The sequence below is a fragment of the Gorilla gorilla genome, chromosome 17 (genome assembly GCF_029281585.2).
Source record: "Gorilla gorilla gorilla isolate KB3781 chromosome 17, NHGRI_mGorGor1-v2.1_pri, whole genome shotgun sequence".
In the NCBI taxonomy this organism is placed as follows: domain Eukaryota; kingdom Metazoa; phylum Chordata; class Mammalia; order Primates; family Hominidae; genus Gorilla; species Gorilla gorilla.
The window spans coordinates 49496114-49784471 of NC_073241.2; the positions used below are offsets into that span (position 1 = coordinate 49496114).

Here is a 288358-nt window from a genome sequence, read left to right on the forward strand (position 1 = left end):
AACTGCTGGATAAGACACACAGGGCCACATCCACTGCTACCCTGGATGGTGTCTTTGGACAATTTTTTTAAAGATAGCCCTTCTGGTCAGAAAGTGGAGGCAGACTAGATTTGAGCCCACACACCCACCTCAGCTAGGTGTCCTTGCACAGTGCACAACCTGTACAAATATTTATATGTGCCTGAACAAATGACGACTTCAAGGGACATATGTTTTGATGGGAGCAGATAGACAACAACCAAGCAAAATCCAAGATAATTATAAAGGATGATGTGATCAGGAAAAACTACAGGGGAAACACTTTCATAGATAGGATGGTCCGTAAAGTTTCTCTAAGGAGATGGCAATTCAGCTGAGACAAGAAGTCCAAGAAGAAGCCAGCTGTGAAATAAGCAGTGAAAAGTATATGCTGGTAAATGAGAAGAGCCCGTGCAACGGCCTCGGAGCAGGAATGAGTTTGACATCTTTGAGAAACAGAAAGAAGGTTGGTGTGGCTGTGTAGCAGGACGAGTCGCAGACAAAACTCCTCAGACACCGGATTAAAGAAGGAAGAGGTTTTTATTCGGCCAGGAGCGTCGGCCGACTCACGTCTTAAGACCTGAGTTCCCCGAAAAAGAAATTCCTAGCCCTTTTAAGGGCTTACAACTCTAAGGGGTCCACGTGGAAGGGTCATAATAGATCAAGTAAGCGTGAGGAACATGACTGGGGGCTACATGCATCAGCTAACAGAACAAAAAGTTTTACAGTGCTTTCTCATACAGTGCTTTCTCATTGTATGCTTTCTCATTGTATGCTTTCTCATACAATGTCTGGAATTTATAGATAACACCAGTAGTTTTGATCAGGGGTTATTATTATTATTATTATTATTATTATTATTTTAACCACCAGGGCCAGGTGTTGGCGCCAAGGTCGTCTAGCTATTTATCTTACTTCTGTTTCTTTCCAACTTTTTGCTTTCTCCCTTTTCTCCTGTCTTATAAACTAGGGGAAGGGGAAGTGGGGGAGAAGCTGGGAAGGACAACAGAAGTGGTGGTCTCATTCCAGCTGGAGTGCCCTGACCAAGTAGAAGAGCAATATGGGATGAAGCTGGAAGTGGGTAAAATTCCCGTGTTATGTGGGCTTTGATAAATTGCATGGCCTATGGGACATGAATTTAGAGATGTCCAGTGGGCATGGGTGTGGAATGACAGTGCACACAGTGACTTCACATGCATCAGCATAAAAATGTCATTGAATCCCTGGGTGAGAATAATACTCCCTAGGGAAATATGGACTGTGGACAGCACCTTCAGGAAGGTTAAACTTCAAGAGGCATGATAGAGGAGTCAGTATAACAACAGAGAGTAAGAGCTCAACCTCTGAACACCAGTGTCTCTGGGTTTGAATCTGTTACTTTCTGTAGAACATGGACAAGTTATTTAACTTTTCTGAGTCATGGGCTCATCATGTAAAACGGAAATTTAAAGTACTGATGTCAAGAAGCCATTCAGAGGATTACACTATAAAATGTATGCAAACTATTACAGTGCCTGGCACTTAGGAGGGGCTCAGTAAATGGCAAACAAGAACTTACACAAACACACACATACACACTCGCATTTTCAAAAAAAAACTGAAAAGGGATTTTTAAAGAGGAAGAATAAGAGTCTGGATAATAGTGTCACTGAAGCCAATTGAAGAGAGAGTTAAAAGATGAAGATATGGCTAGGCGCAGTGGCCCACACCTGCAAGCCTAGCACTTTGCGAGGCTGAGGCAGGAGAATTGCTTGAGCCCAGGAGGTTGAGACTATGAACCCTGAACTCCTGGGCTCAAGAGATCCTCCTGATTCAGCTTCCCGAGTATGTGGGACTACAGGCATGCACTGCCACAGCTGGCTAATTTTTCTTTTTTTTTTTTTTTCTTTTTTTGTAGATGTGGGGTCTCCCTATCTTGCCCAGTTCATCTCAGACTGCTGGGCTCAATGGATCCTCCTGCCTCAGCCTCCCAAAGTACTGGGATTACAGGCATGAGCCACCACACCTAGCCTATAGTTTTTAATCCACAAGTTTCTCATAAAGAAAATAAAATGACCATAAATGTAAAGGAACTGAGCTCTTGCAAGGAGTTTTTGAAGCTAGCTCTTTGGAGGGTACATTTTTAGTCTGAAACTTTTCTGGAAAAAAAAAAAGTAGGAGTTAAACAAAGGGAGTGGGTATTTGTAGTCCAAAGCCAGAGGCATTGTTATCTCTTTCCTTGAGGGTTCAAGGACTAACACAACGACAGAAAAACTCCCTCCCACTTCCTCTCTGTTATCATTTTATATCATTTGTTTTGTGACAGAGCCTGTGTTGCAGACACCCTCTATGCCCATAGATAGGAAATTAACAATCCAAGGCCATTTTCAGAATTTTTTGTTCCAGTAACCCTTCTGAATCATACACCTGGCTCTCCAATATTACCAATCAGCCATTTTAAAAATTATTTAGAGACAAAAGAGGCTGTCGTGGCTCATTGTAGAGTGACCCTGACTTCATCTCCACTCAACAAGTGCTGGAACATAAACAGCACACACATCAGATCAGTTTTATAACTATTCTGGGAAACACGTGAGATAGGCCTGAATATGAAAATGAAGTCATTTTCAAGGTCACTGTTTCAATAAAGGAAAACCTAATTGAAGCAAGCTGATTGTAAGTAAGTTTTGACTAGTAGTATGGGCCTTCTCTCTCCAACAGGCTGCATATGCCATAAATTATTCACGTATGTGGATGAGTTATTCTGATTTTCATGATGAGATCCTGGCTACTGTGCCATGTTCAGCTCATCCTCAATTTATTCTAACAAAAGAGCTCTCTTACCCTGGTTAGGGCACCCTGTCCCCTGGAGAGATTGTTCTCTAATGTAAATAGAAGCCCATCCAGCAAGCTGCCTGGGTTCTCACGTCCCGCTGAGCCCGCTAACAGCACTGCCAGTTTTGACCACAAGGTGGCGCCCGCAGAGCTCCACAGACGCTGCACAGCTGTGAACTCAACTCCAGCCCTCAGGGAAGGCAGCTCGCAAAGATCTAGGGCAGCCCGCCGATTTCCCAAAAAGAGCACTGAGAACCCAGGAAGGTGAGGGCCTAGCCCAAACTACACTGCTAGTTTGGAGGAGACAGAACTATGCCTCTTGATATGGTTTGGCTGTGTCCTCACTCAAATCTCATCTTGAATTGTAGCTCCCAGAATTCCCACGTGTTGCTGGAGGGACCCGGTGGGAGATAATTGAATCATGGGGTCAGTTTTCCCCATACTGTTCTCGTGGTAGTGAATAAGTCTCACGAGATCTGATGGCTTTATAAGAGGGTTCCCCCTTCCCTTGACTCTGTCTCTCTGGCCTGCCCGCCATGTAAGACGTGCCATGTAATACATTGTTAGGCCTCCCCAACCACGTGAAACTGTGAGTCCATTAAACCTCTTTTTCTTTATAAATTACCCAGTCTCAGGTATGTCTTTATCAGCAGCATGAAAACGGACTAATACACCTCCTCACTGTCAAACCCAAGTTCATCCAGCCAAACCAAAGTGGTTTTCAAACCAGAAGCAAAAAACAAGCAACACCACCTTTTTTAGTCAAATTTTATTGATAAAATATACTTTTGTCACTGCCCCCATCCACCCCACCCAAGCCCCCACGTCTCAACAAATGAAAATGGAGTCGCCCTGATTGAAAGAATCATTCCTGAGGCATCACTGAAGAACCATCAGTTTCCTCAGAAGAGTTTGAAAATGATTGATGAGGCTAGGTGCAGCGGCTCACACCTGTAATCCCAGCACTTTGGGAGGCCCAAGGTGGGTGGACTGCTTGAGGCCAGGAGTTTGAGACCAGCCTGGCCAACATGGTGAAACCCCATCTCTACTAAAAATACAAAAATTAGCTGGGTGCCTGTAATCCCAGCTACTGGGGAGGCTAAGGCAGGAGAATTACTTGAACCTGGGAGGCAGAGGTTGCAGTGAGCCGAGGTCCCGCCACTGCACTCCAGCCTGGGCAACAGAGGGAGATTCTGTCTCAAAAAAAAATAAAAAATAAAAATAAGAAAGAAGAAGAAAATGATTGATGGAGTGGAATAAACTCTGAGCCGGGAGCCCTCAAACATGCTTGTCGTATTGATATTCTCTCTGTGGTCATAATTCTCTTCGCTGTTGCATTTCCACCTCCTCCACAGCCTCTAAATCTACCCTGGACTCTGCCAGGGCTCAGACACCTGATGTCCCCCTGACCTCTGAGTTTACGAACCCCAACCTGGACCACAGTTGAACCATGTGGCCACAGTCATGGGAGCACTTGAGATTCTCCAGCCCCTGGCCCTTCTGCCCCACCTCCCTGGCTAATGCCTTACCTTGGCTTCTTCCTGCTGCTGAGTTCTGCCAAGAAAATAAAATAGTCACTAGTTGGTTCTGTTACAAAATTAATGGTTTCCAGCTTTAGCTGGGCCACTGACACTATGAACACCGCTTTGCAGCTCTAGTGGGTTTCTTTTTCCATGCCTCACAGAGATGACCTGGCCATCCAACCCACTCCTTGCCTCTATCGCTGTTAACACAAAACTGAGTCCTCACTGCATGCCAGATATTATTCCAAAAACATCATAGGTACTAACTCCTTTAAACTTTGCAACAGTCCTACAGGGCAGAAAAAAAATCCCCATTTTACAGATGAGAATCAGAAGAACAGAGATCAAAGGACTGAGAATGTGAGCCTAGGTCATCTGGCTGTAAAACCTATGTTCTTGGTCACCAGTGCCATGTGGCCTCTGGTGACTGTGCCCGAAGTGCCACTTAGAAAATAGAAGCTCTCTTGGCCGGGCTCAGTGGCTCACGCCTGTAATCCCAGCATTTTGGGAGGCCGAGGCAGGTGAATAACCTGAGGTCAGGAGTTTGAGACTAGCGCAGCCAATATGGTGAAATCCCATCTCCACTAAAAATACAAAAAATAGCTGGGCACGGTGACACCCACCTGTAATCCCAGCTACTTGGAAGGCTGAGGCAGGAGAATCGCTTGAACCTGGGAGTTGGAGGTCGCAGAGAGTGGAGACCACACCATTGCACTCCAACCTGGGCGACAAGAGCAAAACTTCGTCTCAAAAAAAAAAAAAGAAAGAAAGAAAAAGAAAATAGAAGCTCTCAGGCATCAAGTCCCTCTATTTCCATCCCTTCTACCTAATTATTTAACCGTATCTCCATCCATCGTTTAAACCTTCCCATTCTACCTGTAATTTTGCTTCCAATTTCTCCAGAGTTCAGAGGACTTGCTCACCAATGAGTCTTACCTCATTCTTCTACTAAAACTGCTCCTATTAAAGGTTCTGATAAAACCTTGTTTGCCAGACCCAGTGGCTGTCCCTAGTCCTCATCTTTCCAAACCTCAGAGGTGCTTTGTCACTGCTATATCCCTCTGCCGCAGCCTTTCCTCCTGCAGCTCATGTGATGCTATTCCCCTCCCATCTTCTACTTCTACAACAGGCATTCTCACTTGCTCTTTCTAAATGCAGATGTTTGACGCCTTCCTCATACCACGTAGGTCAGAATCGCTAGCTGCATAGCCCAGGCATTAGCAGGTTTTCAGAGCTCCAAAAGTGAATTTTTTTTTTTTTTTGAGACAGAGTCTTGCTCTGTCACCCAGGCTGGAGTGCAGTGCCACAATCTTGGCTCACTGCAACCTCTGCTTCAAGTGATCCTCCTACCCCAGCCTCTCGAGTAGCTGGGATTACAGGTGTGTGCCATGATGCCTGGTTAATTTTTGTATTTTTAGCAGAAACAGGTTTCACCATGTTGGCCAGGCTGATCCCAAACTCCTGAGCTCAAGCGATCTGCCCACCTTGGCCTCCCAAAGTGCTATGATTACAGGTGTAAGCCACTGTGCCCGACCTCAGATCAATGGTTCTTAACCCTGACTGAGCAGCAAAATCACTTGTGGAGGCCGGGTGTGGTGGCTCATGCCTGTAATCCCAGCACTTTGGGAGGCCAAGTCAGGCAGATCACTTGAGCTCAGGAGTTCGAGGCTGGCCTGGACAACATGACACAACCCCATCTCTGCAAAACTTAGCAGGTGTGGTGGCGCGTGGCTGTAGTCTCAGCTACTCAGAAAGCTGAGGTGGAAGGATCACTTGAGAGGTTTCAGTGAGCCAAAATTGCACCACTGGACTTCTGCCTGGGCAATAGAACCAGACCTTGACTCAGGAAAAAAAAAAAAGAACCACTGATCTGAATAAGCCAGACATTGACAATAAATTCTGTATGATTCCACTGAGGTAATGGAATAGTCAAATTCATAGAGACTGACTAAACGAACCTGCTCTTGGCCAAGAGAACCCCAGAGAAACCTTTTTTTCTTTTTTTCGAGGTGAAGTTTCGCTCTTGTTGCCCAGGCTGGAGTGCAATGGCACGATCTCACTCACTGCAACCTCCACCTCCCAGGTTCAAGCAATTCTCCTGCCTTAGCCTCCCGAGTAACTGGGATTACACACATGTGCCACCACACCCGGCTAATTTTGTATTTTTAGTAGAGATGAGGTTTCACCTGTTGGCCAGGCTGGTCTCAAACTCCCAACCTCAGGTGATCCACCCACCTCAGCCTCCCAAAGTGCTGAGATTACAGGCGGGAGCCACCGTGCCCGGTGAGAAACCTAAAAAACTGAGTTCCCAGCCATGACAGAATGGGAGGGCAGGCACACCTCATTATATCCCTTCCCTTTTGCAGATTAGGCACAAAATCTGACCAGCATTGATGTTAAAATGGAGCTCATAATCCTGACACAATGGACTTTTTGTGGCAATAAGATATGACATTATAAACAGGACCTAAGGCCATGCCAGGCAAGGATTAAGTCATGTACTCCCTAGAATTAAAGAATAAACTATGTTCCCACTGCCATCAGGGTTTTCTTTTTCTCTAGCAGCTAAACTAGCACTGGCCTTGAGATGAGCAATGTTGAAGCAGTTGCAGCTCAGCCACCATCAGACACTTAGACCGACTCCTCGTTCCACCAGCCATCACTACAGCTTTGACTGGACCAGAGACTGAGTTCTGTTACTTTCTCCTGATAAGAGGCCGCCAACTGTGGACTGGTTCTGGCCAGTTTACAGAAGCTGTGCACTTGAGAGGCTTCATGTCCCTGCTTCACCTTTTGATGTATAGGCCCTAATTGTAATACATTTAAATGTTAAGTCTCCGCTCCAAAGTGAACATGGGTCACATGTAACATGCACGTTTGCTACATGCTTCAGGACCCCTTTCATGAACATTCATAGCTCTTCCTGTAACCTGTTGAATATGTATGTTTGGTCAACCCCCTCAGCATAATTCCTGTCTCTCTTGAAAAACCTGCCTTTCAGCCTCTCCCAGAGGCTATACTTCCCAACCTGTCAGAACAGCCACCTTGCAGGCTGTAATCCTTTATTTAAAAAAAAAAACAACCAAGTGTCCTTCTAAATTTTTTTTCTTTCTTTTTTTTTTTTTTTTTTTTTTTTGAGATAGGATCTTGCTCTATGACCCAGGCTGGAGTGCAGTGCAATCATAATTTACTGCAGCCTTGAAATCTTGGGCTCAAGCAATCAATCCTCCCACCTCAGCCTCCGGAGTAGCTGGGACTACAGGCACACGCCACCCAGCTATTTTTATTTTATTTTTTGTAGAAATGGGGGTCTTTCTATTTTGCTTAGGCTGACCTCAGAATCCTGGGCTCAAGACATCCTCCCACCTCAGCCTCCCAAAGTGCTGGGATTAAAGGTGTGAGCCACCATGCCTAGCCCTCCTTTCTAAATTTACAAATCCTGTGCTTTTTCAGTTGATCCCAGGGACCTGCAGGTTTCTTTGCTATCACTATTTCCTCCGCCTGAAATGACCTCTTTGTCCTTCTTTCCTAGCTAATTCCTGCTCATCCCTTTGGCTCAGCTCAGGGCTGGGGCTGGACTAAGTGGACACTCAGCATTCTCTCTCTCTCGGGAATCTCATTTGTTCCACAGCTTCAGCTCATACCTACATGTTATTGATTCCCAAATCTATCTCCAGCCCTGGCAGTGCTCCTGAGTTCTGCCTCCCATTGACACTTCCACTGGCTTTCCCTCAGACACCTCAAACCCAACATGCCCAACACTCAAGTAATCATTTCCCCCTTTGCTATCCTGCTTTTTCTCCTGTGTTTTCTATTTCAAAGACTAGCATCATCACGTATTGTCAGTCTAATACTTAGAACAGTGCCTAATAGCTATAGTTTTCTCTTTTCCAGAATGTCATATAAATACAGTCATACAAAATACAGCCTTCTGGCCAGGCGCAGTGGCTCATGCCTGTAATCCCAGCACTTTGGGAGGCTGAGGCGGGTGGATCACCTGAGATCAGGAGTTCAAGACCAGCCTGGCCAACATGGTGAAACCCTGTCTCTACCAAAAAATACCAAAAATTACCTGGGTGTGGTAGCAGTGCCTGTAATACCAGCTACTCGGGAGGCTGAGGCAAGAGAATCACTTGAACCTGGGAGGCAGAAGTTGCAGTGAGCCAAGATCACACCATGGCACTCCAGCCTGGGCAACAGAGCAAGGCTCCGTCTCAAAAAAAAAAAAAAGAAAAAAAAGAAAAATTCCAGAAATAAACAATTAATAAGTTTCCCGCGCTGTTCTGATAACCAGGATGAAATCTCTCGCTGTCCTGTTTCATCCTGCTTGGGGCTGGTTGTGAATCATCCCTTAGTCCAGTGTCTCCATGCCGTCTACACTACCTGCCCATCAATCACTTAGTAGCTGGCCCAGTTATCAGATCAACTGTCACGGTATTGAAGAGTGTGTGCTCATGTAAGGTTTTTTGTTTTTTGTCCAGATTTATATTTTTGTTTTTTGGTCCAGATTTATAATTTAATGGCTGTGCAGGTTCCAGTCCCTCATTTCTGCTGCTCACGGGCCCACTGCTCTGGGGTCAGGGTTTTCTGTTCAAAGGCATGGATGTGTGGGAGCTCTTCTAGGCACGCATTCACCAGCTGGTGTCTCTGAAGCAGCGGCTTCCCCTCGAACTTGGCTGACACCACCAGGACTCGGAAGCTACAGGCGCAACGGTTGAAGGTCGTGTCCTCCACCTCCACATGCTCTGCCTCCAGGTCCCGCTGCAGCTTCTCCTGGAGGTAATTGGCGCTGAGTTCCCTGGCGGTAGTCCAGCTGGGGCGGCAGCCCAGCGGAGACAGAACCCCAGCTCGGACCCCTGCCACGCTGCTTTGCGCCCTTACAGGAGCCACTTCCCTGACGTAAGCTTTCTTTGACTTAATGATGGCATCAAAGCACAAGGGTAGGGATGCTGGCATATTGTTAAAATTGTTCGATTTATCATTAGTTATTGTTGTTGATCTCTTCTGTGCCTCATTTATAAATTAACTTTTATCATAGGGATATGTGTGTGTCTATATCTACAAAAAACCCCAGTATCTATAGAGTTTGGTACTGTAGCGATTTCAGGCATCCACTGGGGATCTCAGAATGTATTCTTCACAGACAAGGAGGGACTACTGTATTATTATATGGAGGTTAACCACACTATTAGCAATAGAATTATAATAAAAACTTTCAAAAACATGGCGAAGCTGGTAATAATGTGCCTAACATCCTACAGCACCTCCCTATTGTCGACAGAAAGAGTCGAACTTTCTAAAATATGTGAAGAGGTTTATTCTGAGCCAAATATGAGTGACCATGGCCCATGAGACAGCCCTCAGGAGGTCCTGAGAACATGTGCCCAAGGTGGTCGGGGTGCAGCTTGGTTTTATACATTTTAGAGGGGCATGAGGCATCAATCAAATACATTTAATAAATACATGGGATTGGTCCAGAAAGGTGGGACAGCTCAAAGCTGGGGCTTCCAGGCTATAGGTGAATTTAAACATTTTCTGGTTGACAATGAGTTTACCTTGTGTGAAGACCTGGGATTGGGCTGGGCGCAGTGGCTTATGCCTGTAATCCCAGCACTTTGAGAGGCTGAGGCAGGCAGATCACGAGGTCAGGAGTTCGAGACCAGCCTGACCAACACAGTGAAACCCCATCTCTACTAAAAATACAAAAATTAGCTGGGCGTGGTGGCGGGCACCTGTAATCCCACCTACTTGGGAGGCTGAGGCAGGAGAATCGCTTGAACCTGGGAGATGGAGGTTGCAGTGAGCCGAGATCATGCTACTGCACTCCAGCCTGGGCAACACAGCGAGACTGTGTCTCAAACAAACAAACAAACAAACAAAACCTCCAAAGTGGCTGTCACTAAATGCTAATAAACACTAGAGGGCACAACTGAGTTGTGGAAAATTTTGGCCAATATTGCAAATGAAACAAGGTATGGACTCTAGCAAAAATTAATACACCAGAAAAATGGGTAGTGAAAATCATAAGCTTTGAAAACAATTGCTTTCTTTGTAAATCTGTTGATTAACCTTAGCCCTTTGAGATAATTGAATTAAAGTAGACTTAACACTTTAAATTTAATACAAAGCCAATACTGTATTCCAAAAATAAAGCATATATACATTGACAAATAGGACTACTTACATCAAAAAACTAGTGGGGGTGTTCTCAGTGTTAAGAGTCAGTTTCTATCTGAATTTTTCTTTCTTTAGATATTCCTGTCTTCTGGCAATGACGGTTTGGCCATGGAATTCACACTCATTCTAACCTGGCCACTTGAGAAAGTTTGAAATTTCTAAGGTTTTGTTATTGTAAGAGGTGACCAGATGTTCCAAACATCAAGCTATACAGGAAGCTCTCCACCCACTCCAAATGTCATGCTGAGTTCTCAACAGACTTCCCTTTCCCGTTTCCTTTTTCCCCTCTCTCTGATTTTTTTCTTCAAAGTCTATTCAAAAGCTGCTGCCAAAACCATCTTCCTCTATTGTTGTTCTGATGACATCATTCCCTTCCCCAGCTCCCCTTGTCTTTGGTCTCATGACCACAGTTTGCCTTCATTTCCTTGGGCTGCCACTGTGCCTGCCTCTACCTCCTTTCCCCCTGATTTCCCGCTGCTTCTCACCAACTGTGACGCAGGATTATCACTGCTGATGTCCCAGTGCTGAGGTATCTATTATCTTCTAACAAAGAAGAGTATTCCCATTCCACTACCCAGACTTTCCCAGGTCTCTTCTAAACTCATTTTATTTATGTATTCATTGCTCACGAGTATACTAAGCACCTTCTGCATGTGTTCTAGGTACCAGAGGAGAGAGAGAGAGAGAGAGAGAGAGAAAAGAAGAAAAGACGTAATCTTTTTTTTTTCTCTTTATGCCAGCTGCTCTGGCCAGCTTTAAAAAAGACAATCTTTAAGATCAAAATTGCCAGGAAGCCATTTAAGTTGGGGCTTTTGGAAACCAACTAGAACTTACTCTCCCTTAGAACCCGAAGAAATGAGTAGCAGGAGAAAATTATACAATGATACAAAATAACTATACCATTCGGGATAGTAGATTTGGGATAATTCTAATCATTTCATCACCTTGAGACAGGGTCTTGCTCTGTCACCCAGGCTGGAGTGCAGTGGTAGAATCACAGCTCACTGCAGCTTCAACCTCTTGGGCTCATGCGAGCCTCTCACCTCAGCCTCCCAAGCAGCTGGGACTACAGTCATGTACCACCACACCCTGCTAATTTTTCTTTTTCTTGCCCAAGCTGGTCTCAAACTCTTGAGCTCAAGCAGTCCGCCTGCCTTGGCCTCCCAAAGTGCTGCGAGTACAGGCTTGAGCCACCTCGTTTGGCCTCTAGCTCAGTAATTAATCTGACACTTGGTGACTGGCATACCGGTTTGCATTTCTCATTCCTCAGTTTCCTCGCCTGTAAAATGGGGATAGTGACATCTACCTATTCATCCTTTAAGATTGTTATATGGATCAAATGTGATAATAAAATAATTTGAAAAATATAAAGTATTATTTGGCATAACGTAACATTATATTTCTGCCACTGAAATCTAAATATGTCATGATGCAAACATACTGTATATTTTATTGATTGAGTCAACCATCATGTCTTGTTTAGTTGTTCATAGAAATTATTTTAGAATGAAAGGTTAAAAAGGCAACATAATTAAGAAACACAAAGGAAAAGAAGACATTTGACTTCTGCTATTATAACTTCTCCAAAGTTTCATTTCAAATCAAATAAACATTTGTGCATAAATAAAACTCAGTTGTTCTTAAACTTTGTATATTAAAAATATACAGATTTTCGGCCAGGCGTGGTGGCTGACGTCTGTAATCCCAGCACTTTGGGAGGCTGAGGCGGGTGGATCACCTGGGATCAGGAGTTCAAGATCAGCCTGATCAACATGGAGAAACCCCGTCTCTACTAAAAATACAAAATTAGTCAGGCGTGGTGGCGCATGCCTGTAATACCAGCTACTCGGGAGTCTGAGACAGGAGAATCGCTTGAAGCCGGGAGGTGGAGGTTGAGGTGAGCCTAGATCACGCCATTGCATTCCAGCCTGGGCAACAGAGCAAGACTTCGTCTCAAAAAAAAAAAAAAAAAGATATATATATATATATATATACACACACAGATTTTCTTATAGGGCTACAGAATTTAGATACCATAACTTATGTTTTTCTCAGAGACAACAATACTAAGTATTCTTAAAATTTTTATCACATGCTTACTACATACCAGGCACTATACTAGGAATTGAAGACAGGAATGTAAATGAGGCTGGGCGTGGTGGCTCATGCCTGTAATCCCAACACTTTGGGAGGCCAAGGCCTGAAGATCACTTGAGCCCAGGAGTCTAAGACCAGCCTGGGCAACATGGAGAAACCACTCCTCTACAAAAAAAAAAATATATATATATATATATATATATATATATATATATATATATATATATGAAAATTAGCCAGGCATGGTGGCATGCACCTGTAGTTCCAGCTCTTCAGGAGGCTGAGGTGAGAAGATTGCTTGAGCCTGGGAGGTCGAGGCTGCAGTGAGTCGAGATCACACCACTGCACTCCAGCCTGGGTGACAGAGACCCTGCCTCAAAAAAAAAGAAAACAGAAATGTAAGTGAATGGTTTCTGCAATGCAGGAGTATCACAACTCAATATTTGAAAAGACTATTTATCTGATAAAATAAAAGAAGTAGTAGTGGTATGCCATATTTATTAAATGCATTAATATTTCCTATTAGCCAGGTGCAGTGACTCACGCCTGTAATCCCAGCACTTTGGGAGGCCAAGGTGGGCAGATCACCTGAGGTCAGGATTTCAAGACCAGCGTGGCCAACATGGTGAAACCCCATCTCTACTAAAAACACAAAATTAGCCAGGGGTGGTGGCACGTGCTTGTAATCTCAGCTACTCGGGAGTCTGAGGCAGGAGAATTGCTTGAACCCGGGAGGCAGAGGTTGCAGTGAGGTCAGGCAACTGCACTCAAGCCTGGGTGAAAAAACGAGTCAAAAAAAAAAAAAGAGGGAGACAGAGAGAGAGAAGGAAGGAAGGAAGGAGGGAGGGAGGGAGGGAAGGAAGGAAGGAAAGAAAAGAAAGAGAGAAAGAAAGAGAGAGAAAGAAAGAAAGAAAGGAAGGAAGGAAGGAAGGAAGGAAGGAAGAAAGGAAAGGAAAGGAAAGAGAGAGAGAGAGAAAGAAAGAAAGAAAGAAAGAAAGAAAGAAAGAAAGAAAGAAAGAAAGAAAGAAAGAAAGAAAGAAAGAAAGAGATCTTCCCGACTGCCTTCAGTGTGAGACACTGGCTTTTTCCTTGACTTCATTGGCTTCCTGGTTTTCAGGCCTTCAAACTCTGCCTGGACCTACCCTACCTGCTCTCCTGGGTCTATAGCTGTTGACTCACCCTACAGATGCTGGGACTTCTCAGCTGCCATAATCATGTGAACCAATTCCTTCTCATAAATGTCTTTCTATGTATATTACATCCTACTGGTTCTGTTACTCTGTAGAAGGTAATGTTCACCCGAGAAAATTTCCAAAAAGCAACGGAGAATGAAGAAATAAGGATTCTGTAACATTTCATCATTCATGTCTGAATAGAGTAAAAACAAATGGTTGAGGCCTGGCATGGTGGCTCACGCCTGTAATCCCAGCACTTTGGGAGGCTGAGGTGGGCAGATCACGAGGTCAGGAGTTCGAGACCAGCCTGATCAATATGGTGAAACCCTGTTTCTACTAAAAATACAAAAATTAGCTGGGTGTGGTGGCACGTGCCTGTAATCCCAGCTACTCAGGAGGCTGAGGCAGGAGAATCGCTTGAACCTGGGAGGCAGAGGTTGCAGTGAGCCAAGATCGTGCCATTGCACTCCAGCCTGGGCGACGGAGTGAGACTCTGTCTCAAAAAAACAAAAAACAAAAAAAAACACAAATGGTTGATTACAGTCATAATACTATCACCTACCCATTGTTTGACCTTGAGAAATTCACTTACTCTATCTGAGATTCATTCATTCATTCATTCAACAAATACTTACAGAATACCTTTTCTGTACCAGGCACTGAAAGTACTGTGTTAGGCACCAAAGGTATCAAGGTTGATAAGATAAAAGTCCCCACCCTTCAAGGAGTTCAGTAGAGTGCGACCTGGAGGCATTTGATAGAAAAATTAATGTTCAAATTGTAAGAGCTGTAAATGTTGAATCATCAAGGGCCCTTATCTCCTACTCTACCCCCACGCAAATCCTCTACTTCTGGCATAATGGAGCACTCTATTTCATGCACATTTACTCAGACTGAAACTCTGCCTCTGCTCTCATCTTCCTTTTCTGGAATGCCTTTCCGGAGCTGTCTCTCCTGATTATCCCACTGCCTTTTCAAAGCTCTCGTCGGTTGCCTCCACCTACTAAGATCCCTACTGTAAATTCCCAAAGATTTAATTTTCTTTACTCCTCATTAGCATTTATCAAATATAAGCTACTATTCATGTTTGTATATAATATTCTATCAAGCTTCTTAAGTAGGATATGTTCTTATATTTCATTGTTTCATCCAGTACAGTAAGCATGCCTTGAGTAACAATAATGATTTTCCGTTACTGACTCAGTATGAGAAACTGGGGAGTCACTTTGTTGCAATGTCCTGAGTTTTCAAAGGCTACACAATGAGGAAAATACTTGATAACAGGAATATTATGTAAAATATTTTTGTCTTCCAAGAAGGATAAAAAGAGCAAGTAAGTTACAAAGAAAAATAATTTGTTTAGAAAAAATAATTTGTTTATAATGTTATTATGACAAAAAAGAAATTAATTAACATAAATTGCTGAGATTAAAAATCTCCTGTTAATGGCAAATATCCAAAAATACTCCTTTATGTAAGGATTCTAATCCATAATCAAAAATCAAATTCCAACTTTTGGAAAAGGCATAAGCCGTATACTACATGCAATTGAATTTTTTTTTTTTTTTTTTTTGAGAGAGTCTCACTCTGTTGCCCAGGTTAGAGTGCAGTGGCATGATTTCAGCTCACTGCAGCCTACCCCTCCTGGGTTCAAGTGATTCTTCTCTCTCAGCCTCTCGAAGCTGGAATTACAGGCGCCTACCACCACACCTGGCTACTTTTTGTATTTTTAGCAGAGACGGGGTTTCGACATGTTGGTCAGGCTGGTCTCAAACTCTTGGCCTCAGATGATCTGCCCGCCTCAGCCTCCCAAAGTGCTGAGATTATAGGTGTGAGCCACCTTACCTGGCCACAATTGAAATTTATTGATATGTGGTTAAGGAACTGAGCTCTGTAAGAAAAACTGCAGGGCTGGGAACACCTTTTTAATCCGTGGAGGCAATGGAGAAAAGTGATTATGAATCAGAAGGGTTCCTTATAACTGCACAAACTTGGACATATTAGTTAGCATTGCTAAGCCCCACTTTTCTCATCTTAAAAATTCATAAATTAAAATTTTATTCTGCTTTTGGTTAGCATAAATTGAAAAGTGTATTTCTCACAAATGGGATGTTTCTGACTCCCAGGGGATTTTAATTTCATTACTAAATTTATAGGACTTTGTGAGGGATTAATGAGTTAGGATGATGTAAAATACTAGTAATTTGCCTGGCTTTTAGTAATTGTGAAAAAAGTGGTATCTACCTTCGAAAATAAATGAACAGAAAGCTTGTATGTGGCTAGGCACACTAAATTCTTCATAGTGGTTCTGCATTATTTCTGCTTGGCTAAAATCTCTGTTAAATGTGTTCTTCCTATGCCTTGAAAGAACTTCTAATCTGATTTTTCCAAAGTAGATTTTACAGGCTGAAAGTTCATCTCTCATTTTACATTTTATACAAGTGTTTTTTCTCTGCATAACTTACATTTTCTTGTGGGAATCATTATCTCAAGCATTGTCCAAGAATAAGATTATAGTTAAAAACACATACACACACACAACTAAGTCAGGGGTCTCCATTCCTCTGTAAATTCCATGATCAATTTGCAAAATTCTGTATAAACAGCTATACTGTTCTTACCCCATTAGTCATTAGCAGCTGGACCTAAATTTAACAACTTATAGTGTAGTATTTATTAAATAGGAAATAATGGGGAACATTTGCATGTGACTATTAAATATAAATATTCAGGATTTGAGCTGAACTGAAGGTAAAAGAACAAAATTCCCCATTGTTTGACTAAATTTTCAAAATGTTCTCATTTATTTAGTTAGAGACAGTGTCTCACTCTGTCACCTAGGCTCAGGCTGGAGTGCAGTTGTGTAATCATAGCTCACTGCAACTCCTGGGCTCAAGGGATTTTCCTGCATCAACCTCCCAAGTAGCTATGACTACAGGCATGTGCTGCCATGCCTGTTTTTGTTTTTTTGTTTTTTTTCTTTCCATTTTTTGTAGAGACAGGATCTTGCTATGTTGCCCAGGCTGATTTCAAACTCCTGACCTCAAGCAATCCTCTGGCCTCAGCCTCCCAAAGTGCTGGGATAATAGGCATGAGCCAACATGCCTGGCCTTAAATGTTCTATAATAGTAAAATATAGATCCCACAGCAGATGAAAGCAAAAGAATGGAAATTTATGAGTAGACATAATACATCTATATAAATTGTAACAATGGAAAACATATGAAATGCATGTATACATGTACACAGTGTATGGAGGTGCATTTGAGTGGGGGAGCAATACTTCAGATTCATATAGTAGGAAAAACTACCAGGGTTGGTTCACAGAAACTGAAGCTTAATTTAAGCTGGCTCTCTTAACACTAAGTTATTTTAAGTGAGTTGCCGTGTACTCACACTAAAAACAAAAACAAAACAGGGATGACCTCACAGATTGTGGTGAAGATGAATTTAAACGTGTTAGCATATAAAAGCAGGACAAGTACCTGCTAAAGAACAACCAACAAATGAGAGTTTCCGATTTTGATTGCCAAGAGATCAGAAGTTCCTTGAGAAGCCTCCAAGCAAAAAATGTTTTGTGTTTACTACTTTTTTTTTTTTTTAAGATGGAGTCTCACTCAGCCACCCAGGCTGGAGTGCAGTGGTGTGATCTCGGCTCACTGCAACCACCATCTCCCGGGTTCAAGCGATTCTCTGTCTCAGCCCCTGAGTAGCTGGGATTACAGGCACCTGCCATCATGCCCCACTCATTTTTGTATTTTAGTAGAGACAGGGTTTCACCATGTTGGCCAGGTTGGTCTTGAACTCCTGACCTCAGGTGATCCACCCACCTCGGCCTCCCAAAGTGCTAGGATTACAGGTGTGAGCTACCGCGCCTGGCGTATTTGCTAAATTATTAGAAGCATGGGTATATGTGTGTGCCAATGAATATGGCTATCATCAAAAAGAAGATAGGAAGACAGATAATTTGGTATTTGTTTTTTTTATTAAAATCTCATTGACTTAAGTCATCCATCTGAATTCTGTTTCGCATTTCTCATGCACCCTGTTATCACTGCCTTCCTTGGAGACTAATTAGAACAATTGTTACCTGGGGAAAAGCACTGGACATGTTTGTGGCCAAATTCAACTGAACTAAAGTTGAAGACGTCTTTATATTAATAGAACAAAACAAAAGAAAGATGGGGGTTTTTAATTTTTCTTTATTTTATCTATTTTTTTTTTTTTTTTTTTTTTTTTGAGATGGAGTCTTTCTCTGTCACCCAGGCTGGAGTGCAGTGGTGCGACCTTGGCTCACTGCAACCTTCGCCTCCTGGGTTCAAGCGATTCTCCTGCCTCAGCCTCCTGAGTAGCTGGAACTACAGGTGCCGACCACCACGCCCGGCTAATTTTGTATTTTTAGTAGAGACAGGGTTTCACCATGTTGGCCAGGCTGGTCTCAGCCTGGCCTCCCAAAGTGCTGGGATTACAGGAGTGTCCACCTGCCTTGGCCTCCCAAAGTGCTGGGATTACAGGGGTGAGCCACCGCACCCAGCCTACTTAATTTTTCTTAAGGGAAGATTATTTAATATAGAGTGTCCTTTTCTGTTGTTTTTGTCAGTGAAAATTTCTGCTACTCAGCCAAAACCTTGAGTCTACAGAGGGCACTGGCAAGAGGACTGATGGACCAAAGTGATTTGATGACTATGCTTCCTCCATCTCCTTTAGTGCTTTCTCCAGTACGGTTTCTTTCAGATCAATGAAACTTTTCTTTTTTTTTTTTTTTTTGAGAGGGACTCTCGCTCTGTCACCCAGGCTGCAGTGCAGTGGCATGATCTCGGCTCAATACAACCTCCGCCTCCCAGGTTCAAGCGATTCTCCTGCCTCAGCCTCCCAAGTAGCTGGGATTATAGGTGCCCACCACCACACCCAGCTAATTTTTGTATTTTTAGTAGAGATGGGGTTTTACCATGTTGGCCAGACTGGTCTTGAACTCCTGACCTCAGGTGAGCCACCTGCTTCGGCCTCCCAAACTGCTGGGATTACAGGCATGAGCCACCACACCTGGCCTCAATGAAACTTTTCTTATTTTTTTGGACAATATTCACAACCAAAAATAGATTTGGGAAAACAGAATTGGGAAATTTGCTGGTTTAAGATTACGTAGCTACAAAAGGGCATACAATTCTGGGACTAATTTTTTTAATTGAGATATAATTTACATACTGTAAATTAAACTATTAGGGCTCAATTTCTAGCTCCACCACTTCTAACTGTACGATTTTGTCTTCCTTATTAACTTATCTTTCCTTCATTTTCCTTGTCTATAAAATGAAAGAACCGTAACAATTGTTCTGTTTCATAGTGTGCAGTGAGGATTGAGTTAATATATAAAGAGTTCAGAATGGTGTCTGATGTGTGGTAAGCGTTCCAAGAACATAACCTGCAAATATTATAAGATCAAATGGAGAGTTTGCTACTACTAAACTGAATGTAAATTGACTAAATTTTATGGAGACATCACAAATCAGGAAATACAGTGGGTTTCGCTCTCCCTCTCCCTCTCCCTCTCCCTCTCCCTCTCCGCGGTCTCCCTCTGATGCCGAGCCGAGGCTGGACGGTGCTGCTGCCATCTCAGCTCACTGCAACCTCCCTGCATGATTCTCCTGCCTCAACCTGCCGAGTGCCTGCGATTGCCGCCCCGCCTGACTGGTTTTCGTACTTTTTTGGTGGAGACGGGGTTTCGCTGTGTTGGCCGGGCTGGTCCCCAGCTCCTAACCGCGAGTGATCGGCCAGCCTCGGCCTCCCGAGGTGCCAGGATTACAGACGGAGTCTCGTTCACTCGGTGCTCAATGGTGCCCAGGCTGGAGTGCAGTGGCGTGATCTCGGCCCGCTACAACCACCTCCCAGCCGCCTGCCTTGGCCTCCCAAAGTGCCGAGATTGCAGCCTCTGCCCGGCTGCCGCCCCGTCTGGGAAGTGAGGAGCGTCTCCGCCTGGCCGCCCATCGTCCGGGATGTGAGGAGCCCCTCTGCCTGGCTGCCCAGTCTGGAAAGTGAGGAGCGTCTCTGCCCCGCCGCCATCCCATCTAGGAAACAAGGAGCGCCTCTTCCCGGCCACCATCACATCTGGGAAGCGAGGAGCGTCTCTGCCCGGCCGCCCATCGTCTGAGATGTGGGGAACACCTCTGCCCTGCCGCCCCGTCCGGGAGGTGAGGAGCGTCTCTGCCCGGCCGCCCCGTCTGAGAAGTGAGGAGCCCCTCCGCCCGGCAGCCGCCCCGCCCGAGAAGTGAGGAGCCCCTCCGCCCAGCAGCCACCCCGTCTGGGAAGTGAGGAGCCCCTCTGCCCAGCAGCCACCCCGTCTGGGAAGTGAGGAGCATCTCCGCCCGGCAGCCACCTCGTCCGGGAGGGAGGTGGGGGGGGCCAGCCCCCCGCCCGGCCAGCCGCCCCGTCCGGGAGGGAGGTGGGGGGGTTAGCCCACCGCCCAGCCTGCCGCCCTGTCCGGGAGGGAGGTGGGGGTTCGGCCCCTCGCCTGGCCGGCCACCCGGTCCCAGAGGTGAGGGGCGCCTCTGCCCGGCCGCCCCTACTGGGAAGTGAGGAGCCCCTCTGCCCGGCCAGCCGCTCCGTCCGGGAGGGAGGTGGGGGGGCCAGCCCCCCGCCCGGCCAGCCGCCCCGTCCGGGAGGGAGGTGGGGGGGTTAGCTCCCCGCCTGGCCAGCCGCCCCGTCCGGGAGGTGAGGGGCATCTCTGCCCAGCCGCCCCTACTGGGAAGTGAGGAGCCCCCCCGCCCGGCCAGCCGCCCCATCCGGGAGGGAGGTGGGGGGGTTAGCCCCCCGCCTGGCCAGCCGCCCCGTCCAGGAGGTGCGGGGCGCCTCTGCCCGGCCAGCCGCTCCGTCCGGGAGGGAGGTGGGGGGGTCAGCCCCCCGCGCGGCCAGCCGCCCCGTCCGGGAGGTGAGGGGCGCCTCTGCCCGGCCGCCCCTACTGGGAAGTGAGGAGCCCCTCAGCCCGGCCAGCCGCCCCGTCCGGGAGGGAGGTGGGGGGGTCAGCCCACCGCCCAGCCTGCCGCCCTGTCCGGGAGGGAGGTGGGGGTTTGGCCCCCCGCCTGGCCAGCCGCCCCATCCGGGAGGTGAGGGGCGCCTCTGCCCGGCCGCCCCTACTGGGAAGTGAGGAGCCCCACTGCCCGGCCAGCCCCCCCCGTCCAGGAGGGAGGTGGGGGGGGTCAGCCCCCTGCCCCGCCAGCCGCCCCGTCCGGGAGGTGAGGGGCACCTCTGCCCAGCCGCCCCTGCTGGGAAGTGAGGAGTCCCCCTACCCGGCCACCACCCCGTCTTGGAGGTGTGCCCAACAGCTCATTGAGAGCGGGCCATGATGACAATGGCGGTTTTGTGGAATGGAAAGGGGGGAAAGGTGGGGAAAGGATTGAGAAGTCGGATGGTTGCCGTGTCTGTGTGGAGGGAGGTGGACATGGGAGTCTTTTCATTTTGTTCTGTACTAAGAAAAAATTCTTCTGCCTTGGGATCCTGTTGATCTGTGACCCTACCCCCAACCCTGTGCTCTCTGAAACATGTGCTGTATCCACTCAGGGTTGAATGGATTAAGGGCGGTGCAAGATGTGCTTTGTTAAACAGATGCTTGAAGGCAGCATGCTCGTTAAGAGCCATCACCACTCCCTAATCTCAAGTACCCAGGGACACAAACACTGCGGAAGGCCGCAGGGTCCTCTGCCTAGGAAAACCGGAGAACTTTGTTCACTTGCTTATCTGCTGACCTTCCCTCCACTATTGTCCTGTAACCCTGCCAAATCCCCCTCTGCGAGAAACACCCAAGAATGATCAATAAAAAATAAATAAAAATAAAAAAAATAAAAAAAAGGAAATACAGTGGGTTTCAACCTTTATAACTGTAACCCACAATGAAAAAAATATATTTTATATCATACTCAGTATATACACATAGAAAAAATAAAAGTTTTGCCAAATTATACTTAGTATATGCAGTATGCTGTGATATTTGTTTCATTTTTTAAAAGGTGCTGGTTGCCATGCACTAAATTGATTTTGCTACTCAGTAAGGAATTGCAACCCACAGTTCAAAACACATTGACCTAATACAATCCCTTCACTTTACAATGGAAAAAACTGAAGTCTTTGAGAAATTGGGAAATTTGCTTGCTTAAGATTACATAGCTATAAAAGGGCATAAAATTCTGGTACCAGAAATTTTTTTAATATTGTGATATAATTTACACACAGTAAAATTCACCGTTTAAAGTGATTTTTAGTATATTCACAAAGCTGTGCAAGCATCACCACTATGTAATTCCAGAATATTTTCATCGCCCCAAGAAGAAATCCTGTACCCACTAGCAGTGGAACAAGAACTTATATTTCACTTCTAGCTCAAAGATTTTTTGCATTCTCATAGTCATATATATGGATATTCAAATTGATTAGGTAAGTAAAGTTTTATTTAATAAGTATTTAATGTCTAAATAATCAAATTTATCAAATGCTTCCTAAGACTTTGCATAATTCTGTGCCATTAATCATCTCAAGCTTTTATATAAGTTTCTGTATTCTTTGGGATTTTTTTATTTTATTTTTTCAAATATATGCCAGATTCTTGAGGATACATGGTAAACACTTAGGAACGGGTTCTACATACTCTAAACAGACTCAGGAAATGCTTTGTTCTCTGGATGCACAGCACACCATCTCAAAGGAAATGAGACTGGTAATTTTCACAGAGAATATGGGAGACGTTAGAGAAAAGCTTAAAGAAGTTGTTTATTCTGGAGGCTTTTATTAAACGGAGGATTATTTTCTGTTTCAAAGTTTTCAAATAGAATCCACGACTGGACAATATGTCCTTAAAAGGTTTAAGGAGAACCTAAATATTTTCCTGAATAGGAGTTCATATACATTTTAAAAGTCACTCATTATAACATAAATCAAATTTTCCAGTCTGTGGTTTTCAAAACATCCATTCCTTGGTCTCCTGCATTGCTTCTATTTTAAACTTGGAATTAATTTTACATAAAATAAGCATGAGTGCCAATTTTCTATTTTATGCCAAAATTACTAGGTCTCCAAAAGAAAAATCTCTACAACATTAGTCGTGTTTAGATAATTTAAATAGCACCCTTTAAACTGTGAGAGTCGTTGCATACATTATGAATCTTCAGTGCATGGTTGTTGATTCTTTAGTAAATGTGGTTTCAAGTATTCAGAAGAACATATACCTATGCAAATTAATGATCAGAACTCAGGGCTCAAATAATTTGAAATGATTGTAGATTAGTCCACTATAAAGAAATGAATATGATAATAATGGTAATAAAGCTAGAAGGTAATTTTTTTTTTTTTTACATGGAGTTTCACTCTGTCGCCCAGGCTGGAGTGCAGTGGTGCCATCTTGGTTCACTGCAACCTCCAGCCCCCAGGTTCAAGCGATTCTCCTGCCTCAGCCTCCCAAGTAGCTGGGATTACAGGCACAAACCAACACGCTCAGCTAATTTTTGTGTTTTTAGTGGAGACAGGGTTTCACCACGTTGGCTGGGCTGGTCTCGAACTCCTGACCTCAAGTGATCCACCCGCCTCAGGCTCCCAAAGTGTTGGGATTACAGGCATGAGCCACTGCGAAATTTTTCTATTTTTACTAGAGATGGCCTTTCACCACATTGCCCTGGCTGGTCTCAAATTCTTGGGCCCAAGACATCCACCCGCCTTGGCCTCCCAAAGTGCTAGGATCACAGGCGTGAGCCACCGCACCCGGCCGTGGCTAGTTATTTTAATCAAAACAAATTTAAAACCAAATTAGGTATAAACTGAAAAAAACAGATTTTATTAGTCTCTAATGAAAACTTCCACAAGAAACCTATGGGTCTTTTCCCCCCGCACCGAGACAGAATCTTGCTCTGTCGCCTAGGCTAGAGTGCAGTGGCGCAATCTTAGCTCACCACAACCTCCGCCTCCCAGGTTCAAATGATTCTCCTGCCTCAGCCTCCTGAGTAGCTAGGATTACAGGCATGTACCACGACGCCTGGCTAATTTTTGTATTTTTAGTAGAGATGGGGTTTCACCATGTTGGTCAGGCTGGTCTTGAACTCCCGACCTCATGATCCCCCCCACCTTGGCCTCCCAAAGTGCTGGGAGTACAAGTGTGAGACACCACTCCCAGCCTGACACCTACGCATTTGAACATAAACTTCCGCCGGTGGCGGTGTCTCACGCCTGTAGTCCCAGCACTTTGGGAGGCCGAGGTGGGCGGATCACCTGAGGTCCGGAGTTCAAGACCAGCCTGACCAACATGGAGAAAACCCATCTCTACTAAAAACACAAAATTCGCCGGGCATGGTGTTGCATTTCTGTAATCCCAGCTACTTGGGAGGCTGAGGCAGGAGAATCGCTTGAACCAGGGAGGTGGAGGTTGTGGTAAACCGAGATCGTGCCATTGCACTCCAGCCTGGGCACAAGAGCGAAACTTGGTCTCAAAAACAAACAAACAAACAAAAAAACCCATGAAGTTTGGTAGGATATTAATTTCCTTATCCCTGAAAATAAATTTTAATAAAGTATTTGAAAATCTATTAATGTTCACACTCCTTGGATTTCAGTACAATGTGTCCTGGTATTTATCTCTAAGTTAATAAAGTCATAAGATCTCTCTTGGCCAGGCGCGGTGGCTCATGCCTGTAATCCCAGCACTTTGGGAGGCCTAGGCAGGTGGATCACGAGGTCAGGAGGTTGAGACCATCCTGGCTAACACAGTGAAACCCCGTCTCTACTAAAAAAAAAATACAAAAAATTAGCCGGGCGTGGTGGCGGGCGCCTGTAGTCTCAGCTACTTGGGAGGCTGAGGCAGGAGAATGGCGTGAACCCGGAAAGCGGAGCTTGCAATGAGCTGAGATCGCGCCACTGCACTCCAGCCCAGGCAACAGAGAGAGGCTCCCTCTCGAGAAAAAAAAAAAATCTCTTAATATAGGCCAAAAGACACAGAATTTATCAGGAGGCACTCTGTTTTATGAATGAATGAGCTGATTTTTAAAATATTAAACAATCTTACCTAGTGTTGGGCTATTATTAACTGTTAATGACTTTTATCATTGAGTTACTATGGAAGGTTTAACTATACAGTTACACAGTCAGAGCAGATTAAAATACGAACCTTAATATTGACGTAACTTGGACATTTTGTATTTGGTAAGGTAATTTGTGCATGTATATAGTCATTTCCCATATTTGGTTCTTTGCTGGAAGACCATGATTTTAGGTAGTGTCGATGGAAGTTTGACTTGATAGATGCAAATAACTAATCTCTCCAGAAAGTCATATTTAATACATGCTTTTTTTTCTGAAATGAATTCATTCTTTTTAGGCTAGTCTCTCATAAATCTGTTTGCTCCAACCCTTTCTTTGGGATGTGAGATTGTAATATAAAGAAGGATTTCCTATGAATTTGTACACTCTCACATTTCTTAGCTATATCTTCCTAATTTTAAAGGCAATTTACCCATTTTTATGATTCCAGAATTTAGAGAAATAGTATTTTACATGGTCACTGAAATAACATTTAAAAATAATTTCTTTTTTGTAATCACAGTGACTTTGAGTAGAATAGGTTTTGGAGCATCTCCTCTTATTAGTTGTCTGTTGCTTAACCCCTCCAAGCCTGAGGCATCCAATCAGTAAATGGTGATAATACTACCAACCTCCAAGGTTATTGTGCAGATTCAGTGAATGATGTAGGTAAAGCACCTGGCATATAGTGAAGGCTCAATAAAAAGACAGCCATTGCCACTGCTGTTGTTTATCAATCCTCATGTCTGCACTGATTAATTCATTCATTCACATGACGTAAAACACCTTTCATCAAAGCATGGGTCTTACATTAAACATTTGTTGCATATGTGCTTTCCTTAGAAAAAAGAAAAATTAAGTAGCTATTTCAAGTAATCAAAAGCCCTTTTCATATACAAGTCAAAGAAGATGAACATAGTTTGTTAATATTAAATGTTTTATTGTTTTTTGTTTTGTTTTGTTTTTGAGACAGAGTCTCACTCTGTCGCCCAGGCTGGAGTGCAGTGGCGTGATCTTAGCTCACTGCAACCTCTGACTCCCAAGTTCAAGCGATTCTCCTGCCTCAGCCTCCAGAGTAGCTGGGATTACAGGCGTGTGCCATCATGCTTGGCTAATTTTTGTATTTTAGTAGAGATGGGTTTTCACCATGTTGGCCAGGCTGGTCTCAAACTCCTGACTTCAAGTGATCCACCTGACTCGGCCTCCCGAAGTGCTGGGATTAGAGGCGTGAGCCACCGCGCCAGGCCTGTTTTACTCTTTACATCATATAATATCTGTAGTCAGAATTTAAAATTTGCTCAATGTGAAAAATAAGGATCTATACAGCCAAAAATGCATAAAGAAGATTTAGCCTTAGAGAGGAGATTAAAACAAGGTTTTCAAAAGCATGGATTTATTCTAAACACATTAAAAAAAAAAACCCAGTTACAGTGTTACCTTGCAAAACATCTAATACAAATTTCCTTAATACTAACCTTTTATGTTTCATGATCTGATGTCCGTTAACTTTAAAGATAAGAGCTTGATTTATAGTTTCTTTTCTAAACACTCAATGCAGGTAAACAATCTACTTTTACTTCTTGCCTTCAAGCAATGTTATGTTCTACTTTTCATAACCCATTTGTAAAGATTTCCAGGAAGTAGCAATCTGGTAGCAATTTTACTGGTGTCTAAACTCAATGTCAGACACTGACACGACTATATATCAGCTTAATATTTCAGAAAAGTATGGGCCAAACACTTGGTAATGACTGCAGGAATTGCAAATATAGACTCAGGAGGAAATTGTAAGCCGATAGGGCAGAGATATGAAATGGTTTTCAACATATTCTAACTCCAGTTTTGCAGTGGCTGTTGCCTGAATTGTGTTGAGGATTCTGAGGATGGTATTAATGCTCTGGGGGAGAGTATATGCTATGCCATAGTCTAAAAGCCATGACTGCCATGGGCAAGCAGGAGGAGAGACTGACCTGCCAGCTCTGTTCTAGGTTTGGGGTCTTATATGTGACAAAAGTCACAAGTCTCAAGTCTCAGTGTTGGGGTCCCACAATCTCTTATCTCCCACCTCTGGCTGTGCCTGCTTCATCCTCTGTGAAAACTGGATCCCCCATCCCACTCCCACTGCCTCTCCAAACACGTGGCAGGAGATGCCACCCTCACAGCTCCCGAGTTTACTGTTGGCTGCACAAGTAAGTAGCAAAGACTAAGTAATGGTTTTCATTTGCAAAGAACAAAAATGGTCTCTATTGAAGCATAAAGGGAATTTATTGGAGGATGGTGAGAATCAACAGGAAGACTAGAGGAGCAGGCTCAGGCAGGAAGCAAGGAAGGCAAGACAAAGTCCAGGTTCTGCCACGGGGATGGTATGCTCATGACGCAGGCACCACCAGCACTGGAATCCTCTACCCCTGGACACTCATCTTCTGCCATTTGACTCAACTCCACCATGGTTACCATGAATAATCACTAACCGAGTTACTTTTGTGTTACTCCTCAAAATTCAAACTTTCAGCCTAGAGCCTGAGATTAGCAGTACTCAGATCATAGGCTTACATGCCACCTATCGAAGAATTAATTCTCAGAGAAGAGGAACTTGAGTTAAACAGGCACCCTCAAGAGGTGTCCACTACAGGCTGTATTCTACTCGGCAGAGGGCATGTAAAAGGATGTAAGGTGCTCATCTGGCCTAGAAACTGCTGTCACCAAACCGAGTGAGAAACCAAGCTGAGCCTATGAAAGTCTGAAGCTGTGGGTAAAGCTACCTAGGAATAAGCAGAGTGGTACCAGAAGCTAGAGCTGAAACCAGGGACTTTGGTAGATAAAACAGGCCTGGGTCAAGCTGCAGAACTAGAAAGAATTGAAGTCAGAAATAAAACAAGAGATGTCCCCAAAGTAGATTCCAGTAGCAAAGACTATACTGCCAGAAAATAGTTCTGGAGCAGAGAAGGCATACTCAGCACAGGGTTAAATTCTAAGATTGTAAACCAGGTAGTGAAGAAGTGAAAAGCTAGAGAGAGCAACAAAAGGGAGCAAGATGGAGACAGACTTGCTGAAGTTCATGTAAGATTGCCATGTTTGACATTTATTAATTGCAAGACACATTTGATTGACAAATATTCATTGCAGGATATGTCCTTCTATATCCATTTATTTATTTATTTATTTATTTTGAGACGGAGTTTTGCTCTTTCACCCAGGCTGGAGTGAAGTGGCATGATCTCAGCTCACTGCAACCTCTGCCCCCGGGGTTCAAGCAATTCTCCTGCCTCAGCCTCCCGAGTAGCTGGGATTACAGACGCATGCCACCATGCCTGACTAATTTTTGTATTTTTTTTTTTTTTAGTAGAGACAGGGTTTCAACATGTTGGCCAGGCTGGTCTTGAACTCTTGACCTCAGGTGATCCACCCACCTCAGCATCCCAAAGTGCTAGGATTACAAGCTGAGCCACCGCGCCTGGCCCTCAATATACATTTACTTAGGTCGCTTAGACAGTCCTTTCCCAGTTGAGGGGAAATAAAACTGTAATATAGAAACCACAGTCCTTGAGGCAATGAAGACATCAGGAGCATTGAGAACTTGATGAGTTGGTGCATTTCTCCACTGAGCTTGGCACAATAGGCCTAACACTCAAGGAGAAATACCTTCCTTTTTCCTGATCTTCCAAATTAATCCTTAGAGAGGGGTTCTCATATTCTTCCTAACTGGGCATAGGAGCAGTCTTGGCCAGGTGGAGGCGGCAAAGCTAAGGTGGTGCAGACAATGTCAGGCACTGAATGGATTTGAGGAAGGTGGTGAGGGGATGGTTGTTAGAAAAGAGGCACCTTGTGTAGGGCTGCAGGCTTTTTTACTGTTAGCAGGAAGAGAAAATCATCATAGCCTCAGTGGCGGAAGCAGCAGCAGCAGCATATCACTGATAGCACGTAGGAGAGGTTTATCCTAAACAAAAACATTTCCTGGTAGAATCACAGGTTCCAAGGTGGTACTGAGTGGGCCCTAGTTCAACTTTCAGCTTTTCAAACTTCCAGCCAAATAATTTTAAGCATTAATCAACTAACATAAATGAAAGCATTTTACTTTTATAGGGACCTAACATATCTCATAAAGTTTGTTTGTTTAAAGCTTTCCCCTAGCTTTTTCCTCCAGCAGACATTTCCAGGGGTTTCAAGACTTAAGTTCCTTATCACTCCCTAACACACATGTACATACCACACCTCTATGCTGTGCAGGAGGGAAAAGTAGGGGCAAGCTTATTTGTCCGTTTCAGGATGAACAGATTAAAAGCAATTTTTGTTACACCAAACTCAGTAAGACTTTCCAGTTTTCTCTTCATTAAAAAAATTTTTAAAAAATATTACTGGAAACAAGTGAGCCACTAAATGTAAGACTGAAAACTTTCCAGGTTATTTACAGACTGAAGCTTGACATTGATGAATATACTAAAAAAGAAATCAGGGAATGTGGTAATAAAAAAAAAAAAGGGAGGGCGAAGAGAAGCAAACTCAGTAAGTCAATGTAATCCATAACTTGTAGGTGACATTCTGACATACTCTCCCAACTTTAAAACTCCATATAGAACATCTTCAAAGCCACCTTACCCCTTAAACTGGGGCAAACTACTATTTCATTTCATTATTATTTTTTTAAATATATTTTACTAAATAGATAGGAGGTCTCCCATGTTATAGGAGATCTCCCATGTTGCCCAGGCTGGTCTCCAACTCCTAGACTCAGGTGATCCTGCTGTCTTGGACTCCCAGAATGCTGGGATTACACGTGTGAGCCACTGTGCCCGGCCTATTTTAGAGGTGATTTTTGAGACTGAGTGTTTAGGAAGACGAAAATATCTCTATTTAGTGAAGAAAGGCAACAGCTCAAGGAATTTTCTATTTTAATAAAAGCTGAATATAGACCTACACAAAATTTTAAAGCCCTGAGACAGTCAATGACAAATGAAGTTTTAGTAGCTAAAGAAAATACAGCATCGTTCCACATTATGTGTATCTTTAATGCCTACGCCTACCTTTCGTTCATTTAGTGAGCTGAAGAAAAAAATGTTCAAACCCTTATATGCATTTCCTTAAGTTCCTAGAATACCGGAATACTGACACATATGATTGCACTATTTCGTATCTGTCGAAGATGATTCTGAATTTCACTAAAAACCGCAAAGGAAACCAATAGTCACACAATAATTCTGATAACCCCACCAAAGAGGAAATAAAGAGAGGAAGTTACTCTAAAAGTCTGATAGGGCAAAAGTGACTGCAGCAGAAGGGCCTCAAGGTTCAGCCCATGAGGACCTTGATTAACCTTCATCTTTACGCCCCCGCCCCATCCTTCCGGGTCCTCCCCCTTCTTCAACGACTGGCTTTACAAGGCTCATAGGAAAGATGCGTGTATTCAGACGGACACGATTCCAGCTGTGGCTCCTCCACTTTCAGGGTCGCTGTTTCCACAGTTGTCAAGCAGGATAACCATACTTGTTGCACTTCCCTCACTGGGCTGCCGCCAGCATCATACAGAAAAACGCTGTCCCAACATAAGTCAAAGCCACCATTACTGGGATAGTCGCCAAACAGAACTCAGCTTCGGTTCCCCTCCCGGCAAGGCTGGTTCGACCTACAGTCAACAGGAAGCTCCTGGGGGCAGGGACAGGATCCCTGCCTCGGAAGGAGGCAAGACGTGAACCTTTTTTGGACGGCGATCAGGATGGTGATGAGGGTGTGAGTAACGCCCCCGGCTCACGCGGTTGGGCTTGAGATTTTACTACCAACGACAAAGGGTACGGAAGCATAGCGCTGAGAAGCAAACAGCCAACCAAAAAAACTCAACCCCGTCCTCCCCCACAAAAACAAGCCCCAAAGCCCTGGCCACTACTGAGAGCTGGGCCAAGGAAAAGAGAAAGGCAGAAGGGCAGAATCGGAGCGCTCCATTCAATCTCCGCGGCAGCCGAGCGTCGGTGGGTTCGCGGGTGGGAAGGGGCGCCGCGGGCCTCCTCTCCGGGCAGGGAAGCACCTCCTCCTCACGCCCCCTCAGCCTGCACCGCCCCCGGGAATCCGCCCCGGACCCCGCCGCCATGTTGGGTCGGGAGAAGTGACACGGACCGGTCGCCTATCCTGACCACAGCAAAGCGGCCCGGAGCCCGCGGAGGGGACCTGACGGGGGCGTAGGCGCCGGAAGGCCGGGGGCCCCGGAGCCGGGCCGGCGCGGCCCGAGTTCCGGTGAGCCGACGGCGGCGCGCACAGGTACCCGCAGCCCCCGCCCCGCGCCCGCCCCCGCTAGAAGTCAGGGGGCGGGGCCGGGGGGGCGGAGGAGGTGGAGAGTGAGGCCGAGGGGTGGGGAGCCCGGGAACTCCCTCCTCCTGAAGTAACGCGTCCCGGGCCGGCTCTGCAGTCGTTGCTGCCGCCGGGCGCCCCGGGACGAGGAGGTGGAGGAGGGAGAGGGCCCGCGGGCCTCGCCTCCGCCCTCCGCCCTCCGCCCCCTCCCGCCACCTCGAGCTGCGGTAGCAGCGACTCATGAGAGCGCGGTCGGAGGACAGGTAAGGACCCGGTGGGGCCCCGCGGGCGGAGGGTTCCACCTCTGCCCGGACAGGGCTAGGCCCCAGCCGCCGCCGCCGCAGTTCCCCGCCCCCGCGGGCCCGAGTCGGGAAGTTGGGAAGAAACTTCTCCCCTCCCCCGGATCGCCCGGCGGGCTTGTCTCGTTCCCCGCGCTACCTGCTCGCCCCTGACTCGGTCTCTGCCGTGTCCAGACCTGCCGGGTCCCGCCTAAGTCCGACCTGAGGTTCCAGGGACGTGGGGACACTCCCCACCCCTTGTCTTTGGGGTCGTGTGGACCGCCCGGCGACGAGGAGGAGAGGTTTATTTTTGCCCCTACGGCCGAAGTAGGGGCGAGGGAAGCGGCCCCTTAAGGCTGGGGGTCTGTGTATCGGCCGACGCCGGTAGCAGCTGTGCGGGGAGAGGAGCGGGTGTGTGGGGCGAGTGGATGAGCCTTTCTGGCTTTACTTGGTTTGATTGAAAACCGCAACATGTTTAAAGTTTTCCTTTGTTTTGGATTGGGGGTTGGGAAATTTACCATTCAGCGTCCACTTTTACGGAATCATGCCACTCCGCCTCCCGTTGCGTTCGGTTCCCTGTCCACATGTGTTAAAGAAAATTGTCTTAAAGTGTGTTTTTCTTCTTGATAATTGCTTCCAGCTTTCACTTTATTGGGCATGGGGCAGAGCTGTTTTAAGAAGCTCTTTGAAAATCAAGTCTGGTGTAGGGACTTTAGTTTTTGTTTTGTAATAAGTAGGACTTAACAGTTCGGATTTGGTTGAATCATTTTCTGCATAATTGATACAGGCGTGGAATAACATACTGTATAATTATAAATTATTAAAGGAAATAATGAAAGTCTTTGGTGGAAGCACAATTTTATGTCCATTTATTATGTGTATACGTTCCACGGGTGTGTGTTTTCACAGTTGATTTCACATGATAGGATTATAGTATCTTCATGTATTATAACTGTAAGATTACAGTGCCAAAGATATCTTGATAATTTTAAATATTTAAACCATCCTGTTACATTTCTAAAGTTAAATTACGCACTAAGGAAAGTATTACTAAATGTATACACGTGACTGTGCATTTAAGGAAAAGTGCATGGTAAATCTAATATCTTAATTGTCACAGTGCTTGGCACACGGTGGACAGGAAGCATTTTGAATGGTCAGGTAATAAAGGAGTATCTTGTATTAGCCAAGGATCTTGTATGCATCACTTACGATTTTCATATATTGTACAGTAAGAAAGTTTTACTTTAGCAAATAATATATATGGTTTTTTGGGTTTTGTTTGTTTGCGTATAAGTGTGAGACCCCTGCCACAATTGACATGTAAGAAAAGGAAGTTAAATTGTATTTTTATTTTTGGACATTAGCTAAAAGTCGGTGGAGATTTTAAATGCTGGTTGACAATTCAGAGGGTCCTACATTTGAAAAAGACAATTGCCTTTGATCTGAAAACAAAACAGTTTATATCCATGTTTCCAGGATAAAAGATAAAAGGGCTCTTAAAATATATACTCTGTTGTAACCACTGTAATGTTATAATGGCTTTAATTTCGCAGTTAGGTTTTGCTGACTTCATAAACCACAAAATTGATTCCTTTCTGTTCATCTGAAAGTGAAATTACAGCTTTGACCTGTCTTCCTGGGTTAGGTGGAATTTGTCTTGTGGTCGAAGTATAATATTAATACATGGGCTGTTTTTGTGTGTGTGTTTTAGTTCAGGAAATTCACAAGCTGAAAAATTAATGTCTATGCAAGTAAAATTTCTTCATGGTATGTATTGATAAAAGAATAAATGTGCTAAAAGACTAGAAGTAAACCTGTATAAGTGAAATATTACCAACCGATGGTGTAAGACTTACTTATTCAAAGTTGAAATTTGCATCATGTTAGACAGTAAATGATTTACTACTATGGCTAGTTTTTCTTTACAAAATCAGTGTAGACATCGTTTATTAATTCTATTAGCATTATAGTAAGAAAGAAGACTAATGCCAAAACAATTTTTTAAGTGATGCTAAGCGCTGGGGTCACCCAAACTTGGGTAATTAAAAAAAAAACAAAACCTGCAAGGAAATTCTGTGAACGTAAAAATAGAAGCATAGAATACCTGTGGTTCTATGAAGGGAAATATATGGGAAGAGGGAGGAGATTGTGATAGGGACCTGGCTTCTGAAGTGGTGACAAAGTTCTTTTAACCTGGTAGGAGTTACCAAGGGTATTGGTCTTAGTGTAATTCATTAAGCCCTACGTTTGTGTGCAGAATCTGTTTCTATGTTGTATTTTACATGAATTTGTTGTTTTTTTTTTTTTAAGGAATCCAGTGTGTAATGTCTATATAAGGTGCTTGGTTTAAGAACATAACTTGGTGACTGACTTTCGAACACTACCTAGGCTATCCTTTGCAAATAGGATTAGATTTATTAAATCGTAATTGTCATATACCAGCTGTATGTATAACTACTTTGAACACGTCAGGCTGGGCACGGTGGCTCACACCTGTAATCCCAGCACTTTGGGAGGCAGAGGGAAGGGGATCATTTGAGGCCAGGAGTTTGAGACCAGCCTGGCCAATGTGGTGAAACCCCATCTCTACTAAAAAGTACAAAAATTATCTGGGTGTGGTGGCGCACCCCTGTAATCCCAGCTACCTGGGAGGCTGAGGCAGGAGAATCGCTTGAACCCGGGAGACAGAGATTGCGGTGAGCTGAGATAGTGCCACTGCATTGCAGCCTGGGCAACAGAGTGAGAGTGTCTCCAAAAAAAAAAAAGTCAAATACTCCCAAATGTACAATAATTAGAGAATTTTTGGAAAAAAATTTCTAAAAGTTCTAGTTCGTTTTCTTTAATAACTCAATTGTTTTAATATTTTGACAGAAGACACAGGTTTTACAAAATTAAAATCCGCTTCGGCTTGTATGTTGTAAATAACCGATAGAAGATAATCAAAATGTTTATTGAACGAATGGATACTGTTCTGTCATCAAATACTCTGTTTTTCTGAAAATTACATAACATGACAATTAAAACTCAACTCAATTATGGCATCAAGATCGTAAGTTTTGACTTTTATCTATTTTCGGTTTTCTAGAACAGTAATTCTTTAGATCAGTAATTTCAGCCTTAGTTTTTCTATTCTTAAGAATGCCATGAAATCTCAGCATAAAATAAGTTTTTGTTTAAAGTTTATGAAGATTCACAGCACCTGAAGGATGAATATGTTTTGGTTCAAAAGGCAAATTACAATATGGTGTTGGAGTTTCAGAAATGCAGAGAATCATTGGGTCATGCTATTTTATTTGCTTTATGTAATGGCTTGCTATTTTAGTGGTTGATATTGTGGCTTTGCATTGTTGTAGAGTTGAAGAAGAGATCTCATCTGTGCCAGATTTTTATATCACAGGAACTTTCAGTCATGTTATAAAGGTGATGTTTGTGGTGCACGCTTTGTTGTGTGAATATTTACAGGAAATTTTAGTAAGATCTTCCATTGTTTAGAACCCTACATGGCTTAGGTCACCTTCAGTTCACATTTAAACAGTTTTATAATATAAGTCCCATAGCGAGGCACAACTGCTTTTCTTTAAAGGAAATAATCTGTTTCTATTAAAGTGTCTTGTCTTATTGGTAGTTCGTGTATGGCTATGGTAGGGTATGTATTATCTCTTTTCTTCCTCTCAGCTGCTCCAGTGCCACAATTAGGCTGAGTATTGCTCAGCTGCAGCTGCTGGGTGATTACTAACCATCCAGCTCCTGTCTAAACTCAGAGGCAGATTTAGCAAAAGGAGCTATAGTAACAGTAGAGGGTGAAAGAGAAGAGCCAGTGCTGCCGCCAATATCATTTTCACATGTCTGTATGCCAAGGAATCGTTGGCTGCAGCAGCACTACTGTTGTCTTGGAAGTAGCAGACTTGATGGCAATATATCCTGGTCTGCGTTGGGTTTACCTTTAAGATCTGAAAGCCCACTCCAGGAAAGACAGAGAATCCTGTAATTTTAGAGTATAGAATAATGTACTGTTGAGGTACTAATGGACTGAGTTACAAGCCTCTGTGCCTCAACTCCTTTTCCCCCCCAAATCTAGGGTAGCAATGCCCTTCAGTTTCTCTTGTTCATATGTACAGTAAGCTGTGAGACTGCAGGTTCCTTGAAGCATTATGCTTCATTTCACTTTAAGCTGTGATTCTTAGAATTGCTCCTTTTACTGTTGTTTAGGGGAGGGGAGGAGAATTGCTGGCATATAGGTTCTTTGGACTCTACTTTCTCCTAGGAAGTGGAAGGCCTTCAAGAGGGATGACTTCTAGAATTAGCTGTACATTGCATATCCCTGGTGGCTGCCTGAATTTTGCTAGTAGGAACTCTGCATTCTTTTCCTTTTGTTCTTTCTTTATCCCTGGTGTTTGAGAAGATGGACATCAACAGTTGCAAATACGTTATCAGCTATATATGGCAATCCCCAGACTGGAAGATGCCATAGGCAAATTTTGCTGCTTCTAAAATGCTGCTCAGCTTATAAATATGCCAAGCAAATAGCAGCAGTCGCATCTTTTGTGTTTTTGTGTTTTGCTTTGTTTTTGAGACAGGATCTTGCTCTGTTGCCCAGACTGGAGTGCAGTGGTGCAGTCACAGCTCACCGCAGCCTTGACCTCTGGGGCCCAAAGGATCCTCCCACTTTAGCCTCCTGAGTAGCTGGGACCACAGGTGTGCACCACCATGCTTGGCTAATTTTTTTTTTTTTTTTTTTTGACGAAGTATCACTCTACTGCCCAGGCTGGTGTGCAATGGTGTGATCTTGGCTCACTGCAACCTCTGCCTCCCAGGTTCAAGTGATTCTCCTCCCTCAGCCTCCCGAGAAGCTGGGATTGCAAGCGTGCACCACCACGCCCGGCTAATTTTTGTATTTTTAGTAGAGACGGGGTTTCACCATGTTGGCCAGACTGGAGCATGCCTGGCTAATTTTTGAATTTTTTGGAGAGATGGGGTCTCACCGTGTTGTCCAGGCTGGTCTCAAACTCTTAGGCTCCAGCAGTCCACCTGCCTGGGCCTCCCAAAATGCTGGGATTACAGGCCACCACACCCAGCCACAGCAGCGTCTTGTCCTTACTTTTACCACTACTATCTACTGAAAATCTGGAGATATTCGTTTGACTTATCTTGTCTTTGGAATTTGGTGGTTTGGGGTTTGGCATTTGGGATGGAGATTAGAGAGGATTGAGAAAAGTAGTGCTCAAACTTGTATAACCAGAGGAAGGATGAGGTTCAGTTAGACCATGCATTTGAACGGTAAGAAGTACACATCATTATGGCATATACTTAGCAAGAGATTGGTGTTATGACCTCTTTGTGCTCCCACAAAACACTTATGTCAAAACACACCTCTCCTTGCACTGTAATTATTTCTTTCCATGCTTGTCTGTTATTCTTGACCTAGTATTCACTGTGTCAAGGAACTGTTTTATAGCAATCTTTGAGAACAGCCCTTAGCACAATAAATACTAAATAAATTCTGAATTGTATGTAGGGATGTGGTTCTGGGCAGATTTATATGAATTTACAACTATGGACTTTTCGCAAACAAAACAAATCTTTTGAGTACACCTCTACTAAAATGTTATAAAACTAGCTTAATACTTTTTCATAGCTTGAAGTTAATTCTTTAGATTTTTGCTCTCAAGGTTTTGTTCTAGAAGGTGATTTTACAAAATAGCTTAAGCAGTCCTTCAAATATGAATTTAAAGGTCATTTTGATATTTCTAATATGAACTGAAAATTCATTGTAGTTGTAGTTAAACTAGTCTCTAGTAAGGTTTATTTTAAATAAATACGTTGTACTATTTTAGTGAAAAAAGAAAGTCCAAGTTATGCTAAAGAAAAAATCCTAGATTTTTAAAAAATGCATTTGGTATCTCATCACAGTAGTGACAATCAGTATTACAATTATGACTTGTTCATATATACCTAGGACAAAAAGAAAAAGAAGTCCTGATTTTCTTGCAGTAATGTGTGTGAAGGAATGCATAATTCATAGGTGTACTTTTGCTGGGTTATTGGGGGTGAGGACAGAACAGGAAGTGCTAAGAGGAAAAGGACTGACCACTGAAACTTCAAGATTGTCTGGTTTTCAGCCTCTATTCCCAGCAAAATGTGGATTCTAGATTTTCTTCAACTGACTTAAGAGGATTTTCACTTCTCTAATTTTTTAATGTAACTTTTCAGTTTCTTAGCATTAAGTAGAAATTGGGGTGAGCTGGAGAAAGTTGGTAGTGGTTGGGTATAAGTTAATATTTCACATTGTTTCCTGGCAAATGTATTGACTTCTAACTTTTGTTCTGATGTGATTAATATTTTACAGATAAGGATACTTTAAAAATAATAGCAGCCAGACATTTGGAAGGAGCAGAGAAGGCAATATGGTGTTATAAGGAAAGGACTGGAAGGTAGAGCACTATCTAGATTTTAGTTTTATTTCTGACAGTGAAGAGCTGTTTAGCCTTGGTTGATTCAGTAAACTCCCTAGGCCTTAGTTTTGCAATTTGAAACAAAAGGTAGTTGGGCCTTGTGGTTTCTAATAGTTTCTCAGCTTTATATATAAATGTGTGCTCTGCCGCAGTTGAAGTTGTTACAATATAGTCATGCTCTGCCTAAGGAAGTTTCAATGATGGTGATCCTGTAAGATTATAGTAGAGCTGCCCTATATAGGTGTACCATTTTTTATTTTTTTATACTGTGTAATTACTATATCTCTTCTACATCTAGTTATGTTTAAATACACAAATACTGTTACAGTTGCCTGCAGTATTCTGTACAGTTGTGTGCTGTACAGGTTTGTAGCCTGAGAGAAATAGGCCATACTATATGGCCCAAGGTTGTAGTCAGCTATACCACGTAGGTTTGTGTAAGTACACTCTAGAGTGTTCACATAATGTCAAAATTGCCTAATGAGGCATTTCTCAGAATATATGTTAAGTGATGCATGACCGTATTGATAAAATTTTAAGGAAATGTTTGAGTCTAAAATTTGGAATCAAATTAGATCTAAGTAAAGCTTATAAAAAACTGACCCATGGACTTGGCACGGAACTTTCTCAAGCAAATTACAGTTCTACTAATTAAGCAAACATTTATTAAACCTGTGGTGTGACAAATACTATGCTAGGTTTTTGGGTTTTTTTTTTTTTTTTTTTTTGAGTCAGAGTCTCACTCTGTCGCCCAGGCTAGAGTGCAGTGGCTTGATCTCAGCTCACTACAACCTCAGCCTCCTGGGTTCAAGTGATTCTCCTGCCTCAGCCTCCCAAGTAGCTGGGATTACAGGCATGTGCCACCACACCCGGCTAATTTTTGTGTTTTTAGTAGAGAATGGGGTTTCTCCATGTTGGTCAGGCTGGTCTCCAACTCCCTATCTCAGGTGATCCGCCCGCCTTGGCCTCCCAAAGTGCCAGGCTTACAGGCGTGAGCCACCCCAGCTGGCCTTTTTTTTTTTTTTTTTTGAGACTCAGTCTCACTCTATTGCCCAGGCTGGAGTGCAGTGGTGCAATCTCGGCTCACTGCAACCTCTGCCTCCCGGGTTCAAGCAATTCTCCCTGCCTCAGCCTCCTCGGTAGCTGGGATTACAGGTGTGTGCCACCACGCCCAGCTAATTTTCTTATTTTTAGTAGAGATGGGGGTTTCACCATGTTGGCCAGGCTGGTCTCGAACTCCTGACCTCAGGTGATCTGCCTGCCTTGGCCTCCCAAAGTATTGGGATTACAGGCGTGAGCCACTGTGCCTAGCCCAGATTTTTTCGTAATAAAATTAGAAAAATGACTTAATTATTCTGTTGAAGTGGATAGTTATGATGTCAGTTAACAAGTAATCATGGCTATTTGAATAAAAACTTTGCAACATTATATGAGAAAAATAGCCACTATCATCAAAATTTACATTTAATTTTTTTAATTGACAAAGGTATGGACAACTTGTTCTGGATATTTGTCTTTATACACATACAGTTAATATTTAGAACAAGACAAGCATGGCATTGCAAAATGGTTAGCCTTTTAAGGTTTGTAAAATAGATTTTCTAAAACAAAGAAACTAAAATTACAGTGTTCCGAAAGTTTGTAAGTTGATGTTTTGAAAATTAGAATCTGTTTTTCCAGGAAGTCTTTTCTGTAATATAAGCCTTTTGGCCTGATTTCTAGGCAGCCCGTTGGAGTCTTATAAAAGCCTCACAAATAGGTAAAATAATACTTTGGTGGTAAAATATTTTCTGACTGATTCTCAGTTTTTGCCTTGTTTTTGTTAACTGCTGAGCTCTTTGAACAAATAAAATATTTGGCCTACAAATGCTCTGATTATGAGGTGGATGAACCTGTAGCCTTGCCAATCACCCTCCTTTCCCACCTTACCAGCTCCTCACTATTTAAAAATCACTGTTTCGAGTTCCCTGTTAGGAGACTCAGATTCTCCCAATAAGGCATTGCTGTTAAGCTTAATTTAAGCACAGAAACTTCCCTAGGTTTCCCCACCTGCTTGCTAGTCGCAGTGAAACCTGCCTCATACTCTAACCCTATAGGACAGTATGAGGTATAGAAAAGCTTCAAAAGATTGGGAGTAATAAACAAAAATAGTAGAAAAGGGTTTGGGAAAATGAGGAGTGTTACAATATGGAGTTTGTAACTTTACCTTCTCTGTCCTTTTTTATTTCCTACCCATTCACCTCGCTTTGGCATTGGGTAGGGAAAGAAGAAAGCCTGTCCTATGATAGGTGCTATGCCGTACTTTTATATGCATTATCACATTTGACTTGAATCTTTGAAATGTGTTTCCAAAATACACAGAAAAATTAGGAATGAGATGGGTATTTATTTTTTGTTTTTGAGACGGAGTCTCACTCTGACACCCAGGCTGGAATGAAGTGGCAAAACCTTGGCTCACTGCAACTTCTGCCTCCCAGGTTCAAGTGATCCTCCCACCTTGGTCTCTGAGTAGCTGCTGGGACCACAGTTGTGAGCCACCATGCCCAGCTAATTTTTTTTTTTAATTTTTAAAATTCAAAATTTCTCACCATGTTGCTCAGACTGATCTTAAACCCCCTAGGCTCAAGGGATCCTCCCGCCTCGGCCTCCCAAAGTGCTGGGATTACAGGTGTGAGCCACCATGCCCGGCCTGTTTTTTATTTTTATTTTTTTTTTAGAATAGAGACAGGGTTTCACCTTGTTGCCCAGGCTGTCTGGAACTCCTGGGCTCAAGCGATCCATTTGCCTCAACCTCCCAAAGTGCTAGGATTATAGGTGTGAGCCACTGTGCTGGGCCCCTTGAGGTAGGTATTTATTACAGATAAAGAAACTGAGGATCAGAAAGTATATATAATTTGCTAAGGTCACACAACTGGCAGAACTGGGATTTAAATCTAGGGCTGACTACAAGCCTGTTCCATATGCCATAACTTTCTTAGGAATGAGGAGCAATGATGGAAAGGGAGATTTCTTGTCTTTTTTCTTCTTCATTAAATAGTGCATTTGAATTGCTGGCAGAGAATGTTCAATTAATACTTTTTTTTTTTTGAGATGGAGTTTCACTCTTGTTGCCCAGGCTGGGGTGCAATGGTGCAGTCTCTGCTCACTGCAACCTCTGCCTCCCAGGTTCAAGCGATTCTTCTGCCTCAGCCTCCTGAGTAGCTGGGATTACAAGCGTGCGCCACCATGCCTGGCTAATTTTTTGTATTTTTAGTCAGGCTGGTCTGGAACTCCCGACCTCAGGTGATCCACCTGCCTCGGCCTCCCAAAGTGCTGGGATTACAGGCATGAGCCACCACGCCTGGCAATACTTTTTAATTATTTTATTTTCTTTCTTTTTTAAGAGAGATGGTCTTGCTGTGTTTGCCCAGGCTGGAGTGCAGTGGCATGATCATAGCTCATTACAGCCTCCAACTCCTTGGCACAAGTAATCCTCCTGAGCAGCTAAGACTACAGGCTTGAGCCACTACACCCACCCTAGACTTTTCTTTTTAATGGAAGTAGCTTTGTGCTGCATGTTTTATAATAGATATCAACTGTTAATTAAGGTCAGATATTAAATATATTCATTAACTGAAAAAGATGTGTTATTACACTAACAACTGTAGCAAATGCTGTCTTTTTGTAAGTTGGGGTTTGTAATGAAAAATGATACACTAAGTCCAAAACATTCTTCATCTTTTTTATAAAATAAGGTGTTTGTTCAGCCAGATTAACAGAGCATGTTTTCCCAATCAAGTTTCTTTTTTTCCTAAACTTAATTCATCAAAAGAATAAAGAAACGTGCAAAAGATGAGTTATTACACTAAACTGTTTCAAGTGTTGCCCTTTTATAGGTTTGGGTTTGTGAAATCTATATATTCTCTCTCTCTCTGTATATACACATACACACTCTCTATACATATATATGTAGTTTTTACTCAAATCTGTCTTCTGCCTCAAAAGCTGGATCAAATTGCTACTGTACAATATTGCCTTTATTTCTACTAATTATATCATTTATTTCTAGGTGAGTTAGTAGAAATAGATGGAAGGTCTTTATTGCCTGATGGTTCAGTTAACATTTCAGACGTGTTGCAGAAAGATAGCCGTTTTCTAATTTGCCCTGTCAGTAGAATAGCAGTTTCTTACATACATCTTGGTACAGACTCATCAGCCATTCAAGGCTATACTTCTAGAGGAAGTGAGGATTCTTCCATACTGGCTTGTTCCTCATTCTTATAGTCTTCTATACTAGTTTGTTCGTGTAAATCATTTTTTTGAGACAGGGTGTCACTCTGTCTCCCAGGGTGGACTCCAGTTGCACAATCACTGCTAACTGCAGCCTCTTCTTCCTGGTCTCAAGCGATCCTGTCACCTCAGCCTCCCCAGTAGCTGCGACCACAGGTGTGCACCACTATGCCTGGCTAATTTTATTTTATTTTTATTTTTTACTTTTATATTTTTTTGAGATGGAGTCTCGCTCTGTTGCCCAGGCTGGAGTGCTGTGGCGTGATCTCAGCTCACTGCAACCTCCACCTCCCTGGTTCAAGCGATTCTCCTGCCTCAGCCTCCGGAGTAGCTGGGATTACAGGCACACGCCACCACGCCCAGCTAATTTTTATATTTTTAGTAGAGACGGAGTTTCACCAAGTTGGCCAGGATGGTCTCGATCTCCTGACCTCGTGATCCACCCGCCTTGGCCTCCCAAAGTGCTGGGATTACAGTCGTGAGCCACCACACCCAACCTTTGTTTTTATTTTTTCCAGAGACGGGGCCGAGCATGATCCTCCCCGACCTTGGCCTCCCAGAGTGCTGAGATTATAGGCATGAGCCACTACCTCCAGCCTTGTAACTATTACTGTTATATGAACATCACTGGAAGAAGAGTCTCATCAAAAGCTACCAATGGAAATTTTATTTGCCACTCTTTTGCCACTGTGTCAAGTTCTTACATTAACAATAATTTTCTTCACCATCTTAGTAGCCTTTTCTTCTTTGGCTTCCTTTTATTTCTCCAATTGTATCTAAGAATGTACCCTTTGTCCTCCCTAATAAGCTGGAACATTGTTTTCTAGCGGGAATACTAGCTTAATTTTTGTAGCATTATTATCCCACAATATCTACAGTACAACTCCTTCACATGTTAACTCTAACAGTTTATTAAGTCTTTACATAAAGGTTGGCAGATAGGTTTCGAACTGCTGTTGTACCAACTCCAAATGACTGGAATGGCTGCCACTGGAATGTAAGCTCCGTGAGGGGTAGGGATCTTAGTTTTGGTTACTAAAGTTGTTCCAAGCACATAGAACAATGACACATAGACATTTATTAAATATTTTTGATTGTAGGAACATGCAGCAGTCAGCTGGCATATTCTGCCTATCATGGGCATGAGAGAAAGAAGTAACAAGTAGTTCTTCACTAAAAGCTCATGCAGTAACAACAAATGTTTTTTACTCAAGACTCTTTGAAGTGGCAGACTTGTGCTAAACTAGTATCATTAACGCTCGGGATGAATTTCAAATAAGCATTCTACTTGAGTCTGATGGAGAAACTAAGGTTTGATGCAGTTTAATAGCTTGTAAATGTTAAAGAGCAGTATTTAGCCTAAGCGTATTCACCCACTTACAATATAGGAGTTCTGTTTTTTTATATCATATTCCATAAATATATGTCCAGCAATCATACTTCTTTTTTTTTTGTTTTTTGTTTTTGTTTGTTTGTTTGTTTTGAGACAGAGTCTCGTTCTTTAGCCCAGGCTGGAGGGCAGTGGCATGATCTCTGCTCACTGCAACCTCTGCCTCCTGGGTTCAAGTGATCCTCTCACCTCAGCCTCCCAAGTAGCTGAGATTACAGGTGTATGCCACCATGCCCAGCTAATTTTTGTATTTGTATTTGTGTTTTTTATTTTTAAATTAAAAATTTTTTTGAAATGGAGTCTTGCTCTGTTGCCCAGGCTGGAATGCAGTGGCGCGATCTCAGTGTACTGCTACCTCCACCTCCCAGGTTCAAGTGATTCTCCTGCCTCAGCCTCCTGAGTCGCTCATTACAGGCATGCACCACATTGCCTGGCTACTTTTTGTACTTTTAGTAGAGATGGGATTTCACCATGTTGGTCAGGCTGGTCTCAAACTCCTGACCTCAAGTGATCCACCCACCTTGGCCTCCCAGAGTGCTGGGATTACAGGCGTGAGCCACCGTGCCCAGCCTCACAACCATACTCTGGCACACATTAGTTCCTCTTATATTACATTGATATAAGCAAGTCATATGGATTTATCTGAGTGTAAGGAGAGCTGGAAAAAATAGTTTCTAGCAGGTCAGCCACCTCCCAGTGGGGGCTGCATACCATTGAAGGGGAGAATGAATTTTGGGAGAACAGGTAATTATCTCTGTCACAGAAGGGGATGAAAAGTATGGTAGTTACACAAGTTAGACATCTGTATGGAAAATACCACTTGGTTCTGCAAATGTGGTTAGAATATTTGAAAGATATGGGCATCGATGGTATCTTAATTCGGGTTACAGTATTGGTATAAAGCAAACTGGTTAGTCCAACAGCTTCTGGAAATGTGTTTCTTAAAGCAGAGCATCTGACTAATTTAATTTTATATTTGAGGTGGTAAGCTATAAAGATATTTGCTATTTTGAACTTAATTAGGATCAGTAGAAAAAAAAGCTAGTGATGTATAAATTCTAGAAAGAACCTTTGACGATAGGAGTCATGTCATCTTGGGTTTATATTAAAAGCAGGAAAGACAGTTCTGGATTTTAAGATGTGTGTACTAGACTTTAGGAAACATTGGAAAACCAGTAAGAGTGAGGCTTAAAATTCTAATGGGCAGTGTACCCCCTGAAGGAGTGAAAAGTCTTAAAATGCCCCAAACTTCTTATATGAAAGGTTAGGAAGCACACTGGTGGAGGGAGGGGGTCAGAGTAGAAAAGTATTATATGTCCATTTACATAGCACTTCTAGTGATTGAGAACAGATACTAATTAGCTATATCAAAGAATTCCATGGGGGTAGTAGGTAGAAATTAGGGTGGAGCTAAAGCGGCTCCCCTACGCATCTTCTCACCATCTCCCCTTTTCCCCCACCCCACCCCATCAGTCACTCCAACTTGGGTCTTAGTTTTTGTATGGTTTTTGTTTTAATGCATGCACTGTAAGTCAGAAGGAGAAACTCATAACAAATGTCAAGTAGAAAAGAGGGTTGTGAAGCTCTTAGGATGTTGTCAGAGGATGAATAGGATTTTTACAATGACCAATGTTTCAGAAAAGGAAAAACAATATTGATGATTCTTAGAGATAAATTTATAGCTAGAGTAAGAAGTCATGAATCTATAGTTCAGGAAACTTGAAATAATAGGTGACACAGAACACATAGTTTATCTCCTTTTTATCTTCTCATTTCTGAAACAAGAAGTTGCTCTGTAAATTAGAAAAACTAGAACAAACAAAAGGAAAATAGACAATACACTTATCTGGCTGGGGAGATACCGTGATCATGAAGGTGGTTCCCAGAGTGAGGCTCATCCATTGCACTTTGGTTGTGCTGACCCCTGTGATTTCCCCAAATGCAGAATTTATAGTAGTGAGGGACTGTGTTCGTGCTTTCCCCTGTCATTTTTTGTCCTAAGAAATCATAGTGTGAAGTTTATAATATTAAAAACAAATAAATAATAAGAAAATAGTAAGAGGCATGTAGCTTTACATGAGTTCATGTTTCTAGGTCTAGAAGAATTATATCTCAAGGTTCTGAAAGATATTTCTGATACTTCGAGGGCCCTACCAGTAAGAGAGAAATCATGGAGACAGGTAGATATCTTAGAAGAATGATTAGATGATGTCTTAAAAGGTGAATGTTAATAAATGCAGACACTGAAAGTTGCCTTTGATTCCTGACAAAATTTTTAAAGTTTGTTAAACAGATGTTTATCATGTTTAAGCAATTTGAAGATTATAAAGAAGTAATTTTTAACAGTTGTTTAGAAGTGCTTTATTGAACTACCTTGTCTCGAGTTTGAGTAAATGCTGCATATAGGTCATTGTCAGTGGTACTTTCTTGTGTTGGTGAGTGGTCAGACCTGATAAGCTTAGTTTTCTTCTAACAGTAAGGTTCAGTGATTGCTTTTCTACCTGTGTTTTGTTTTTGGTTTTGTTTTTCCTCTTTCCATAATAAAGTGTTCTAATGGCATGATAGGTGTTGCTTTTTCTTTTGGTGATAAACAGAGCCAGGGATGTTAGCAGGTTTAAAGCTCTTTCTATATTTTCCCAGTTTTTTTAGGGGGATTGATAGAACATTGTTTTATTTTTGTTATATATATGAATAAAGATATCTTAAAATTATTTTAATTTGCTTTTTCAATTGAAGGCTACTGTGCATCTCTCCTTGTGGTGAACTGCTTGCTCATAATCTTTGCCAGTTTTACTATTGGGTTATTTGTCTTTTTCTTACAGGTTTTTAAGGACTCTTCAATATATTATAGATATTAATTCTTTCTTTGTCTTTATGTTGCAAAGACTTTTCCATGTCTGTGCATAATGTTCCTTCTGTAACTTTTGGATTTTGTGTTTCAAGAATATTTTCTCCACTTGAAGATGATGTTAAAAATTCTACTTACAGGGTTTTGTTTTGTTTTGTCTTGCAAGTCATTTAGCTCTATACTCTGGATTTTATGTATGTTGTGAGGTAATTTTTTTTTTCCTCAGATGATATACCTCACTACTGCTAGTTATTAAATCTATTTTCACACTGGTTCAAAATGCCACCTTTTAGTGTTTGCAAATTCTTTTTACTCTTGGGCCTGTTTCTGGGCTCTTTATTTTTGAGGGATTTAATTGTTTATTTTATTTATTTATTTTTTGAGACAGAGTCTTCCTCTGTCACCCAGGCCAGTGCAGTGGTGCCATCTTGGCTCACTGCAACCTCCACCTCCCGGGTTCAAGTGATTCTCCTGCCTCAGCCTCCTGAGTAACTGAGACTACAGATGCCCGCCACCACGCCCGGCTAATTTTTGTATTTTTAGTAGAGACGGGTTTCACTATGTTTGGCAGGCTGGTCTTGAGCTCCTGACCTTGTGATCTGCCCGCCTCGGTCTCCCAAAGTGCTGAGATTACCAGCGTGAGCCACTGCACCCGGCCTAATTGTTTGTTTCTATGCCAATACCACATAGCTTGATGCTGTTGATTATAACCATGATAACAGCAACTAATGTGTATTGATAATTGACTGTGTGGCAGTCCCTGTGATAAATACTTTAACATATTTAGCTAACTCATTTCTCACAGAACCGTCAACAGTTAAGTATTCTTGATATCTTTATTTTTACAGATAAAGAAATAGGCTTCAAGAGGTTAAATTTACTCAAATTACACGCTAGGACTCTAACCTAACTTTGTGTCTCCAGAGCCTATACCCTTAACCATGAGGTTGTGATTCCTAGAAGGACAAATTTCCTGTTTTCCTTTTCAAAACTTTCTCAGCTATTCATATGCATTTACTTTTTCATGTGAACTTCATTGTGATTTTGAATTAATGTTACTTAGATTTATGTAGGAAGGATGGGCATCTTTGTAATGTACCTTCTAAAAATAAGTGATGTGTTTATTTTTTGAGATTGTCTTTTATATCCCAGTTTTATTTTCTTATATAGACTCTGAACTTTTGTTTTACTTACTCATAGGTCTTATATGTGTGTGTGTGTGTGTGTGTGTGTGTGTGTATGTGTGTGTAAGTTCTGGGATACATGTGCTGAACGTGCAGGTTTGTTACATGGGTATACATGTGCCATGGTGTTTTGCTTCACCTATCAACCCGTCATCTAGTCTTAAGCTCCTCATGCATTAGGTATTTGTCCTAATGCTTTCCCTCCCCTTTCCCCCACCCCCTAACAGGCCCCAGTGTGTGATGTTCCCCTCCCTGTGTCCATGTGTTCTCATTGTTCAACTCCCACTTATAAGTGAGAACATATGGTGTTTGGTTTTCTGTTCCTGTGTTAGTTTGCTGAGGATGATGATTTCCAGCTTCATCCATGTCCTTGCAAAGGACATGAACTCATTTCTTTTTTATGGCTGCATAGTATTCCATGGTGTATAGGTGCCACATTTTCTTTATCCAGTCTATCATTGATGGGGATATGGGTTGGTTCCAAGTCTTTGCTGTTGTAAATAGTGCTGCAAGTTTATTTAGAAATAACTTCAAAGTTCAGAAAAGTTGCAAGAGTAGCACAAAGAACTGGATACCCTCCACCCAGATTTACCAGTTGTTAACATTTTGTCACATTTCCTTTATGGTTCCCTCCTTGGGTATGTGTGTATATGTGTCCCCACCACCACCATTTGAAAGTTAATTGCAAATGGCATGTCTCAGTACCCTTAAATATTTCAGTATGTATTTCCTAAAACAAGGACGTTTTCTTATACAACTGCAGTACAGTTACTGAATTCAGCAAGTTCAACATCAGTATAATACAGTTACCTAATTTGCAGTTGTGGATTCAGTTATGTTCCCCAAAAGGGTCCTAACCCTCAGTACCTATGAATGTGGCCTTATTTGGAAATAGCATCCTTTGGGAGGCCAAGGCAGGCGGATCACGAGATCAGTAGATTGAGACCATCCTGGCTAATAGGTGAAACCTTGTCTATACTAAAAATGCAAAAATTAGCCAGGTATGGTGGCACGCGCCTGTAGTTTGAGCAACTTGGGAGGCTGAGGCAGGAGAATTGCTTGAACCCGGGAGGCAAGGTTGCAGTGAGCCGAGATTGCACCACTGCTCTCCAGCCTGGGCGACAGAGTGAGACTCCATCTCAAAAAACAAAACAAAACAAAAACCAAAAACCCACATGTGAAGACAGACACCCAGAGAGAATGCCTTGTGACAACAGAGGCAGAAATTGGTGGGATGCACCTGTAAGCCAGGAGCACGAAGGATTGCCAGCTACCATCAGAAGCTAGGAGGAGGCAAGGAAGAATGGTATCCAGAGTGTCAGGGGGAGCATAGCCCTGCTGACACTTGAATTTTGGACATCCTGCCTCCAGAACTATGACATAATAAATTTGTCGTTTTAAGCCATTTTTTTTCTACAGCAGCCCTAGGAGGGAACAATAAAGGAAATGTGGCAAGGAAAGTAATACAGTAGTTCATACATTTTTCCAATTGTCCTAATAATATTCTTCATAACAAAAATCCAAAATCCAATCTAGAAATACATGTTGCATTTAATTGTCATGTTTTTTAGTCTCCTTTAATCTGAACAGTTCTTCAGGCTTTATCTTTCATGACATTGATATTTTTAAAAGTTAGACTACTGGTTTTGTATAGTGTACATCGATGAGTTTTTGTTTGATGTTTCCTCATGATTTGATTTAGATTATGAATTTGAGGCAGGAGTACCACTTAAAGGCTATTATGTTCTTCAGAGTACAAGACATCAGGAGGCACGCTGTGTTAGTCTATCCTACTATTGGCAGTATTAACTTTGATTACTTAGTTAAGTGATATCTGTCAGGTTTCATCACCACAAAATGAGCATATTTCTCTTTTTAATAAATTACAGATAAGGTAATAGTTTTTGCTTCCATTGATGATTCCTTGGCTGAATTAATTATTGCAGTAAGAGTTGTTCTGGGATACGTGTGCTGAATGTGTAGCTCTCTTACTCCAAGTTTAGTAGTTGGGATTCTGTAAGAGAGAACCTTCCTGTCCTTATTTATTTATCAGAGTGACTTATGGATTATCTTAGGCAACTAGTTGTAATCTGTTAGTGTCACCATTTTTTTTTCTTGATGGTCAAATTCTATGTTTGGTCAGCAAGAGCCTCTTCAAACTAGTTCCTATGTACTTTTGATAGATCCCTATCATTTGTTGAGTACTACTTTATAACTATTTTTGGTATATTACAAAACTACTTATTTCTCAATATATTTTTGTAGCTGCTCTATAGAAATCTGTGTCTGATAGCTTTTCAGTTAATTCTCTTACTTTTTTTGTATAAGGGATCATGCAGGTCAGACACAGTGGCTCACACCTGTAATCCCAGTGCTTTGGGAGACTGAGGTGGGAAGATCTCTTGAGCCCAGGAGTTTGCGACCAGCCTGAGCAATTTAGTGAGACCCCATCTCTGCAAAAAATTAAAAAATTAGTTGGGTGTAGTGGCAGATGCCTGTAGCCCTTAGCTACTCAGGAGGCTGCGATGGGAGGATTGCTTAAGACCCGGAGTTCGAGGCTGTAGTGAGCGATGATCATGCCACTACACTGTAGCCTGGGTGACAGAGTGAAACCTCATTTCAGGTAATAATTATAATGGCCAGGCGCGGTGGCTCACGCCTGTAATCCCAGCACTTTGGGAGGCCGAGGTGGGTGGATCACGAGGTCTGGAGTTTGAGACCATCCTGGCCAACATGGTGAAACCCTGTCTCTACTAAAAATACAAAAAATCATCCGGGCGTGGTGGCACACGCCTGTAGTCCCAGCTACTCGGGAGGCTGAGGCAGGAGTATCGCTTGAATGCGGGAGGTGGAGGTTGCAGTGAGCCCAGATCGCACCACTGCACTCCAGCCTGGTGACACAGTGAGACTCTGTCTCAAAAAAAAAAACAACCAATAATAATAATAATTATAATGAACCTTAAGACTCTTTCTATTGTTTGCCATTAAGCTGTGATGCCAAAGTTGACTTGAACTTTATAGATATATAATATCATGGAAGGATTCCTCTATTTTTAGTTCATGAGAGTTATTAAAAAGTAGGGGTGGGTGTTGATTTAAGCTTTTTTTTTCCCCTTTGCTTTTATTGAGATAAATAACTTTTCTTCTTTTTCTTTCTTTTTTAAATTTTTTTAAAAAATAGAGACAAGGTCTCTCTATGTTGCCCAGGCTGATCTTGAACTCCTGGCCTCAAGCAATCCTCCCTTCTCAGCCTTCCGAAGTGCTGGGATTACAGGTTTGAGCCACTGCACATGGCTGCTGCTGCTCCTGCTGCTCCTCCTTCATATATATATATATATATATATATGAATGTGTGTGTGTATATATATGTATATATGTATACACACACACACACACACACACACACACACAGAGGGAGAGAGAGAGAGATGGAGTCTCACTGTGTTTCTGAGGCTGGAGTATAGTGCTATTCACAGGTGTGACTATGGCACACTACAGCCTTGAATTCCTGGCCTCCTGCCTCAGCCTCCAGAGTAGCTGGGACTACAGATGTGTGCAGCTGCACCTGACTTCATTTTTTATTTTATTTTTTTTAACCCAAACCCAAAATGGTCGATATGACTTCTTTATTTATTTGTTGGTTTGTTTTTCGAGATGAAGTCTCACTCTGTCATCCAGGCTGGAGTACAGTGGCACAATCTCAGCTCACTGCACCCTCCGCCTCCTGGGTTGAAGCAATTCTCCTGCCTCAGCCTCTGGAGTAGCTGGGATTACAGGCACGCGCCACCACACTTGGCTAAACTTCCTTATTTTTTAATATGGTGAATTAATATTATTAATAGACCCTAAAACTAAACCATTCTTACGTACTGAGAATACACTATATTTTTTTAGTAGAAAAGCGTAGAACAGTGGTTATGAACACTCTCCAGTATAATAGATAAGCACTTGAAATGTGGCTAGTCCAAATTGAGATGTACTGTAAGTGTAAAATACACACCCGATTTCGAGTAGCTGGGCTCACAGGTGCACGCCAACACCCCCAGCTGATTTTTGTATTTTTAGTAGAGGCGGGGTTTCACCATGTTGGCCAGGCTGTTCTCAAACTCCTGACCTCAAGTAATCCACCTGCCTCAGCCTCCCAAAGTGCTGGGATTACAGACGTGAGCCACCAGGCCTGGTGCAGTACACACCAGATTTTAATATGGTAAAAAGAATGTAGAATAATTCAACTATTAAATATTAATTGCATGTTGATAACATTTTTGATATAGTAGGTTAAATAAGATATTAAAATTAATCTCTTTCTGTTTTACCTTTTTAAATGTGGCTACTGGAAAATTTAAAATTGCATATGTGGTTTGTATTTGTGGTTCACATTATATTTCTATTGGACAGTACTGTTCTGGAGCTAAATTGCCTGAGAGTATCTTTGACCTTAGACTAGTTACCTATTCTGTGTGCCTTAGTTTCCTCATCTTTAAGGGGTGAGTAAAAATAGTCCTTAACTGAAAGGGTGGTTGTAAGGATTAAATGTGTTAGTATACACAAGAGTACTTAGGATAGTATTTAGCACATAGCAGCCGCCTAATGTTATCTGTTACTATTCTTAATAAGAATGCAAGCTGCATGATGCCTGGGACGTTTTGTTCACTGTTGCATCTCTACTTTCTAGACTTTCTTTTTTTTTTTTCTTTTTTTTTCTTTTTTTTTTTCTTCTTCAAGTTTCACTCTTGTTGGCCAGGCTGGAGTGCAGTGGCACAGTCTTGGCTCACTGCAACCTCCGCCTCCTGGGCTCAAGCGATTCTCCTGCCTCATCCTCCCGAGAAGCTGGGATTACAAACGCGCACCACCACGCCCGGCTAATTTTTGTATTTTTAATAGAGACGGGGTTTCACCGTGTTGGCCAGGCTGGTATCGAACTCTTGACCTCAGATGATCCACCCGCCCTGGCCTTCCAAAATGCTGGGATTATAGGCTTGAGCCACTGCACCCAGCCTAGGCTTTCAAAAAATATTTTTTTGAATTAGTGAATGAATATAGAGAATTTCTGAGAAACCTAGGTAACAGTTGGGAAGGAGCTCTTTTGATAACCCCAGATGTCTGTTGGAAGGATACTACAACCAAGAAAGCATCCTGTAATACCCATGAAATACATAATATTTGTGCTTTTCTGGTAGTTTTTTAAAACAAGATTTAAACTGTTTTAGTGGTTATTGCTTTATTTAGGTCTCCTATCTTTTAACTGAGTTATTTTTATTAATTTTTATTTGCCTAGTTAGCCATTTTATCTAGTTCTGAAAACTTTATTGGCAGGAGTTATACAAAGTTATCACTTTCTTTTCAAATCATCTGTGGCTCTAGTACCCTTCTCATACCTAATACTGTGTACTCTCCCTTTGTGTTTCTTGTTTATGATGAAATCTAGTGATTTATCTGTTTCATTGATGTTTATTTGTAAATTATACTAGATTTTTTGTTATAATAAGAGGAAATTAAAAGAAAAGGTAATGAATTAGAAACGAGAAACAGAAATCTCAGTATGATTTACAAATAAAAATCCTTTTGGGAGGTTACCCCCCCAGCCCTGAGACGGAGTTTTACTCTTGTTGCCGAGGCTAGAGTTCAGTGACGCCATCTCGGCTCATTGCAACCTCCGCCTCTCGGGTTCAAGCAATTCTCCTGCCTCAGCCTCCCAAGTAGCTGGAGTTACAGGCACGTGCCACCACGCCTGGCTAATTTTTGTATTTTTAGTAGAGACAGGATTTCACCATGTTGGCCAGGCTCGTCTCAAACTCCTGACCTCAGGTGATCTGCCCACCTTGGTCTCCCAAAGTGCTGGGATTACAGGCATGAGCCACTGCACTCGGCCGGGAATCTTTTGTTTATTTTATTTTATTTATTTTTATGAGACGGAGTTTTGCTCTTGTTGCCGAGGCTGGTGCAATGGCACAATCTCAGCTCACTGCATCCTCAACCTCCCTGGTTCAAGCAGTTCTCCTGCCTCAGCCTCCAAGTAGCTGGGATTACAGTCATGTGCCACCATGCCCAGCTAATTTTTTGTATTTAATAGAGACGGGGTTTCACCATGTTGATCAGGCTGGTCTCAAACTTCTGACCTCAGGCGATCTGCCTGCCTCGGCCTCCCAAAGTGCTGGGATTACAGGCTTGAGCCACTGTGCCTGGCGAATTTTTTTTTTAGATTGTAAATTCTCCTAATTTTGTTTCCTCCTAAATTCCTCAATTCGTTTATGTTATTTCCTTTTTAGTAACAGGTGTGTCAGTATCTGAAATTTGCTCTGAATACAACCTTTGCTGTAGTTCATTGATGTAGAACGTTGTTGGGTTTTTTTGTTTTGGGGGTTTTTGTTTTTGTTTTGAGACAGAGTCTTGCTCTCTTGCCTAGGCTGAAGTGCAATGGCATAGTCACCATTCATTGCAGCCTTGACCTCCTGAGCTCAAGTGATCCTCCTACCTTTGCCTCTCGAGTAGCTGGGACTACAGGCCTGTACTACCACACTTGGCTAATTTTTAAATTTTCTGTAGAGACAGGATCTCCCTGTGTTGCCCAGGCTGATCTTGAACTCCTGGGCTCAAGCCATCCTCCCACCTCAGTTGGGATTACATGCGTGAGTCACCATGCCTCGCAAAGTTGTTCTTTTATAATTGTGGGTTTTGTTCTCTCTTTGACATAAGTGTATTGGGTCATGAATATTTTAATATAGTCATCTCACTTAAGAAAAGTTTGAAAAAATACCTTGTGTACCATTTCCTTAGGTTTTATAGCATATATTCTGTTATCAGTACTCAATGAATGCCAAACAACAGTGTGGAAAATTGTTTCCAATCAGAAGCAACTAAAGCATGTATAGGTAATTTCATGGAATTTAAAATATCCATTCTCAAACTAATAATGTTATAAAATGGGGGCCATAATATGATAAATCTTTATATAATTCAGTTCAACAAACTTTTTTACATGCTCTGAGCAAGCAAATACTTCTCATACTGTTTTTGTTTGTTTGAGACAGTCTTTAACTCTGTCATCCAGGCTGGAGTGCAGTGGAGAGATCTTGGTTCACTGCAACCTCTGCCTCCTGGGTTCAAGTGATTCTCCTGCCTCAGCCTCCCAAGTAGCTGGCACTACAGGCGCACACCACCACGTCTGGCTAATTTTTAAAAAAATATTTTTAGTAGAGACAGGGTTTCACCAAATTGGCCAGGCAGGTCTCAGACTCCTGGCTTCAAGTGATCTATCCACCTTGGCCTCCCAAAGTGCCGGGGATTACAGGCGCGAGCCACTGCGCCTATCCCTAATACTGTTTTAAGAGCACAAAGTAGTATCAGGATTACAGAAATTCTTAATGTTGTTGCATTCTAAAAGAGTTTTCCACAGAATATTAGTGCCTTTCTAGGTGAAAACTTCCATATGTGTATGTGCTAAACTTTGAAAATCAAAAGGTTTTATTTTTTAATAAAACAAAAATTTTTAAATATATACACATTGTTATTATGTACATATTTTAAACAATGATTTTAGGGTTGAAATAGTGTAGCCAGAAGTAAGCCCTATTTCAGAAATATGAAGTTCTGGTTTTAATTTTTAGGTCATCCTAAGGAATGAAAAGCTGAATATAAATGATCATTTTATAGCCCATGCTAAAAGGCTCCCCATGTAATATGAAAATAGAAAGGAAACATCAACTTTTTTGAATCAAAAACTTTGTATCTCTTTTTAATATAACAGCCTAATTGAACTAGAATAAAACCATTCATGCTATTTCCATATTAATTTTTTTACTTCATTATTTCACTCCAAAAAGCCAAAGGAGGCAAGTTCATATAGTTGGGAGATTAAACATGTAAATGGATGTGAAGAGTCAGAATATAAATATGAGGAATGGCTGGAAACAGTCAGCGTGCATCCTGCGTTTCTCATATATGTGCTGTTTTCCTGTCTCCCAGCGTTGATGCCTTACCTGGACATTTCGAGGCTAGAGCAGTTGTTGAACTCCAGAGCATTATCAAGTCTTCACAGCTTAAAAACAGGTGCAGATAACTAGTAAATTAATTTGATATATGTCGATCTATGGATTAATATCAGTCTTTTTTATCCCCACTCTCTTCAATTAAAAAAATAGATTCATTTATTTTTGATCAGTATTTATCATTTGGGTCAGGTCCTAAATGTTGATGGGGAAAAGAATTGATAATTCAACAGAATTTTTTTTTTTTTTTTTTTTGAGACAGAGTCTCACTCTGTTGCCCAGGCTGAAGTGCAGTGGCGTGATTTCGGCTCACTGCAAACTCCGCCTCCCAGGTTAAAGTGATTCTTCTGCCTTAGCCTCCGGAGTAGCTGGAATTACAGGCACGCGCCAGCATGCCCAGCCAATCTTTGTATTTTTAGTGGAGATGGGATTTCGCCATGTTGGCCAGGTTGGTCTCGAACTCCTGACCTTCAGTGATCCACCTGGCTTGGCCTCCGAAATTGCTGGGATTACAGGTGTGAGCCACCGCGCCCAGCCCAACAAATTTTTTTAAATACAGTATGTATCAGCTGGGCGCGGTGGCTCATGCCTGTACCCCAGCATTTTGGGAGGCCGAGGCGGGCAGACCACCTGAGGTCAGAAGTTTGAGACCAGCCTGGTCAATATGGTGAAACCCATCTCTACTAAAAATACAAAAATTAGCCGGGCTTGGTGGTGGGCACCTGTAGTCCCAGCTACTCTGGAGGCTGAGGCAGGAGAATCTCTTGAACCCGGGAGGTGGAGGTTGCAGTGAGCTGAGATTGTGCCACTGCACTCCTCCAGCCTGGGCCACAGAGTGAGACTCTGTCTCAAAAAAAAAAAAAAAAAAAAAAAAAAGCAGTATGTATCACAGTTTTTTAAAAAAACATAATTTTGGCCATCTTTTCTATCAATATTCATATATAGTCAGTTCTCATTATTTGTGCTAGTTATGTTCTATAAAATTACGAATAACTACCTAATCAAAGACTGAACCATTCCTCCTAGAGGGAATACAGGCTTAGGTTCCTATGAGCTTTTTTAAATAAATCATGTAACCTTGTTATATGTGTGTTTCTGTTCAAAGATGCCTTATATATATTAAAATGTAAATGGAATGAAGTCCTTCAGAACATGCAGGTATATTTGACTTTATGGTAGAGATATGGTCCTTGGAGCTTGACCATATAAAAACTTGATGTGCAGCAAATCGTATTTTCCCATACATTCTTATTCAAGTGGCTCTTAGTTTCTTATTTCCAAGTGGAAACAATAGCAGTTGCTAAATAATGCAGAAATTGATATTATCGATTGTTATTGCCACCCTGAACTGATATGGTATTAATTTTGGCAAGCAGGTGAATTCATAAATACGGAATTCAAAATAATGAGCAACTCTGTGTGTGTGTGTGTGTGTGTGTGTGTATGTATGGACTTATTAATGATGATGTTTATAGTAATGAATGTTGCAAAGTGCTTTCTAGGCTAACCACAACAATAGACAAAGATTCTATTTTAGGTTTCCTTAGCTCTCTTGCCAGTGTCCCTCAAACTTGACACTCTTATGTGAAGCTCCCCTTCCTCCTACTCTAGGGAGGAAGAAAAAAGGGAAAAAGTCTCCATGTTTGATATTGTGACAAAGAAGGAAGTCAACCCCCACCCCCACCTCCACCCCATCTTCTATCTTTTGAGTCCTGGTGATTTGAGTAATTCCTGTGTGGAGACCAGCTTCCTGCCAAATTCTCATTTAGAGGTTATTTGAAGAACAATTGCATCTTAGGGTTTCTTAGTTTATTTTGTGTTGCTATAACAGTACCACAGATTTGGTAATTTATAAAGAAGAGAAGTTTACTTCTCACAGTTCTGGAGGCTGGGAGGTCCAATACCAAAGTGCTGACATCTGGCAAGGACCTTCTTCTTGCTGTGTTATCTCATGGTGGAAGGCGAGAGGCTGAGAGAGGGTTAGAGTGAGGGAGAGAGAGAAACTCACTTAAAAAAGACAGTGTCACTCTTTTGCCCAGGCTGGAGTGCAGTGGCACAATCCTGGCTCACTGCAGCCTTGAACTCCTGGCCTCAAGTGTTCCTCCCTACTTCAGCCTCCCAAGTAGCTGGGACTACTGGTGCTCAACAGCGCCTGGCTTTTTTTTTTTTTTTTTCCTTTTGTAGAGACAAGGTCTCACTGGGCTTAGACTGGTCTTGACGGACTGGCTTTTATAACAAACCCACTCCCATGATGGTGACATTAACCCCTTCAGAGGGCACAGTCCTCATAACCTATTTACATCTTAAAGATCCCACCTCTCAACACTGTTGCATTGTGGATTAAGCTTCCAACACGTGAACTTTGGGGGCATATTCAAACCATAGCATAGAGTATCATCTGAACAGGCTGGATGTAATGCCAACCACAGCCCTACTACCAGAATTCAGACCTTTTATAGTGCTTCTCTCTCCTTCCAGCTACTTAGAACAAGCTACTTAGAACAAGCCCAGCTTTACTTGTTCCTCTTTCTCCCCACTAACACTCAGTATTATACTTCAGAAGCTTGGTAAGAAAGGGGAAGATGATATCTCTTATTGACTTGTTTCCTTTTAAGACCTATTTAGATAGATGAGTTAACTCCATTGACTCAATCACTTGGTTTTACTTTGAGAGTTAATAATTTCCACCAGTGTCCAACATTTTGGCTTCTCTGGGCCACATTGGAATAAGAATTGTCTTGGGCCACACATAAAATACAATAAAACTAACGATAGCTGATGAGGTTAAAAAAAAAAAAAGGTCTGTGCTTAACTTTTGTGATACCCGCCACCACAGATAAGCAAAATAGTACTCACATTCAAAGGGTTGGACACTCGTGATCCTCCTAATTTAACAGTTATGTTGCTTAGTATGGAAGCATACTGACTCTCTGAACCCTAACAGACGAGCATGAGCATGATTGTTGTAGTATACTGATTATAAGCATGGGTACTGTGGTAGGCAGCATCTTGACTCCCCAGAGATGTCCATGTTCTGTGAATTCTCGGAACCTTTGAATGTATTAGGTTACATGGTAAAGAGGAGTTACAGTTGCAGGTAGGGTTAAAGTTCCTGATAAACTGATTTTGAAATAGAGAGTTTATCCTGGCTTATCCAGGTAGGCATAATAGAGTAACAGTGGTTTTTAAGAGTGGAAGAGAAAAGCAGGAAAGTCAAGGAAATGTAACAACAAAGCAGCATCAGAAAGAGAACATTCCAGGCCTTAAAGGTGGAAGGAGTCTGTGAGCCAAGGAATGTGGGCAGCCCCCACAAGCTAGAAAGGGCAAGAACTGATTTTCTCTTTGAATCTCCAGAAGGAAATGCAGCCCTGCTGACACCTTGATTTTAGACCAGGGACACCGGTGTCAGACTTCTGAACTGTAAGATAAATACGTTTGTATTGTTTTAAGCCACTAAATTTGTGGTAATTTGTTGTAGCAGCAATAATTAATGGACACTGAGCTGAAATATTCTGAGTTCAGTCTCAGCTTCTGGCTCTGTCACTTACTAGTTTTGTGACATAGAACCAAAACCTATTTAACGTCTCCGGCCTTAGTTTCCTCATCTGTAAAACAGAGATAATAACAACACATATCTTCAGTGGTTATTGCCTGGATTAAATCAGTTAGTGCATCCAATGTACACACTTAGATACATCTTTATTATTTATATTTTAGTATGGTGAGCATATAGAAAACTTGTAATGAAAACAATAATTGAATTATTCATCTTAATTCTTCTTAAAATATGAGAATAAATTAGACATTTTATTTAGTAACTGTCCCATGGACATTTAAAATTACAAGAAAAGTTTGGCCATATGTATGACAACATGTGTGTTAAAATATTTTTTTGCCAGTATGAAATTTGGGGAAATTCTGTCGTATTATGCCTGTTTTGCTTAATATAAGGAAATGGATTTTTCTAATTATCCTCAAAACAAAAAAGCTTTTAGTGTTTATTGCATGTTACAAATATTAATAACATGAAAAATTAATGAGCTAGGTGCGGTGGTTCACACCTGTAATCCCAGCACTTTGGGAGGCCTAGCCAGGTGGATCACCTGATGTCAGGTGTTCAAGAGTAGCCTGGCCAACATGGTGAAACCCGTTTCTACTAAAGATACAAAAATTAGCTGGGCATGGTGGCAGCGCCTGTAATCCCAGCTACTTGGGTGGCTGAAGCAGGAGAATTGCTTGAACCTGGGATGCAAGGTTGCATTGAGCTGAGATTGCACCATTGCACTCCAGCCTGGGCAACAGGAGTGAAACTCTGTTTCAAAAAAAAAAAAAAAAAGAAAGAAAAATTAATAACATGTAGAAGCTTAGAAAAATCTGTTGGGGGTAGGGAATGGGAAGCAGACGCGCTATGAGCTTACAGACTTCTCACTTTTTTCTCCTGGTTTTTCCAATTCAACTCAATTGAGCTTTCAGATTCAATTTTGTTATAACATGGCATTCATATTAATTCCTTTAGAGCTATAGGTTATGTGATTATTTTTTCCGTGTGTGTGTGTGTGTGTGTGTGTGTGTGTGTGTGTGTGTGTGTTTTCCCCTACATAACCAAGAAGAGTTTTCTGTTCAGTTTGGAACAAGATTTTGAGAAGACATTTAGGGTGTACTAGTTTCAGTTTTTAAATGTATATTTGAGATATTTTCTCAACTTTCTCTTTGGGTCTTTAGCTAAAATATGCAGTATAATGTTTTATTTATTTATTTTTTAAGAGATAGGGTCTAGCTATTTTGCCCAGGCAGACTCAAATTCCTGGGCTCAAGTGATCCTCTGCCTTGGCCTCCTGAGTAGCTGGGACTTACAGACATGTGCCACCAAACCTAGTGGCTATATAATTTTTAAAAATATTCTTAGGATATCTTTACATACTTTTCTTAAAAAAAAACAAGTTAACCTTTGTAGTCTGTTTGCAGCATTAGCTATTGAGATCAGAAATTCAGAAAGTTAGCCGAGCATGATGGCTCACGCCTGTAATCCCAGCACTTCGGGAGGCCAAGACAGGTGGATCACTTGAGGTCAGGAGTTCGAGATCAGCCTGGCTAACATGGCGAAACCCTGTCTCTACTAAAAATACAAAAATTAGCCGGGCATGGTGGTGCACACCAGTAATCCCAGGTGCTTGGGAGCCTGAGGCACAAGAATCACTTGAACCCAGGAGGTGGAGGTTGTAGTGAGCCGAGATTGTGCCGCTGCACTCCAACCTGGGTGACAGAACGAGACTCTGTGTAAAATTCAGAAAGTTAAAATTAAAAAGAAAAAATAATCCTTTTTACATGTTTTATATTGATGTCACACATTTCCCATTCATATAAGATTTAAAATCATAGATGTGTAACTTTAAACTTGTGACTAATTAATAATATATTTTTATTACAGCTAATTCACTTAAGTAAAACAATTCTCTTGAAATGTTAATAGCTTTTACTGAGTAGATGGAGTAGTGAGCCCTAAGTATTTTGATTGCCCAGACTGTCTCATTTTCTAGGACCTTTCCTATCATCTCATGGTTCAGGTGGGATCTGCCATGTTCCATCAGTGATCCTGCCTCTTGGCTGGAGAGGGCTGACCCAGAGGGAGGCAGCTGATCCAAGCTGGGCCAGGGTCCTTTAGGAATTAGGAATTGATATTTTATGGTTCCTCAGCCTAGCTCTAAAATGAAAATACTAACTCTGGGACTATTGCCAGCCATGTTTTACCTTATGAAGAGCCGAAAAGGCCATTGTGCCACAGGAGAGAAGAATGAAGCACATGAGCGTAGTAGCAAAGATGAAAGATGAAGAGAGACTAAGATAAAACACATGGAGGGGGTGAAGGAGAGTTGGGAGTGGGGTGGAGAGGGACCAGGTAGTTGGGGAGAGGAGAGAAAATGGGGAAGCAAGGGAAGTGATGGAAAGACCAGGAGAAACAGAGAAGAAATGAACTAAATTTCCAGAACATGGGTTGCTGGTTCTAGTTTCTCTTATGACCCTGAATTCCATGAGGCACTCCTATAACGTTTATAAAAAATCCCCTTTTTGCTTAAGCTACCTCTAGTCAGATTCTGTCCTTGAAGCCATAAGTCTTAACCAAGGCAAACACTGCTGTCATTCGGGTATGTGCTATGATTGCTTTGCATATGATATCAGTTAATTCTTACAACCTTGCAAGATAGGTATTATTCCTCCAAAAAAAAAAAGGAAATTGAGTCTTAGGAAAGATAAAGTAATTTGATCAAGGATCACAGTAGCTAATAAGTGACAGAACCAGAATTGAAATGTGTGTCTAACTCCAAAGTCAGTTTATATTCATGATCTGTAAAAATATTCACTGGGCATCAGCTATGAGCCAACACTAGGCTAAGCTACAAGAGAGAAATTTTTCTTGTCTCAAAGTTTGTAGTTCAGAGAAGGATAGAAATAAACAGGCAGTGACAATTCAGTGTCATAAATGGTGTGGGGGCAGGAATAAAATGTACTATGCGAGCACATGGGAGATCAAGGAAGATTCCTTGAACGTTTAAGCTAAGACCTGAAGGTTGAGTAGTCACAAGCCAAGCATAAGGAAAGAAGGAGGTTGTGCCAAGCGTTTATGAAAACAGTATGGTACATTTGAGGATCTAAAAGAAATTCAAGAGCTAAGAGAGGTAAGTTAAGCAAATCATACAAGGCCCTCTATTTTTTTTTTTTTTGAGACAGAGTTTCACTCTTGTCCCCCAGGCTGCAGTGCAATGGCGCGATTTCGGCTCACTGCAACCTCCATCTCCCAGGTTCAAGCAATTCTTCTGCCTCAGCCTCCTGAGTAGCTGGGATTATAGGTGCCTGCCACCACTCCCAGTTAATTTTTTGTATTTTTAGTAGAGACGGGGTTTCACCATGTTGGCCAGGCTGGTTTCAGACTCCTGACCTCAGGTGATCCACCCACCTCGGGCCCCAAAGTGCTGGGATTGAAGGCGTGAGCCACCGCCCCTGGCCAAGGTCTTCTATTTTATGTTAAGGAGTTTGGACTTTATACTGGGAGAAAGAGGGGGCTGGACCATCAAAGGCTCATAATTAGACTTTCTTTTCTAGAGAACACAAACATTTTTCACATTATAGCCAGGAAGGATTGGAGAACTAACACTGTAGAAGGATGGAAGTCAGTTAAAGAGGCTTTTGCAATAATCCAGACAGTAAATAATTAGTAGTCAAGGGAAGTTTCAAGGGAAGTATAGGCAACCCTATAGAACAAGTAAGTAGTTGGGGGAGAAATGGAAGAATTCTAGAGATTACAGTGCAGTATGGTCAGGTCCTGGTGACCAATTGGACATATAGGGCACAGGAAGGTGTCTTAGTCCTTTTTCAGAATACTTGAAACTGGCTAATTTATAAAGAAAAGGAATTTATTTCTTACAGATCTGGAGGCAGAGAAGTCCAAGGTCATGGGGTGGGGTTGGGAAGGGCTTTCTTGCTGGTAGGACTCTTGTCTACAGAATCCTTAGGTGGTGGAGGATATCACATGGTGAGGGGGCTGAGCGTGCTATTGTGCTAAGCTAAGATCTCTCTTCCTCTTATAAAGCCACCAGTTGTACTCCCATGATGACCCATGAATCCATTTATCCTTTATTAATCCATACATGGATTAATTTATTAATAAGGGTGGAGTCCTCATGATCCAATCACCTCTTAAAGGCCTCCCTTTCAATACTGCCACACTGGAGATTAAGTTTGTGTTTTTGTTTTTGTTTTGGAGACAAAGTCTCATTCTGTCGCCCAAGCTGGAGTGCAGAGTGCAGTGGCATGATCTTGGCTAACTGTGACCCCCACCTCCCTGGTTCAAGCGATTCTCCTGCCTTATCCTCCCAAGTAGCAGGTGCGTGCTAATTTTTGTATTTTTGTATTTTGTATTTTTAGTAGAGACAAGCTTTCACCATGTTGGCCAGGCTGGTTTCGAACTCCTGACCTCAGGTAATCTACCCTCCTCAGCCTCGCAAAGTGCTGGGATTACAGGCGTGAGCCACTGCACCCAGTCTCTTTAGTCTCTCTTAAAGAGATTTAAGAAAAAAAAAAAAAAAAGGACTACATACATTGTTATAGAAACAAGTTGATGATGTTTTTAAAGTTTAAAACCCCAATTAAAGAAGAGTACGTGCAGTGCCTGAGGAGCATTTAATTGACATAAGGGCTTGAAAGTGGTATCTAATTGTTTACTGTAATTTGCTGGTCAAAAATCTTGACAAAAGACTGGAAGTAAAGTGTGAAAATCTGAGAGAATAAAGATTCTTGAGATAGGTATATGGTCAGCTTATTTTTTGAGTTGACTGGATTTGTAGAGGGAATGATACATAATAGTACTTGATAGGTGCCTTTCTGCCAACAAACTGCCTTTAATAATTGCCTGAGGTGGCTGAAAGTAACTGTTACCTGGGATCTGCATAATTCAGATCTGTTCTATGTTGAATTTAATACATTTTTAAAAAATCTTGACGCTTTAATTTGTAAGTTATTTTTGTTACCATAATCTATAACAAAAAAAATTATTCTATACATTTCTTTCTTTTTTTTTTTTTTTTTTGAGACAGGGTCTCACTCTGTCTCCGAGGCTGGAGTGCAGTGGTGCGATCATAGCTTACCGCAGCCTTGACCTCCCAGGCTCAAGCTGTCCTCCCACCTCAGCCTTCTGAGTAGCCAGGACTACAGGTGTGTACCACCATGCTTGGCTGATTTAAAAAATTTTTTGCCGGGACAGAGGTCTCCTTTTGTTGCCCAGGCTGGTCCTGAACTCCTGGACTCAAGTGATTCTCCCACCTCAGCCTCCCAGGCTGCTGGGATCAGCCATTGCCCCCAACCATACAATTCCTTACATATTCTTTACATCAGGCTCTTATCATGGCTGATCCTATATCAGACTTCATTAAAGAAACCACGAGGTTCCAGGAATTTAGAAGGAGTTGGGTTACTTTAAGGTCAATTGTTTGTATATCTAAAAGGCAGAAAAAAGAAAAAGATGGTAAAAAAATTGGTACCATTACCGACCCATGCAAGATCAGTTGTCCATTGCTAACATTTCTTTTCTCCTTTGACTCTTGGAAAATGAAGTTCTTTGTTTGCTTTTACAAGACAAAGTGTACGCCCTTTAGTAGTCTGCTGCTTCCTTCTCTCTGCCTATGTTTTCTCTTTTATGGTCCTGCCTATCCTTTGTGCTTTATGCTTAAGGGAGGGGATTTAAAAATGAAAGAGAAAAATCATAGACTATGGCCTGTAGAACACTGTGACCTATGGAAATTGTTCATGTTTTATGAAGTTAAGTCTCTAAATTTATTTTTCTAGGATTTCTTAAAGATTTAAAACTTGTATGTAAATTGGAGCCATCTGGGCAAAATGCCAGACTAGGGCTATTCCTCCCAAACTAGATAGAGCATGTAATGTCACAATTAGTTAACTTATTAGAGTTCATTTATAGAAATAATGTACATTTAATTTTTTAAGAGGTTCAGAAATGTGTTAAATCATTTGAAAATTTTTAGTCACTGTTACTAATAATAAGGCAACATTATCATGCTGACAGGCAGGGTGCTGTTTCCAAAGTTAGTAGATTGTGCCATAGGTTGAGCAGTGGATTTGGCTGTAAATAATGTTATCATGTTTGTTACATTTTCTAAAGGGCTAATATTTAATAACTTATCAATGAACAAAGAATGTTATACACAAGGCTTCCCTAAAGATCGTATGGGTAGTAGAAAGAATGCAGTATAGAAGTCAGAAGACCTGATTCCTAGTTTTGCCTACTTTTAGCCCCCTATCCTTGAGCAAGGCATGTAATAACCTCTCTCCATTTCAGTTTCTTCAAATGTAAAATGTAGAGATTATGCCTACTTGTCCTGGTAACATATTGGGATTATTTTGGGATCAAATTAAATAATAATAACAAAGAGCTTTGAAGACATAAAGCACTGTCAAAGTGTAAAATTGTATTAAAGCAAAATACTTTAACAGTGTAACACTGTACAACATAATGTGTGTGTACAACATAATAATGTGTTGACTGTTAATGATTGAACCAGATACATTATAAACTTATTTCAAATTTGTTATAGCTTTACTAAACATGCTGCTATAAAGTATGTTCTGATATAGGTAATTCTTCTTCTTTTTTTTTTTTTAAAGCCAGAGTCTCACTCTGTTGTCCAGGCTGGAGTGTAATGGCGTGATCTCAGCTCATTGCAACCTCCGCTTCCTGGGTTAGAGCGATGCTCCTGCCTCAGCCTCCCAAGTAGCTGGGATTACAGGCGCACACCACCATGCCTGGCTAATTTTTGTATTTTTAGTAGAGACAGGGTTTCACCATGTTGGCCAGGCTGGTCTTGAACTTCTGACCTCAAGTGATCCGCCCGCCTCAGCCTCCCAAAGTGTTGGGATTACAGGCGTGAGCCAATGCACCTGGCCTGATATAAGTAATTCTGATAGATGACCACCTAACATAAAGTTAAAAATTTTTCATATGACTTATGGAGTTGATAAGTTAGGAAATAGTTGGAAAACCTACAGGTATTTGTAGAATTTTTGTTAGGCTTTGCTTTTTGGAGGAGGGAAGAATATAAATGTCTGGCAGGTTGTTGAATAGAATTAATCAGAATCAAGTTACAATTCAGTGATTTATTTTTCCAACAAAATTAATGTCCTTATATACATATATAAAGCAATTAGTGCTAAATAGAAGGAAATATAAGATCCTTGAGTCATAGGCTCTGTTCCTTGTTGCTGTTTTAGCCTCCTCCCCTTCTTGTTCTTCTATGTTGTACTTCACCAGCACCAGACTACTTACAACTTAAAACCCCACTTTGTTCCCTCTTGTTTATGAGCTTTTGCACATCCTGCTGCCTCTGCTTCAAAAATAATTTCTCAAGCAAAAGAACGAAAAAAATTAATAATTGCCCCCTGATTTTTGTGGTTAATGTCTAATTGGCCTTTTTGTTTTTCATAACCACAAATACATGTTTTGGAAGATTAGTAGATGATAGGGAAAGCGTATTAGAAAAGTAAGTTGGGGAAGTTAACCTGGAATGCCTGGTGTTAAGGGTTGAGGTTTTATTTTGTAGGTTGTAGGAAGCCCTTGACAGATGTATCCAAGGGAGTGTTACAGACAGAGTTCTACTTTATAAAGATTGTTAGGCAGTCAACATTTTAGAACCTCCTTGGGTTGGATTGGAGGTTAGGAATCACCATATATTGTCAGATTATGAGGCAGAATTGTAGAAACGGGTATGATTAGGATCTGAAAACAGCCAGGCAAGCATTCATTCATGTAAAAAATATTAATGCTTTTTATGTTTCAGACTGTCTTCTAGGTTCTGGGGATACAGGAGTAAATGCACTAAATCCTACTCTCCAATACACAGAAAATTAAAGAATGCCTTACAAGTCAATAAGAAAAGGACAGACAACCCTATAGAACAGTGGATAAGTGTCTTGAACAGACCTTTCAGAAAAGATAATGTCCGGTAAACATATGTAAAGGTGCCACTTCATTAGTAATTATGAACATAAAATTAAAATCACAGTGAGAGACTCCTACACACCCACCAGAACAGATACATTTTAAAAGATTGGCCAGGCGTGGTGGCATGAGCCTGTAATCCCAGCTACATGGGAGGCTGAGGCACGAGAATCACTTGAACCCCAGAGGCAGAGGTTACAGTGAGCCAAGATTGCATCACTGCACTCCAGCCTGGGCGACAGAGGGAGACTCCATCTCAAAAAAAAAAAAAAAAGATCGAATATACCAAGTATTGATGATGTAAAGCAATGGTAACTCTCATGCTTGCTGGTGAGAGTATAAACTGCTATAGCTACTCTGGAAAACTGTTTAGCGGTACAAACACTTTGACCCAGCAATCTATTGCAAGGTTACGTCCAGTAGAATATGCATACATGCGTACCAAGGAGGGCTCGGGAATGTTCATTGCTGTCATTATTACAATAGCAAAAAAAAAACTGGAAACAATTAATATCCCTTACTTATGGTATATTCATATAAAAGAATGCTACACAGAAGTGAAAACAAAGTACAGCTGTTCCTGATAATAGAGATGAGTCTCATAAGCATCGTTAAGTGAAAGAGGTCAAATACAAAGTAATGCATTATATATGATTCCATTTTTTTTTTTTTTAATTTATTTGAGGCAAGGTCTCACACTGTCACCCAGGCTGGAGTGCAGTGGCACAATCACAGCTCACTGTAGCCTCTATCTCCCAGGCTCAAGCGATCCTCCAACCTCAGCCTCCCAAGTGTCTGGGACTACAGGTGTATGCCACCATGTTCAGCCAATTTTTTTACTTTTTGTAGAGATGAGGTCTCATTATGTTGCTCAGGGTGGTCTCAAACTCCTGGGCTCACACAATCCTCCTGCTTTGGCTTTCCAAAGTGTTGGTATTACAGGTGTGAGCCACTACATCCGGCCGTGATTCCATTTATAAGAAGCCTTACAAGCAGGCAAAACTTAAGCTGTAATGTTAGAAGTCAAGGTAATGGTTAAGAGGAACTGAGCAGGGTTAATAGCATGAGATGGGCTTCTTGGGTGCTGACAGGGTGTCTTGGTCTGGGTGGTGAGTACATTGGTGTTGAGTTTATGTAATTCATTCACTTGTACATTTATTTTTCCTTGTACTATATTTCAATAACTTTTTTTTAATTTGCCCACATTTACATGCTGTGGAAGAGAGCCACCATTATCAAAATGATCACTGTTGTAGCAAACATTCATGCTTCAAATACCAGCCACTATGTTAGGTGTGTTTTTTATGTATGTATATATTTACTCATTTAATCTTCACAACTCTATGAGGTTTACTTTTATATTTTACAGATAAGGAAACTGGGACACAGAAAGGTTGAGTAACTTGTTGAAGTTCACCCAGCTAGTAAGTGATGGACTCAGACTTTGCACCCAGACACTCTGTCTCTGACCTCTATGCTCTTAACTGTTCTGCCATACATACAATAAGCTGGGAGTATGCTTGGTCTGTTTGAAGGAGAGCAAGAAGGCCAGTGTAGCAGAAGTGAGGCAAATTGGGGCACAGTAGTAGGAGTTGAAGGCTGCATAATAGGTTATTGGATCTTGAAGGCCATAGTAGGAACTTTGGCTTTGACTTTAAGTGCAATTGGAAGTCTTTGGGTGGATTATGGCAGAGGAGTGATGTTAAACTACTACTGTGAGACATGCCTGCAAAAGGTGCAATGGCAGGAACTGGGAGACCAGTTAGGCTATTAGAATAATTCAATATTGTTGAATTAGTGAAAGATGATGTGACTTAGACCAGGGTAGCAGTGGGAGGTGGAGAGAAGTTTTCAGATACTGAATGTATTTTGAGAATAGGGCCAGGGGAATTACTGAGGAATTTAAGGGTGTGAAATAGATAATAAGGATGACTTTAGAGTTTTGGCCTGAAAAACTAGAAGAATGGCATTAACATTTATTGAGATGGGGAAGATTGCAGGAGGAGTTGGTTTGGGGAGGAAGATTAGGTTTCTTGGAAATGTTAAATTTGAAATCCTTTTAGACGTCCAAGTGAAGATATTGCATAGACAGTTAAAAGTGAGTTTGAGTGAGAAGTCCAGAAGTCCGTAAAGATACAAACTTGGTAATCATCAATTTGCAGGTGGTATTTAAAGATATAAGACTGGGTGATATCACCAAAGGAATGAATGTAAATGGAGAAGTCTTTTCGGCAACAGTCCAGTGTGTAGATGTCAGGGAGATGAGGAACAGTCAGCAAAGGAGACTGAGAAGGAGCAGCCAGTAAGACAGGGGGAAACCGAGAGGGTAATGTCTTAGAAAGCAGATGGGAAGGCCAGGCGCAGTGGCTTAAGCCTGTAATCCCAGCACTTTGGGAGGCCAAGGCGGGTGGATCACAAGGTCAGGAGTTTGAGACCAGCCTGGCCAAGATGGTGAAACCCCGTCTCTACTAAAAAATACAAAAATTAGCCAGGCAAGATGGTGGGCGCATGTAATTCCAGCTACTCGGGAGGCTGAGGCAGGAGAATTGCTCAAACCCAGGAGGTGGAGGTTGCAGTGAGCCGAGATCGTACCACTGCACTCTAGCCTGGGCAACAGAGCAAGATTCCGTCTCAAAAAAAAAAAAAAAAAAAAAGAAGGGAAAAGTGTTTTAAGGAAGAGAGAGAGAGAACCTCAGTTTTTTTCTTATTTTTTTCTTTTATTAGTCAGCATTGGATCAGATTGTATTTTAAGTGAATGCAAGAAACATAGGAAAGTTGGAACAAAGTTTGCTAAAAGAAGTGGGTTATGTGGAAAGAAAAGAAGCAGGAAAGTTATTATACAATGGACAGGATTATGAAAGTCTAGAGGTTTTAAAAGAGAAGAGAATGCCTGACCGTCTTAAATACCTGGTAGCATTTCTTGGTGTCTGTCTTTCCTCACTGTCTTACCAGCCTTTTAATTCGTACAGGATTTTGAATTGAAACATGAGTGTAATGGTTCAAGTTTTTGAATACACTGATTTACCTTCTTTTAGGGGGTGACAAAACGACCATATAAGAAATAGGAAAGGGGCTGTTTTACTTCTCTGCTGCTGAGAACTTGCCCCATCAGCAAAGCCCTTTTGGTTCCACTCTGCCTTCTCTTGCCCATTATCCAGGGAGATGAAAGTAGTTCAGGTATGAGGAGGGAACAAAGTAAAGCTGTCTGTACTGACCTGATTCCTCCCTCTGGTAATGGCAGGTGACTTAGTAGAGCTGGATCAGCATTAAACATTAATCTTCCAGATTTTTGACTTCATCTCTATTAAAGAAAAATCTAATGTGGAAATTTGTTTCAATTTGAAAAGTTATTACTTTCAGTGCATTTTGCTAAAATGTGTATTTCTACTAGCTATTAAAGCAAGATCAATCTAGGAGACCTTATGTTAAGAAGAGATTGTGCTAAAGAGGCCAGTCATCATAGTACCTTCTAGTCCACAGCCTCTTAAGGAAACCATAGGACCAGCCTATAGCCAAACCATAACTGGTCAGCAGGTTAGTGCAGTTAGATAGCAGTTTATATTATTTTGCTTTTACTCTTGGCCATGCAAATGCAAACTCAGAAACAGGCAATTAAAGTGCTGTGGAAGATAGAGGGAACCTGGAGCAGACCACAAATGAATAAAAATTATGAGTAAGTAGAAATTATGAGGTAGAGAATAGGTATGTCAGTAGAGAGTAAAGTAGTTAGCCAGAAACATCAGAAGTACAGAAATAGAGATGCTGGCCGGGCGTGGTGCCTCATACCTGTAATCCCAGCAATTTGAGAGGCTGAGGCAGGTGGATCACCTGAGGTCAGGAGTTCGAGACCAGCCTGACCAACATGGTGAAACCCCGTCTCTACTAAAAATACAAAATTAGCTGGGCATGGTGGCGTGTGCCTGTAATCCCAGCTACTCAGGAGGCTGAGGCAGGAGAATTGCTTGAACCCAGGAGGCGGAGGTTGCAGTGAGCCAAGATTGCACCATTGCACTCTAGCCTGGGTGACAAGAGTGAGACTCTATCTCAAAAAAAAAAAAAGAGAAAAAAGAAATAGAGATGCTTAATCCACATTATGGTAGGGAAGCGATAAGTTCCGGAAAACAAAGCAATGTTTACCTAGTATCAAGACCTGCATTCAAACTTGAACATGCAGGCCGGGTGCGGTGGCTCATGCCTGTAATCCCAGCACTTTGGGAGGCCGAAGTGGGAGGATCACTTGAGGTTGGGAGTTTGAGACCAGCCTGACCAACATGGAGAAACGCTGTCTGTACTGAAAATACAAAATTAGCCGGATGTGGTGGGTGCATGCCTATAATCCCAGCTATTTGGGAGGCTGAGGCAGGAGCATCACTTGAACCCAGGAGGCAGAGGTTGCCGTGAGCTGAGATCGTGGCATTGCACTCCAGCCTGGGCAACAAGAGTGAAATTCCATGTCAAAAAAAAAAAAAAAAAAAAAAACTTGAACATGCTTTTGTGGTGTACGATCAGACTGTCTTGTAATTTCTGATTTTTATGTGAAATTCTTGCCTCTTCCTTATTAACATTTTTATCTTTACAATAAAATCCCTTCTTCAGTCCAAAAGAGCCCAACGTTAAGCTGAGTATAAATGTTTAGACTTACCAAGCAGATACGTAAGGAAATACTTTTTAACATTTTTTCTTCCAGGCCAGGTGTAGTAGCTCACACCTGTAATCCCAGGGAAGGCCGAAGTGTGGGGATCCCTGTGCCCAGCCTGGGCAACATGACAAAGCCCTATCTCTACAAAAATATACAAAAATTAGCCAGGCGTCATGGCCTGCACCTGTGGTCCCAGCTACTAGAGAGGCTGAGGTGGGAGGATAGCTTGAGACCGGGAGGTCTAGGCTTCAGTGAGTCGTGATCGCGCCACTGCACTCCAGCCTGTGTGACAAAGTGAAACCCCATCACAAAAAAAAGTTTTCTTTCTTGAAATGTAAAAGAAAAATGCCACGGAGTAGTTTAACAGATTACAATAAAACACTTAAAATGTTAATTTATTTGAAGGTGATTTTTAAGGAATAAATATTTTATCTGTTATAATAAAAAGTTAAACACAAGTTCATTTAAGAAATAATACCCTCTGCACTCAAATGATTTTTTTTTTGTTTTTTGAGACGAAGTTTTGCTCTTATTCCCCAGGCTGTAGTGTAGTGGTGCAATCTTGGCTCACTGCAACCTCCGCCTCCTAGGTTCAAGTGAGTCTCATACCTCAGCTTCCCAGGTAGCTGGGATTACAGGCATGCACCACCATGCCCAGCTTATTTTTGTATTTTTAGTAGAGACGAGGTTTCGCCATGTTGGTCAGGCTGGTCTTGAACTCCTGATCTCAAGTGATCTGCCTGCCTGGGCTTCCCAAAGTGCTGGAATTACAGGCGTGAGCCACCATGCCCAGCCATCACTTGAATGATTATTAACACCGGGGAATGAAATGTTTTTCTAGGTTTTAACTTTTCAGATTTTTTTTTTTTTTTTGAGATGGGATATCTCTTCATTGCCCAGAGCAGAGTGCGGTGGTGCCTACTGTCACTGCCTAACAGTCACTGCCCTCAAGCTGTTCTCCCACCTCAGCCTTCCAAAGTGTTGGGATTAAAGGCATGAGCCACCACTCTGGCAACTTTTCAGAATTTTCAAGTGACCATGATGGAGTTTACCATCTCTCAACCCTCACACCTCCACAAACACACAAAAACCTTGAAAATCTGGACAAAATAATGAAACAATGGTTTTAGACTTTGGACAACAGCAGTGCAGGACTGTGATCCCTAAAAGAAGGGAAACAAACAAAGTGAGCTTTACAGTCACCCACCCACCCTGGCTTTTTGCCTGGGGCACATTCTAAATTGTAGATCTGGGACAGGGAATCTTGAGCAAAGAACAAGATGAAGAGATAGAGATCAGAATTTATGGAAGCTGAGGCAGCAAGAAGTTGTAGGGCAAAGTTCAGCAGGAAGGACACTTTGTCAAAAATAATGCTATCCATAGAAGTCTCTGACTTTTTGCTGAATTCTAGAATGAACATACATGGAGTAAAACTGTAAAGCCAGACAAAGAGCAACCAGACTGATGTGAACTGACAGACATCAGAGGTCACAGAGGGCTGGGAAGCATTCGAGTTTTTAGTAGCTAGAGGGGAAAGTCCGTGTTGATCACTCACATTGAAGGACGAAATAATACCAATCTTAAAAACTCTTAAAAAAAAAAAAAAAGAAAGATAAAAGGGCCAGGCGCAGTGGCTCACAGCACCTGTAATCCCAGCACTTTGGGAGGCCGAGGCAGGCAGATCACGACATCAGGAGATCAAGACCATCCTGGCTAACACGGTGAAACCCTGTCTCTACTAAAAATACAAAAATTAACTGGGTGTGGTGGTGCGCGCCTGTACTGCCAGCTACTTGGGAGGCTGAGGCAGGAGAATCCCTTGAACCCAGGAGGCAGAGATTGCAGTTGCAGTGAGCCGGGATCGCGCCACTGCACTCCCAGCCTGGGCGACAGAGCAAGACTCCGTCTCAAAAAAAAAAAAAAAAAAAGAACAGGAAGAGAATACTTCCCAATTCATTTTGTGAGGCCAACATCCTGATACCAAAAGCAAACACAGAAATTACAGGAAAATGCTACTAAAGAACAATGTGGTTCTTGACCATAGACAAAAATATTTAGCAAAATATTAGCTTTCAGGAATATATAAAAGGGTAATATACCGTGACCAATTGGGTTTTATCTCAAGAATGCAAAGGTCCCAAGGTTTACTTAACAGTCAATAATCAATTAGTAAAATTCACTACATCAATTGAATAAAGGAAAAAAACCTATATGATAATCTAAGTACATGTAGAAAAGCTTTTGACAAAATTCACTCATTTATGATAAAAACTGTCAGCAAACAAGGGAACTTTGCTTGGCCTTATGAAGTTCTGCTATAATACAAAAATCCTACAGCTAGTATCATACATGATAGTGATAGACTAAATACTTTCCTCTTAAGATTGAGAACCAAGGCATAGATATTCTCTCATCACTTCTGTTCGACATTGCACTGGAGGGTACTAGTCAGTGAATAAGGTAAGCAGGGAAAAGGACGTATGTAGGAGAGTAAAGAGCAAGACTGTTTATTTGTACACATGATCTTGAGTGTAGAAAATACTGTAGAACCTATAAAAGTACTAGAAATCATAAGAGTTTAGTACAGTCACAAGAACATCATATACAAATATACTTTGTATACAGATTTACTTACGGTCGCACGTCACTTTGAAGACAGGAATATGTTCTGACATTGTGTCATCAGGCGATTTCATCATTGTGTGAACATCATGCAGTGTGCTTACATAAACCTAGATGGTACAGCCTATTTACACCTAGGCTATATGGTATAGCCTATGGCTCCTAGGCTACAAACATGTCACTATACTGAATGCTGTAGGCAGTTGTAACACAATGGTAAGTATTTGTGTATCTAAACATATCTAGGGCCGGGCACAGTGGCTCATGCCTGTATCCCAGCACTTTGGGAGGCTGAGGCAGGTGGATCACTGGAGGTCAGGAGTTCAAGACCAGCCCAGCCAACATGGGGAAACCCTGTCTCTACTAAAAATACAAAAATTAGCCAGGTGTGATGGCAGATGCCTGTAATCCGAGCTACTCGGGAGGCTGAGGCACGAGAATCTCTTGAACCTGGGAAGCGGAGGTTGCAGTGAGCCGAGATCACACCACTGCACTCCAGCCTGGTTGACAGAGCAAGACCCTGTCTCAAAAATAAATAAATAAATAAATAACATATCTAAACATAGAAAAGGTATGGTAAAAATACAGTATTATAATCTTACGGGACCACTGTCATATATGTGGTCCCTCCTTGACCAAAATGTTATGCTGCACATGATGGTATATGTTAGTGATGAAGAGTTGGAAATAGAAATAAAGTAGTAACATTTATAATGGCATAAACCATAGTGTCTAGAGATAAGCTGTACAAAAATTGGACAAGACCTGTACACTGAAAACTATAAAACACTGCTGGGAAAAGTCTGTAAATGCCCAAATAAATAAAATACCACATTCATGGATCAAGTGGAAGTCAGTATTCTTAAAATATCATTTCTCCCCAGATCTATAGATTAAGAATAATCCCAGTCAGAATCCCAGCAGGCATTTTTGTGGAGATTCTAAAATTTGTATGATTAAAATTTGTAGAGATTTTAAAATTTGTTTGGAAATGCAAAGACCCTCATTCATGCATGGTTTGGCAGGTCTTAGCAAGCCAACTGTCTGCTTTTGGAAATGGTTTTTTAACATTGCCACACTTAGTGTGTTGTGCGTATTGTCTGAGCCTGCTTTTGCAGTAAACCAGCAGAGTTGAGTAGTTGTTACAGACACCATATGGTCCACAAAGCTTAAAATATTTTACAGAATAAATTTGCTGACCCTGCCCTAGAGTATTTAAAGCAATTTTGAAAAAGATGAAAAAGGCTGGGCACAGTGGCTCATGCCTGTAATTCCATCACTTTGGGAGGCCGAGGCGGTTGGATCACTTGAGGTCAGGAGTTTGAGACCAGCCTGGCCAACATGGTGAAACCCCATCTCTAAAATACAAAAATTAGCCAGTTGTTGTGGTGCACGCCTGTAATCCCAGCTACTCGGGAAGCTGAGGCAGGAGAATCACTTGAACCCTGGAGATGGAGGTTGCAGTGAACTGAGATCGTGCCCCTGTACTCCAGCCTAGGCACAGAGCGAGACTCTGACTCAAAAAATAAATAAAAATGAAAAAACTGGAGGCTTTATATTGTATAATTTCAAGACACAGTAAAGCTACAGTAATGACGACTGTGGTCATTGACATGAGAATAGATATGTAGGACAATGGGAAAAATAGAGAATGAAAGCAGACCTACACACATACATGGTTAATTGCTTTTTGACAAAGGTAACAAGGTAATTCAGTGGGAAATGGATAGGTTTTTCAACAAATTGTACTAGGAGAACTAGATATCGAGTTTTAAAAAATTGAACATGGGGCCGGGCATTGTGGCTTATGTCTGTAATCCCATCACTTTGGGAGGCTGAGGCAGGTGAATTGCTTGAGCTCACGAGTTCCAGACCAGCCCGGACAACATGGTGAATGAAACTCTGTCCTTAAAAAAAAAATACAAAAATTAGCCAGGCGTGGTGGTGCTCGCCTGTAGTCCCAGCTGCTCAGAAGGCTGAGATAAGAGGATGTCTTGAGCCTGGAAGGGGGAGGTTTCAGTGACCCATGATCATGCCACTGTACTCCAGCCAGAGTAGCCAGGCCTTGTCTCAAAAAAATTTTTTGTTTGAAAGTAAGACTATTATAATATATTCAAAAATTAGCTTAAAATGGCTCGATAGGCCTGACTTACAGAAGAGTTCAGACTTACAGATGAACATGTAGAAAATCTTCTGGTGAAGAATTTTCAGGACACATAAAACATAAACCATAAAAATAAAAAATTTTAATTGAACTTAAAATTTAAAAGCGTGTTCAAGGATACTGTTATGAAAATGCAAAGGCAACCTACGAACTGGGAGAAATATCACAGTTGAGTATAAACATCTAACAGAGAACTAGATTCCAGAATATATAAAGAATATAATAGTGTTAGAGTAGTAAATATTCTTGTTTCCAGAACATAACAGAAAGAAGACAGCCCGATTAAAAATTTGATTTGAACAGACACTTTAGTTTAAAAACTGATTTGAACAGTCACGTCACCAAAGTAGAGATGGGAAGCAAATAAGCACATGAGAACGTGCTCAAAATAAGGTGTAGTCATTAGGGAAATGTAAAAACCACAAAGGGATATCACTACATACCAATTAGAATGAGAAATTAGAATGTTTTGATTCTAGAATGAAGTTGATGATTATCTTTTCTATGTTTTTGTATTTATGGAAGTATTCCTAACTCTAATGGTTGCTTCCTATTAGAGTTGGGAATACTTCCATAAATACGAAAACATAGAAAAGATAATCATTTTTCACTAATCATGTAGTGATATCCCTTTGCGGTTTTAACTTACATTTAATTAACAGTTTTTAAAAAGTGTTAATAACAAGTCTTAAGGATGTGGAGCAAGTCATTTGATTTAGGCATCATCGATGATAACATCTATGGAAAGAAAATAGAATATTTCTGTCTTGTATTCCTCTACAAGTGGGGAAAACTTCCTGGAAGCCCATGCTCATGGCTCAACTAGCCAACTGGCAATAGAGATAAGACCGTGTAAGTGGCTTAAATAAATCAATATTTACTACGTAGGGCTGGATAGGCACTGAGCCTCCCCTGAAGGACTTGGCAAACGTAAGAAGGATCAACAAAATCACAGTTCTTTTTATCAAAGAAGAGGAAGAATGGCTGTTGACTAACCAAGTGGCAACTGTATTTGATTACACTAATACTGTGAAGTAGAGGGTCAGTGAAGTAGACAAAGAAATGATAGGAAACATCTTGATAATGCATGTGTTCCCAACTTATGAAGATATTCCAAAGATTACCTCATTTCATGGCTCACTTATTATTCTTCAACTTACTGCAATCTCGCTTTTGTCTTCATGATGTTAAGAAATGCTCTTGGTAAAGTCACCGGTGAGCTCCAAATTACTAATCAGCTGGCCTTTAAAAAAATCATTTTACGTGCCACTTGACTCGATTTTGTCTTTAACACTATTAGCCATTTTCTTCCTGAAAGTCTGTTTATTCCCACTTATTTTACTCCTTATTAAAAGGTGTTAAATTGGCCAGGTGCGGTGGCTCACGCCTGTAATCCCAGCACTTTGAGAGGCCAAGGTGGGTGGGTCACAAGGTCAGGCGTTCGAGACCAGACTGGCCAATAAGGTGAAACCGTGTCTCTACTAAAAATACAAAAAATTAGCTGGGCGTGGTGGTACACGCCTGTAATCCCAGCTACTGGGGAGGGTGAGGCAGGAGAATCGCTTGAACCAGGGAAGGGGAGGTTGCAGTGAGCCAAGATCACACCACTACACTCCAGCCTGGGCGACAGAGCGAGACTCTGTCTCAAAAAAAAAAAAAGTGTTAAATTATAAAATACTTCAAACAAAAATAATTTATCCACATTTAACACACTAACATTTTCTCTGTTTGCTTCATGTTTCATATAATGAAAAAATTGCTACAGATATATATATAGTTGTAACTCTTTCCCAAACCTGTCCAGTGTCTTGAAGTTGATGATTATCTTTTCGTATCTATGGAGGTATTCCCAACTCTAATGGTTGCTTCCTGATTTCTCTCCCTGTCTTATGCTTGTATGTAGGTGTCCTCCAACATTGTGTTAATTCTTTTGATTTCCTCTAAAGCTGTACCTTATTTGAGAGTTTCATTATCTTTAAAAGATTCAGATAAGCCGGGCAAGGTGGCTCACGCCTGTAATCTCAGCCCTTTGGGAGGCTAAGGCGGACGGATCACAAGGTCAGGAGTTTGAGACCAGTCTGGCCGACATAGTGAAACCCCGTCTCTACTAAAAATACACAAAAAATTAGCCGGGTGTGGTGATGTGCGCCTGTAATCCCAGCTACTCGGGAGGCTGAGGCAGGAGAGTCGCATGAACCCAGGAGGCGGAGGTTGCAGTGAGTCGAGATCGCGCCACTGCACTCCAGCCTGGGCGACAGAATGAGACTCCGTCTCAAAAAAAAAGAGAAAAAAAAAAAAGATTCAGATAAATTATGAAACTATTTTTGTTTAATCTATCTCTGGCTTCCATCTTTTTCTGAGCTTTAAACATATTATTAATCCCCCACCAGACTTCACAGCATGAACCTAAAACGAACCATCTGAAACTGGTCCGAAAAATCTTTTCCTCTGTCCTCTACCTTAATTATGGTGTTACTCTCCACTTGGTTAAAACTAGAAACTTTGGCCAGGCACGGTAGCTCACGCCTGTGGTCCCAGCACTTTGGGAGGCCAAGGCAGGTGGATCACTTGAGGTCAGGAGTTCGAGACCAGCCTGACCAACATGGTGATACTCTGTCTCTACTAAAAATACAAAATTAGCCGGGCATGGTGGCACATGCCTGTAATCCCAGCTACTTGGGAGGCTGAGTCAGGAGAATCACTTGAATCCAGGAGGCAAAGGTTGTAGTGTGCCGGGATTGCACCATTGCGCTCTAGCCTGGGCAACAAGAGTGAGACTCAGTCTCAAAAAAAATAAATAAAAAAATAAAAAACTGGAAACTTTGGAGTCAGCCAACCCTTAATACACGTATAGTAAGTACTTTAAAAGGTTCAGTAAATACTGAAGAATGAATGACTTTTTCTTTTTCTTTTTTTTTTATTTTGAGACGGAGTCTCGCTCTGTCGCCCAGGCTGGAGTGCAGTGGTGTGATCTCGGCTCACTGCAAGCTCCGCCTCCCGGGTTCATGCCATTCTCCTGCCTCGGCCTCTCGAGTAGCTGGGACTACAGTGCCCGCCACCACACCCGGCTAATTTTTTCTATTTTTGGTAGAGACGGGTTTTCGCCCTGTTAGCCAGGATGGTCTCGATCTCCTGACCTCATGATCTGCCCGCCTCGGCCTCCCAAAGTGCTGGGATTACAGATGTGAGCCACTGCGCCTGGCCTCGACTTTTTCTTAATGTCTCCTCTTTCCATATTTAACTGACAACCTTGATTATTATACTTATACACTTCTCATTTCCCCCATTATCACTGGCCCCACACTGTTCCAGCTCGTCTTTTTTTTTTTTTTTGAAGACAGGATCTCCTCTGTCATCCAGGATGGAGTGCAGTGGCACGATCACAACTCACTGCAGCCTTGACCTCCCTGGGCTCAGGTGATCTTCCCACCTCAACCTCCCAAGTAGCTAGAACTATAGGGATGTGCCACCACACACCACAACTGGGTAATTTTTTGTATTTTTTGTAGAGACGGGGTTTTGCCATGACGCCCAGGCTGCTCTCAAATTTCTAGGCTCAAGCAGTCTTTCCACCTCAGCTTCCCAAAATGCTGAGATTACAGACATGAGCCACCACACCTGGCTGCTTTTGCCTTTTCTCACATGGGTCAGTTGAAATAGTTTTATAACTTGTCTAACTGCTGTCATTTTTTCTTCTTTCTAGGCTGTATAATTCATCCTTTTGTCATAGTTATTATAAAACACATATCTTCTCCTGCTATTCCTCAAAACAAAAATTCTGGATTCCTAATGCTCCCTGGAGAAAGTCTAAAAGTTATTGTATAACAAATAATCTTCTATATTAAATCTCCTCTAGCTGCCTGTCCTACCCAGCTCACAAACAGCCCCTCACACTCTTGGAACAGAGAAATTTTCTGTTCCTAAAATGAACCATGCTGTTTCAAGCATCTGAGCCATTCTGTACACTTTTCATTCTTCCTGGAATATCCTTTTCTTTCCCCCAAATCTCCCAACTCTTCAAGACCAAGCTCAGATACCACTTCCTTTGCGAAACTTTTTTTCCTAAGCGCTTTAAGCAGAGCTGATAACATTTGTTGTATTTCCATGGTATTTTGTACATACCTCCACTCTAACATTTTGTCACACTCTAGCATTTTTCACATTGTACAGTGTTGTATTTGTTTCTTACATTTGTGACCTTTTAATGAAAAGGGACCATTTTTTGTCCTCCCAGCTCCTTTTACAGTGTCTAATATAGAATATTTTTAGTTTTTGGTTTTATGTTGATAGCTTTCGAGGTACAAGTGGTGTTCGGTTAAATGGATGGATTATGTAGTGGTGAATTCTGAGGTTTTGGTGCACCCGTCACCGGAGTAGTGTACGTTGTACCCAGTATATAGTTTTTTTTATCCCATAATGTATGTTATTAATGAATATATATCTATAAGTCAGTAGCTTGGAACTTGGAAGAGACTTTTCCATATAAATGTTTTATTTTTTTATTTTGGGGGATTTTTCTTGTTTGGTTTATTGTTTGTTTTTTCTTTCCAACTTTTATTTTAGATTCAAGGGGTGCACGTGCAGGTTTGTTACATGGGTAAATTGTGTGTTGTGGGGTTTGGCCTACAGATAAATTTTGTTACCCAGGTAATCAGTGTAATATCCAACAGGTAGGTTTCCATATAAATGTTTTAAATGATGTTACATTTCTTTTTTCTTTTTTTTGAGATGGAGTTTCGCTCTTGTTGCCCAGGCTGGAGTGCAATGACGCAATCTCGGCTCACCGCAACCTCTGCCTCCTGGGTTCAAGCGATTCTCCTGCCTCAGCCTCCTGAGTAGATAAGATTACAGGCATGGGCCACCACGCCCAGCTAATTTTGTATTTTTAGTAGAGACAGGGTTTCTCCACGTTGGTCAGGCTGGTCTCAAACTCCCAACCTCAGGTGATCCGCCCACCTTGGCCTCCCAAAGTGCTGGGATTACAGGCATGCACCACCACACGCAGCTAATTTTGTATTTTTAGTAGAGACAGGGTTTCTCCACATTGGTCAGGCTGGTCTCAAACTCCCAACCTCAGGTGATCCTCCCATCTTGGCCTCCCAAAGTTCTGGGATTACAGGCATGAGCCACGATGCCCAGCCATGATGTTAACATTTCTAAGACAACCCATAAAAATCAGTATAACTCATATTGCACCTGAAGTTTACTTAAAAATGTGAATCACATATGACATTAGTAATATTTCAGAATGAGATGAGCAGCAATGATGGGTCCTATGCATTGATACTGGGGTGCTGGTGGAATTAGACTGAAATTAATGGGCTATCCTAGAGTTATTGGAAAGATAAGTGCGTAGATGTGTGAGGCATTAGGCTGAATACTCTGGGTTAAGAAAATGAGGCTGGAGGACAGGTTAAGCATAGTAATGGAAGACTTGATAGGGTGAGGAGAAAAGGTGTGACTTTTGAGGGAAGAGGACTTTAAGATGGTTATGGGTAAAGGAGGTGAGGATGAGGAATTAAGCTGGGAATGGAAACTGAGGTAGTTGGGCAATTATAGGAGCCTCTGTTGTGAATTGACATGGTATTTCCGAGTTGGCCTCCTGTCAGAATTTAATTTACAGTGTTACTGGGTTTCCCCCATAATTTTTCCTCCTTCATACAACTGCTGTTCTTTCAAAGTATAATTTATGTAATAATTAATGCTGTTTTCTTGATATTTAGACTTTGGATGCAGGTAATTTTGTAGATTCCTTGTACCAACTTTTAAGATTTTTACAGTTAAACTTTTTTTTTTTTTAACGGCAAAGAACAGCGCTTGGCCCTGACAGAAAGTGGGGTGGGGAACAGTAGACCTTTCCCCCTCCCAGTTTTTACATATTTTGTGGATATATATTGATTGTTACAGTTTTGCCTTCAGGCTTAAGTATATTGAGTCAAAATCTTCCAGTCTGGTAACCACAAAAGGTATCTTCTTATAATGTGCATTTCTTGGAAGACTGGGAAGGTTGGATGCATTTTCATATGTTAATTGGCCTTTCCTATGTTGTGAATTGTCTCTTGATAGGTTTTCATGTTTTTCTATTGGACTTTTTCTTTTCATGCATAAGAGTTGTCTATATTAAGAATGTCAACCAGATTCCACATGTGTACATTTATTATATATTGAGAGAACAAGAAAGCATGAGCAAGTACAAAGATATTTTAGCTTCTCTTAAACTTTTGTCCCCACCCCTGCCCCTTTCAATGTGGAAGTTACTTTATACTTTAAAAGACTTTTCCAACTTTAGATTATGAAACTACTTACCTTTGATTTTTTCTAATACTTTTAAAAGCAACTGCCTTTTATATATTTAGCTTATAATTCCTTTACAATATTTTCACTTTAGTCATCCCTCAAGATCCATGGGAAATTGTAGAGCCTTCTAGAACCTCCTGTGGATACCAAAATCCCCAGATGCTCAAGTCCCTGATATAAAATGGCATGTATTTGTATATAACCTGTCACAAATCCCCCATATGCTGTTTTTTTGTGTTTTTTTTTTTTGTTGTTGTTGTTGTTGTTGTTGTTGTTGTTTTTTAGACAGAATCTCACTGTTTCACCCAGGCTGGAGTGCAGTGGCATAATCTTGACTTACTGCAACCTCTGCCTCCCAGATTCAAGCGATTCTTCTGCCTCAGCCTCCCTAGTAGCTGGGACTACAGGTGTGCACCACCACACGTGGCTAACTTTTGTATTTTTAGTAGAGGCAGGGTTTCACCATGTTGGCCAGGCTGATCTCAAACTCCTGACCTCAGGTGATCCACCCGCCTTGTCCCTGAAAAGTGCTGGGATGACAGGTGTGAGCCACTGTGTCCAGTCCCCCTGTATGCTTTAAATTGTCTCCAGATTGCACTATTCACAATAGCAAAGACTTGGAACCAACCCAAATGTCCCTCAGTGATAGACTGGATTAAGAAAATGTGGCACATATACACCATGGAATACTATGCAGCCATAAAAAAGGATGAGTTCACGTCCTTTGTAGGGACATGGATGAAGCTGGAAAACATCATTCTGAGCAAACTATCACAAGGACAGAAAACCAGACACCGCATGTTCTCACTCATAGGTGGGAATTGAACAGTGAGAACACTTGGACACAGGAAGGGGAACATCATACACCGGGGCCTGTCGTGGGGTGGGGGGAGGGGGGAGGGATAGCATTAGGAGATATACCTAATGTAAATGACAAGTTAATGGGTGCAGCACACCAACATGGCACATGTATACATATGTAACAAACCTGCACGTTGTGCACATGTACCCTACAACCTTAAAGTATAATAATAAAAAATAAAAAGAAAAAAAGAAAAATAAATAAATTGTCTCCAGATTACTTATAATACCTAATACAATGTAAATAGTTATTGTACTATGTTGTTTAGGGAATAATGACAAGGAAAAAAAACTGTACGTTATTTAGTACAGACACAATTTTTTTCTGAAACTTTTGAATCTTGGTTGAATCCATGGATGCAGAACTCATAGATACAAAAGACCGTATATTAAGTTTCCAGATCCGGTTATGGGTTTTTGTTTGTTTGTTTGTTTTTGAGACGGAGTTTCGTTCTTGTCGCCCAGGCTGGAGTGCAATGGCACAATCTTGGCTCACTGCAACCTCCGCCTCCTGGGTTCAAGCGATTCTCCTGCGCCAGCCTCCCGAGTAGCTGGAATTACAGGCGCCCGCCACCGCGCCCAGCTAATTTTTGTGTTTTTAATAGAGACGGAGTTTCACCATGTTGGCCAGGCTGGTCTCAAACTCCTGACCTCAGGCTGTCCACCCATTTTGGCCTCCCAAAGTGTTGGGATTACAGGCGTGAGCCACCGCGCCTAGCCCCGGTTATATTTTGATGCTTATAGTTAACTCACATCTTTAGAATATACCAATTTAAGAGAGTGATCTAAAACCCAATTCTGAGGTTCTGAGACTGCTTCTATTTTAATATATGTAGCTACATTTTAAATTATTATTATACAGCTGAGGTTGTAAATGTTTAGTCTTTCAGAATTTATGAGGCGGCCAACACTCACCTACTTCCTTTTGAATGTCATAGAAAGGGAAAAACTATACAAATAAGAATGACCTTTGAAAGTTAAGTGAATTAATGAATTCTATATTAGTGCTTCTGTAGACAGTGAATAGAATAATGCAGATTTTGTAATGTTAGTAAACCTATATGGTAGATAATACGGTAGGTAAGCGATGAGTAAAGCACAACTCTTGCTTCGAAGGAGTGTATTGCCATTAATTTGGGGGTAGGTTGGGATTAGACCAGTAAATTAAAAATGGTATATAAAATGGAATAAAGTGAGCCTCATAAGAAAATCTCCCCAAAGGTATATTGTGGGTTTTAAGAGAAAAGATATTTTACTGATTATAAGGAAAGCCTGATTGGAAAAGTAACATTTGTGATGACCATCAGTGAAAGGATAGGATTTTAGCAGGTAGAGAGGTGGGGAGAATACTTGGAACAGAGACAATTTTAGAAAGGGGAAAAAGAAACCCAAAATGGGAAAGCACAGGGCATATGCATTGGGGAAACAAGATTTGTGTGTGTGTGAGCATAAGTATGAGGATAGTAGGAAATAAAGTTGGAAAGGTTGGAAAGATAGATTGGGGTTAAATTTGGTGAGCTTTAGGGGTGTTTCCATTGACAGGGAAGGGAAAAGGTATAGATCTACTTTGTCCTGTATGATAGCCACTAGCCATATACAACTCTTGAGCCCTTGAAATGTCTCTAGTCCAGTTGAGATGTATTCCAAGTACAAAATACACATCAGATTTTTAAGGCTCAGTATGAAAAAATAAAATGTCATTAAAATGTTTATATCGGTTACATGTTGAAATAAATATGTTTTTTATATACTGGGTTAAATAAAATACTAAAGTTAATTTTACCTGTTTCTTTGTACTTTTTTAATATGGCTACACTAAATTAGAAAATTTAAAATTATGTGGCTCACATTTGTGACTTAGATTATATTTCTGTTGACATAGTGCTGGTATAGACAGAATACAACAGTATTTGCTAGTACCCATTGTGTGCCAGATTGTCTAGAATTTGTAATAAAGTTAATCCTCATAGTAAACCTTATGAAGTAGGTTTTTCTCTTTTTTTTCTATTGTGTTTTCTTTCTTTTTCTTTTTTTTTAACAGATAATTTTATCACCCAGATGCTTTTTTATTTTTTATTTTTTATTGAGACAGAGTCTTACTCTGTCACCCAGGCTGGAGTGCACTGGCACGATCTCAGCTTACTGCAACCTCTTCCTCCTGGGTTCAAGTGATTCTCATGCCTCAGCCTCCCTAGTAGCTAGGATTACAGGTGTGCACCACCACGCCCAGCTAATTTTTGTATTTTTATCAGAGACAGAGTTTCACTGTGTTGGCCAGGTTGGTCTTGAACTCCTGACCTCAAGTGATTGGCCCACCTAGGCCTCCCAAAGTGCTACAATTACAGGTGTGAGCCACTGCACCTGGCCCCCCAGATACTTTTTCTTTTTTTCTTTTTTTTTTTTGAGACGGAGTCTCGCTCTGTCGCCCAGGCTGGAGTGCAGTGGCGCGATCTCTGCTCAGTGCAAGCTCCGCCTCCCAGGTTCACGCCATTCTCCTGCCTCAGCCTCCCGAGTAGCTGGGACTACAGGCGCCCGCCACCACGCCCGGCTAATTTTTTGCATTTTTAGTAGAGGCGGGGTTTCACCGTGTTAGCCAGGATGGTCTCAATCTCCTGACCTCGTGATCCGCCCGCCTTGGCCTCCCAAAGTGCTGGGATTACAGGCGTGAGCCACTGCGCCCAGCGATACTTTTTCAAGTAACTGGAGTGCATAGAGGTTAAGCAACATACCCTGAGATCACTCCACTACTAAGTAGGAAGCCAGGATTCAAATTTAGGCCTCTCTGGCTTCAGAGCCCATGGTTTTTTCCCAATATACTGTGGCATGTTGTCATTGGACTATTAAAGGTGATTGAGTTGGAGAATGAAGCGATTGTAGTAGGGCTTTTGCAAATTGTAATAAAGATAAATGAGGGGAAGAGACCTCGTTTTCAGCTTTCTATTTTTTGTTTTGTTTATGTTCCTTTTTGCAGGGATGGCATATGCTTTTCTTAAAATGATTTTTTGAACCCTGTCTTTTTGAAGTATCCTGTGTGTTAACTGACTCTCAAAATATTTGTTTTATTGTCTCTGTAGATTTGATAATGGGCTGCATTAAAAGTAAAGAAAACAAAAGTCCAGCCATTAAATACAGACCTGAAAATACTCCAGAGCCTGTCAGTACAAGTGTGAGCCATTATGGAGCAGAACCCACTACAGTGTCACCATGTCCGTCATCTTCAGCAAAGGGAACAGCAGTTAATTTCAGCAGTCTTTCCATGACACCATTTGGAGGATCCTCAGGGGTAACGCCTTTTGGAGGTGCATCTTCCTCATTTTCAGTGGTGCCAAGTTCATATCCTGCTGGTTTAACAGGTGAGATTTAAATGGACAATTATGTTGTCTGTTTGAGAACATCACCAAGAGTATATACTTAAGGCTTGTCTGCCTTTAAGAAAGATATCTTACTTGAGGACTTTTCAAATAATTGTATGTGAAAATTAGTCTCTAACATAAAAATTAGTTTTATTGTATACATGGGTATGGTTCTGGAAAATTGGTAGTAACCTGATGGTGATTATGTACTGGATCATGTCATTAATTATTTTATTAACTCATTATTCAAATAGTTATTGAGCCCCCCCCCCCCCCCCCCCACTGTAGGCACCGGGAACATAAAGATTAAAAACGTATACCTTTCCCTCAAGAATTTGACAACTTCTCAGGATTGTAAAGTACTTTGCAGTATTAAAGTCTTATAGTAGTTACTTAATAGATGTTAATTAAATGACAGTAAAGTAGCGATAATACAGAATTTCTCCCAGATGCTGCTGATTTAAAAAAAAAAAAATCCTGAAGCTCAGACAGTTTAAAATTTTCCCCCAAGTCACAGATAGTAAGTTGGAGAGCTCAGATTTATTGTCCTATTCCAGAACTCCAATTATTACATTATTATATCCTTTTAGAGAATAGCAAGAAGTGATTGTTGACAACCTTTTGTGGAGACAGAAGGCTCTTAAAAAGATAGATTCAAACAGTTTTAAAAGAGAGAAAATGAGCTCTTTTGTAAAGGGTCCCATATCAGGATGCTTTTTCACTGAAGTAACAAAGTATAGCTGGCTTAAAAAGGTAGAGTGAGTTTCAGGATTCCTTGATAGAGCAGTTCCATGGTGTCATCAAGAACTCAGATTTCTTTATCTCTATTCTGCAGCCCTTGGGAGTGTCTGCTTTATCCTTAGGCTTGGCAAAACAGCTGCCAGCATCAAATCAAGCAATATATGTCCTCATTAACAGCCAGTGGGTGCAAAAGATAAATCTCCACTACAAGCATAGACTGACTATACATTTGTCTCTTCAGTCTGTTCCAACTGGACCAAAAACAATAGCCAGGCCAGGCGCGGTGGCTCACACCTGTAATCCTAGCATTTTGGGAGGCTGAGGCAGGCAGATTGCCTGAGCTCAGGAGTTTGAGACCAGCCTGGGCTGTAACATGGCAAAACACTGTCTCAACTAAAAGTACAAAAAAATTAGCCAGGTGTGGTGTTGCACGCCTGTAGTCCCAGCTACTCAGGAGGCTGAGGCACGAGTAGTGCTTGAACCCAGGAGGCAGAGATTGCAGTGAGCCAAGATTGTGCCACTGCACTCCAGCCTAGGTGACAGAGCGAGACTCTGTCTCCAAAAAAAAAAAAAAAAAAAAAAAAAAAAAAAAAAGGCAGTGGCCAGAGGACTGCCATACACTGATACTGTTAGACTTCATTTAGGGAGTTATGCATGTTAAGTCAATTACAGTCTTAATTCCAGCCCCCTAATTCTGAATACTTCAGTAGTAGATGGCCATGAGGGCATTTCTCAGTCTTTAGCAAAAGTTTACTTTTAGAGTTATGTTTGGGAAAGATAGTAACCTAAAATGGTTGAATATTGATACTTAAAGACACACTTTAGTTACCTAAAGCAATTTACTTATATAAAATACTCTATTAGGGTTATTCATTTATTAACTCAGTGTACACTCAGTGTCTGTGTATCAGGTATGGAGAGGTGAGCAAGACAAGGTTTCTGTCCTGATGGAGCTTACATTATAGAGGGTTGGACAATAATTAATGAATAAACAGCTAAACAGGATGGATGATTAATGATCCTTAAATGCTATGAAGGAACTAACTAGAATGATGGTGAAGGCCCTGCAGTTAATCAGGGAAAGCTATCTCAAGAAGAAATCATTGGAGCTGAGATTTTTTTTTTTTTTTTTTTTTTTGGAGTTGGAGTCTCTCTCTGTCACCCAGGCTGGAGTGCAGTGGCGCAATCTCGGCTCACTGCAACCTTCTGCCTCCCAGGTTCAAGCCATTCTCCTGCCTTAGCCTCCCGAGTAGCTGAGATAACAAGAAACACACCACGGCACCCGGCTAATTTTTTTCGTATTTTAGTAGAGACGGGGTTTCACCACGTTGGCCAGGCTGGTCTTGAACTCCTGATTTAGGGTATGTGCCTGCCTTGGCCTCCCGAAGTGCTGGGATTACATGCGTGAGCCACCGCACCCAGCCTTGAGCTGAGATTTGATAAGTGAGAATGACCTACCTATGTGCAGTCCTGGGAAAGAGCTTTCTAGAGAGAGGAAATAACAAATGCAACATTTAAGAGATACAGAGAGACTTGGAAGTTTTGAGTATTAGTGTGGAGACTAGTATAAACAGAGGGGAGAATTGTATTATATGGGATTGAAGAGTTAGGAGACCACGATTACTCAGGACCCCATAGACTCTGGTAGGGAGTTTAGGTTTTATTCAAAGCTAGGAAGAAACTGCTGAAGAGATTAAGTAAAGGATTTGATTGAATTTTCTTTTGAGAAAAAGTGACTCTGACATCTGTGTGGAGAATGGATGGTAGAGAAGCAGTCAGTATAGAAGCAGATGAGACCGGCACTCTCAGTAGTCCACCCAGTCCCTGTGAGAAATGACAAGGACTTGGGTTAGGGTAGCGGCAGTGGAAATGGAAAGTAAATAGTATTTTAGAGGTAAAACTGATTAGCACTAGTAATGGACTCGGCTTGAGTACCTGATTAGATGGTAGGGCCATTTACTTAGATAGGAAAGACTTGGGTATGTAAATATAGGTTAGAGGAGAAAAATCAAGAGCTTTGTTTTGTAATAAATTTTAAATGCTTATTAGACATTCAAGTAAAGATGTCGGCCGGGCACGGTGGCTCACACCTTTAATTCTAGCACTTTGGGAGGCCGACTCAGGTAGATCACTTGAGGTCAGGAGTTTGAGACCAGCCTGGCCAACATGGTGAAACCCCATCTCTACAAAAAATACAAAAATTAGCTGGGCGTGGAGGTGCACGCCTGTAATCCCAGCTACTCAGGACGCTGAGGCAGGAGAATAGCTTGAACCCAGGAGGTGAGGTTGTGGTGAGCCCAGATCGTGCCACTGCACTCCAGCCTGGGCAACAGAGCAAGACTCCGTCTCAAAAAAGAAAAAAATTTTTTTTGATCTGACAAGTCAGTGGGATTATATTGAGTAGAGTATATACATATTCAAATTAAAGATATGTTGGCTAAAGGATACAAAATTTAGATAGGAGGAGTAAGTTCAAGAGATCTATTGTAGAACACGGTTAATAACAATATATTGTATTCTTGAAAATTACTAACAAAATTTTAAGTGTTCTCACCACAAAAATGATATGTGATGCAATGCATATGTTAATTAGCTCTACTTAGCCATTCCACAATGTATATATATTTCAAAGCATCATGTTGTATACAATAAATATATACAGTTTTTTAAAAGAATATTAATATATTATGGGGTTTTTAACCTGAATACCTGCCTTGAATAATTTTAACACTGAGACGTCACGCATATTGTATACATCTGTTTTATTATTTGTTTTGTTTGCAAATAATAGTTTGGCTGTTCAGTATGCTAATCTCTTTAAGCATCTGCACATAATGCTAAATATGACAGTTTTTGAATTTATACTTTATAATTCATATCATCCATACCATTTTATTTTATTTATTTTTTTGATAAGAGTCTTGCTGTGTCACCCAGGCTACAGTGCAGTGGCATAATCTCGGCTCATGGCAACCTCCACTTCCGGGTTTCAAGCGATTCTCCTGTCTCAACCTCCCAAGTAGCTGAGATTACAGGCATGCGCCACCATGCCTGGCTAATTTTTGTATTTTTAGTACAGACAGGGTTTCGCCCTGTTGACCAGGCTGGTCTCGAACTCCTGGCCTCAAGTGATTTGCCCACCTTGGCCTCCCAAAGTGCTGAGATTACAGACGTGAACCACTGTGACCGTCTGATACCATTTAAGACAAAATACGACATTTTTATCTTTAAGTGTTAAACATGTAATAATTTTGCTAAAACTAGTAAATTAGTTATTACTGGTAATGATTAGATGCAATTGTTCATTCATTATTTATATGAAGAACACTGCCCCACTAGTTTATAGTACTCATCAATCCTTTTTCTGTCAAATACTTGATTTGAAATTTGACTGCATTTCCAAGCCTGAGATGTTGCCACAGTGAGTCAAAATTAAATTTGTTGGCTGGGCACAGTGGCTCACGTCTGTAATCCCAGCACTTTGGGAGGTCAAGGCAGGCGAATCACTTGGGGCCAGGAATTCAAAACCAGCCTGGCTAACCTAGTGAAACCCTGTCTCTACTAAAAATTCAAAAAAATTAACTAGGTGTGGCGGCACATGCCTGTAATCCCAGCTACTTGGGAGGCTGAGGCATGAGAATCACTTGAACCTAGGAGGCAGAGGTTACAGCAAGCCAAAATCATACCACTTGCACTCCAGCCTGCGTGACAGAGTGAGACTTTGTCTCAAAAAGAAACAAAATTAAACTTGTTTCTCCAAGTCTACAGAGTTTTATAATTTGTAGAATACAGTAGTTTTATGGAAGGTCTTCAGAGAATTTAAGACTAGTTATTGCTACCAGTTATTGAGTTATTGTCCCAGAACATAAAATATGGTCATGTCTCTCTACTTTAAAATTCTTCAGTAGTTCCAACTTCTAAAAATAGTTTCTGGAGACTACAGAAAAAACTATCCTTAAGCTTCTTTTTTTTTTTTTTTGGCTGGCAATAGTTCTTTTTTTCTGTTAAGTTAGCTACATAATTTACCTTGGTCTTTTTTCCCTCTGATAGGTGGTGTTACTATATTTGTGGCCTTATATGATTATGAAGCTAGAACTACAGAAGACCTTTCATTTAAGAAGGGTGAAAGATTTCAAATAATTAACAATACGTAAGTGTCATGAATATTTTGTGAGAGAAATACTGACAGAAATCTGGTCTTTACACAGGAACCACTGAGCTGGTTGATGATCCAGAGATGAGAGAGGTAGGGCATGGGCTGCCCACTGTGTTTAACGATGCATTGGCTTCTTTAGATGCATGTTGTAACACTGCTGCTGTAGCCAGAAGTTATTACTTCTACAATTTGTGCTGCTGTGGTTCTGCCATAAACAGTAGAGATTTAAGAATGAAGAGTTACTGAGGGGAGTACATGCAAGTGTATTATTTTTTTTAAAAACTTTATAAAGAGAGTTCGATGCTCCTATTTTTCTAAGTACCAGATGGTGTAAAGATCTTGCCTCATTCTATTAAAAAAAAAGGTGGGGGAGAAAGTTGGGTAAGGAACCCATCTACTTTCCAATTGATGAAATTTAGTTGTGTTTTTCCTTTTGTGACACTTAGACTTTTTGTCTAGAGGTACACTGTAGAAAATTTGATGCTCGTTGTAGAAAGTAGATTGAATTATTTCATTAGCAAGCATAATGACCACTTTGTAACTTCTCAAAATATATATTTATGGTCTGCTTCTAGTCGTATTTTCTTCCATCGTTGTTCCCATCTGCTACCAGTTATTGTTCCAGAACATAAAATATGGTCATATCCTTCTACTTTTAAAATATTCAGTACCTACCACTTGCCATCAAGATAAAATGAAAACAACAATGATAACAACAATCATTCATTGAGAATTTACTATGTGCTTCTCCCCTCTTCTAACTCTGATACCCGGACATACTGAATTACTTGCAATTTTCTGAGTACGCTGGAGTTTCTTATACTCTCATGCTTTCACACATACTGTTTCTTTTTTCTGGAATGTGATTTCTCATCTTTCCATTTCTTTCCTTTATTTAGCTAATCCTACTCACCCTTCAAAATATAGTTAATATGTCCTTTCTCAAGATGCCTTTCCTTACATTCTTCCTCCCCTGCCTGGCCCAGTCCTTATCCCCTGCTGGATTAAGTATCTCTCTTAGGTGTTTACATAGCACCCTATGCAAACCTCAATCATAGCTGTCATCACATTTTGAATTACAGTTTGTCACTTGCTTGTTATTCTTTTAGACCAGTGGTTCTCAACCTGGGACAGAATCACCCAGGGCATATTTGGCAGTATCTGGAGACATTTTTGGTTGTCACAGTTGGGGTGCTGCCGCTGTCTTCTAGTGAGTAGTGGCCAGGGATATTGGTAAATATCTTAAAATGCACACAGCAGCCTCCCACAACAAAGAATGATCAAGTCCAAGGTGTCAATAGTGCTGAAGTTGGAAAACCCAGCTCTAGACTGTGAATTCCTTGAAGTCAAGGACTGTCTTTTTACTTTTATTTCCAGCACACTCTAAAGTCTGTCACTTAATAGGTATTCAGTAAATGTTAGAGTGGATCAGTGAATGCTTAGCAGGATCAAATACAAGGTTTTTGGTTTGTGTATCTGAAAGTGCTTAGTATATATGAGGAACCACAAACCAAGTGTATGAGTTTCTAAATATTTGAATTATTGAGGGATTTTTCATTCATTTTCTAGAGAGCAAATTTATCTAGGCATTTATAACATTTTAATTTAGACAGTGCCTTTTTAGTTTTTATCTTTGGTGAAGCAAAACATGCATTTAATCTTTAGTAACAAATCCCATATCTATCTTCCTATTTAAAGACTAATTGTATTTGGTCTTTTCACATTAATTTTGAAAAAATGAGGGCTTATGTGTTATAAACCACATGTAGTTCTCATGTTCTGAATTATCATTTAATTTTGGTCTTACTGGAATATTTCTAGATAACTTTTTTTTTTTTTTTTGAGATGGAGTCTTGCTCTGTCGCCAGGCTGGACTGCAGTGGCGCAATCTCGGCTCACTGCAAGCTCTGCCCCCTGGGTTCACGCCATTCTCCTGCCTCAGCCTCCTGAGTAGCTGGGACTACAGGCGCCCACCACCACTTCTGGCTAATTTTTTTTGTTTTTTTTTTTTTAGTAGAGACGGGGTTTCACCGTGTTAGCCAGGATGGTCTCGATTTCCTGACCTTGTGATCCGCCTGCCTCGGCCTCCCAAAGTGCTGGGATTACAGGCGTGAGCCACCGCGCCCGGCCTTCTAGATAACATTTTTATAAGTATGCATTATTCTAGAAATTCAGGGGGTTTTTTTTGTTTTGCTTTTGTTTTTTTGAGATGGAGTTTTGCCCTTGTCACCCAGGCTGGAGTGCAATGGCATGATCTTGGCTGACTGCAAACTCTGCCTCCCAGGTTCAAGCGATTCTCCTGCCTCAGTCTCCTGAGTAACTGGGATTACAGGCACACGCCACCACTCCCAGCTAATTTTTGTATTTTTAGTAGAGACAGGGTTTCATTCACCATGTCGGCCAGGCTGGTCACGAACTCCTGACCTCAGGTAATCTGCCCACCCCGGCCTCCCAAAGTACTGGGATTGCAGGCGTAAGCCACCGCGCCCAGCCAGAAATGCAGTTTTTTTGGGTTTTTGGTTTGTTTTGTTTCTTTGTTTTTTTTAGATGGAGTCTCGCTCTGTAGTCCAGGCTGGAGTCCAGTGGCATGATCTCGGCTCACTGCAACCTCCACCTCCCAGGTTCAAGCGATTCTACTGACTTAGCCTCCCAAGTAGCTGGGACTACAGGTGCACGCCGCTGCATCTAGCTAATTTTTGTGTTTTTAGTAGAGATCAGGTTTCACCATGTTGACCAGACTGGTCTTGAACTCTGGACCTCAGGTGATCTGCCTGCCTCAGCCTCCCAAAGTGCTAGGATTACAGGCTTGAGCCACTACGCCTGGCCCAGAAATTCAGTTTTTAACTTTGTTGCTCATTGTTAATTGTCTGGCTACAGGAATGTTAGAGCATTGTGATTTTTTTTTTATCTAAAATGAGTAAAAAAGAGTATTACAGTTTTATGTACTGTAAAGAGAAAAGCATTTGGCAGTAAAGAATGAACTACTGATAGACATGCTATAACCTAGATGAACCTTTAAAAAATTATGCCAAGTAAAAGAAGTCAGTTACAAAAGACCACATAAATGCACAAATTTTCATTTATATAAGGTGCATGCAGTGGGCATATCCATAGAGACAGAAAGCTGATTAGTGGTTGACAGTGGTTGGAGGTAGTTGGGGGTGCAGAGTGACTGCTAATGGGTACAGAGTTTCTTTTGGGGGTGATGAAAATATTCTAAAATTGATTGTGATAATGGTTGTACAACTGTAAATATATTAAAAACTAGTGAATTGTACATCTTAAGTGGGGGAATTTTATGGCATGCAAATTACACCTTAAAGCTTTAAAAAAAAAAAAAAAGAAAAGAATACTGAGTAATTTGAAAGATTTACCTCCCAAATTGTTTTATTCACTATAGTCTGTCTTAGGTTGAAAGAATTGTGTTAAAAGAAATCTTATAACTAAGTGTGTAGGATTTTGAGGCTTTATTTGGAGCAGAAGTATGCAATTGTGCTTCCTTTAATTCATGTAACCTATTTTTTAATATCATTCTTTGAGTTTAATTCTTCATCCAATGAATGCATAAATAAAAAATGAAAGTAATACCCTTTGTTTCCTTCAGATACAAGATAGCACTGCAATATATTGTACCTTGGGCAATAGTCTACCTTGCGGTGATTGCTGTTTTATGTGTTACAGGGAAGGAGATTGGTGGGAAGCAAGATCAATCGCTACAGGAAAGAATGGTTATATCCCGAGCAATTATGTAGCGCCTGCAGATTCCATTCAGGCAGAAGAGTATGGCACTACTTCATATTTTATTAATTATTTTGATTTTTAAAATGTTTTAATGCACATTCTACTTAGCCACAACTTTACACACACAGAATTACATACCAGTCTTAATACAGCTTACGTATCATATTAATAGATGTTACTTAAAAATTAATAACTAATGTCATACTGTTCACTTAGAGTAGGATCATAAACGAATCTGCATCAGTCATATTTCCTTATGCCTAGTCTCTCTTTAAATGTTTTCACTTAAATATATATCTATAAGCCTTTTACATATTTTTCAGACTGTCTCACTTCAAAAATTTGCCTTCAGATTATCCTCATTCCCTGCCTTGACTTATTTTTTAACTTACAGCTTATATATGGGGGTGTGTTGATAGGGATGGGTATATTGGTATATATATGCATCCCATATTTATGATGCCAAGACTTACATTCTTCTTTTTTTTTGAGACAGGGTCTTGGCTCTGTCGCCCAGGCTAGAGTGCAGTGGCGTGATCTCGGCTCACTGCAACCTCCACCTCCCAGGCTCAAGCAATTCTCCTGCCTCAGCCTCCCAAGTAGCTGGGACTACAGGCATGCACCACCACGCCCAGCTAATTTTTGTATTTTTAGTAGAGACGGGGTTTCGCCTATTGGCCAGGCTGGTCTCAAACTCCTGACCTCAAGTGATCCACCTGCCTCAGCCTTCCAAAGTGCTAGGATCACAGGCGTGAGCCATTGTGCCTGGCCCAAAGACTTACATTCTTTAAGGTTTTACTATTTTTGAAATATTTCAGAGATTTATTATCATTTTATGATTATAAAAGTAATATGCCCATGAAAGAATATTACTTTCAGTTAGTTTTATATGACTGTTAACGTCTTCATTTAGGCACTTGCATTGTAGTTATGTAGGAAAGTATCCTTCTCTTTTAGCAAGTACACACTGAAGTATTTGAGGCACTAATTCAGCATGTTTGCAACTTACAATTAGTTAAAAAATACGTGTGTATATATATACATGCACACACATACATATATAGAGAGGGAGAGAGTATGACAAAGCAAAATGTTAGCCATTGGGGAACCTAGTTGTAGGGTTTATTTTAGGGTGTATGGGAGTTCTGTGTCCTATTTTTGCAACTTTTAAAAAGTCAAAATTCACCTTCAGTGACATACTACTTTTAGGTTAAACCAGTTTATCTGGGATTCATAAACGCTACTTTATTTTCATGTTATAACACTTAACACAGTACCTTGTATATGATAGGTGCTCTATCAATGTTTGTTTGCTTTTATTAATGATTTGTAATGTGTCTCAATAACTCTTTGTTCTACTATGGTGCTTCTTACTTTCTGTTTTGTTCTTTTGTCTTTCTTCTCGTTTTCTGTGAACTCTTCCATAGCAGACACTGTCATTTTATTCACAAAACCTTATTAAATTAAACCCACACATATTTAGAGTTACTAATAATTTGGGTATGATATGCCTGTGTCTTACTGAATGCAGATGATGATGCTGTTACCAGGGAACCACTTCTATTCTTCCTGTCACAGTCTTAATATTTCCATTTGTCACTGACAGAAAGGATCTGTTATTTTGCTGCCTTTCCCTCTCTACTGTTCCTGTGACTGTCAGGTGGAGTTTTAAGAGACACATTGAGTAGTTAATACATAGAAATACTATAAGAGTATATTCTAACAGTAATATTTGTGATATTACTATTTAATCAATAAAACTCTTACATTTTCCTGTATTTTGAGCCATGTTCTCTAGCTATTCTTTGTCGTCCAAACCTATCCCAGTCCATTCTTACTGACACTTGTGTATAATTTTTCTGAACCTCATACTTTTCAATTCAAAACACTTAATTTTTTTCTAGATGGTATTTTGGCAAAATGGGGAGAAAAGATGCTGAAAGATTACTTTTGAATCCTGGAAATCAACGAGGTATTTTCTTAGTAAGAGAGAGTGAAACAACTAAAGGTATGAATATTGTTATATTAGTATAAGTATAAAATTTCTTGGGGCAGTATTTTGAGAAAGATATAGTGAAAGTATTTATTTTTCACCCAGGTGCTTATTCCCTTTCTATTCGTGATTGGGATGAGATAAGGGGTGACAATGTGAAACACTACAAAATCAGGAAACTTGACAATGGTGGATACTATATCACAACCAGAGCACAATTTGATACTCTGCAGAAATTGGTGAAACACTACACAGGTATGTGAATATTTCAAAGGTAAAAATTATTTCTTCACATTCTAGTTTATGAGGACAAAATCCATATCCTCATTTCTCTTAAGATTTAACACACTTATTTACACATAATACATGCCCAATAAATGTCTGTTGTATTCTAAAGGGAGGAACAGGTAATACTTAGTACTTGCATTGTGCTACTCAGATAATGTGCTAATAGACTGTCATCATTTGGGTCCTTATATCTTACTGGCATAGTATTTACATTGGAGTTCATTTCACCACATGTACCTTATGAAAATAAACCTAAAAGCAAATATTTATGGACACTTAGTAAGTAAAACTAAACATTGGGTAACAGAAAAAGCTATGTCAGAAGGATTACCTTCCTCTGCATGGGCTGGATCGCATAAGCTTTCCTAAAGTATAAATCCAGTGAAATTTGTTCTGACGATGCATTTTTCTTATCCTAGAAAATTAACCTATAGCAATTATAGACATTTTTGTCTTTCGAGGACCTCTGAAGGTATTTAATATTAGAATCTTCTGTCTCAAAATTTTTCATTACCAATTTGGCATATGAATGCACCTGAAAGTCTTTACATGATTAATACTAGGAGAGGGGATGTTTCCATGGTAATGTCTTCAATGACAGCTAGCTGCAAACTGAGTCTATCAAGTCAGCCAGCAATCTTGACATTGATCAAGCATGTTACCAAGCAGTGGCATCACTTGTAATTGCCTTTGTCACAATGTGAATTTATGTGGTTATTTTAGTGAGAATAGGAGAGAACATGTCTCATTTATAATAAGAAAGATTGTATAAGCAGAATTCACAAGTCAAGCTGTTATGAATCTAGGGTTCCCTGACTTTGTGTCTCCCTTATTTAAAAAAATCAGTCTCCTGCTAGGCATGTGGATTGTGCCTTTAATCCCAACTACTGATGCAGGAGGATCACTTGAGGCCAGGAGTTCAAGAACAGCCTGGGCAACATAGCAAGACCTCATCTCTTAAAAAAAAAAAAAAAAGGCCAGGCGCGGTGGCTCACTCCTGTAGTCCCACCACTTTGGGAGGCCGAAACAGACAGATCACTTGAGGTCAGGAGTTTGAGACCAGCCTGGGCAACATGGCAAAACCCTATCTATTAAAATATAAAAAAATTTAGCCAGGCGTGGTGGCATGCACCTGTAGGCTCAGCTACTTGGGAGGCTGAGGCAGGAGAATCACTTGAACCTGGGAAGTGGAAGTTGCAGTGAGCTGAGATCACACCACTGCACTCCATTCTGGGCGACAGAGTGAGACTCCATCTCAAAAAAAAAAAAAAAAGAAAAAAAAATCTCCTAAATGTTCTTAAATGAACTTTTTCCTTGACTTTTTGGTATGCCTCTTACAAATTAGTGGCTATTAGATAATAACATTTAATGATAACATTCTCTATGAGAATTAATAAAACCCAGTGTACAAAGGCAGAACTTTGGAAGCAGACAGACCTAGATTTGAATCCCATCTCTACCATTTACTAACTGCATGGCCTTGGGGGAAAGTTGCATATGTTTTCAAAGCTTCATTTATATGAGATACTTGTGAAGTGCTAATTTAGCACAATACTGGAACATACTAAGTATTTAGTAAATAACTTAAAAATATATATTTTAAGTTATACTAAGTATTTAGTAAATATATTAATATATCTACTATATATTAGTATATACATACTAAGTATTTAGTAAATACAATATATTTACTATATATTAGTATATACATACTAAGTAGTAAATAATAACATGTATATATATATATATTTTTTTTTTCGAGTCAGAATCTCACTGTGTCACCCAGGCTAGAGTGCAGTGGCGCAATTTTGGCTCACTGCAACCTCTGCCTCCTGGGTTCATGCGATTCATCTGCCTCAGCTTCCTTAGTAGCTGAGACTACAGGCATGCACCACCATGCCCGGCTAACTTTTGTATTTTTAGTAGAGACAGTGTTTCACTGTATTGGCCAGGCTAGTCTCAAACTCCTGACCTCGTGATTCATCTGCCTCAACCTCCCAAAGTGCTGGGATTACAGACGTGAGACACCTTGCCCGGCCTTAAAAATAAACTTTACAAAATGTTTCACTTATGTATATTTCATGTTTTGCTGCTTATGGACAACTCCCTTTTTGTTTTGTGCTTTTAGAGTAAAACTCGAAAGGACTTCTGTTTTTGTTTTTCTACAGTTTAAACTTAAAACATTGATACACTATATGCCCCTTAATTTTTGTAATTGATATTACAGTGTAGTTTATTCATTTATCTAGAACATGCTGATGGTTTATGCCACAAGTTGACAACTGTGTGTCCAACTGTGAAACCTCAGACTCAAGGTCTAGCAAAAGATGCTTGGGAAATCCCTCGAGAATCTTTGCGACTAGAGGTTAAACTAGGACAAGGATGTTTCGGTGAAGTGTGGATGGGTAAGAAGCCTGAATTTTTGTTTTCTGTCATTGTTTAGCTGTGGATTAAAGTGCAACAATTTATGATAAAATATGTTTCAATATTTAAGAGAAGTGCTGTTCACTGAAGTTTGGTCTAAAATCCTTTAAAATATAAATTCCTAAAATGTGTTATTTCTTTAGGAACGTGGAATGGAACCACGAAAGTAGCAATCAAAACACTAAAACCAGGTACAATGATGCCAGAAGCTTTCCTTCAAGAAGCTCAGATAATGAAAAAATTAAGACATGATAAACTTGTTCCACTATATGCTGTTGTTTCTGAAGAACCAATTTACATTGTCACTGAATTTATGTCAAAAGGTATGTATTAGTATCTCCTTAGGTATTCGTGTTGATAATGTTTTTAAGAGTCTTTATTTGTATGCATATAGACTTATACTGTTTTCTAATTTAAGATTTTTATGTAGGCATATTTGGATAGAAGAAACCTGACACTTTGTTTAATGGAACAGTGATTATCCAGTTATTTCAGAGGATAGTATGACGTTTAAAAGGAAAACTAGGCAGGCTGAATTAATTTTGAAATTAAGTTTGACTAAAACAAATGGAAAAGCTAGAAAGGTGAAAAATAGAAAGTGTTTGTACACATTTAATTAAAATGATAAAATCAGAAAGATACTTACATTTTTAGTACTAAAGCAAAGAAATAAGGTAAAGTTAAAATAAATTAGTTTTCTCGTTTTAATATAAACATAATTCCTATATTCAGGACTTCTAGGAACTTTTTTCCCCACTGCTTTCTTTTTTTTTTTTTTTTTTTTCAATAGAGACTGGGGTCTCAACTATGTTGCCCAGGCTGGTCTTGAACTCCTGGCCTCAAGCAGTCCTCCCTTTTTGGCCTCCCAAAGTGCTGGTATTACCAGCATGAGCCACTGTGCCTGGCCTCCCCACTACCTTCAATGGAAGTTTCTTCATTTTCCTTAACTCTAGACCACAAGATGGGATCTTCAGTAACAGGGTTAGTTAGGGGGAGGATAAAGAGAAGATTGATACTCTTTCCTCTTTTTCCCTGTGCAGATGATACTTAGAGGAACTAGTAAGTCAGCAGATAAGCTGACAGGCCTGATTTTTATGTGTTTGATTTGATCTGCTTTATTATTTTTTTTACTCTTGAACCAATAATATACAGTAGTCACTAATTATGTCACCCTCTCCAGTAGCGTGTCTTGGTCAATGATGTAGTTCCATCTAGTGGTGACAAGGACAACTACAAGTTACATATTTGCTGTAGGAAAATTTTTCCCCTCAAAAGGGGACTGAAACCAAAAGTTAAGAAATTATACAGCCTATTAATTGATAGCCAGAACACACCTAAAGACCCAAAGCACCTGGCGCTCTTTGGAAGGAATGTCTACTGCAAACAGTTGCCAAATATGGCATTTTTTGTTGTTGTTTGCTTGGTGTTTTTTTGTTTGTTTGTTGTTTTTGTTTTTTTGTGAGGTGGGGCCTCACTTTATCCCCCAGGGTGGAGTGCAGTCACATTTCTCTGCAGCTTGGACCTCCCTGGGCTCAAGCGATCCTCTCATCTCAGCCTCCTGAGTAGTTGGGATTACAGGTGCATGCCACCACACATAGAGAATTTTTGTATTTTTCTACAGATGGGATTTCACCCTGTTTCCCAGGCTAGTTTGGAACTCCTGGGATCAAGCAATCAGCCTGCCTTGGCCTCCCAAAGTGCTGGGATTACAGGTGTGAGCCACCACACCCAGCCCAAATATGCCCTTTCAAAGAGTATATTAGATGAACCAGAGGGGAAGGGAGGGCCAGGCATGGTGGCTGACCTGGGCAACATGGTGAAACCCCATCTCTACAAAAAGTAAAAAAATTAGCAGGACGTGGTTGCACACACATGTATTCCCTACTCAGGAGGCTGAGGCATGAGGATTGCTTGAGCCCAGGAGGTTAAGGCCATAGTAAGCTGTGATTGTGCCACTGCACTCCCATCTGGGGTGAAAAAATGAGACCCTGTCTCAAAAAAAAAAAAAAGGGGAGAAAAGGACAGGGAAGATGTTTAAATCAAGATATTGGAAGCAGGCCAGGCACAGTGGTTCATGCCTCCAATCCCAGCGCTTTGGGAGGCCGAGGCAGGCAGATCACTTGAGGTCAGGAGTTCGATCCCAGCCTGGCCAACATAGCAAAACCCCATCTCTGCTAAAAATACAAAAAATAGCTGGGCGTGGTGGCTTGTGCCTGTAGTTCCAGCTGCTCGGGAGGCTGAGGCATGAGAATGGCTTGAGCTGGGGAGGCAGAGGTTGCAGTGAGCCAAGATGACACCGCTGCACTCCAGCCTGGGTGACTGAGCGAGACTCCGTTTCAAATAAATAAAGACTTTAACAATTAAAAAAGACATTGGAGCATAAGAAATATAGTGAAGGTAAGGCTAATAGCCCATTTAGCTCTGTATATTAATTTTTAGAATTATTTAATTGGGAGAACATGGTAAAATTCTGTGTTGTCAGACCACTGGGTACAATTATTTCCAGGCGGGAGAGATTTAGAATACAAGATAACAAAAGTCCTTTCTATTTTTAAAACTCTTTAATTCCTCATTTTGGTATTCACTTAGCACTTGTCCGTTTATAATCTGTCCAAACTCATTGTCCCATGCACTCCAGCATAAACCCACTGTTCTGCTCTTTGTTTTCATGATTTTTTTCATGTTTTCTCTTTGACCTGGAATTTGGTCTCCCTAGCTCTGGACCAGTCCACCAACTACCCTTCCCCGATCCAGTTTATGGTCAGGCATTCCATTTAGTTGTCATTTCTATTTAGTCTCCTTTAATCTAGAGCCATTCCTCAACCTTCCTCTTTCTTCCATAGCATTGTTACTTCTGAAGAGAATAGACCACTTTTATGTTTTAAATGTGCCTTAATTTGGTTTTGTGTGATGTTTTCTCTTGATTATAAGCCTTAACAAATAATAGTGAAGCCGTAATCAGACTTCTAGGCTTTTTCTTTGCTGTTATTCATAGTACTTTGTAGTTTTCAGAGAGAGAGCTTGGTCACAGCAGTAGTTCCACAGCAACTCATTTAGCTACCTATATTTAGTTTTAACCACCCCCAAGATATTGCTCGTTGTCTGAATTCTTGATTCAGATTTACTTAAAAATATGTAAGTATTTAATACTACTTTTTGAATCAGAATTGGGATATTGATCAAAGCGAGGAAAAAATGCCTCTTGTCAGGTAACGTTAATGCATTTTCTTTTTTTGCATGTGTTATCAGAAGTTTTCAAAATTTCAGCTTAGAGACCTCTTCGAGGACCTAGATAATTATTTGGAAACTGCAAAACTGCACAAAATTTTAAAAAATGAAAAGCTAAGAAGTTTTGTGTTGTGATTTGGGGTGGAGGAGTATTCATTTCAATCCTAATATAAGATTTGCTTATTTTTTATGAATATCTTGCTGTCTGTTACAGGAAGCTTATTAGATTTCCTTAAGGAAGGAGATGGAAAGTATTTGAAGCTTCCACAGCTGGTTGATATGGCTGCTCAGGTATCTGTATATATACATGTATCCATTTGAATTAAAAGTGTAAATTAAAATGTGGAATAATCTTACCAGAATATTACAGTATGTGTAGTGAAATGGTGGGATTTTATTTTTATTTTTTATTTTTTAGAGACAGCATCTCATTCTGTCACGCAGGGTGGAATGCAGTGGTGCACTGATAGCTCCGTGCTTGAAGAGCCTTGAATTCTTGGGCTCTAGCAATCCTCTCGCCTCAGCCTCCTGAGTAGCTAGGACTGCAATAATTTTAAAAATTATTTTTTTTGTAGACACAGGGATCTCTCTATGTTGCTTAGGCTGGTCTCAAAGTCCTTGGCTCAAAGGATCCTTCCACCTCAGCCCCCCAAAGTATTGGGATTACCTGGCCAATAATGGAATTTTAGAACTGGCAGGAACATCAGAGATAATCCAATGTGAGCTCTTAATGATACAGATTAATGAAGTATCAAAAGATGAGAGGTACCTAAAATTCACATAACTTGTTAGTAACAGAACGAGTATTAGAACCAGCTATCTAACTCTTAGTCCAGTGGTGTCCTGTATCATACGGTTTCTTAGAAAATAGATGTTTCCAGGCCAGGTGCGGTGGCTCACGCTTGTAATCTCAGCACTTTGGGAGGCCGAGGTGGGTGGGTCACTTGAGGTCAGGAGTTCGAGACCAGCCTGGCCAACATGGTGAAACTCTGTCTCTACTAAAAATACTAAAAATTAGCCAGGCGTGGTGGCAGGCGCCTGTAATCCCAGCTACTCAGGAGGCTGAGGCAGGAGAATCGCTTGAACCCGGGAGGCGGAGGTTGCAGTGAGCCAAGATCTCGCCATTGCACTCCAGCCTGAGCAACAAGAGCGAGACTCCATCTCAAGAAAATAGATGTTTCCACAAATGTAAAGTCTATATGTATTTATATTTCAACAGATAATTTTAAGAAAATTAAAATGGGTGAGGGCTGTTCCAAAGAAAATATTAGTAATCTAAAGTGTATGCTGAATTTTTTTTTTTTTTTTTTTTTTTGAGACGGGAGTCTCGCTCTGTCACCCAGGCTGGAATGCAGTGGTGCAATCTCGGCTCACTGCAAGCTCCGCCTCCCAGGTTCACACCATTCTCCCGCCTCAGCCTCCCGAGTAGCTGGGACTACAGGCGCCTGCCACCACACCCGGCCAATCTTTTGTATTTTTAGTAGGGACGGGGTTTCACCGTGTTCGCCAGGATGGTCTTGATCTCCTGACCTCGTGATCTGCCCGCCTCGGCCTCCCAAAGTGCTGGGATTACAGGCGTGAGCCACTGCGCCTGGCCTGAATTTGTTATTTACTATAGTCCAACACAAGAATTAAGATGGTATATATACAGTTTAAAATGGGACTTTTTTACTCTTCTGACTTTTTGTTTTAAATATATAGTGAAAACTGTTAAAAGTTTCTCTTCAGTTATGTGGTAGGTATTTGAGAGGCCTTATTATTGGCTTTGGTTGACATGCTGGTTTTGGAATCTTACCTCCTAGCCTCCAAATGTCCACAGAATCTGACAATTCAGAAAAGCTTTATACTGAGAAACTGTACATAGGCAACAGGCATATGCCAGGCCAGTTCATGCTTCTGAGTTAGACACTCTATGGTAGGGGAGGTTGGCAATCCATTTTTGTTTTTAAAAAAAAAAAAAAAAAAATTTAGGTTTTGTGAGCCACATCCAATCTGTCATACTTTTTTCTTTTTACAACCCTTTAAAAATGTAAAAACCAGGCTGTGCGAGATGGCTCCTATAATCTCGCTTTGCGGGGCCTCGGCAACATAGTGAAACCCCATCTCTACAAAAAAATACAAACATTAGCTGGGTGTGGTGGCGCATGCCTAAGTCCCAGCTACTCAGTAGGCTGAGGTGGGAAAATTACTTGAGCCCAGAAGATAGAGATTGCAGTGAGCCACGATTGCACCACTGCACGCCAACCTGCGTGATAGAGTGAGACCCCGTCTCAGTCAATCAATCAAAATGTAAAAAACAGTTTTAGTTCTCTGGCTATGCAAAAATAGGCTGCAGGCCACTTTTGGCCTACAAGCTGTAGTTTGGGAACCTGTACCTTGTGGTTAATACCTTTATCACCATGTCATCTTAGATTGTGCCTGATAGAGACCTTGATGAGCTTGTATCCAGAGGTACTAAATTACCTTGTGATTTACCTCTTCTCCTAACCACTGACACAAGAAGACATTAGGAGGGTTAATCTTGGTCTTCAGAGTAATGTTAGGTTTTATTTTTTTTGAGGCTGAGTCTCGCTCTGTTGCCCAGGCTGGAGTGCAGTGGCACAATCTTGGCTCACTGCAACCTTTGCCTCCTGGGTTCAAGTGATTCTCCTGCCTCAGCCTCCCGAGTAGCTGGGACTACAGGTATGTGCCACCACACCCAGCTAATGTTTGTATTTTTAATAGAGACAGGGTTTCACCGTGTTGGCCAGGCTGATCTCGAACTCATGACCTCAAATGATCCGCCTGCCTCGGCCTCCCAAATTAATGGGATTATAGGTGTGGGCCACTGCACCCAGCCAGTGTTAGATTTTTGAAATCTGAATTTAGCCTGCATTTTTATTATGTTTTCTGGTTTTCCTGTTATCGTCTAGACTATACCCTGTTACCATCATCTCCTTCTAAGATAATATGATTTTCAGTGACACAATTTGACATTAACCATGATTGTCTTCTCTCTGCTTCCCTTTGTATCGTATGTCTTGTGTTTTTTGTTTTTCTCTTTCCAAGATTGCTGATGGTATGGCATATATTGAAAGAATGAACTATATTCACCGAGATCTTCGGGCTGCTAATATTCTTGTAGGAGAAAATCTTGTGTGCAAAATAGCAGACTTTGGTTTAGCAAGGTTAATTGAAGACAATGAATACACAGCAAGACAAGGTAAAATTACTTTTACATAAAAGCTTGTAATGTGTTCTGTGTTTTGCTTAACTCTCTTGACTATACAGGGTTTTCCAGAATAAGAATTGTTTTAGCTTCCCTCAGAAGAGTCATAGAGACATTGATTTCATTCATAAAATCATGTACTGCTATGGCTTTCTGATAGTTATTTCCTCCAAGAAAGAACTTGACTAGGTATCCTTTGCATTATACATAGAGCAAGTAGTAGCCTCTTTACACTTCTTTTGACATGACAACAAATATATTTTAATTTCTTTCCTAGAAAGGCCAAAGGGTCTCAGTCAGAGGAGATATTGCCCTGTACCGCCACTCACCAGGGGACATCTGACAATGTCTACAGACTTTTTTGGTGGTTACAACCTGGGGGCTACTGCTTGACATCTAGTGGGTAGAGGCCAGGTATACTGCTGAACCTCCTACAGTGTACAGAAATGTGCAGGCAAACCCCCCCCCCCCCCACCACCACAACACAGAATTATCAGGCCCAAAATGGTAGCGGTGCTGAGATTGAGAAACCCTGCTTTAGACATAGTGCTTTCTTTCAACTTCCATACTTTTGTACAGTTACCTCCATCTGGAATGCCTTCCTATCTGTAATGTTTGTTGTTGTTGTTGTTGTTGTTGTTGTTTTTCGAGATAGGGTCTCACTCTGTTGCTCAGGCTAGAGTATAGTGGCGTGATTTCAGCTCACTGCAGCCTTGACCTCCTGGGGCTCAGGTGATCCTCCCACCTCAGCCTCCTGAGTAGCTGAACTACAGGTGCACACTACCACGCCTGACTAATTCTTTGTATTTTTTGTAGAGACGAAGTTTTGCCATGTTGCCCAAGCTGGTCTTGCACTTCTGGGCTCAAGCAATCCTCCTGCCTTGGCTTCCCAAAGTGCTAAAATTGCAGGCGTGAGACACCATGCCCAGCCTGTAATCTTTACATGTGAAAATCGTAACCATTCTTTAGGGCTTAATTTAGCTGCCACTTTTTTTTTCAATAGTTTTTGGGAAACTAGTTCTTTAGTGGTGATTTCAGTGCACCCATCACCCAAGCATCTTGCACTGTACCCAATATGTAGGTTTTTTTGTTTGTTTTTTTGAGACGGAGTCTCACTCTGTTGCCCAGCCCAGGCTGGAGTGTAGTGGCACGATCTCGGCTCACTGCAACTTCCGCCTCCCAGATTCAAGCGATTCTCCTGCCCCAGCCTCCCGAGTAGCTGGGATTACAGGCTCGTACCACCACACCCAGCTAATTTTTGTATTTTCAGTAGAGACGGTGTTTCACCTCCAACATGTAGTCTTTTATCCACCCCCCAACCTTTCCCCCTTATTCCCCAAAGTCCATTATATTCCTCTTATGCCTTTGTGTCCTCATAGCTTAGCCCCACTTTTAAGTGAGACCATACAATATTTGGTTTTCCATCCCTGAGTTACTTCACTTAGAATAATGGCCTCTAGTTCTAAGTTTCTGCAAACGACATTATTTCATTCCTTTTTACGGCTGAGTAGTATACCACGGTGTATATATGCCACACTTTTTTTTATCCACTCATTGGTCAATGGTCATTTAGGTTGGCTCCATATCTGCAATTGCGAATTGCGTTGCTATAAACGTTTGTGGATGTATCTTTTTCATATAATGATTTTTTTTTTTTTTTTTTGCTTTGAGACGCAGTCTCAATCTGTTGCCCAGGCTGGAGTGCAGTGCAGCTCACTGCACTCAGTGCAGCTCACTGCAACCTCCACCTCCCAGGTTCAAATGATTCTCCTGCCTCAGCCTCCCCTGTAGCTGGTATTACAGGCACCTGCCACCAGGCCCGGCTAATTTTTGTATTTTAGTAGAGACAAGGTTTCATCATGTTGGCCACGCTGGTCTCAAACTCCTGACCTCAGGTGATCCACACGCCTTGGCTTCCCAAAGCACTGGGATTACAGGCGTGAGCCACCACACCTGGCTGATTTCATTTCCTTTGGGAAGATACCCAGTAGTGGGATTGCTGGATTGAATGGTAGTTCTACTTTTAGTTCTTTAAGGAGTTTCCATACTGTTTTCACTAATTTACATTCCTACCATCAGTGGAAAAATGTTCCCTTTTCACCACATCCACACCAACATCTATTGTTTTTTTTTTTGACTTATTCATTATGGCCATTCTTACAGGAGTAAGGTAGTGTCTCATTGTAGTTTTAATTTGCATTTCCCTGATGATTAGTGATGTTGTAGTTGCTCCTGGCTTTTTTGTTTTGTTTTGTTTTGTTTTGTTTTTGAGATGGAGTCTCACTCTGTCACCCAGGCTGGAGTGCAGTGGCGCGATCTTGGCTCACTGCAAGCTCTGCCTCCCGGGTTCACGCCATTCTCCTGCCTGAGCCTCCCGAGTAGCTGGGACTACAGGTGCCTACCACCACGCTCGGCTAAGTTTCTTTTTTTGTATTTTTAGTAGAGATGGGGTTTCACCGTATTAGCCAGGATGGTCTCAATCTCCTGACCTCATGATCCGCCCACCTCAGCCTCCCAAAGTGCTGGGAATACAGGCGTGAGCCACCGCGCCTGGCCAAGTTTTGCTTTTTTGCCCAGACTGGAGTGAAATGGCATGATCTTGGCTCACTGCAACCTCTGCCCCGCAGGTTCAAGCAATTCTCCTGCCTCAGCCTCCCGAGTAGCTGGGATTACAGGCATGCGCCACCACACCTGGCTAAGTTTTGTATTTTTGGTACAGACAGGGTTTCACCGTGTTGGCCAGGCTGGTCTTGAACTCCTGACCTTAGGTGATCTGCCCACCTCGGCCTCTCAAATTGCTGGGATTATAGGCGTGAGCCACTGTGCCCAACCACCTGCCACTTTTTAAATAAAACATTTTGTAATTGTGCCAAGGAAAATTGATCATCTGTTTGTCTAAATATCTAAAGAACTCTGTTTTAAAACACTATCTACAAACACATATAAATAACTTAAAGAATGTAAGACACCTATAATATTATTTCTGCAGTAAGTTTATAAACTTCATGAAAGCCATGCTTTTTTTTTTTTTTTTTTTTTTTTTTTTGAGACGGAGTCTCACTCTGTTGCCCAGGCTGGAGTGCAGTGGCGCAATCTCAGCTCACTGCAAACTCCGCCTCCCAGGTTCACACCATTCTCCTGCCTCAGCCTCCCGAGTAGCTGGGACTACAGGCTCCCACCACCTCGCCCAGCTAATTTTTTGTATTTTTGGTAGAGACGGGGTTTCACCGTGTTAGCTAGGATGGTCTCAATCTCCTGACCTCATGATCCACCCACCTCGGCCTCCCAAAATGCTGGGATTACAGGCTTGAGCCACCGCGCCCGGCCGAAAGCCATGCTTTTTAGGTTTCCATAATGATTAGCATAATGCCCTCCACAAAAAAGATATACAGTAAATATTTGAGTTAATTAACATGGACTTTTAAAAATAGTACAATAAAATTTTCCAGAATGATATAAAAAGTAGGAAAACCCATAAACATTATAACTCAATAGAATATTCACTCATCAACCAATAGTTAACTACAGCTATTAGGTGCCAGACTGTACTTAAAAGTTACACATATTATAACATGTATCTTTGGCTTACTAGAGCTTCAACCTCTATTTTCTTAAATTGTTTTCTGTTCCCACAGCCAACTTATTTTTTATATCATCAGCTATCTAATCAGGAAGAAATGTGATTTATTTCAATATGAATTTTAAAAATTAAAGAATTTTTATCCCATGTATCTTGTACATTTAAAGAATTGACACTGATGACTACAGTAGAGATATTGACAGAACATTAGCTCTGCATATGCTATGTTTACACAAATAGATTTTTAAAAAACAATTAAGCAAGATGGTCAACATTATTTTAGGTGCAAAATTTCCAATCAAATGGACAGCTCCTGAAGCTGCACTGTATGGTCGGTTTACAATAAAGTCTGATGTCTGGTCATTTGGAATTCTGCAAACAGAACTGGTAACAAAGGGCCGAGTGCCATATCCAGGTAAGCTTGCATTTTATAGCTCTTGGTTATCTCATGAGTGGCTTTATCAGGAGTTTATTAGGAACAGAATTGTAAGCGGGGAAAAGGCCTTTATTTCTTCTCATAGTCCCCCTGCCTCTCCCTCTCCCCACTCCTTCCCTTTACTGTGGCATTGGACGGGTAAGTCAGTGAAAGCCACGATCCTTGACAGGGTGAGCACATGAGATAGGCCCCACATTCACCTCAGCTTTCTCAGGACATTTTCCAAAAGGGCCTCTTACTGTTCTCTCAGATAATAAACATATCTTAAATATCCTGGCTCATCACCCTATACCCTAAATAACTGTTCTTTCCCAGTAGTGTGACTGGTGTTTTTTGTTTTTTTGTTTTTTTAAACAGAGTCTCGCTCTGTCACCCAGGCTGGAGTGCAGTGGTACAGTCTGGCTCACTGCAACCTCTGCCTCCCGGGTTCAAGCAATTCTCCTGCCTCAGCCTCCCAAGTAGCTGGGATTACAGGCACCCGCCACCACACCCAGCTAATTTTTTGTATTTTTAGTAGAGATGGGGTTTTGCCATGTTGGCTAAGCTGGTCTCGAACTCCTGACCTCAGGTGATCCACCTGCCTAGGCCTCCCAAAGTGCTGGGATTACAGGCGTGTGAGCTACCGTGCCCATCCTGGTATATTTTTTTAAATATGTACTTGCCTTGTTTTCTTCAGTAGATTATTTTGAGATCCTTTTCTTGTTTTATTTCTCTAACCTATTTATAAACCAGCACTTTAAAAAAATATATCTGCCATTAATAAAGAGGAAAAATAAAAATGTTTCCCTTTCAAAATTAAGAGACTTTTTTTTTTTCGAGACGGAATCTCGCTCTGTTGCCCAGGCTAGAGTGCAGTGGCACGATCTCAGCTCACTGCAGCCTCCACCTCCCAGGTTCACGCCATTCTCCTGCCTCAGCCTCCCGAGTAGCTAGGACTACAGGCACCCGCCACCACACCCAGCTAATTTTTTGTATTTTTAGTAGAGATGGGGTTTCACCATGTTAACCAGGATGGTCTCGATCTCCTGACCTTGTGATCTGCCCGCCTCGGCCTCCCAAAATGCTGGGATTACAGGCGTGAGCCACCATGCCTGGACTCAAAATTAAGAGATTTATATAGTTTCTAGGGGGAAGGAGAAATTTTAGCTCACTTGAAATTCAGTGATCAGTATTACTTTAGTTTGTTACTTCTAAACTCTTCTACTGAAGTATCCTAATGTTGAGAGTGAAAGCATATAAAATTTAATCTTTAGGAAAAACTGTTTTGCTAATCTTATGGGTTTTGCATATTATCTAATATATTCCTCTTCCCTAATATCTCCAACTGTAGATCTAATGCCATCAAATGTTATCACCCACTTTGGTTGCTGTTATTCACTGATACCATTCAAGTTATTCTCATTTAATGACCCACCATTGTCCTCTCCAACAAAACTCCTCTCCTGTCTTAACTCATTGTCATCTTAATACACATGGTGATGATTCTTCTATTACCCTGGTCTCTTGTAGCTTGACCTCTTCTCCTGTGTAATCTTGTCTTTCACTCTACCTTAGCCAGTCTTTCCATCTTCATACCTTAAACCTTAATGTTACCAATAACTGCAACCCTTTCAAAATCTATTTCATGCATCTACTTTCTGACCACCACTTGCCGTCTTTCTAGATAACTCCCTCCACCCCAACCCTAGCAATTTCTTGATGCTACCAGGATCTTTACTCCACTGTTTCTGCCACCTTTTCCTGCTTCTCACCCCCTTCATGAAACAATTCTACTCCTTAAATTCCCTAGTGAAGCAGTATAATCACTCCTTTGCAGTTACCTTGCCCTTCACCCTTCTCTGATTTCATCATCATTGCTTAGCAAAATCACCACACTAAATAAATCCAACTCTGCCTACACCACACTTGCAGACAGGGCTAGAAAAAAACAACACAGCCATGCAACATAGTTTCACTTTAAATGTATAACCATGAGGAACTTTCAGTTTTAGCTATGATGGAGAGGCTAATATCCAACTTATTATAGCACTGTAAACAACTACAAAAGTTAAATAAAATATGTAAAAGAACTGATAGGACGTTGCATCAAGGAAGCCCATTTATATTGGCTTTTCTAAAATAGCACAGGGCAGTAAAACCCAGACAGAAAGCATAAGTCTTATTAAGCAAAGGAGGCAGAGATCCTAGTGCTGGGATCTGAAGGACAGGGTCCCAGAGAAGGAACCATAGGGAAAGAACTCTAAAATTCTGCTTTAAAATTCCAGTTGGGCGTGGTGACTCACTCCTATAATCCCAGCACTTTGGGAGGCTAAGGTGGGTGGATCGCTTGAGCCCAGGAATTTGAAGCTGCAGTGAGCTATGATTGCGCCACTGCACTCCAGCCTGGGCAACAGAGCAAGACCCTGTCTCAAAAAAAAAAAATCTTCTTGGGTCCTCAGTCATGGTTCTAATCTGCACATACACAGGGAGAGTCTCTGGGAGACCTAACAGAAAATAGCCACTAGGAGGCTGGGGAGTCAAGCATTGAGTTCAGAGGCTACAGAGTGCTGAGGAGTTCTTGCCCAGCCAAACTGGATAGATGTTGGAGAATACCCCAGGCTTTTTGTTGAGACCCCAGAAAGTCCATACCCCAGGAGAAAGGGCAAAATTGAGCAAAACTAAGCCCTAACAACTAGGTGATCTGCTGGTAAATTACAAATGGAATTAAACTGAACATCCTTCAGAAAAAGATAACATGATCCACATAATCTACAGTGTATGATTCAAAATGTCTAGCACAAAATAAGTTACTAGATATATGAAGAAGGGAAGAGATGACTGATTATCAAGAGTTCAAAATCTGGCTGGGCGCTGTGGCTCACGCCTGTAATCCCAACACATTGGGAAGCCAAGGCGGGTGGATCACAAGGTCAGGAGTTTGAGACCAGCCTGGCCAAGATGGTAAAACCCCATCTCTGCTAAAAATACAAAAATTAGCCAGCCATGGTGGCGGGCGCCTGTAATCCCAGCTACTCGGGAGGCTGAGGCAGGAGAATCGCTTGAACCCAGGAGGTGGAGGTTGCGGTGAGCTGAGATTGCGCCGCTGCACTCTGGCCTGGGTGACAGAGCGAGACTCTGTCTCAAAAAAAAAAAAAAAAAAAGTTCAAAATCAATAGGAGCAGACTCTGAGATAATCCAAATCTTGGAGTTAGCAAAAGACTTCAAAATAGCAATATATGGAATGTTAAAATAGAAGAAAAGTTTTGCAAAAATAATGAAAAACTGGAGAATTTGAGCAGAATTGGAATCTATTAAAAAAAAAGAATCAAATGGAAATTGTATTTATTTATTTATTTATTTTCTTTTGAGACAGAGTCTCGCTCTGTCTCCCAGGCTGGAGTACGGTGGCACGATCTTGGTTCACTGCAGCCTCTGCCTCCCAGGTTCCAGCGATTCTCCTGCCTCAGCCTCCCAAGTAGCTGAGATTACAGGCGTGAGCCACCCCGCCTGGCCCTCAAATGGAAATTTTAGAACTGTAAAACATTATATCAAATTAAGTACTCACTAGATGGGCATAATAGAAGACAAGATTAGTGGATTCAGACACATTAACAAAGTATCCAAGGTAATGCATAGATAAAAGCTAATGGGGAAGAAAGCAGAACAGAATGTATGAAACCAGTGGGGCATAGTGAAAAGGTCTAATTTATGGAGTCCCAGAAGCAGAAGAGAGAAAAAAATGAAACAGCAACATTTTTAAAAAGTAATGGCTAAAAATCTTCTAAATATGATAAAACAAAATACTAGCCCACAGATTAAGTGAACCTCAAACAAGAAAAATAAACTCAGTAAAATTCAAGCAAACATATCATGGTCAAATTACAAAAATCAAAGCCAAACAGCCATAAGGAGGTGGTACAGATTGAGCATTCCTAATTCAAAAATCCGAAATGCAGCTGGGCGCAGTGGCTCAGGCCTGTAATCCCAGCGCTTTGGGAGTTCGAGGCCTGTGGATCACGAGGTCAGGAGTTTGAGACCAGCCTGGCCAATGTAGTGAAACCCCATCTCTACTAAAAATACAAAAATTAGCTGGGCATGGTGGCACACACCTGTAGTACCAGCTACTTGGAGGCTGAGGCAGGAGAATCACTTGAACCTGGGAGGCAGAGGTTGCAATGAGCCAAGATTGCGCTACTGCACTCCAGCTTGGGCAACAGAGCAAGACTTCATCTCAAAGAGAAAAAAAAAACCGAAATGCTCCAAAATCCAAAACTTTTTGAGCATTGACATAACACCACAAATGGAAAATTCCACACCCGTCCTCATGTGACAGGTCACAGTCAAAATACCATCAAAATTTTGTTTTGTGCAGAAAATTATTTTTAAAATTATGTAAAATTACCTTCAGGCTATATGTATAAGCTGTATATGAAACATAAATGAATTTTTTTTTTTTTGAGACAGGGTCTCTGTCACCCAGGCTGGAGTGCAGTGGCACAATCAGGGCTCACTGCAGCCTCTACCTCCCTGGGCTCAGGTGATCCTCCCACCTCAGCCTCCCAAGTAGCTGAGACCACAGGTGTGTGCCATCCACCTAGCTAATTTTCGTAGAGACAGGGTCTCACCATGTTGCCCAGGATGGTCTCAAAATCCTAGGCTCAAGCGATTTGCCTGCCCTGTCCTCCCAAAGTGCCGGGATTACAGGTGCGAGCCACCGTGCCTGGCTCATAAATGAATTTTGTGTTTAGACTTGGGTCCCATCCCTTAAGATATCTCATTATGTATATGCAAATATTCCAAAATCCAAAAAAATCCAAAATCGGAAACACTTCTGGTCCCAAACATTTCAGATAAGGGATACTTAGCCTATATATTATCTACGCAGGAACAACAGTCAGACAGCTAACTTTTCCTCAGATATGGAAGCCAGGGAAGAGTGAAATTATGTCTTTAAAGTGCTTTGGGGAAAACTGCTGATCTAAAACACCAACAATAAAAAATCTTACCGAATTTATAATGTATATAAAAATAGACTGTGACAGTAACACAAAGGGTAGAGGGGGTCAAGGAATAAGAGGTAAACCGTTCTAAGTTTGGAACAGGTAAAAGTATTTATTTTGAGTAAAATACAATAAACCAAGGAAGCATATTGTAGTCTCAATTATAACTACTAAAATAACAAGAAGAGAAGACAAAAAGCCAACAGAGGAGAGAAAAAATTGAACATTGAAAAATGCTTGTTTAATCAAAAAGCAAGAGAGGAGAAACGAATAGATGGAACAAAGGTCAGGATGGTAGAGTTAAACCCAACTACATCCATAATTAAATGACATTTACACTAAACATTCCAATAAAAAGACTGGATTTTAAACACATACACAAATACTATAATGGTATTTATAAGATACATGTTTTAAGGTATTTTAGGAGACTGAAATTAAAAGGATGGAAAAGTTATACTCTGCAAATCCTAACTGAAGAAAGCCTAGATAGCAGTAGACTTTAAGGCAAGAAATAGTACTAGGGACAAAAAGGGACATTACATAATAATAAAAGGGTCAGTTCAACAGGGAAACATAAAAATCCAAAATGAGCTATGTAACTACATAGCTTCAAAATGCATAAAAATTTATATGATCAGGATATTCTAGTTAATTATTCAGATGATAATCAGAATATAAACGATTTGTAGATTACCCATCTTTAAAGAAGAAAAAGAGATACTTTATCATTCATTATCTTTCTTTGACGATTTTAAGAGGATTTGGAAAGAACTTTCCACATGTAGCATGGACCGATCCATTGCCTACTCCTCTTACAGCAGATTGTCCATTTCAAAGCAACAGCGCCTGTTTACTCATCTTATTTGGGGATAGTAATAAACCTTGGTAAATGCTAACAGGTATGAAATCCTTACATTTATTGACAGTATGCTAAGTATTTACCATGTGAATTTTTTTTTTTTTTTTTTGAGACAGAGTCTTGCTTTGTCACCCAGGCTGGAGTGCAGTGGTGCAATCTCTGCTCACTGCAACCTCCGCCTCCCGGGTTCAAGTGATTCTCCTGCCTCAGCCTCCCGAGTAGCTGGGATTACAGGCGTGTGCCCACCATGCCCAGTTAGTTTTTATATTTTTAGTAGAGAGGGGGTTTCGCCATGTTGGCCAGGCTGGTCTCAAACTCCTGACCTCAGGTGATCCGCCCACTCAGCCTCCCAAAGTGCTGGGATTACAGGTGTGAACCACCATGCCCAGCTGGCATCAAATAATTTAATAGTTCTAATTATCAGAAAATTCTGAAGAGTGAAGTTGTTTTTTTGTTTTTGTTTTTTTGAGATGGAGTCCCACTCTGTCACCCAGGCTGGAGTGCAGTGGTGCGATCTCAGCTCACTGCAACCTCCACCTCCCAGGTTCAAGCGATTCTCCTGCCTCAGCCTCCCAAGTAGCTGGGACTACAGATTCCCACCACCACGCCCAGCTAATTTTTTGTATTTTTAGTGGAGACGGGGCTTCACCGTGTTGGCCAGGATGGTCTCGATCTCTTGACCTCGTGATCTGCCTGCCTCGGCCTCCCAAAGTGCTGGGATTATAGGCATGAGCCACCGCACCCGGCCTTTGAGTGAAGTTTTGAATGAAAGCTCATTGGTAATTAGAAGTTATTTTCATAGGTTCCGGCTTATTTGGATTGCTTAATCCTAACAGGCAATTAAAATAATAAGCATAAAATAAAAGAACACAGAATGGAAAAGAAGTTCAATTATAGTAAGCCCTCACTGAATATTAATTCCCTTACTCCTTTTCTCCTTCACCCAACAACTTCTAGTTGTATTTCCACTGTTAGTAAAATGTACTGGATTTCACTTCCCCACCCCCTGAGATGGAGTCTCGCTCTGCTCTGTCACCCAGGCTGGAGTGCTACGGCGCAATCTCCGCTCACTGCAACCTCCGCCTCCCATTCAAGTGATTCTTCCACCTCAGCTTCCCAAGTAGCTGGGATTACAAGCACCTGCCATCATGCCCGGCTCATTTTTGTAGTTTGTAGAGTCGTGGTTTCACCATGTTGGCAAGGCTGGTCTTGAACTCCTGACCTCAGATGATCACCCGCCTCGGCCTCCCAAAGTGCCAGGATTACAGACGAGAGCCACTGTGCCCGGCCAGATTTCACTTATGAAGATGACAGTACCTAGTTAGATGAAAAGCTCAGAAAACTTCCTTTTAAGTATTGAGTTTCAAAGTAATGTCATGTAGAGTTTTTTTTAATAGTTTAAAAAATGTATTTTGAGAAATCACTTATTCCTCAAAAAAATTGCTAAAAATCTAAATAGTAATGATTTAACCCCATTACATTTTCTTTAGAGAATCATAGACTATTTTAAATATCATTCCTGATTGGTTGATAAAGTTTCCAAGAGATACAAGGGATGGCCTGACTTGCAGGCAGGCAAGGAAGGTGATGTGGGAGATAGGAAGTGAGATGGGGTTGCTGGCTTAGTGAGACACTATCAGGAAGAATTTGAAAAAGGAGGCATTTTGCTGTCCTGTGATAAGATGGGGTGAACTGCTGATCAGGGGGTTGAGGAAGGGGGGATTACAAAGGAATACAATAAAGGAACTATGTGTCATATCTTGAAGAAAGTCAAACAGGTGATATTAGATAAGGAAACTTTCACAGAAGTAATTCAATATAAAGTTATGTAGTTAGTATATTTGGCAAAACCAAGACTAGAACTTTCTTCTGAATTCCTGTTTTAAAGTTCTTTCAGACCGGATCTTGCCACCATTCCTCAGTAACCCAAGTTTGGTCATTGTTAAATGTTAATATTAGAAAGCACCAGTACCTCATAGTAGCACCCTAAATTCTTATTGATCAAATGAGGTTGGCTTTTGAAGACATTAGTATTAAAAATAAGATATAAGATGGAATGAAAAATTAGACATGTTAAAACATAGATTAGCATTTTCTAAGCTCTTCTTGATAGTCTCATGTTTAAAATTTATTTTGTTGCTTTGTTAAAAGAATTGTTTCACTAAATAATATACTTTGAATCAGTTAGTGGCTAGGGGGTTTGTTATGTTTTCCTAGTGGTAGTTAGGACCATTGTTCTTTAATGTTTTAATCTTGTGTGTTAGGTATGGTGAACCGTGAAGTACTAGAACAAGTGGAGCGAGGATACAGGATGCCGTGCCCTCAGGGCTGTCCAGAATCCCTCCATGAATTGATGAATCTGTGTTGGAAGAAGGACCCTGATGAAAGACCAACATTTGAATATATTCAGTCCTTCTTGGAAGACTACTTCACTGCTACAGAGCCACAGTACCAGCCAGGAGAAAATTTATAATTCAAGTAGCCTATTTTATATGCACAAATCTGCCAAAATGTAAAGAACTTGTGTAGATTTTCTACAGGAATCAAAAGAAGAAAATCTTCTTTAACTCTGCGTGTTTTTAATGGTAAACTGGAATCCCAGATATGGTTGCACAAAACCACTTTTTTTTTCCCCCAAGTATTAAACTCTAATGTACCAATGATGAATTTTCCAGCGTATTTCAGGGTCCAAACAAAATAGAACTAAGATACTGATGACAGTGTGGGTAACAGCATGGTAATGAAGGACAGTGAGGCTCCTGCTTATTTATAAATCATTTCCTTTCTTTTTTTCCCCAAAGTCAGAATTGCTCAAAGAAAATTATTTATTGTTACAGATAAAACTTGAGAGATAAAAAGCTATACCATAATAAAATCTAAAATTAAGGAATATCATGGGACCAAATAATTCCATTCCAGTTTTTTAAAGTTTCTTGCATTTATTATTCTCAAAAGTTTTTTCTAAGTTAAACAGTCAGTATGCAATCTTAATATATGCTTTCTTTTGCATGGACATGGGCCAGGTTTTTCAAAAGGAATATAAACAGGATCTCAAACTTGATTAAATGTTAGACCACAGAAGTGGAATTTGAAAGTATAATGCAGTACATTAATATTCATGTTCATGGAACTGAAAGAAAAAGAACTTTTTCACTTCAGTCCTTTTCTGAAGAGTTTGACTTAGAATAATGAAGGTAACTAGAAAGTGAGTTAATCTTGTATGAGGTTGCATTGATTTTTTAAGGCAATATATAATTGAAACTACTGTCCAATCAAAGGGGAAATGTTTTGATCTTTAGATAGCATGCAAAGTAAGACCCAGCATTTAAAAAGCCCTTTTTAAAAACTAGACTTGGTACTGTGAGATATTGCTTATATATCCTTATGGGGATGGGTGCCACAAATAGAAAATATGACCAGATCAGGGACTTGAATGCACTTTTGCTCATGGTGAATATAGATGAACAGAGAGGAAAATGTATTTAAAAGAAATACGAGAAAAGAAAATGTGAAAGTTTTACAAGTTAGAGGGATGGAATGTAATGTTTAATGTTGATGTCATGGAGTGACAGAATGGCTTTGCTGGCACTCAGAGCTCCTCACTTAGCTACATTCTGAGACTTTGAAGAGTTATAAAGTATAACTATAAAACTAATTTTTCTTACACACTAAATGGGTATTTGTTCAAAATAATGAAGTTATGGCTTCACATTCATTCCAGTGGGATATGGTTTTTATGTAAAACATTTTTAGAACTCCAGTTTTCAAATCATGTTTGAATCTACATTCACTTTTTTTTTTTTTTTCTTTTTTGAGACGGAGTCTCGCTCTGTCATCCAGGCTGGAGTGCAGTGGCACGATGTCGGCTCACTGCAAGCTCCGCCTCCCAGGTTCACACCATTCTCCTGCCTCAGCCTCCCGAGTAGCTGGGACTACAGGCGCCCACCACCACGCCTGGCTAGTTTTTTATATTTTTAGTAGAGACGCGGTTTCACCGTGTTAGCCGGGATGGTCTCGATCTCCTGACCTTGTGATCTGCCCGCCTCGGCCTCCCAAAGTGCTGGGATTACAGGCATGAGCCACCGCGCCCAGCCTACATTCACTTTTAAAGTCTATGTAATGGTGGTCATTTTTTCCCTTTTAGAATACATTAAATGGTTGATTTGGGGAGGAAAACTTATTCTGAATATTAACGGTGGTGAAAAGGGGACAGTTTTTACCCTAAAGTGCAAAAGTGAAACATACAAAATAAGACTAATTTTTAAGAGTAACTCAGTAATTTCAAAATACAGATTTGAATAGTAGCATTAGTGGTTTAAGTGTCTAGCAAAGGAAAAATTGATGAATAAAATGAAGGTCTGGTGTATATGTTTTAAAATACTCTCATATAGTCACACTTTAAGCCTTATATTAGGCCCCTCTATTTTCAGGATATAATTCTTAACTATCATTATTTACCTGATTTTAATCATCAGATTCGAAATTCTGTGCCATGGCATATATGTTCAAATTCAAACCATTTTAAAATGTGACAGATGGACTTCATGCAAGTTGGCAGTGGTTCTGGTACTAAAAATTGTGGTTGTTTTTTCTGTTTACGTAACCTGCTTAGTATTGACACTCTCTACCAAGAGGGTCTTCCTAAGAAGAGTGCTGTCATTATTTCCTCTTATCAACAACTTGTGACATGAGATTTTTTAAGGGCTTTATGTGAACTATGATATTGTAATTTTTCTAAGCATATTCAAAAGGGTAACAAAATTATGTTTATGTACTAAATCTAATCAGGAAAGTAAGCTAGGAAAAGTTGATGGTATTCATTAGGTTTTAACTGAATGGAGCAGTTCCTTATATAATAACAATTGTATAGTAGGGATAAAACACTAACTTAATGTGTATTCATTTTAAATTGTTCTGTATTTTTAAATTGCCAAGAAAAACAACTTTGTAAATTTGGAGATATTTTCCAACAGCTTTTTGTCTTCAGTGTCTTAATGTGGAAGTTAACCCTTACCAAAAAAGGAAGTTGGCAAAAACAGCCTTCTAGCACACTTTTTTAAATGAATAATGGTAGCCTAAACTTAATATTTTTATAAAGTATTGTAATATTGTTTTGTGGATAATTGAAATAAAAAATTATCATTGAATGCACCTATTAATCGTTTTAGTTGCTATTCATATTCTCATTCGTTTTTAAAAAATTGATATATTCTGAATTTATTCTTCCATTGAGAAAAAAAATGTTCAGTTACTTGTAACTACTGAGCAGAATTTAATCAATCCTTTATTAAATTCAGAACATTATTGAACTCATTCTTTGTGGTCAATTTTCTATGTCAAGTGAGTGACATTATTTTTACAAGTATTTTCTTCTTTTTAAAATTATACCAGCAAATAGTTAACGCAGAAACCTAAGTAATTTGAGTGTAGCTATTCACAATCTATGTGAAGAATATAAAATAGAATGACCAGTTTTATTATAAATTAAGGGGCTTAATTTTCTAAAAAAGAAAAAAAATGAGCCTTATCTCTGTGTTTTATAATTATTATATAGGATAATGAAAATAAAATTGTCTAATACTAAATTTTGAATGGTCATTCAAAAGCATTTATTTTCAGTAAGTTAATTACAAAATTATTAGCTTTTTCTCTGATTTCTAAAACACTTCATTTAGTAAACATTTATTTTTGTAGTATAGCAATAGTTCCTCAATTTAAGAATGTTTTTCTAGTTTCCTGTTTGCCTTTTAATTTTCCATATAATTTCTGACATGTAAGTTGTACATTTGTAGATTGTCAAATCTGTTCATTCCTTTTTTATGCTTAGAAGTCCTCATCCACCCCAAGATTAATATTCATCTATCTATATTATAGTTTATGCTTCTGTGTGTGTGTGTGACAGGATCTTACTCTGTTGCCCAGGTTGAAGTGCAGTGGCACCATCATGGCTCACTGCAGCCTCGACCTCCCAGGCTCAAGCAATCCTCCCACCTCAGCCTCCCAAGTAGCTGAGAGTACAGGTACAAGCCACCTTGCCTGGCTAACTTTTGATATTTTGTAGAGATGGTTTTGCCATGTTGCTTAGGCTGGTCTCAGAACTCCTGAGCTCAAGTGTTCCGCCTGCCTCAGCCTCCCAAAGTGCTGGAATTACAGGCATAAACCACTGCGCCCAGCTCTATAGGTTGTGCTTTTTAAAAAGCATTTTAGGCTGGGCACGGTGGCTCATGCCTGTAATCCCAGCACTTTGGGAGGCCGAGGCGGGTGGATCACGAGGTCAGGAGATCAAGACCATCCTGGTTAACATGGTGAAACCCCATCTCTACTAAAAATACAAAAAATTAGCTGGGCGTGGTGGCTGGCGCCTGTTGTCCCAGCTACTCGGGAGGCTGAGGCAGGAGAATGATGTGAACCCGGGAGGCGGAGCTTGTAGTGAGCCAAGATCGTGCCACTGCACTCCAGCCTGGGGACATAGCGAGACTCAGTCTCAAAAAAAAAAAAAAAAACATTTTAGTTGATTTGGAAGTTGAGTATAAAATGTGACTTAAGGGCCAGGTATAGTGCCTGTAATCTCAGCACTTTGGGAGGCCAAGGCCAGTGGATCACTTGAGGCCAGGAGTTCAAGACTAGCCTGGCCGACATAATGAAACAACCATCTCTACTAAAAATACAAAAATTAGCCAGGCATGGTGGTGCGTGCCAGTAGTCCCAGCTACTCGGGAGGCTGAGGCACAAGAATCGCTTGAACCCAGGAGGCAGAGGTTGCAGTGAGCCAAGATTGCACCATTGCACTCCACCCTGGGCAACAGAGCGAGACTGTCTCAAAAAAAAAGTGACTTAAGAGTCTAGCATGATTTTTTTTCCCATATAGGTAATTTTCTCAGCACCAATTATTAATTCATTCCCATTGGTCCATTGGTTTAGGTTCCTTCCTTTATTATACATACACTGTTTTGCCCAAGTATTTCTTTCATCAAAGCATTTTAACTGCTGTCACTTGATAATGCACTTTAATAATACAGCAAGTTCCCTTTGCCTTTTCTTAAAATTTTAGTGTCCTGACAAATTCTTGATTAACTGTAGCCTTTATTTTTCATATTCCTATAAAATATGTGAGATTTTGGTTGGGATAGCATTATGCCTATAAACTAATTTGGTAAAAATTTGCATCTTCCATCAGGTTTCTCATCCCATTTGTGCAAGTCTTCATTTAGATCAAGCTTTTCTCTAAGCTTTCTGTGTGGAGTTGGAAGATGAGTCTCATCTTGTATCTGATTACACTGCTCAAAGGGTGCCATTCCAGTGCTTCTGGAGACCAGATTCCCATTTTGGTACAAAAGAAATCAACATGCAGAGTTGAAAAACTGCCCCAGTAGCATTTATTTCCCTAAAATCAGCTCCTCCCTGTCCTTCAGTATCTCCTTTTTTTTGTTGTTTAAACTACATCAAGTTGAGTTTTTGCCACTGGCGACCATAGTCCTGATTAATTTTCAAATTGTTAAGAGGGAAAGGAATACTTTCTGATTAAAATAAGCAGTCTGTGCCCAATGTCATCTGCTTGCCCTCCACATCCAGACTGTGCCTGCTCCTTCTGGAAGGCTGACTTGTACTTACAGGGGGCTCCCTTGCTCTCTCAATTCCCCCCGGCTCCCTCCTTGAGACTCTGGGCTGGCTATGTCCTTCAGTCAACCAGACGTTCTCAATATGGCCTCCCTAATACACCTCCTTTTGGAGACTGGTAGCAGCTTCCATTCCATACGTTTTCTACCTTAGGGGTGATGACAGTTTTGCTGCTACTAATACTGAATTAATCCTTGTGGTTCCTAACCTGCCCACCTCTTTGTAAATAAATATCCTTGATTTGCCTTTTTTTTTTTTTTTTTTTTTTTTTTTTACAGACAGGATCTCTCTTACGCTGTCGCCCAGGTTGGGGTGCAGTGGCACGATCATAGCTCACTGCAGTCTCGAACTCATGGGCTCAAGGGCTCCTCCCACCTCAGCTTCCCAAGTAGCTAGGAGTACAGCACAGGCCACCATGCCCAGCAAATTTTGTATTTTTGCTAGAGATGAGGTCTTGCTCTGCTGCCTATGCAGGTCTCAAACTCCTAGGCTCAGGCAATCTTTCCACCTTGGCTTCTCAAAGTGCTGGAATTACCAAGTGTGAGCCACTGCACGGCCTCTTGATTTATCTTAATTTGAGCATGCCATCTGCTTCCAGTTGAGACCCTGACTGATACTCATTATACCAACAGCTGTATCAGTAGAAAATACGAAACTCAAATTATCACATAAAAGTGACAGTTTATACAAAACATTTTCAGTGCTGTATATACAAAACTTCAGCAATATATGCAACATTGTATTAAATGTAAAGTTACAAGACTATTAACTGTGGAGAGAGCATACCAAATCTTGGAAATATTGAAAAACTCCAATTTTTTTTTTTCCCCAGAGTTTAGTTCTGTCGCCCAGGCTGGAGTGCAGCGGTGTGATCTTGGCTTACTACAACCTCTGCCTCCCAGGTTACAGCAATTCTTGTGCCTCAATCTCCCAAGTAGCTTGAATTACAGGCGTGTGCCACCATGCCCGGCTAATTTTTGTATTTTTAATTGAGAGGGTTTTGCCCTGTTGGCCAGGCTGCTCTCGAACTACTAACCTCAGGTGATTCGCCCACCTCAGCCTCCCAAAATGCTGGGATTACAGGCGTGAGCCACCACAACCGCCCCAAAACAAATCTTTTTTAAAAGAGTTTTTCAATGTCTATTTTTCAGTATTAGAAAACCATTTGTGGCAAAACTGTTGGACAGAATGTTCAATTAGCTGTTTTACTGCAATTCAGTAATTTATGAGTTGAATTTTAAAATGTATAGGAAGGAGGCTGGGTGCAGTGGCTCATGCCTGTAATCCCAACACTTTGGGAGCCTGGTCTGGAGGATCGCTTGAGCCCAGGAGTTCAAGATCAGCCTGGGCAGCAAGATGAAACCCCATCTGTACAAAAATTAGCTGGGCATGGTGGTGCGTACCTGTGGTCCCAACTACTAAGGAGGCTGAGGTGGGAGAACTGTTTGAGTCCAGGAGGTAGAAACGGCAGTGAACTGTGATTGCACCACTGCACTCCAATCTGGGTGACAGAATGAGACCCTGTCTCAAAAAAAAAAAAATTAGAAATAAGACTTAGTAAAACAATAAAAGCTAAATAGATAATATGTGAAATTTATCCAGTAGCAGGAATGGCCCCTGGGACCTTTAAGAAGCAGATGGCGGTATTCAATTTTAAGATGCTTGCAGAGTCCTTGCTACCCCAAACCTTCCTGCAAATCAGCTACACATAACCGTGAGTCAGTGACCTTTAGGAAAGAAAAGGGATTGGGGTCACAGCCAGAGGTACAATGACAAGGTACAAAAAAGGATAGGGATGGATTTCATAACCTAGTTTAAATGCAGTGGGGAAATAAATTCAGGAAATAAATCAGGTAAGTAGGAGAAAAGTTCACCAAGTACTTCCAGAGATACTTGGAGAGACACTGGATTTCACAGGGACATGGCGTAAGGGTTCAATCCAGCTTCACTTCTATCTTAAAGGTCAAGTTAACTTGAGTAAGTTGGAGGACTTTGAAAATCCAAGTAAAAAATTGTCACTAGCCTGTGACAATAGGGATGAGAGAAATAAAAACTTCGCAGTTGGCCAAAAAGGTTGACAGTGATTCTAATAACTGAATTAAAGTGGTGTGGCCCTTAAAGTTTATCAAATTCCATTTATTCACTCATAATTGCACTATTTTCATGGAAAGTCTTAGTCTCCTAAAACATTGAGAGGATATACCGCGGAACTAGATGGCAAACTTGGTTTGGTTGGTTTTTGTAATCTTTACCATTGCTAGAAAGTTAGAAAAGGGTGGCATCACTTCAGCAGAAATTTTGAAAAACTCGTGGAACCAGAAGAAACCCAATCTAAAAGAAATACAAGAGAACATTTTCGCAGAGTTTTAAGTGCAATTTCAAAGAAAATTCAAACTTAGAATCAAATTCAAAGAGGAGGCAGCACCCCAAAGCAACATTTTTTGTTTTATTGAGGTATAATTTACATACAACAAAGCTCACCATTTTAAGTGTACCACTAGATGAGTTGTTGACAAATGTATACAGCCATGAAACCACCATGAAACCAGAATCATAGAACATTTCCATCATTTCAGAAAATTCCATTATGCCCTTTTACAGTCAATCTCTTCCATTCACCCCTGACCTCTGTCAACCACTGAGTGTTTTCTGTCACTATAATTGTACATTTCTAGGGCTTTATGTAAATGGAATCATATGTAGTCACTGTGTCTGATGTCTTTCATTTAGCGTAATGCTTTTGAGATCTTTTTATGGCTCAGTAATATTCCATTGTGTGGATGTGTACTACATCTTGGTTTTGTCCTTTACCAATTGATGGATGTTTAGGTTGTTACCAGTTTTAGGCTATGACAAATAAAGCTGCTATGAACATTCAAACACAAGTTTTTATTTTAAACATAGGTTTTAAATTCTCTTGGATAATTACCTATGAGTAGGATTACTGAGTTGTATGATACATGAATGCTTAACTTTCTAAGAAACTGATAACCTATTTTCCAAAGAAGCTGTACCCTTTCATACCCCTCCAGCAATGTATGAGAGTTCCAGCTGCTTCACATCCTTGCCAATACTTGGTATTGCCAGTCACTTTAATTGCAGCCATCCTAGTGCGTGTTAGTAGTACATCATTGTGGTTTTAGTGTGCATTTCCCTAATGACTAATAATGTTGAGTCTTTTCATAAGCTTATTTCAAATTCATATATCTGCTTAGGTGGAATGTCTATTAAAGTCTTTTGCCCATTTTTTATATCAAGTTGCCATCTTACTGAGTTGTAATTTTTTCAGTATTCTGCATACAAGTCCTTTTAACAGATATGTTTTGCAAATATTTTTCTTCCAATCTGCAGCTTGCATTTTCATTTCTTTAATGGTTTTCATCAAAGAGAAAACATTTTTAATGTTGATAATTTAATTGACAATGTTTTTCTTTTATGATTCATGCTTTTAGTGTCCTAAGAAAGTTTGCTTTATCCAAGTACAAAAAGATTTTCTCCTGTGTTTTCTTTAGAAGTTTTGTAATTCTAGCTCTTAAAATTTAGATCTATATTCCACTTTGAGATGATTTTTGTGTATGACATAAGGTAAGGATCCAGGATTGTTCTGTTTGTTCTTATGGATATTCAATTGTTCGAGCACCAGTTGTTGGAAAGACTAGCTTACTCGTTGAATTTTCTCGGCCCCTGTTTTTTTGTTGTTGTTGTTGTTTTTATTTTGTAGACGGAGTCTCGCTTTGTCGCCCAGCCTGGAGTGCAGTGGCGCGATCTCAGCTCACCGCAACCTCCGCCTCCCGGGTACAAATGATTCTCCTGCCTCAGCCTCCCGAGTAGCTGGGACTACAGGCGCGTGCTACCACGCCTGGCTAATTTTTTGTATTTTTACTAGTCTATTTCAAGACCTCTTCTGTTCCATTGATCTACTTGTCTGTCTTTATGTCAATTTCACATTGACTCGATTAGTGTATAGCAAGTCTTAAAACCAAGTAGTTTAAGTTCTTCAGCCTTGTTCTTTTTTACGATTATTTTGGCTATTCAAATTTCCATATAAATTTTAGAATCAACTTGTCAATTTCTTCAAAAAAATCCTGCTAGTGATTTAGATTAGATTGCATTGAATTTGTAGTTCGATTTGGGAAGAACTGCTATTTTAACAATATTGAGTCTTCCAATCCAAGAATATGAATTTCTCTACATTTCTTTAGATCTTTTTTTCTCAGCAATGTTTTATAGTTGTCAGTGTGCAAATCTTGCATATTTTTGTTAAACTTGTCCTGTTTTATATTTTCAATGCAATTGTTTTAAGAGATACTGTTTTCTAATTTGTTTCCAATTTTTTATTACTAGCACATCAACTATAGATTTTAAATTGACCTTGTATCCTACAAACTTGCTAAGCTCAATATTAGTTCCAGTAGCTTTTTTCGTAAGTCCAATGAAGACAGTTTTCAACAAAGATGAATAATCATGTCATCCAAGAATAAACAGGTTTACTTCCTTTTCAATCTGCCTTTTATTTCTTTTCTTATTATATTACCCTAACTAGAACCTGCAGTACTATGTTGAATAGAAGTGGTGGAAGCAGACATCCTTTCCTTGTTCCAAATCTTAAGGAGAAAGCATCAATCATTCACCATAAAGTCAGTTTGTGGCTGTTTCTATCTTCTGAAATAGATTATAGAGAATTGTTGTAATTTCTTCCTTAAACGTTTGGTGTAAAATTCACCAGTGAAACCATGGACCTGGTGCTTTTTGTTTTTGGAAGGCTATTATTTATTCAAGTTATTTAACAGATATAGGCCTATTCAGATTGTCCATTTCTTCTCGTGTGAGTTTTGGCAGATTGTGTCTTTCAAGGAATTGGTTTATTTCATCCAGGTTATCAAATTTGTGGACATAGAATTCATAGTATTCCTTTATTATCATTTTAATGTCTGTCGGATCTGTAGTAATGTTCCTTATTTCACTTTTGATATTAGTAATTTGCATTCTCTTTTCTTGCCTGGTTAGGGGCTTATTGATTTTATCAATGTTTTCAAAGAACCAGCTTTTGTTTTCATTGATTTTTCTTTGTTGCTTTCCTGTTTTCAATTTCACAGCTTTCTGCTTTAATTTTTATTATTTCTTCTCTTCTGCTTACTTTGGATTTTCTTTTTATTTATTTTTATTTATTTATTTATTTTTGAGACACAGTCTCACTCTGTCGCCCAGGCTGGAGTGCAGTGGTGCGATCTCAGCTCACTGCAACCTCCGCCTCCTGGGTTTAAGCGATTCTGCTGCCTCAGCTTCCCGAGTAGTTGGAACTACCGGCGCGCGCCACCATGCCCGGCTAATTTTTTGTATTTTTAGTAGAGACGGGGTTTCACCGAGTTAGCCAGGATGGTCTCCATCTCCTGACTCGCGATCTGCCCGCCTTGGCCTCCCAAACTGCTGGGATTACAGGCGTGAGCCGCCCAGCTTTTTTTTTTTTTTTTTTTTGAGTCGGAGTCTTGCTCTGTCGCCCGGGCTGGAGTGTAGTGGCGCAATCTCAGTTCACTGCAACCTCCACCTCCCGGGTTCAGGCAATTCTGCCTCAGCCTCCCTAGTAGCTGGGACTACAGGCGCGCACCACCACGCCCTGCTAATTTTTGTTTTTAGTAGAGGCGGGATATCGCTATATTGGCCAGGCTGACTTCAAACGCCTGACCTCAGGTGATCCGCCCGCTTCGGCCTCCCGAAGTGCTGGGATTACAGGCTGAGGTACGGTACGGGTACCTCATCTGCGTCAGTACGGGTGTAATAAATGATGACCTGCCTCTTAATTTATCAGGTGGCAAACTGAGGCTGTGGGCACTTAAAGAGACCTAGCATTTTCTAGCGCACTGCTCTCCTGGGTATGCTGGCGACAACCAGCGGCCTCGGGTTGTGAGCTGAGCCACTGGCCGGAATCTGCCGCTGAGCGAATGCACTCGCTCAGACCCGACTTCTCCCTCTAGGGCGCGGCTCCCGGGCAGGTCCCTTCACGAGTCTTCAATCCGAGCAGAGCAGGGTCCTGAGGAGGCGCCGACCTGGCGCGAGGCCCCCTGCCTGCCCAGGTTCCCCGGCGGCCCTGAGCGAACCCTCTCGGGGTCAGCTCCTTCTAGGCTGAGAAGGGAACGGCGGAAGGCGGAGTGCGCCCCGGGGAGCCCGGAGCTGGGACTGGAGCTCCCATGGGGCCAAGTTCACGGGGTGCGGCCGCGCGGCCAATGGGCGCCCTCTATGCCCTGACGGTGCCCCGCCTCGCGGCGCTGCCGCGCTCCCGCCCTCCTGCCGCGCACTCGGGATCCCGACCAGTCCTGACCGCACGGGGGGCGCGGCTACGGGGCGCAGGGGCCATGGTGCGCGGCAGGATCTCCCGGCTCTCGGTCCGGGACGTGCGCTTCCCCACGTCGCTTGGGGGCCACGGCTCGGACGCCATGGTAAGCGCAGCTTGCTGCCCGGGTCCCTCCCGCCCCGCCGACTGCAGATCTGCAGGCCCCGGGTAGCTTCCCAACTTCGAACCCATTGCTTCTGTAAAGTGGGAGGCGCGCCTGGGGGAGACACTCGCTTTTCATGCCTTGGAGCAATTGTATAAGTATCCAGAAACTTTCCACTCTCCTAGGTTTTTTCTTTGCTGGAGTTTAGAATATCCTGGTTTTACTTTTACGACTCACATTTTGCTGGAAATGGTAGAATGCATAATAGGCAATAGCAGCAAAATGATTTTGTTGGGTTCCCGCCAATGGAAACCCTAGAGCAAGCACAGCGCTCGCTGGCTTCCTCTGTACCTTGAACGCGACGGGGTTCGCGGTGAGGGAGAACGGGAAGCCCAGGGCTGGGAGTTTTGAGTGGTGATCCCGCTTCCACAACTTGCTGTGTGACTTGGAGAAGTTCCAAACCTCTCTGGGTCTCTTGGACCCGTCTATGTAATGAAGGTGTCACAGTCGGGTTGAGAAACCAAGCGCGTGATAACTGCGTCACATGAGAGGGCGCTCTCATGAAATTACCCGCAAACACGGTTAGAAAGGATTGATGCAAGTGTCAGTTCGTCTTAAGAGATGTAATAAAGTAAGGACAGGAACTCTGACTCCTACCAAATATTGAAGGTCTTTTTTGCTTACTGAGGGTGTTAGAATGTCAGGCCTTCCCTCCCCTCCCCCGTCTAGAGCGGTGTTTCCCAAATACAGTGGGTTCTGTGCAGGGTTTTCAGGGAGCCTGTTCCCCACTGGGTCCTCACTGCCCGTCTTAGTCCACTGATGAGATTGGCCGCGCTAGAAAAGCAGAGTTGTATGGGTATGTAGTGAATGTGTGAAAGTATGCTGGGAAGTGAGGAACGGCAATGTTAGGAAAATGGTTACCAGTAGGGAGGGAAGGAAATGGGGTCACGGAGGGGACCACGAGGTCTCTAATTCTCATTGTAATGTTTTACTTCCTAAATTGGGTGGATGGCAAGCTGGTGTTCATTACATTATCTGTACTCTTTTTGTACCTGAAATGTTTTATAAAAATAGACCTCTCGTTAAAGTTATTAAATGCAAAACAATGTCCTTTTTGAGATTAAGTTCATCCTGCATTTTTAAATTTTTATTTTATTTTATTTTGTGTTTTAAATTTATTTATTTATTTATTTTGAGGCAGGGTCTCTTATCTGTTGCCCAAGCTGGAGTGTAGTGGTACTATCATGGCTCACAGCAGCCTTGACCTCCCTGACTCAACCAATCCTCCCACCTCAGCCTCCCAAGTAGCTGTGACTACAGGTGTGCACCATGACGCCCAGCTACGTTTTGTATTTTTTGTAGAGACAGGGCCCAGGCTGTCATCCTCTTTAAAATCTTCATGTTTCCTTTCTTATATGATGTTGGTAAATAACTTAAACACCCAGCAGGCAATCCTTTATGGAACTCAAAATAAATGTTGGAAATTTTACTGGCTTATAGAATCCAAACACTCGATCTCATGCAACTGTCTTTGCCTCTGTGAAGCTTTAGCAGCTGTGGCTAAGTCACACAATCTTTCTAAGCCTAGGTTTCTCATCTGTAAAATGGGTATAATAATATTCACTTTATACATGTAAATGAGATACCTGTAAAGAGCCTGGCTCAGAGAAGGCCGTCAGTAAAGTTGGTTATAGGCCAGGCATGAGGGCTCACACCTGTACTCCTAAGTGGAGGCCTAGGCAGGAGGATCACTTGAGCCCAGGAGTTCAATTACATGAGCTATGATCATGCCACTGCACTCCAGTCTGGGCACTGGATGACACAGTGAGACCCTGTTTCTAAAGAAAAAAGGAGGGGTTGGCTGTAATTACTATTCACTCTGAGGAAACTGAAGCAGAAGGAATCCCTAATCTAGACGTGACTTTGAATTTGTGAAATGTTAAGACAGCCTGGTTTGGCTGAGCGTGGTGGTTCAAGCCTATAATCCCAGCACTTTGGAAGGCCGAGGCAGGTAGATCGCTTGAGCCCAGGAGTTCGAGACCAGCCTGAGCAACATAGTGAGACCTCGTCTCAACAAAAAAATACAAAAATTAGCTGGGCGTAGTTGCGTGCACCTGTGGTCCCAGCCACTCAGGAGGCTGAGGTGGGAGGATCTCTTGAGTCTAGGAGGTCGAGGCTGCAGTGAGCTGTAATTGTGTCACTGCACTCCAGCCTGGGTGAGAGAGAGAGACCCTGTCTCAAAAGACAGCCTGGTTTACTGTAGAATAATTCAATAAATGGAATTTGCCTCTGGGCCTGAGTGATGTCTAACACAGGGTAAGGAGACATTATCTAACACCTGTATTGCAAGCTCATAAATACTTAAGCATTTTATCTTGGGGAGATAGGGTGTATGTTGTGTGCCAACTCTCAAGTGTCTTCTTATTAGAATGAGCTGTTTTGCAGTTCACCATGGAGATGGCTTCACATGCCCTCGAGGCATGCTGGACCATCAGCACTTAGCAAAGTGAGCTTCCCTGATCAGAAGTAGGATATTTTCAAGAAAGAGCAATAAAGCTGTCCTCAAAATCTGCTAAAGACTCCTGCTTTTTTTTTTTAGACAGAGTCTCGCTTGTTGCCCAGCCTGGAGTGCAGTGGTGCAATCTCATCTCACTGCAACCTCTGCCTCCCAGATGCAAATGATTCTCATACCTCAGCCTCTGGAGTAGCTGTGATTACAGGTGCGCATCACCACGCCCGGCTAATTTTTGTATTTTTGGTAGAGACGGGGTTTCATCATGTTGTCCAGGCTGGTCTCGAACTCCTGAGCTCAGGTGATCCACCTGCCTCGGCCTCCCAAAGTGCTGGATTACAGGCATGAGCCACTACTCCAGGCTTACCTCCTTCTTAATCTGAAATCTACTTCTGTTCCTTTCTTCTCTGTGAATTGCCCTTGTTATTTCTCCTTCAGCTGTCCTTACCCTCAGATACGTTTTCCGCTGTCGGGCCGCCTCCTCTTCGTGTGCTCTCTCCCCTCGTGGCCTCCTGCCTTTCTGACAGCTCCTTCTTCCTCCACTCGCCCCTTCTTCCCTCTCTGAGGCTCAGGCCTCAGTGTCTTTCCGGTCTCCCTACACACTCCCATGAAAACCCTCTCCGCATTCTGACTTCGGTGCCACCCTTTATGCCGGAGACTCCCAGATCTCATTTCCGGATCTGCCTCCTTAACTTATAGGTCTGGATACTTCCTGTTGGGTTTTTCACCTTCATGCTAAACGCAGTTTGTCTAAATCGGAAGTCAACTTCCATGCTCTGCCGCCCCTCCCTCCTGACCCATGTTGGATCATTCCGCTAATCACAGGGACCCAAAAGCTTCGAGTCACTTTTGGTTCATCTCGTCCTGTTGACCCTCATCTGAGGCTTCAGTGAAAGGTTTCCTTTTTCCATTGCTTCCTCTTCTTGGAACCCAGAAACTGCCGATGGGTCTTTAATTCTTGGAGTCTCCTTCTCAGCCTCATCGCTCAACTCCTTCAGGAACCCAATGGCTCAGCCAACCCAGGTGGGCACCAACACTTGAATACACTCCAGTCTCTCCCTCTTCTGACCCCTTTACTTTCTGCACTGCTACTGCTGCTACCTCGCCTGAGATATTCCTCCCTCCCAGACTCTTCACTCCCCTTCCCACTGCTGAGGAGCTCCCCTTCCTTGACCGGCCAGCTCACATTCTGTCTTCATCATAAAGCGTTCTCCCTCTTCAAGAAGCACATTCAGCTAACAGCGCTCTCTGCCAGTCGTTCATAGTTTGCATCCCTCCCAGGCCTTAGCATGTTCTGCCTTATATTATTAAGGGTTTTTTTTAACCATATCTTTTTATTTATTTATTTTAGAGATGGGGTCTTGCTTTGTTGCCCAGGCTAGTCTCGAACTCCTGGGCTCAAACAATCCTCCTGTCTTGGCCTCCCAAAGTGTTGGGATTACAGGTATGAGCCACCATGCCCGTCCTATAAGCAGGTCTTCTCAAATGTAACTTCCTCAAGGGCAGACGTATCTGTAACCCCCTAGCAAGCTGCAGCAGCTCTGACACGTACTTGGTGCTCAGCGATGCATCACACTGATTTCCTGCCACTGGACTGTGATACCAGACTCAGGGCTCCAAGCCATCACATACAGCTCCCTCAGCCACGACACCCCCAATACAGGGATTTAAAATCTGCCTTCATAATTCACTCGTGGCTGGGCGTGGTGGCTCACACCTGTAATCCTAGCACTTTGGGAGGCCGAGGCAAGTGGATCACCTGAGGTCAGGAGTTCAAGACCAGCCTGGCCAACATGGCAAAATCCCATCTTTACTAAAAAAAAAAAAAAAAAAAAAAAAAAAAAAAAAAAACTGGTCATAGTGGTGGGTGCCTGTAATCCCAGCTACTTGGGAGGCTGAGGCAGAAGAATCACTTGAATCCAGGAGGCAGAGGTTGCAGTGAGCCAAGATCATGCCACTGCACTCCAGCCTGGAGAACAGAGTGAGAGTCAGTCTCAAAAATAATAATAATAATAATAAAACATTATTTACTTGTGGTGTGACCTTTTGTAAATTACTAAACCTCCTTAAAACTTCATTTCCTTTTTAATAAGGATAAGAGCACCTACTTTTTAATACTGTTATAAGATTAAATTAAACCATGTAGAGCTCTTAGAATATAGTGTGTCTGGCACAATAAATATTATAGAATAATAACTAATAAATTTTCATAGCCTTATGCACAATTCTTCTTTATGAATGCATTCAGATCTTCTGCCTGGCTTTTTGGGGTCTCCATTATTCCACGACATAGAACAAAACAAAAAATGAGTGAATTAATCTCGAAGCTTTACTTCTTCATTTTCCCCCACTGGTGTCTGAACTTTTGCCAATGTATTTTCAGCCCTGCTATAAACTGCTATAAGTGAGATCATTCCAATTTTATGCAACAGTTTTCTGAACCTTTGGCTTGTTCAATTTGAAGCTGCTTGTGAATGTAACTTTGTTCAAAGAGCTGACAGAGATAGCTGCGAGTGAAAACTCCTTGGCTTAAAATTGAGCCCCTTCCGGGCATGATGGCTCATGCCTGTAATCCCAGCACTTTAAGAGGCCCAAGCCGGTGGATCACTAGAGCTCTGGAGTTTGAGTCAAGCCTGGGTAACATGCAAGACTCCATCTCTATTTTTTTATTTAAAAAATAAATAATAAAATTGAGCCTCATTTTTTGACCTAATTGAAAATGGGTGATAAAAATGTATACATTGCGACCAGGTGCGGTGGCTCACACTTGTAATCCCAGCACTCTGGGAGGCCGAGGCAGGTGGATCACCTGAGGTCAGGAGTTCAAGACCAGCCTGGCCAACATGGTGAAACTTTGTCTCTATTAAAAATACAAAAATCAGCCAAGTGTGGTGGTACGTGCCTGTAATCCCAGCTACCCGGGAGGCTGAGGCAGGAGAATCGCTTGAACTTGGGAGGCTGCAGTTGCAGTGAGCTGAGATCGTGCCATTGCACTCCTGCCTAGGTGACAGAGCAAGACTCCCTCTCAAAAAAAAAAAAAAAAAATATATATATATATATATATATATATATATACATATACATTGCTCTTGTTGAAACATTTTGGATCTTTCAGGAGGACATTCCTTTTCTCCATTCAGAGCCCTTTGTTTTCTTTGGGGTATAGCAACAGTTCCTTCTATGGGAGCTCTTGTGGCACGGCCCCTGTGGCATTGTCTGTCCTCATGTGACATCATTCTCATGGTTCTTTTCGGGTTTCTCACACTGGCATTGTTTCGGCGGGGAACTTCTCTCCTGCAGCACACGGACCCTGACTACTCGGCTGCCTATGTCGTCATAGAAACTGATGCAGAAGATGGAATCAAGGGGTGTGGAATTACCTTCACTCTGGGAAAAGGCACTGAAGTTGGTGAGTTGAAGATTCTCTCGAGGTTCCAGAATGCTTAATTTTCAGATGAGATTCTAATTTAGATTCTTAGATTCATTAGAATCTTGATTTAGATTGAGTTCTGATCTTGTTTTTATCTGTTGTTACACTGCTCAAAGTGAGTAAAAACAGTGTTTCATGGTTTGTTATTTATTTCACTGGGAGAAATTTAAAAGTGACAGAATTTGGCCTCTCTCCTTGCAATCATCTCTAGCCTGTTAGAAAATCCTTGGCTGTTAGTCTGTTTCTGTGTGTCAAATGACAGCTACAAGGATGCTTTTCACCTGCTTTTCACGCGGGACCACTGTCGAGCTTTGACAACCTGTAGTGGGCGAGTAACCAAGGGCAATGAGAGGGAGGAGACATGAGTTCCCATAGCAAAAAAGGCTCATTGTGATGTGCACAGCAAGTCTACTCGCTTTTCAATATATATATGTATATATTTTTGAGACAGAGTCTCACTCTGTCGCCCAGGTTGGAGTGCAGTGGCACAATCTCAGCTCACTGCAACCTCTGCCTCCTGGGTTCAAGCAATTCTCCTGCCTCAGCCTCCTGAGAAGCTAGGATTACAGGCTCCCACCACCATGCCCAGCCAATTTTTGTATTTTTAGTAGAGACAGGGTTTCACCATGTTGGCCAGGCTGGTCTCGAACTCCTGACCTCAAATGATCCGCCTGTCTCAACCTCGCAAAGTGCTGGGATTACAGGTGTGAGCCACCACACCCGGCCTTTTCAAAATATTTCACACCAAATCGGTTTCAAGTTCACTATTTTCATGGCGAAAAGGGCTTTGGCCCCGCCCAATCTCGGAGGTCTCCCTTGGGGAAGAGCAGATTCTTTAAGATGCATACTGAGCCGTGTATACGTCATTCTTTTTTTATTTGCATTTTCTATTTTCTTAAACAGAAGACACAGAACATAACTTTTTTCAGAGCTGGATGTGATCTCAAATGGTGATCTTGAGCTGTCTCATTTTTTACAGAGAAGAAAACTGAGGCACAGACAGCTACCCAGCAAGTCATGGCAGAACCACCTGACTGCCCAGAGCACTTTCTCTTCAGAACTTTTAAATGCAACTCTTTTTGAATACATAATACTTACACATGGTACAAAATTCAAGAAGTACAAAACAGTGGCCTTCGCCAGGTCAATTTCAGTGGATTATTAGGGCCTGAAGCCAAATTATGATAGATTGAAGGGTAAGGGTCTAGAAGGAGGGAAAAGAGTTTCTCTAACTTCGGTGGTAGTGTGATACCTCTCCCTTGGATGTTTGCACCATCAGCGCTCTCAGTAGTTGTAGAAAAAAATCTTGGCCCATTGAGAGATTTTAAATTGTTAAGCATATAAAAGAAATGTGTGAGTTTGTGAGTGTGTGTATGTGCGAATGGCAAGGGAACCTTCCTTGAACTTTCAATGGACACTGCCCGGGTGGCTGCTGTTTCTGCTCTTCACAGGGCTGGCGGTCAGTTGTCCAGCAAGTCAGTCCTTCTGCAGACTTCTCCTGAGTGCTGCCATGCATCAGGCACCAAAGTAATTTTAAAAAGAGAAAGATAGGCCGGGCGTGGTGATTCACGCCTGTAATCCCAGCACTTTGGGAGGCTGAGGCGGGCAGATTGCTTGAGTCAAGCAGTTCAAGACCAACCTGGTCAACATGGTGAAACCCTGTCTTTACTAAAAATACAAAAATTACCTGGCCGTGGTGATGCATGGCTGTAATCTCAGCTACTGAGGAGGCTGAAGCACGAGAATTGCTTGAACCTGGGAGTTGGAGTTTGCAGTGAGCCAAGATTGCGCCACTGCACTCCAGCCTGGGTGAAAAAGCGAGACTCCATCCCAAAAAAAAAAAAAAAAAAAAAGATACAGAAGACAGAATCCCACATACAAGGAGCACACGAACTTATTGGGGAAGTAGACATAAAAGAAATGATCATAGTGCAGTCTGAGAATTACTATTTTTTAAAACTATGTACAAGTTTTACAGAGAGAGGATATATTAGGCTGTTCTTTTTTTTTTTTTTTTTTCTTTTCTTTTTGGAAACAAGAGTCTTGCTCTGTCGCCCAGCCTGGAGTGCAGTGGCACAATCTCGCTCACTACAACCTCCACCTCCCGGGTTCAAGCAATTCTTATGCCTCAGCCTCCCGAGTAGCCGGGATTACAGGCACACACCACCACGCCTGGCTAGTTTTTACATTTTTAGTAAAGATGAGGTTTCACCATGTTTGGTCAGGCTGGTCTCCTGACTTCAAATGATCTGCCCACCTTGGCCTCTCAAAGTGCTAAGATTATAGGCATGAACCACCACTCTGAGCCAGGCTATTTTTGCATTGCTATAAAGGAGTACAAGAGACTGGATAATTTATAAAGAAAAAGAGGTTTAATTGCCTCATGGTTCTGCAGGTTTTACAGAAAGTATGATGCCAGCTACTCAGCTTCTAGGGAGGCTTCAGGACACTTACAATCATGGTAGAAGGTGAAGGGGGAGCAGGCACATCCTATGTCGAAAGGATCAAGAGAAAGGGAATGGGGAGGTGCTACACACTTTTAAGTCACCAGATTTCACGAGAACTCACTCACTATCTCAAAGACAGTACCAATGGGATGGTGCTAAACCATTCATGAGAAATCCACCTCCAAGATCTAATAATCACCTCCCACCAGGCCCCACCTCCGACACTGGGGATTACATTTCAACATGAAATTTGTGCAGAATGTCTAAACCATGTCAGGGGGTAACTTCACTCCGTCCAAAAGGCTCAGGGAAGGCTTCAGAGCAGAAGTAATGCTTTGAGGTGAGTCTCAAAGAGCAAACAGGAATTTGCCAGGCAGAGAAAGACCATACTGTGAGTCAGTCCCCCTTTTCTCCATTAAGTAAACAATTTACTGTTAAAGTTTTCCCCAAAGTAGTAACCACTTACTAAGATAGAGCTGTGAGCTGCGTTTCTGCTTATTCTGCGACTTTAATTGTCCCTTGTTTGTAAGTTGAGTACTTTATGAAGCCGCTGTCTTTCTCCATACTGCAAACCCTACAGCACAGCCCCCAAAGGTTGCATAAAACTCAGCGAGCTTACAAGATATGTTAGGCCATTGGACCCACTCTCTGTTAACAGCCCAGACTTTAAACTTTGCTGACTTGGGCACACGTGGAGGGGCCCTGGGCACTAAGATAGATAAGAAGCCCTTCTGGGATGGGTGCTGAGCTCAGTGTTTAGGGCCTTCACTTCCCCTCTCCTCCTCCATTCCCAGCCCCACACCGCTGTCTTGGTGGATGTCTCAGGCACGGATAAATCAACTTCCATCTCTCCATGACTTTAATTAATGACTCTTTTGTGCTAAGGGTTTTGGCTTCCTCCTTTTTCAGACCACAACATGACAGAACCCATTTTAACTTTAACCTTGCTACATATTTCAGGTGACTCACTGCAGTCTCACTAAATGTGTTACACAGCACTCACACTAAAGATGAAAAATTCCATTAGCTCATCCTGGTTCTTCTGCTTACTTACCTAATCATCTGTTTATGATTAAAAAAAATAGGGTTACTGTGAAGAGAGTGCTTGTGTGTGAGAGAGACAGAGAGGGAGGGTTGTTTTTCAAATGTATAGAATATACCAGTGTAGTTTTTGATTGGGTATTTTTTTAAATCATGACTTTATTAAATTTACTTAATTAATATTCATTTTTATCCTTTTTTCTTTATGTTTTTAAAGTTTTTATTATTTATTAATTTATTTGAGATAAGGTCTTGCTCTGTTGCCCAGGCTGGAGTGCAGTGGTGCAATCACGGCTCATACAGCCTTGACCTTCCAGACTCAAATGATTGTCTCACCTCACCTTCCCGAGTAGCTGGGCCCACAGGCACAAGCCACCATGCCTAGCTGATGTTTCTTTTTTTTTGAGAGACAGAGTCTCGCTCTGTTGCCCAGGCTGGAGTGGAGTGGCACATTCTTGGCTCACTGCAACCTCCACCTCCAAGGTTCAAACGATTCTTCTGCCTCAGCTTCCCAAGTAACTGGGACTACAGATGTGTGCCACCATGCCCAGCTAATTTTTGTATTTTTAGGAGAGACAGGGTTTCGCTATATGTTGGCCGGGCTGGTCTCAAACTCCTGACCTCAGGTGATCCACCCACTTTGGCCTCCCAAAGTGGTAGGATTGCAGATGTAAGCCACCACACCTGACCTGGGTTTTTTTTTTTTTTTTGAGATGGAGTTTCGCTCTTGTTTCCCAGGCTGGAGTGCAGTAGCACAATCTCTGCTCACTGCAACAACCACCTCCCAGGTTCAAGCGATTCTCCTGCCTCAGCCTCCCAGGTAGCTGGGACTATAGTGTGCTGGGCTGATTTTTGTATTTTTTGTAGAGACAGGATTTCATCATTTTGCCCAGACTGGTCTTGAACTCCTGAGCTCAAGCAATCCGCCTGCCTCAGCCTCCCAAAGTGATGGGATTGCAGGCATAAGCCATAAGCCACCGTGCCTGGCCTGTTTCTGTTTTATTTTATTTATTTATTTATTTATCTATGTATTTATTTATTTTTGAGATAGAGTCTCACTCTGTCGCCCAGGCTGGAGTGCAGTGGTGTGATCTCGGCTCACTGCAACCTCTGCCTCCCGGGTTCAAGCAATTCTCCTGCCTCAGCCTCCCAAGTAGCTGGGATTACAGGTGCCCACTATCACGCCAGCTAATTTTTTTTTTTTTTTTTTTTTTGAGACGGAGTCTCGCTCTGTCACCCAGGCTGGAGTGCAGTGGCATGATCTCAGCTCACTGCAAGCTCTGCTTCCTGGGTTCACGCCATTCTCCTGCCTCAGCCTCTCCAGTAGCTGGACTACAGGCACCTGCCACCACGCCTGGCTAATTTTTTTTTTATTTTTAGTAGAGATGGGGTTTCACCGTGTTAGCCAGGATGGTCTTGAACTCCTGACCTCAGGTGATCCACCTGCCTTGACCTCCCAAAGTGCTGGGATTACAGGCGTGAGCCACCATGGCCAGCCTTTTTTTTTTTTTTTTAAGACTTTATTTTTTTAGAGTAGTTTTAGGTTCACAGCAAAACTGAATGGAAGTTACAAAGATTTCCCACATACCCCTTTCCCCACACAGGCACAGCCTCCTTCATTATCAACATTCTGCCCAGAGTGGCCCACTTGGTACAACTGATGAACCTGCATTGGCACATCATGATCACCCAAAGTCTGTAGTTTACAATAGGGGTCACTCTTAGGTTTGGACACATGTATAATAATATGTACAATGTAGACTAAGTTAGTTTTTTAAAAAATATAGAAAAAGATGTACAAAGAAAGAATTTTTAAATAGACAAAATTTTTAAAAACCCAGCCTTAAGAGTTTATGACACCACTCTTACTTCAGGCACCCACAAGTCACCCACCGACTTTACTCAATGTCCTTCCAGTGCTAGAGGCTCCAGAGAATTGAAGTCCCTGAGCAGATAGAATCACAAGAGAAAACCCCCTGGGTTTAGTTGCCAAGAAGCTGCTTTCAAGGGCCTTTTTTTTCTTTTCCAAGTCAATTTCCTGCCACAGCCAAAATTTCTTTTTTTTTTTTTTTTTTTTTGAGGCGGAGTTTCGCTCTTGTCGCCCAGACTGGAGTGCGATGGCGTGATCTTGGCTGGCTCCCCGCAACCTCTGCCTCCCAGGTTCAAGCGATTCTCATACCTCAGCCCCCACAAGTAGCTGGGATTACAGGCATGTGCCACCACACCCAGCTAATTGTTGTATTTTTAGTAGAGACAGGGTTTCACCATGTTGATCAGGTTGGTCTCATACTCCTGACCTCAGGTGATCCGCCCTCCTCAGCCTCCCAAAGTGCTGGGATTACAGGCATGAGCCACCGTGCCTGGCCTCACAACCCAAATTTCTATTGAATGCGACAAATTCTAGTCTCCTGTTGAGCAAGAAAAATCCATACACTGTAGATGAATACATAAGTGCTGCTTGTGCACTCTGAGAGTCATAAAAATGAGATCATCCTTAGCTTTTGTTAAGTGCATTTGGTATTGTGACATGAACCAGAGGTATGCTTCAGTCAATGATTTATAGCAACAATCAAATCCCTGAGACGGTGGTTTGGTGTCAATAATAACGTACCTCACTGTGAGTCACTGACTTACTTCAGATTTTCTTTAATTCAAGAGCATCAACCTTCAAGAAGTGAGGAGGACTCTGTCTTCTCACAATTCTAGGGAATGAATGTCTGAACCAGAATGATTGTGTATCCCATTAACAAAAGCCCTAGAGAACCTGGAATGGCTGGTTCAGCCCTAAATGCTACATCTGACCTAAAGTGTGCAATCATCCGAGAGCTGTTTCACCCTTGGCCAGGCATGTGCTAAAAGCTTGGGGCATCACTTTCTTTCTTTTTCTTGAGATGGGGTTTCGCTCTTGTTGCCCAGGCTGGAGTGCAATGGCATGGTCTTGGCTCACTGCAACCTCCACCTCCTGGGTTCAAGTGATTCTCCTCCCTCCGCCTCCCAAGTAGCTGGGATTACAGGCACCTGCCACCATGCCCAGCTAATTTTTGTATTTTTAGTAGAGATGGGGTTTCACCATGTTGGCCAAGCTGGTCTCAAACTCTTGACCTCAGGCGATCCACCGGCCTTGGCCTCCCAAAGTGCTAGGATTACAGACGTAAGCCACCGCGCCCAGCCTGGGGCACCATTTTCAAACTGTCCTTCTCAAGATCTTATTGACAGTAAAACTGTACCTCTACAACTGTCCTATTAAATGACTGAAAACTTTTACTATTGAATCCACGGCGGCACCAAACAAATTTATCAAAATGTTTTGGAATACATTCCTTTCTTTGAAGCTAAGTTGATGGCTTGATTCAATTATTGTGTCCATTTACACAACGTAGGCTAAATGTTTCCTAGAATTGGCAAAGGATCAAAGGGTTACTTTACTTTTTCATCATCTTAAATAACACAAGAAAGCCTTTATATTATTATTATTATTATTTGAGACAGGGCTCAGCTCTGTCACCTAGGCTGGAGTGCAGTGGCACAATCTCAGCTCACTGCAACCTCTGCCTCCAAAGCTAAAGTGATCCTCCTACCTCAAGTGATCCTCCTACCTCAGCCTCCCGAGAGGCAGGGACCACAGGCGCACCACCGCAACCGGCTAATTTTTGTATTTTTTGTAGAGATGATGTCTTGCCACACTGCCCAGGCTGGTCTCAAATTCCTGAGCTCAAGTGATCCACCCACCTCAGCCTCCCAAAGTGCTGGCATTACAGGAGTGAGTGCCAGGTCCAAGAAATCCTTTCAAAGTAAAATACCACAGGACATGGTGGCTCACACCTGTAATCCCAACACTTAGGGAGGCCGAGGTGGGAGGGTTGCTTGAGCCCAGAGTTCCAGAACCTCCCCACCCCCTGCCCCATGCAACATAGCAAGACCTTGTCACTACAAAAAATTTAAAAATTAGCTGGTGTGGTGTTGTGTGTAGGTCCTAGCTACTCAGGAGGCTGAGACAAAAAGATTGCTTGAGGCTAGGCATTCAAGATTACAGTGAGGTGCTGGGTGCAGTGTCTCAGGCCTGTAATCCCAGCAATTTTGGTGGCCGAGGCAGGTGTATCACTTGAGCTCAGGAGCTCAAGACCAGCCTGGGAAGCATGGTGAAACCCTGTCTCTACCAAAAATACAAGAAATTAGCTGGGCATGGCGGCTCGAGCCTGTGGTCTCAGCTACTCAGGAGGCGGAGGTGGAAGGATCACTTGAGCCCAGGAGGCAGAGATTGCAATGAGCCTAGATCCCACCACTGCACTCCAGGCTGGGTGACAGAGTGAAACCCTGTCTCTAAAAAATAATAATAATAATTAAAGGTACCAAAAATAAATAATTGATGGTAATGCTGACCCAAATTAAATTTAACCTTCAAATTACTTATGAAAAATGTAGTATATCATGGGAAAGTCAATAGTAAGAAATTTCATGTTAAGACAGTGTTTTCATATATTTTAACATTTTACATATAAATAGTATGCTAATTGCAAATTCATTTTATTTAATGTTTAATGGTTTATGTTATGAATTCAAGGCATTTTCTATACTTGTCAATAATGAAAAGGCATTTCTCCTTTTAAAAATTCTATTAAGTCAGCCTTCTTATTCCTTATGAACATGAACTAGCGTGGTTTGGTTTTGAATCTGATTGTTCAAACACTTTACAAAGTGAATAGGAAAATAATTTGGGAACATTATTTAAACTTGTCAATCTATGGTTCTGTTTTTCATGTGACAGCCAATCACAATGTGTTCTCTACTCAGGAAGTTTAGCTCAGTATATGGATTAACACGTGTTCTACTTGTGTGATATTTCTTATGACAACCACAGAAAACATATGGGGCTGGGCACAGTGGCTTATGCCTGTAATCCCAGAACTTTGGGAGGCCAAGGCGGGTGGATCACTTGAGCGCAGTAATTTGACACCAGCCTGGGCAGCATGTCGAAACTGCGTCTCTACAAAAATACCAAAATTTACCAGGTGTGGCGGCACATGCCTGTAATCCCAGCTCCTCGAGAAGCTGAGGTGGGAGGATTACCTGAGCCGGGGAGGTCAAGGTTGCGGTGAGCCGTGATCGTGCCACTGCACTCCAGCCTGGGTGACAGAGTGAGACCCTGCCTAAAAAAGAAAAGAAAAGAAAAGAAAACATATTTGATGCAATTTTAAAAAGAATATACCTTTGAGATGGAGTCTCACTCTTGTTGCCCAGGCTGGAGTGCAGTGGTGCAATCTCGGCTCACTGCAACCTCTGCCTCCTGGGTTCAAGCGATTCTCCTGCCTCAGCCTCCTGAGTAGCTGGGATTACAGGTGCGCACCACTGTGCCCTGCTAATTTTTGTATTTTCATTAGAGACGGGGTTTTGCCATTTTGGCCAGACTGGTCTGGAACTCCTCATTTCAAGTGGTCCTCCTGCCGTGGCCTCCCAAAGTGTTGAGATTACAGGCATGAGCCACCGCGCCTGGCCTAGATTTAATTTTTTCATAAAATGTTCACATTTGTTTGTTTGTGATGTTTTCAGGTGCTAATTTCTTGACCTAGTATAGAAGCATAAACAAGAGTTCAATCCTTTTTAAATAGTTGTCTGTGCTGTGAATGCCCTCGCTCACCATGTGCTCAACAAGGACCTCAAGGACATTGTTGGTGACTTCAGAGGCTTCTATAGGCAGCTCACAAGTGATGGGCAGCTCAGATGGGTAAGGGACCTATTTTGTAAAATGCTTACATAAGTAATATTACCAAGGTCTGAGATGTCCTTTGAGTGCAACGAATGTGAAAATAGAGATGGGCTTATTTATTTGTTTATTTATTTATTTTTTGAGATGGAGTCTCACTCTGTCACCCACGTTGGAGTGCAGTGATGCAATCTCGGCTCACTGCAACCTCCACCTCCTGGGTTCAAACAGTTCTCCTGCTTCAGCCTCCTGAGTAGCTGGGACTACAGGCATGCACTACCACACCTGGCTCATGTTTGTAATTTTAGTAGAGATGGGGTTTGACCACGTTGGCCAGGCTGGTCTTGAACTCCTGACCTCAAGTGATCCGCCTTCCTAAGCCTCCCAAAGTGCTAGGATTACAGGCGTGAGCCACCATGCCCATCCTAGAGATGTGTTTATAATTTTAAAGTAAAACATTTTATTCAGTTAAATTCGGGCTTGAGTCATTTAGATCATCAGTATTTTGAGGTAAACAACTCATTTCTGTAAGACTGATGATCTAAATGACTCAAGCCCGAATTTAGCTGAATAAAATGTTCTACTAAGGAGATGAGATCCTGAGATTTGGGTCCTGAGAGCTATCTCTTCTCTAAGGACCTCATCTCCTCCTCCCTGAATTGGAAAGTGCTCTAGAGGATAAAGTACTAAATGGGCAATCTTTTTATGGAGAAATAATGTGAGTAGTATTAGAGATGTAAGAGAAGGTCAGGCCGGGCTCGGTGGCTCACTCCTGTAATCCCAGCACTTTGGGAGGCCAAGGCAGGCAGATCACGAGGTCAGGAGGTCGAGACCATCCTGGCTAACATGGTGAAACCCCGTCTCTACTAAAAATACAAAAAATTAGCTGGGCATGGTGGCGGGCGCCTATAGTCCCAGCTACTCAGGAGGCTGAGGCAGGAGAATGGCGTGAACCTGGGAGGCGGAGCTTGCAGTGAGCCGAGATCGCACCACTGCACTCCAGCCTGGGCAACAGAGCGAGACTCTGTCTCAAAACAAAAAAAAAAAAAAAAAGAGAGAGAGATGTAAAAGAAGGTCATTAAAGAGAAAACATTAAGAGAAGAGCAAACTTAAAAAGGTGGAAGACCATGGTACCTTTTATGTGTTTGGTATTTGAACTATAAATTCAAGGCATGAAAAAGTTAGGCTCTGGAGAAAGGATTCCAACACAATAAGGTGAATTCAATACCCTGACCTTTGCCTTTGTCCCGTGATACGGGATTTTGTCTTTTCCTAACCCGGCTCAGTCTCCCATCCATGCACTGAGAAGGGCACAAGAGAATGTACTTTCAATAGTGCCTGGGATTTCCTCTTTTACTTTATACAGAGAATATTAAACTTACCTTGAAAGATGTCACCTTGAAGAAGTTCCCATTGGCTGAATCTGGGACAATTTGAGCATCCAAATAAATATGATAGTAATGGCTTATAACCCATTGAATAAAATCCATGAGTCCATTCAGATAGTGAACAATCAGCTGGGCACAGTAGCTCACGCCTATAATCCCAGCACCTTGGGGCTGAAGCAGGAGAATCACTTAAGGCCAGGAGTTCAAGACCAGCCTGGGCAGCATAGTTGAGACCCCCGTCTGTACTTTTTAAAAATAAAAATAATAAAATAAAAAATTTTTAAGGAGGTAATAAACAACAAGGTCAAGCCCACCGTTACAGCTGATTAAAATCTAATAAATATAAAAGGAATGATAACATCAGAAAATCAGCATAACTGTCATAGCTACAATTAATTGAGGCAAGAGTCATCAAGGGATGCCCAAATTTTGGGACAATAATAACCTCCTTACTTGGAAAATGAAATGGTGATGGAGAAAGCAAATGGACACTAAGTTACCCAAGAGGTAAAAGTTAACAATCCTAATAATAAAACAAAATGACATAATCACTTATGTAGTATTGATGCCAAAAAATGTATTACCTGAATCTAGTCATGAAGGAACTCCAGATCAGCCCAGATTGAGGGATGCTGTACAAATCAAGTGGCCTGTACTCTTTTAAAATGCTAATAACATTTAAAAAAGAAGAAGAAAAATTATTCCAGGTAAAAAGAGACTAAAGAGGCATGACGACTAAATGCAATACGTGATCCCAGATGGGATATGGATTAGGGTAAAATAAAATACACTATTGGAAAAAACTGGTGACATTTGATTATGGACTGGCCTTTAGATAGCAATATTCTATCAATGTTATATTCCCTGAGTGTGATTATTGTACTACGGTTATGTAAGAAAATATCCTTGTTTTCAGGAACTATACACTGATGTATTTAGGGTTAAGAGAACATGATATTTGCAACTTTATTCAAATGGTTCAGAAAAAAGAAGTACATATGTCTGTGTGTTCATATGTATATACATACATATACTTAACATATATATATAGAGAGAGAGAGAAAGAAGAGAGGAAAACACAGGTGTTTTTCCTGCTATTCTTAAAACTCTTCAATAGGTTAGCAACTGTTTTTTTTAAACTTAACCTTTAGGTGGGTTTCTATTGCTGCCTTTTAATTTTTGAGATGTGTCCCTGGACGGAAGACCTAAATATCTTCCTCTCTCTCTCTCTTTTTTTTTTTTTGAGACAGAGTCTTGCTCTGTTGCCCAGGCTGGAGTGCAGTGGTGCGATCTCGGCTCACTGCAACCTCCGCCTTCTGGGTTCGAGTGATCCTCTTGCCTCAGCCTCCTGAGTAGGGACTACAGGCACAAACCACCACACCTGGCTCATTTCTCTATTTTCAGTAGAGACGGGGTTTCACCATGTTGGCCAGGCTGGTTTTGGTCCCAAAGTCCTGGGTTTACAGGCATGAGCCATCACACCCAGCCCTCTTTTTCATTTCTAAAAAGTGCTTTTGTACTTTGCTTCCTAACCAGATTGGTCCAGAAAAGGGTGTGGTGCACTTGGCGACAGCAGCCGTCCTAAACGCGGTGTGGGACTTGTGGGCCAAGCAGGAGGGAAAGGTAACTCCTCTCACAAACGCTCAGGAGGCTCCTGGGAGCTGCACGACACTGACTTTCCCTACGCACAGAGGAAAGACAGACACACTGCAGCCCCCAAAAGCAAATACAGATAATTGCTTTGTGTTTTTTGTCCTCTGAGAGGTTTTGGCAGTAGGTAGGGAACTGCAGGAGGAGGAGAAAGAGGAGATGGGATGGCGGAAGGCGCAGGCAGCAGTAGAAGGGGGGTGTGGGGACCTGGTGGCTGACAGCCAGCATTTGCTGCCAATGCATTTACTGTCAGGAAAAAAATGGGGACTTTACACATATGTCTTACAAATCCTTTCTTTTTTACTTCAAGCCTGTCTGGAAGTTACTTGTGGACATGGTGAGTAGCATCGTTAATGTTACAATTGTTTCTGTAAATGAAATGGATATCATGGATGACATGCCTTTTGATGATCAGTAAATATATTCAGGACTATCTGTTGATCACTATAGCGATGATAAAGCAAAAAGCCAATAAAATATGACATTCATTTTCTGATATCTGACGTAACAGACGGCTGTGCTCATGCAGGCAGGGTGGCATGAGGGGAAGCAGTGAGGGGGTCCTGCCTCCCCCACCGTGCATGTGTAACACACGGTGCCAGTTCTCTGAGCCTCCATTGCCTGACTGTGACAAGAGGATCATCCTAACTTCTCTAGGAACCTCACAAAATTAAAGATCAATGAGAAAAGCACCTCATAAACTCTGAAAAGCCAGATGTTATAATATTATGAAGATATTATCCAGGCCAGGCATGGTGGCTCAAGCCTGTAATCCCAACACTTTGGAAGGCTGGAGGATGGCTTGAGCCCAGGAGTTTCAGGCTGCAGTGAGCTATAATTGCACCACTGCACTCAGGTGACAGAGCAAGACCCTGTCTCAAAAAAAGAAAAAAGAAAAGATACTATCCAGTCACTTTGACACCAAGAGTAAGATCAGGCCATTGTAGCCTCTACTGTACAATTCCAGCAGGGAAGGAGCTCAACACTGAATTCTAAAGCTATGCACTTGACTGTTTTCTTTCTCCTTGACCTTTTCATAGCAGGGGTGAACAACTGGATGCTGAGGAGGAAAAAACTGGGCAAATTAAAGGGGAATGAGCTTCAGACCCCATGCAGAGCTGGCTGTGAGTCCGGGTTTCACTGCTCACCAGCTGCGTGACCTTGAGCATGTGACTTCCCCACTCTGAGCTGCGGTGGCCTCAGTGCGACACCTGGGTGGTGGTTAAAAACCTCGTGATCCACAAATGAAGGCCCTTGTTATTAGTTGGCAAAAAATTAAGGAAAAACAAAGAACACCATGGCCTTGAAGAGTGTTGGGCAGGAGACTGCTCCTCCTCTGGAGGAAAGTGAAGACAGGAGGTTGTCACATCGTCTCTGACATGGAGAGTGGCTTCGGGGCCATCCATAGGGGAAGGACACAGAGCTCTTGAGCCCCCTTCTAGATTCAAGCTTGGCGTTTTACAGGGATGGAGGAAGTAGCCACCAAAAGGGAATGATTTGCAGGCCACCAGAAATGTGCCTGAGGTCCCACCTGTGGACCCTCCATTTTTGGATCCTGTTCCCTTTCAATGCCGGTACTCTTTTCTTTTTTCTTTTTTTCTTTTTTTTTTTTTTAGACGGAGTTTCCTCCTTGTTGCCCAGGCTACAGTGCAGTGGCATGATCTCAGCTCACTGCAAGTGATTCAAGCGATTCTCCTGTCTCAGCCTCCTGAGGAGCTGGGATTACAGGCACCCACCACCACGCCCAGCTAATTTTTTGTATTTTTAGTGAAAACGGGGTTTCACCATGTTGGTCAGGCTGAGCTCAAACTCCATACCTCAGGTGATCCACCCATCTCAGCCTCCCAAAGTGCTGGGATTACAGGTGTGAGCCACCGAACCTGGCCCAGAACTCTTAGAAGTAGGATCTCAGGGTTGAAAGAGCTTTTAGGATTTTCGACAGTTATGGTGGAGTATTATTGGTCACTATAAGATGTTAGTGGGAATGGAACTACTGGCTGTTTTCCAACTGACTGTTCCGTCAGGGTGGGGAGAGGTCTCAGCACGAGGCCCCGCCGAGATGTTGGTGGGTGGTCAGCCAGGTGGGCCGCTCGCTCCCGGTTCACCCACTGTGTTCCTGTCAGTGAAGAAAACATCCCCATTTGGCAGGAGAAGAAGCTGCCGGAGGTCACACTGCTAGTGAGCGGTGGCCCAGGTGTAGGGCAGCCTTCTTTCCTCTGCAGTTCACTGCTCCAGGACCATCTCCAGCCTCATAGCTCACCGTGGACAGCCCTGCGGTGTGGCGCTGATGTACAGAGTGATGCCAGGCATTCATCTCCCCGCTGAGCTCCTGCTGAGTGTTTGCCTGGGGCCAGGTCCTCCTTCCGGGAAGTCATGTTAGCTGGAAAGAACAGGGTGGGGGCGGGTGGCAAGGGATCAGAGCATGAGCGTCTGAGGGCTTCGTCAGGGGCAGTGAGGAGCCTCTAAAGGACTCTACACTTAGGAATGACAGAGTCAAACAATTTAACAAAGCCCTAAAGGTCCCTGCCAGGAAAGAATGAGCCCCATGTATCACCATAAGCAACTTCTTAGAAACATAACCCACCCCTGTCATCCCAGCACTTTGGGAGGCCAAGGAGGGAGGATTGCTTGAAGCCAGGAGCTCAAGATCAACCTGGTCAACATAGTGAGACCCCCATCTCTACAAAAATAAAAATAAATTAGCCGGGCATAGTGGCGCACACCTGGAGTCCCAGCTACTCAGGAGGCTGAGGCAGGAGGATCACATAAGCCGGGGAGACTGAGGCTGCAGTGAGCTATGATGGCATCACTGCACTCCAGCCTGGGCAACAGAGTGAGACCTTGTCTCTAAAAAAAGAATAATAGATTTTAAAAAACAAAATATAACCCACCTTATAATTGATTGAGGCCTCTTCCCCTCCTGTCACGTTGCCAGGATCCCAGGACGCTGGTATCCTGCATAGATTTCAGGTACATCACTGATGTCCTGACTGAGGAGGATGCCCTAGGTGAGTTTGGAAGCTTTCTGGGATACACGATGTGCACACACAGTAGTGGCATGCTTTGTTTCCTAAAAGAGTGAGTGATGCTTTTTATTTCTTCCAGAAATACTGCAGAAAGGTCAAGTTGGTAAAAAAGAAAGAGGTGGGTTGTAAGAAAATTTTCTTCATTGTTTTTGCTAACATTGGCCACTTTTGAGTGCCCCTGTCCTTTTGGGGTACACATTGTCCTCCCAAATGCCCTGTGCTGAGCAGCTAGACCCTCAAATCAACATTCAAGTCTGCATGGTGAAGCCTGCTGGGTATGACCTCTGACTGCAGAGTTTGCTTCAGCCACTGCTGAAAGGAAGTTTGGTTTTAGGATTACACTGTAGGGAGAGCCCTGGGGGAGCAGGGCAGTCCGTGAGAGTATCCTGATCACCTGGGTTTGACATCCTAGTAATTTGTGGCTGGGTGTGTGTGCAGGGCCGGATCAGAACAGCTGGACTCTCCAGGGGAAACAGCTTAGCTACAGGCACTTCCAATTCCGAAGGGCCCTGGAAAGTGCAAAATGTTGACGGCGCTGTGTTTTCACAGAGAAGCAAATGCTGACACAAGGCTACCCTGCTTACACGACATCGTGCGCCTGGCTGGGGTACTCAGATGACACGTTGAAGCAGGTGGGCATTTTAACCTGGCTTTGTAGACAGCTGAATGGGGAGAAACCAACCTGTTTTTCCTTCTGTCCTCATACCACTACTCTCAGTACCTCACTTCTGACACCAGATGTGTATGGTTTTCCTTCTCACGCCAACCAGTTCTCCACTTCTCTGTGGACACCAACTGGGTGTCCTGCTATTTCACTCAATTCTGACAGCACATACCTGGAACTAGCCTCAGACCCCACAGGTTAAGGGCTCAGTCTTACAGGACTGCCCCATGGCCGATGCCAATCACAAGTCCACGTTGTCACCTGTGCTTCTGACTGGCTTTGCCTCCAATTAGAGGTTCCCACAAACCCCGCTTTGAGTTGAATCATTTGGTGGAATGGCTCACGGAATTCAGGGAAACACTACTTATGTTTACTCATTTATTATAAAGGATGCAACTTAAGAAGAGCCAAACTGAAGAGACACATAGGGCAAGGTGTGAGGAGGGGGTACAGAGCTTCCATGTCCCCTCCAGGTGAGCCACACTCCCAGTACCTCCACGTGTTCACCAACCTGGAAGCTCTCTGAACCCTGTTCCTTGGGGGTTTTATGGAGGCTTCAGTATTTAGGTATGATTCAGTATTTGGCCATTGGCCATCAATTCAGCCTTCAGCCCCCTCGCCTCCCCAGCTATCTGGGAATAGGCTAAAGTTTCCAACCCCACAATCATGCCTTTCAGGTCTTTCTGGTCCCCAGCCCCATCCTGAAGCTACGTAGGGGACCTCAGCAGGGCTCTCTCATTCATGTACAAAAGACACTCCTATCGCTCAGGAGATGCCAGGGGTTTTAGGGACTGTGTGCTAGGAAATAGGGGGGCAGCAATGGGGGCAGAGACCAAATATATATTCCTTCTTATGTCACATGGGCTTTCGATTCCAGCCTCTCTGGGAGAAATTTAATACTTTCCTGTTCACCTCTCTAAATCATTTTGGCTGAGGGCAGTGGCTCACGCCTATAATCCTAGCATTTTGGGAGGCTGAGGTGGGTGGATCACCTGAGGTCTGAAGTTCAAAACCAGCCTGGCCAACATGGTGAAACCCTGTCTCTACTAAAAACACAAAAAATTATCTGGGCATGGTAATGTGTATCTGTAGTCCCAGCTACTCAGGAGGCTGAGGCAGGAGAATCACTTGAACCCAGGAGGCAGGGGTTGCAATGAGCCGAGATCACGCCACTGCACTCCAACCTGGGTGACAGAACAAGAGTCCATCTCAAAAAACAACAAAAAAATTATTTTGGATCCAAGCCCTCGTTCTGTAAGTACACAAGCACATGCAAAGCCATTCATTTTGTGGACTGCAGGACTCTGACTTAGTGAGTCACCTTGGGCTCTGGAAGGTGACAGCCTAGGGTATGATTCCTGGGCAGCACCAGTGGCAGACCCACTGCGAGACTGAGAAGTAATGCCTATTTCTTGGGGTGGTTTTGAGGATTTAGATACATGCTGTAAGTTGTGTCATGCTCAAGGCACCATGGCTGGCACATGGCATGCAGTTGGCACATGGTGGATTTATTACTGTTTCTCCTTACACTGTGCCCACTTCTAGAGAGTGGAGAGAGAGGCTGGCTTCTGCATGTTACTCTTATATCCACTCATTCTATAGATGCCACAGAATATTCTAGCTTTAAAAAGAGAGAGATCAATGCTATATTCCCCTTCCGGGAAGGTTGTGACCATTAAAAAAATGGTTCCCATAGAGATGAGGAAAGAAAGTCACCCTACAAGTAAAAAGTGATCTCTGTCAGGCAAGCTGTTTCTTCTGTTAATTTCAACAACACGTGGGTGTTACTCTGGTCTATGCTATAACCGTAATGCTTGTGAAATAGATCAGCAATGACTGACGTCCTGGTCAGACCAAGGGGCTCTCTCCAGTGTGTGACCCTGTGCTCCTTTCCCACAGCTCTGTGCCCAGGCGCTGAAGGATGGCTGGACCAGGTGAGTGTGATGATGGACCTGACTTTCCCAGTTGGCGGCAGGAGAGACTCAGGCAGTAAGTCTCTCCTGGCAGGGAGCCAAGGAGTAAAAGGCACCCACGGGCTAGGATCACCCTGGCTCATAGGGATGCATAAGAGAAGTTTCCCCTTAGGCCAGGCTCTTTCTCTAAAGGCAGGATGTGAGTCCTCATTAGAATTATAGGCCATCAGAGTTGAAAGAGGCTTGGGAGATTGTTTATTTCAGGCACTAACCTAGAGTAGAAATCCAGTCTTTACCGTCAGTAACACCGTTGATTCAGTTTCTGCATGAACATCTCCAGAGGCAGCGAGCTTAACTTGGTGAGGCACTTTCCATTCTTTGAGGGCTTTGAGTATTAGGTGGGTCTTTTCTTTTCTTCTCTTTTTTTTTTTTTTTTTGAGATGGAGTTTCACTCTCGTCACCCAGACTGGAGTGCAGTGGCGCAATCTCGGCTCAGTGCAGCCTCCACCTCCCGGATTCAAGCCATTCTCCTGCCTCAGCCTCCCTAGTAGCTGGGATTACAGACACCCGCCACCACACCTGGCTAATTTTTGTATTTTTAATAGAGACAGGGTTTCGCTATGTTGATCAGGCTGGTCCTGAACTCCTGACCTCAGGTGATCCGCCTGCCTCAGCCTCCCAAAGTGCTGGGATTACAGGCGTGAGCCACCACACCCAGCCAGGTGGATCTTTAATATCAGCAACCATTTGCTTCCATGTAATTTCCAGCCAGAGGTCCCAGTTCCCAAGAGCCAGGCTGTTCCTCCTCCACTTGAGTGGCCTCCTCTCCCTCCAGGCCACCTCCTTTCCACACTGCTCATCTGCACTTCTCCCTTCTGACTCTCGCCTGTGCAGGTAAAGACCTCTGGCCATCCTAAGACCTTCTCTGGATGAACCTCGATGGTTGATGACCCTGCATCCTGACACAGGGCAGAATGCAGAGGGACCATCATCTCTTTTGACCCAGTCACTGTGTGTCCCTCAGCACAGCTCACAGTGGCACTTTTTGCTTGTGACATGTCACCAGGCTTCCTATCTGACTTGCAGCCACTCTGGTCTCTGAGCCTCCTGCTACTCAGTGTGCCCTGTGGAGCAGGAGCTCCAGCATCACCTGGGAGCTTGTGAGAAATGCAGCCTGGGCCTCTCCCCAGACCTGCTACGTGGGAATCTGCATTGGAACAAGATCCCCGAGTGATTCCTATGCGTTCTTAAGTTGGAGAGGCACTGAATTCTTGTTAATGCCTCAGCTAAATAAAGGCTTGAGGAGTGAGAACTTGAAGGAGGCAGCATGAAGCCGCGGAAAGAGGTGTTGGCATCTGATAGAACTGAAATCACACCTTGCCTTTTCCCCTCATCCCCTGCAAGTACTTGCTGTGTGATTATGGGTCAGTTACTCAACCTCTCTGAACTTCATTTTCTCTCAGTAGAAATAATATGAGCTTTGGTCCTCCTCAAAGTTGCCATATCTCAGAAGGACCAACACAGGGCAGGATTCAGAGCAGCTGCTGTAAGTGCTGGCTGTTTGCTCTCCTTCTACATACCCGGGGGAGGCTGCAGCAATGTATCTGGTGAGTCAGAGAAGGCTGTGGGGAGATTTAAAGGGTCTCTTCCCAGCACAGGAAGCCTGGCACCCAGAGCGTAAGGCCAGCCACCCTCTCTGGAGCATCACGGATCATGTAGTTGAAGCCTTCAGCTGGTACAGAAGAGAACGGCAGGTGCCTGAGAATGTGCGGCACTCTGCAAGCTGGGGCTCTTTGCAAAGCAGCAGGAGGACCTCAGCCAAGGAGGCGCACAAGGAGGGTAGGCTGCTGTTCGAGGGGGCAGATGCTGGCCTCCCCGTGGTGGTGTCCCCTCCTCCACCTGCCAGTGCCCACACTGAGGCCAGCAACACACTCTTCTGACAGCAGAGTCATAGGGTGTGGACATAGAGGCCCTTGTCTCAAGAGAACAGCTGGACATCCACAGAGATTAAGGAGCTCCCTACAAGTGTCTGGATGTGGTGTAAAGGAGACCTCTGCACGGAGGCTCCAGCCGCACTCTGCTATTCGCTAGTTACCTGATCTCATCACTTTCCCTCCCGGAACCTCAGGCCCCTGCACTGCAGGGGACAGACCATCCCTGTGGCCTTCCTCTCACTGAGTTAATTCAAGACAAAGCTCTCCTTTGTAAACCAGACCCTTTCCATTCAGTCTATCACAGTGTGGCTCACTCGGCACCCCTTTTCAGCCCCGCTCTCCTCTTCAGTTCTCACTGTGGCTTTTTTGTTCTTAATTCCTTTTCATGGCCCGGCGAAAACGGAGTTAATTGTATTAAAGACCTGACTTCCCTGTCTAGCTCCTTAACTCCAGGTCAGCAGATAATTGAGAGTCATTGCCCTGATACTGAATGAAGAGATAAAGTTCCCAGGTTTATTTCAAGTGACTTATCTGAAGATGAGGAAAGAGCAAGAGGTTACTAAAAAACATATCTGTGAATTGTTGACAGAGACGGTCTCTTCTGCAGAAACTCCAGATGCCCTTGCCAAGTCCAGGTACAGGTCTAAACTAGCAAACCAAATGCATTTTCTAGGTTTAAAGTAAAGGTGGGTGCTGATCTCCAGGATGACATGCGAAGATGCCAAATCATCCGAGACATGATTGGACCGGAAAAGACTTTGGTAAATATCCTCTCACACCACTAAGAAGCAGTAGCCTTTGTCCAGGGCTAAATACAACTCCTTTCAAGATTAAAGACCATTGGGAATTTAAAAAGTTAATTGTCAGAGGAAGTACACTTCTATAGTCTTGCAGTAGGCGAGCTCAAACAAAAATAAGCAAAGGGACCAATAGTTTTACGTTTTTTAATTCTGCAGAACTAGTTAAGTAAGTTTGGGGTTAAGGATCCTTTCTTGCTAACACAGATGTACCTGAGCAAACAGTTTTCCCATTGGTGCTCTGGTGTGTCAATCATTTAATCTCCCCTCCTAGCTCCTCAGGTAGGAGGGTGTCGGGGGCCATTACTGAAGAAATGTTGGAACTTCAGCTGAGATAAATGTAAGGATCAGTCATTTCTGATTTGTATTTTTATAAACCAGTTCTTACGTGTAAAATATTTTCATAAAAGAAAGTCACAGTAAGATGTTTTTATGAGGCTTCGGAGGCTTTTTTGCATAAGTTAAAATAGAAATTTTGAGTTCTTGACCCAGGATCACTATTTATACATGAATTAATGCTTTTTTTTTAATGAAGTCATCTTTATCCAAATAACTTATGATAAAAATTGATTCTGGGCTGGCCAGACGCTGTGGCTCATGCCTGTAATCCTAGCACTTTGGGATGCCTAGGTGAGTGGATTGCTGGAGCTCAGGAGTACAAGATCAGCCTGGCAACATGGAAAAACCCCATCTGTACCGAAAAATACAAGAAAAAAAAGTGTTAGGATTATATGGCTCATGCCTATAATCCTAACACTTTGGGAGGCTGAAGCGGGTGGATCACTTGAGGCCAGGAGTTTGGGACCAGCCTGGGCTACATAGCGAGACTCTCTCTCTAAAAGAAAGAAGAAAAAAAAATTAACCAGGTGTGGTGGTGCATGTCTGTAATCCCTCCTACTTTGGAAGATGAGGCAAGAGGATCACTGAGCTCAGGAGTTGGAGGCTGCAGTGAGCTACAATAATACCACTGCACTCCAGCATGGGCAACAGAGTGAGATCCAGCCTCTTAAAAAAAAAAAATCCGTTCTGAGCATACTGTCCTCTGGTTTTCATAGTGTCCTGGGAGAGAGCTCTTATCACTTAGCACATTTTATAGAGATGTCCATTTCTCCAAGCACGATAAGATCAGGGATGAGGGGCTGTCCCTTAAGCTGGGCACAGCCATCACCTGGCTTCCAAGAAGGATAGTGGTACACAGAGAGCCAGGGCCTAGGAGGGAGAGGACTGGACTTGAACTCACCATTCACTAGACTTATTGTTCTTAAGCCAGTTACTGAATTTCTCTGCATGACAGTTTTCTTATTTGTAAAATGGGTTAATATGAACTGCCTCATGGGGTTATTATTATTATTTTTTGAGATAGGGTCTCACTCAGTCACCCAGGCTAGAGTACAGCAGCATGATCGCACCTCACTGCAGCCTTGACCTCCCCTGGCTCAGGGGATCCTCCCACCTCAGCCCCCTGTGTAGCTGGGACTAAAAGGGAGAGCCACCACACCCAGCTAATTTTTGTATTTTTTGTAGAGAGGATTTTGCTGTGTTGCCCAGCCTGGTCTTGAACTCCTGGGCTCAAGAAATCCACAGGCTCGGCCAGACGCAGTGGCTCATGGCTGTAATCCCAGCACTTTGGGAGGCCGAGGCGGGCGGATCACAAGGTCAGGAGATTGAGACCATCCTGGCTAACATGGTGAAACCCCATCTCTACTAAAAATACAAAAAAAATAGCCCAGTGTGGTAGTGGGCGCCTGTAGTCCCAGCTACTCGGGAGGCTGAGGCAGGAGAATGGCGTGAACCTGGGAGGCAGAGGTTGCAGTGAGCCGAGATAGCGCCACTGCACTCCAGCCTTGGTGACAGAGCCAGACTCCGTCTCAAAAAAAAAAAAAAAAGAAAGAAAAAGAAAAGAAATCCACGGGCTTCAGCCTCCCAAAGTGTTGAGATTACAGGCATGAGCCACCATGCCTGGCCAGTTATTATAAATATTAAATGGAACAAAATCCATAAAGTGCCTAGTGGAGTAGGTGTGCCATTATGGGAGAGTTAAGGCTATTTATTATTGTCCCAGACACACAGTGGGCAATAGTCAATAAATGACTATTGAACAAACAATGTTGATTGTGCATGATTCAGAATGTGACAAAATGGTTTCTACGAACAGAACCAACACTGCAAGACACATGTATTTGGGTGGCATCTAGATGGAGACTGGACCAGAGCCCAGGGCCAGCGAGCACTTCTCATGGCCCAGCCCAGGGCACTGCTGGACATCCAGCAGCTCCTCAAGCAATTCACAGCTCCTCCTAAAGACTGTACCCGGAGCCAGAGTCCCCATCTCAGCAGCTGCTCTCTGGCTCTTTTTGTTAAGGCCGTGTGCTGGGCCTCAGCAGAGGCGTCAGGGGTCTCACTCAGCTGTTGGTGGCACTGAGTGACAGCATTTCCTCCCTGGGAGCTGCAGCCCTTCTGTGAGGTTGGCTCAGGGCTGACCTCCCTGTGAAGAGTCTCTTTTTGCAGATGATGGATGCCAACCAGCGCTGGGATGTGCCTGAGGCGGTGGAGTGGATGTCCAAGCTGGCCAAGTTCAAGCCATTGTGGATTGAGGAGCCAACCTCCCCTGATGACATTCTGGGGCACGCCACCATTTCCAGGGTAGGAAAACGGCTGCTGCTGCTGCTGTGGCAGCTTATTTTTCTGTTTAGTTTTCCAGAGTGCTGGGGACAGATCCTAAAATTTCTTCACTTGTTCCCTCTTGCATTTCCTGTTGAAGTAGCTGAAATAATTGTAATGTGTGACAAATACAGGGGTTACAAACCTGACGTTCCTTTTTCTACTTCAGCTTATACTTTGCCCTTATTTCTGTTTGTTTTAGATAAAGTAAGCTGCTAAAAGTTGAAGGGCTACCAGCAATTTGAAGGTTAATAGACATGGTTCCTATGCTTTGTAAATATAGAAATGTGACAGCATTTTTTTTTGTTGTTTTTTGGTGTTTTTTTTTTTGTTTGTTTTGTTTTGTTTTGAGATAGAGTCTTACTCTGTTGCCCAGGCTGGAGTGCAATGGCATGATCTCGGCTCACTGCAACCTCTGCCTCCCGGGTTCAAGCAATTCTTCTGCCTCAGCCTCCTGACTAGCTGGGACTACAGATGTGTGCCACCACGCCTGGCTACTTTTTTTTTTTTTTTTTTTAATTTTTTTGGTATTTTTAGTAGAGATGAGGTTTCACCACATTGGCCAGGCCTGTCTCGAACTCCTGACCTCAGACCATCTGCCCGCCTTGGCCTCCCAAAGTGCTGGGATTACAGGAGTGAGCCACCATGCCCGGCCTTGTGTTTTCATCTGATAATTTTTTTTCTCCTACACGCTAACTGGTTTGGCACAGTCACATGCCACATAACAATGTTTCAGTCAGTGAAAGACTGCCTATATAATGGCGCAGTATATATAATCCCATAAGGTTATAATGGAGCTGAAAAACTCATTGTCTAGTGACGTTGTAGAGATTGTAATGTGGTGCAACGCATTACCTTTCCTATGTTTAAGTATGTTTAGATACTGGCCATTGTGTTCCAATTGCCTGCAGCGTTCAGTACAGTAGCATGCTGTACAGGTTTGTAGCCTGGGAGCAATAGGCCATGCCATATAGCCTAGGGTGTGTAGTAGTCTCTACCATCTAGGGTCATGGACGTACACTCTATGATGTTCACACAATGATGAAACAGCCCAACGGCACATTTCTCAGAGGGTAACCTTGTCATTCAGTGACACAACTGTACATTCATGTGGCTTATAGCCACATCCTGCCTGCCTAGGAACATTTTTTCCTGAGGTGACTTTGCATAGCTATACACTCCCCATTTTGTGTTGATCTTACACCTTTAACTCTGATGGAGCAGTCTTGGTTCCAGTTCTAGGAGGGACACCTTGATGCATCCCACATAAATTCATGGGTCGTACTGGAGGTGCGGAGTCGGGGGCTCAGGGACCAGTTCTCTGTTTCTCTCAGCAAATCAGCACATGATCTATGTTATGTGGGATGCTCTGCCAAAGCCTGGGTTTCAGAAATACCCTCCCCTTCCACATTGCAGCCTCGCTGGAGAGAACAGCCGAGATATGTGAAACAAAGACCGGAGGATACTAGGCCAGGGCACTGAATGCCAAGCACAGTAGAAAAGTTCATTGAGGAGAACGTTGGGTGTGGGCTGGGACAAGGGGGATGGCCAGAGCTGACTCCATAAGGAAAGCTAAGCCTCAGGTGAGGGAAGGGTGAGCAGGAGCCATGGAGCGACCACAGCCTTCATTATTTAAACGGAGCCCAAATTTTCTGAGGAATCATTCCACAATAGGAATCTCAGGTGAGGAGCCCCTGGGAAACAAGACTTTTCACCTTGGGTCCCACTTGCTTTTTCCTCCTTAGGGCTCTTTCAGGTTGGCTGTGCCCTGCTGAATGCCAGCTGGCCTAGCACCAACCTGATCTCTGCCTACCTGAGCATCTCACAGGAAGCTCCTCAGGGCTTTAACCCTCCTAGGTTTTGCTTACATGGGGGAGGCCATCCCCTTAGGAGTATCTGAGGAAGGAGCAGCTGCAGAGCCTGCAGGTCCAGGCGGGGGCAGTGGAGATGCCCCAGGGAGCGCAGGGCACATGCCAGGGACAGGCTGCCACGTGGGGCTGGATTATGGGGTCTGTCCACTCAGAGGATGCAGCCAGTCAGAGTGAGCCACTGCAGCTTCTCCGATGAAAGAACGGCATAGTGGCCGGGCATGGTGGCTCACACCTGTAACCCCAGTGCTTTGGGAGGCCGAGGTGGGTGGATCACCTGAGGTCAGGAGTTTGAGACCAGCCTGGCCAACATGGTGAAACCCCGTCTCTACTAAAAATACAAAAATTAGCTGGTCTCGATCTTCTGACCTCGTGATCCGCCCACCTATAGTCCCAGCTACTCAGAGAGGCTGTGGCAGGAGAATGGTGTGAACCCAGGAGGTGGAGCTTGCAGTGAGCCAAGATCGCACCACTGCACTCCAGCCTGGGTGACAGAGCAAGACTCCATCTCAAAAAAAAAAAAAAAAAAAAAAATTAGCAGGGCACGGTGGTGTGTGCATGTAATCCCAGCTACTCAGGAGGCTGAGGCAGGAGAATGGCTTGAGCCTGGGAAGTGGAGGTTACGGTAAGCCAAGATTGCGCCATTGCACTCCAGCCTGGGCGACAGAGCAATACTCCGTCTCAAAAAAAAAAAAAAAAAAAAAAAAAAACAAAGGACAGCATATGACAGCTGAAGCACAGATAATGTGACTGGTGGCTACATGTAGAGTCCATTGAGACAGAGGGTGTGTGGGAGGTGAGGAATGGGCAGGGAGAAACCCAGGCAGGGATGGGAGCGAGGAGGCTTTTCCAGGAATCTGAGAGAGATAAAGGGAGAGGGCAGCTTGAACAGAGCAGATCCAGGAAATATTGAAAAGGAGGAAAAACATTTGGCCCCTAGTCTGCCATATATGCTTAAAATGGTTGAACAAATAAGTCAAATGGCCTTTCCTCCTCCCCCTTCCTCCGTTTCTCCCTTTCTCTTCTCTTTGGAGATAAATAACCAAGAGTACTTAAATTAGAAATTTTAAGAAGCGTAAAATGTTGGCTTGAAAGGGTGCCTTAGAGACCATCTGCTCAAACTAAGACCTTCTGCAGATGAGTAGGCTGAGGCTTTGGGTGGCACAGGCGGGGCTTGCCCAAGGCCACACATCCTGTGAGATGCAGGGCCAGCACCGGAATCAGGGATACTTGGCTGCTGAGTGAAGGGATTTTTCTGCTGAGAAGTTGGCTTAGTCTGATTATTCAGATGCCTCCTCTGGCTCTGGAATCAGTGGAGTTCCAACCCAGTCTCTACCACTTTCTAGCTTTGTGATCCGGGAACAGTTCAAACCCGGCACACTGTTTTATCATTTTTTATAAAATGGGGATAACGCTGGCTTCTCTCCCATTGGATTGAGACCAGGAATCATTTAAGTCAGTGTTTTGCACAGCACCTGACAGGTACTCAGAGCTCCAAAAATGTTAGCTATTAGTGTGATTACTATTATCCTAAACAAAGGGAAGGGAAACCAGGGGGAAACCAAGGCTGCCTGTGCAGAGTAGCTGTGGAGTCGCAGTCACAGTAGAGGATGGATGGGAGCGCCCAGAGTCCAGGTGGCAGGTGAGTGAGGTAGTGTTCAGGGGCCAGGTGAGAGGACAGAGAGCAGCAGGGCTGTGTTCAGGTGCAGAGTCCAGTACCTCACCAGGTGAGGAGTCCATGAGGTGAGCAATGGTCTCAGCCTAACCTGCAGATTGAGGTCTGAGGCCACCCACTGAGCTGGAAGGAAGAGGATTTTTTTTTTTTCACGGCTTTTTCCTGCCTTAAGGAAGAGGATTTTGGAATCAACAAAGACATGAGGCCAGGTGCAATGGCTCACACCTGTAATCCCAACACTTTGGGAGGCTGAGGCGGGAGGATCATCTGAGGTCAGGAGTTTGAGACCAGCCTGGCCAACATGGCAAAACCCTGACTCTATTAAAAATACAAAAATTAGCCAGCATGGTGGCGTGCACCTCTAATCCCAGCTACTCGGGAGGCTGAGGCACGAGAATTGCTTCAGCCTGGGGGGTGGAGGTTGCGGTGAGCCAAGATCACGCCACTGCACTCCAGCTTGGGTGACAGAGCAAGACTCGGTCTCAAAAAAAAAAAAAAAAAGAAAAGATATGAGAGGGTTCTAGAAGGAGGTTTCTCAGGGAGGCAAGAAGAAGGGAATTGACGGAGTGATGACCCACAGGAAGGAGTCGGCAAAAGGTTGGACCCTGTGAGTCCACAATGAGCCACTCCGAATAGCCCTGTCCTTATGCCACTGCGCAGGCTGGAGAGGGAGGTGCTGTCCACGTTGGGAGGAGCGCAGCTGGAGCATGGGCCGGGACACCGCAGAAGGAGATCTGCAGAGCCCTGGTCAGGAACGGGGCTGGTGGCGGCAGCTCAGCGGTGCTCACCTTCTCCTCTGCAGATACACAGAGCCCTCCTGCACGCATGTGTTCCCCTGGACATCCTTTGCCAGTCTTGAGCCTTCACATGGCTTAACAGCAGGGCCGTTTCCTCCTTCAGCTATAAATGTTTTTAAACATTGGGAGTTGCAGTTCAAAACTTAGGAAAATAACACCAGGCTGCCTTCTATTTTATAGGCACTGGTCCCATTCGGAATTGGCATTGCCACAGGAGAACAGGTGAGTGACGCCCCCAACAGGTGGGTGACATCCCCTTGGGGTCAGTACACGCTGACCAGTGACTGAGGACACAGTTGTGTGTTAGGCTCCATCACCTGCTGTATTTTGAGTTGGGAAATTTTCATCATCTTAGAAACTGGGTCATTTTATCAGAGTCTAGAGTCAGATATAGAAAAAGTTTGTGGCTGTTTCTCCAATTTATAAGACTAAGGTCAGGTATCTTTTTCAAAGTGTCTAATTGAAATTGAAAAGGCAGCAATTTAAAGTTGCTATTGCAAGGGCAGAAAATGGTCTTAAGAAAGCCAGCTTTCAAATTGAATAAACATGACTGCGTTCACTTTTTGAGCTTATAAATGAAGCCCGAGTGCCTGCCAAAACCTGCTGCAGTCAGCCCACGAGCAGAGCAGCGTGAGGAGCTGATTCTCAGTTTTCCCGGCAAAAGGAGCAATACTGCTCTGCCGTGGTTCCGTGTTGTCGTCTGTGCCACCTGCTCATCACTGTCACCGTATTTCATCCTGATGCTTCATCTCCCACTTATCAGTCGCTGTGACAGTCATTCCCTCATAAATGGCGAGCCAGTGTGATTTTGACCTGACTCACACTGTTGCATTAGCAGATTTGTAAAGAAGTGAGCGCAAGGTCCCTGCCCACGCTATAAAAGCTTGCCTCATGCCCAGCGAGAACAAAGAAGAAATACAATCTGGGCTTCCTGACGGCCACTGATGAATAATTATTGGCACAGAGTGGCTGCGTTGCCAGGTTTAGAGATCCTGAAGGCCAAGGCTGACTCTTCTGTTGGTGTTATTTTCAATTCTATTTCCAGTGCCACAATAGAGTGATATTTAAGCAACTCCTACAGGCGAAGGCCCTGCAGTTCCTCCAGATTGACAGTTGCAGACTGGGCAGTGTCAATGAGAACCTCTCAGTATTGCTGATGGCCAAAAAGTTTGAAAGTAAGCGTGCTGCAGCGGCTGCAGACCAGAACTTCATTTCCCCACTAATCAGACACCTCCCTTGATGGTTTGCAATTCACATGCATGGGAGTCTGTAGTTTGCCATTTTGATTTTTTTCTAACTCTCATTTAGCTTTAATCTGGGAATTTTTGATGATTTTCATCTTGGAATTTCCTTCCTAAATATTAACAAATGATTTAATCACCTGTGGGCAATAAGAAAAACCAGAAAGTTCCCTTTCACCCCTTCCTCTCCCTGCCCTACTCTTGGTATTAAATAGAAACGATTTCCTTTTAGTTCCTGTTTGCCCCCATGCTGGTGGAGTTGGCCTCTGTGAACTGGTGCAGCACCTGATTATATTTGACTACATATCAGTCTCTGCAAGCCTTGAAAACAGGTCAGTAATGTGGCATTAATACTTTCTGTTTCAGTAGGGTCCCTCCATCCAGGCCAGAGCTTGTAAATTCTGCCTTCATGACCAGAACACACTAAGACCTTGTCCGCTACCATGTCCTATAACTCTCAGGCGGAGTTGGTTTTGCTTTCACTTCTCCACATGGGGCAGTAACAGCAGATACCCACCAATGAACAGTCATTTTGCCTCCTAAGATAGGGTCTGGTAGCTGACTCACTTTATTTTTTAAGTACATTGAAGGTAAGCCTTGCAGCCACACTACTCCTTTAACCAGCTCCTGTTTTCATCACGTGTATTCCATACTTCTGTCCCATCTCCTCTTCCCAGTACTGGAGTCTTCCATGGTCTAGACACACATTTATTTCATCTTATTTCTCAGAACGCCCCAGGTGGGCTTTTAAATTAGGACAATCTCTTTCCAGTCATCTGCACACATAGGGTTTTGCTTATTACACTTTTCTTGTCTCCTGGAATTAAATGTCTCACAGAAAGATCACTGCAAGTATATAGCAAAGGCACAAAAGCATTCACTGGGAAAGGGAAACACCAAATTCAGGACTGTGAGTGATAAATGGGACCCTTGAGGGTACATAGGAGGCTTCAGTAATAATGGTAACCGTTTTTCTCTTCAGGGGGGTAGTGAGTAGACAGGTGCTGTCTTTTAATATAGCTGAACTATTTTATACTGTATTAGTCTATTCTTGCACTGCTATAAAGAAATACCCGAGACTGGGTAATTTATAAAGAAAAGAGGTTTAATTGGCTTACAGTTCTGCAGGCTGCACGGGAAGCATAGCGGCTTCTGCTCAGCTTCTGGAAACTTACAATCATGGTGGAAGGTGAAAGGGGAAGAAGCACTTCTTATGGCCAAGAGCAGGAGGAAGAGAGAGTGAGGGGGGAAGGTGCTACACACTTTTAAACAACAGATCTTGTGATAACTATCTCGAGAATAGCACCAAGGAACGGGTGCCAAACCATTCATGAAGGACTACTTCCCATGATCCAATCACCTCCCAGCAGGCCCCGCCGCCAACACTGGGGATTACAGTTCAACATGAGATTTGGGCAGGGACACAAATCCAAAACAAATCCAAACCATATCAGCCTGCCTGTCACAGCTGTTCAATAACAGGTGATGGAAGTCAGGCAGCAGAGCTCGGTCACTTGCCCCAAGCCTCAGAACTACAAAGTGGCTGACGCAGAACCTGAACACAGATTGACCTGATTCTAAATCCTCTGCTCTTCATCTAAATCATTTGTATAGCTGAAAGGAAGCTCATTTGGTGATTTTATTTTTTGGGTGGGGAGTATGGAATGTATTTTATTGTTCTGCATCTGGGTTTGGTTCCTTAGATGTCTTGGTTCTTGGATGGAGGTGGGTGTGTCCCACCTCCCTCAGTTGTGGTCCCATGGACCTGTTTGGATTGTTTTCCAGGTGCAAAGTGCACCAAGAAAGCCTCACAGCGCTAATGCTTCCTAGATGCCCAGCTGAGGCAGTGACAAAATGGCCCTCCCAACCCTACCTGCCAAAAAAAACCCCAAGCCCCTGGCAGCTGCTGCAGCCATATGAAAAAATACAAACGCTTCTTGAAAAATAGATCACAAAATGTGGTGATTTTAATCTATTCATCTAACTTTTGACCAGAGGAACCCAAATAATTTTGGATATTTACAGAGTCTGAATTGATGCCTTTTAAAGGGTATCACAAAACCTCTAGAGGGACTTCGTGTGTTCATGTCATCAGAGTCCCCACCTCACATTGCTACATTTTAGAAGAAAAGGACCTGAGGCACAGAGGTTTAGGGACTTGCCTAGAAACGCATGGTAACACAGCTAAGCTTTGGCCAACACTGTCATTTGAGTGGTACTCACTCCTTCTGCTTTAAGTTAGCACCATGTGAATAATCTGACTTCAGGCATCATTGCCCCAATCTGATTCCCTCCTCCTAGGGTGTGTGAGTATGTTGACCACCTGCATGAGCATTTCAAGTATCCCGTGATGATCCAGCAGGCTTCCTACATGCCTCCCAAGGTAAGCTGTGGCCTGGGGGCCCCTGTAGAAGAGATGCTGCCAGCCACTACCACGCCTGTCTCGTGAACTAGACTGTAGAGCACCAAGCTTTGACTCCTGTTTATTTGCAATATCCAGAAACAAACGGTTTTTCAGTTTGTCTGTATCAAAATCCTCAGGCCTGAAGGCCAGGGCTTGGAGGTTCAGTTGCCTCTGACAAGGCTTCTGTAACACTAGCCTTTCCTCACTAGTGGAGATCTTAACATTTGCACTCCTTGTGCAAAAAAACCTGGCACCATCTAGCAAGTTAGTGACTAAAAAGTTTGGACTACAATTGTGTGGCTGGGGCCATTTATTCTGATCATATTCAAGAGATCATGGCTCATTTTCACCAACAGAGGTCAAACTATTATCAGAGTTTGATGAGTTAACTAACTCTGGCAAGTAGCCAGTAAAATGTGTTCCTCTGCCCTATTATTTCCAACAATCTCCAAACTTATTTTAAAAATATTAATTCAGGGCTGGGCATGGTGGCTTACGCCTGTAATCCCAACACTTTGGGAGGCTGAGGCAGGTGGATCATTTGAGGTCAGGTGTTTGAGACCAGCCTGGCCAACATGGTGAAACCCTGTCTCTACAAAAAATTAGCCGGGCATGGTGGCAGGTGCCTGTGATCCCAGCTACACGGGAGGCTGAGGCAGGAGAATCACTTGAACCTGGGAGGTGGAGGTTGCAGTGAGCCAAGATTGTGCCACTGCACTGCAGCCTGGGCAACGGACAGTGACTCCATGTCAAAAAAAAAAAAAATTAATTAATTAATTGCCTCTGGCTTAGATGTAAAAGCATTTCTTGGAGCAGCATAAATGCATAAAATCTGTTTTTGTTCCAGGTGGTTGTTAACAGGACTCATTTTTTTGGTCTTTGATAGGATCCTGGCTACTCTACAGAAATGAAGGAGGAATCTGTAAAGAAACACCAGTATCCAGATGGTGAAGTTTGGAAGAAACTCCTTCCTGCTCAAGAAAATTAAGTGCTCAGCCCCAAAAACTTTTTTCTTTCTGAAGTGAAAAGGCTTAAAATTTCTTGGAAATAGTTTTACAAAAATGGATTAAAAAAATCCTACCGATCAAGATTAGTTCAGCTAAAAGTCATACCACCCTCAGGAATCAGCTAAGTAATTATTACTTGATTCTTTTAGCAAATCAATGCACATTATCCTACTTAATCCTTAAATAAATAAGTTTAGATTTAACTAACCCAAAGTCCAGGAGGATGTTCTTACAAAAATAGCTATATCCAGGGCTGGCACCTAGACATTAAACTGTACTTTGAAAATAAGCAACGTGTTGCATAACTTGTTGGAATAATTCCTTGTTCTATTTAACAACACTTGTCATAAATTAGCAGAATAAAAATAGTCGTGCAACAACGGGGGTATCTGGTATGCAATGAAGGGAAAAAGATTTCACTGATGAACCCCGAAGTGGTTTTGCATCTTTTCCTTGCTTAATCTAAGCATATTATTAGAGAAGTCACACCATGCTGAAGCTAACGAGGGCAAAATGGTAGTCCATAGATTATTTTAAAATAACCCTTTAAGGTTATAAGTTTAAAAAGAAAAACAAAAAAACTCTATCCTAAATGGTCATTATATTTTGAGGATAAGATGCAGTTAAAATGAGAAAAATAGGGCAAAATATATTCACTATTATTTCTAAAATATACTCTTTTAAGTAGCATCCAAACCAGAACACAGCACATGTTTACTTAGGAGAGTTCTTTAAATCTATTTTAGGAAGGAACTGAGCAGATAAGTGGCAGTACAGAATGAACAAAGCATGGACGAATGCAGAACACTTCTTTATTATAGCAACATATAAAACAACTATAACTTTAAAGTTCATAACCACACTCTACATCATGATCGATGGTGTTACTCAGCTCCCTCAGATTTGAGGGAATAGCTTGAGAAATTCTTAAAATATTCTAAAAATATTCCAAAAATAGCTTGTGAAATTCACCAACCTTCTTTATAAGGACGTGGGATTGAAATGCACATACATGTTTTTGCTAAGAGCACATACATTTCATTCTCCTCACTTTGTTCATAACCTCAGCATTGTCAGATACCCTCAGTGAGTTAACTCAAAGCCTTTTATTATGGAAAGAACTGGCACAGTTATATTTGCCAGTGGCAACATCCTTAAATATTAATAACTGATAGGTCACGGACAGATTTTTGACCTAGTTCCTTTTTCTTTTAGAGCAAAAAGAACTTTTACCTCGGCATCCAGCCCAACCCCTAAAGACTGACAATATCCTTCGAGCTCCTTTGAAAGCACCCTAAACAGCCATTTCCATTTTAATAGTTGGATGTGGATTGTACCCTTCAATCTGAAAGTCTTCAGCTTTGAAGTCATCAATTTTCTCAACTTTTCGAAGAATCTTGAGCTTTGGGAAAGGTCTGGGTTCTCGCTGAAGCTAAAAACAAAATAAGACCATTATTTTGCCATAATTGTACAACCTGTTGTAATTGCTTATGTCCATGAAACAAGTACACAGGATGTAATCAACAAAGTTTTATTTTACAGGAGTATGATCCTGTCGATACCTTGCTGTAGGTTATGTAACATGATTGGAGCGCAACCAGCTGTTTTCTTGCACAGATCAAGAGTGAAGGGTATTTTGTGACATTACACAGCATCAGGAGCCTGGTGCCTCATCAGGTGTTAAGTTCTTATAATCACTCTTGGCAAATTTATTAAAGACAGGAACACAGTCAATCTGTGTTCTACGTTTACTTGAATTCCACAATCCCTAACCCATCTGTCCCTGGCAGAAAGAAGGAAAGATGACATGCATGGACAGTGAACAGAAAGGGATGAAAGCCAGGATTCCTGGGATGAACAGACAGTGGCAATTAGGATGTGAAGACAGGTCACAACCTATTACTATGTCTAAAAACGACCGGAACAGAGAGCCAGAGAGAATAAGCCTGAAGTCACCTCCACTCAGGAGCAGCCAAACTCCCTCAAAGGAGTAACTTTTAAAACCTGGATCTAACCAGGAAAGGGCTAAAAAGTTTCTGGTTCTGAGTTTTTTTCCTTAAGGCTCATGAAGCAGATAAACTTTACATTTTTATTGCCATTTCAAATCAATTGTTGGCTGCTATAACTTAGGGATTTCAACAGACTTTTGAAGTTTGGACCTAAATATTGTACTTAATGTAAAATTAACAAAAAATATTTATGGCCAGGGCGGTGGCTTATGCCTGTAATTCCAGAACTTTTGGAGGCTGAGGCAGGCGGATCACCTGAAGTCAGGAGTTTGAGACCAGCCTGGCCAACATGACGAAACCCCATCTCTACTAATAATACAAAAATTAGCTGGGTGTGGTGGCATGTGCCTGTAATCCCAGCTACCTGGGAGGCTGAGGCAGAAGAATTGCTTGAACCCGGGAGGCGGAGGTTGCAGTGAGCTGAGATCGCACCATGGCACACTCCAGCCTGGCCGACAGAGAAAGACTCCGTCTCAAAAAAAAAAAAAAAAAAAAAAAAAAAAAAAGGAAAAACATTTGCACTTCAATTCTCCTTCAAGTTAAAATGAGTTAAAATGCCCCCTTTTGGACAATCCCCTGGCTTGAATGTGGCTCTTCCCTCTCTGGTACTGGTGCTTAGTACCTCACAGCACCTGACATGTTAAGTGCCCATGGTTGCTGAGGCAGATGCCTGCCTTGTCCTGCCCACCTGCCCACCACTTCTCCCTAAACTGAAGCCCTACATTTGGAGCAGTCATCTTTATCTTGGACACAGCATTGAGCAGATGCCTGTTCCACAATCAACCTTTTATCAAGAGAAGGTACCAAACCCAAAAGTATAACATCTACTTCTTACCTGAATTTTCAGTGGCTCGATGTGATTCAGGTAAATATGTGCATCTCCCAAAGTGTGTATAAAGTCACCTGGCTATAAACCCGGGGGAGAAAGCAGAACAGTATGTTCGTTTCAATTCTTTAAAACATCATTTAAAAACATTAGAATATGCAGACACCGCAAGCCTTTTTTAAAAAAATAATTTAGTGTAGCTTTTCCATTTTTTTGTAGCAACAGCATCTTGTTATGTTGCCCAGGCTGGTATTGAACTCCAGACCTCAAGCAATTGCTCCTGTCTCAGTCTCCCAAAGTGCTGGGATTACAGGCATGAGCCACCATACCCAACCTCAGCATAGCTTTTGAGAAAATCCATAGAAGCTGTATCACAAACAACCTGTATAGATCTGTTAGTGCATATACCACAGGGCCAGAAAACCTTCCAGAAAAGGAAGGTTTCAAAGTAAAAGCTGGTTCATGTCTTACTTACACATATCAAATTTAAAAGCTAATCAGAGACTAAACTCTCTGCAATTTGTTTTCCCATATTAAAGAACTGAAGAGCTCAGTGTGGTAGGCTGGCAAGTCACCCTTCCCGAGACAGCCCACCTTCAGGCCCGTGATGTGTGCAATCATGTATGTGAGCAGGGCGTAGCTGGCGATGTTGAAAGGCACACCGAGGCCCATGTCTCCCGATCTCTGGTACAGCTGGCAGGACAGCTCACTGTTCACCACATAGAACTGGCAGAGGGCATGGCATGGAGGCAGCGCCATCAGAGGAAGATCTGAGGAACCAGCAGAGGAAGATAAGGAGGGGTGGTGGTTTGAAAGACCACAGCTAAAGGCAAAGTAAAACAGGAGAGAAACAGAAGCCAACTCATATGGTGGAGACCAGGAGAGAGAGCCACTGGGCTGCAGTGATGTCCATAACCCACAGCCCCTGCAGTGATAGCACGGCGCTGAGGGAGACTATCCATCGGTGCAAGGTTTCTGCAGGTGTCCATTTACGGCTGAAGCAATGCTCTTCCATCAGAGCTGAAGGGATCTGGGCTACCTCGTGGCACCAAATTACAAATACAGCAGGAATAATTCTGTTTGCCGCAGGAATAATTCTGTTTGCCACAGGAAACTGGTGCTTCTGGTACACCCTCCTATATTAAAAGTCTCTATTACATGGCCAGGCACAGTGGCTCATGCCTGAAATCCCAACACTGGGACGCCAGGGTGGGCAGATCACTTGAGGCCAACTTGAGTTCGAGACTAGCCTGGCCAACATAGTGAAACCCCATCTCTGCTAAAAATACAAAAATTCGCATGCCTGTGGTCCCAGCTCTGGGGCTGAGGAATGGGGAACTCACTTGAACCTGGGAGGTGGAGGTTGCCATGAGCGGAGATCACACCACTGCACTCCAGCCTGGGCAACAGAGTGAGACTGTGTCTCAAAAAAAAAAAAAAAAAGTCTCTATTACAGATGCAAGTATTCCACTCTAAGTACTTATGATATCCTGATAGAGTTTTGTTGTTGTTGTTGTTGTTTTTAAATATTCAGGGTCTTCACTCTGTTGCCCAGGCTGGAGTGCAGTGGCGTGATCATGACTCACTACAGCCTCAAATTCCTGGGTTCAACTGATCCTCTCGCCTTGGCCTCTGGAGTTGTTGGAATTACAGGTGTGAGCCACCACACCTGGCTCTACACCCTGGTAGAGTTGAATTTTACAATATAATTGTTAAAAATGTTAGTGAGGTGGCAGCAAGCTGGAACTTCATCTGCTTCCATTTAAAATGTTAACATCTTACATGTAGTTTCTAGGCAATTTAAAGCCCTTTTTGGCGTAAGAATGAGTATAAATACACAAATTAAGATCATCTGGTTGGGAGGCTGAGGCAGGCAAATCATCTGAGGTCAGGAGTTCAAGACCAGCCTGACCAACAGGGTGAAACCCCGTCTCTACTAAAAATACAAAATTAGCCGGGCATGGTGGCACATGCCTGTAATCCCAGCTACTTGGGAGGCTGAGGCAGGAGAATCACTCGAACCCAGGAGGCAGAGGTTACAGTGAGCCAAGATCACGCTGTTGCATTCCAGCCTGGGCGACAGCAAAACTCTGTCTCAAAAAAAAAAAAAAAAAAAAAAAAAAAATCCTCTGGGCCCAACCTCATGATCTGAAGGTGAAAGTGCAGCAAAATGTGACTTGCCCAAGGTCACACAATCAACCATGTGGCTGGGGGAAGTTCCCAGGGTCCTGCCTCCCTCAGGTGCCTCTGCACAAAACCAGATTGCTTCCCTCTAAGAGTATGGTTAGTATAAATGAAGACGACGGGGTTCTTTCAACCTCTTGGATTCCAAGCGCACATGATGATTCTTCTGTCATCAGGGTTGGTTTTGATGGTGTCAATCACTCTTTGCAGTTGGTCAACTCCCTGTCCTGAATAATCTGTAGAATTGTCAAAAAGAGAGGACAGGTACATACATTAATCACACATGTCATGAGATGGCCTTAGAGGTCATCTATTACAGTCTCTTACCCAGGGTCCCCCCTTGACCCATGGCTACAAGATATCTGGTGCATCCTGCAAAGTTTGCAGATCTCGGTGGGTTGAGTTCAAGGCCCTGTCTGACTCCTGGCTCTATCCTCTGGAGCCCTAACAGTCTTTTTCCTCTTCTACACAGTCCTTTGAATATTTGGTCTGTCATGGAGTCACCTCCTCCTGTTCCCCCCATAGCTAACCCTTTCCAATCTCAACAATCTTAGTTTCTTCCAGTGCTCCTCGCAAACTTAGGCTTTAAACCCATCAGCGATTCTTGTCACAATTTCACTGACAAAATCTACTTTATCCTTGTCTCACAGACAGTATTGTATCTTATGTAGAATATAGTATTCCATATACTTTCCAACTAACAGAGGACCATGGATTCCTTTCTATCACCTCAGCAGCATGTTTCCGACACTTCCACCTAAAATTACTTTAGAGTTTAGCAGCTCAACACACGACTGACTTGGAAACATCAGGAAACCTCTATAATGATTACACCACCTTGTACTTTGCTCCCATTTCTGGTCTCTGGATTTTAATCCCTTTCCTTCCTTCTGAGATGGAATTGGAAGCTGAGAAGTGATTTGTTAACTGAAGTGCAGAGCTTCATAATCTCCTTTGGTTAAATTTCTACCTATTAGTGTCAGACTATATTCTGGTTCAGTAGTTCTCAAAATTTTGGGAGGAAAGTCCTCTCATGGTCACTGTTCCGAAAAAGGTAACATCAAAGATTTTAAAAAGATGAACCTTGGTAGTGTAGTTCTGTAACTTGATTGTAGTGGTTACAAGAGTCTACACGTGCTAAAATTGCAAATACACACATACACAAGTGCACGTAAAACTAGCAAAATCTGACAACTCTGAGGAATGCACCAATGTGAATGTATACAGGATGTTACCCAAGATATTATCACTGGGGGAAACTGGGTAGAGAGTCCAGGGAAACTTTCTGTGCATTAAAAAAAAAAAAAAAAAAATTCCTGTGAATCTGTAAAACAAAATTAAAAACAAAAAGGGACAAACTTTCCTACTAAAATCCAACAGCTAAGCATTCATACCACTGTAAACCAAGACCATAATTTTATTAGGCCTTTTAAGCGACAAGAAATAATTGAATACTAGGCAGGATTTAAAGCATCATTAAGCCAGGGGACTGGCCTCACATCCTAAGGACACCCTACAACTGAGGTGCAGGCAACGACCTGCAGAACACTTACCTGCACAAGTAACTTGGCCCACGCAGCAACTTTTTTCATTGTGATAAAGTACACGTAATATTAAACTTGCCATTTTTGTGTGCAATTCAGAAGCATTAAGCACATTCCTGACGTTGGGCAACCATCACCATCACCCATCTCCCAAACTTTTTCATCATCCCTTACAAAACCTCTGTGCCCATTAAACATGAACTCCCCATTCCTCCCTGTTCCCCAGTCCCTGGAAACTAGCATTCCACTTTCTGCCTTTAAGAACTTGCCTATTCTAGGTCCACACAGCATTTTTAAACTTCCTGAAGTTGCTAACATTTAACAGATCTCATGATCGCACATAAAATATAGATTTTAGGCTTTTATTGAAGAATTCTGACATCACCAGGCCCAAACTCCTCCAGGTGGCTGGAGGTGAAATGTGACTGTCCCCTTAGATGAGACACCTGCTCTCCAGGTTGCTGGTCTCTGCCCAGCTAGTAAATTGCACACACAAACCCCGCATTCCAAGGTGGCATCTGCTTTTCCTAGGGACAGGTGGGAGGGGCTGGGCTCTGTGACATCCAGCAAGAGGTGACACCAGCAGTGACAGGAAAGTGGAAGCCCAGGAGTGAGATGTTTCATTGTTTCTCCACCTCTGCAGAGCTGGGAGTGGAGTGTGACCCTGGCACTGCGCTTCACAGCAGCGCCACCTACAGCACGCTGTGGCTCAGCCTCGAAAGGGAGATTAAAGCCACAACAAAGCAATGGGGGCATTTTGTCCCTTGTCCCACCGATGAACTTCCCATTCCCCAACACGAACACCAACCATGCAGCTATCTGCCGATGACACAGTATGGAAAGTGCCAAGCGCCCAGTAAGTGCCAATCATCTGAGTGACCTACAAAGAGACTTAGACCCCCACACATTAATAATGGGAGACTTTAACACCCCACTGTCAACATTAGACAGATCGACGAGACAGAAAGTTAACAAGGATACCCAGGAATTGAACTCAGCTCTGCACCAAGCGGACCTAATAGACATCTGCAGAACTCTCCACCCCTAATCAACAGAATATACATTTTTTTCAGCACCACACCACACCTATTCCAAAATTGACCACATACTTGGAAGTAAAGCTCTCCTCAGCAAATGTAAAAGAACACAAATTATAACAAACTATCTCTCAGACCACAGTGCAATCAAACTAGAACTCAGAACTAAGAAACTCACTCAAAACCGCTCAACTACATGGAAACTGAACAACCTGCTCCTGAATGACTACTGGGTACATAACGAAATGAAGGCAGAAATAAAGATGTTCTTTGAAACCAACAAGAACAGAGACACAACATACCAGAATCTCTGGGACACATTCAAAGCAGTGTGTAGAGGAAATTTATAGCACTAAATGCCCACAAGAGAAAGCAGGAAAGATCCAAAATTGACACCCTAACATCACAATTAAACGAACTAGAAAAGCAAGAGCAAACACATACAAAAGCTAGCAGAAGGCACGAAATAACTAAAATCAGAGCAGAACTGAAGGAAATAGAGACACAAAAAACCCTTCAAAAAATTAATGAATCCAGGAGCTGGTTTTTTGAAAGGATCAACAAAATTTATAGACCGCTAGCAAGACTAATAAAGAAAAAGAGAAGAATCAAATAGACGCAATAAAAAATGATAAAGGGGATATCACCACCGATCCCACAGAAATACAAACTACCATCAGAGATTACTACAAACACCTCTACGCAAATAAACTAGAAAATCTAGAAGAAATGGATAAATTCCTTGACACATACACTCTCCCAAGACTAAACCAGGAAGAAGTTGAATCTCTGAATAGACCAATAACAGGAGCTGAAATTGTGGCAATAATCAATAGTTTACCAACCAAAAAAAGTCCAGGACCAGATGGATTCACAGCCGAATTCTACCAGAGGTACAAGAAGGAACTGGTACCATTCCTTCTGAAACTATTCCAATCAATAGAAAAAGAGGGAATCCTCCCTAACTCATTTTATGAAGCCAGCATCATTCTGATACCAAAGCCGGGCAGAGACACAACAAAAAAAGAGAATTTTAGACCAATATCCTTGATGAACATTGATGCAAAAATCCTCAATAAAATACTGGCAAAACGAATCCAGCAGCACATCAAAAAGCTTATCCCCCATGATCATGTGGGCTTCATCCCTGGGATGCAAGGCTGGTTCAATATATGCAAATCAATAAATGTAATCCAGCATATAAACAGATCCAAAGACAAAAACCACATGATTATCTCAATAGATGCAGAAAAGGCCTTTGACAAAATTCAACACATCATGCTAAAAACTCTCAATAAATTAGGTATTGATGGGACGTATTTCAAAATAATAAGAGCTATCTATGACAAACCCAAAGCCAATATCATACTGAATGGGCAAAAACTGGAAGCATTCCCTTTGAAAACTGGCACAAGACAGGGATGCCCTCTCTCACCACTCCTATTCAACACAGTGTTGGAAGTTCTGGCCAGGGCAATTAGGCAGGAGAAGGAAATAAAGGGTATTCAATTAGGAAAAGAGGAAGTCAAATTGTCCCTGTTTGCAGACGACATGATTGTATATCTAGAAAACCCCATTGTCTCAGCCCAAAATCTCCTTAAGCTGACAAGCAACTTCAGCAAAGTCTCAGGATACAAAATCAATGTACAAAAATCACAAGCATTCTTATACACCAATAACAGACAGCCAAATCATGAGTGAACTCCCATTCACAATTGCTTCAAAGAGAATAAAATACCTAGGAATCCACCTTAAAAGGGATGTGAAGGACCTCTTCAAGAACTACAAACCACTGCTCAATGAAATAAAAGAGGATACAAACAAATGGAAGAACATTCCATGCTCATGGGTAGGAAGAATCAATATCGTGAAAATGGCCATACTGCCCAAGGTAATTTATAGATTCAATGCCATCCCCATCAAGCTACCAATGACTTTCTTCACAGAATTGGAAAAAACTACTTTAAAGTTCATATGGAACCAAAAAAGAGCCCACATCGCCAAGTCAATCCTAAGCCAAAAGAACAAAGCTGGAGGCATCACACTACCTGACTTCAAACTATACTACAAGGCTACAGTAACCAAAACAGCATGGTACTGGTACCAAAACAGACATATAGATCAATGGAACAGAACAGAGCCCTCAGAAATAACGCCGCATATCTACAACTATCTGATCTTTGACAAACCTGAGAAAAACAAGCAATGGGGAAAGGATTCCCTATTTAATAAATGGTGCTGAGAAAACTGGCTAGCCATATGTAAAAAGCTGAAACTGGATCCCTTCCTTACACCTTATACAAAAATCAATTCAAGATGGATTAAAGACTTAAACGTTAGACCTAAAACCATAAAAACCCTAGAAGAAAACCTAGGCATTACCATTCAGGACATAGGCATGGGCAAGGACTTCATGTCTAAAACACCAAAAGCAATGGCAACAAAAGCCAAAATTGACAAATGGGATCTAATTAAACTAAAGAGCTTCTGCACAGCAAAAGAAACTACCATCAGAGCGAACAGGCAACCCACAAAATGGGAGAAAATTTTCGCAACCTACTCATCTGACAAAGGGCTAATATCCAGAATCTACAATGAACTCAAACAAATTTACAAGAAAAAAACAAACAACCCCATCAAAAAGTGGGCGAAGGACATGAACAGACACTTCTCAGAAGACATGTATGCAGCCAAAAAACACATGAAAAAATGCTCACCATCACTGGCCATCAGAGAAATGCAAATCAAAACCACAATGAGATACCATCTCACACCAGTTAGAATGGCAATCATTAAAAAGTCAGGAAACAACAGGTGCTGCAGAGGATGTGGAGAAATAGGAACACTTTTACACTGTTGGTGGGACTGTAAACTAGTTCAACCATTGTGGAAGTCAGTGTGGCGATTCCTCAGGGACCTAGAACTAGAAATACCATTTGACCCAGCCATCCCATTACTGGGTATATACCCAAAGGACTATTAAATCATGCTGCTATAAAGACACATGCACACGTATGTTTATTGTGGCACTATTCACAATAGCAAAGACTTGGAACCAACCCAAATGTCCAACAATGATAGACTGGATTAAGAAAATGTGGCACATATACACCATGGAATACTATGCAGCCATAAAAAATGATGAGTTCATGTCCTTTGTAGGGACGTGGATGAAATTGGAAATCATCATTCTCAGTAAACTATCGCAAGAACAAAAAACCAAACACCGCATATTCTCACTCATAGGTGGGAATTGAACAACGAGAACATATGGACACAGGAAGGGGAACATCACACTCTGGGGACTGTTGTGGGGTGGGAGGATGGGGGAGGGATAGCATTGGGAGATATACCTGATGCTAGATGACGAGTTAGTGGGTGCAGCACACCAGCATGGCACATGTATACATATGTAACTAACCTGCACATTGTGCACATGTACCCTAAAACTTAAAAGTATAATAATTAAAAAAAAAAGTGTGAAACGGCCTTCATGAGGCTTAATTGTGGCTTAACCTGGCACCACCCCTCACAAGGTCAAAGCTATACATCAGCTCCTGTGACATTGACTCATCCCCCAGACTTTATCTAAAACAACGGAGCAAACACGTGCTAGGAAGGGCACTCGGGAAATGGAAGGCATTGTTCTATCTCCTCACCCGATTCCATATCTCTGTATTCTGCCCCAAAATGCCTCCACTGGAAGCCATAAACTGGGCCCAAGTCCCCTTCTTCTCTGGTGGAGAATCCCAGGCTGTCCAAAAAGTCTCGAGATCCATTGGCATCCCAGATTTTCACTCCCTTGGAAGACAGCTCTTTAGCATTTGTGGATCCCTGGAAGAGATGGGGAGAGCAGAGCAGGCATCCAGGTAAATCCTAAGCCATCTCAGTTGATCCCCCCGAGACACCACTTACAAGGGCCTCTGGCCCCTGCTGACTTGCTAGGAGGTGGGCACTTGACACCACCCATATGGAACCCATCCTTTTTTTTGTTTTTTGAGAGTTTCGCTCTTGTTGCCCAGGCTGGAGTGCAATGGCGCGATCGTGGCTCACGGCACCCTCCACCTCCCGGGTTCAAGCGATTCCCCTGCCTCAGCCTCCCGAGTAGCTGGGATTACAGGCATGCGCCACTACACCCAGCTAATTTTGTATTTTTAGTAGAGACAGCGCTTCTCCATGTTGGTCAGGCTGGCCTCGAACTCCTGACCTCAGGTGATCTGCCCGCTTCGGCCTCCCGAAGTGCTGGGATTACAGGCGTGAGCCACCACACCCAGCTACCCATCCTATCTTTAAGTAGGCTCGTCCCAGCCCAGATTCCTGAGGGCTTTAGGACAGTCTGATCCCTTCTTTGGAACCACCCTCCCAGATCTTTTCTTCCATTCCCCTGAACTAAGCTTTTTAGGCTAAACACCTCCAAGTGCTTTTAAGTATTCCACCGATCTGACAGTTTTATGTTTCTTAATGAAATGTGTTGTCTACATGTAATACCCCAAAATGAATTTAATGCCTACATGCAATCTGTTCAATGTATCTTCTACCTGGCATACAGGATATTCCTAATGATCAGACTAATCAGTATTTTACAGTGCAGGTACATCAACTCCTGTATTTGATTGAGTCACCAATGGAGTAACTCCAACTATCAAGGTGAGTCTGACATTCCTGGCAAGGATTCCTTAGAATCCTGAATTGAAGCATTAAGTTGAAACAGGGGAATGCATTTTATTTCTGAGTATCTTGCTTCCTCCCTTTCTATTGTTGAGTTTGTCCCGATTTTCTTTGATTGAGAAAGAATCAAAGAAATTTCCAACAAATCAAAGAAATTTCTCAGATTGAGAAATTTCCAACAAATCATTTCTCAATCTTTTACATATTGCTTCAAAAGTCTCTCCTTTTCATCCATTCAGACCAGGCTCTAGCCAGTTTAAGAATGTTGTCTTCTGAGTTTTCTGATGATATGTTTCAAATCCAAGGCTCATTGTTAGTCAAGATAGGCCAATACAGAACAAAATACCCCAAGAATACAGAGCTAAGGCAGACCTGGGGCTGGATCCAAATTGAAGCCCTTTCTAAAATGGGATAAGAGGGCTTGGGTCTGGCTTGCCCCAAGACCATACAAGCCATACCAAGTGCTCTATAGAAGGGATCCCAGCTTCTAGCATGGCCCAGACCTGAGCCCAGACCTCAGCCACCTTCCAAAAAGCGCTGGTCAGAACATCGCTGGTTCTAGACCAGGACACAGAACACAGAGAAGCTTGGTCTGGGCTGCTGCCTGTCTTCACAGCACTCTGGCCCCGGCCTGAGGTACCTACTCAGCCCTCTGGAAGGGGTTCACCTTGTTACTGAAGAGACTCTTCTAGAATTTATATGAACATGGGAACACAGGTGGTATCTACATTTAGTGATCAATATATGTTGACTCCTACTATGTGGCAGGCTGTGTTTGAGGCCCTGGCGATACAACAGTGAACACGAGAAACAAATCCTCTGCCCTCATAAAGCTTACAGCACATTTCACTTTTACTACCTGCTGTCCCCCTTCTAACAGGGGAAGGGAAAGGCTGACATACATCAGATGGTGATGTTCGTCTATGGAGAAAAACCAAGGAGGTTGGGGGAGAGTCACAGTTTTAAATCAGGAGGTCTAGGAAGGCTTGCCCGAGTGGAGTGGAGTAGAGACTCAAAGGAAGAAGCCAAGTGTGGGGGAAGAAGGTTCCAGGGAGTGGGGATGTCCCGGTGTGCTCAAAAACTCACAAGAACAGCAGGGCTGGTGCAGAGAGCAGCAGCTAAGGTCAGAGCTGAAAAAGGGACCCCATAAGGACCGTGGCTCTTACTGAGTGAAATGGAGCCACTAAGGGCTTGAGGGTGAGGAATGATATGCTTTGACCTTTGGTGGTGTCTTTTTTTGTTTTTGAGATGGGTTCTCCGTCTGTCGCCCAGGCTGGAGTACAGTGCCACGATCTCAGCTCACTACAACCTCCACCTCGTGAGCAATTCTCATGCCTCAGCCTCCTGAGTAGCTGGGATTACAGACGTGCACCAGCACACCTGGCTAATTTTTTGTGTTATTAGTAGAGACTGGGGTGTCGCCGTGTTGGCCAGGCTGGTCTCAAATTCCTAACCTCAGGTGATCTGACTCAGCCTCCCAAAGTGGTGGGATTACAGGCATGAGCCACCACACCTGGCCGCTTTGAGTTTTGAAAGGATCTCACTGGCTGCTGTGTTGAGAACAGACTACTGACTTCCAATAGCAGCGACTTCTTTACCTTGATAAACCACAGCAACTCCTCCAAAACACCCTTCCAGAACACACGTTTGGTTGTCAGCAGAGGAAATTCATCTGAAAAACAATTTGCCATACGGTTTCAAGATGGGAAGACAGATCATGCCATCCAACTTTCTTCAGGGAAGAAAACTGCCTTGGGACGTGAGGCCCTGGAGCATCCAGAAAGCCTAGACTCCCGCAAAGTGGGCCAGAGATCACGGTGGAGCTCCCAGGCTGCAAGTCACATCAGTGGCCCAATTCAGGCTGAGACAGCACTTCTGTGCCCCGGTGACCAGTGGACACAGGAATTCCACACAGTGGGATGGTGGCGAGGGCAGGGATGAACGTGTGGAAAAAGGGAGGAGCTATCATCCACTGCCCACTCGTGCTAATCCTGTCACAAAGGTGTGAAGACAACACCAAGCATGTGTCCCAGGAACAAAAAGGGAGGCATCAGAAGTGTCGAGCCACAGAGAAATCAAAGTGTAAAAACTTATCTTTAAATGCAGTCCTCGTTCATCCCACACTCTCTTGTGGTATAGTTTATATTCAGACAACAGAGACATTTTTGCAAGCGCCTGCTTTTATCAGAATTGCCTACTAAGCATTATTTTCTCCATTTTTAACATATAGGGAAGCTACATGAGAAGTAACTTGCTCAATGTCTAAGCAGAAAGGTGGGTTAAAAATGAGGTCTATGGCTCATCAAAGGCCCCTGGGCTTGGAGCTGCAGAAAAGTGGATCCCTCTCAGACAAAACTCCCCAAGCTGTCCCACGCCAATCAGCCACAGCAGCTGGTATGTATTCGTCTCTAGAAGGGTCCGTGGGCTGGAGGGCTTTTCCGCTAACTACAGTGAATCTGCTTCACCACGAATGGGTTTCCCCATTCAAAACCACCTCCACCCCTGTGTCAAGGCTGCGCTCCATTTATCTGAGAGGTCAAGGTCAGCCCCTGGCTTACACACCTTCGAGTCCCCTCCCCCACGCAGCGGGCGCAGGATCCAGGACGACAGGACGGTGTGACGTTAGGGAGGGCCAACGGCTGCCTAACGTCCTGTGCCCACCCCGCCCCGCCCCACTGTCCGCTGAAAGCCTGGCGCCAATAACCCGCGAGACATTTTTTGCCTGGGGTGCTCCTGTCTGAAAGGAAAGAGGAAAGGACGAATAAGAACTTATACTCGAACTCCCGAATTTCTCTTTTCAAGGTTTAAGAGGAAAGCTGGTTCGTGGGGATTGGATGGGAGGCCACCAGGAAACCAAGTTCCCGCGCCAGCTTCAGTGCTCTCCTCTTCCCGCCGCCTTTGCCCCGCCCACATCATTTTCGCTCCAGTTTTTGAAAACTCTGCAAAGCGGAATGGTCAACAGGGGAAAAAGGAGGAGGGGCCAAAGCCAGGACTTTCAGACCAGCGCGCGGTCAAGCCCAGGCAGCTCTCCCTAACTCTCCAGCACAGGGCAAACGCTGCCCGATCACGCCCGCCTTAGGGGCCACGGCATCACTGGGGTGACTGCGAGCCCCGGCCGTGGAGCCGCTGGGACGCGGCTTACCTCCCGGCTGTCGCTCCTGTGTGTGTTACCCTGCGCCAGTCACGTCCCTAATGGGACCCTCAGTTTCGGCGTCTGTAAGGCGAGGAGGACGATGCGTCCCCTCCCTCGCAGGATTGAGGTTAGGACTAAACGGGGTCCGCAGCGCCCGGCAGCTTCCGAGCGCTCTCCCCAGCCGCGCCTCCCTCCTTCCCGCCACCGGTCCCGCAGGGTCACCTCTCAGGCTGTAGCGCGCCTGCATGCCGAATACCGACAGGGTGCCGGTGCCCGTGCGGTCGTCCTTCCTGACGCCGCAGCGGAGGATGTGTTCGATCTGCCCCAGGTACTGCAGCTCCCCGTGCGGCTGACGCGGCTCGGCGTCCCGCTCCTGTGCGGCGGGCGGCAAGGGCCGGCGCGGCAGCTCCGAGCCGGCCACAGGCATGGCGCGGCGGGCGGCGGGACACAGGCAGGCGAAGTGGCGCGGCGAGCGGCGGGACTGAGGCAGGCGAAGTGGCGCAGTGGTAGGACCCCTTCCGCGCGCCTTTTCCCGCGGCGGTCCCGCGCTCCGCCTCTTCCTGCTCGGCGGGGTCGCAGCGGCCCCAGCTCTAGAGAGCGTGCGCCAGGGGGAAACGCAGGAGCCACGGGTGGGGCACAGAACGGAGCCCAGGGCAACAGCTGAAAGTCTTAGGAAACCCGGGAACCTGGATGCAGGTGCGGTGGCTGGGAAGGACTGCTCCCTTTGGGAACCGTCTGGTCGACCGCGCCTTCTCTAAGCCAGCAGCACAGTTCCCACGTTTTCCTGCGGTCTTATCAACAAAACTGCTGTTTGAGATCTGTTTCCTACAACTAATAAGTGATTTGCATTTCCATTTCTTCTTTCTCACTGAAGGCAACCGAAGCAAGTGGTATAATGCAGCTTTTCTACTTGATTAAAAACCGCCAGGGCGCTGGACGCGGTAGCTCACGCCTGTAATCCTAGTACTTTGGGGGGCCGAGGCTGGTGGATCACCTGAGGTCAGGAGTTCAAGACCAGCCTGGACAACATGGTGAAACCCCCGTCTCTACTAAAAATACAAAAATTAGCTGGGCGTGGTGGCTACTTGGGAGGCTGAGGCAGAAGAATTGCTTGAACCTGGGAGGCAGAGGTTGCAGTAAGCCAAGATCCGACCATTGTACTCCAGCCTGGGCGACAGAGCAAGACTGTCTCCAAAAAAAAAGACCGCCAGGGCTTTTCCAAGGTTTTTTGTTTGAGCCCTGGCGGTCTTTTTTTTTTTGAGACAGAGTGTTGCTCTCTCACCCAGGCTGGAGTGCAGTAGCGTGATCTCGGCTCACTGCAATCTCCGCCTCCTGGGTTCAAGCCATTCTCCTGCCTCAGCCTCTCGCGTAGCTGGGACTACAGGCGCACGCCACCACGCCAGGCTAATTTTTTTTTTTTCATGTTTAGTAGAGACGGGGTTTCGCCATGTTAGCCAGGCTGGTCTCGAACTCCTGACCTCAGGTGATCCACCCACATTGACCTCCCAAAGTGCTGGGATTACAGGCGTGAGCCACCGCACTCGGCCCCAAGTTTTTAACAGACCACGTTTCCCAGTTTTACTGAATTGTTTCTAACATTAACACTGGGGGGTGGGAACTGTTGATGAAAAGAGTTAAACTCTGTAAAATATTTGAAGAAATTTATTCTGAGCCAAATATGAGTGACCAATGGCCGGTGATAGAGCCCTCAGCAGATCCTGAGAACATGTCCCCAAGGTGGTTGGGCTACAACTTGATTTTTTATACATTTGGTTGAAAGAATTGTTATCTAAAGATTTGGAATCAATAGAGGGCTGGGCGCAGTGGCTCACGCCTGTAATCCCAGCACTTGGGAGGTCGAGGCGGGCAGATCACGAGGTCAGGAGATTGAGACCATCGTGGCCAACATAGTGAAACCAGTCTCTACTGAAAATACAAAAATTAGTGGGGCGAGGTGGCACACGCCTGTAACCCCAGGTACTCAGGAGGCTGAGGTAGGAGAATCGCTTGAACCCAGGAGGCGGAGGTTGGTTGCAGTAGCTGAGAAAGCGCCACTGCACTCCAGTCTGGGTGACAGAGCCGTATGGGGAAAAAAAAAAGATTTGAATCAATAGAAAGGAATATCTGGGTTAAGATAAGGGGTTGTGGAGACCATGGATTCATCATGCAGATTAAACCTCCAGGTAGCAGGCTTTAGAGAGATAGATTGTAAATGTTTCTTGTCAGACTTAAAGAGTGTGTTCTACCTGTCTTAAGGCCTGTGTTGATGTCAATGCTGGTCAGCTGTGCCTAAATTCCAAACGGAGGAGGGAATAATGAGGCATGTCTGGCTCCCCTTCCCATCATGGCCTGAACTAGTTTTTGAGGTTAAATTTGGAATGCCTTTGACCCAGAGGAGTGGTCTTTTCAGATGGTTCTGGGGCGTAGAATTTTATTTTTGGTTTACAGAACGATTTTATAAATGAGTTTAAAATGCACTGATACATGTGTTGTACTTGCAAGCATCCTTTTGCCTCAACTGTTGATTGAGTACAGAGGTGCTCTCAGCATTTTGGGTGGGACTTTTCTTAGCTGGACCGGTTTGTTCTGCACATTGCAGGGCTTTAGCAGGACTGTGGAAAGCCAACCATATGTTGGCATTCCCCCACCTCACACCAGCTGAAAACTGTCCCTACACGTTTCCGAGCACGAGGAAGATCCCAGGCTGAAAATATTCCAGATTATCCAGATGCACGTTATCTGTGTTTAATTTCCTTGTGTTATTCTTTTTCCTTTTTTTTTTTTTTTTTTTTTTTTTTTGAGGTGGAATCTTGCTCTGTCCCTCAGGCTGTAGTGCAGTGGTGCTCAGCTCACTGCAAACTCCGCTGCACGGGTTCAAGCAATTCTGCCTCAGCCTCCCAAGTAGCTGGAACTATAGGCGCCTGCCACCATGCCCAGCTAATTTTTTTTTCTTTTTTTTTTTTTTTTTTGCATTTTTAGGAGAGACAGGGTTTCACCATGTTGGTCAGGCTTGTCTCAGACTTCTGATCTGAAGTGATCTGCCCACCTCGGCCTCCCAAAGTGCTGGGATTAAAAGCGTGAGCCACCATGCCCAGCCTTACTTGTGTTATTTTTTTAAAACCTGATACATAATAATTGTGAGGTAGACGGGGCTTGACTCTGGAGGCAGGGCTCTGACATGGGACCAAATTGAGGAGTAGTCAAAACAAGGATGGGGCAGAAGTAGTTTTCCATAAGACGTGCCCACCAGTGTGCCATGTCAGTTTACCATTGTGATGGCAACATCCAGAGCTTACTGCCCCTTTCCATGGCAGTGAGCCGACAACCGGAAGTTACCACCCTTTTCCTAAACATTTCTGCATAATCTGCCCCTTAATATGCATGTAATTGAAAGTAGGTTATAAATATCACTGCAGACCTGCCTTTGAGCTACTGCTGTCAGCACACTGCCTATAGGGTAGCTCTGCTCTGCAGGGGCACTCAGGGAGCTGTTGCCATATCAGTAGAGCTTTTCTTCTACCAGGTAGCTCTTAAATTCTTTCCTGAGCAAAACCAAGAACCCTCCTGAGCTAAGCCCAATTCTGGGCTCACCTGCCCTGCATCAGTTGCACATCCTTGTGTGTGTGTTTTTTTTTCTTTCTTTCTTTCTTTCTTTTCGACGGAGTCTTGCTCTGTCACCCAGGCTGGAGTGCAGTGGCACAATCTCAGCTCACTGCAACCTCTGCCTCCCAGGCTCAAGCAATTCTCCTGCCTCAGCCTCCCAAGTAACTGGGATTACGGGCACCCATCACCATGCCCAGCTAGTTTTTGTATTTTTAGTAGAGACAGAGGTTCACCATGTTACCCAGGCTGGTCTCGAACTCCTCACCTGAAGTAATCTGCCTGCCTCGAACCTCCCAAAGTGCTGGGATACAGGCGTGAGCCACTGCACCCGGCCCCTTGTGTTATTTTGAGGCTGGTTTATTTGTTCCACCCAAATACCAGCTAAATCACATCTCAAGACTAGGCTCCTCTGCCCACATGGAGCTTCCACTTCTGCTGCCTTCCTTGAGTATCTTGGCTTGATAGTAAAGACAGAATGGTTCTTTTCAAAGTAGTTACTCCATAAATGTTGGTTAGAATGAATGGTTCTCTCAGACGAATTTCATTCATTCATTCATTAACACACATTTATATCATGGTGCCTTCCTCATGTCTACAAACAGCAAGACAGACAAGGCCCTTTTCTTCATAGAACTGATATTCTGGCAGTGACAAACACTACAAAAGTAACCAAACAAGATATCTGCGGATAGTGACAAGTGTGATGATAGTAAATTAATGGGTATAGCACTAAACAGTGATTGTGTAGAGGGTGCTTTAGATCTGATCACCAGGAGGCCTCATTGAGGAAGTCACATTTGAGCTGAGACCTGAATACCGGGAAGAAACCAGCAGGGGAAGATCTGGGGAAAGAACATTCCAATCAGCAGGTGCATTTATACCAGTAGGTGCCACAGTGCTTGCATCTATAAAAACATCCCCCAATAGGGACGGTCATGATGCTTAATCCTGTCTTGTTCTAGGAAGAAATAATAATAATTAGTGGATATGTTAACTTATTGGAGTATAAAAAGCTCTTCTTTCTCATTAAGAGATATATTTGTTTAAAATTTTACTTTTATATGTTTAGTAGTCATAGAAATTTGTAGTATATTTATGTTATTTTGATCAATTATGTACAAAAAATAATTATAATGATCACCCAATCTAGAATAAATATTTCATACCTAGAATTTGATGTCACAGGATGTTCTTAATTTTTAAAATGTAAAAATGATCAAAATTGTGTTGATCAACAAAAGATATTTAAGCATAAAAATATACTACATTAGGATAAAATTCTTAGGAATGTAGATTGAAATAAGAGTTTAGGGAGAAAATGGAATGAGATAAAATTTCTCATTGTTAAAGAAAAACTTGTATATTTGTTTAAATGGATGATGCTGGGTCAAATTGCGATGATATTTAGATTCCATTTGGTACATTTTAAAGAGGGATGACCTGCTAATCTTTACAATGCGTGGGAAAATAACAATTTGCTGTTCTTTCAACTTATATAGAAAAATGACATGCAAGTATGTTGCAACTTTTTCAGTTTCCTTTGAGGAAGTATGAGAGCAAAAATATTTGAAAATTATTGGTCTAGAAAAACCTTCCCTTTACAAATTCAAACATGTAGGTAAACTTAGGTAAAGGAAAGCAGAAAATTAATGTTTTTGAGAGTCAATTATGAATCAGTTACTTGATAATATTATTTTTTATTGTTGCTACTACCATCTATCAATGAGTATCAAGAGCCACACATTATGGATTAATGTAGTTCTCACAACTACTCTATAAAACACAAACTTTTACAGTAGTTTCCCCTTATCCACGGGGGATATGTTCCAAGACCCCCAGGGGATGTCTGAAACTGCAGATAGTACTGAACCTTATACATACCATGTTTTTTTCCTATACCTACATACCTATGATAAAGTTGAATTCATAAATTAGTCACAGGTAGAGATTAACAACAATAACTAATAATAAAGTAGAACAATTATAACAGTATGCCAGCATCCCTATCTTGTGCTTTGGGGCCATAATTAAGTAAAGTAAGGGTTCCTTGAACACAGAAGGGGTTCCTAAGAGAACAATTTGGGGAATGTAGTCATCGTGGAGCCACTGGACAAAGGGAGCATTCACCTCCGGAGAGGAAGGGGGTAGGGACAGCATGAGATTTAATGGGATGCAATTGAAAACTTACTATGTATTTCTGGAATTTTCCACATAATATTTTAAAACCGCAGTTGATCTCGGGTAACTGAAAGCTTGGAAAGCAAAACCACAGATTAGCGGGGCACTAGTGTACTTTAATTACCTTATAGATGACACTGAGATTAAGGATCTTGGCCAAAGTGACACATCTAGAAAATATAGTAGCCAGGATGAAAATCCAGTTCAGCCTGCATGCAAAATCTTCTTTCCATTTAGCTGTTTTGAGCCTCACTTCCCCCACTCTCTTTCCACTCTATAAGCTTTTGATAGCTCATTGGATAGAAAATAGGTTCTCTTAATCACTTATTTTTTGTCACCTTCACTAACAAATATTTAAAATCTATGGTTGAATAGACTGTATTTGAGATTTATTGCACACCGAGGAACCCAGGATTCTATTAGTTCCCTGCCAGGAGCAGTGGCTCATGCCTGTAATTACAGCACTTTTGGAGGCTGAGGCGGGCAGATTGCTTGAGCCCGGGAGTTTGAGACCAGCCTGGACAACATGGAGAAACCCCATCTCTACTAAAAAAATACAAAAATAGACAGGCATGGTAGTACCTGTAGTCCCAGCTACTCAGGAGGCTAAGGTGGGAGGATCACCTGAGCCAAGGAGGTCAGGCTTCAGTGAGCCCAGATCATGCCACTGCACTCCAGCCTGGGCAATAGAGTAAGACCCTGTCTCAAAAAAATATATACATAATTCTCATTTTTTATAGCCTTCAGTTATGATTTAGAAAAGGTTTATCTTCATTTGGAGTTAATTATATTCAATTGGCTGCCTCTGAACTCTAACTTTCTCTGACAAGCCTTTCTATCAGATAGATGAAGACTGGGTGAAAAGTTCTTTAAAAGTTCAGAGTTCTCTCTCTTTCATTACATTTCTTTTATTTATTTATTTATTTATTTATTTATTTATTTATTTATTTATTAAAAAAGAGTCTCGCTCTGTTGCCCAGGCTGGAGTACAGTGGCACAATCTTGGCTCAGTGCAACCTCTGCCTCCCAGGTTCAAGCAATTCTCCCATCTCAGCCGCCTGAGTAGCTGGGATTACAGGCATGCGCCACCACACCTGGCCAATTTTTGTATTTTTAGTAGATACAGGTTTTCACCAGGTTGGCCAGGCTGGTTTCAAACTCCTGACCTCAGGTAATCCACCCACCTTGGCCTCCCAAAGTGCTGGGATTACAGGTGTGAGGCACCGTGCCTGGCCTTCATTTCTTTTTATAACTTGAAATACTGACTGTATATACTCTCATTGTAATCCTTAGTGATATATACTGACATATAGCTCTCCTATTATTGTGTTGCAACAAGGTCCAAATTATGAGGTTGAGCGTCAGCCAGAAAAATCTTGTGTTTTCCATAAAATATGTATGTCAAAAGACAGCGCTGTTGTGCCAATTTTAAAAAGTAACTATGTAGCACACCCACGTTCAAAACAGCATTATTCACAATAGCCAAAAGATGGAAGCAATCCAAGTGTCCATCAATGGCTGAATGGATAAGCAAAACTAGGTAAATATATGCAAGAATATTAGCCTAAAAAAGGAAGTTCTGAGACATGCAACAACATGGATGAACCTTGAAAACATTGCACTAAGTGAAATAAACCAGTCACAAAAGGACACTGTGATTGCACCACTGCACTCCAGCCTGGGCGACAGAGTGAGACCCTGTCTTAGAAAACAAAAAACAAAACAAAACAAAACAAAAGACAAATACTGTATGATTCCACCTACATGCAGTACCTAGAGTAGTCGAATTCATAGAAAGTACAGTCGTGGTTGCTAGGGGCTGGGGGATGGGGAAACGGGAAGTGAGTGCTTAACGAGTACAGAGTTTCAGTTTGGGAAGATAAAAAGGTTCTGAAGATGGACGGTGGTGATGGTTGCACAGCAATGTGAGTGTACTTAATGCCACAAACTGTGCACTTTAAAATGGTTAAAATGGTAAATTAATGCCATGTGTATTTTACCACAATTTAAAAAAAGACTATACAGAACCTATTGGTCTTTACAAAACAAAGCAATGAATCTTAGATTTTTCTCCAAAAAAGTCAATTATATATATTTTAAGTGCAAAAGCAAACTAAAGGAAGAACATTTTGTTAACTAGGAAGTGACATGTTTGTAGATGTGATAGAACATAGACACCTAGGTGATTTAGTATTTATTCAATATACAAAGAACTACTAATGTACCATGAAATGTAATACATATTACGTTTGATTTTTTAAGGAGGACTTTTCATTTTAACTCAATTTGAGTATTAATAGCTAAGCCATTCAACATAAGTAAACTAAGAGTACTTCATAGTATATAGCTAACATACTTTCCTGCAACTATGTTTATTGCATTATCCTTTTTTATTTCAGGATTTCCAGGTCCCAGATGAAGAGATAATTCTACTTACTGGATATAGGATGCATTAGATCTTCTTACCTTAAAAAAAAAAAAAAAGGCAGCAATGATCAAAATACTAATAAATTACTCACAGACTCAGTGTATTTTTTCTTGGAGTAAAAGTCCAGGATGGGTAATAGAATACCTGCTGTTGGCTTTTGGAAAAATTGGTACTGTATGTAGCAAAATAATGTGAAACCCATATGCATGGATATTCTTAACAATTTGAAGAAATCTTCACAGCTTTCCTGGGTTGTTGAGCCTCTAAGATGGTCTTTTCCTCTGATGTGATAATAAAGTGTTTATTCTGTACTCTACATGCACGTAGTGTTTGGTCAGTAAACTTCTGTTACTCATGACTCATTACATTAGTCAACAAATTTTGTATATTTGCCTTTCACGATGATGATGATGGTAAGAGCCCATCTACAAAAGCTTATTAAATACTCGGGATGTGCAAGATACTGTGTTACAGCCTGTGACTGTAGATCCCAGGGCAGGCAGCTGTGAAACTTGGGGATGGGAAATAAAACACATTGCAAACCAATCAGGAACGTCCAGGCACTTAGGATGCTAGATAACTAGAAGAAAGTTCCAGAAGAGGGTTCTAAATATATATTTCACCCTATAAAATTGGAATTCATGTTTCAGTGAGCTGTATACCTGCAGCTAGGGCACCTAGCAAATGTTTATGTGATTGAAAATGCCAGGGTGATTCTTCTCTACCATCTTTTCCTGGTTTTTCCCTTAATATCTTTCTCTTTAAACTTTGGCAGGTTTGGGACCCTGAATGCATTGATATAATCAGAAAATTGACAAAATTTTATCCATGATACCAAGTAAGGTGCACAAAAAAGAAATTCAGTTAGTAAACAAACTTGGAAAATGTTTATTCTCATGAATAATAAAAAACCATAAAAATTATAACAATAAGATAAAAATTTTCATTTATTACTGAAGATTTTAAAAATTGAAATGCCAGGCCAGGCAGTGGCTCATGCCTGTAATACCAGCCCTTGGGGAGGCTGAGGTGGAAGGATCACTTGAGGCCAGGAGTTTGAGACCAGCCTGGCCAACATGGTAAAAACACATCTCTACTAAAAAATACAAAAATTAGCCAAGTGTGGTGGTGCACACCTGTAATCCCAGCTGCTTGGGAGGCTGAGGCATGAGAATCGCTTGAACCTGGGAGGTGGAGGTTGCCGTGAGCCGAGATCACGCCACTGCAATCCTGCCTGGGCAACAGAGAGAGACTGTCTCAAAAAATTGAAATGCCAGTTAGTATTTGAGAAAGTGGTACTGCAGACATTGCTGTTATTAAATTTAGCTATATATATATATATAGCTATATTGTGTTAAGATGGTGGGATTATGGATAATTTTTGTCATCCAAATGTTTGGTAGTTGTGATTTTGTTACTTTTAGAATTTTAAAACTACATAAAAAAGAAAAACATTAACATTGCCTGTGAAAAATCACTTCGTGTGCCTTGTTAGTAAATAATTTGCTTGATCTCCCAATTACTCAGTATCTTACTTCCCATTGCCATTGGAAGTCCCAACAACTGGGAAGAGATAGGTGACTTTATGGGAAATACTTTGATTTGGCTACAAATGCATAGTCAGTACCCACTGGGGCACCAGCATGAGGCTTCCTTTCTCTAAAACCTATCGTGTCTCACCAGCGCTGTAGAGTGAAGCTCAGACTCCACAGCCCAGCACTCAGAGCCCTGACCTCTTCCCACCTTCACCTTCCACCTTCGCCTACTGTTACTCTTGTTGTATTCTACTAATATTCATTTACACGTGTTTATTAATTAATTTATTCAACAAATATTGAGGGTTTGCCCTGTGCCAGGCAGAGTCCTAAGTCCCCACTGACAAACAGAAGAGCAAAAACCCTAGAACGGTGGTACCCTCATGGACCGTAGGTCTCGGGATGGAGATGAACGTTCATAAAGAGCCACGTGGGTAAATGTCAACTTACAAGAGTTGAGTGCTACATGGTGTTATGGTCATGTATGAAAGGGGAGAGAGGGTATGTTGCCCCTAGTTTATGGGTAGAAGAGGGTATATTGCCCCTGAAGAAGTGACTATTTGAACTGAGATCTGTTGATGACTCAGTAACCTAAACAAAGAGGTACTACATGGGGACTGTCAACCAAGACTCTCCTCTCTCCTGGTCTAGAGGTAGACACACATGTCCCAGCTGGGCCAGCCAGATTCCTCCTGGCAAGTCACATCTTGAGCAGAGTGATCTGAGGACTAAAAACAACTGCAGCTGCTTCACCCTGAGCGCTGGGCCCTGAAGCAGCTGTCCATCGGTTTCCTCCTCCCAGACTCTAGACCTGACCCATCTCTGCCTGGCTCTGGGCATAGACGTCCAGCTTCCCCTCTGACTCATGAGTCAGTATCCTTCCATTTCTTTTAGCTGAGCTGGTCTTGGTTGCTTGCAAGCAAGGAAAGAACTCAAACTCACAGAGGGCAGGTACCCTGGCACAGGGAAACTCAAAGGCCCCACAGTGGGAGGGGACCACTTTAGCAGGACTTCCCAGCACCCTCAATACCTAGATGCTCCACTCTTTCTTGCTGTATTTGCCCATGCCGTCCCCCTTTTTGGAATAGTCTCCTCTCCAACCTATACACTTTGATTCTGCCTGTGTGTGTATCTACATTTATATATTTAATTAATTGATGTATTTTTAAGAAAGGGAGAGGAGGCCAGTGTGGTGGCTCATGCCTGTAATCCCAGCACTTTGGGAGGCCAAGGTGGGTGGATTACTTGAGGTCAGGAGTTCGAGACCAGCCTGGCCAACATGGTGAAACCCTGTCTCTACTAAAAAACACAAAAATTAGCCAGGCATGGTGGTGTGCGCCTGTAATCCCAGCTACTCAGGAGGCTGAGGCACAAGAATCATTTGAACCTGGGAGGCCGAGGTTGCAGTGAGCCGAGATCGTGCCACTGTATGCCAGTCTGGGTGACAGAACAAGACTCTGTCTCAAAAAAAAAAAAAAAAAGAAAGGAAGAAAAAAAGGAAAGAAAGGGAGAGGACAGAGTGGGAGGACGGAGAAGAAAGAGGAAAAGAGAGGAAGAGAGGAAGAGAGGGGATAGAAGGACAGTGAGAAAGGGAATATATCCAGCTCAGAAGTATCTTCCCTACCAGAATGTGAACGACCGTCCCCTGAACTCCCAGAGCCCACTCCTGTGCACTCTCTAAATCTTGCCTTGCTTTATAGTTGTGTGTGTGTGTGTGTCTGTCTATCTGTCTTGTGCCCCTGTTGGATAGGAAGCTCCTTGGGGACAGGATCTTGTCAAATTTCTCATTTTCTCTTTCAGAGTACCAGTTCCCGTATCTAAACTTAGTAGATGCTAAAAAGATATTGGTTGTTTGACTGATACAACTAGAAAAAAAAAAAAAGGCCTCCAAAATTCAGAAGTAAAGGGAGAGGCAGCAAATCCTGTCACATCTGGCTTAATTACACATTGATGGTGACCTACTAACAAGGTCTCTTATGAATAACTTAAAATGTAATTATTCTTTAAGATTGATCATATTACCCAGATTTTTATATCTCGCATTTTTTGAGCAAATATCTTAACAGGAAGCAGTGCAGTGTGATGATGGAGTCAGAGAGAGAACTGGCTCCACATTCTTGCTCTACCACCTCCGACCTGAGTAGTTCATTGGACCTTGGACACTGAGCCTCAGGATCTTTTTCTGTAAAATCATGATAATAATATTACCTCCAAGACTAGCTGATAATAAAGCTCTTGTTAAAGTAGTTAGCGAGTCATTATTTAAATTTTTTGAATATTTTTAACGTTTCATAAAATGTATTGAGTGTATTTAGTCATAATCTACTTAACCACTCTCTTGTTTTTACACATTAAGTGTATGTTTAACATTTTTATATTTTTTTTCTTTTCTTTTTTTTTTTTTTGAGACAGAGTCTCGCTCTGTCGCCCAGGCTGGAGTGCCGTGGCACTATCTCGGCTCACTGCAAGCTCCGCCTCCCAGGTTCACGCCATTCTCCTGCCTCAGCCTCCTGAGTAGCTGGGACTACAGTCGCCTGCCACCAAGCCCGGCTAATTTTTTTTATTTTAGTAGAGATGCAGTTTCTCCGTGTTAGCCAGGATGGTCTCAATCTCCTGACCTCGTGATCCGCCCGCCTTCTCCTCCCAAAGTGCTGGGATTACAGGCATGAGCCACTGCGCCCGGCCAACATTTTAATATTTTAAATAATGCTGCAAATCTAGATCTTGGAGGGAGAACTTTTCATCAAATTTAGATTTATTCCTTAGGATTGATTTCGGAAGTGGAATTATTATATCAAAAAGAAATTTTATGGCTCTTCATATGCATAATCAAATAGCTTTCAAAAATGCAAAACCAATTATGTTCCCACCAATACATGACATATGAGAATTCCCATTTCATCACATTCCTATCAGGATTTCCTGGTTTTTTTTTTAATTTGCAAATTTGATAGGCAGAAAATGCCATCTTGTTTGTTTTCATGTCTTTATTAATGAGGTTAAACATATTTTCCAGGTATTTTGAAACAAGTTTTGTTTTTCCCTTTTGAGAATTAACTATTCCTGTCAACAAGGCATTCCTAACCAGGCACTCTGCTTACCAGGTTTTAAAATGTTCCTTAAAATGCTGTAGAGCTTTTGCCACTACGTAGCCAATGAAGTTAGAACTCTCAGCACTTTCTTCAAGAGGGATCTTGAGTGTGAAATTAGAGGAAGGCAGAATGCTTAAGTCTGTCATCATTGTTTCATCTTGTTTGGAAATATTTCCTTCATGAATCCTTGGAACTACCTACAGAAGAAGGATTATACAGTAAAAGTTTACTAAATCCCAATACACATTCAATAGTAATTTAATACCACCTTAGTCAGGATAGGCTAGGTTGTGCTGAGGTAACAGATTAGTCCTGGCATTCCTAGGGCTTCATGCAACAAAGATTTATTTCTTGTTCATGTTATGTGTCCATTACAAGGGCTCCATACCAGTAAACACTGAGAAGCCTGGTAGGCAAAGGCACATTATCTCATAGCTGTAGCACATGATTTCATGACTTTCTTTGTGCCCTCAGCAGAAAAAGAGAATAGATGAGCACACATAGGCTCTTCACTGTCTCAGTCTACAAAGAACCCTTTTCAGTTTTGCTCACGCTTCACTGGCCAGAACTTGCCACACGGCAACGTTTAACCACAAGGGGAGCTGGAAAATATGAGAGAGGAGGTGGGATGTTTGCTGAGTATTACTGTCTGTGCCACAAATTTTATTGCATTGCACCAAGTTTTGTACTGAGTTTTCCTAGAAATTTACAATTTATGGTTGTAGGTGTGATTTTGGCAAGAATCAATGCAAAATTTATGTTACTCTTAATGAATAACATGTATGTTACTCTCTTAATAAATTCTCAAATTCACAGACTTTGATTTGAATCATTTAAATGGAACTGAACTGATACGTAACTTGATGTAACCTTAAGAGAATGATTTAAAAATTTTTCTCTTCTCTTTCTGTGAGTATAACATACATAAAAACTGCATAAAGTATTTATGTTTGGTTTAAATAATTGTAAAGTCAACACCCATGTAACTATTATACAACCAGGGGCCACAACCGTTTTCACTTGCTGGAATTTGTATATTTCTTTCATAAGGCTTCTCTTCAGCACTTGCTATTTTGTGGGTTTGTACTTTTCTTTACATGGTGAAATAGGAGCTGTTTTGAGAAAAGTAGCTTCACAGGCAGTCTAGCAAAGTGGTTATGTTCACTGATTCTAGAGAAATACTGCTTGAGTTTGAATTCTAGTTCTACCATTTACTAGCTGTGTGAGCTCAGACAAGTTGCTTAACCTCCTTTGTGCCTCATTTGAAAAACTGGGGAAAGAATTCTACTTCCCTTATAGGGTCATTGAGGGTATTAAATGATCTGATATATGGAAAAAGTTCTTAGAACATTGCCTGACACCCAGTAAATGCTCTTAAGTGGTAGTAATTGTTATAAAAATGTATAATTGAAAACCATAATTTTATTTTATGTGGAGGTTTTTATATAGAAGTGCCTTTGTTATCAGCATAAAGAATTTTAGATAAATCTGTTATGTTGCTCAGAGACACTAGAATGGAAGTAAATCAAAGCACAGAATGCAAAATACTGACAATGGTAAAAACAACTAAATATTGACTATAGATTTCTAAAGGTTGAAAGCACTGCTAAAATTTTTCTTCAAGTTTTATTCTTCAATACAAGACTTTTTCCTTGTTAAACTAAAAGTCTATATATGCGAGGATGATCAAATATATTGAATTATTTTACCTTCCTCAAGTGTAATCTAATAGAATTATAGAATCAGAGAGCTGGCAGGGATTGGAATAGTGGCTTTCAAAACCCTTTGACTGTGGTCTGTAGTAATGAATACACTTGATATCATGGTTCAAAACACACACGTATGTCTACATATGTGTATATATGTTTACACACATACGCATACAAAATGGAAATGAAATTCTGTGATGTGCATATGACTTATGAAATGCAATGCATGCTAATATTTTCTTTGTCCTATTCTATTTTTTGTATGGTTTTTAATTTTGTTTTTTAATGAGCTTGCTGTGACTTTCTAAACTTATTTCTCAAATCATGCATGATCCACAGCTTTGTAGTTTGAAAAAAGAGGGAAATGCTGGATTATAGAATGCCGTAAGTCTAATTTCCTAGAAGCAGTGCCTGAGATTCTGACAGAAGTGGTTTATAAGGAATGCTCTCAGGTGCAACTTTTAAGGGGATGAGGAACGCAAACTAGAGAAGTGAAAGAAGCTAAGCAAGGATATGGCTTCAGATGACCGTTAGCCTCAGCCTGATCCTGCAGGAAGCTCTGGGGCATAAGTGCTCCAAGGGCAATCTTTGGGAGAAAGTTTCAGAGATAAGCAGTTAGCAGCAGCAGCAGCACCAGCACCAGTGGGAGCTGGTAAAAGGGATCCTCAGGGATCTGGATAGGGCACCAACATAACCTAACATACTACACAGAATATTGCATCTTCAATTGCTCTGCCCAGTAATTTTTGTATCCAAGTCTTTTTGGGAACCCCTCAAAACCAGCCTCATCAGGAATCACTAGCCTGGTGCATTTGTAGATGAAGGTAAATGTGTGTGTGTTGGAGGGGGGATGTCTTAGGAAGAAAAGTCACTTGCATGTTATGCAAAAAGTTATTGACTGAATCTGGGAGTCATGGTATAGGTAGAATTTAAGATGGCAATATGTTTTTATTTTTGTTTTTTTTGAGACAGAGTCTCCTTCTGTCGCCCAGGCTGGAGTGCAGTGGCACGATCTCAGCTCACTGCAACCTCTGCCTTCCGGGTTCAAGTGATTCTCCTGCCTCAGCCTCCTGAGTTGCTGGGATTACAGGTGTGTGCCATCACACTTGGCTAATTTTTTATGTTTTTGGTAGAGACAGGGTTTCGCCACATTAGCCAGGCTAGTCTCGAACTCCCGACCTCAAGTGATCCACCCACCTCGCCCTCCCAAAGTGCTGGGATTACAGGCATAAGCCACCGCGCCCAGCTGGCAATGTATTTTTATGTGAAGAGTAATATATAAATGTTTAATTCTCAAGATAACTCAGTGGCTTTATTGTGTCAGCAACTAATAAGAGCTATAATTTACGGAGCTCTTGTTTTGTATAAGAAATCTATACTAATCACTTTATAGGTGTACACGTTAAGATAGCTATGATTGTTACCATTTTACAGGTGGAACACTGAGGCCTAGAATGGTTGAGGTACTTTCCCAAGCTTACTCAGCTGGTAAGTTTCAGAGTCAAATTTTGAACTCAAATTGCTTTATGTGTGTGTGTAAGTCTTCTCTCCTAAAACCTACATTGGCCATATTTCTTCAAGGTTACCTCTATCAGTTATAGCCCTATAACTCTAAGCAGAAATAGCCATTTCTAGATTAGAAAGTATTTTGTGTTTCAAATTGATTTTCTTTATGGACTTTCTTGTTTTCTAAAGACCATGAACTACATTAAATCAAGTCAGCCTGAAGGCAATCACAATGGAAATATGAATACCTCCTACAGCTTGTTTTCAAATTCAGATACAATTCATAAGTAAATTAACAGTGAAATCAATGTATGCACATGTCACTTCCGTATCTGCTCTTGGGTCTCTCCTTTACCTGTATTGAGTTAAAGATGATCTCTGTTTCTGGGGTCTGGTTTGCCAGTTCAGACACCCAGCCAAATTGCCCTCTCATCTTCTCCACCAGATAGGCGGTGTCCTCCAAGTGCTTCCGGGTCATCTGGAGAATCTGGCCATACTGCTGATTGGATACATTGACCAACCTGATCGCCTCGTCTAATTCTGTGTGCAGAGCAGGTACATCAGGACAGTCTAGCAGAGAAGAAAGTAATGTGGAGAAGGAAAAAGTCCATGAAACTTGGAGGTGGGCAACATGGGCTTAAGTCCCAGCCCTTACATTTGCTATTTTCCCCTTTTGCCTGTGGGAGTTTTTAGTTATGCCTGTTGTTCTGGAGTAATTATTAATATCGTCTACATCCGTGTCAAACCAGATCCAGTTTAACTGTTAATTATATGGTTTTATGTAACAGAAACTGGGCTGGAGACAGAACTTTTTGTTATAAATTCCACATGCCTACCACCTATATTAAGAAAAAATTTGCCAAAACAGATGAAGTCCCTACTATGCCCCTTTTACATCACATCCCATTTATCCCTTAAAAAGGACACTACTATTTGATTTTGGATGTATATGTCCAGTACCAGTAATTAGTATGGGAAAAGAGGAAAAGAACCACATATAGTGAAGCCGCTTTAAATTAAGACCAAAAGTGTATAGTAAATAGTGAAAAAAAAAAGATTTGTGATGTTTTGGAAAATATTTTATATTTATCAGTAATGAAATTATAATTATAGTTGTGTGCTTAGTATTAGAACAAAGCAAATCAAAGCTGATTGAAGAGACAAAATTATTATTTGATTAAAGGTATGAGATTTGTTTATAATAGCAAAACCTTGAAAGCAAATGTACTTCAGCTAGGGAATGAATAAATTGTGATATGCCTACATAGACCAACATACAACAGTGAATTAATGAACTAGAGCAGCATGCATTCACATGTCTAACCCTTGCAAACTACACTGAGTGAAAAGCCATATTGCAAAAGAATACATAAGTGATAATATTTATATTGTTAAAAAAGAAAAATTATCCAGAACTTGGAAATAAGGCAAAAGAATGGCTGCATTTCCTTTTGTTTCTTTTTCTTTTTTCTTTCTTTCTTTCTTTTTTTTTTTCAAGACAGGTTCTCGCTCTGTTACCCAGGCTGGAGTGCAATGGCATGATCATAGCTCACTACAGCCTCGAATTCCTGGGCTCAAGTGCTATTTCCACCTTAGCCTCCTGAGTAGCTGGGACTACAGGCTCACACCACCATGCCCGGCTAATTTTTAATTTTTTTTGTAGAGGCGGGTCTCACTATGCTGCCCAGGCTTGCGTGTCCTCTCAATGTCATACTAAATTATTGTCTAAGGGGTCCACCCAAAGATCACTTCAAGGTCTAGGGAAGAGATCCTTTGTTGGCTTTACTATTTACTGTTGATTACGGCCAGACTCCATGAAATTACCCGTAAATAATGGATTGAAAAGTGGCAAATGTTTGTCTAGTAGAGATGTAAATTATTTTGGTCTGATAGAAAAGATAATGGCAAGGTTTACAGTTTAGTTGCCCTTTCAAATATTAACTAACTTATATCTAATTTCATAATCTTTCAGCATTCTGTCTGCTTGACTGTAAGCACTCCAGTCTCTCTTATACTTCTTTGACCCAGCTCTAACACCCTGCTGGTTCCTTCATTAGTAAGTTAAACAGTCAAATTAACATTTGACATGTGCCCATTTCTTTTTTCTTTTTCTTTTCTTTGTTTTTTGTTTGTTTGTTTGTTTGTTTGAGACAGAGTATCACTCTGTTACCCAGGCAGGAGTGCAGTGACACAATCTTGGCTCACTGCAACCTCTGCTTCCTGGGATCAAGTGATTCTTGTGCCTCAGCCTCCCGAGTAGCTGGGACTACAGGCGCATGCCACCATGCCTGGCTAATTTTTGTAGTTTTAGTAGAGATGGGGTTTCACCATGTTGACCAGGCTGGTCTCGAACTCCTGGCCTTAAGTGATTGCCTGCCTTGGCCTCCCAAAGTGCTGGGATTACAGGCATGAGCCACCGCGCCCAGCCAGACATGTGCCCGTTTCATGTTTGTATGAAGCTTTTTTTTTTTTTTTTTTTTTTTTGAGATGGAGTCTCGCTCTGTCACCCAGGCTGGAGTGCAATGGTGCGATCTCGGCTCACTGCAATCTCTGCCTCCTGGGTTCAAACAATTCTCCTGCCTCAGCCTCCTGAGTAGCTGGGATTACAGGCAAGCGCCACCATGACCAGCTAATTTTTTTTTTTTTTTGTATTTTTAGTAGAGATGGGGTTTCACCATGTTGGTCAGGCTGGTCTCGAACTCCTGACCTCGTGATCCGCCCGCCTTGGCCTCCCAAAGTGCTGGGATTACAGGCATGAGCCACCACACCCGGCTGTATGAAGCATATTTTTAAGTTTAAAAATTCTACATTGACAATGCAAAAATCGAAATGTAAAACATTGCTATGTATGATATCGGCATTTGTATATATTATATGTATATAGGCGCATGATATGAGTAGGAAGAAATGCAAGGAAATAATTAATACTAAATTCAAAATGGCACTTTCCTTTTGAGGAGATAAAGTGAATGTGATGTGGATGGGAACACAGTGGGGCTTTGTCTGTTTTGGTAATGTTCTATTTCTCAATCTAGGTGACTGAGAATTTTTTTTTTTTTTTTCCTGAGACAAAGTCTCGCTCTGTCACCTAGGCTGGAGTGCAGTTGCTCGATCTCGACCCACTGCAACCTCCGCCTCCTGGTTTCAAGCGATTCTTCTGCCTCAGCCTCCGGAGTAGCTGAGACTACAGGTGCGCACCACCACACCTGGCTAATTTTTATATTTTTAGTAGAGACGGGGTTTCACCATGTTGGCCAGGCTGGTCTCAAACTCCTAACCTCAAGTGATTCTCCTGCCTCAGCCTCCCAAAGACCTGGAATTACAGGCATGAGCCACCATGGCTGGCCTATTACATCATTCTTTATATATTTATAATAAAAAGCAATTTATAATAACAGTTTTAAGCAGCATGGGAGAACATTAGGACATTCTTTACATTTTACCTTTGCAACACTAATTTGTACTGTATTATCTGATGTATACTGTGTCCATTATCTGGTGCATATTGATTATCAGGTGCATTTTAATGTATTATCTGATTTATTCTGTATTATCTTGTGACATTCAAGGATTATTAATAAACTATTTTAGCTGGGTAGAAAGAAATAGATGTTAATGATACATAGATGGGATGCTTGAGCAGGACTATTTTTGTAAGAGGTCAGTATATTAAGTGTATATTTTTCTGTTATAAAAACCTATGCTTCTGTATATAACCTTGCAACTGTGACTTAAAAAACAAATATTTGAATAATGAGAACCATTGATATTTCAGACATTTTATTTAAACTTCTAAAGATGTGTATGAAGCAGATATATTATTTCCCCTTCCAAATGATAAAACAGGCTGAGAGAGTCCTCGAGTCAGCAATTCAGGAGAGAGAGCACTCCTTTTTTATTTTTTTAAATTTTATTTATCTATTTATTATTATTATTATTTTTCAAGACGGAGTCTCACTCTGAGGCCCAGGCTGGAGGCTTGATCTCAGCTCACTGCAACCTCTGCCTCCCAGCTTCAAGCAATTCTCTTGCCTCAGCCTCCTGAGTAGCTAGGATTACAGGTTCGTGCCACCATATCTGGCTAATTTTTGTATTTTTAGTAGAATACATGGGGTTTCGCCATGTTGGCCAGGCTGGTCTCAAACTCCTGACCGCAGGTGATCCGCCCACCTCGGCCTTCCAAAGTGCTGGGATTACAGCCATGAGCCACTGCACCTGGCCAGGAACAAGAGCACTCTCAACTGCTCTAGGTAACCCCGTGAAAAGGTCCAGTTTATAATCAAAGCTACCTGGAGCAACGCTTTCCAAACGCTTTTTTGCCCAACAAGACATTCTAGATGTCAAAATTGTCTAATATACATTCTAAGGTGGGGTAGAGGTGTCCATGGCAGAAAATTTGCACAAGAGGGATGTGGAGAAGTAAACAAGTCCATTTGTATAATGGACTCTGCTTTCAAAAGAAGGGGGAGAAAAGACCAACTACTGAGGTGGGGAGAGGCTGACAGAGAATGAAGTGGAAGAGGGAGAGAAAGAACAATCCTTGTTCTTGTTCTGTGGCCCGTGTAACCTGACTTCCTCACTAGCCCAACTAACCTGAGAATTCGGTGTCAATAAGAACCCAGGCTGGAGGCCAGGGATGGTGGCTCAAGCCTGTAATCCCAGGACTTTGGGAGGCCGAGGCAGGTGGATCACAAGGTCAGGAGATCGAGACCATCCTGGCTAACACGGTGAAACCCCGTCTCTACTAAAAATACAAAAATTTAGCCGGGCATGGTGGCGGGCGCCTGTAGTCCCAGCTACTCAGGAGGCTGAGGCAGGAGAATGGCATGAACCCAGAAGGCGGAGGTTGCACTGAGCCAAGATTGTGCCACGGCACTCCAGCCTGGGCGACAGAGCAAGACTCCGCCTCAAAAAAAACAAAAACAAAAACAAAACAAAACAAAAAAAACAAAGAACCCAGGCTGGTGATATTTAAAAAGGAGAAAGGGGCTGGGCATGGTGGCTCACGCCTGTAATCCCAGCACTTTGGGAGGCAGAGGCAAGCAAATCACTTGAGGTCAGGAGTTCACCACCAGCCTAACCAACATGGTGAAACCCCATCTCTACTAAAAATACAACAAAGTAGCTGGGCATGGTGGCGGGTGCCTGTAATCCCAGCTACTCGAGAGGCTGAGGCAGGAGAATCACTTGAACCTGGGAAGTGGAGGTTGCAGTGAGCCGAGATCGTGCCATTGCACTCCAGCCTCGGCGACAGAGCAAGACTCTGGCACAAAAAAAAAAAAAAAAAGAGAGAAAGGGAGTGTTGTCGACTCCAAACAGGTTTACTAACCACTCGAATAATGATCTAATTTAATAGACTCTATTAAATTCATGTTTTTTTATTTAATTGAATAAAAAAATTAGAAAGGGAAACTTACTCCTTTCGAGTTGCAAAGCATATAGATGTTTAGAACTTCTGCAATGCATTAATTTGCACAATGGAAAGACTTAATTCATAATGGAGAATATTAATATGTAATTTACAGGCTCCTTGAGCAAGGTGATTAAATAAAAGTAATATGTTAAAAAGTCAAATTTTAAAGATGTCTAATAATTTTTAATATCATATATGCATACATGTACATATGGTCCCCAACTTACAATGGTTCAACTTACGATTTTTCAAACTTATGATGGGTTGTGACATAATCCTATCCTAAGTCAAGGAATATCTTATGTTTATGGTTAAAAGTTTGGAAAATACAGAAAGAAGTATTTTTAAAAATCATCTTTAATCTTAAAACCCAAAGGTAACCTTTATTAGTATTGTGGTGTATCTAATGATACTTTAAAAGCCAATATGTTTAGGATATTATGTTGTTTAACATTGTAACAATTTGTTGGCCAGGCGCGATGGCTCACACCTGTAATCCCAGCACTTTGGGAGGCTGAGGTGGGAGGATCACGAGGTCAGGAGTTCGAGACCAGCCTGACCAATATGGTGAAACCCCATCTCTACTAAAAATACAAAAATTAGCCAGGTATGGTGGCACATGCCAGTAATCCCAGCTACTCAGGAGGCTGAGGCGCAGAATCGCTTGAACTCAGGAGGTAGAGGTTTCAGTGAGCGAAGATCACACCACTGCACTCCAGCCTAGGTGACAGAAACGATTGTAACAATTCCATTCTCCCTTTTCTCGGAACAGCGAAATTTGTTGCAAGTTGCTCATTGTTAGATTGAGGAGAGAAAGCAAAGGGAGGGACAGGAGTTTCCACTGACCATGCTTTTTGTTCTTTGTGTTGATATAAATTACTCCAGTGGTCTTCACTGTGGGAAGTTAAGGGCAAAAGAGCTATTACTTGGTAGTAAATGAATTATAATCTGATTTTTCTGAACTTCCTTTATAGCAGGGGTCCCCAGCCCCTGGGCCATGGACCTGTATCAGCCTGTAGCCTCTTAGGAACGGAGCTGTACGGCAGGAGGTGAGCGGCTGGTGAGCAAGCCTGACTGCCTGAGACCCGCCTCCTGTCAGATCAGCGGAGGCATTCCATTCTCACAGGAGCACAAACCCTATTGTGAACTGTGCATGCAAAGGGTCTAGGCTGAGCGCTCCTTAGGAGAATAATGCCTGATGATCATCCCCAAACATGCCCCCTGCCCCACCATCTTTGGAAAAATTGTCTTCCACAAATCTAGTCCCTGGTGCCAAAAGGCTGGGGACCACTGATTTACAGAAGAATTTTGTTAGAACCCAAAGATTATCTTGGGTCCTTTATTTACAAATTACTCAACTGAGGCCTAGACAGCATAAATGACTTGCCCTAAATCTCTAGCTAGTGTTGTAGAATTTACTGACATGTTGATTTCTGTCCGTCCTGTATCTTCCAATTTCCTACTGTAAGCCATTAGCCACACTTTGAAAATTTCCTTCCCTTAGGGCTTTAGTGAGATAAAATGCAGAAGCATAGGAATCAAAAGCTCTTGTTTTATATAAGAAAAGTTGTAATTTGGCCCTGGTGGGGTTGGAGGAGTGACTTTAGTCTGGAGAAGGGAAAGGGAGGGGAGGGATGGAGGAAAGGGAGAATGATTTCCTTCCTGGGGAAGGAACTAGAAAGGGAGGGAAAAGGATTCCTGGGGCTTGGGAGGAGAAGCCACTTTCCCTATTTAAATACTAATTAGTTAATTAACCCACCAATGGGAAAGAGCCAATGCCACTTTCAAAAAAATATTTCACTTGTCTAAACACCGATTTACAGAATGAAAGGTTTCTTTCATGGTCGGGGGCAGGGGTTCTTTTTGCTTGCGGTAAGAAGGAAGGAGTTGCGCTAATTTGCTCAAGGTTTTTCTTTTGCACACAATAGTGTTTGGTCATTAATCATAAAAAAAATCACAAGAACAATTAGGGAATTAAAGAAAGTGAAAGAATGACATACTTTGGAATAATAAAAGTTTATAAACCGGGCCAGGCACGGTGGTTCATGCCTGTAATCTCAGCACTTTGGGAGGCCAAGGTGGGCGGATCACAAGGTCAGGAGTTCGAGACCAGCCTGGCCAATATGGTGAAACCCTCGTCTCTACTAAAAATACAAAAAAATTAGCCGGGCGTGGTGGCACATGCCTGTAATCCCAGCTACTTGGCAGGCTGAGGCAGGAGAATTGCTTGAACCCGAGAGGTGGAGGTTGCAGTGAGCCGAGATTGTGCCACTCCAGCCTGGGCAACAGAGCAAGACTCCGTCTCATAAAACAAACAAACAAAACACCAGTTTATAAACCTACATTGAATGCCCCCAGATGGAAATGAGCCTGCAAAAAAGTGCTTGGAGGAAAGCAAATGAATCCACTATGCTTGTGAGGATGAGATTTTGTCCTCTGTCCAGAATACTAAAGAAACCCTAAAAAATTGTTAGATGTGAGTTCTAAATTTCTTTCCAAATAATCAATATGTCAGTATGTTCAATTATTTGCCTTCTACTTTTAAACTTAATTTCCTCGTAAAGCAACCTTTTTCGATTACATGCTCCACCCTGATTCATTCCGATGACCTGCTCTGTCATAACCATTTTTCCCTCCAGACCACTCACCTCATCACTCTCTTTAAATTAGCCAATGGGAATTAGTTTAGCCTGTGCGATCTAACCCTAGCCAATAGGGGAACCACACAGCAGCAGGGGCCACGTGCGTTGTCAGGGATAAGAACCCCTTCCCCTCCCTTGGCAAGTGCACGCTCACCATTGCTCCACCTGTAAGGGCGCACCCTTCTATAGAAGTAACTTGCCTTGCTGAGAATTAAAAAGAAAATTTTATATTCGAGTGCTATTTCTTTTGTGGCACCGAAACTTTATAACAAAATGTACCTGAGAACTTAAAGTAGAATAAAAAACAAAATAGCAATTATTTACCTTCAGATAGGTGAGCCTGACATTTTTGGCCTTTTTCATGAAATTTGAAACATCTTGACAAATTCTGGTCAAGTTCCCCACAGAGTCCTCTGTCCTGCCCAGGTAACATCTTTGAAATCAGGCCTCCATGGTCAGGGGCTACAGGGAACATAACATTTACAGTTAGTGTCATAAGAGTTTGCACTTTGAAGAAGTGGAGACAATGCCGCAGCTTTTTCTTACCAGTGCTTTCAAAATCTTTTTCCTATATGTATGTATGTATTTAATTTATTTATTTTTGAGACAGAGTCTTGCTCTGTTGCCCAGGCTAAAGTGCAGTGGCGGGATCTTGGCTCACTGCAACCTCTGCTTCCCGGGTTCAAGTGATTCTCCTGCCTCAGGCTCCCAAGTAGCTGGGATTACAGGTGAGAGCCACCAAGCCCAGCTAATCTTTGTACTTTTAGTAGAGATGGGGTTGCGCCACGTTGTCCAGGCTGGTTTCTTGAACTCCTGACCTCAAATGATCCACCCACCTCGGCCTCCCAAAGTGCTGGGATTACAGGCATGAGCCACCGCGCGTGGCTCTTTTTCCTATATTTAGACACAGAAATGCACGTTGGTGCAATAATTTCCTGGGACAACTGAACAGCTATTAAAAATTGCACACTCTTGAATCCAAGAATCTCATTACTAGAAATTTATTAGTAGTATATACACACATATATTAATGCATGTAATTTTATTTTCTAGGAGGAGTCATGAAGAATTATTAATAACTATCTTTTAGAAGAGGGAGTTGATAAGGTAGGAGAGGGCAGCTTTCATTTATTTTGTTCTTTTATATATTTGATTACTTTAAAAATCGTTTGTCTTATTTATATCATTAGTATTTCTGATGTCAATAGGATTAAGTAAATAGATGATTGTGAACCACTTTTTCTCTTGGACTTTTCTGTATTTTAAAAAACCCTTTAATAATTAATTTTTAAAGCTATAATTGGGAAGAAGTTTCAAAGATATTAGAAATGTCTGTTTCTTAAAGTGGGTGATAGGTGGTTATTTTATTACTATTCTTTTTTTGCATTTCTCATATATATGTATATATACACACACACACATATATACACACATATGTGTGCGAGTATGTGTGTGTGGAGATGCATATACTGTTATGAACAGGGGGTCAAAGATTTAGGAAAATATCTAAAGCCGATCAAGTTTTGAGAAGTTTCTTCCCCTAGGAGAATTAACAATCCATATAAAAATGTGTAAAACAGAAGTCTATCCAACAGAAAATTGGCAGCTCCCAATAGAGTGTTTGACATTAGGAAACATGTATTACTAATTTACAACCTGATGATTTTCTGTTATATTAAATCCTCAGCATTTAGAAATGAAACGTTTTATTTTGAGATAAATTGCAAAGTCCATAGTTTAAAAACAGCGAAGCACTGTTCGATAGAATGGCATGTAAGGCACCCATCCCCTTTGGTGACCAGAAAGTCAGTTTCTCCCAGCTGCTTTCCTGGACCCTCTTCTTTGCCCTGTAGAGCCCCCTGTGAGAATTTCCAGTGTAGAATTAATTCCTGCTTTATGTAGTGTTTGCTTTCTTATCTTTTCCATTAGACTCTAAGCTTCTTGAGGGAAGGGACTTGGTCTTGCCATTTTAATCTTGTCATTCTTCCATACCTTCTTCTGCCATTTTACCCACAATATGGTGATGTAATTGTTCACTAATCTGTTTTCCTTTCTCTGGACTGAGCTCCTGGAAGTCAGAGGCTGTGTCATAATCATCATTTTATCTCTAGCATCTAGATTAATACCTGGTATGTACACCAAGGATGACAAATTCTAGGCCCATATGGCACTAATTCCCCATCCTGCAGCCACAGCACAATCCATCACCTCGCTTAGTCTAGCCTTGACAGAACCTCAGAACCCTTCCAGGGAGCTACTTCCAGTGCAGTCACTGAGCTAAATCATCTACTCTCCCACCTGCCTGTCTGTTTCTCCCATGCGAAAATTAATGTTAACTAACACTCTCTAAGGCAGGATTAGAACCAGGTCTCCCAGCCCCCTGCACTGGTCAAGCTACAGTAGAACACGATCTCATCTGTTCTTTCCAGGGATTCATAAGACAAATGAAGATAATTCCAAGAGCTACTTTCCTGGACTTATTCGCTTTCAACAGATTCAGGAACTGAGGTCCAGAAAGACCAAGGTAGGAAAGAAATATGAGACCAAAATGAACCTATACTCAACAAAAATAACATTAATTATCAAGATATTTCTGATTCTTTTTATTTCCGCTCTCCTTTTCCTGGTGTTCATAATTCAGTGTTAGCTATTTTTCTAATTTTGGCCCTTTAAACAATCATGACCAATAAGGCCCATCCATGAAGGTTGCCACACAGAACTTGCTCAGTAAATGTTGGTCAGTTACTATTATTATTAGCTCTCTTACAGCTACCACAGATTCAGTGGCTTGAAACAGCACAAATTCATTATTGTTTGGTCTTTTAGGTCAGAAGTCTGAAGTGGGTCTCACTAGGCTAAAATCAAGATGTCATCTGTCTCAAAAAAAAAAAAAAATGCAAAAATTAGCTGGGCATGGTGGCACGTGCCTGTAGTCCCAGCTACTCAGGTGGCTGAGGCAGGAGAATCGCTTGAACCTAGGAGGCGGAGGTTGTACTGAGCCAAGATCGCACCACTGCACTCCAGCCTGAAGACAGAGCGAGACTCTGTCTCACAAAAAAAAAAAAAAAAAAAAAAAAAAGATGTCAGTAGGGCTAGTTTTTTGCGGAGGCTCTAGAGGAGAATTCATTTCTATACCATTTCCGGTTCCTCCAGGCCACCTACATTCCTCGGCTCCTGGCCCCTTCCTCTGTCTTCAAGGTCGTCAAAGTCGAGCCAAGTCCTTCTCTTGTGGCTGCTACTATTAATTCTTTTCTGCCTCCTTCTTCCACTTTTAAGGACCCTGTGATTACATTGAATCCAGCTGGATAATCCAGCATACTCTCTCTATTTTAAAATCAGTTGAGGCCGGGCATGACGGCTCATGCCTGTAATCCCAGCACTTTGGGAGGCCGAGGTGGGCGGATCATTTGAGATCAGAAGTTCGAGACTAGCCTGGACAACATGGCAAAACACTGCCTCTACTCAAAATACAAAAATTAGCCAGGCATGGTGGTGAGCGCCTGTAATCCCAGCTACTCGGGAGGCTGAGGCAGGAGAATCACTTGAACCCCAGAGGTGGAGGTTGCAGTGAGCCAAGATCATTCCACTGCACTCCAGCCTGGGTGACAGAGCAAGACTCTGTCTCAAAAAATAAATAAATAAAAATAAAGTCAGTTGATTAACAAATTGATTTCCATCTGCAACCTTACTTTCCCTTTGCCACATAACATAAATTCACAGGTTCTGGGGATTAGGGTGGGGATATTTTGGGCAGTCATTATTTTGCCTACCACAAGGGGCAAAACTCAAAGTGTCAAGTCATTAGGCAGATTTTCTAGGGGCAGTAGGCTTATTCCTCACCAACTACCTGTCCAGAAAAGTGATGGAAACCACATTCAAGTGCTGTAGAGCCCCTGCCTGACTATCCTTGATAAACAGTCCACATTTGCTCATCTGGGAAGACAGTGTCTCCTCTGCGGTAGCTTCTGTGTACTGTCTGGCTAGGGGAGGGATACTGGAGAAAGAAGAGTACAATAGTGTAACACAGACTTTTTTGGTTGCTATTTTGTTTTTGTCTTTAATATTTGCATTCACAGGGGACCTTGGCTTTCCAGGTCATCACTGAGATGGAAGTGGCACAGAGGGGCTGGGGTGCGTGTGAGGCAGCTGAGAGTAGGGCTGGCCCCCAGCTGTGTGAATGAGAAGGCAATGGTGGCAGACAGTGGAAACCTATGTTCGTAGCTGGTGTGTGGGAGGGGGTTACAGTGGTTGAAAAATTATCTAGATTCTGGCATGTCTGAATCACTACTGACAGTCCTGTGCACATGGGAATGTAACCAATGCTTGTGTAAGGCTGCTACACAACATGGAGGGGAGGAGCCCTTTTGTTCTAATGAACATATTCTCAATGTTATTCCAAGACAGTTGATATCCATGTAAACAGTCAGGCTAAAATCACTTAATACCACCCAGCCTGGACAGATTTAGTCTACTCGCCTGGTGTTTATCCTGAATATTTGATGAATTTGGAACCTCAGAATGGACTACCAGACCAAATAATTGACTTATAAAAAAAGTCCACTGGACTCTGAAATAGAACCCAACAATTCCAGTAATGATGGCTGTTCTCTGTTCATGGAACGATGGGACCTGAAGGATGTAATGCACTGTTTCCTAGCTTCAGTTTCTGAAAGGTAAACCTCTCCTATGTAGAGGCCAGTTATGTAATGTCATGGCGATTTTGAGAATCTGATTCAGATGTTGCCAGCTACAGCTAATATAATTGAAAAATAGTCAGATAGGGTCAAGAGTGGTGGCTGGCTGGGTGTGGTGGCTGGCTGGGTGTGGTGGCTCATGCTTGTAGTTCCAGCACTTTGGGAAGCCAAGGTGAGCAGATCACCTGAGGTCAGGAGTTCGAGACCAGCCTGGCCAACATGGTGAAACCCCTGTCTCTACTAAAAATACAAAAATTAGCCAGGCGTGGTGGCGGGCACCTGTAATCCCCGCTACTCGGGAAGCTGAGGCAGGAGAATTGATTGAACCCAGGAGGCAGAGGTTGCAGTGAGCCGAGATCGCACCAGTACTCTCCAGCCTGGACAACAGAGCAACACTCCATCTCAAAAAAAAAAAAAAAAAAAAAAAAAAAGGAAAAGAAAAAAAGAAAAAGAAAAATAGATAGAAGGAGCCCATTTTATTTTTCATCTCAGAGGGGAGCAGCCTTCAACCTGGCTTAGTGTCAATACAGTAACAAAGGAAATGCAGATCCTACACTTGACCCTCGTGGCAATTCTCATTTCTCGAATGCTGTATCTAATTTACTCCATAGAAGCCCACAGAAGATATCTGCTGCCTTAAAACATAAAGCAGCATTGTGTCTCCAACATGGATGCCATGAGGCATGATTAGTGTTGGTAGAAGGCAATTCTTATCTAATATTTCTGTCGTTTGGGGTTTATGAGTATTTTTTGTGGTTTTATGCATACATTTTATGATTTAAGGAATGATTGTAGTGATTCAGAGGAGGGCACTAAATTGCTCTGGTTATATGTGAGAGTGGGCTTCTCAAACTGGGAGTTGAGGATTCCAGATCGATTTTAAAGAAGCTTTCTGATGCTTTAGCAGAATAGAGCTGAGCATCTACATGAGCTTTAATAAATGAGGGAAATGGCCATGCATGGTGGCTCACGCCTGCAGTCCCAGCACTTTGGGAGGCCAAGGCGGGTGGATCACCTGAGGTCAGGAGTTTGAGACCAGCTTGGCCAAGATAGTGACACCCCCGTCTCTATTAAAAATACAAAAAAATTAGCCAGGCATGGTGGTGCACACCTGTAGTCCCAGCTACTCGGGAGGCTGAGGCAGGAGAATTGCTTGAACCTGGGAGGCAGAGGTTGCAGTGAGCCAAGATCACACCACTGTACTCCAGGCTGGGTGGCAGAGTGAGACTCCGTCACAAAATAAAATAAATAAAGAAATAATAAATGAGGGAACTGGTTTTTTTTTTCAAGTTCTCAACCTATTAGCATTTTTTCTTTCTGCTTTGAAAATTTGCTCTAGAAAGAGTTCAGTTCTCAACAATGATGGAAGAGGGATGGTGTTTAGCAGACTTCAAAGCTTCTTTTAAGAGGCTCTGAAACATTTTCCATAAATTGTCTCTTCAAGAAACGCTATACAATGTGACTCAGAAATGTCTACCATTTCTGAAGCTAAACAAAACTTGACTTTAGTGTAAACCTCTAAGTAAAAGTAATCTTTTAATACTTGCCTTTGTCTTGTTTTGGTAAATCTTCTATCGCCTTCAGCGTCTTAGTAATTGTTTCACTGACACTTTCATAAATAGAGACACTGAAATTACAAAACAGCTGGAAGAAGCTGGGAATGTCCCAACATTGCTCAAGATCTGCTTTTGTCATCAGCTCTTTAGAGAAAGCTGGAAAAAAGTAAGGCTCAGTTAGGTCTGTATTTGATATGAAATGTGATTGAAAAGTCTGGTCAAACTCTTGCTGTATCTGTCTGAAGACGTTAAAACTCCTATTAAAGAGAGAATTCACATCCACAGTCAACTGGCTGAACACATCCTCCATTTGGGTCAATTGTGCATCTTCCTCAATGAGCTTTTCACTGATGGGGAGATCTTTTTCATTATCTTCATGGAAAGGAAACAGAAATTGATATATCTTCCTGAAAAACCGTTCAATCTGTGGAGTAGAGTAGGGGACAGAAATGGAATAAAAAATTATTTTCTTTCTCGACTCTTTCTTTCTTTCTTTCTTTCTTTCTCTTTCTTTCTTTTTCTTTCTTTCTCTCTTTCTCCTTCTTCTTTTCTCTTTCTTTCTCTCTCTCTCTCTTTCTTTCTTTCTTTCTTATTTGAGATGGAGTCTTGCTCTGTCACTCAGGCTGGAGTGCAATGGCACCATTTCGGCTCACTGCAACCTCCGCCTCCTGGGTTCAATTGATTCTTCTGTCTCAGCCTTCCGAGTAGCTGGGATTACAGTCGCATGCTGCCATGCCTGGCTAATTTTTTTTGTATTTTAGTACAGACAGGGTTTTACGGTGTTGCCCAGGCTGGTCTCGAACTCCTGAGCTCAGGTAATCCACATGCCTTGGCCTCCCAAAGTGCTAGGATAAGAGGGTTGAGCCACTGCACCCGGCCCTGGACCATTTCTTATTGCAAATTTTAAAGTCAACTTACAGTAGTCATTTCAAATCAAGAATAATTCTGGGCAAGCTAGTATGAGGCAATTAACTTTAAGATAATTTCTTAACCCTCTTATACCTGACTTTGCCTTTGCCTATGGAAACAGGATCTGAAATTTCTCCTGGTTTACATTGCCCACCAATAGCCTAAAAAGGTCAAGTTTTCACTTTGGGAGGCCAAGGTGTGTGGATCACCTGAGGTCACCAGCCTGGCCAACATGGTAAAACCCTGTCTCTACTAAAAATACAAAAATTAGCTAGGCGTGGTGGCAGGCACCTGTAATCCCAGCTACTCAGGAGGCTGAGGCAGGAGAATCACTTGAACCCAGGAGGTGGAGGCTGCAGTAAGCCAAGATGGCACCACTGCCCTCTAGCCAGAGCAAAAGAGCCAGACCCCGTCTCATGAAAAAAATAAAGAAAAGAATTTGGGTGGATTGTCTGCCTCTCCCTCTACCAGCTTCTGTTTACTTGACTCTTCATCCACAAAAACCAACCTTTAAAGCCCCAAGAAATGTTCATAAGATCACACAACTGACCCAGATGGGAATGGTCCCCATATCTCCTGACTTCCTGCTGGTGCTCATTACACCAAATTCTGGTGTATTAGCAGGTGACAGTAGCTCTAAAAATAGAGCAGATGCAATTAATAGTGGAGGCAAATTAACTTGGCACATTCATTATCTTAGTAGTTGCTCCCTTTGTAATTGAGTATGGCATTGCCAAGCCAGGAGCATACTCTAATTAGTATGTGCTCTAATATGGAGCGTGAAATTCCACTCAATTTTGTATTCAGCTCACTTCTTGAAGGGGGACAAAAATCTAGCTTAATTGGAGCCGTTAGTGGGGCAGAGCTCATCCTATTCAGGTCACCACCCTCTGTGATCCCTCTGCTCAGAAGATAACCAAAGGGTACAAAAAAGAAAACATGCCAGTCCTACATACATGGGTAGGGCAAAAGGGGACGTGAAGGGGTGTGTGTGTGTGTGTGTGTGTGTATGTTATGCATAAGGAGGCAAGCATGTTGAAGGTAAGATTTGGGAGGCAGAGAGTATCTTTAAATATTAGGCCTCCAGAAGGAAAAATTAATGTGGATTGAAATCAGAGACTGCAATGCTATGATTCCAAATGCAATTTGGTAAACATTTACTGGATGCCACCAATGCATAAATGAAGACAAATAAGATATGATCCCTGCCCTCAAAGAGCTTACTATCTAGTGGGAACATGTTCACAAATAACAAATACAAGGCAGAAAGCCAGGATACTTTAAGAGATGCATTCAGTGTCCACTGAATGGATGCTCTACCTTATAAATTGCGTATACACAGGTGATGGTACGTAAACATTAGTATTAGATTCTAGAAAGCAAAAGGCCTCATCAGATCAGGCATCTCCATTCTAAATATTAACATAAATTAATAAAAAAGTAAGCTGAAATAGGTGCCTTAAGAACTGTGAAATCTTGAGCTCTCTTTTTCTCTTACCTTATTTTTCACAGAGGACCAGCTAGGTTGGCAGGTTGTATAAATTCTCATGCAGTTATTTTCCAGGCAAGACCTGCATTCACCCCAGGAATCTGCCAAAGACACCCGGCATAGCCTTTCTTCTTCCTCCAGATGTTCTTGAACTTCATTCAGAAGTTTCAGGGCCTCCTAATTAAAAGTAGAAACAAAAGTCCAATTTCCGTTTCATGATCTATATGCACCTTAGTTGATTTCACCCTTTGAAATGTACACATTCTAAACTGCTTTTTCATTCTTTCTCCTTCAGGTGCCTCGCAGCTGTCAGATCTCCCCCAAAGCTTTCTGTTTAGTTTAAGAAAAGAGCACTGATTGATTCCTATTGAAGACTGTAAATCTTATTCATCTATTCACTCATTTGTTCAATAAGTATTTACTGAGTGTTTGCTATGTGACAGACATTACTCTAGGTGTGGGTGACCTGACAATGAAGATGCCATCCCGATCTGGGAACAACTGTGATTTACCTATTTACCGGTAAGTCTGTCTTCAGTTCTCATCCACTGGGGCATGGGGAAAGTGGGCTTTACAGTTTATAAAGCTGGCATATTTTAATTCTTTTATTTATGCTGTCTTTAATTGTTGTATATCCTTAAACATTGCAAGAAAGTGCAATTCTTATATGGCAAGTTAAATGTTCCCGTTGAGTTACATTCTAATTGCAGAGATGCAGGATGGCATCTCTGCAATTAGAATGTAATATGATAAATATATTTATATATAATGTAATATTAAATAAATATAAATAGGAATATAAACAAGCTTTGTTCTTCTTGTTTATATTCCCAGTGCTCCCCCTTGTGGTGCTTGCTGTACTTGGCCAAGTCCTGCTCTGGGTGGTGAGGAGCCCAGCAGCAGTGGCACCTGTCCCTGCGAGCCTCAGCCCTGCCCCTGGAGTGCGTCACGGGTCAGCACCATGGTGCAACAGACCTTTCTTCCTGTGCCCCTGCCTAAACCTCTGGCTTCCCTGCAAGTGTGGACTTCTGAACCCCAGCCCCCTCCATGACGAGATATCGTGCAGGGGAATAAAGTGAGTATAATGGATCTGGCCATAAGAAGACAGCCTCAGAGCTAATGGAAATGACCCTTTCCTGGAGTATTAAGCCCAAAGAATCACCTGGGCACTGACAATCTTCCACATCTTCTCTGCCTGGCTAGGATTTGTCGGTTGTCCTCATTGTAAAGTTCGGCTGCTAAGCCAGGTAGCATTTGCTATGATCCACGTAAGAAAACTGCCAGGGCCCCAGCTTGCCAATACACATTTTGACCCAGACAGCAGTGTGTGTGTGTCTTGGACTTTGTAGAACAATTTTGGAATCTTACATCTTTTTTTTTTTTTTTTTTTGAGACAGAGTCTGGCTGTGTCGCCCAGGCTGGAGTGCAGTGGTGCAATCTCAGCTCACTGCAACCTCCATCTCCCAGGTTTAAGAGATTCTCCTGCCTCAGCCTCCCGAGTAGCTGGGACTACAGATGCGTGCCACCATGCCTGGCTAATTTTTGTATGTTTAATAGAGACGGAGTTTCACCATTTTGCCCAGGCTGATCTCGAACTCCTGGCCTCAAGTGATCTGCCCACGTTGGCCTCCCAAAGTGCTGGGATTACAGGCATGAGCCACCGCACCCAGCTGAATCTTACATCTTAAAGTGGTTGTTTTTCGGCAGGGTGCAGTGGCTCACACCTGTAATTCCAGCATTTTGGGAGGCTGAGGCGGGTGGATCACCTGATGTCAGGAGTTTGAGAACAGCCTGGCCAACATGGTAAAACCCTGTCTCTACTACAAATACAAAAATTAGCTGGTCGTGATGATGGGTGCCTGTAATCCCAGCTACTTGGGAGGCTGAAGCAGGAGAATCGTTTGAACCCAGGAGGCGGAGGTTGCAGTGAGCCAAGATCATGCCATTGTACTTCAGCCTGGGCAACAAGAGTGAGACTCTGTCTCAAAAAAAAAAAAAAGGTTGTTTCTCCAAGGCAAGTAACAATACCTCCAGGATTTTCTCAATCAGTCCCAATTTTACATATTCTGCTCATTGTCCTCATAAGCCAAAATCCTAATATTCCCAATTCCAAACTACAGTGGCTATGTACCCTTGGGCAAATTACTTAATATGTATAAGCCTTAGTCTCCTCATTTGCAAATAAGAATAATAGGAATAATAGTATCTACTTCTCAAGGTCTTTGCATTAAATGAGCTAAACAAGCAAGGCATCTATTATTATACCTAGTATCCATTATCATAGGCAAGACATCTATTATTATAACTAGTCCAGTATAACAACTAGTATCTCTCAGGCTTCCTTCTGTTCACTGCCCAGAAGCAGAACAAAAAACAGTTACCAAATCACAGGTCCCAAGTTTTGGAAGTGAAACATTGCCATGGAAGAAGTAGACCTCTGTCTAGTAAACATTCCTAAGGAATACCCTATTAACGCCTTCCATTTCCTGCTAGACATTGTACCAACTGGCAGATTCACGCTTATAACTCTATTCCTATAGTTGACAGTTTATCAAAAGTACTATATAAACCTGGCATTGAGCCAGGCATGGTGGCTAGTGCCTGTGATCCCAGCTACTTGGGAAGTGAGGCAGGAGGATCCCTTGAGCCCAGGAGTTCAAGACCAGCCTGAGCAACATAGCAAGACCCCATTTCATTAAAAACACATTCAAATAAAACCTGATTTGGGGGTCAAGTCACTCTAACCTTCTCTAGGGTTTCCTACTTAATAAGTTTCAGATAGTCTCACTAAATATTAATAAGGAGGGGTGGTGGAAGGGGGCAGTGAGGATGCTGGGTCACCACTGAGCAGTACTCTTGAGAATGGGTAGGGCTCAATACTGGGAGACTAGGGTTGCTAACACCATATTTGCCAATTCATAATTTGTCTAAACTGACCTTTATTCTAGGCTTTAAGTAATTTTAGGGAGGGATACTCAGGGTTAAACAGATTTTTTTTTCTGATTAACTTTCTAATTGAGTGCCTCAAACTTAAGAGTATAATTCAATGAATTTTTGTACAATAAGGTTTTTAAGAATAAACAAAAATTCTACTAGTTGCTTGGATTCTTCAGGGCCAGAAGTGAAATCCACATTTGCTTACTTGACCCACCCAAAGTGGAATATTCTTGTTAAAGCTGTATACCCTTTCCTCCTTGCCAAGAGGTTCAGGGAAGTGAGAAAAGCGGAAAATCACTGGGTCCCCCGTGCACACATCTGCTGACTTTATCTCAGTTCATTCATTACAGTGTTGGAGTAACATGTTAATTAACAAACATCTCAAACCCCAGTTTTCTTAGCTATAAAATGAAAGTAGTGGTTTACCCAGATGTTCAAAGCATTCCATGTGATAATGTGTTTTGTGAAGAGTGTATTAGTGCTATCTAGTGTCTCTATTCCCAGATGGCCAGGCTCACAAGCCCACCAGGGAAGATCCCAGCTGGAGGGGCTTCCACATTTCCCTGATGAGGAGCTATTTTAGATTTCCTCAAAATCTTTTGATTGCTGCCAAAAGGGAGAAGGGTTTGCAGCTGCTGGTCAGGCATTCTCCTTTCCTTGCCAGAACCCTGACTGACTCAGGGCAGTAGGTGGGGCTGCAACATCAACCAGTCCGGTGACGCTGACACACAGCTTTGGGGTCAGCCTGTCACACTACCCGGCTCCAGTTGCTTAACGGACTCCCAGAGACCATGATGCTCAGAAGGAAAAAGATGCAAGCAGCAATCTGGAATTCAGTGGCCCCCAACTTTATAGATAGAGGGATAGATAGAAAATATCAGAACTTCCACTTGTATTTTTAAATTAAAAATCTGACTGGGGTGGGGGGAATGGGGCATTGTTTAATATGTATAGACTTTCAGTTTTTGCAAGATGAAAATAATTCTGGAGATTGGTTGCACAACAGTATGAATGTATTTAACACTACTCAACGGCACACTTAAAAATGGTTATGATGGTAAATTTTGTTATATGTATTTTACAACTTAACATTTTTCAAAAAATAAAAATGAATTTAAAAAGTAATTTACTGTCAACGTTAAAATTGAAAATATTTTCCAAATTATTTTTGTTACAGTTTTAATTTCCTCTTTGATTTAAGGGTAATGTTTGAAGATAACCTTTTTTTAAAAAGTCATTGTTTTGAGTGTGTGTTAATTATTAATGTCATAAACTGCAAGCTATTCAATGTCTATAATTTAGAAATTTACTGAACCTTATGCTGTAGCATATGAACAATTTTTTACATCTTTCAAAGACATTTGAATATAATATGTATTCTCCATTGATAAAATATGTAGTTCAAGCTATAGCTATTAAATAAAGCTATTTGAATTTGAAAAAGTGATTAGGCTGATGCATTATTGGATATACATGGTACTCTCTTGAGATGAATATGTCAGATACTGTGTGTGCCCAACTGTATGTGATGACCTTGGGAAAAAGGGGATCCTCTACATTCCAGAAGAATCAACTATAGTTCCCTTGCTCTGTTCACATGCACCCAATTGTAATGAGTTGCCATGTAAGAGAACTCAGGTAGACTGATGGATTTTATTATCTAGTTTTAACTAAAGTAACCTTCACTAAAGGGACAGGAGGCTTAACAAGATTCTTGAAAAAAAAAAAAACTTGGCAGATTTTAAAAATGAATAATTTAAGCTCAAGTGGACCAAAAGCAAATGGCAGAGCTGACGCTTGATCATTATGAGCTCTTTATTGGCCAAGTGACAAAGGAAAACTATGGTGATCTAATTAGATCTGGCAAGTCGGCTAAAAGTTTTAAAATATCTAGAAGATTATTTGAAATGTGGACTTATATCCACACTCGCTAATGATGAATCTCACCTTAAATACATATTGTGCCTTGAGATATTAATGGTAGCAATTCATGTATCTAATTCATAAGTAAATGAATATGCATATATTTAGGAGTGAGTGGTAACAAATTTTTTAGTCATAGGAATGAGAGACCAAAAATCTCTGGGCCAGGCACGGTGGCCCATGTCTGTAATTCCAGCACTTTGGGAGGCTGAGGCAGGTGGATCACTTGAGCCCCAGAGTTCGGGACCAGCCTGGCCAGCATGGTGAAACCCCGTCTCTTCTAAAAATACAAAAATTAGCCAGGCGTGGTGGTAGGAGCCTGTAATCCCAGCTACTAGGGAGGCTGAGACAGGAGAATCACCTGAACCCGGGAGGTGGAGGTTGCAATGAGCGGGATCAACTCCAGCCTGGGTGACAGAGCGAGACTCTGTCTCAAAAACAGAAACAAACAAAAAACAAAAAACAAAAACTCTGGAGACCACTGATCTAGTTAAAAAAACTCTTCAAATACTTCTGACTCAATATCCTAACTCAGAAGAGACCAAGAATAATCTATTTTTGAGAAAGCAGCACTTAAACAGAGATGAATCCCCCAGATTCCGGGTTGGAGTCTTGCAGAAGCCTATCCTACACGAAATATGTTCTTCAAGGAAATCTGAAGCTTCCCTCAAACTTTTCCTCAAATAAAAGCAGCGACCCATGAAATTTATTACTAAGGAAAATAAAGTAATTCATCAATCGCACTAACAAGTGCAGTATTTCTGGTCCAGATCTGTGTAAGAACAGACATTATTTTCAATGACTGTACCTGCTTTTCTTCTCTGCATTTCTTCAGGGTGCTCATTAGATTGGTGTGTTCCTTCTCTTTTCTTTCCATCATGATTTTCATTTGCTTAATACCAGTCAAAGCCTTCTTCACCTCTTCATCTGCATCTATATCCCCCACCTCAGAAAAACCTAAAAGACACGTGGCAATTTTTTCTTTGAGATCTGATCAGATTACAAAACACCAAGTTCACCAACCTTTCATGTCTCCAAAAGAGAGGCTTAATTGTTCTTTTATAGGCTCATATTCTGAAAGCAGATCATAATGAATTAGCTGTCAGCTGCCACATGGACCCAGCTGCCACACGGACCATACCTTCTATTCCTCACTTGTGAGCGCCTAAACAAATAGAGTTCACTGAACCTCATTCTTGTCATCTTGCTCAGGCCCTGTTTTCATTTATCCATTTTTTTCTTTCATTTAAGACTCAAGTGTGTTTATATTAGAGAAAATTTTGCATTTTCTTCATAATTTATATTAAGTGCCCAGCTGGGGACCTCAAACACAGTCAGCAATTTCTCTTTCTTTCAGCTTCAGTTACCTAATAAGGAGGCACGAGACCTAGAAACTATCCCATGTAATACAAGCTTCCTTAATAACTCAATGGACGTGTCTTATACACCTTTAATAAGCCCTTAGTAAGTTTAAAATTCATTGTCATTCCCTGTTCAAAATAGCCAACATGGCCTACTAAGGAGCTTATTCTTGACTCTGATTTTAATTACAGACCCTAAATCAGCTACATTTTAGCTAATTTGTTCTTCTAAATATTAAGTACCCAAAGTATATATCACCAAGCAAAGGTCGCAAGTTAATGGCCACAGAACAACCAGATTCAATGTAATTATAACCCAGTCTTTCACTAGTTTAAGAATAATTGCACAGATTACTCTAATGGTTTAAATTTTTCAAATGCTAGAAAAGTATTTCACTGTTCATTAGAGCTGTGCTGAGATGACACCAACCATCTGGATGATACAAAAAAATGCAGTGAAAAAATTGGCAAGTTGTATCTACATGATACAAACATCTGGAAATGTGAACGCCTGCAGAGACGTGATTGGAATTTTCTATTTTTACCCAGATGTTTGGCGTCATGATGACTTGGTTTAAGTGCCTTGAGAACGTTTCACCGTGAAAACAGCGAATATGGTTATCTCTCAACTGCGACTCACTATAAACGCCAGCAGGACAACCAACATGCAAACAGGACACAGCACAGATAAGAAACCAAACATACTCTTCAGGTTTTCACTGATAGCAGTTTTGTCCTTCCAAGTGGGTGCGCAGTGACTGTCTTTCAACCATAGCAGATACACAATAAACACCAAGAGTGGCGGCTTCATGTTCCCGCTGTTACTGCAAAGGAAAAATAAACCCGCATCAAATGTCTTCCATTTGGTTAGTTTCTGTTGGCATCAATTGAAAACACCTGGGGCTCCAAAGCATTTTTTCTGTCAATTTTTCCTTATGACTTTAGACAACTTATGCTAATGTGCCTGAGACATAAGGAAGCTTGAAATGTAAGTTAAAAAAACAAACAAATTCTAGTCCCTATTTGGTTTAAATTCTTCACGACAGTTAAACAAGCCCGCCATGTGAAGTACTTGAAACTCAGTGCAATGGAGAGGATAGATCACATCCTCTCAGAGTCCAAGCTTCATTTTGTAAACATCTCGAAACACAGAATTGATTCGAATCTGTTAGAGGGATTTTTTTCCCTCCAAAATTCTTTTTTTTTTTTCTTTTTTGAGACGGAGTTTTGCTCTTGTTGCCCAGGCTGGAGTGCAATGGTGTGATCTCAGCTCACCGCAACCTCCACCTCCCAGGTTCAAGTGATTTTCCTGCCTCAGCCTTCCCAAGTAGCTGGGATTATAGGCATGCGCCGCCAAGCCCGGTTAGTTTTGTATTTTTAGTAGAGATGGAGTTTCTCCATGTGGGTCAGGCTGGTCTCGAACTACTGACCTCAGGTGATCCGCCCCCCTCGGCCTCCCAAAGTGCTGGGATTACAGGCGTGAGCCACTACACCTGGCATTTCCCTCCAAAATTCTATGTTCTCAAGTGAGTTTTTACCTACGTGGTTCGCTATTTTTTTTAAAGAAAGCAAAACCAACCACACACATTTTTCTCATACTCCTTATAAAACCCATTATGCTATGTGAATAGTGCAGTTAAAATTTTTTCTTCTCAGTTAATGAATTTCCCTTTGAGTTTAATTCGATACACATTAGTTACAAATATTCTAAATACAGAGGTTAAAACTTTACTAAGAAAAGTTAAATAAGTTAGAATAGTCGTATGTTTTAATAAAGTTAAAACTATAAAATAAGTTAGATTATTTTAACTCCCACAAAGGGGATATTTATCTGCTTTACGTATATTTACTATTTTAAAAAGAAAACAACCACAGAAACCTCCATTATTTGATCAACATTTGGAATGTCTTTTTAATACAATCGTAAACTAGCAACTGTACTAGTAATTATGCAGTTATCACATTTTACATACATCATTTCAACTAACTCTTCTATCATTACTCTATTTACAAAACAAAACTTTTTAATATAGTGTATTTACCACTAACTTTGCAATATCTCCCCAGTGAAGTTGCCACCAGCTTCTGGAAGGACCTTCGTTTTTCTCTGCTTTAATTTTCATCCGTGTCGGGGATTTAGCTGTGTCCTATCAATTTGATGACACAGTGTTTAATCCTATTAACCCAACATTTTGAGATTTACAACTATGATCTAAAATTTGGTACTGTTTAGAAGAAAACACTAGAGGGCAGGCTGTGTACACAATTGGCAACAGTGACCTTGGGCTACCTTCCTTTATACAAATGTGTTTTGATAGGGCTTATTAAAACCTTAAAAATATTGTTTTAATTTTCAATTAAAATATGTAGTTTCCTATGTAAGCAAAATTAGTCTTTTAGATTGAAAATACTATAAGCCACAATGTGAAAGTGAGTAAACTCTTAGATAAAACAGTTTGAAAAGTGTATTTACACAGTCATGTGGCATTTTTGTTTTTTGTTTTCTCGTTTGGCATTTTTTGACTATTAGTATATGAAGCGATATAACCAACTAAAGTGATAAAGTCTAGCATATACATAATGCAATAGATAAGTATTTTAGACCCACTGTACTTTGCTACTTGATTAGCTGAACTGAAAATGTAGCCCTTAATGATTCATTTAACAACAACTTAGACAGCTGTAAGTCATGATAGCCAACTCTGGAATCTACACGATGGGTCCCTCCAGCAACTGAAATCTCGAGATCACCTGCGCCCTGTTTGCAAGTTTTGAGAGACTAGCCAATCCATCCTTACTATGTACTCAGCACTTGTCTAAGCAGGTCAGACCTTGACAATTCTGAACTGGGCCACCTGCCTTTTAGGCGCCCTATGACGTTGGTCCTGGTCTCTGAGCAACACGCAGTCTGGAGTTTATCTTTGCTCTGCCTGGGCACAGAGAGTGACACACATTCAAGGCCCAGCCACACCCCATGTCAGCTGCCTTGATTACCCACTAATTCCCTCTTTTAGCTGGAAACCTCTTAGCTCTCTTGGAAAACAGATCAGCTCATAGCAAAACTCGAACTATTATTATTTTAAACAGCCTAATGTCACTTATGAGCAACTACAATCCACACCTATAAACAGATGTGTCCTATCCTGAAAGATGCATGGTTGGCCAATGGAAGAGGCAGCACTTTGGGTATTTTTCTCAGGAAGAGCAGAGCAGAGTCCCGGAAAAGTTGGTCATAGGAAATTGTCCAGCTTTTACCCTGACTCTGTGCACCGTTGCTCATTAGTTTACTACTGTCCAAGTTTGGGCCCGTTTGACATCAAGGCTGGCCTCTGCGTGTTCTTTTTCAACAGACCCAAATTTTGTTGAAAACGGAACCAGTTTTTAGGAAGCAAAACCAACCACACACATAGGAAGATGGCTTACTTCCTAGTAGCAGGTTTTTTTCTTTCATCCATGTTCCTCCTTTAAGAGCAATTTCTCAGAACAGAACTTTATTGCTAACTAGTACTAATTACTTTGAAAATATCTCGAAGCTTCCAAAAAGGCTCTTCCTGTAATTACTTCATCTGTTTTCACAGCTGCCATTTTGTTCTTAAGATTAAGCAATACTTCATGTGAATCTGGTCACTTTCATAATTATGACATCATTATGCTCAAGATTTAAGGGGATTACAAAATATTGTAGATAGCTGCTTGATAATTAAGGAGATTTAGAAGCAAGGTCATCTTAATTAAGAAAGATGGCAAGAGGACGCATGTGGCATCAACTGGAAAATAGAGGAATCAGATGGATTTCAAAATGTCAGGTTTATTGTTGCGAAGTTCAGGCTTGGACAGAGCGTCTTAGATGCACGGCCATAATGGTCTTGCTAATATGTCACCCTTGAGTTAGACTTGCCCATCCTGCCGCTGGCATAGCCAGACAACCTCTGGGCTTCCAACTGGGACATTTGGCCAGGAGCAGACTAGGAAGCCTATATACTACTCAGGCTGTGTCTTATACAGAACCAGCTCCAGGACACAATGACAGTGGTCCCTGAAGTTATGTAACCTAAGAGTGCATGTGCCCTGTAGACACCAGCTAGGATTTGCTGTCTTGCACCAGTAAGGTCTCAAAAAGACAGAAAGAGGGCAAATCTCTAACAAGTTCTCCTCAACTGAGATCCACAGACTAAGAACATGAATCAAACAGCACTCTGCTTTGCAGGGTGAGAAATGGGAGGGTGAGAGGCCAGGGGAGTTAGCCTGGTAGAAGTCCTTCCACAGTCACAAGAGGCAGTCCTCCTCCTCTGGCCCACTGAAAAAAAGTTGAGGAGAATATGCATAAGAGAAGTAAAACAAAAGATAAAGTATAAAGATCTAAATAAATTATCCACGTAGAATATAATAGCAGCTGTCATCAGACTTATCCTTCCTTTCCTTCCTCTCTTCTTTTTCCTTCCTTCCTTCCTTCTTTCCTTCCTTCCTTCCTTCCCTCCCTTCCTTCCCTCCCTCCCTTCCTTCCTCCCTTCCTTCTTTCCTTATGTCCATTTATTCAGCCATTCATTTAATAAACTTAAAGAAAACTATTCACAATAATAAGCAAAATTTTAGAAGTGGAGTGTAAATCCTCAATTAAAAATTTCCTCCTTTGCAGGCAAAGGTTGGCTAACTCACTTGCTGGAAAGGACCGATGGACATAAAGATCACTGACTTAAGAGGTCAAGTTGCATCAGCTTCCTTGCCACACGATTGTCTCACGATCCTGTCCACTTGGACCTCATCGTCCTCTCATAAAAAATGCAATTATTGGAAGAAATATTTCCAGCTGTTACTCCCAGCTCTGAAGTTCTGTGACTATTGTTCACATATTCTCACCAAGCTCTCGTACATAGCTGGAATGTACGAAATGATTTGACATGACCTGTAAAATGAAGAATTACAGCTACTCTATCTCGCTTAGAGATTGCTGAGCAGGTCAAATGAGTTATTATAAACGAAAATGTTTTATTGAGCCACACAGAGTGCAATGTCATTGGAAGGTAGATCAATAACCTTTTTAAAAAATTCAGACTAGGCCAGGCACTGTGGCTCAGGCCTGTAATCCCAGCATTTTGGGAGGCTGAGGCAGACACATCACTTGGGTCAGGAGTTTGAGACCAGCCTGGTCAACATGGTGAAACCCCATCTCTACTAAAAATACAAAAATTAGCTGGGGGTGGTGGCAGGTGCCTGTAATCTTGGCTACTCGGGAGGCTGAGACGGGAGGATTGCTTAAACCTAGGAGGCGGAGGTTTCTGTGAGCTGAGATAGCGTCACTGCACTCCAGCCTGGGCAACAGAGCGAGACTCCATCTCAAAAAAAAAAAAAATTCAGACTAAACTAAAATTATTGCCAGGCACAGTGGCTCACGCCTGTAATCCCAACACTTTGGGAGGCTGAGGCAGGCAGATCACTTGGGTCAGGAGTTCAAGACCAGCCTGGCCAACATGGCGAAAGCCCATCTTTACTAAAAATACAAAAATTAGCTGGGTGTGGTGGCACGCACCTATAGTCCCAGCCACTCGGGAGGCTGAGGCAGGAGAATCGCTTGAACCTGGGAGGTAGAGGTTGCAGTGAGCTGAGATCGCAGCCATGCACTCCAGCCTGGGTAACGAGAGCAAGACTCCATCTCAAAAAAATACAATAAAATAATTGTTTTAGTTTCATATAACATAAGTAGCAAAAGTAGGCATTGAATCTAGACTTCATATCCTTTCATGAAAAAGATCTAGTTTGAATACAAAATGAGAAAATTATATTCCACTTAACCATCATCATGAAGCCAGAATTTATCTGTTTAGACCAGCACTACACAAATTTAATTATTGATTAGGATGTATATAAATATCAAGTACATTTAAAATTTCCATTTTACCCAGAATAGTGCTTCTGCAAGTTCAACCCTTGGAATAGTTTATTCAGCAAATGTATCAGGCACTCATTACACTCTGCACCGGGGATACAGTGGTCTCTGCGTTGCAGGTGCCCACGCTGCGTTCCAAAGGGAGGGAACTGGACAATACACAAATAAATATAGAAGCCAGAATGTATAAAAGCATGACAACTGTTATAAAGAAAATTAAGTGGGAATAATGGGATAGCCAGTAACTTAGAAGGGGAGGGGCTACTTGAGGATAGGTGGCCAAGGAAGGCCTCTCTGAGGAGGAGACTTCTAATACAATCCCTGAAAGTAGAACCAGCTACACAATTTTCAGGGCCCAGTGCAAAATGAAAATACGGGCCCCGTGTTCAAAGAGTATTAAGAGTTTCAAGATGGCAACAATAGATCCAAACCAAGTACAGATCCCTTCTGAGCGAGGGGTGCACATGGCACATGTGTGAAGCCGGCTGGCCTGAAAGACAAGGCACACGCCTCTTCTGAGATCTGAGAGCAAGTGCAAGAGGAGTGGGAACAAACTTGGCCAAGTGTGGCAGAGTGCAGTGAGAGAAGAAGTGTGATATTAGCTGGAGATCAGAAATGTGCATATTCTGTAAGTAGGGCAGGGTAAAAAGTCAGAAATACATATATTTTTTGAAGCAAGACTGGATAATTGTGGAGGATTTCCCAAAGGGCAACAATAATGCACTGGTTTTAAAAGGCCACTGTTGTTGTCCTGAGAAGAATGGACTATGGGAAAGCAAGGTAGAAGGGAAGCCAGTTAGGAAGCTGTTTTAATCACCAGGAAAGAGATAATGGTGCCTCTTTGGAGAGTGAGAAGTGGTGAGATGTGGAACTTATTTTGGAGATGGGACTGGACTGTGAGGTGAGGGGAAGTGCAGAATCAAGGGTGGCTGCTGGATTCTTGACTTGAGCTTTGGATGGGGGATGCCATTTTCTGAGATGAGAAAGGCCGGGGCAGAGTGTAGTGGGGGCCTGGCTGGCACGGGCCTTTGCTCATGCTCCAGGAACCCCCTACCCAGTCCACCAGGGTTTAACTCTCACTACCAACAAGAATTTTTGTTGCTAAAGTCATCAAGAAGCCAATGATGACCAAATCCACCGGTGACTTTCTATCCTCTTTCTTACTTGTTGTCCTTGTGGAATTGGATGAGCAACTGATTTTAAAGCATCTCTTTTTGTGTAAATGATGCCATTAGCTCTTGGTCCTCCTCTTACCTCTCCAACTTCTTTTATTTGTAGCAGGATGTGGTTACCTTTCCCTTCATTTTTAAATTTATTAAAAAATATTTTTGTCCCTAGAAACAGGGTCTTGATATGTTGCCCAGGCTAGAGTGCAGTGGCTATTCACAGGTGTAATCATAGTGCTCTATAGTCTCCAACTCCTGGGCTCAAGTGATCCTCCCACCTCAGCCTCCTGAGTAGCTGGGATGACACGCTGGAGCCACCATGCCTAAGCCCTCCTAATCCTTTTAATTCTATCCCCTTCTCACTGGCAAAACAGGACGGGTTCTTCAACCTCTCGATCTTCGTTATTTTATCCATCCCAATCCGCCACAGAAAGAGGGTCTTTAAGGATCATAATGAAGCCCAATTATGCTATGAGAGGCAACCTGTACTGGTAAAAAAAAAAAAAAAAAAAAAAAAGGTGGGGGGTGGGTTATCTTGTAGGTGCTCCATTCTGAAAGATGCAAAGGTGCAGGTGAGCTATAATAGGTGGCACAGGGCTCTCCCTGTGCTGGGCTGAGCCAGGGCCACAGAGGGAAGGGGAGTAGGAAAGGAAAGTGTGAGGGAGACCAGGAGGAAGGGAGCACGGAGCACGGGAAGTGGACTTGGGACCGGCCAGAAGGTGATCTGAGAGGAGCAGCCAAGACGTAGGACAGGAGCCTCAGAATTCCAGGCAAATTTTTGATTAGCTGCTGGTAAGAGTGGGCTGGGTTTTTAAGCCCACCCAACCCATGTTGGCTCCAGCAGCCAGGTTATGCATTCATCTCTTTTTTTAATGTTTAATTTTTATTTTTTTAGAGGCAAGTTCTCACCATGTTTCCCAGGCTGGTCTCGAACTCCTAGACTCAAGAGATCCTCCCACTTAGGCCTCTCAAGGTGTGGGGATTACAGGCGTGAGCCACCTCCCCCAGCCTTGGATTCATCTTTGTTACGGTATTTGCTGAGTGTCTACTACGTACTATGTGTAAGGCTCTGGTGTCAGACACATGACACCTGCTCAGTCTCATTCCTGACCTTTCTTCCTCTGTCCTCTGTCAGATGTTTCTCTTCCCTGGGGCTTTGTCCTGGGTGCTCTTATTTCTACTGCCTGAAACTCTCTTTCGATGAAGTTACCTGGAACCACAGACAGGCAAAGGCAACCTTCTACCGGCTGTCTCTCTGTCGGCACAGCCCTCAGGGATTTCAGTTTCAGCAGTTCCTAACCCAGCTTTTTCCCCTCAAGCTCGCCCTGCCATATCTCCCTGTCACCAGATCCAGACATTTGGGAATCATCCCAGACTTCTCTCTCTCCTTCAATCCAGTGGCCAACCCAAGCAGACCGCCAGATGCATTGCATCTGGGCCCGTGCATTATAAAGGCCCACATGAGTCCATAGCCTTCGAAGTGCTGCACTTTATTTTTGAGTAACCTAAAGCAAATAGAAATCGGTAGACTAAACAAGCAAAATCATACATAATAAAAAATCAAGTTTTTCTTTAAATTCTGGCCACATTATTATGACCCCGGCAAATGTGTTTTAATTTGGTTCTTGATCTGCATGATAGCAGGATGGGTGAAATACCATAAGTATTTGATGATAACATAGAGGAATGAATCGTTCTATCCGTTGTACAGTAACATTTAAGTCTCATCCTCTAATCCATAATTGGCCAAGTTGTTCCAAGTCCAAATTAATTAAGGAAATATAAACAGGAGCATATATATAGTATCGGAATATCTCACTTGTTTTGTTAAGTTTGTCCTGAGCAAATTGGATTTTCTTTTCAGCTTGAACACACTTAATGCAAAATCCAAAATCCAAAATGCTCCAAAATCTAACCTTTTTTTTTTTTTTGAGACAGAGTCTCGCTTTGTCACCCAGGCTGGAGTGCAATGGAATGATCTCTGCTCTCTGCAACCTCTGCCTCCCAGGTTCAAGAGATTCTCCTGCCTCGGCCTCCCGAGTAGCTGGGATTACAAGCATGCACCAACATGCCAGGCTAACTTTTTTATTTTTAGTAGAGACAGGGTTTCACCATGTTGGCCAGGCTGGTTTTGAACTCCTGACCTCAAATGACCCACCTGCTTTGGCCTCCTAAAGTGATGGGATTGCAGCCATGAGCCACCATGCCTGGCCAATCTAAACTTTTTAAGCACAGAGAGACAAGTGGAAAATTCCACACTTAACCTCATGTGATGGGGTCACAGTCAAAATGCAGGCACATAATACACAATTTATTCAGTGTCCCCAAGGGAAAAAAAGGATCCTCCCATCTCCTTTCTGCTGCAAAATCGCTTTTCTGAGCATGCCAGATATATATGTCATATTTTTTACCAAGTGCTCATGTGTGAATAAGTGTAAGAAAATGATTGCTTGTCAGTAGCATATAAATTCGGAATCAGGAATGAAAGACAACTACAGAGTGTCCTTGTGGGTGGCTGAGACAGGGACACCTTGCTTCCTGATGGTTCAATGTATACAAACTTTGTTTTATGTGGAAAATTATTAAAAATATTGTGTAAATTTACCTTCAGGCTACGTGTATAAGGTGTATATGAAACATAAATGAATTTTGTGTTTAGACGTAGGTTCTATCCCCAAGGTATCTCATTGTGTATATGCAAATATTTCAAATTCCCAAAACATCCAGAACCTGAAACACTTTGGCGTCACGCATGTAAGATAAGGAATACTCAGCCTATATATGGAAAAAAGAATCCTTGTGTGCTGACTCTGTGGATTATTGGACGATAAAGAAAATAGATTTAGATTATTATAATGGTATTATAATGGTCAAGTAAATTATATGCATGTCCTATAAATAGATCAACAGGCCTTATGAAAACTCTTTGGTTATTGCCAGATTTTTATCTAAAAGGCAGTGAGAGACCCAGGCCAAAGGAGACAGATTGTCTGCCATGCTTGAAAGAACTATACTTATTTGTTTGTTTGTTTGTTTAGAGACAGAGTCTCACTCTGTTGCCCAGGCTGGAGTGTAGTAGTGAGATCATGGTTCACTGCAGCCTTGACCTCCTGGCCTCAAGTGATCCTCCCACCTCAGCCTCCCAAAGCACTGAGACTACAGGCATGAGCCACTGCACCTGGTGGACAAAGCTTTAATATTGAACCACTTGTTAGCCAAAATGTCACAGAAGTTGTTTTTTTTGTTTGTTTTAATCAAAATTGTGAATTAATATGACTTTTCTTACAGTAGATGAAAGTGAATAATTTTTAAAACTATGTGTCTGCATTAAAAAACAAAACAAACACCTCCCTGATCACCAAGATCAGATAATACCTAGGGGGTTTTTAGGCTTGTCCATTTGTCAGGGTCCTGGAATAAAACATAATTATTCTCACTTGGGTAAGGGGAGGAAACAATGATTCTGGAGCTCAGTGAGAGCCACAGCGGGGACCGTGGTTGCCTTGTGGGAGCAGTAGCCTTCAAGGGGAACCCAGGAAACCAGCAGACTGAGACCTGGTGATGCCAACTCAGGGTCAACCTCCCAAAGGCACAGAGCAAGACAGGGAAGTGAGAGCACGGGCAGCCACAAACAGAGCACCCAGCACAGCCTCACTCTGCTTTAGTCTGGCACGCATCTGACAGTTCCCTGATGGTCACTAATGCTTTTTAGGTGGAGGGACGGCAGTTCATCCTTCTGCACTGTGCAACTGATGACTGCTCAGATACGTACAAAACTTTGAGGACTATATATAGCTGTTGACTTTTTTTTCACCCTAAATCCTAATTAATTACTACAAAGAGGCAATTGGGTGAAGTGCACAAATGGCACAGAAGAAGTTTTAGAGCCAGGGGTTGCAGTGTGTGCCTGTAATGTCATCCCAGCTACTCAAGGAGGCTGAGGTGGGAGGATTGCTTAACGCCAGGAGTGGGGACCAGTCTGGGCAATATAGCAAGACCCCAATCTCTTGAAAATTTTTTAAAAGACTGGGCACAGTAGTTCACTCCTATAATCCCAGCACTTTGGGACGCCAATGTGGGAGCATCACTGGAGCCCAGGAGTTTGAGACCAGCCTGGACACCAGGGTGAGACCCTGTCTCTACAAAAAAATTTTAAAAACTTAGCTGGGTGGTGGCATGCACTTATAGTACCAGCTAAACAGGAGGCTAAGGCTCGCTCGAACCCCGGAGATCAGGGCTACAGTGAATCGTGATTGCACCACTACACTCCAGCCCAGGCAACAGAGCTAGACCTTGTCTAAAGCAAAATTATAAAATAAAATAGGCTGGGCGTAGTGGCTCATGCCTGTAATCCCAGCACTTTGGGAGGCCACGCCGGGTGGATCACTTGAGGTCAGGAGCTTGAGACCTGCCTGGCCAACATGGTGAAACCACATCTCTACTAAAAATACAAAAATTAGCCGGACGTAGGTGGTGCAAGCCTGTAATCCCAGCTAGTAGGGAGGCTGAGGCAGGAGAAACCCTTAAATCTGGGAGGCAGAGGTTGCAGTGAGCTGAGATCGTGTCACTGCATTCTGGCCTGGGTGACAGAGCTAGACTCTGTCTCTAAATAAATAAATAAATAAAAGATAGACGGGTATAGCGGTGCATACATGTAGTCCCAGGTCCTCATGGGGCTGAGGTGGAAGGGTCACTTGAACCCAGGAATTTGAGGCTTCGGTGAGCTATGAACATGCCACTGAACTCCAGCCTGGCAACAGAGAGGGACGCAACTCTAAAGAAAAGAAAAGAAAAAAGAAAAGAAATTTTAGGGAGCCGCCTAAAATTATTACAAATATTCTATGAACACTGCAAAGTAGTGAGCACTGAGGGTGAACTGGCCTTGCCTTGTGGGGGTGCTGGTGGGGGAAGGCTAAAGAGAGATGCCCAAGAACATTCCTGCTCTGAACACTCTGGGACAATCATATCTCACCTTTATTTTTGTTTGTGTGTATATGTTTGTTGTTTTACGTTTTATTATATAATCCTCTTTTTCTTTTATTCTCCAAGCCTTTGATAAAATCTCTTTCATTTGAGAAGACTCCAGTAGCCTTTTGGCTACACTGAAAGAAGCCGGTGGTTGATCTGGGGCGAGCCCTGGGTGAGAAAGCCAGGCTTGATTACTGGGAAGCTGACTGATGTTTTGGCTTCTCCTGACCAGGGGTGAGGACAAGGAAGATGGGGTGGGTTGGGGGACAGCCAGAGTCTCAGAGCTGTGGGTTCCGGGACTTTGCAAAGAAATGTCATGAAGAAAGAACTCTGATTTGAAGGGAAGCTGGACTTCCACGTTGTGGATGATAGGCTGGTCCTAAGAGGGAGGTGGCCAGTAGGTTTCCTCAGAGAAAGGTTGGTGACATGGAAAATCGTTTCCTGCCCTGTGCTGTTTTTTCCCTAGAGTCAGTGGTGGGGAGTTAGGAGTCAGGCTGTGCACATCTTGGAAAAGGGGGACTGAGGGACTGGGCCGTCCTTCTCCCTGTTGTGGGTCTGCACTGTGGTGGTAGTGTCATGCCAAGAGAGGACCCTGACCTAGGAGCATGGGGAAGCGGTTCCCAGCCAGAGGCGCTAAATACCATCTGGGGGAGGGGTGTTCTTCCTGCCACCCATAGGGGAGGACTTGCATATTCTTATTTGGTATATTCTTAAATATTCTTCCAGAGTGATCTTGGAAGGCAGAAAAACTAGGGAACATTTGGGTAACGTGTAAATTCATTAAAACATAGAATAAAAAAGAAAAGAAAAAACGACTATACTGGGGCTGGGTATGGTGGCTCACGCCTGCAATCCCAGCACTTTGGGAGGCTGAGGAGGGTGGATTGTTTGAGGCCAGGCATTCAGGCAACATGGCAAAATCCCATCTCTACAAAAAATACAAAAATTACCTGGGCGTGGTGGCACGCGCCTGTAGTCCCAGCTACTCTGGAGGCTGAGTTGGGAGGATGGCTTGAACCTGGTAGGTGGAGGTTGCAGTGAGCCAAGATCGTACCACTGCACTCCAGCCTGGGTGACAGTGCAAGACCCTTTCTCAAAAATAAAACAAACAGCAACAAAAAAACCACTATACTGGAATTACTCTGAAGTAGATGATACAAAACACCATGCATGTTTTCCTGATATGTATCCTTTATCATTTTCTTTTTTCTTTTTTTTTTTGAGACAGGGTCTCATTCTGTCACCTAGGATTTCCCACCTTAACTTCCCAAGTAGCTGGGACTACAGGCTTGGGCCACCACACCTGGCTAATTTTTGTATTTTTTGTACACACAGGATTATACCATATTGCCCAGGCTGGTCTCAAATTCTTAGGTTCAAGCAATCCACCCACCTAGGCCTCCCAAAGTGTGGAGATTACAGGCGTGAGCCGCCACACCCTGCTTCATTTTCATTTTTGACACTTTCCGTGACTGTATAGAATGTTCCTTCTTCAAATTAAAAGTAATTTAAAAACTATTTGAGGAATGCCATGATACAAGAATGCTTAATAGTAATAGCACATTGTAGAATAGGAGCCCAAACAACTAAAAACACAGAATTTTTAGAACAGCAATATCTTTTAAAATGTCAAATCAAAACAAACACCATTTTAAGTTTACTTAAATATTTAAAATGATTGTACTGAGAACCATTGTCTGTATGTCTTTAGTATTGTTGAAAGGAGTTAGCCAGCTTGCTTTAGGCAGAAAGTAAAGGAAGGGTCCCCGGAGAACCTCCAACCCATGTTTTGTGCAGATAAGGGAACGTGCACAGGGAGCTTGCCTAAACATGTCCCTAGTGGACGAAGGGCCCACATACGCGCTGGGGGAGGGCGGTGGAGCCAGCAGGAATTCATGCCTTATACGAACAGGGAACTCGGCCCCATCAGGCTTTATATAGAAGCCCTTGTATTCAACTACGAAGGGGCAACCAGCAACCTGCTTTCAGGACCCCACTCTTTCCTGAGAGCTTTCCTTTTGGCTTAATAAATTCTATGCCACTCATTCTTTGATGTCAGGGTACCTAGTTCTTCCTGGTCATAAGATAAGAACACAGACCTAACTGAGCTAAGGAGCAAAAAATCCTGCATCACTGTTGTCAAGTTTTACTTTAGATTTGAAGTTCACAGTTTATGTTAAATTACTGTTTTCATTTGAAAAGGATACTATTTGGTTATTAATAAAGTGTGTGCATGTATATATAGAAATATACGTATGAAACAAAATAAACTCTTTTTGTGGTACTTGCTGACGGCACATTGCATTGAGGGTTACTTTTTACTACTTATGCCATTCTTCATCCCACATAGCTGATCACTAAATCCTATCCATTCTATTCCATTCATTCATACAAAAAGTATCCATTGTATATGAATGTTCATAGTAACTTTGTTCATAATAGCCCAAAACTGGAAACTTGGAAGCCACCCAAATGTCCTTTAATGGGTTGAATGTGATGAATAAACTCTAGTACATCCAAGCCATGGAATACTACTCAGCAATTGGAAGGAGTGTGAAGTACTGATACACACAACTTTGATGAACTTCAAAGAAATTATGAATGAAAAAGCTGGTGGGGGTGGTGGCTCATGCCTGTACTCCCAGCATTTTGGGAGGCCAAGGCGGTTGAATCACTTGAGCCCAGGAGTTCTAGACTAGCCTAGGCAAAATGGTGAAACCCCATCATTATAAAAATACAAAAAATTAGCCAGGCGAGGTGGCGGGTGTCTGTAGTCCCAGCTACTCAGGAGGCTGGGGTGGAAGGATCACCTGAGCCCAGGAGGTGGAGGCTGCAATGAGCCAAGATCACGACACTGCATTCCAGCCTGGGTGACAGAGTGAGATCCTGTCTTGCTCTGTCACCAATCCCAAAAAATACATACTGCACGTACCCATCTACAAAATGTTCGTGAAATAGAATAATTATAGAGATGAACAGATTAGTTGTTCCCAGGGGTTAATGATGGAGGAATGGGTGTGGCTATAAGGAGGTAACACCAGAAAATCTTCTGCTAATGGCTTGAATATCTTGATTGTGGTAGCAAAGCTTCACATATGATAAAATTACACAGAGCTATATACATACACACACATGAGTGCATGTAATAGCTGGCGAAATCTGAATAAGCTCTATGGGTTGTAGCAATGTCATTTGATTGTTTTCGATATTGTAATATAGTTGCATAAGATGTTAATGATGGATGAGGCTGGGTAAAGGGTGCATTGTTCTTCCCTACGCATTTCTTTGCAACCTCCTGTGAATCTATAATTATTTCAAAAAAAATTTTTTTAAGTATTTAGAAATTGTCTACATTGTGCTGTGCATTTTCTTCCTTGTATGTGTCTCCTCTTTTACCTCCCTACTGCTGCCCTGTTTTGGGCCCTTCCCACCTCTCTCTGACTTGTCTATTCTGTCTCAAATGTATCTTCCACGGTCCTATCAGAGGGATCTTTTAAACCAATGTTTCTTAAACTCTACCATACAAATGGGCCACCTGGGAGCTTGTTAAAGTGCAGGTTCTGATTCAGTTTGTCTCGGGGACTTGGGATTCTGCATTTCTAACAAGTTCCCAGCTGATGCCAGTGTAGCTGGTCCTGGATCATACTTTGAGTAGCAAGGATCTTAAGTAATTTTCTTTCATGGTATACCCATACTTTAATCCATCTAGTTGATTCTGATTGTTCACAGAATAAAGTTCAGTCAGAGCATGTACCTCTTTGCTCAAAAATCTCTAATGACACCCCAGTGACCCTCAGAATAAAATCCAAATGCTTTACAATTATCTACAAGGTCCTGCAAGACCTTCCCCACCCTGAAACTCTCTGACCCCAGCTCCTATCACTCTCTCCTTTTCCACTCCACCTCTAGCTTCCAGATGTCCTAAATGCTAACATTGGCATGAATGCACAGTAGTTTATTTTCCCTCCTTGCTGTATATTGCCCCTTCTAGGTCCTTCTCCCCTTTGTTTCTTATCCTTCAGTGTTCAGCTCAAGATGCATTTACTTATCTCTGTTACGTGGGCACTCTTGATGGTGCGAAAATGTGCCATTTATTGCCCCATTCTACTTGTGTATGCCTCTATTATTACATGTCTCTTCCTCTATTTCAATAATTTATTTTCCTATTGAATCAGGGTCTGTACAGGAAACAGAAGGCACATCAGAGGAAATTATGAAAACAGCTTTATGAAGAAACTGTTTTCAGAAGTGGACAGTTAAGGGAGTCTGTTATTGGATACAGGAACCCAGTGAGAGCCGGAGCCTTGGAGGAGGGAACTGCAATTGCAGAGGAACAGCCAGAGCTGCCACGCCAAAATGATGCCTCCCATTGGCTGAACTCAATCAGAAGCCACAGAGCAATGAGCCACAGTGATCCAGCCCCCCTTCCTGGAGGCAGGGAGAGGGGAAGAAATAGAGAATAGATCTGGAGGAGAGGGGGAGAACAGAGACCAACCAGCACACACTAAATCTCTGTACTAAATGAAAGGTTCCTGAGGGCAAGACCAATTCTCTTTCATCCCTGTAGCCCCACATGTGGCACAAGGTTTAGCCTAGAGTAAGTATTCAGTAAGTCTTTGTGAAAGCAAACTACAGTGTCAGGGCATGTATTGCATTTAACTTAGTATTTTAGGGAAGGCAGGCAGGAAGGCAAGCAAGTTGTTAAAGAGGCAACCTCTTTAAAATTTTTTTTTCTTTCATAGAGATGAGGTCTCGCTTTGTTGCCCAAGCTGGTCTTGAGCTCCTGGCCTCAAGTGATCCTCCCACCTCAGCCCCCCAAAGTACTGGGATTCCAGGCATGAGCCACCACACCTGACCCTGTCTGTTACCTATTTTGGCCAATTTTCATTTATGTTCACACAAGACTTTTTTATACTTTTCTTGGTATATCTAATTTATGTGTTCATTTATTTATGTATTTATTTATTTTTTATTATTTTTATTTTTTGAGATGGAGTCTCGCTGTGACACCCAGGCTGGAGTGCAGTGGCACGATCTCGTCTCACTGCAACCTCTGTCTCCTGGGTTCAAGCGATTCTCCTGCCTCAGCCTTCCGGGTAGCTGGGATTACAGGCAATTACAGCTGTAAAAAATTACAGCTAATTTTTTTTTTTTTTGAGATGGAGTCTCACTCTGTTGCCAGGCTGGAGTGCAGTGGTGTGATCTGGGCTCACTGCAACCTCCGACTCCCTGGTTCAAGCAGTTCTCCTGCCTCAACCTCCTGAGTACCTGGGATTACAGGCACACATCACCACGCACAACTAATTTTTGTATTTTTAGTAGAGACAGGGCTTCATTCACCATGTTGGCCAGGCTGGTCTCAAACTCCTGATCTCAAGGGATCCACCCACCTCAGCCTCTCAAAGTGCTGGGATTACAGGTGTGAGCCACCGCGCCCGGCCGGTATATCTAAGTCAGATGACAACAGCACCACAAGGACAGAATTCACTGGAAAGGTTCATTTTGATCATCCTATTTTGCTGAGTTCAAGCTAATATCTCCAGAAGTGACACAAACTTGGAAACAGAAATATCCATGTGGGGCTATCAACACAAGATACAAAGCATGAAAACCACAAAATATTTCAATCAGAGATGCTCCTCTATCAGTTGAACAATATCACCTCCAGAAAGTGGCATACAGTAGACAATTAATAAAAGCTTCTTGACTGTCTAGAGTCAGGTAAGTCGAGGATATTTTTGAGGCACAAAGTAATCCAGATATTTTAATGAGACAGATGAGGCCATTGGGTAGGGTGATCAACCGTCCCAGTTTGCCTGGGACTGTCCTGGTTTTAGTACCCATTGTCCCTCACCCTGGGAAACCCTGAGTCCTGGGTAAACAGGGACAGTTAGTCACCCTATGATTACAGCCAATTTTTTAAAATGTATATTTTTATTTCTTATGATATAGCTTCATTGAGAGGTATTATTCAAAGATGATTAAGCCATTACAGCTCTTGGACAGTTATCTTGAGTTTTGTAAAACTTGGAACTGTCTCTAACTGGGATCTGGTGACTTCACTGATTATCCAATTAAGAAGTCCTAAGACAAACTTCACTGCCAGTATTCTATTAACCCCAATCCTTATAAAACTACTTAATCTATTAATTCCTCAGGTGCACAATCAAAACGTACTCTAGCATATTTCTAGAAATAATAAGCCTCTCTTTCCACAAATTTCCTCAGGTTTCTGAGTGTATTTCCAAACACCTTGCCAGCCTTCTTCTCTGTAAACTGCAAATCCCTTGTTCTAATATTCTACAAGAGAAATATACAGACACAACTACTGTACCACTGACCATTTCAAATCTCTGCATATGCTAAGCGAGAAAATGGTTGAGAACAATAGAAGACTTTTTGCAGTAAGTCCTTATCCTCAAACTTTTGCCTGAACTGTAGAAACCTGATATGCAATAAATGTCCTGGTCTTGAACCAGATAAACTCCTTTACAGTGAGAAACATCATACAGAGACTGATTTATGTGTCCTTCATGTCTGTCCAGGAAATATTTAGCCAGTATGTAGTATTTACAATGTATGAGAGATTTTAGGGGAAAAAAAGGCAAATGGATTATTCGAACCTTGGTAGGAAAGGCTAATGCTACTGAAGCAAATAAAAAATAAAAAATAAAACCCAGCTGCTGAGTTCAGTCACAACATGCAAGTGATCATCCATCTAACAACAGTTTGCTTTTAGGAAGAATAGATAAACCAGTCACCAAAACTATCATCAGCCTATGTGATGTGCTATTAAGGGAAATAATTCAGTTCATACTTCGGGTTTAAATTATTATTAATTTTTTTTTTCTTTTTTGAGATGAAGTCTGGCTCTGTCGCCCAGGCTGGAGTGCAGTGGCGCGATCTCGGCTCACTGCAAGCTCCGCCTCCCGGGTTCAAACCATTCTCCTGCTTCAGCCTCCGGAGTAGCTGGGACTATGAGTAGCTGGGACTACAGGTGCCCGCCAACACACCCAGCTAATTTTTTGTATTTTTAGTAGAGATGGGGTTTCGCCGTGTTAGCCAGGATAGTCTCGATCTCCTGACCTTGTGATCCACCCACCTCAGCTTCCCAAAGTTCTGGGATTACAGGCATGAGCCACAGCACCTGGCCAATTATTATTAATTTTTATCTTTATGACAGTCATTGACATTTTGGGTAATAAAAATAAATCTGGTGATAAAAATAAATGATTAAAATAAGCAGTCTTAATCATTTGAAAATCAATTATCTCTAAAGTTTAAAAAATTACCTAAACATTTAAAATCACCATCACCTGAAAAAGCTAATAATAATAATGAAAGCTATCTTTATTAAGCATCTTCTACTGTCCCAGGCACCACCAGGTTAGAAATTTTACATAGTGCCTCATTTAATCCTTTCAACCTTATGATATGAGTATTACCAATCCTGTTTCATAGATAAATAAGATAAGGATCATAGAAGTTAAGTAATTTGCTCACTATCACAATCTGGTAGACAACCGGAATTTTATCTAACCCAGGTCTCTGTTCTTTCCACAACATCACATAATTACCTTAAAAACAACAACAACAACAACAAAACACTTAAAGACATGTAAAAATACTATTCTGGTAACTATATTACTTTGCTTCTATGTAATTTCATTTTATTTTGAGAATTAAGAATGAAGTTAAATAAGAAACCTTATATGGCATTATAAAATCTACTATAATCATTCCTTTTATGTATTGTAGAGGTATTTGTATCTTTAGCGCTTGTTGAATGGTACTAGCTAATAATTGTACTCATTTCTCTAATTTGCTCACATATTTCAATCTCTGAAAAAGTTGCCAAAAGCTGTTAACAGAGAACAATGGACATATTTTTAAAGTTTAGTAAATCAGAACAACATGGGCACATGCTAAAGATTAATTTGGAATCATTTACATATATGCCTTCTGAAAAAAAAAAAGAGGGGGTGCTTTTTTTTTTAAGTCCGGAAAAAGGAATGCAACCTATTTCTTGCAAGGGCATGTGAGTAGATCTCATATTCTCACACATGGCTTTGTTTTCAAATTCTTCAAAGTGCAGAAATTCTTTTAATTTAAAGGTGAGCCCATGGAAAATCTGGACCAGCTGTAGAAAACCATCCAAGAACTCAGTGCCACAGCCACTTTTCTGGTTGTGACACAAACCCCAGGGTGATCTGACCCTCTGCTCACCAGTGTTCTAAATTATCCAAGAGAGATACTTCTGTTCCCACTGCTGCCTCCATGGAATTCATTGTCTCATTAGCTAATACTGCCTAGAGGATGTTAGAGAGGAACTCAGGCAGCCTTTAGACTCAAGAGAGACTCCAGGCTGTCGAAAGAAGGAAGACTCACAAAGGGTCTAAATTCAGGCCCTTTGCACTGGAGAGGAAGACTTGGGAAACAGCCACATCTCACTGTTTGAGGGACCTGGAAAAACAGATCATCGTGACTTTCTTCAAGGTCACGCAAAGTTTAAGTGATTTTTACTGTCCCACATTCCAGCATGTCCTCTTCTATGGATTCATTTCCCATGGTAGTTCATCATTCTCTATTTATGGCATTTTTATTAGGTAACAGTATCTCATCTCTTCCCGATAATTGTGCTGCTGCATATTTTTAGAAACTTTCCCACCCGCCATTGTCAGGGACTGAGGAGTTGCATTAATGTTGAGTTTGAAAATTCTGTTCTTGCATCAGGCAGGTAAAAGTGGCCTTATTAGTATTTCTGTTTTCAATGTCTGGAGAAAAGTCCCAGGGAGAGAAAAACAAGATAAAGCATCATGTTGTCCACTGGTAAAATCTGTACATGGAAAGTAGGCTAAGCTAGAGTAATCGGTTTAAGGTAGCAGTTAATAGTGTCTGCAGCTCTTTACTTCGTTAACCTCAGTTAACCAGGACCTGGCACAATGGGGATTGAAATCAGGGGGCTCATCCACAGTTTCCTCAAATACTGAATTTATCAAGTTGGGCTGATAATTCCATAAACTGTATGAGCATTGATAGTTAGATGTGATCGTTTTCAGAGTGATTCTTTTTCTGCTTGGGTTTATTTATTTATTTATTTTGAGACAGAATCTCACTGTGTTGTCCAGGCTGGAGTGCAGTGGCGCAATCTCGGCTCACTGCAACCTCCGCCTCCCGGGTTCAAGCGATTCTCCTGCCTCAGCCTCCCAAGTAGATGGAATTACAAGCATGCACCACCACAATCGACTAATTTTTGTGTTTCACCATGCCGGCCAGTCTGGCCTCCAACTCCTGACCTCAAGTGATCGGCCCCCCTCGGCCTCCCAAAGTGTTGAGATTACAGGCGTGAGCCACCACACCCGGCTCCGCTTAATTTTTGCCAGTAGTTTTGCAGGCATGGTGTGTCTCCCCGCCTCTACCTCCTTCTCCTGTTTTGAAAAAGAGAATAAACGTATTGGAACAGCCCAGGAGATTGCCTGAGTTTTGCTGGCAGCCTCTGAAGCAGCCCACAGTATTTCTACCTTCCCCGGCAAGAACAGTGGCTTTGTTCTGTCCGCGCCGGAGGGGCCGGGCATCTGCGGAGCTCGGCCTTGGACTTGGGAGCGGCTTTCTCTGGCTCTCCGGAGAAATGGGCAAGAGCGGCGAGGAGAGAAATCTGGGGCCCGGAGGATGTTCTCACCTGTCATTCCTAAGATGCGCTTGAGTGCTGCCCCCTGGAGGCGTCTGTGCCACCGGCTGGAAGTCAGCCGAGGGCACAGGGTGTTAGCAACCTCCAGGGTGGAAACCAACCCCGCGGCCCGGGCCTGCAGGTGACGCCGGGTGGGCGGGGCCTGCAGAGGACCTGCGAGTCCGGATCTGAAGCGAGCTGAGCTCTCTCTACTCCAGCTGAACGGTGATGGTCGTCAGGAAGGAATGTGGGCTCACTGTGGAAAGAACATTCAGTTTTTCAAAAGAAGACAGAAATAGGGATGCTTATGTGAAATTCCTGATTTTTCAAACTTGGCAACTTAATTCAGTTAAAAAAAAAAGCATTTCTATGGCAGGACCACGAGTCATAGGTACAACGGCTTGTACGCATTAGAAAGAGAGCCTCGCTCTGGGCAGATAAAGCAGGAGGGGAAAAAAGTAGTGGGTCAAAGGGGCCTCTGAGCAGTTGCTCCCCTGCCCGACTGCTGGGCTTAATGCGATGGTCATGGCTGGATGTCAGCCTCCTTGTGGGAACACTGACACAGCTGCAGCAGCCCTGAGAGAGCCGCTAAGTGGGCCTGCCCATGCCAGGTGCTGTCCTTGGGCCCCAGGTTCACAAACTCTGGATGCTGGAACAGGTAGCCAGAGAGGGCAGGAAAGGCAGTGCAACTTGCAAGTCTACCCTTGTTAAAGGGCCCTACAATTGTAAAATTTCATGCCCCCCATATCCCAAACATCCTCTCCGTATTCCTGGATGATGAACGTTGGCTTGGCAGGCATGTTTACTCTAGGCAATATTTTTCTGAGGTTATTATACTCTGTGTGTGAGAAAGATTCATCTATGTATCCACTTTATCTTTTGGGAGTACATTTCACCTGTTGTTATTTTTAACATCTTCCCTTGATTGACCTGCTTGTGCTGGACCTCTTTAAATTATTTCTAGTTCTGACAACATCCTGACAAGGTAATATAATTCCACTTATTTTACAAATAAAGACACTGAGGCTTGAAGAAGTGATTTTTCCCCAGACCAGCTAGGAAATGGCTGCGCAGAGCTTCAAACCCAGGTCTGTCTTACTAGGAGGCTGATGACTTTGATACTTCTACCTGAGATGGCAAAGTCTGTGTCTTTTCTCCCTGACGTCATCTAATGAAGATCTATGCTGTCTGAGCACTTAATGCCTAAGAATCTTCCATTTGGTGCCTTCTCCTTTCCCCTTTTTATATCTTTATAAATTTAACAACAGCTCTTTTATATAGCAAAGAATGCATCTTTGTGGCACATAGCTTTAAAAATAATAACATCACCAGATGCACACATCCAAATGAGTGTGGGTTGCCTTGATGATTAGAGACGTATTCCAGTGAGGCTGTTGCCAGTCACCATCTTTCTTGTGCTTCTTTTTTAAAGAAGTACCTTCAAAGCCAGTTTACAAAACATTCAAAGAAAGTAGCCTTCTCATTTAGGTGGCATTTACTGTTTTAAATCACGAACGAAAATATCCAGCTTCCCCAGCCGCTCTTTTCATCAGATTTGACCTCAAACAACTTCAGGCTAATTCAAAAAATGAAGCCCAGTCTCCATGGAGAAAGATTTGCCTCTGGAGAATGTTCAGAGGAATGTACTGGAGGTTTTTTGGTTCCCACCAAAATCGTAGTTCCAAAAATGTTCTGAGCCCAGTAGCACCATTGGTTAAATATGTAACCTTTGAAGGGGACACATTTGTTGACTGGGCAATTATCCCCTTAATTTACAGATAAATAACTGTAAAATAATTTGACAAATTGATTAAACTAAAGAGTTGGGGTGGTGGATAGTATATTGGCTTTGAGCCTGGATCATGGAGCCAGAATGGGTTCCAATCTTTCCTTTACCACTTACTAGGTACGTAATATTGCACAAATTACTTAATCTCTCCATGCCTTAGTTCCCTGTCTTGTAAAATAAAGATAATAATGGAATATGTAGAAGCTCCTAGACAGTGCATGGTACAGAATAAGTGTTATTTTAAGTGCTAATGTTAAAATCATATATGTCACTTTATAATACCATCTTGAATTATAGATATATTAGGCAAGATTCCTAACAAAGCAGACACGTTTCCTATAAGCAGCCATCATCAACTAGAGTAATAACATGTTCTTATGTAGGGAAAGTAATTTTGTGTGGTCGCTAACATCAAAATGAAATCTGCAACTCTCTATCAAAACACATCCTATTTCATTTTACATCATAGAGACTCATATTGAAGTGGAGTTGCCTAGTATGATATTACAACATCAATAGCCTGAAATATCTGTGGCATTTTGGTAAAATATTCATCTAACCCATACCTCCATACCCTTAATGTCAGAACACAATCCTTAGGCAGGGCAGTCCATCTTTGGGCAGGTTTGGTTGTTGAAAACTCTTCCTGAGACTAAGCTGAAATCTCTCCTTTATCATTCTCTCATAGAAACCCCTTGGAGTGCCATAGAAAAAGTTCTGTTTCTTTGGAGGTCACATGTCTCCAACTATTTTGTTTTTAGGAGAAACAGCCTTAGTTCCTTTAAACCATTTCTCTTTGGATATGGTTTTGTATCCTTTTGCCTTATTTATCTTGCTGGTCTCAACAGACTTTGATTTCCCCAATTTCTCTGCAGATGTACTATCCAGAGGTGAGCATGGGCCTCCAGATTATAGAGATGGGTGTCCCTCCTCATTCAGTGAATTATACTTTCATGAACGTAGCCAAGGAAAACATTCATTTTTATTTTATTTTAATTTTTATTTTGACAGCAGGCTGCACACTTACAAAAGTGCCAAAAGAAAAGAAGCAGTAGCCAAGAATCCTATATCCAGTGAGAATGTCCTCCAGGAACAAAGAGGGAAATAAAGACATTCACAGAGGAAAGAAAGCTAACAGAATTTGTCACTAGGAGATCTACCCCAATAGAATGGCTAGGAAGTTCTCTAAACAAAAAGAAAACAATAGAAGAAGGAACTATGGGGCATAAAGAGGGAAGAAACAACATGGTGAATAAAAATATGGGTCAATATAGTAAGCTTTCCTTTTTTTCTTGAGTTTTTGGAATTATTTGATAGCTAAATCAAAAATAACACTCATCCGGTTTAAAATGTATGTACAAGAAATACCTAAGACAATTATATTATAAATGAGGTAAAGGAATGTAGAGAGGAAACATTTCTATACTTTACTTGAACTGGTAAAATAGTGATACCAATATACTGTGATAAGTTATGTACATATAATGAAATACTTAAAGTAACCCCTAAAAAAGCTATGCAAAGAGACACACTAAAAAACACTATAGGTAAATCAAAATGGAATGATTCAAAGTGTTCATTAGCCAATATGAAGCAGAAAAAAAGAAAACAGAGAAATTAAAAATTGAGAAAACATAGAGAAAGCAAAAACATAACAGATTCAAGCTCTTACATATCAACATTTACATTACATGCGAATGTCTATGTACACCAGTAGAACACAAAGACTGAGTGGATTAAAAATATTAAACCAGGCACGGTGGCTCACACCTGTAATGCCAGCACTTTGGGAGGCCAAGGTGGGCTAATCGCTTCAGGTCAGGAGTTTGAGACCAGCCTGTCCACCATGGTTAAACCCCGTATCTACTAAAAATACAAAAATTAGCTGGGCATGGTGGCGCGTGCCTGTAATCCCAGCTACTGGGGAGGCTGAGGCATGAGAATCACTTGAACCCAGGAGGCAGAGGTTGCAGTGAGCACTACTGTACTCCAGCCTGGGTGACAGAGTACACCATCTCAAAAATATATATATATCTATGTACATATATGACCTACTACATGCTGTCTACAAGAAGCTCACTTCAAATATAATAATATAAGTAAGTTGAAAGTAAAAGAATAGAAAAGATGTATCATGTAAACATTAATCAAAAGAAAGCAGAGTTGTCTATTTATATTGAGATAACATAGACTTCAGAGCAACTACAATTACCAGGGACAGAAAAAGACATTATATAATGTAAAAGGGTCAATCCACCAAGAAGTTATAGCAATCCTAAATGTGTATGCACCAAACAACAGAGTTGTAAAATATGTGAAGAAAAAACTAATAGAACTGAAAGGAGAAATTGACAAATCCACAATTCAAATTGCAGAGTTCAACACCTCTCTCTCTGAGTAATTGACAGACTAAATAGACTTAAATCAGTAGGGTTATCGGAACCCTCAATGACATCATCAACCAACAGTATCTAATCATCACTTATAGAACACTCCAAACATTCCACCAAACAGCAGATACACTTTCTTTTCAAGTGCCCACATACATATGTGTATATATATATATGCCAAGATAAACTGTATCCAGATCCATTAAACAAAGCTCAATAAATTTGAAAGAACTGAAACTGTACAGAGCATGCACTCTGACTACGATGGAATCAATGCAGAAAGATAAGAGGAAAATGTAAATACTCGGAAACTAAACAACACAATTCTAAATAACAAGTCAAAGAAGAGGCATAGAAGGAAATTTTAAAAACACACTGAACTGAATAAAGATTTAAAAACAATATATTAATATTTGTCAGACATAGTTCAAGAAGTATGCAGTACAAAGAAGTAAATTTAGAATACTAAATGCATACATCGAAAAAGAAGAAAAGTCCCAAGTGAATAATGTAAGATTTCACATCGAATATGTAGAAAAAGAAAAGCAAAACAAACTCACAACCAACAGAAGCAGAGAAATAATAAACAGTAGAAATCAATGAAGTTGAAAACAGAAAAGCAGAAAATCCATGAAACAAAGAGCTGATTCTTTGGGGGAAAAAAGTCAACAAAATTGACAAACCTCTGGAAAGACTGACCAGAGAGAGAGAGAGAGGAGAGCCAGTTACTAATATTAGGAATTAAACCAGGACTGTCACCATATACCACGTGAACATAAAAAAGATAACAAGGGAATACTACCAACAATACTACACAAATAAATTTTATACCTCAGATGAAATGGACCATATAAACTCATAAACCACAAACTATTGCAACTCACCCAGTATAAAATAGATAACTTGAATAGCTTATACCTATTAAGCAAATTGATTGTATAATTTAAAACTCCCCAAAAAGAAATCTTCAGCTGGGCATGGTGGCTCATGCCTGTAATCCCAGCACTTTGGGAGGCCGAGGCGGGTGGATCACTTGAGGTCAGGAGTTCGAGACCAGTCTGGTCAACATGGTGAAACCCCGTCTCTACTAAAAATACAAAAAATTAGCTGGGCATGCTGGTGGGTGCCTGTAATCCCAGCTCCTCCAGAGGCTGAGTAAGGCAGGGGACTCACCTGAACGCGGGAGGCAGAGGTTGTAGTGAGCAGAGGTTGCACCACTGCACTACAGCCTGGGCGACAAGAGTGAAATTCCATCTCAAAAAAAAAAAAAGAAAAAAAAAGTAATCTTCAAGCCCATACAGCTTCACTGAAGAATTCTAACGAAACTTTCAAGAAGAATTAACACCAATAATTCTTCCATAAAATACAAGAAGAGGGGCCGAGGTAGGTGAATTGCTTGAGATCCTCTGGGCAACATAGTGAGACACCTCTCTACAAAAGAAAAATTTAAAAATTGGCCAGATGTGGTAGCCTGCCCCTGTACTGGGAAGGCTGAGGCAGGAAGATCACTTGAGCCTGGGAGTTTGAGGCTGCAGTGAGCCATGATCGTACCACTGTACTCCAGCCTGGGCAACAGCAAGACTGTCTCAAAAAAAAAAAAAAAATACAAGGAGAGGGCACACTTCCCAGTTCATTTTATGATGATAATATTACCTTAATACCAAATTAGTTGGGCGTGGTGGTGTGACCTGTAGCCCCAGCTACTCAGGAGCCTGAGGCAGGAGAATCGCTTAAACCTGGGAGGTGGAGGTTGCAGTGAGCCAAGATCATGCCACTGCACTCCAGCCTGGGTGACAGAGTGAGACTCCATCTCAAAAAAAAAAAAAAAAAAAAAAATTACCTTAATACCAAAACCAGACAGAGACATTGCAGGGGGGAAAAAAAACCTACCAGCCCAGATCCCTCATGAACACAGACGCAAAAATCCTTAACAAAATATTAGCAAATAGAATTCAGCAATATAAAAAAAAGAATTATACATCATGACCAAATGGGGTTTATTCCAGGAATGCAGGCTGGTTCAATAATAGAAATCAATCAATGCAACCCACTACAGTAACTAAAGAAGAAAAACCACATAATCATATCAATACATGCAAAAAAACTTGACAAAATTTAACACATTTATGATATAAACTCTCAGAAAAATTGGAATTAAGGGTAACTTCATCAACTGGATAAAGATTTAAAACACCTACAGCTAACATTATGCTCAATGGTGAAAGACTGAATACTTTCCCCCCAAGATCAGCAACAAAGAAAGAATGTTCACTTTTACCACTCTTATTTTAATATAGTGCTGGAAGTTCTAGCCAGTGCAATAAGGCAAGAAAAGGAAATAAGAAATACAGACTAGAAAAAGAAATAAAACTGTCCCTATGTGCAGATGACATGATTATGTATATAGAATATCCTAAGGGATGTATTTTAAAAACTCCTAGAACTAAGAAATGAATTCAGTAACATAATAGGAAAAAAGATACACAGGCAAACATCAATTATATTTCTATAAATGCAATGTACCATTGCTATATGCAATTGCTAATCGAAAATAATATGGGTTTGGGTTCAACATATAAAGAGCTTGGAAGTCATCACTTCTGTCTTCAAAACAAGAATTAAGTTGGACAAATTGAAAATCAATAACTCTTCTTAGATACATTAGAGAACTGAGGCTATGGAACAAGCTTCAGCAGACCCTTTGTGTGGAGGCTCTCACACTTTCCTGAGTTTTACCTCCAGGAACCCCACCAGACTCTCAGGGTGCAGATCAAGAGAAATCTCCTTGTGCTTCCAACAGGGAGAGAGGAAAAGTAGCAATTTTGAAATACCCCCAGAGCCCTCTGTTCTCCTTAACAAAGCCAGACTGCAGGGAAACTATTTTACCACAGCTTGATAGACTGTGGTTTTACCAAAGCCTACCAACCTGGGGTAATGGATACCCCCAACTCCAGGCCACTCTAACATGCAGAAAGGGAAAGGGAAGTACTCAGGCTTATTAAAAGACTGAGACCTGATCACAGGACTGCTGAATACTTACTCCCACCCTCCCACCTTACCACCACATCCGTAAGGCTCCTGTATAATAAGAGGTGTTACAGCTAAAGAACTTCAAGCCTCACACCATATTCACGGAGACTCTATGGAAACACAAACATAACAGGAGAGACAAAAACAAGGGCACCAGAGGAAATTTTAGCCTCTGGCACCAAAGTTACAGTAAAGAGTAAACACAGCCTAACTCCAAGCCAGATAAACATAAAACCTCATATTAAAGGCCTGTTTACCTCAATTACTTTTATCTGATACATCATGTCTGGTTTTCAACAAAAAATGATAAGGGACATCCTAAAAGGAAAAAACACAGTCTGAGGAGACAAACCAAGCATAGATACAGACTCAAATATAACCAAGATTTTGGAATTATCAGGCTAGAATTGAAAATAACTAATTAATATGCTGAAGGCCCTAATAGAAAAAGTGGAAAATATGAGAGAACAAATGTGTATGTAAGCAGAGAGATGGAAACTCTAGGAAAGAATCAAAAGAAAATGCTAGAAATAAAAACCACTGTAATAGAAATGAGGAATTGTTGGGTATGATAGAATGGCGCATTTGTCCCACCTACTTGAAAGGCTGAGCTGAGAGGATAACTTGAGGCCAGGGGTTCTAGGCTAGCCTGAGCAACATAGTGAGAACTGGTCGAAAGAAAGAAGGAAAGAAAGAAAGAAAGAAAGAAAGAAAGAAAGAAAGAAAGAAAGAAAGAAAGAAAGAAAGAAAGAAAGAAAGGAAGGAAGGAAGGAAATAGAGAAAGAAAGAACGAAAGAGAGAAAGAGAGAGAGAGAAAGAAAGACAGAAAGAAAGAGAGAGAGAGAAAGAAAGAAAGAGAGAGAAAGGCTTTGAAGGGCTTATAAATAGACTGAACAGAGCCAGAGGAAGAATCAGTGAGCTTGAATATCAATAGAAACTTCCAAAACTGAAATACAAAGAGAAGAAAGAATGAAAAAGAACAGAAAATGCAAGAATTGTGGGACAATTAAAAAAGGTCTGATATATGTGTGAGGAGGATACCAGAGAGAGAAGAAAAAAAGGAGCATAAACAGTGGGCAAAGGACACAAACAGACTTCATCAAAAGAAGACATACAAATGGCCAATGGGCATATGGAAAAACGCTTGACATCACTAATCATCAGGGAGATGCAAATCAAAACCACAATGAGATATCATCTTACCCAGGTTAGAAAGGCCATTATTATAAAGACAAAAATAATAGATGCTGGTGAGGATGCAGAAAAAAAAGGGAACTCTTATACTGTTGATGGGAATGTAAATTAATACAGCCATGATGGAAGAGTATGGAGGTTTCTCAAAAAACTAAAAATACATCTACCACATGATCCAGCAATCCCATTACTGTGTATTTATTCAAAGGAAAAGAAATCGGTATATTAAAGGGATACCTGCACCCCCATGTTTATTGCAGCACTATTCACAATAGCCAAGATATGGATCAACCTCAGTGTTCATCAATGCACAAATGGATAAAGTAAAATGTGGTCTATATAAACAATGGAACACTATTTGGCCATAAAAAGAAAAAGCAATGAAATCTTGTTATTTGCAGTGACCTGGACGGAATAAAAGGTCATTATCTTAAGTGAAATAAGCCAGACACGGCAAAACAAATACTACATGTTCTCACTCATATGTGGGAGTTAAAAAGGCTGATCTCATGGAGGTAAAGAGTAGAATGATAGATACCCAAGGCTGGGAAAGGTATGTGGGTAGAGGTGATGAAGGCAGGTTGGTTAATGGGTACAAACACCCAGTTAGACAGAAGGAATAAATCCTAGTGTTTGAGAGCAGAGCAGGGTGACTAGTTAACAACAAGGCATTGTATATTTCAAAATTGTTACAAGAGAGGACTTGAAAAGCTCCCAACACGTAGAAACGATACATACTCAAGGTAATAGTCCAAACACCTTCACTAGATCATTTACACATTCTATGCAGGTAATGAAGTATCACATGTACCCCATAAATATGTAAAATACTATGTATCAATTAAAAAGTTGGCACAAGTTAAAAAAACACAAAGGAACAGAAGAAATATTTGAAGTAATAATGACTGAGAATTTTCCCAAATCAATTACAAGACACCATACCACAGACCTAGGGAGCTCAGACTACACCAGAAAGGATAAATAGCCCCAAGTCTATACATAATTATATCATATTCAAACTGTAGGAAATCAAAGACAAAGAGAAATTCTCGAAAGAAGCCAGAGGTATGAAACCACCTTACCTGTAGAGAAACAAGAATAAGAATTATATCATTCTCTTCAGAACCACACAAGCAAGAAGAAAGTGGAGTGAAATATTTAAAGTATTGAAAGAAAAATACACTAACCTAGAATTCTCCCCGTGAAATTATCCTTTAAAAGTTAAGAAGGCTGAAGACCATCCTGGCCAACATGGTAAAACCTCATCTCTACTAAAAATACAAAAATTAGCTGGGCATGGTGGCACACGCCTGTAACCCCAGCTACTCAGATGGCTGAGGAATGAGGATCACTTGAACCTGGGAGGCAGAGGTTGCAGTGAGCCAAGATCAGGCCACTGCACTCCAGCCTGGACAACAGAGGGAGACTCTGTCTCCAAAAAAAAAAAAAAAAAAAAAGCGAAGAAGAAACAAAGACTTTCTCAAACAAGCAAAAATTAGAGAATTTGTACCAGTAGACCTGCCTTGCAAGAAATGTTAAGAGAAGATCCCTAAGAGTTGGATGTGAGGGCAATCTGGCTGCGACACTGTCACCCCATTGACCACCAGGGTTGATTCTGCTTGGCTGATCTAGCTGGCTAGGCGAGTGTCCCCTTCCTCCCTCACCACTCCATGTGCGTCCCTCCAGAAGCTGTGCGCTTGGTGGAAGAGGACGACCATCCTTGATAGACAAGGACCAATCTTTGGTCAAGGGTATACCAGTAGCTGTGGTCCCCTGCTGGAACCTCCAAACAACCTCTCAAGAGTAAAGAAAAAGTATGTAGTTCAGAAATTCACATCTACATAAAGAATAGCATTAGAGAAGGAATAAAGGCAAAATATAATCTTTTATTTTTTCTTATTTATAATTGAAAACAGTTTTCTCAACATAATAATAGCAAGTGGTGGCTCACGCCTGTAATCCTAGCACTCCGGAAGGCCAAGGCGGGCAGATCACCTGAGGTCAGGAGTTCGAGACCAGCCAGACTAATATGGCAAAATACTGTCTCTACTAAAAATACAAAAATTAGCCAGGCATGGTGGCACATGCCTATAATCCCAGCTACTCTGGAGGCTGAGGCAGGAGAATCACTTGAAGCCAGGAGGCAGAGGTTGCAGTGAGCTGAGATCGTGCCACTGCACTCCAGCCTTGGCGACAGAGTGAGACTCTGTCTCAAAATAATAATAATAATAATAATGATAGCAATAATGTTTTCAGTGATTACAGGCACCCTAGTGGTGGCACAATAGGAACATGAATGGAGCGTTCATTGTGGCAGAGATGGGGGCTGTACATGAGCCCAATAGCAGGGTCCCTCATTCATCAAGGATGATGAATGCAGAACAGCACCATCCCTCAAGGAGACCAGCCAGTCTCCTGATGTCAAGTGATCTGCACTAGACTCCATCTATCCTGGAAAGAGCAGGAACTCATCTTGACTGGGCTCAACACTTATTTCAGTCATGGGTTGGCCTTTTCTGCTTGTAAAGCTTCAGCCAGAACATCTGAGTATTTATTCTATTGACACAAGATCCCACATGGCATCACATTGAACCAGAGGACCCATTTTACAAGAATGGAGGCGCAGCAGTGGGCACATGACCATGAAATCCACTGACCCTATAACACACTGACAGAGCAATGGGAAAGCCTCTGCAGCGCAGGCTCTGACATGATGACCAGTGAGAATGCAGTGCCCATTCTCCGGGATGCAGCATGTAATCCAAATGAATAACCAGTATATGGTGTGCTATCTCCTAGGTAGAACACATGGATGCAGCAAATCAAGGGTGGAAACAGTTCTTACCATAATCCCAGTCATCTCCTTTTTAATTTCTGCTTTGGTTCCCACGACTTTGGACTCTGTGCATTTAAAGATCTTGGCCCCAGAGAGGGAATGCTTCTACCATAGGCACAGCAAGAGTCTTACTAAATTTCAAATGATGTGTTCTCACCCAACACAATGGGTTCCTTCTGAGAGAGCAACAGTCAAGGAAAGGAGTCATCATACATGATTGTCCTGATCATCAGGAGGAGGTAGAGCTGCAGGAAGAGGAGGAGAAGGGTATGTTTGGCACCCTGGTAATCACTCACCTGTCTCTCAGTGATCCTGCATTCAATTTTAAGGGTTAAAAGGAATAAATGTGGCCAGATGCAGTGACTCAAGCCTGTAATCCCAGCACTTTGGGAAGCAGAGGTGGGAGGATAGCTTGAGCTTAGGAGTTCAAGCCCAGCCTGGGAAACATGGCAAAATCCCATTGCTACAAAAAAATAAAAAATAAAAAAAATTAGCTGGGCATGGTGGCATGTGCCTGTAGTCCCAGCCACTTGGGAGGCAGAGGTGAGAAGATGGCTTGAGCTTGGGAGATCAAGGCTGCAGTGAGCTGAGGTTATGCCACTGCATTCCAGCCTGGGTGACAGAGCAAGACCCAGTCTCAAGAAAAAAAAGTGGGAGATGGCTGGGGAGGTAAGTGCAACAGCTACAGCCTGAGAAGGGCCTGGTAACTGGGAGCTCAGACCACTCAGGGATGAGGATCTGGATCATCCCACTGGGTGAGCCACCACTTCCATCCGCAGAGGTGCCCACTAAGGGTTAGGGGAATCTAGGTCAGGTGGTTAAGGGAAATGAGGAGCACCATTTTTGTCCTCGACAGCAGCTGCTGTGGCAGGGGCTATAGTTTGTCCCTCTAACTTTCCTTTTACAAGTTTCCCTCGGGAAGACAGGTCCATCAGAATCCTGAATTAGCTTCACCCAGAAATTATATAGAAGCCAGTGGATCTGGCTGTGTGCCGTGGCTCACACCTGTAATCCCAGCACTTTGGGAGGCCAAGGCAGGCGGATCATGAGGTCAGGAGATCGAGACCAATCTGGCTAACACGGTAAAACCCCGTCTCTACTAAAAATACAAAAAATTCGCTGGGTGTGGTGTCATGCACCTGTAGTCCCAGCTACTCAGGAGGTTCAAGAATTGCTTGAACCTGGGAGGCGGAGGTTGCAGTGAGCCAAGATTGTGCCACCGCCCTCCAGCCTGGGTGACAGGGTGAGACTGTCTCAGAAAAAAAAAAAAAAAAAAGCCAGTGGAACTAAGTGGTGCAAGGGGTGGACTGTAGTGGAAGCCACAAGGTACTGCCCAGATTCCACCATCCATACCCCTGCCGTTGGAGCCCCTGCCCTTAGAATTGAAGCCCTCATCCTCCCAGATGCTGGGAGTGTTGGCAGCTGACAGTTCATAGCTGGGTTCTCCTTCCCAGTGATTGCCCTTGGCTGAAGACATCCACCTTGTTCAAGGTCATCCCCCCTGCTCAAGGTCATCCCCCCTTCCTGGGGACTGCTCATGCCCAGTGACTGACAGTCAATGAGAAGTTTTAAAGCACAACTTCCTTGCCCCAATTTGGAATGCCTTGGGATCAGCCATCCTAGGTCCAGAATTCACCGTGGGACCAGCTGACACCTTTGTTGTGACTTGGTTACAGCCCAGCCTCTCTCTGCCCAGTCCTGGTTTCCTCCCTCCTCCGCCTGGGTGATCTGAAAAGCACATTCAAATTAATTTTCTGCATACAAATCTCAGACTCAGAGTGCTTCCGATGGAAACCAACCTGCAACAATCCCAAGAGTTGGACCTATCACTTTCTATGTCTTCTCATTTAAAACATTAAGATATCCTTAAGAAAAAAAAGTCCCTTTAATGTCCTCTGCTTATGTGGAGCATTAGCTTTCTTGGTAATATATTAATACCTTATTACTGTTGTATTTTCATCCTTAGCCCTATGCTCTGCTTTTCGTCTGTTACGTAGATCGTTAGAAAGCAAGAGCTCTTCCATGAGGTCCCTACACGTCACATGGGTTTCTTTAACATGAGTCCTGCTTTCTCTTTATTGGGACCATTTGTGATAGCCCCTTCAAAATTACATTTTTAGTTCTTCCCTTTTTTTTTTTTTTTTAAAACAAAGTCTTGCTCTGTCACCCAGGCTGGAGTACAGTGGTGTGATTTTGGCTCACTGCAACCTCCGCCTACCAGGTTCAAGTGATTGTCCTGCCTCAGCCTCCTGCGTAGCTGGGATTACAGGTGGGCACCACCACGCCCTGCTGATTTTTGTAATTTGAGTAGAGACAGGGTTTTACTATGTTGCCCAGGCTGGTCTCCAACTCCTGACCTCAAGTGATCCACCTGCCTCCGCCTCCCAAAGTGCTGGGATTACAGGCGTGAGCCACCGCACCCGGCCAGTTCTTCCCAATCTTCCCAATCTTCATAGCTGTGTTTCTTCATCTGCAAATAGGTGTCTGTAGATTTCCATTGAATTCTTTTGTGTTCTACTTTTGTAAAGACTAAGAGACATGGCTGACCCAGCCAATGTATGATTAACTTATCTTAAAATTCAAACGCCAGTTTAGACCTGTTCCACTAGACCCTCCTCCCCTTGTCCCCGTATTCTCTAGAGTATTAGCCTGTTGAGAAGCAGGAGAATGCACTATTGAGTGAATTGAGAGGTTCTTCCCTGGCAGTGAGTGGGATTCAGAAATATTCTGGGGCCCCCTTTCCTTTTTTGGAGTGGACCATGCCCTTAGGCCACCCCTTTAAGGCTATGCATGGTGTGTGGCCAGCCCAACCACTGGGCTTCAGCCTGGGTTCCTGGTTTTCTCTTCTATCATCTGCTGGGCCAGTAGCCAAGGCTGAGCCCAGTCCAGTTGGCTGAGACTCTGCTTCTCCTAGTTTCTGCCAACTTTCTTTGTTTCTGGTATTTGTACTTTAATTCATACGTTGATGCTTGGGCCAAGACTCTGGTCAACAGGATACCAGGAACTCTTGCTTCCCAGAATGCCCCCTCCTTCCCCTGCCCTCGGATCAGGCCCTTCATACTGATGTTGGCCCAAGTTGCACCTGTTCCCATCCTGACTGCACCTTAGTCCACACTAAGACCTTGAACCTGAACTGTTAGCATCTTGCAGCCTGGGTGAGTTCCCCTGCCCCGTGCCAGGCACCTCAGCAAAATCCTCACAGTGAATGCTTCCATACCCATCACTTCAGCTAGTACTGCCAGTTTGACAAATTAGTCCCTGTTAATGAGAATTAAGCCCAGGGTAGTTTGTTCCCCTGATTAGATCCACACCCTCTGAAGGGTAAAATTGCTGGCAAAGCAAGTGAAATGTTCCCAGAATTTGAGCATTTATCTTAATGAGGCTTTGTATGAGGATTTAATTTAGGTTTAGTTGTGACCAAAATATCCTGCCTCTTTGTTTTGTTGCCTGTTATTAAAACATTAGTCAAAGCCTCCATCTCAGCAGATCTATTTGTTATTTTCCCACAATTACATTTTTAAAATTTTCTTTAACTTCAGATTTGTAGCTATGCAAAATGATGATATCTTACTCCAAAGCAAGAAATAATTTATAACAGAAAACAAGCAGTATTAACACATAAACAAGCCACAGTGGAACAGTTTACTGGGATTTGTAAAATAGAGCACTACTGAAATGCCAGACACTCTGACATCAACTATATGTCAGAGGGGCTAAAAGTCAAGTACCAAGAACCAAGATGTTCTAAGGATTAGCAGGGAGAGTGTCTCATAATCAAGCAGTAATAAGATGACTAAGGTTATAATAGTCCAATAACTAAGATATTTGTTGCTATTTCCAAGGACTATAAGTAGCTTAAAATGTTATATTAAGGTATTTGTTACAATTTCCTAAACTAAGATCCTACATTTGTAAATATTTACTCAAAATCATTTGTTAGCATAACCTCTTAAGCAAACTATACTTTGCTTGGGCCAGTATTAGATATTATTTTTATTCTGTAGCCCAGGTATACATACTAGCCCTAGATAAACCCATGGTGGTCAATTTACACATGAACGAAGAATCATTTGCAGGTATGAAGCCAGTGAATAGTCTAAATTGCACAGCGTACTACCACCCAAGCAAGTCTATTCTTCATAAGATTATCTGTCCTGAGCTCCGTAAGTTTGTAAGTGGCCATCCTGTTTTCCTTCAAACTGGTATTCAGCTAAGTGGACAGGCTAGGCAAATCTACTGGCAGATTCCATCTCATTATGCTGGAACAATGACTGGAATTTAAGGAATGATATATGAAGCGAGATAATTTAAGACCACCAAAGAAGTGACAAAGGGAACCACATTTTTGTGTGTCCCAGAAGCTGTCCTGCCTCCAGATCAACAGATGTCTCTGCGAGTTCAGCACAGGGCAAATGGAGGGCGCACTCAAACTTCAGGGCCCTTTGTTTAACCTCATGTGCTCCAGGTTGGCTCTTGAGAATTAAAACCCCAAACTCACATTACAAGCATCTTTCAAATTCTATTATTGAACTAGAGATATGGAAATAGATCTAGACAAATTATGGGGGTGAGGGGGTGAAGAAGGGAGGCAGCCGCTGTCCTCTAAGGTTTCACAAAATGGAAGCAGGCAACCCAGAGAGTCACTTTAGCTTCTGAACCGACTTCAGTAAAGGTTGGTCTTCTTCATGATCCGAAGGAACTCCTCCTCATTCACTTCGCCGTCCCCATCCCGATCAGCTTCGTCGATCATCTCCTGCAGCTCCTCATCCGTGAGGTTTTCCCCCAGCTCGTTGGCCACACGCTTCAGGTTTTTGAACGAGATCTTCCCGGTCTCATCGTCATCAAAGAGCCTGAAGGCCTTCAGGATTTCTTCTTTGGTGTCCTTCTGGGACATCTTCTGCGTCATCACGGCCAGGAAGTCATTGAAGCTGATCTTCCCCGTGCCTTCCTTGTCCACCTCGGAGATCATTTTCTTCATCTCTTCCTTCCTGGGTTCGAAGCCCAGCGCTCTCATGGCCACCTTCAGCTCCTTCACATCGATGGTCCCACTTCCGTCCACGTCGAAGAGGTCAAATGCTTCCCGAACTTCTTGCTTCTGATCTTCAGTGAGCTCGGGCTTAGGTGCCACCTTTCTCTTTTGGCTGGTGGAGGCAGCGCTGGGCTTCTTGAAGCTGGAAGCCATCCTCCTGCTCTGGCTGTGATCCCAACGGCACCGCCCCGCGCTCTCATTCGGGCGCCCCCGGTTGGCGCGGCGCGGGGCCACCCCTCGTTCACTGCCAACCCCCAAGCCCGTTGGGGCTTGGAGCCGGCCTGGGGAACCTCTTCCTACGCCCTCACATCTGCGAGATCTTGCTTAGGCGAGAATCTGCGGTTCCTTCGGGTTATTAACCGGTTTCCACGAGTTGACGCCTGAGCTGGCAAGAACAGCCTGTAGCCACAGTTGTCTTCTGTAATCGACTGGCGCTGGCAGTTCTTTCCAAGATATTTGCTAGCATCCATAAGACCCCAGTTTTATAGGTTTATTTAGAGACTCTTCCTCTTTCTCTCTCTCTCTCTCCTCTCTCTCTTTTGACAGGAGTGCACTGGTGCCGCTCAGCTTACTGCAGCCTCCACCTTCCAGGATCAAGTGATCCTCCCACCTCAGCCTCCATAGTAGCTGAGACTACAGGGCATGCCACCACACCCAGCTAAATTAAAAAAAAATTTTTTTTTTTTTGTAGAGACAAAGTCTCACCATGTTGCCCAGGCTGGTCTGAAACTCCTGGGATCAAGGGATTTCCCGCCCCAGCCTCCCAAAGTGCTAGAATTACAGGCATGAGCTACCAAGCCTGGCCTCTCCTTTTTATACCAATTAAAAAACCCTCTTGTTCTGGCGGCAACACCCAATGGGGTGACAGATCCTAAGGGTAAATTTAGGATAATCAAGATTGAGTGTGATCACTTGACATTCAATGTGGGGAAGGAGAAGGAAGAGAGAATATTAAAAGTCATACCATGTGTTCAACTTGACATAAATGGGAAACAGAGAAAATGGAAAAATTTATGTATAAAATTTGTAGAAGTTTGTCTCCTGACATTACACTCAACAATAATACAATGTTTCTGGCATGTTCTCAAATATGAAATGTAATATCCAAATGTATGATTTACTTTCAGTGTTTCCATTTTACATACTCAGTATAATTGCACTTGAATAATGGTCATAATTTCATTCATGAGGCTTTTGATTTGGAGGGAGGGAAGTTGAAATACTACATTCTGGTATTCTAGTATTTTTTTTTTTTTCTCTAACCTCCTAGCAGCATATTACTCTCCTTGCTTATCATCCAATCAGAGCTGTGCTGAAACCCACGCTCTGGTCGCCTTCCTTTGGCAATGGGCACAGGAGATGATGCAGGACATATTGGGACTCAAAATTGCCTCCTGGGAATAAAGGGGTTCTCCTGCAAACCAAAGAGCAAGAGGAAAATGGAAAAGAAAAAAAAAATTACCAAATAAGCCCACCAAGGAATTGCCTGTAGAATTACTTTGCATTCTTTTAAATAGTTACAGAAAAGAAAGCTGACTTATTTTTTTAGCATTCTCCCCCTGCCCTGCCCCCCACAAGCAAATCTCAATCTATTAATATATCAATACCTTTTGTAACCTATGAAGGTTACAAAAGATGTCACTTTGAAGAGTTTGTGTTAAAGAGTTTTAATGGCTGGGCGCAGTGGGTCACACCTGTAATCCCAGTAATTTGGGAGGCCAAAGCGGGAGGATCACCTGAGGTCAGGAGTTCAAGACCAGCCTGGCCAACAAGGTGAAACCCTGTCTCTATGAAAAATATGAAAATTAGCCGAGAGTTGCTGCACACAACTGTAATACCAGCTACTTTGGAGTATGAGGCACGGGAATCGCTTGAACCCAGGAGGCGGAGGTTGCAGTGAGCAGATATTGTGCCACTGCACTCCACCCTAGGCAACAGAGTGAGATTCTGTCCCCAAAAAAACAAACAACAACAAAACAAAACAGTGCTTGATACACAGTAAGTAGGTTAATAAATATTCGTTGAATGAATGCATGACAATTAACGTTGGTCCTAAAATACCTTCTGAATACAACAAGCGAAAACCCCAAAAGATTAAATGATGCCAGGAGTGTTTTACAAACTGTTTTTTAAAATTAGTGGTCAGATATTGTTTACATGGCACATTTAATTAGCCATATATCACTACCTGCCCCAGTTCGATATGTGACTTAGTTGACAGAGAGCCTAGACACAGGGTTTCTTCTAAAGGCCAAGGAAACTTACATGGGACCTCCCCTCTCCTGCCTTCCAGTACTTGTTGTGGACAGTGTCAACTCAAGGCACACTGGCAGGCAGACGCTACAGCCGCTGTTCTTCTAACACCGCAAATCCTTGTGACCTGCTTTTTTCCATGTCAGAAGCCTGGGATCTTATCCCAAGTCTATGCCTTATTATCTCTGTGACTTTGGAAAGTCACTTAAACCACCCAGAGTCATCAAAACACCTGCAAAGTAGGCATCATCATAAAGCTTCCCACTGCATTTTCAGTGGGAGAATGTACACAAAAGCTCCAGGAACAGTGCCCTAGTGGGGCCATACAGATCTGGGTAATTGTTAGTTGAATAAGAATTTTTCTCAGACTTTGTACATTTCCTTTGGCACCCACCCCTCTGCCCAAATTCAAGCCAAGCTATGATGTGTTGGGAAAAACTGAAGTATGGAAGCTGCCTTATATAGAGCTACATTTGGGCCAAGCTGAACTAAAAGCAAAACGGTTGTCATGGTTTCCAGATGTGTGCAATCAACAGTTACAACAAAGGGCCACCAAGAGCTCCCTTCATAGAAACAGTGCCCATAGTCACAGTCAGCTCTTGGTGGGGAGTTACATTATGTTCAGAGTCCAAACTCTGACTTAAGAAGGGAAGGGAAACACATTTAATGTGTGCCTAGTTTTGGGCGTGCTTCTCATAGTTGTCATCTTATTTGATCCTTGCCATCATTTCCTATTTCACAGATGAAAAAAATGAGGCCCAGGAGAGGCCTGTAACACATATCTAATGGTACATGGCCAATAAATGCTGGCTCTGGGATTTAAATCCTGGCCTGCTGAAGCTTTGTTCACTACATCATGCTGCCTTCTCCACAAGTTGATTCTATATTACCAAAATATAGAATCACTGGGAAGACATGATACAGATTTTGTTACAGTAGGTAGCTAGTCAGGCATGAGCGGGGCAGAGAAGGGCTCCCCTCCCAGCCCGCCAGGAATGTCAGGTGATGATCAGGGGATGGTTTGGCAGTTGTCACACTGCCTCTCTAAAATGATCATTGATCATGGCCACAACAGGGAGAGGCAGTTTCCCAATAGATGAATACACTTGAAATTGGTAGTCGGCAGCTTCCAATAAGATCTCAGGAATTGGGCCAGTGGGCTTGAGCATGCGCATTAAGAGACAAAATGGCAGCGTATGACCTTCTAGGGGCGTTCCACTGGAAAAGGGAAGAAAGCCTCAGGTGATCACGCGTACAACTTCTTAAACACACTGCCCATGCTCACCTCCCAATCACAACAGGGAACTATGCATGTGGGCGGTTCACCTTAAGAGAAGAATAAGGGAAAGGGGCACAAGATGCGGGAAGTAGGCCAGCATATAAAATCCTAGGTTCAAGATCAAACGGGGCACTTGACCTCCAGGGTGTCCACTTGGCTCTCTTCCAGGTGTACTTGTGAAGTGGCCTTGTTGTCTGGGGTGACACCCAAGGTTCTCGGTCTCACGGCCATGGAGGTAAAGGATGTGGAAACACACAAAGGGTGAGGTTTAGAGCAGAATTTTAATAGGTGAAAGAAAGAGAATAGCTCTCTACCCCAGAGAAGGGTCCCGAAAAAATGAGTTGCCGATCCGTGGTTAAATGCAGAGGGTTTTATAGATGAGCTAGTGGGGAGGCGGTGTCTGATCTACAAAGGGCATGAAAAACTGGTTAGGACCAGGTGTGCCATCTGCATAGGGCACGAATCTCTGGCAGCCCCTATCCCAGTCTTTTATTATGCCCGTGGGTAGATACTCCATGTTGCTTCTTTCTCTTTCTTTCTTTCTTTCTTTCTTTCTTTCTTTCTTTCTTTCTTTCTTTCTTTCTTTCTTCCTTCCTTCCTTCCTTCCTTTCTTTCTTTCTTTCTTTCTTTCTTTTTTTGAGAAGGAGTCTCACTCTGTCACCCAGGCTGGAGTGCAGTGGTGAGATCTGGGCTCACTGCAACCTCCGCCTCCCAGGTTCAAGCGATTCTCCTGCTTCAGCCTCCTAAGTAGCTGGGATTATAGGTGTGCGCCACCACGCCCGGCTAATTTTTGTATTTTTAGTGGAGACGGGGTTTCACCATGTTGGTCAGGCTGGTCTCAAACTCCTGACCTTGTGATCCGCCTGCCTCGGCCTCCCAAAGTGCTGGGATTACAGGCGTGAGCCACCGCGCCCGGCTGCTTCTTTCTTTCTTACTGTGCATGTGCTAAAAATAGAGGTGAGGTGGAGGCCCCGTGGTGGACATTCCTGGCCCCAGGTACCTCTTTCTAACTGTGCAGCTGCTGGCATCCCCTAGTGCAAGTTTCCAGCTTCCTTATCTATGTTTGCAGCCCGATCTCCCAGGCTGCTCTTTGTTAGAAAAGGAGGGATCTCTTGGGCTGTTCTTTGTTAGAAGGAAAGTTCTGCCGAGGACTCTTTTGCCCTCATCTGCTTAAAATAATTTCTGTCTCCAGTATCACTTGCCTTATGTTCCTGCTCTAAAGCGTTTTAATAAACGTTCTGAAACTTGCCTCAGTCTCTTTTTCTGCCGTATGACCCTGAGTTGAATTCTTTCTTCTGAGGATGTAAGAATTGAGGTTGCTGCAGACCCATACGGATTCTCTGAGGGTAACTTGGATATTCGCTACTAGTGACACATTTTGGTGCCATGTGACTCGGATACCTTCTGCTGCTAACAGTTTTCTTCCCTACACATAACAATAATTAAGCATCTTGCCTAGGAAGATTGAACAGGAATTTGGAGGATCTAAGACAGGGTCCCATTCTGGGGCGAGTCACTGAACCTGCAATATGCTTAGTATTTACATCTGTTCTTCTTCCATTCCACTTCACCCCATTCCCTGCTTTCAACTCTGTATATGAGCTGGTGAAAGCAATCTGGGCAAAATGCCTTTGCTTGGCATTAGTGAAAGTCTATACAAGGCATGTGAAAATCAGCTTTATTACTTTAAAAGTAATTTTTAAGTTCTAGTGAGACTGACATAAAATAAACGAGACATCCTAGAAAATCAGTGGAGATGGGCGGGTTTCTGTTTGTTTTTGGGTTTTTGGGGGGCCCTCAATTTTTTTTTTTTTGTACCACAATGTCCTAAGTATTATGCAAAATCAGTGATTGATTCTCTGAGAGGGGGAGAGGAGATGGTTGTTTAAGTCCAGTCATGGAGACTTAACAGCTGGAAGAGGGGAGAAAGAAGCACTGGAATTCCACAACAGGGTCTGGAGTCAGTTGAGACCAAGAGAAAGGACTCACAGCTTGCTTATGCTGATTATTTGGTTTTCCATTTGACTTGCATGGCATGAAAAAGGTGCGGCTCAGGAGCCTTTTAAAGTTGCACTCAGCAAATTCAGCAAATTCCAGGTGCCACCCAAGGCAGAAAACATGCATAATACAGCTTCTTTACTGCTGCTTATTTACTTTCCAACAAATGCAGAACAGAGAAAATTTGAATGCTGGGTGCTGCTCCTACAAACCAGGATAACTGTGCTGGGGCTGTGGAGGGGGATCCCAAAACCATCACTAACAGAGCTGAATTATTTATTCTTAAATATGTGGAGCCGGTTACAAGAAATGGACTCAGCAGCAAAAGGTTTTACAGTCCCAGTGGTCTCCGAATGGGAATTTGAAGTCAAGTCCAGTGACTCAACCCAAGTCTTTTTGGCAAGTCCAGGAACACATTTAAGTGTCCAGCCAAGGGCTACATGATTCCTTATTCCATGAACACCAGAAATAAGAAAATACTCCTCTCAGATACAAAAGCAGACTTTTCTAAAAAGATTTGCCAGAATTTCACATGGTTTCTCAAACTTTCACCCAAATATTCCTAATAGCAAAGGAGAGTTGAAAGCTATCCCTTGAGATACAGGGAACTATTTGAAAGAAACCTGCAAAAAGCATCAAATGTCTTTATAATCCTGTGTTTTAGCTTTTTAAAAAGTGAATGTTGCTTTCTGTTTCATAGTGCATTTGCTGGTTCTATGACAGTTTTAAATGACTGACCATTCCAAAAAAGTACACATTGCTTATTTTATGACTTTAAATGGTCTCTAAGGACATGACCAGGGGTTGCAGAACCTTATATGTTTTAGCAAACACGGATGTGGGATTTAATGTGGGGCTTGAGGTGAATAAAATAAAGATCTACAATGTTTCTCACCCCTACCCAACCCCTATCTGCTCCACTTATACCCCATTTGGGTTTGGGAGTCAAAGAAGGGAAAGGATGGAAAAGTGTGAGGAGGAAGGGAAGGAAGAATGAAACTCCAGGGCGTTTTGAACTTGTTAGGTGGAGTAAAATTAAATGCATCCAGTGAAAGAATGACTGCCCTCTCCCCTTCTTTCCCAGATCCCAGATCAGCCCTCAATTAAGCATTGCTTTGATGGAAACAGGCTGAGAAAAGACAAGATCTATGTTGACATAAACTCCAAGCAGAACCTCATGGGGTTTGCAATTTGGCAGTTGTCTCACCCTGTAAGTGGTCTTCAGAGCGCCCGCCAAGTGCAGGCATCCACAGAAAATGCAGAACCAGGAGGCCCAGGAGTGGCTTCATTGGATTTTTAAATCTCATTTTAAACCAGTAGCTCATAGACTGAGCTATTGGTTACTCTTTGATCCACCTTTTCTTCTCCAAGAGCCCTGGAACGTCAGGATCTAAAGCTGGCTCTGAGGGTGTTAACTGAGAATTTTTCACTCACCAGAGGTTGAAAGGTCAGAAGCCCACAGTGGTGTTAGGTAACACAGAATAAGCCAAGTGGGCTGCCTGGGAAGGGTGGATTTAGGGATTAACAGTGACCTGGAGAGTTTGTGCCCTTTTTAAAGACACTGACATTCAAATTTAAAAAAAAAGAAAGAAAGGAAAAAAGAAAACTGTGCTGTTCCAAGAACACAGGTGAAGCAGAACTTGGCCTATAGGGTGCACATTATCCACCCAGCCCTTGCAGTGGCCACCTCTTCTGCTGAGGTTCAAGCAGTAAGGACACGTCTCAGAGAAAAGGACAGAGACAGAGGGAAGATGGATTTCTAGCCTAAAGCCCATCTGTGCCTAGTTCCTTTAGCATAACTATCTTTACTAAAGGTTAGGCCATACCACAGGACCAGCCCACAGGGGAAAGTCAACTAATGAAGATGTAGCAATTAACCTGTTTGATTTTTCTCCCCAAACCAGCTTGGAAGGAGAGAAGCCCACTCTGCCTGCCATGTCCTTGTGTCCTTTCCACTGGGACCTCTTTGGGCCTAGCTGGCCTCTAGAATTGGCAGCAAGGCTGATCTAGGTCCAGTCTTAGAGGCCATCCACGAGGTTCAGTACATGGCACAGTGAGGGAACAGAACAGCTGGGGGCTAGGACTCTCTTCCATGCACTCCACAACAGTCTTGTTTCCAGAAGTCTGCTCCCAGCTCAGAGGGAATTGGAGAAGCCAAATGAGAGTGATGAGATGGGAGAGGAAACTTACGCCTCTTGTGAAGAAAAGACTTGCATTTTTAAAAATTCGGAGAAGTGGATTTTAGATTAAAATCAGTTCTCTGAAATATATGTTTAAAAACAAGTTTCTGAACTAAATTAGAGTTCTACTGCATTTCAAAGTCCAGCAGTTGTGTCAGCAAACAAAAGATCAAAGGAAAGCAATAGGTCATTTCAGTCTCCTCTGAAGCAGCAACTAGAAATCTCTTTCTCAACAAGTAATCATATTACAGCCCCCTCCTGCTAAGCTCTAAGTAGGAAAGGGGGGGTGCAATTAGGCAGGAGGATGATGTCTCCCTCATCCTTTTGAGTTGGCAACTGAGCACGCCCAGGGAGGTTTTTCATTTAGATGCTGCTTAAACGTCTTTTGAAGCTCAGTGGGTTCACCACCCGAACTGAGGCCCTCTTGGTTTTCTTCATGTTCTGCATTTGCTCCTTTGCATCTACAAAGTGCTTCCCAAATTCCTTTGGTTTCTGGATCATTCTTATCTGAAATCCATGTTCTTTTACTTTTTTTCACGTGGCGCTGGTCAGGGCTTCTTTTGCCTTGAATGCCGCGCAGGGGACTAAGCTTAGAATGGAAACTGGGTTGTTTAGTTGTACTAATGTTTTCAATTACACCTCATGCAAAGTGTTTGCCTGCCAGGGTGATCTCAGACCCCACTGCATTACTATTGAGTCCATAGTTAATCTTAAAGCTCCCACAGCCGCTAAGAACAGATTTCATACAGGCACACTGAAAAAGAATATCTTACAGATAACATATGAGAATAAGGCAAGGGGGGAAAGAGGAGGCAAACTCACTCTCAAATGTAAACTCATGCATGAAACTCATCTACCAAGCTGGACTAAAAGGGGGGGATACATATCTCACAACAGAAGTGTCTTCGTGAACCCAAAATCATGAGCATGTAGTGAATCCTAAGAAAGTGGTAGACGTTCTTAGCCTCTCTTTCTGCTTTAGAACTGTGAGCATCTTTTAAAAATATTTATTTATATACTTTTAGAGACAGGGTCTCACTCTGTCACCCAGGCTAGAGTTCGGTGACACGGTCAGGGCTCACTGCAGCCTTGACTATCTGGACTCAAACGATCCTCCCGCTTCAGCCTCCTGAGTAGCTGGGACTATAGGCACATGCCATCATTCCCAGCTAATCATTTTTACTTTTATTTTTATTTTGAGACAGAGTTTTGCTCTTGTCACCCAGGCTGGAGTGCAATGGTGTGATCATGGGTCACTGCAACCTCTGCCTCCCGGGTTCAAGCGATTCTCCTGCCTCAGCCTGCCAAGTAGCTGGGATTACATGCGCCTACCACCATGCCTGGCTAATTTTTGTATTTTTAATAGAGATGGGGTTTCACCAGGTTCGTCAGGCTGGTCTCGAACTCCCGACCTCAACCAGTTTGCCCACCTCAACCTCCCAAAGTGCTGGGATTACAGGCATGGGCCACCTCACCCGGCCTCAGCTAGTTATTTTTTAAAAATATTTATAGAGATGAGGTTTTGCTCTGTTGCCCAGTCTGGTCTCAAACTCCTGGCCTCCAGTGATCCTCTCATCTCAGCCTCCCAAAGTGCTGAGATTTCAGGCCTGAGCCACTGTACCAGGCTTAGAACTGTAAACATCTTAATTTCCCAACACAGTCAAATTTTAGAGACTAAAACATAAGCTATATATTTTATGCTCAGGTACTATTTAAGATAAAGAGGTACCTTAGAATTCCTGATTCATTAAGGATGAATTATAATACACAAAAATAAAGAAGTTTAAATTTAGTGTGAGGGCACTCCAGGAGTTTATCAGACTAGGATTAATGTCTAGATAAATGGGATAAAATTAAGAATGTGTTCAGAAATTGTCTTAGGAAAAAGCAGCTCCCAGAGAGATGTCTGTCCTCTGATTCTCATCATTCCACTTCTGCCAGAGCCTGTTAATACTCCAGTGAGGAGAAGGCAGGAATGTTGCAGCTATAGAGTCCATTTGAATCTGAGACGGGTTGTCCACATTATGTAGGTGGTATGTAAATATGTAGGTGGTGGCCATATGATCACGTGTACAGGGCAGACGAGTGGTGGGGGGCTTGAGTGTGGGCCCATAAGCCCTTTGTGGCTGCCTTTGAACACCAGCCTCCTCCTTCTACTAGTTACTTGTCCACGGGCAAGCTGAACTTCAAATTCCTATACAACAAACAGAAGAATAATTAGCTCATAGGGTTGTAGTGGTGATTAAAGGAGATTATCCACGTAAAGTGCTTTAATACTGTGCATGGCCCACAGCAAGTAAATGTAGTACTTTATGGTTTATAAAGCACTTCTATATACACATACACTCATTTAACATCTCCAAAAGCCTGTGAAGTAGGTTGTGTTATTCCCATTTTATCAAGGAAGCACCTGAGGTCAGACAGTCTCAGCTGTTTCCTATTCACACAGAGAACAACACTGGTCTTCTGATCTTTTTATTTATTTTTGAGACAGAATCTTCCTCTGTTGCCCAGGCTGGAGTGCAGTGGCACAATCATGGCTCACTGCAGCCTCGATCTCCTGGGCTCAAGTGATCCTCCCACCTAAGCCTCCCAAGTAGCTGGGACTATAGGTATGCGCTACCACACTCAGCTGACTTTTTTATTTTTTGTAGAGATGGGGGTCTCACTATGTTGTCCAAGCTGGTCTCAAGTCTTGGGCTCAGTGATCCTCCTGCCTCAGCCTTCCAAAGTGCTGGGATTACAGGGTGAGCCACCATGCATGGCCAAGTCTTCTGATCTTGACGTCGTCCTCTTCCTTTAAGGCCCTCCCTTTAAGCACCAGGCAAGCAAACTATTTATTTTAGGTGTTCTAGCGTCCCAGAGAGTATCAAAGCTAAAACTTTCTTCAATCAGATTTAGCATAATGAGTAAAGCGGGGACTTTTGAGTCAAACATGCCTGGGTTCAAATGCCAGCTCTGCATCTCTGCCAGTTTCGAGTTGGGCCACTTTGGTCAAGTTATCCCCCACTCCCTGTACCTACTTCCTCCTTCATAATGTGGCACAGATTTTTCTTCAAGTCAGTACATGCACGTTGAAGGAAAGCAGTTAACACAGTCCCTTTATATATCCTATTCAAGGCTCTGTCAGATTTAGTCACTTACTAGCTAAAAGTTTAATTATTCAGTGAGGGGTATATTTAGTGTTCTAAAGCTATATCAATTCTCCTTAATAACTGGTATGATACAATGACATAAAATAATCATATTTGTAAAAAAATTATCATCATTACATTGCTTCAGCTAAAAATACAGTGTGCCAAGGCAAGAACGTGTATATTTTATTTTATTTATTTATTCCTTTGTTTTTTGCGGATGGAGTTTCACTCTTGTTGCCCAAGCTGGAGTGCAATGGCACGATCTCAGCTCACTGCAACCTCCACCTCCCAGGTTCAAGCAATTCTCCTGCTTCAGCCTCCTGAGTAGCTGGGATTACAGGTGCCCACCACTACGCCTGGCTAATTTTTGTATTTTTAGTAGAGACGGGGTTTCACCATGTTGGCCAGGCTGGTCTCGAACTCATGACCTCAAGTGATCCGCCCACCTTGGTCTCCCAAAGTGCTGGGATTACAGGCATGAGAAACCGTGCCTGGCCTAAGAATGTGTGTATTTCATAAAGTATTTGGAGGGGTTGTGTTTGGATGGCAACACCATCCAGTGAATTCAATAATTCAGTGCCAATCACAGACTGAGCCAAATAGAGGTGAAATTTTCAATGTGCTCATCATGTGGACCATGGCTTTGCTGCTTAGTAACACCTAACATTTTTATTCACTGGTCTAAACAAGTCTCTCCAGTTTGATGTTTGCAGCTCATGATTATCAGATGTACTTTTTATTAGTTTACACAGTAAGGGTTGCTTAAATGAAATAGATTTATTTCTCTCTTGTACAGCTCAAGTTCACATGGCTGCTCAGATATTTCCAGGATGCCAAGACTCTTCAGTATTGTCGCCCCAGTCCTCCCAGATGGCTTGCCCTTATCTACGTGGTCTAAGCCGGCTTACTACCACAGACATCTTACCCAGCAGGAAGGGAAACTTCTTAAAGATGGCTTCAAATCCTGTCAGCCCCACCTAACTACTCGTGTGATGATCAGATCTGTGCAGACTTTGCCAGTTTGCACAATTGCAACCTGTTAGTACCTCACCTTGGCCCATGCCCCAAGCCTCTCAATTTCTGTTCTGGGGCATCTCAGGCATCATAGCAGTGTAGATTTAACACCTTGATCAATGGCAGTCTAGTATCAGTGGATATTTCCCCCTTGTGTCTTCCCATCAGAAGGTCCTGTGGGATTGAGCACCAGTCACCCATAAGAGTGGCCAACTTAGTACCTCTTTCTTGCATTGACCTGCCCTCTTTCTTGCCACCCTCTCTATCCCTCACCCTTGCTCCCTGAGATCGTTTCCAAAATAAACCTGCAGTTGAGTTTTAGCTTTAGATTCTACTCTCAGGGGGACCTTGGCCAAGACAGGGGAATGCACAAGACTTTTATGTACCAAAAGTTGTCTTCATCCTTTCTGCTCACATTCCACTGGACACATGAAGCTGCAACGGGGGCTGAGCAGCAGATTTTTTATTCTGGAAAGACTTGCTCTCAGTTAAAAAGTTCATTACTATGGATGAAGTCTCTGTGCATGCTTCATAAAATTTGAATTTGCACAACTAAATACATCATGGATAGGCTAGAGGTTATGACCACTGAACTAAGAGACCAGAGTTTTCATCCAGACACTTCCACCCATTTTCCAGGTGAACTTAGGCAAGTTGCTAAGTCTTCTGGGCCTGAACTTCCTCATTTGTAATTGGTGATAGTCATAACTTCTTTCTCTGAGTGACTGTGAGAAAAATTAGGTTGCAGATGGGAAAGTGCTTTAAAACTTTTAAAATACGATGTTTTAGGTTGGTGCAAACATAATTGCGTTTTTTTTTTTTTTTTGCCATTACTTTTAATTATTTTTGCACCAACCTAATAAATATAGGTTAGATCTAGTTACCGCCTGTATGAAAACAAGAAACCAGTTGTAGAACATTCGATTCCATTGTGTTACTATATTACTGGTTACACCTACAGAGCACCATCCAGTTTATCCATAGGTGGATGAAACTGCCGAACTCGCCATCCCGAGAAACAACAATCAGCACCAGGTAAGCATTTTCCAACTTAAAAGCCTTCCATTGTGTGGGTCTCTTGCACATCATCTCTCAACATTTCATCATTTCGTTACTATTTCCTTGTTTTCCAAAATGTTCTCCACCTCTGGAATTTATCCTTTTAAAAATAATCATAAAGAGAAGAAAGGGAGAAAAAAGTCACCCGTGGTACTCATTATATGAGCCCAAGGGACAAAACAGCATTCTCTCTCCCCATTAATAACCTGAACTTTTAAACATGTAGCCATGGCTAAGGATTCCTTCTGGACTATTTTAAGGAGCAAATTTATTAGTTCTATAGCATCTCATAATCCTGAGGTATTTAGGAAAACTACATTCTTTGGATTCTGAAACCCTGGCTGTTTCCCCAAGCTACTTCAAACAATGCAGCCTTTGCTGACGGGGCACTCCATGGGCCAGCAGTGTTGTTGAATTGTAAGTAAATAATCTTGAAACAAATCCATGGTTGACACACTGTCATATTATGTTTACTGCTCCAGAGGAGGGATTTATTCTGAGGATATTGAAAAACTCCATTGCTGTTTGGGGGAAGTGACAATTGGGATCACCCATAAATTAGAGTAATTGCCCTCTGTTCTGTACCGTAGATATGATCCAAAACGTTGCACATGTACTATATCATATGTGAAATAGAACAGTGCTGGATAAAAATATACAATATTACTAAATAAAAACAGATACCATGGATATGACAGATATTTAAATCGCCAAGTTTGGCTACAGCTAGCTTTGTTCTTCTTCTTGGATTAATAAGCATGGGAGCTCTAAACTGGAGGAGAAAAATGAACCAGTCCAACCACATCTTCCTTTTTAGCATAGGTTTCTTGATGTAGTTTTATAAATGATTAATATTTAATTTTATTTTTTGAGACAGAGTCTCGCTGTCTTACACAGGCTGGAATGCAGTGGCACAATCTCGGCTCACTGCAACCCCTGCCTCCCAGGTTCAAGCGGTTCTCTTGCCTCAGCCTCTTGAGTAGCTAGGATTACAGGTGTGCGCCACCACGCCTGGCTCATTTTTTGTATTTTTCATAGAGATGGGGTTTCACCATGTTGGCCAGTCTGGTCTTGAACTCCTGACCTCAAGTAATCCGCCTGCCTCAGTCTCCCAAAGTGCTGGGATTACAGGCATGAGCCACCGTGCCCAACTTAATGTTTAATGAGCCAGATCTCTCTTCCCCTGTAAGAAGGGGACTGGTATTACAGCTTTCTGAAACTCAGTACCTTCTCTCTCCTCTCCTTTTCGCTCCACCCAGGCTCACTTAGGGGTTGGTGTGACTTTGCCTCTGGTGGAGGTTGGTGAAAGCGGTCATTTAATATGAAGAGGGACCCATATACAGGGGAGGAAGGCATCAACTGCAGTCCTTTATTTCAGCAAAACTTGTCTAGGCTAATTTCATCTAAATCACAGCAACACATAATTATGGAAAATTGAAAAGAACAAAACCAGGATTAAACTACAACATCCCCTTGCAAACATAATCGCCTTCCTCTGATACTTTCTATAGTCGTCGAAATAGCAAACATGTGCTTTTTGAAACCATTTTTCTATGTATAATGCTGGTCACAGAGATAGGAGAGAGAGAAAAAAAGAGTTCCTCCACAATTGTGATTGGAAGAGAACAATTTCCTTCATTTTCTGGCTCCAATGAGTACCTCCTAACAGAGCTGAAAACTCATCTTCGGGTTCCTCTGGAAGAGGCTCCAGTGTTTAGCAGAGAAACAATTCAGCAGGGTGGAAAGAGCCGGCCGTGTTGCAAATACTTACAGGCCCTCAGGACGATGCTGTGTAGCAGGGGACGAACAGCTCTGCTTGGCTTGCGGAGTCAGGGAGAAGCCTCCCTGGAGCAGGAGGACACTTGAGCCCATTCTGGCAAAATGACTATGAACTGGCCAAGAGAACAAGGAGTAGGGAGGAGCAGAAGGCTTTTAGGCAGAGGGAAGAACACATACAAAGGAGTAGAAGCCAGAATGGGAGCACGTTCAGAACTGCAGGGGTCTACTTGGCTAAGCATAGGAGGTGAGCCTGTGAACTTGGGGGGTGGAAGTTGGGGGTGGCCTGAGCCCTGTGAAGGGCTGCTGGGTACTCAGGTATGGTGGGCACTGGGTTGGCAGCTGCAAGCCATGGAAGTCCAGAGTCAGAGTCTTCAGAGGGCAGTCAGAGTCTCAGTCTTGGAGTCGGTCTTAGAAGGGGAGAGTCTGGTGATGGGGCTTCCTCTGTCATAGACCACGCAAGTCGGGTGGCTGATAGCCAATGTGGCACTACAGGATGGCCACAGTGTCCTGTTTGTGGGCTTTCTCTGGCCAGCCCAAGGGCTCAGGGCCACAGCACAGCCCTGAAGCTTAGCAGCAGCAGCAGCGGCAGCAGCGGCAGCAGCGGCAGCAGCGGGATGGACTCGTGCACAGCTCTAGAGCCATCCATGGCTGGCCTTCCAGATCCCACCTTCTCCCCCACCTCCCCTGCCAGCCTGGCTGGGTCTTTCGCGTTCTCATGCTTGCACATTTTATGTGTTCTGGCCAACTAGACTCTTCCCTGCATGTAAAAAGCTGGCGAGTTCCCCTTCATTTTGTTCCCCTTTCTTTTTTAATCTACTCTGTTTTATGCTTTATAGCAGGGAATGCTTAGCATTCAGATAATCCATAAGTATCCTCACTTGTTCCAGTTACCTTCTGGTGAGCGTTCTCTACCCTTGTCCCCTCTTACCCCTCCTCCTCACACGTACACAACAGTAGGGAGAAGAGTACAAGTGAACCCAGCTTCAGCAGTGACCAACTCACGGTCGATACGGTTGCATCATTATCTACCCCCGTCAGATTATTTGGAAGCAATTCCCAGACATTTTGTCTCCAAGTATTTCAGTGTATGGGAACAAGAAAGGATTGAGTCACATGCCAATTTGAAGTCCTTCCCACAGTCATACATGAAAGTATCATTTTTTTGTTCATGTCATCAAGGTGTTTTGTTCTCAGCAATTTATTGAAAGATCCTTTGCCACTTTAAAAATACATTCTAGGCCAGACCCAGTGGCTCACACCTGTAATCCCAGCACTTTGGGAGGCCGAGGTGGATGGATCACTTGAGGTCAGGAGTTCGAGACCAGCCTGGCCAACATCTCTACTAAAAACTCCACCTCTACTAGAAATGCAAAAATTAGCTGATGTGGTGGTGCATGCCAGTAATCTCAGCTACTTGGAAGGCTGAGGCAGGAGAATCACTTGAACCCAGAAGGCAGAGGCTGCAGTGAGCCAAGATCGTGCCACTATACTCCAGCCTGGGCAATAGAGTTTTTTTTTTTTTTTAAAAAATGCATTCTACATGCAAAATGTGTATATAGCCAATACTACCAGAACTAAAAATATTTGAATAATATTTGAACAAACACCTGTATAACTATGATTGAGCTCAAAGGAGAGAGAGTGAGAGAGAATATTACCAGTATCTTTGAAGTCCATGTTTGCTTCCTCCCTCTCCCCACTCCAGTTATCCTCTATCCTGAAATTTGGGCTAAGCATTTCCCCCATACATATGTGAGTGTGTGCATGTGTGTGCATGTGTGCACACGCACGCATTTATAAGTTTGGCCCTCTAAACAATATATTGTTTAGTTTTCCTGTTTGTGAGCTTTGTGTATAAATAGAATTACACTGAAATTGCCTTCTGTGACTCTTTTGCACTTCAACATCATGTTTTCAAGCTTCATCCACATTGAGCCACGTCTAGCTGTGGATTATAGTATTGCATGATATGAATCCGCTACTGCTTATTTCTCCATTCAATCGTTGATTGGCATTTAGTTTGTTTTTAGTATTTCCCCCCAACCTCCCAAATCCTCCTGAGAATATTATTTTACTTGTCTTCAGGACATACGCACAAGAATTTTCCCAAGGGTGGAACTGCTGTGTATATACACTTATCTTTACTAGGCGATGCAAAATTGTTTTCTCAAGTAATGTGTAATTTTACATCTCATTAGCTCTATATAACAGTTCCCACCATCACTGGTCTTGTCTGACTTTTAAATTTTCACTCTTTGGTAGATTTAATCTATTTTTCTTGAATGATGAGAGTAAACATCTTTCCATATGTTTACAGGCCATTCATGTTTCTCTTCTATGGATGTCTGTGTTTTTGCATTTCTCTATTTTTGTCTTTTTCTTGATGATTCATGGGAATCCTTTACATATTTTGGATATTAAAACCTTATCAGTGCATAGAATGTCGGCACAAAAGGCTGCCAAGAATTCCTCTCATCCCTGCAGGTGCATGCCACCTGCTACCTTTCATCACGAGGTGGGGTTATCGCACCCCCTCTTGGATTGGAGGTGCCCCTGTGTGTTGCTTTGATCAATAGAATATGGCAGAGATGCTGCATTATCTCCAGGCCAAAGCCTTAGAGGCCTTATGGTTTCCATTTCACCATCTTGGAAGTTAGCGGCTGTGCGAAAAGCTCCAGCTATCCTGATGGAGAGAGAGGCCACGCGGAGAGACTTTCCACAGGATGAGACATGGTATACAGAGAAAGAGAGGCCCAGGCAGCCCCTACTCATTCCAACTGCCTCAGCTGATGCTCTATCCATACAAATGAAACTGTTTTGGAAGCCTCAGCCAAACTCTCAGCTGGTTGCACCTGTGATCCCTACTTATGCTCCAGGAAAGAGAACTGCCCATTGAGCTCAGCCCAATTTCCTGATTCAGAGTCTCACAGGTAATAAAATAATTATTGTTTCCAGTCAGAAAATTTGTAGTTACACAACAATATAAAATAGAAACAATTCATCATATGTGCTCTAAAAATCTTGTTTCAAGGCATACCTTTTTTACTGTCTTTATAATACAGAAGGCCACCCTTAGCCACTGTTTCACTCTCTGAGATTTGTTACATGTGGTCAGTCAAGGCCCAAAAATATTTCAGTATTTTGAGAAAGAAAGAGAGATAGAGACCACATTCATATAATTTTATTACAGTATAATTGTTATATTATTCTTGTTAATCTCTTACTGTGCCTGATTTATAAATCAAACTTTATTACAAGTTTGTATGTATAGGAACAACTATACATTCAGTATATATAGGGTTGGGGACTATCTGTGGTTTCAGGCATCCACTGGGGGTCTTGGAGTGTCTCCTCAAGAGATAAGGGGGGACCACTGTATCTTTTGACTATCAAAAATTGTAACATATACAAGTGGTCCCCAACCTTTTTGGCACGAGGGATCGGTTTTGTGGAAGACAATTTTTCCATTGACAGGCGGGGTGAGGTGGGGGATGGTTTGGGGATGATTTAAGCACATTACATTTATTCCACACTTTATTTCTATTATTATTACTTACTCACCATAATGTAGAATCAGTGGGAGCCCTGAGCTTGTTTTCCTGCAACTAGACAGTCCCATCTGGGAGTGAAGGGAGACAGTGACAGATCATCAGGCATTAGATTCTCATAAGGCACACGCAACCTAGATCCCTCGCATGCACAGTTCACATGGGGTTTGAGCTCCTATGAGAATCGAATGTCCAGGCTGATCTGACAGGAGGCAGAGTTCAGGTGGTAAAGCTCACTCGCCCACCACTCACCTCCTGATGTGCAGCTGGGTTCCTGACAGGCCACGGACAGGTACTGGTTTGTGGCCTGGGGGTTGGGGACCGCTGACTTATACTGTAGTTGAATTCTTCCATATTTTATAGCAGTGATTTTTATATCTTATTTGAGAAATCTGTCCCTACTTTAAGGTACTGTATGCTAACAGTTTAAAAGTTTTGCCTTTCATATTTAAGCCCCTTAATCTATCTTGAATTGATAAATTCCTCAATTTACCTTGAATAGCGTAAGGTAGGGATACATTTTCATTTCTTTAAATATGGATAATTGCTTCAGCACCACAGGTTGAATGGTCTCATCAGTTTTCCATGTATGTTGATTCGGTTTGTCTGTCCCTACACGATTACTGCATCATTTAAATTAATACAGTAGCTATAGAATAATAAGTCTTGATACCTGGTAAGCACATCCTTCTCTTTTATTTTGCATGAATGTCTTTGCTATATTATTGAGTTTTTGGTCTTCCTTATAAATTTTAGAATCATCTTGTCAAATTTCATGATGGAGTGTTTTTGAGATTTTGATTGGATTTACATTGAATCGATAAATCATTGGGATGAGGGGATTTGTGACTTTAAATATTGAGTCTTTATCTATAAATGTGCCATCTTTCTATTCTTAAAAAAGTTTTGGCTGGGCGTGGTGGCTCATGCCTATTATCCCAGCACTTTGGGAGGCCAAGGTGGGTGAATCACCTGAGGTCAGAAGTTCGAGACCAGCTTGGCCAACATGGTGAAACCCCATCTCTACTAAAAATACAAAAATTAGCCGAACATGGTGGCTGGCACCTGTAACCCCAGCTACTCAGGAGGCTGAGGCAGGAGAATCGCTTGAACCTGGAGACAGAGGTTGCAGCGAGCCAAGACCACGCCATTGCACTCTAGCCTGGGTGACAAGAGAGAAACTCCGTCTCAAAAAAAAAAGTTTTTTTTAATGCCTTCTTTAAAAAGTTTTATAATTTTTACACGTAAGTCTCATACATCTTTTGTTGGACTTACTCCTAGGTATTTTATATTTTTATTGCTAGTATTAAATTATTAATAAAATGTTTTTATTTGCATATTCTAATTGATAGTAGCTGGTGAAGAGAAAGGCAATTAACCTGGTATATTTATTTAGTATTTGGAAATTTTACTAATCTTATTTTAATTCTAATAATGTATAAGCTTCTTTGGGTCTTCTATGTGAACAAGTCTATCATCTCTGAATGGTAGCTTTGTTTTACCCTTTCCAACCCTCTTAATTTTCCAAAAATTTAGTGTGCTGGCTGGGACCAGTTTTAGCGTTAAGGTTAAGCTGGTGTCATAATATGAATTAGGGATTTATAATTTGAAAATATTGTAAAGCTTGAAGTTATTTAACTCTTAGATGTCTGGTAATATTTAACAATAAAACAATGGGTCTCGTATTTTCTTTAAGGAAAGATTTTGAATTACTTCCATTTCTTTTATGAATTCGATTTCTTTAAATTTTTTTATGATTCAGTTTCTTTAATGCATATGAACCATTACGATTTTCCGTTTCTTCTTGAGTCAGTTTTTGTAATGTATAGTTTTCTAGTAAATTACATATTTCATTTATGATTTTGAAATTTATTGGCATAAAGTTGTATATAGTATTATTACATACTATTGTAAATTTCTGCTATAATTACAGTTATGTCTTCTTTTCTATTTCTAATATAATTTATGGATACTTTATCTTGTTTTCTTGATCAGTCTTGCCAGATTTGACAATTTCATTAGTCTTTTGAGATAACCAATTTCCAGCTTTGTTGGTCCTCTTTATTGAAGCATTTCCCCCATTAATTTCTGATCTCTTTATTATTTTCCTCCGTTTACTTTCCTTTTTTCCCCATTACTCTTTTTAACGTCTTAAGCAGCATATTTAGTTCACAGAATTTCAGCCTTTATTCTTTTTTTTTTTTTTTTTTTTTGAGACGGAGTCTCACTCTGTCGCCCAGGCTGGAGTGCAGTGGCACGATCTCGGCTCACTGCAACCTCTGCCTCCCGGGTTCATGCCATTCTCCTGCCTCAGCTTCCCGGCCTATTCTTTACTACTATGAGCATTTACGGCTAGCAAATTTTCAAGTATTTGAATATGTAATAGTTAATAATAAGTATTAATATCTAATAATCTAAAACATTTATTAATGTTAAACAACCTTTGTTCTCACTTTACTGAGACATTAAATACTTCTTCGTATTTTAAAATCTTGGTTTAGGGCAGGCGCCGTGGCTCACGCCTGTAATCCCAGCACTTTGGGAGGCTGAGGCTGGCGGATCACGAGGTCAGGAGATCGAGACCATCCTGGCTAACGTGGTGAAACCCCGTCTCTACTAAAAATACGAAAAATTAGCCAGGCATGGTGGCGGGCGCCTGTAGTCCCAGCTACTCGGGAGGCTGAGGCAGGAGAATGGTGTGTACCCGGGAGGCAGAGCTTGCAGTGAGCCGAGATTGCGCCACTTCACTCCAGCCTGGGTGACAGAATGAGAGTCCGTCTCAAAAAAATAAATAAATAAAAATAAAAAATAAAAAAATAAAAATAAAATCTTGGTTTAACAGTTTAACCCTCAAAGGGTTTGGTTCTCAGTTCAGTTTATTTTTATATACTTGATTTTAATGGCTATGATAGCAGAAAAAGATACCTCACAAAAAATATATACATACGAAGCTGAAAGATGTGCGTTGTTGGGTGCAGTTACAAATAATGGTGTGTGCGTGTATATATATATATATATATATATACACACACACACATATATATGTGTATATATACACACACACACACACCATTACAAATAATGGTGTATATATATATATATATACCATTACAAATAACGGTGTGTGTGTGTGTGTGTGTGTATATACATATATATATACCATTACAAATAATGGTGTGTATATATATATCATTACAAATAATGGTGTGTGTGTATATATATATATATATATATATATATATATATATATATACACACACACACCATTACAAATAATGGTGTGTATATATATATATGTGTGTGTGTGTGTGTATATATATATACCATTACAAATAATGGCATGCATATATATATATATATATATATATATACACCATTACAAATAATGGCATGTATATATATATATATATACCATTACAAATAATGGTGTTTGGGCCGGGTGCGTGGCTCACGCCTGTAATCCCAGCACTTTGGGAGGCCGAGGCAGGCGGATCACGAGATCAGGAGATCGAGACCACCCTGGCTAACATGGTGAAACCCTGTCTCTACTAAAAATTCAAAAATTAGCCGGGTGTTGTGGTAGGCGCCTGTAGTCCCAGCTACTCGGGAGGCTGAGGCAGGAGAATGGCATGAACCCGGGAGGCGGAGCTTGCAGTGAGCCGAGATCGCGCCACTGCTCTCCAGCCTGGGCGACAGACTCCGCCTCAAAAAAAAAAAAAAAAAAAAAAAAGAAAAGAAAATTTTCATCTTCCCTGATGGGAGAATGCTGCTTTTTTATATTTTTGACAAATGGTTCAAAGTACACTGACATTCTCCATTTTGAAGAGTTGAAAAATAATCTTTTTTCAAGTCTAAGTAGGCAGATACAAGTGTTTTAACAGGTGAGGCACATCTTTCAGGCAAGAAAGTTATGTAATAAGGGAAAGATATCTTTACATACTCTGCAGGGATCCTCTAGTCTCCAGTTTCTTATCTTTGACATAAGTCATTTTACTGTGTTTCAGTTCAACTGATACCTCCTAGTGCCTTATGGGTATTTTATTCCATTTACTCTTAGTGATAATTTTTTATGTCAAAGATTTAGAGAGTGGATCATTTGAACACATTTATTGTTTTTATTATTATCGTATATTTGAAATACACAGGCAGGGGGGAAAATTGATAACCTGAACATCTACCATCCCTTTATTTTTGACCCAGGTGGCATGAGCATTCACTGACATCCCTAGGTAACCGAGCTTTTTATTGTGACCACAGTGTAGGTTACACACAGTACACAGTAGGTGCCCAATAGGTACTATTTGTATGAATGAATGAACAAATGAGCGACCTAAGTTTTTTGACTTCCATAGTTGGTGATCTGACATGTGGGGCCACTTCTTATTTATCTTTGTACCCCAAGTGTCTATATAATGTTTGTACATAGTAGGGGTTAAATTTTTTGGGAAAAAAAGAAAAAAAGACAATAGGAGGGAAGAAAAGAAGAAAAGAGGAGAGGGAAGAATTCTGTGTGTTCTTATCTAGCTGTCTAAGTTAAAAAGAATACTTAGTGGTTTTGGCCAGTTCCACTTTGACCTCATTTAAAGCCTTTTCAGTGCTCATTTTGAACAAGAGCAGTCAGAAAAGATTCCAGGGATAGCAATTACCTCTCTATATGTGAAAATGTTTTCCCAAGGGAGAGAGGAAATAGAGAATTCTATTTTCATAAATTCTCAAGGCTACTCCTAATTGCCTATGGATTGGAAAATAATCCTTTGTCTTTGATGTTATTCTTTTTTTTTTTTTGACTAAGTCTCGCTGTTGTCGACCTGGGCTGGAGTGCAATGGTGCGATCTTGGCTCACTGCAACCTCTGCCTCCTGGGTTCCAGCAATTCTCCTGCCTCAGCCTCCCGAGTTGCTGAGATTACAGGCACCCGCCACCATGCCCGGCTCATTTTTGCATTTTTAGTGGAGACAGGGTTTCACCATGTTGGCCAGGCTGGTCTCGAACTCCTGACCTCAAGTGATCCACCTGCCTCGGCCTCCCAAAGTGCCAGGATTACAGGTGTGAGCCACCATGCCCTGCAGATGTTATTCTTTAACTATCTTTTAAAAGATAAAAAGCCAGCAGAGGTCTGTGGCTGAATTGCATTCCTCCTACCTGAACCCTGGAAGTCTGTGGTGGTTTAGGATATAATAATACTTCAGTTTACTCAGAGGTGAAAGTGAATAAAGTATAGCAAACAGATGGCTGTTAATATTGCATGCTGTACTTTTAAAAAATTTTTTAAATTATTTAAAAAATGTTTGTGGGTACATGGTGTATATATTTATGGGGTATATGAGATGTTTTGATACAGGCATGCAGTGTGAAACAAGCACGTCATGGGGAATGGGGCATCCATCCCCTCACACATTTATCCTTTGAGTTACAAGCAATCCAGTGACATTCTTTAAGTTATTTAAAAATATACAATTAAGACGGCGCTGCATGTTTATATGTGGGATACACATCCTCATGCTGATACTTTGCCTCATGCCAGGTTGTTTAATCAGTGGCTTTGACAGAGTTACACAGTTACCTGCAGTGAGACGCCAGTAATACTTTTAGAAACCAACCCACCGTAAGCTCTTGCTGTGAAGGTATTTAAATAATTAAAAACATTCCTTTATCAAAGGAGTCTCCTTCTGACAGTGGAATCCATAACTTTTGCAGCTTTTCAAAACATTCAGATGAAAGAGATGGTTGTGTTTTGTGCAGCACCATCAATTTTTTTTTTAATGAGACCAAACTTTGTTCAAAACTTCATGAATTAAGAATCTTAATAATTTTAGATTGGGGTACCCAGCTTCTCATGAGGATATGTAAATCTTCTTCCAAGAGAAATGAATGCTATAACTGCTACATAAGGAGATGTTTGTATTTTTTTGTTTGGATCTTGACAGGCTGTTTTTGTTTACACAGGAAGTTGCAGCAGTTGGCTTCAGGCTCAAATCTCTGAAGATCAGTGAGGAGGGAAACAGAAGGGCCTGAATGCACGCGTGCACGCGCGCGTGCACACACACACACACACACACGATCATCAGGTCTTACTCATTGTAGAGGAAACACAAACAGCCTCAAGAAAGGCCCTGAGAGTTAAGATGGGACACATCTGGAGGGGAAGGTCAAGAGAGGACATGATGCCGAAGTTGGGGAAATATCACCCTCTGAGCATCATTTTATTATTAAAAAAATTTTTTTAAATGACAGCCCTATACAACAGCAATAGCTTCTGAGATTCAAGCTATTGAAATTCACCCAGACAGGTCCAGATGGTCTGAAGCCCTTTCAGAAGGAAAGGCCCTGCTGTGGGATTTAGAGATGCTACTGATGAGATTAACATGCCTCCAAAGATATGAGAAGGAGCAGGCACCATCTCTGTTAACACTTTGTCGCTGGATTGTCACCCATGGTGAGAACTGGATGATATGGAGAACAAGGAGTGTTGTTATGGTAACAGAAAGAGGAGGTCACCATCAAGGAACCCGGAGAAGAGAACCTCTGTCCAGCACACTGAGGAACTCCAATTTGAGTGGCAAGTTGTTCCTGCCCAGGGCAAAGTATCCAACTGGATGAAGATCTCAACTCTTTGCATTCTAATCTTCCATTCTCCAAGCAAAACTTATAAGGAAAGGCATGTCCTGGCCAGTGGGCCAAGTATTCCCGTCTCCACTGCAAACAGATCAGCACATAAATCAATTTTCTCAAGTTTGGACATTCCCCCAACTCCAATACCTCTGAGTGAACTGATCAGAGCAAGGTTTTGAACCCAAAGATGAAACCTGAGGCCCAGCTTCTAGGACTCAATGACTCCATGACCTCAGCTGTTCATAAGGCTCCAGCTGACCTGAAGGGATGCTGGGTCTGACTCCTGCCACCTTGAATGCCCAGGGAGGGACTAAGGGCCCATAGTATAAAGCCCCCTAGGTTGCTTCAGTTAGCAATCAGTTGTCCACTTTGTGCCTTTTCTGACCTCGCATTGCAGCTTTCAGCATTGGTACCATAGACGCCCCACCTTTGTTAGTCTGAATTCCTGCTCACCTTTATGGGGCACTGTACTGTCTGTGAAGCTTTTCACATTCATGATCTCATTTGACCAAAATAACAAGCTTGAGCAGTAGGTAGTATTACTGTCCCCATTTCATGAATGAGAAAAATGAGGCTCAGAGAAGCAAGGTGACTTATGCATGATCACTTACCTGTACCAAGACATTCTTGCTTGATTTCTATATGACATGGTAGTTATATCCTTTAACCACTGATACACAAACAATTTTTAGCCTCATATTCCTGTGAAAATGTTTCTGTATTCCAAACATAGGTGTGTTTATTCATCTATAAATTGTAATATCTATGACAATGTTAGTATATTGAGTGTATTATAGAAGATACACTAAAACATGTTTTAAACAGATAAAAAAATGAAATAAATGATGTTTTAAAGATAACTATTAAAAATTATTTTTGCTTTTGCTTCAATTATAAGTAATGTTAATTTTTAGGGATGTGATAGTCAAAATGTCAGTATTTATGAAAATCTTGGTTTAATACTTTGTCATGTAATGATTTTCAAGTTTGGTCCTCAATTTAATATATTTTGATTTTTTTTTGAACTTTTTTTTTTTTTTGAGACAGAGCCTCACTCCGTCACCCAGGCTGGAGTGCATGGGCACGATTTCGACTCACTGCAACCTCCGCCTCCCAGGTTCAAGTGATTCTCCTGCCTCAGCCTTTTGAGTAGCTGGGATTATAGTTGCCACCATGCCCGGCTAATTTTTGTATTTTTAGTAGAGATGGGGTTTCACCATATTGGCCAGGCTGGTCTCGAACTCCTGACCTCAAGTGACCTGCCTGCGTTGGCCTCCCAAACTGCTGGGATTACATGCAAGAGTCACCACACCCAGCATAAAAATAATATTTTTATTTTGGAATAATTTTAGATTTATAAAAGGTTACAGGCTGAGCACAGTGGCTCATGCCTGCCAGAGTGCTGAGATTACAGCACTCTGGCAGGCCAAGGTAGGAGGATCACCTGAGTCTAAGAGTTCAAGACCAGCCTAGGCAACATGTCCAGACCCTGTCTCTACCAAAAAAAAAACCAAAAAACAAAAAACAAAAAACAAAAAAATTGCCAGGCATGGTGGCACATGCTTGTAGTCCCAACTACATGGGAGGCTAAGGTGGGAGGATGGCTTCAGCCCAGGAGGTCGAGGCTGCAATGAGCCATGTTCACACCACTGCACCCCAGCCTGGGCAACAGAGCAACATCCTGTCTCAAAAAAACAAAGAACTTGTAAAGATAGTACAGATTTGTGTATATACCACTCCCCTCGTTTCTCCATTGTTAACATCTTACATTACCATGGTACATTTGTCAAAACTAAGAAACTGACATTGTTGCATTATTTTCAGCTAAACTCCAGACTTATTTGGATTTCATCACTTTGTCATTAATGTCCTCTTTCTGTTGCAGGAACCTACCAAGGGTCCTAAATTGCATTTAGCTGTCATGTCTCCTCAGTCCGCTCTGGTCTGTAAGTTTCTCAGTCTTTTCTTGTTATTTATGACCTTGGCAGTCTTGGGAAGTATTAGCCAAATATCCTGTAAAATGCCCTTCAATCTGTGTTTGTCTGTTGTTTTTCTCATGATTATGGTTATTATTATTATTAATAATAATTTTTAAAGAATATTTAAAGAATTTCTATTTAAAAATAACGCAGAGGTCAAGTGCCCCTCCCACTATGTCATATCAGGGGTACGTGATAGCCACATGCTGTCATAGAGGATGTTAGCCGTCGCTTGGTTAAGACAAATAATGTCGGGCTTCCTCACTGAGGAGCTGCTGTTTTCCCCTTTTGCTACCCTATTGTTTGGAAGCAAGTCGCTATGTGTAGCCCACTTTCATGGCAGGGGACAGGGAGTTGTGAATTAAGTCCTAC

General features: G+C 42.2%; 6 protein-coding genes and 1 pseudogene across 16 annotated transcripts; 3 read left to right on the forward strand and 4 right to left on the reverse strand.

Annotated features, from left to right (window-relative positions):
- Window positions 1-8897: 8897 nt before the first annotated feature.
- On the reverse strand, window positions 8898-9311 carry LOC101148781 (bolA-like protein 2). Its single transcript, XM_055368071.2, has one exon. It carries the CDS (start codon window positions 9309-9311, stop codon window positions 8898-8900), a length of 414 nt encoding a protein of 137 aa, XP_055224046.1.
- A 20895-nt stretch (window positions 9312-30206) lies between these two features.
- On the forward strand, window positions 30207-121767 carry YES1 (YES proto-oncogene 1, Src family tyrosine kinase). Of its 4 annotated transcripts, XM_055368602.2 has the most exons (13): window positions 31127-31392; window positions 63301-63420; window positions 86702-86980; window positions 91772-91871; window positions 95559-95657; window positions 97523-97626; window positions 97717-97866; window positions 100149-100304; window positions 100467-100646; window positions 103766-103842; window positions 106600-106753; window positions 110623-110754; window positions 118881-121767. In XM_055368602.2, exons 2-13 carry the CDS (start codon window positions 63348-63350, stop codon window positions 119087-119089), a joined length of 1713 nt encoding a protein of 570 aa, XP_055224577.1. In that variant the 5' UTR covers window positions 31127-31392; window positions 63301-63347; the 3' UTR covers window positions 119090-121767. The 4 variants fall into 4 exon arrangements, with proteins under 4 accessions (XP_055224578.1, XP_030859585.1, XP_055224577.1 ...); XM_055368603.2 differs by lacking the exons at window positions 31127-31392; window positions 63301-63420 and adding an exon at window positions 30207-30813; XM_031003725.2 differs by lacking the exons at window positions 31127-31392; window positions 63301-63420 and adding an exon at window positions 30946-31099.
- On the forward strand, window positions 45360-45506 carry LOC115931483 (uncharacterized; annotated as a pseudogene).
- Window positions 121768-130210: 8443 nt separating the features above from the next.
- On the forward strand, window positions 130211-169200 carry ENOSF1 (enolase superfamily member 1). Of its 8 annotated transcripts, none has more exons than XM_019013890.3 (16): window positions 130211-130667; window positions 136477-136585; window positions 145701-145816; window positions 148720-148806; window positions 149144-149170; window positions 151769-151841; window positions 151939-151977; window positions 152409-152491; window positions 154423-154457; window positions 157044-157131; window positions 159676-159810; window positions 164349-164390; window positions 165214-165343; window positions 165642-165741; window positions 167711-167792; window positions 168700-169200. In XM_019013890.3, exons 1-16 carry the CDS (start codon window positions 130419-130421, stop codon window positions 168799-168801), a joined length of 1497 nt encoding a protein of 498 aa, XP_018869435.3. In that variant the 5' UTR covers window positions 130211-130418; the 3' UTR covers window positions 168802-169200. The 8 variants fall into 8 exon arrangements, with proteins under 8 accessions (XP_018869435.3, XP_055224583.1, XP_018869434.3 ...); XM_019013889.4 differs by having other exon boundaries at window positions 130516-130667; window positions 159661-159810; XM_055368605.2 differs by lacking the exon at window positions 148720-148806 and having other exon boundaries at window positions 130516-130667; window positions 159661-159810.
- A 412-nt stretch (window positions 169201-169612) lies between these two features.
- On the reverse strand, window positions 169613-184942 carry TYMS (thymidylate synthetase). Its single transcript, XM_031003588.3, has 7 exons — window positions 184444-184942; window positions 182687-182760; window positions 180080-180254; window positions 173974-174075; window positions 172250-172425; window positions 171665-171736; window positions 169613-170252 (listed from the first exon to the last, which is right to left on the reverse strand). The coding sequence occupies exons 1-7, from the start codon at window positions 184646-184648 to the stop codon at window positions 170115-170117; spliced, it is 942 nt and encodes a 313-aa protein (XP_030859448.1). The 5' UTR covers window positions 184649-184942; the 3' UTR covers window positions 169613-170114.
- Window positions 184943-192067: 7125 nt separating this feature from the next.
- Window positions 192068-225377, reverse strand: CLUL1 (clusterin like 1). Its single transcript, XM_019013887.4, has 9 exons — window positions 225246-225377; window positions 223902-224020; window positions 222644-222792; window positions 216985-217152; window positions 214569-215001; window positions 208652-208789; window positions 200628-200842; window positions 197067-197254; window positions 192068-192468 (listed from the first exon to the last, which is right to left on the reverse strand). Exons 1-9 carry the CDS (start codon window positions 225317-225319, stop codon window positions 192465-192467), a joined length of 1488 nt encoding a protein of 495 aa, XP_018869432.2. The 5' UTR covers window positions 225320-225377; the 3' UTR covers window positions 192068-192464.
- A 35242-nt stretch (window positions 225378-260619) lies between these two features.
- CETN1 (centrin 1) lies at window positions 260620-261365 on the reverse strand. Its single transcript, XM_004059112.4, has one exon. It carries the CDS (start codon window positions 261300-261302, stop codon window positions 260784-260786), a length of 519 nt encoding a protein of 172 aa, XP_004059160.1. The 5' UTR covers window positions 261303-261365; the 3' UTR covers window positions 260620-260783.
- Window positions 261366-288358: the final 26993 nt, after the last annotated feature.

What these genes read in the sequence shown, in the direction of transcription:
- LOC101148781 (XM_055368071.2), bottom strand. Translation starts at nt 9,311, where the DNA reads ATGCCAGCATCCCTACCCTTGTGCTTTGATGCCATCATTAAGTCAAAG.
- YES1 (XM_019013885.4), top strand. Translation starts at nt 55,524, where the DNA reads ATGCCTTACCTGGACATTTCGAGGCTAGAGCAGTTGTTGAACTCCAGA. An exon ending in TTTCGGTGAAGTGTGGATGG is followed by an intron (nt 100,305 to 100,466) that starts GTAAGAAGCCTG and finishes TTATTTCTTTAG; the next exon opens with GAACGTGGAATGGAACCACG. An exon ending in TGGTTGATATGGCTGCTCAG is followed by an intron (nt 103,843 to 106,599) that starts GTATCTGTATAT and finishes TCTCTTTCCAAG; the next exon opens with ATTGCTGATGGTATGGCATA.
- ENOSF1 (XM_019013890.3), top strand. Translation starts at nt 130,419, where the DNA reads ATGGGGCCAAGTTCACGGGGTGCGGCCGCGCGGCCAATGGGCGCCCTC. An exon ending in CAGATGACACGTTGAAGCAG is followed by an intron (nt 152,492 to 154,422) that starts GTGGGCATTTTA and finishes CCTTTCCCACAG; the next exon opens with CTCTGTGCCCAGGCGCTGAA. An exon ending in CTTCCTACATGCCTCCCAAG is followed by an intron (nt 167,793 to 168,699) that starts GTAAGCTGTGGC and finishes GGTCTTTGATAG; the next exon opens with GATCCTGGCTACTCTACAGA.
- TYMS (XM_031003588.3), bottom strand. Translation starts at nt 184,648, where the DNA reads ATGCCTGTGGCCGGCTCGGAGCTGCCGCGCCGGCCCTTGCCGCCCGCC. An exon ending in ATACAGAGATATGGAATCGG is followed by an intron (nt 174,076 to 180,079) that starts GTGAGGAGATAG and finishes ACAATTCTACAG; the next exon opens with ATTATTCAGGACAGGGAGTT. An exon ending in GTGCGCTTGGAATCCAAGAG is followed by an intron (nt 172,426 to 173,973) that starts GTTGAAAGAACC and finishes CTGGTTCCTCAG; the next exon opens with ATCTTCCTCTGATGGCGCTG.
- CLUL1 (XM_019013887.4), bottom strand. Translation starts at nt 225,319, where the DNA reads ATGAAAATTAAAGCAGAGAAAAACGAAGGTCCTTCCAGAAGCTGGTGG. An exon ending in GGTCCTCTGTGAAAAATAAG is followed by an intron (nt 215,002 to 216,984) that starts GTAAGAGAAAAA and finishes TCTACTCCACAG; the next exon opens with ATTGAACGGTTTTTCAGGAA. An exon ending in TTTACCAAAACAAGACAAAG is followed by an intron (nt 208,790 to 214,568) that starts GCAAGTATTAAA and finishes TGTTCCCTGTAG; the next exon opens with CCCCTGACCATGGAGGCCTG.
- CETN1 (XM_004059112.4), bottom strand. Translation starts at nt 261,302, where the DNA reads ATGGCTTCCAGCTTCAAGAAGCCCAGCGCTGCCTCCACCAGCCAAAAG.